The 254,929-nt window shown below is 54.7% G+C and overlaps 3 protein-coding genes and 1 long non-coding RNA gene across 14 annotated transcripts; 2 read left to right on the forward strand and 2 right to left on the reverse strand.

Moving 5' to 3' along the window:
• Window positions 1-1,110: 1,110 nt before the first annotated feature.
• MYL9 (myosin light chain 9) lies at window positions 1,111-10,546 on the forward strand. The gene is made up of 5 exons (XM_075768305.1): window positions 1,111-1,251; window positions 2,366-2,439; window positions 8,082-8,285; window positions 9,430-9,591; window positions 9,815-10,546. The coding sequence occupies exons 3-5, from the start codon at window positions 8,102-8,104 to the stop codon at window positions 9,985-9,987; spliced, it is 519 nt and encodes a 172-aa protein (XP_075624420.1). The 5' UTR covers window positions 1,111-1,251; window positions 2,366-2,439; window positions 8,082-8,101; the 3' UTR covers window positions 9,988-10,546.
• A 6,814-nt stretch (window positions 10,547-17,360) lies between these two features.
• Window positions 17,361-25,536, forward strand: TGIF2 (TGFB induced factor homeobox 2). Of its 4 annotated transcripts, none has more exons than XM_075768567.1 (3): window positions 17,361-17,565; window positions 18,581-18,819; window positions 22,795-25,536. In XM_075768567.1, the coding sequence occupies exons 1-3, from the start codon at window positions 17,529-17,531 to the stop codon at window positions 23,377-23,379; spliced, it is 861 nt and encodes a 286-aa protein (XP_075624682.1). In that variant the 5' UTR covers window positions 17,361-17,528; the 3' UTR covers window positions 23,380-25,536. The 4 variants fall into 4 exon arrangements, with proteins under 4 accessions (XP_075624682.1, XP_075624683.1, XP_075624685.1 ...); XM_075768568.1 differs by lacking the exon at window positions 17,361-17,565 and adding an exon at window positions 17,649-17,769; XM_075768570.1 differs by lacking the exon at window positions 17,361-17,565 and adding an exon at window positions 17,664-17,738.
• LOC142604117 (uncharacterized) lies at window positions 24,594-132,896 on the reverse strand. Its single transcript, XR_012838027.1, has 3 exons — window positions 132,883-132,896; window positions 27,358-27,921; window positions 24,594-24,724 (listed from the first exon to the last, which is right to left on the reverse strand). It is a non-coding gene; the product is annotated as an uncharacterized LOC142604117 (long non-coding RNA).
• Window positions 28,927-206,214, reverse strand: DLGAP4 (DLG associated protein 4). Of its 8 annotated transcripts, none has more exons than XM_075768558.1 (15): window positions 205,999-206,214; window positions 179,715-179,861; window positions 108,449-108,542; window positions 97,683-98,725; window positions 96,114-96,284; window positions 90,465-90,682; window positions 87,155-87,269; window positions 84,142-84,192; window positions 82,759-83,005; window positions 38,034-38,395; window positions 36,508-36,599; window positions 35,641-36,050; window positions 33,900-33,991; window positions 32,173-32,325; window positions 28,927-31,427 (listed from the first exon to the last, which is right to left on the reverse strand). In XM_075768558.1, the coding sequence occupies exons 4-15, from the start codon at window positions 98,631-98,633 to the stop codon at window positions 31,212-31,214; spliced, it is 3,078 nt and encodes a 1,025-aa protein (XP_075624673.1). In that variant the 5' UTR covers window positions 98,634-98,725; window positions 108,449-108,542; window positions 179,715-179,861; window positions 205,999-206,214; the 3' UTR covers window positions 28,927-31,211. The 8 variants fall into 8 exon arrangements, with proteins under 8 accessions (XP_075624673.1, XP_075624675.1, XP_075624674.1 ...); XM_075768560.1 differs by lacking the exon at window positions 96,114-96,284 and adding an exon at window positions 97,005-97,058 and having other exon boundaries at window positions 205,999-206,212; XM_075768559.1 differs by lacking the exon at window positions 84,142-84,192 and having other exon boundaries at window positions 205,999-206,213.
• Between the last annotated feature and the right edge of the window lie 48,715 nt (window positions 206,215-254,929).

A 254,929-nucleotide genomic window follows, 5' to 3' on the forward strand; every position in this document is an offset into this window, starting at 1 on the left:
GTGCTGTCCTCTCGGCACAGCTCTGCCACGCTGGGAAGTCCCAGGGGTGACGGCAGGGTGTGCTCCTTGTCCTCGAGCTCCAACCTCTCTGTGGGCAGCGACAGAGCCGGTGGCAGTGCCCGGGCAGAGCAGTCCCGCTCGGCTGCCTGCTCCAGGGTTGGGTGAATCTCTCTCGGAAATGCTCCTCGTGTGTCCGTCTCGCACTTGCCTTGCTCCTCTGTAGGCTGAATTCTGGCCCCAGCATCATGAGGGCCTGCAAACCAAAGATAAATCCCCCCTGAGATGATGTCTAGGGGGAGGCATCCCCTTCCCGAGGGCGAATCCATGGGACTGGGAGCTCCTCTTGGTGACTGCAGGGCTGGGATGTGGCACAGGGTTGCTGATGGGAAGGAAGCGTGAGCAAATCCTGCTGCCCTGGAGAGACGTCCCAGGACCGGTGCCTGTCCTGCCCTGGGTGGAGGGTAGGAGTTCCCCATCCCTGCTCGGGAATGGGGCAGGTCCCCGGCTGGCCTCCGCTCCATGCCCTTTTAGAGGACCTTCGGGGGGCTGGTTAAGCGGGTCCTTCGGGGGCTCGCAGCCCGGGGCAGAGGCAGGGCTCAGCGCTGACTGGCGGGTCCCTCTGGCCACCGTTCCCTTTGCAGCGTGTCCCACGGGGCCGTTAACAGGGGCTTTCAGCCAGCCTCGGTGCGGCCTTCCGATGCCCTCAAGGCCTCTCATGGGCCACTGGTCCACAGGCAGCCCCATGCCCGCTGGCAGGGACCTGCCCCGGCCGCGCTGCTGCAGCCAGAGCTGCTCCAGGAAGCCCGGGGTGAACCACCACCCGTGGGCCCCTGGCTGGTGTCATCCGTGGGTGCCCACAGCTCCGCAGAGCACGGCGTCTCCCTGTGTCGCCAGGCTGGGAGGCGCAGGGATGCCCACGGGGACGCCGGGACGCGCCGGTTCCCAGCCCCCGGGCGCCGCCCCGAGTTGCGCATCTCCCCGCGGGAAAGCGAACACGCGTGGGCCGCTCCCGACGCCCTTTCGTCTATATAAGGCCGGGAGCGCCGTCCCGCCGCCCCGGCCCCGCGGCCCCGGCCCGCCGCATTCTTCTGCCTTGTATGGGCCGGGCCGGGCTGGGGCGGGGCCGGGCCGGGCCGGGGCGGGCGGCACCGCCCCGGGCCCCCGCTGCCCGCCCGCCCCTAGGGCCGCGCCGCGGGCCGGGCCCCGGCAGAGCAACGCCGGCCGCCCCGCAGCTCCCCCGCTCCGGTCCAGGTGAGACGGCTCCGCCGGGGTCCCGGCCCCGCCGCTCCCCGGTCCGCCGGACGGCACGGGAACCGAGCGGCCACGGGGAGCGACCGGCACGGGAGGGATGGGGCAGCCCCGGCGGGATGGGAGGGACCGGGCGGGATGGACCGGGGCAGCCCCGGTGGGGTGCGATGGATGGAGCCGGGGCAGCCCCCAGGGACCGGGCGGGATGGACCGGGGCAGCCCCGGTGGGGTGCGATGGATGGAGCCGGGGCAGCCCCCACAGGGACCGGGCGGGATGGACCGGGGCAGCCCCGACGGGGCGGGCTGGAGCCGGGGGCAGCTCGGGGGGGGGGAAGCGGCAGGACGGGAGGGGACGGGAGGGAGCAGCCCCCGGCCGCCCCGCCGTGCTGCGGTGCCGGAGCTGGTGCTGGGGTCAGCCCTGGGGAGGGGGCGGCACAGCGGTAGCAGAGGCCCCGGTGGGTCCCTGCCAGACACCGCTCTGCCCGGGGAGGCCTCTCCGGGGCCCGGCAGGGATGTCCCGGCTAGGGGAGGCAAGGATCGGTCTTGAGCAAAGCGTTTGGTATCTGTCTGCAATGACTTGGAGCTGGGACATCCCGGCTTCCCTGGGATGGCAGTGGCGCAAGAGCAGATCGTGCAGCCCATGGCTTCACCCGCCTCCTGGTTTATGAGAGCTGTTCCTGTCTGGAACATCTGCTTTTCCCCCCAAGTCTTTTTGCTGACGGCCAGAGCCAAGATCCAGCTGCATGCTTGATGCTCCAGAGATCTCCCCAGTGACCTGTGAGCAACTTCAGGCAATAAACTGTTGTAAGGCAGAAAAGCTTTATTTAGCTCGTTTCCCTCAGTCTTAAACACAGAGGAATGCTGTGTTTTGTTTAGCCTTGCCCATGAAAACTTGAGATCCTCTTGGCTTTCCTCCCCGCGTGCCCTTTTGGTACAAAATGTTACGACTGTGATAAAAGACAGGGAGGCTCTAAAACATGGATGTGTAGGAGAAGGCAAGAGCCGAAGCAGCATTCTTTGGAGCGGAACATCCCCAAGTGTCAACAACCACTGCCGCTGACCAAAGATGGTTGGGTTTCTTCAGTCACTTGAATTTTTTTCCTTTCGTCCCTGGCAGGCTCTGTGCGGCTGTAGGAGGAGTTTGTGGTCACCTCCCCCTCTGAGGCGCTGCGGCCAGATTCCCTCTCGGAGGTGAGCTCCTTAATTCTCCTGGGAAAATATCAAACCCAGTGCAGGGCGTGTTACGCTGGTGGTCCAAGGCCATGAAGACCTTCTGCCCCATGGTTCTGTTTTCCAGCCTCGCCGGGCATCAGAAGGGCGCTGGGTGCTGGGTCTTTTGGGGTGATGGTGTCTGCGCACGGTCTTCTTGTGGTGGCCACAGGAGTTGCGCTTTGGAAGGGTTTGTGTGTGACACATGGGCACGGTGAGGTCCTTGTCCCCTGAACTTGGTGGGAAGGAGCTAGCCCAGAAACTGTCTGCCGAGCTGCACATGAGCCTGGCCGGGTCCCCGGTGTGCGGTGGGAGCTGAAGGAGGGCTGGGATGAACTCCGTGTCGGGGGCTGTGGCACACTTGGCTCTGGCTCCCTGATGCTGCCCTGCTCTTTCCTGTCCGCACATGAAACGTGCTCGCCGGCTTCAGTGCTGGTGGCTGCGGTTGGTCTGGGGACACAGCCCAGGGCTCGGGTTCTGCTTTCCCCTCACCTCCAAACTCCCTTTCCCACATCCACCTCTAATAAGGCCAAAAAAGGAGCAGAACGGCAGCCTGCCTCCGTTCCTGCAGCACCGAGTGGGACGAGGCTCCTCCCGCAGCTGCCGGTGCCTCTGGCCGGCAGAGCGGCTTCCCTGGCACCCCTTGGCAGCGGGGACGGAGCTGAGCAATGCCACATCCCGAGGGCATCCTGTGCAGGGCTGTGCTGGAGGAAAGGCAGGGAAGATGAGCTGCTCCCTGCTCACTCCTCCAGCGCACGACAACCTGGTCCGGGTGTCCCGCTGGCTCCGGAGGCGGGATGCTCGCTCCTGGGCAGTCCTGGTGCTGGGAGAAGTGCCTGGCAGACAGCAAAGCTTTACGGGTGGAAGGATGCCCCGGCTGCAGCCGCTGCCCTGCAGCCTCCTGTGCCGGTGTGGGATGCCGCAAGGCGTCACCCACGCTGGCCCCTGTGCCGCCCTGGGAGGAGGGACGGGAACTGCTGCCTGCGCTGGCCTGGACCCCTGTGGCGCTGTAATGTGTCGAGCTGTGGCTGGCTGTGCGTTGTGGAGGGCCAGCGCTTGCCTGCCAGTAAACACAGCTGTGTGGTGGCTTGCCGGTGCTAGCAGCTAATTTTAGGGAGAGCCGTTGGGCAGAAATTTAACCACAGTCCCTCCAAGGGGCCTTCGTTCACCCTGCGGGGCTGTCCTCTGGGGCAGCCCGGGCTGATTGAATCGCATTTTCCCTACCCTGACCAAAAGCATCCAGCAGATGCACATCGTGCATCTTGCTGCTGGGTTCTCGTGGTGGAGAGGAGCTTGCCGTGAGCAGGAGCTGATGTCCCTCCCGGCTGTGCTGGAGATCGCGGGGCAGCCCCACGCCATGCCGGAGCCTCACGGCACTTTTAGAGGTGGCTCCTGCAGTTGCATGGACGGCTCTGGAGGAGCCACCCTTGGGGAACCCATAGCAGCACATCCTGGGTGATCGGAGCTTCTGAGTACGCGGGAACCCCCCAGGGCCTGGGGACAGGCTGCTGCCACCGCAAGGGGAGCTGGCCCGTCCCTTCCCTGCCCGGGCACCCCTCCTTGGTGCCAGCCAGACCTGCCACAAGCCCGCTCATCCTGCTGGCCCAGCAGCAGCTCCCGCTGCTTTATTTTTCAGCTGGGACAGTGAGCTGGAGCAGCACGGGAGAAGTTGCGGGGTAGGGAAGGGTGGAAGCGGGCAGGAGGGAGGGGGACGGTGACGGGATGGGGGCCGCCTGCCCTGGCAGCGCTGCGGTGTCCCTTTGCCTTATCCCACCCTCCCCAGCACCGTCAGGAAGCAGCACCAGGATGGAGTTGCTCGTTCGGTTTTTACCAAGGAGGAAACACATGGCGGTTTATTTTTCTGATAACTGGGTCTTTGATCCTTCTCTTTAAAACTAAACTGTTTTCTGTACTAACTTAGGAATTTTTTAAGCCAGCCTCGTGGCCCCTTGGGTCTGACTCTCAGGCGGGGAAGGCACAAGCCCAGTGGCGCAGGAGGCAGGGAGATCGTCTCGGCAGGAGCGGTGACAGAAAGATGAGCAAATAAGGGCAGCTGGTGATGGGGCGAGTGTGGTGACCAGATCGGCACATGGCTTTGGTGCCGGGCCGGCTGGGGTCTCACCCCCACACCGGCCTCCTCAGCGCTGCTGCCTGCGACCGGCAGCTCCTGGGCTGGGGCAGCGCTGGGCTGGGGCTTTCAGCGGGGGGTGGCAGGGCAGGACCAGGCTCCGTGGGTTTCCTTCTTGCCGAGGAGGAAGCCGGGGGTTTGGTGGCTGCACCAGTTGGCTCAGCTGAGTCTACCCCAGCGTGCAGGGCATCATGGCCAGACACTCCCTGAAACAGCCTGGGCATTGGGATTTTGGGAATCCTGGAAAGCACGGGCTCGAAGACCAGGGGAGCGTGGCTGTCGAGCCCCCGTGCAGAGCACGGATCACCCCCGTTGAGTCACGCCTCGCTGCAAATCACTTCTGTCTCATGCAAGAGGCACCTTTCCCCACACTCACCCAAAAAAGTCTCTTCCCAAGTCCCAGCCAGCCCCAGAGGTCTGCTAACAGCAGAAACAGCATGATTAGGAGATGACCAGGCCGAGCTGGACCTTGGGACCAAGCATCTTTCCAGGGCATAGTTTGGATCAAACAGCAAAACCACGTGCTGCCAAAATCGCACTTAATCCCCCTAACGAGAACCATCTCTCTGGAGAGGGTGCCAAGCCGCGCTTCTGCTGCTGGTCACAGCTGGGGCAGGGTAAATATTTGGATAATATTAATTCATGTGGTGAGAGCAAAACTCCTGCTTATTTCTCTAATCTTCTGCTAATAATTCTGCTAATAATTCGGTGTGTTTTGAAAGCCGAGCCCAGTGCCGTGGGCCAGCGGCAGAGCTTTTATTGCTGGCTCTGGCCCGGCACAGCGAAGTTGTGGTCCCCACGCCGCTGCCGGGGGGATGGTGACGGGTGGGCAGCGCGTGCCGGCCTCGAGCAGTGCACGCAGGAGGAGGCTGTCCCGTTGCAAAGAGCTTTACGGTGCAGCAGTGCCGCAGGAAGAGATGGGCTGGGGGGGGTGAGACCTCCAGCCGTGGGCATGGCTGGGCTCTCCAGTCCTGCCGCTCTCCTCTGCTGGCTGGTGACAAACGTCTCTTTCCTGGTGGGCACTGGGAAAGGACCAGGCGTCTGGGGGCTGGCGGGGTGATTTGATGGCTGCTGTCAGGCGCTGGGCAGCTCAGGGCAGCACGAGGGAGGGGGCTGGGGGCTGAGGGTTTCCATCCCAGTGCCTGCAGCCACCAAGGCTCGTGGGGGACGAGGGGGGGACTGGCTCCTGGGGGACATGGAGCGTGTCCCCTGCAGATGAAGGGCCCAGCTTGGACTCGGCGGGTGCTGCCAGGCTCCCTGGTGTGGTGCACCGGTCCTGCACTGGGAGGGGAGTGGGTGTCGGGGTCAGGGGAGAAGCCCCCTGCCCTCGCTGAGCTTGGCTGAGCACCACGGTACCGGGCAGCCCTGCCAGCACTGACACCGCGGCTGGGATTTGGCACTTACCGGGACGTTCTGCCGGTGCAGCCCAGCTAGGGGAGCCTGGGGACCGCAGCAGGGTGGGGACCCGGCTGGTGGCTGCTCCAGCCCCCACCTCTGCCACCCCTTGAAAGAGGGGTAGCAGGAGGAGAGGGAAAGAGCCAGAAAGCAGGTATGGTCTGGGGAGGGCTGGCAGGAGCCGTGCGGGCGCAGAGGGCTGTTTGCTCTGCCCTAGGCCTTGCCAGCGCCGGGGTCCCGCAGGGAGGGATGCTCCCCAAGGCCCTGCGGCCCCCCCGGCTGCCTCAGCTGGGAAGCAGATCCTGGAGCATCACGTCCAGGGCGGCCGGGCCAGGCAGGCATGGTTGCTGGCATGCAGCTCTCTGGTGGTGCTGCTCTGTGCTGCTTCATGCGACGTGATGCGGCTCCTTAACCGCTCCGTGGCCCCTGCCAGAGCAGGCAGGAACCCAGGCAGCCACGCTGCCCACCGTGGCACGGAGCACACCGCAGAGCAGAGCAGTAATACTCTGCTCTTCCCCCACAGTTTTAATTCATAATCCATTAATTTAACATTGCCCCCCACCCCAGCTGCTCCCCATGCCAGACACTGACCCAGATAGGGAAACTGAGGCACGGGCCTGCATGTGAGGGAGAAATATCTGTGGCAGAGCCACAAGGGCTCTGAGCAGCATCTCTCCCTTGGACTGACCTGGCCCCAGACTCTCCTGCAGGGCCGTGCTGACCTGGTAGCTGGCACTGTCCCTCTGCCAGGCTGGTCTTTGCTGGCATCTTGCTGAGTTGTGCTTGGCAGGGTTTGACTGGGAGAGGTCTGAGCATCCTCCTCTTGGGCAACATGGGTGGTCGCTGGGGGTGCTGAGCAGCCCGTACGGATCCCGTTTGGGTCCCCAGCACCCACAGTACAGGGTCTTTTAAATACTGACTGCATCCTTCAGCCTGGCAGTGTGGGGGGATATCACCAAACCCCTGCTTGGAGGCTCCGCAGGGGCTCGGGTACCATCCTGGAGTGGGAATGGGTGCTCTGCTCCAGCCTGGCTCTGCTGGGTGCTCTGTACGGGTGGGGGGCAGGGCGCCCCTTTGAAAGACCAGGTTTTCCTGCCCTGGTCCTGCCTCGGTCGTGTTTGGGGTCCGTGTGGTCCCTTTGCCATTCCCTGTGGGACACGCATTGCCCCAGCCGTGTCCCCAGAGGAGTGTCCATCCCACTGCTGTCCCCCTCTTTGCCCCTCCGGGCTGTTCCCTTCTCCTGGCATTCATTACCTCCAACAACAGCACCAGTCCTCAGCGCCCCGCAGTCCTGGCATTGCCGGACTGCTCTCCCCCGGCCCCGCAGGGGCTCTGCAGCCCCCAGCAGCCCCCCAGCCCTCCCTTCCGTCCACGGCCGGGCCCTTCCCGTGGGCTCCCCAAGCAGAGCGGGGAGGGAGGCGGCGAGCGGCCTTTGGCCGGGCCGGACCCTGCGGTGGCGGGAGATGGGATGGACGGAGGGGGAAGGGAGGCAGCGGTATGTGAGGAATGTGCCCGGAGCAGATAACCCCTTCCCGCTGGGTGCTGGGTGCTGTGCCGAGCCCACCTCCTGCGGACCTGGCTGGGGGCTGCTTTTGGGCAGTGAAATGGAGGATGTCGGGGAGAGCCATCGCCCCGGGAGCTGGGCTGAGGAGGGCCCTGCCAGAGGAGGAGGGCAGGCCTGGGGGGGCACCCGTCCCCATGGGCCCCCGGGACTGATGGCAGCGGGGGGATGCTGGGTGCTGGGCTCGGCACCTCTCCCTGTGCCCGGGGCGCAAAGGAAACAAGGCAGCAAGCGTGTTGGGGGGTTTGGGGGCCGAGGGAGCTGGCAGGAGCCCTGCCTGCAGCCCGGGGGGCCAGCCCTGGGGAAGGGGTGCCGGTGAGCACTGCCTGCGCTTGTGACTTCCCAGAGGACTCCCTGGAGCCTGTGTCTCGCCTGTCCCCGTGTCTGACCCTGCAACCGCCTTATCTCACTGTTGCCAAACTGTGTGGCAGTCAGGGAAACTGAGGCATGGGACCGGAGGTGCCAGGAGTTGTGTGTCCCTGCCTCTGCTCTGCCTGCCCCCCGCCCTCCTGACGCTCCTGCCTGCTGCCCTGCTCCTAGGTACCACCCCAGCTGCCAAGATGTCCAGCAAACGTGCCAAAGCCAAGACCACCAAGAAGCGCCCGCAGCGCGCCACCTCCAACGTCTTCGCCATGTTCGACCAGTCGCAGATCCAGGAGTTCAAGGAAGCCTTCAACATGATCGACCAGAACCGCGACGGCTTCATTGACAAGGAGGATCTGCACGACATGCTGGCTTCCCTCGGTGAGCAGATCCCGCCCTTGTCCCTCCACGTGTCCCTCAGCCCCTCTGCCCTCAACACCTCCTCGGCAAGCGGGGATTGCCGCTGGGGGCCTCACGCCCGTGGTTAAAGATCAGCTTTGGTGGGATGCCATTGAGGCACAGCCCTCCCGCTTTGGGCCAGCCCGATGCTGGCTGCAAAATCGGGGGGGGGGAGGAATTTCTCTACTGGCACCAGTTGCCTGTAGAAGGTGGGTTTGTGGAGGCACCCAAGGGCAGCAGCTTGGTGTGTTGCTCTTACAGCCGTGCTCACTAGAAGGGAAGAGACCCTTGGGGTAGGAGCAACCACCAGCCGCAGCCATTGTGTATTTGAGTGGTCTCACCTCAGAATATCACCTGGGGTCATCCCCTGTGGGACAAAGCCCTGCCATTGCTCTCAGCCTGGGTGACAGAAGAGGCCGGTCCCTGTGCCGACATGATACCTCAGCTAGTCGAGACTTGCAGGTCTGGCCGCGCTTCCCACCCAGCGCCCTTTCTCCTTCGCTCCAAGCCACGGCTCCCACCTCCCGCTCCCTGCGGGACCTCCACGGCGCCTCAGGAGGTCTGTCAATGATTGACCTGGCAGCCAAACCTGTTCTGGAGGTCCTGCCCGGCTGGGGGGGGAGGGACCTGCCTCCTCCCCGTGACCGTAGGTCTGGGAGCAGAGAGGGGCCGGGTGCTGGGGACACACGGACCTCAGCAGAGGAGGTTAGACCATCCCTGGTGCACCCGTGCAGGATTGGTGCCAGGGAGCACGAGGGTCCCGTGGGGACATCGCTGCCCCTCTCCTCGGGTGGTGCTGGGCGTCAGCTGCCAGGGGAACGGGGCAAAGCCGTGGGTTCAGTTCCCAGGAACCGCCAGGTGAATTCCTGCACCTCCCTCGAGGCTGAGCCTGCCAGAGCTTGGTTACAGGTGGCCTCCGGCATGGATTAAAGCATGGGGAGAGATGCCGAGGGGGGGAGCACTGGGCACCGTGGAAACGCCCTTCCACGGTGGGGTGGGTGAACGTGGGCCAGCAAATTCATTTGCAGGGACAAACCCTGGCCAGCTGGGTGCATGGGCTGCCCTCGGGGATGGGTGCTGGAGGGACGCAGGGCCCTGTACTCACACCCTTGCCTGTGTCCGGCAGGGAAGAACCCCACCGACGAGTACCTGGAGGGCATGATGAGCGAGGCGCCAGGGCCCATCAACTTCACCATGTTCCTCACCATGTTTGGGGAGAAGCTGAATGGCACCGACCCGGAGGATGTCATCCGCAACGCCTTCGCCTGCTTCGACGAGGAGGCGTCAGGTACAGGCACTGCCTGCACAGCCCCGTGCTGCCAGCCTGGGCGCTTTGCCCCTCGGACACGCAGCCAGGATGAGGGCTGCGGCCAAGTCCTTGGGGACAGTCCCCAAGCAGCTCCGGAGTGGGAGAGCTGGGCAGGGGTGTCTTCAGGAGCGGTGGGGAAGGTCCTGCCGCTCAGCCCTCCCACAGTGTCCCCCACTAACGCCACCCCCTGCCATCCCTGCAGGCTTCATTCACGAGGACCATCTGCGTGAGCTGCTGACCACCATGGGAGACAGGTTCACCGATGAGGAGGTGGATGAGATGTACCGGGAGGCGCCCATCGACAAGAAGGGCAACTTCAACTATGTGGAGTTCACCCGCATCCTGAAGCATGGGGCCAAGGACAAGGACGATTAGAGCCCGGGGTCACTGGCCCCCTCTGCCTCCTCCTGCACACGCCCCCCGCCCCTCGGCCCCCTTGCTGCCCCACAGCAGGCTCCCCCCATGGAAAACACCTCCCAGGACCAGCACCCTGCATCGAGTCACACTCGGAGGGGAAGAGCTCCCGTCACTGCATCGCTGTGTGCCCATCCATCAGCCCCAGACCTCCCCTCCCACCCATTGCCTCTCCCACCCACAGGCTCGCCCCGCTGGGCCCCCAGCCTGGCTGTGACCCCCCCCCAAGCAGCCGTTGACCCCCTTGAAGCCACCATGCTGCTGGTCCCTCCGGCTGGGGCAGGCATCCCGGGCGAGCGCTGGCCTGCGGGGATTTTGGCTGGCTTGAGTCTGAGCGATCCCCGTCTTGGGGCCATAGCACGGAGAGAAATCATCTCTCCCCTCTCCTCCTGCACTCCCCTCCTTCATGAAAGAAAACCCGCTTTGTTTCCGCCCTGGCTGTTTTATGGCTTTAGAGCCTGTGATGTGAGGGATTCGGGAAGCCGAAGCGGCGTATAAAACCTGATGGGTGTGATACGGAGACGTGCTGTGTGTGGCTCCCTGTGGACCGGCACCAAGCCATGCCGTGCCGTGCCACGCTGCCTGCCTGGTGGATTTGGGCACTGCATCTCCCCACCTTGCTGCCGTTGCCGGCTGCGGCCCCTTCCAGTGGGGTGGCCTGTTTTCGAAGCCAGATCGCTCCCAACCTGCGTAAAATCAGCTTGAGCATATTGTCCAGCTGTGCTGATGGGGTGAGGGCTGCACTGCTCTGCCCCCATGGTGGGGGGCTGACATAACCCTGGCAAGCTGCTGGGCACACGCCCCCCATCAGCTGGTTCAGGGTCCCAGGGGCTCGGTCACCCTTTTGCGTCACCCTGAGCGGGCAGGGGTGGGGGGAAGAGACAGGGAGAGCAAGAAATGGGGAGAGGGGGTTGTCCCCTCGGTTTGGTTATTTATCACCACCCTGGCAAGGGTGTGGGAGAGTGGGAGGCTCCCACCTTGCAAAGCTGCTGTCTTAAGTGCTGCTTGAAGTCAGCCCTTCTCCCTGCCCTGGAAGGAAGAGTTTCCCGCATTTCTTTATTTAAAATGGGGGAAAATGTGACAATGAACCCACAGAACCTGGCAAGGGCACAGCGCGTGCCGGAGATGCTCCCAGCACCCTGGGAAAACTTGGACGGGGTCTGTGGGAGCTCCATGCGCACGTGCTGGTGGGATCCGAGAGGTCAGCAACCCCATCCATGCTCAGAGACCTGCCAGGCCCCAGGAGATGCTCTCACCTGGGAGATGACCCATGGTTTAACAGCTCCTCCTTGGTCTCAGTGATTCTATTTCCCAGGCTCCGCCAACACAAGGAGAGATGAACTAAATTATCAGGGGGACAGATGTGAAAGGCTGAAAACGTGCTCTCCCAGGGAGCTCCCCAGGGTCATGACTTGCTCTGCAGCAACAGCCCCGAGCCAGCCCATCTCCAGGCTTGCAGATGCCAAGCTCCTTCCCTAATTCCCTGCTCTACCAGGGAAAAAAACTAAAGTTCTCCCACTTCCAGAGCAAAGTCCCAGGCCTGAAGGCTGCCGGATGGCAGGATGCTTTTTAAAACCCCCTTCGCTGGGACGCACACCAAAGTGAATGTCCCACAGATGTCACTTTGGGGCAGACAGGTTGATGCTGGAGATAAACCAAGTGGTGAGGGAAAGGACCTCTGGCTTCTGCAAGGTCTCTGCAAACTGTCTTGTGGAGGCAGCTGCATCCAGGAGCGATGTTCAGCCCCACTGACCCCCAAAGGATCCGCTTCTGTGACCAGCACGGGTTCTTGCAGTGTTGGGAGAGGGATGGACTTGGTGGATGGCCACCACCAGCTGCAGGCACTGCTGGCCCCGGGCAGAGAGCTGCCAGATGCTCCAGCGTGGGGCTTTCAGAAGCACTGTCTCAAGCAGCTACTAAAGCTGCTGGGCCTGAGCTGGCCCCTGCACTGGCATGGCCGTGGTTACACCGCAGGACTCTGGGGAGAGGGCATCCTGCAACCCTGATGCCAGCAAAGCAGAGGAGCCCTGTTAGTGGACACTGGGGTACTTACGGGAAGAGTAAATATGGCCCTTGCGGAAGGGAGTCCTGCCTCCCCCACCTCCTGGGGCTTGTCGCAGGTGGATCAAGAACTTATTTGGGTGGCAGAGATGGAGCTGTCTTGCAGGACTTCAGAGGCTGAGTGGAAAGCACCGAAATGCAGGTGCAGTCGTAGGTGGGTTGATGGAAAGTGAAGCACGTGGGGAAGATCAATCCTCAGTTCACAGGTGAGACAGCAGGCTCCAAGTGCCCCAAGACAGCCCCAAGGAAGGTCAGAGCTCAGCGGCTGTCGAAATCCAGAAAAAAAGGAAAAAGAAAATCACATGCTAGGAATTACTAGGAAAAGAAAGGAGATTAAAAGGGAGATCACTGTTCGGCCAGTGCCTAGGTCCTTTTATTGCCCACACCTCGAATATAGAAAAAAGAGGTAGAGCCAAAGTGGAAGCGTCCTGAGCAGGGCAGCCGGGAGGTTTGGCAGCACGGACCAGTCCCACCCCAGCCAGGAGCCCAGGAGACATGCCAGTTCCTCCAGCAATGCTCAGAGCACTTTCTACACTTCATTATTTTTTCTCAGTCCTGGTACTAACTGAGCCCCTTCCCCTGGTTTTGCTGGGCTGTTGGCTTCCCGGCTTTCCCAGCAGTGCAGAGGCCGGAGGGCAGCCTGTCCGATCACATTGGCTCACATCGTCCATCAGCTGATGCTCTTGGGAGGCCCCTGGTGCCACCAACAAAAGCAGATGGGGCAGCTCTGTGCTGTGCGTTCCCCAAAACCACTTCATCCACTTTGGTCAACCCCTTCATCCAAAGAGGGAGGAAGAAACATCAGCAAACCCCCAAAGTGTTTGCGCCCATGTGAACCTCCTGAAGTTCAGCAAGGCCAAGTGTAAGGTCCTGCACCTGGGTTGGGGCAACCCCCAGTACCAGCACAGACCGGGGGACGGGGGGGTTGAGAGCAGCCCTGCGGAGCAGGACTTGGGGGCACTGGTGGGTGACAAACTGGACATGAGCCAGCAATGTGCGCTGGCAGCCCAGAAAGTCAACCGTGTCCTGGGCGGCACAAGAACCGTGGCCAGCAGGTCGACCTGACCTGACTCCGTCATTTCAAAGGTATTAAATTGCACCAAAATAAAACTAGACATTTAATTTCAGAAGTATTTGCTTGGGGCAGGGGGCACCGAGTTAAGATAATAACCATCCTTTTGGGTCAATCTAAAAGAGCTGCTCACAGTGGAAATATGTTTCCTGATGTTCAGAAGGACCCTCCTGTGTTCCAGTTTGTGCCCACAGCTGCTGGCCCTGGCCCTGGGCACCACTAAGAAGAACCTGGCTCCGTCCTCTCCGCGCCCTCGCTCCAGGTATTTATTCGCACTGGTGAGATCCCCTGAGCCCGCTCTGCTCCAGGCTGAACAGTCCCAGCTCCCTCAGCCTCTCCTCGTGGCAGAGATGCTCCAGTCCCTTCATCACCTCCATGGCCCTTCGCTGGACTCTCTCCAGTACGTCCCTGTCTCTGGTACTGGGGAGCCCAGTGCTGGCCCCAGCACTCCAGGGGTGGCCCCACCGGTGCTGAGGGGAAGGACTCTCTCCTGCTGGCCGTACTTGGCCTAAGGCAGCCCAGGACCACCGGCACTCTTTGCTGCAAGAGCAGATGGTTGGCTCATGGTCAACTCGTGTGCCCACCAGGACGCCCAGGACCTTTCTCACTGAGCTTTAGCTTCCCAGCTGGGTGGCCCCAGCACATCGTGGTGAATGAGGCTGATCCTCCCCAGGGGCAGAACTTTGCACTTCTCCTCGTTGAACTTCATGAGGTTCCCGTTGGCCCATTTCTTCAGCTCTTGCTCCTGCTCTTACACGCAGCCTGGCTGGTGGCCCAGGAGCAGCCCTGGGTGCTCTGGGTAGCAGCTCCTGGTGTGTCGGCTACTCCCATGGGAATTATTCCTTCCTTTAGCCTCAACAAGAGCTGTCCATGCAGCCCAGGGAGCCTTCCTCCAAACCATGACCCAAAAGTGTCATTCTCCAGCACTCTGAGCTCCATTCTGATGCCTCCAGAGCACCACAGCTCCTCTTTCCATGTCCAGTGACGCAGCTGGGGGAATATCAGAGAGACAAGGGATACGGCAGTACCCACTGAGAGAGAGGGTCTGCCCGGCCCTGCGGTCTCCAGGAAGGGCAACAGGAATGGCAGAGCTGCCCCGGGAAGGGGCAGGAGGAGATGGAGGGGCCGTGGAGCCCAAGCATGGGGCTCCGGCGCTGGAGCCGGGCAGTGCCCCGCGGTGCTGGGGGTGGTGAAGCAGATCGTGCTGCAGCTGACTTGGGCTGAGCCCTGCACCGTGGCACGAACAGTCGGGCACTGGGTGTTTTCGCGACATTGCTTGTTCCTGTCAGTGCCCGGCCGGCACACACCAGCCCTTACTGGCACTCTAACGCGACGTCGGTCCCTTGCCGCGCAGGCGGTGATCGCTTTGAAACCCGCCTTTAAGGCTCTGCAGGAGATAGTGCAGGAGGACACCAGCCCGGGGTCCCACTCCATCCCTCAGCAGGGGAAGGATGAACCCAACTAATTAACACCACCGCGACTCCAGCCCGAGGCCATCGCGCCTTGGCTCGTGCCGAGCAAAGGCTGGCTGTTAACCAGTAAACCAGCCCTGTCAACACGGCTCCAGGACCAGTCCTACTGGGGGAGGCGGGTGGCCCTGAGCAGGGAGTGGGACCCCAGAGCTGGAGAGCCAGGGCCGGGCCCCCAGCACAGGGCTGCAGCCAACAGCCCACACCGCCGGCCACAAATCCAACTTTCCTCCCCAAAAAATCCAGATTCACTATCAGAGGGTGGGCAAAGGATGGAATCCTGCCGGGGACTTGTCAACGCCCTCCGAGGCTGCCCCGGGTTTGCAGCATCCCCCTTCGGGCTCTTGCTGGCTGATTGTTTTTCAAATGGCTGAAGTTTAATAGTATTATCATGTCAATGGGCCTGGCCAGACTCTGCAGGGCTGGACAAGCCCCAGTGCGAGCAGCCGGGGAGATGCCCCAGAGCCCCAGCCCAGAGCCCCAGCCCTGGCCCCTCGCCCCACAAGGCTCCGAATTCCCCGTCAGCTGGGAGGGAGCCCCCCGGCTCCTGCTCCGGGCTGGGTTTGCCCAGGGATTTTGGCTCCCCAGATGCTGCACTCGGGCACCCAGCGGGATTTTTCCAAAGCTGCTTCCACATTGCCGGTACCTGCAGCCCAGGGAGCGCGGGAGGGCTCGTGGCCCAGGGACCGTTTCCTGATTGCGCCAATTAGGCAGGAGATTAATAAAGCTTCTTTCAAAGGAGGGGAGCAAAAGCAGAGTGCTGGAAAGGACAGTCCTGCCTGGGCACGGCGGCTGACACGGAACCGGGGGGTGGCCGGGGGGGCTGTGCAGTGTCACCCACCGGGAACGGGCTGGACGCCTGGGCAGGGAGCGGAGCGGGCAGGAGGGAGCCTTGTGAGCGAGGGCTGGGGCAGGGGATGCACCGTGCACTGGTACGAACGTGCAGCGGACGGGATTTGCAGCCAGGGCTGGCCCCACACCTCGCCTGTGGTTCACCAGCTCACACTGCATTTGCATTAATGGAGCAATAGCAATTTGGGGGTACGGTTTCACTCAGGACGTTGAAGATTTAGCAGCAATTAAACAAATGCTTTAAGGAATTCTTTTTTGCAATTTAATCCTGTATTGCACCACGCAATCTGCTTTGCACAGACCAAAAACCTACCATAAAATAAGGTTTTTTGCAGCCTTTCTCAATACCTGAACAAATACCCATCTTTTTTTCCCTGCAACCAGAAAAGAGGGGAGGGAGAGGAGCTGCAGCACAGCCTGCAAAGGTGGTGGAGCCTGGGAGGGGAGAGCTGCTGCACCCGGGTGCCATCAAACACCCGCTGCAAACAAGCTCTGCGTGGAGAAAGGCAGAGGACCTGGTGACCCTCGGGGCTGCTGTGCCCCACGAACGCACAGGTCCCTGGGGGATGCACACACGCATGCTGTGCCTGCCTTGGCAAGGATGAGCGTGGACATCCCCAAGAGGGGAGGTCTCTCTGCTGGCACCCCTCTGGGCTGGCTGCTGGATGGGGGGATCATCTTGGCTTCCCGCAGCAGCACCTTCTCCATCACATGAGCTGGAAGGGATCAGGCTGCGTTTCTCATCGTGTCACTGTACAGCCCCGAGGGTGCCCAGAGCAGCTCTGCTCTCTGTGGTTCCCACCAAGGCAGGGTGGATGCGTCCCCTTCCGGGCTCGGCGCTGCTCACCTGCCTGTCCTGAGCATCTGGCAGAGGGTGAAGGTGTGACCCAATGCCGCATCACAGAAAGGCGTGGAGCACGGAGTGGGGAAATCCTGCGGGAGCCACATCCCGGACCAGCAGCGTGCTTGCGCGTAAACGAAGCGATTTGGTCTCCAAAGCCCAAAAGGTCACCTTGGGCTCTGCTGTTGCTGTGGAGAGCAGCGGCAGGCAGAAAGGCCTCCGAAGCCCTCGCCCCGGCCACTGGCAACGGGCACGGCGAGGTCCCGCCTGGTGTCTCCTCCATCACCAACCACCCTTGCTTTGAAACCTTCCTCTTTCACGGGAGCAGCGGCGTGCTGAGCTTCTGATTTCCCATTCAGGAAGTCCCAAAGCCACCAAGCGAAGCACCGGTGGTGCCTCAGGGCGGTCTGGGGTCCCTGAGGCTGTCACCCACCCCAGCAGCTCCTGTCCCCAGGCCTGGCCCTACAACCGGTGCCTGCCTGTTCCCTGCCCGCAGACGCCGGGAACCCCTCGGTGCTCAGTTACAGGATTCAGCCTTAACACAGCTGGGGGAAGGACCTTGTGTGGTGCCTTGTGGGGGTGCTCCTGGGTGGGTGGGAGTCCCTGGGTGGGAGCCCCTGTGCCCCTGAACGGGTGTCCCTCTGCAAATGTCCCTGTGTGGATGTCCATAGGTAGGTGCCCCTGAGTGGGTGCCCATGGATGGGTGTCCCCAGGCGGGTGCCCCTGAGTGGGTGTCCCTCTGCGAGCGTCCCCGGGCGGGTGCCCCTCTTGGGGTGCCGGGGTGCAGCTCCACGCGGGAGCGGGGGGTGTTACCGTGGCATTTCTGCAGCCCGGCGCGGCCCGTGGGGCTCCCTCCCGCCGGGCACCGTGTCCGGGAGCGGGGGCAGAGCCCCATCCCCGCCGCGGGGCCGCTCGGGCCGGGGGTGCCGCCGCCGCCAGGTACCGGCCCGGGGCTCGGCGGGGCGGGGGCTCGGGTGCCCGCTGCCCGGTGCCGCGGCGGTGACAGCCGGGGGCGGGCGGGCCGGGGCCGGGGGCGGGGGGCCCGGCCGAGTTCCTGCCTCCTCGGGAACAAAGGGAACTCTGTCTCGGCATCTGTCACCGCCGCCCACCCAAAACTTTTCGCTACGCCTCGGCCGCCCGCCCCGCCGCCGCGGGAGGGTCCCGCCGCACCCCCGGCACCAGCGGCGGCGCGACCCCGGCGCGGCCCATGCAAGGGCCGAGGCGGCGGCGGCGGCGGCCCGGGGGTAAGAGCGGAGCCGGGGCGGGCGGCAAACATGGAGTCCCGGCCGGGCTGCGGGCGCGGCGGGCCGGGCCGGGCCGAGCCGGGGAGCGCGGGGCGGAGCGGAGCGGAGCGCGGCCCCGCCGCCTTTGTGCGGGCCGGGCCGGGCCGGGCCGGCAGCCGCCCCCGGCGTGAAAAGTTTGTGGGAGTCGCGGGTGGGCACGCTCGGGTGGGTTTTGTTCCCTTTCCGCGGCATTTCTAACTTGGCCGATGTTGGTTGGTCGGTCGGGGCTATTTTGGGGCCGGTTTCTGCCGTTTGCGGCGGAGCGGGCCGTGGGGCCGCGGACGAGTTTCCAGCTTCTCTTTCTTTCTCCTTCGCCTCTCCGGGTGGCGGGGGGGGCAGGGCTCGCCGCTTCCCCCGGCTTTGTGTCCGCGGCGGGCAGCGGCCCCGGCGCCGCGCTACCTGTTGCGGCCGGAGGGGGGGCGGCGGGGCCCGGACCGGAGCGGACCGGAGCGGCCCGGCCTCACCGCTCGGCCGAGCCCCGGCCCGTGACAGCGGCGCGGAGAAGCCGCCCCCGCCGCCCCCCGCCGCACAATGACCCCGCGTGGTTCCTTCTCCTCGAAGCGACTCCGACTTTCCAGCCCCGGCCTTTTGCTCCTGCTGAGATTTGGGTTTTTTATTTTCTTTTTTTTTTTTTTTCCTCAAAAAAGCTCGATTGTTTTTCTCGCCCGCTGCGAGTGGCTCCCCCCGAATCCCGCCTGGGCTCCCGCCTGTGCGGTCCCCGCAGCCCTCCACGGGCTCCGTTGAGGCAAACCGAAGTGCCGTGGGGTGGGTGGGCTGTGGTCCCCGCCGGTGCCTGTAGCTTCTCCTCCCCCTGGGGGGGGGTCTCTGCCTCCGGATTATCCCCCCCCCGGCCGGGCGAGGAGGGGGCGAGCTGCCCTCCACCTCTGAGGCGGTGGGGGGGTCCGTGGCCGCGTCCCCCCACACTCCCCTGGCCTGCTGCCGCCTGATGCCCGCTCTTTGGTTTCCACCTTGGCAGGCTTTAACCAGGAGAGATCTGCGGGCAGCTCCACCATGTCGGATAGCGACCTCGGGGAGGACGACAGCGCCACATCCCTGGACCCCTCGCAGTCCAACAAGAGGAAGAGAAGGGGCAATCTCCCCAAGGAGTCCGTGAAGATCCTCCGGGACTGGCTGTACGAGCACCGCTTCAATGCCTACCCCTCCGAGCAGGAGAAGCTGAGCCTCTCGGGGCAGACCAGCCTCTCCGTGCTGCAGGTAGGAGCCAGTCCCCCATCGCTGGGGACGCTGCTGGGTCCTCTGCCACCGTGCTTGGGGTGGGCCGGACCGGGAGAACCCCACCAAAGATCCCAGAGGACTCGGCACGCTGGAACCACTTGCCTCTGCAGGGGAGGGAATGACGGGGAAGCAAAGCCACCTGTGTGTGGACAGCCCCTTTCTGGCAGAGATCCGAGCCCCAGGGACCAGTTTTATGGCAGTACTGGAGCAGAGCTTTTTGGCTGGCCAGAAGATGGAGGGAGTCAGATGGGGACAAACTAAGCTATACCCTGTTTGTAAAAGCTGCCACAGGTGGGGGGATTTTGGGGGGGGGGGGTGCTGCTTTATCCCGTTCCCCTGGGCACCCCCTAGCAGAGGGGCCAGGGCTACCACCCCCCTGCATGCAGAGCTGGGCAGGGCACAACTGTCCTAAGAGAGAGCAGAGGGGCTGGGCTGGCTTTGGCCCCAGGTGGGCCAGCAGCAGCAGGAGGTACTGGCTGGCCCACCTGGCCCCAGTTACACCGGTTGCATTAAGGGAGCTCAGTGCAGCTGAGGGCTCCTGGGCTGGAGCCCCCCCCCACCCCGCTCCTGGCTGATGTTCTCCTTGTAGTGCTGTGATGGGTGCCTGGCCAGGAGCCCTGGCCAGCGGTGGGGGTGAGCAGTGTTTTTCCTTCCACCTGTGGCTTTCACCCTGCCTGCTGTTAGGGGGAGCCTGCCTGCAGCTGCCTGCCCCTCTGACCCACGTGAAGGCCAGCAGCCTCCAGGCGGGGGGACTCCTGTGTGCCCAGGGCCCGTCCCCCCTCTCCCAGCCTGGCAGGGTGGGAGATGAGTGGGGGCTTCACTCTGTTCTCTGGTTCTGGGGGCACAGCAGGGTGGGAAACAGCTCTTGTGTGTGGGGGAGCAGGTGAGGACCAGGGGGTTTTCAGCTGAGCTCCCCTCCCTGGGGCTTCTTCTGCGCCTCTGGCTCCTTTCCCTGCAGCTCAGCGTGGTCCTGGCCAGCTGTCCCAGGCGCTGGTGGGTGGGCAGTGGCTGTCTGGTTTCCCTCTGGTCATCAAGGCAAACTTTCTTTTTCATTTTAATGTATTTCTTTAAGTGTTGGCTGTGTAACAGATTTGTGTCTGGGCAGCTGCTCCGAGGGGAGGCTGGTGGTCCTGGGAGGGCTTGAGTCGGAGTGGTGGGGGAGCAGCGATGGGTTTGGGGCCGTGGCAGTCTGGGCTAGTCCTGGACTGGGGTTGGTACGGCGGTGCCTGGCGCGGAGGGCTTTACCCCAGGGCTCCCAGCTCTCCCTGCCCTGAGCTCTTTGGGTGTTGGCAGGCACGTGGGCTTGTGTCGAGGTGTGACCTTGCTGTGCATCGGCTGTTGTCTGTCCCATGGGACCCCCTGCAGCTAGAGTGTGCCTGTACCCCACGGGCAGGGGGTCCCAGCCTTGTGGCGTTTCCCAGGGCCAGCTGAGGGCTGTCACTGGGATTTCTGTCAGTCTGAGGGGATGCACAGGACGCCATGGGGGCTGCTCCATCTGATGAGCAGAAGCATATTGGGGTGGAGGTGTGGGACACCCTGTGGCAAGGCTGGAGTGGCTGCAGGGCTCAATGCGTGAGGGCTGGTCCGACCCCTGCAGCGCAGGGCTGTGCTGCAGCCACCGGCCGGCTCCCCCCGGGGTTGGATGGTTGTGCACCCCCCTGCCCGGTCCAGTGGCTGGGGGAGCTGGAGCCCGGCGCCAGGGAGCAGGAGTGCAGCAACCCCGGGTCTCCAGGGAGACTGGGAAGCCACGCGTCTCCCTCGCAGAAAGTTGGGAGGTAAGGAAGCGGTGCCTGCTCCTGGTGAGAATTCCTGGACAATGGCACGTTTCCAAGCCCGTGCCCTCCTGCGGGGATGGGCTTTTCCTCCCTGCAGAGGGGAAGCTGCTCTCACAGCGGTGGTGGGGACAGACCAAGCCCAAAGTGACAGTCCAGCGTGTGCTGGTGGTGGGGCCAAGTGATGGCCATGTTTTGGAAAAAATAAGCGGCTCGTTCAAAGTCAAGACACATCCCAGCTCCCTGGGCGGGCAATGCTGTACGGTGTCCTGCGGTGTCACCGGTGGTTGTGTGTGCCCGTCTTCACTGTGTTCTCCAGAGGGAGCTGAATGCTGGAAGGAGCACGGTGGGGGAGACGGGCAGGATTTTGGGGGCTTCTCAGTGCTGCAGAGTTGGTTGAGCTTGTTGTTGGGAGCCTAACTCTCTGGTTGGGGATTTACAGCAGTTGATGGCCACGGGATTGCAAGATCATGACAAAGGGACCTGGCTAAGGCTTGCAAGGGAGGGTGTTTGGACAGGAAAAGGGGGTGAGACTGGTATATTTGAGCGTGTTAAATGCCAAATATTGTCTTAAAGACAAAAAAAGGACAACTGAGATCTTGCTGTGATCGAAGTTGTGCTAAGTTCTCTCTCCCTTGGGGAAATATTTTACGTAGCTGTTGATTTGGGAAAGATCAGTCATTTTTTTCCTCCTGATTTATTCTCTTCTAATTTTTTTCTAGGAAGAAGGCAGTTATTTTACTGTAGCATTTTATATAAAGATGCTGAAACAATACATGGCCAAGACTGAATACATGGCTGCTGTGTTTCTGAAGGGCTTCCTGAGGTGTAGCTGCAGAGCTCTGCCTCTTTGGTGTGCAGATATTTGGAAGAGCCTTTAAAGTTGGCTGTAGCCTCACTCGTTGGCAGGAGGCACGGGAAGGTGTCGTACTGCCACAATGCCAGCTCCCCGTTAAGGGGTAGGGGGCTGCAGCTCTGCGAGCTAGTGGGTTTTAGGGTTTTCCATCCATGCTGCTGTCTGTCTGCTCTAGCAGTGCTCCCACCCAGGGTGGCAGCGTGTTGGCATGTTGGTGTGTGAAGCGTGGCACGCCGACCGCTGGGGTGGGTTGTCTGGAGAAGGGAAAACTCCCTCCCCCAGACCTGGCACCTGCTGGAGGCCATTAGCCTGGAGAAGAGAAGCCTGGGAGGGGATCTGATCAACACTTATCAATATCTAAAGAGTCGATGGCTAGAGGAAGGGGCCAGACTCTTCTCAGTGGTGCCCAGTGACAGGACAAGGGGCAACGGGCACAAACTGGAACACGGGAAGTTCCATCTGAACACGAGGAAAAACTTCTTCCCTCTGCGGGTGACCGAGCCCTGGGACAGGCTGCCCAGAGAGGTTGTGGAGTCTCCTTCTCTGGAGAGATTCCAAACCCGCCTGGACACCATCCTGTGCAACCTGCTCTGGGTGATCCTGCTCTGGCAGGGGGCTGGACTAGATGATCTCCAGAGGTCCCTTCCAACCCTGACCAGTCTCTGAATCTGTTGGGCTCTGAGCTGGCTCTGTGCAGTGCTACAGCCTCTGGCTGGGGATGGCCGGAGCCCCCGGGATGGTGCTGGGAGCTGCATCCCGCTTCACCTCCACGTGGCTGGGCACAGGCAGTCACAGGACTTGGGGCTGCTGTGGGGGGCCAGTGCTGAGGCCATTCCTCTCTGGGGAGCAGGCAGCTCTGCTCGAGAGCTGCTGCAGCTCCAGTGGCTCTGTGCAGCCTTGCTTTGGCTCGTGGGGCGGCTCGGCCCCAAAGTCTGGTTTGTTTGCTGGTGCGGTGAGCAGGTGCCGGAGGTGCTGTGGGGGGCTGGCACCCATGTACGGTTCCCGCCAGGGTGGGCTGGCAGGGCTCAGTGGGAGCACTGCACTGCAGGCACCCGGACAGGGGTGCAGGGCAGGAAGCAGCCGGTGTTGGGGTTTCCGTGGGTGGCTGGGTAGCCCCTGCCAAGAGCAGCTCTGCCTCTCCCGAGCCCCGCAGGAAGGAGGTGTGGGGTTGCGGGGAGCCCTGGTGTAGCTGGGGTGTGCGGGAGCTGCTTGCTGGGTCCAGTTGGACTTCTGCTGGTTTGGCTTTGGGCCGCTGCGCCCCCCAGCCAGTGCTGTGCGTGCATGGCGGCCCCAGGCTGACGGCGCTGCACCCCTCTCTCCTCCCAGATTTGCAACTGGTTCATCAATGCCCGGAGGCGGCTGCTCCCCGACATGCTGCGCAAGGACGGGAAGGACCCCAACCAGTTCACCATCTCCCGCCGAGGGGGCAAAGCTGGTGACGTGGCCCTGCCGCGGGGGGCTGCTGCTGGCTCCGGGGTGCTGCTGGTACCTCCTGTGACGGCCGCGGGGGCCTCCAAGGTGCTGTCGATGTCCGTGTGCCCGCAGGTACTGTGCCACCCCGCCCAGGCGCTGGGCAGCAACCTGACGGTGGTGAGCGCCCGCAGCCCCGAGCGGGAGAAGCCCCCTGGCCCGCAGCGAGCGGAGCCGGACCCTGCCCCCAAAGTGCCTCTGGGTGCCGCCGGCAGCACCGTGACCTTGCTGGCCCGGGCCGAGGCGGCCAGCCCCACCAGTGGACTCTTCAACACGCCACCCCCCACGCCCCCCGAGCTGTTCGGCGATGACTTCAGCAGCTTCCAGCTGCTGGTGGAGGTGGCGCTGCAGAAGGCGGCCGAGCTGGAGTCGCAGCGGCAGGGCGGGCAGCTGCCCCTCTCGCCCCAGACTGAGCCCCCGCGAGCCTCCGTCTCCAAATAACCCCCTGGGCCAGGTCCTGCGGGGTGCCCTTCCTTGGGGGGTGCCTGATCCGCCTGGCCTCATGCCGCCTGCCTGCCTGCACCCCCCGACCAGCTCATCTCAGAAGCGGCTTCCTGCCCCCCAGGGGCTCTGGTCTCTGTCAGCCAAGGGGGGAGAGGAAGGACTGTCCCATCCCGCCACCCTCTCGCTGGGGAGATGCCCCCCACCTGCCGCCCTTGCTGCCGCCGAGGATGATACGCGGGAGGATGCGGCCGCCGCAACCTGGCTGTTGTGAAAAGACCTTTGCAGCTTTACTGACCTCTCCCTGCCGTGAGCGACGGTTACTGTGGAGCTTCCCTTGGAAAACCTGCTGACTTCTTTTTCTCTCTCCTGTAAACAAGGGTCCAGCCAACACCATTTCTTCAGGGAGAGAAAGAGAGAAATATTTTTTTTTTAAAGTTAGTGTCTGTTTTAAGGACTATGGATGAAAAGCTTTTTCTCCCAAATTTCTTAAACCCTCCCCCCCCCTTTTTTTTTCTCTTTTATTTGTGGAGGGCCTTTCTGGTACTGTGTGCTGGCCAGGAGCCATGCCTTGCCCAGGGAAGGGCAAAGGACAGATGAACTGGAAATCTGAACTCTGTGGCATTTTTTTCCGCACAGAAAACATGGGACCCTCCTCTTCTGCCGTAGGGTGTTACGGATGCTGCCAGTAGAAATCTCTATGGTGCTGTTTAGCAATTTTTTGCTGAAACATTTTCCCTTTAATTGTGATTTATTATATGATTTTTGTTTTCTTCTATAAGCATTTCCACAACTTCCCCGTGATCCTCTCGAGTTCCTGCTGAATATGTGCACGTTGTGTCCTGGAACAGAGAGCGCATCGCAGACCCTACGAGATGCTGACAGCAGGCTGCTGCTGGGAGTGGATGCGAAGCTGAGACTGTGAAATTTTGTATCCAACTTCTTTATTTTCTTTTTTTTTTTTTTTTTAAACATTTGGAAAGAGGTGTGTTGTGGGTATGTGTGTTCTTCTGCGAGCGCAGCGCTCACAGCCTGCAGACCATGGTTCCTGGAAAGCAGAGTTGTCTCAGCAGCCAAGTGCTGATGAACTGCCCTGGGAACGCAGAGGGAAGGAGTCCTTCGCTCCCCGTCCTCTCCCTCCCGCTCTTGCTGAGCGTGGCTGTGCCCGGCTGTGCGGTGCTGGTGACCTCTAGTGACAAGCTGGTGTCTGCTGGGAGCTGGCTGTGCCCCCCAGCCCGTCCTGGTCGTGGTTTTGGGGTGCTGGGGCAGTTCCTGGCTGGGCATTGCCGGCTGTCACTGAGTGGGAGCCTGGGCGCTGCGCTGGTCCCGAGATATTGCTGTTTCTCTGTAAAATGTAAGTTAAATAGCTATACGTACGCACCTATGTTATCTATCCTGAGAAACACTAATCCTAGGTAATTAGCCTGATTATTAAGTTGCATGACTAGAGATAATAATGTCCACAGGATCTGGTGCTCTGCAGTGGTTGGAGCCAGCGGTGCTGGGGGAGCGGCACGCTGCGGGATGATGGGGCCTGGAAGGGAAAAGCACAGATTGGGGGGACTGGTGTCTTCCCCCTGACTTTTCTTCAGAGAAAAGGTGACAGGACAGCGGCGCTGCAGTGGGGGCTGCGGGAAGGCTTCCTGGTAGCGTGTTGTGTTGGCTGGCTGCCCCTGTGCAGCAGGGATGGCTCCAGCTCTGGCGTTACCGGCTGGGCAGAGGGCACCGCTGCAGGTGGGTGCTCACGTGTGGCTGTGAACATCCCCTCCTCATCTCCCCCAGCTCCGTTTTGTGTCTAGCCTTTGCCCTCTGCCTCCTTTCTGGGGAAAGCCCTCAGTTGTAGGACTCCCTCCCTTACTTCTAGCTAGCCCTTTTCCCCTGTCACCCCCCTGTTGCCTTTGTAGGCTTTTTAGTCTTCCCCTCCCTTTATTTTGCCCCAGTCAAACCAAAGTGGTTTCCTCCCGCAGCGGCAGGACTGCTAGAGCTGTGCCTGTGCCTTGGACCAGTGCTGCTGCCCTGGGGATGGACCAGAGAGAGGGGGGAGGGCAGGGATTATTGGAATTAAATTTACAGAGCAAAAAAAAAACTACTGTAAATATCTTTTGTTTGTTCTTCTGTTGTCAAATAAAAGTTTTTTAGGTTGTTTTTTTTTTTAAATAAGTTGTTTGTTAGTCTAGACTATGTCATTTGTGGGAGGTTCACTTGTTCTTCCCTCACCACCAGCCCCCACCTCCTGATGCTCAGCCAAAGCAGCTTAAGAGGGCTAAGGAGCACTGCTGGGTGTGGAGGAAAAAAAAAAAGGGGCTGGTGCCTGGCACAGCCCTACACCTACGCCACCAGTGTTTGCTCTGACAGCCATTACGTGCTTGCTTCCCATAGCATTTGATCCCGGTGTCTGGGAGCCAGAAAGCATTTGGCAGCAGGAGAGGGCTGATGCATTTGTGTCTTCCCTCCTCCTGACCAGCAGCAGCAAAGTGAGACAGTGTCCTTGGCAAAGCACGAAAGCAGCAATTGTGGTGGGGCTCCGCTGCACACAGAGTCCTGGGTGAAGACCCTTGTGAGGGGGGGGCAGGGGTGCTGCAGAGCTGCTCCCGGAGCAGCAGCCCTGGCCAGCCTTGCTCTGCCAGGCAGGGACATGGACCCAAAGGCTGCTGCACCCCTGGCAGGGGTGTTGGTGGGACTGGCACTGCAGCAAGGCAGGGTGCTGGGCTCTGGGCTGCTGCGTGTGCTCCTGCACTGCCCCGGGGGCTCAGCCACTCGTGCACACTGATACTTCATCTGCGTGTGTCTTCCACACAGATCAGCTTCAGCAGCAGCCTGTGCCAGCTTGATGCCCTGCCTCCCTTGAGGTGGATACCTGCTCTCGCACAGCAGGGGCTGGAGTGGGGGCTAGCACCCTTTGTAGCCTCCTCACCCCTGGCTTCCTGTGGCATAGGGTGACCCCAGGGGCTCTGTGCCCCCCCCCCCCCCCCCCCCCCAGCATGGGGCAGGGGCTGTGGAAGCTAGGCCAAACTCACGCAGCTCCAGGGAAACCCCATGGCAACTCTGGGGACAGAAATAGCAACGGGCTGTCCCCCACCCTGAGTGTGCTGCTGGTGCTTTGTGCTCAGGGTGAGGAATGTGGGCAGGGGCACCCAGGCTGGGGTTGGGGTGCCTGGACTCGGGCAGGGGACTGCCGGCCTGACGGTCTGTGCAGCAGCAGGAAATCATGGCTGGATAAAACAGCCAGTGCCCCCAGCTCTGCCTGCACCTCCTGCAGGCTCAAGTAGCAGCTCAGTGTTCCTGGGCTGCACTGAGGTGCCTCAGCCCTGGCCAGGCCCTGCAGATCCTCAGGCAGGCTGGGCAGAGCCTCAGGAACCTGCATTCACCTCCATGGGGAAAGGCCACTGGCACCCTCTTCCACAGGGCAATGGGCAGAAGTTTCTGCAGGCAGGAGGAGAGTGCTGGGAGGGGGGCGGCCAGATCCTCACCCTGCAGCACAGCGCTGTCATTAACCGGGGGGGGGGGGGGGGGGGGGGGGGGGGGGGGGGAAACGGCTTGGTTCTGTCCATTCCCCCCCCCCCCCCCCCCCCCCCCCCCCCGCCCAACCTCTGCCTCCCAGGGCAGCAGCTGGGACTTGTGCTCCCAGAAGGGCTCCTGGCCACCACCAGCCCTGTCCCAGCCCTGCAGCCCGCTCTCTGGCTTGGACATGCTCAGATATTGCATTAAGCGCAGAAAAGTCTCATTAACGTGATGCTTCCATACTTCCCATGCCACAGCCAACACTGCCCCAAAAATACCCAGGTGGGCATAAGGCTTCAGGAGACCCTCGCTGGCAGCTGCATCCCCCATCACTGTGGCAAGGAGGCGGGGAGGGTGTGTCACGCTGTGCCCCAAAACAGTGCAACCAGAAGGCAGAGTTATGCATCGCAAGGGTCTCTGAGCCCCCAGGGATGTTTGGTCAGCACAAACCATCCCCCTCCGCTGAGCTCCTTTTACCTTGCGGAGGCAGGGAGATGCTCCCCTGGCCCTGCCTCTCAGGGCATGCACCAGCCAGGTACCACAGTCCCCTGGTTTCAGTGCTGCCTGGGATGCTGGGCTTGAGCAAAGGGTGCTGAGCTGGTGTCATGGGAGTCCCGCAGACAGTCAGCCGGCACAAATGGTAGTCACAGGAAAATCATTGTCACAGAGCGGGAAGCTGTTCCCGGAGAATCCCAGAACGGTAGGGGTTGGAAAGGACCTCTGGAGATCATCTAGTCCCTCTAGGCCGAGGGGGAAGCCCGGGGGGAGCACAGCTGGCATGGCAATGGCTTCATTCAGCTGGGGAGACCCCACCTGCTGCAGGCCAGGACACAAACCTCACACAAAGACCAGGGTCCCAGGGGTTTCTGCCCAGCCGGGGCCTGTCCTGATGATGCCCAGGCCATGGGGCAGGCTCAGCCCATCATGTCCGCCACTACTGCCCGAGGAGAAGTGCTGGGGCCAGAGGTGCGAGGCATGGGTGGGTGGCCCCATCCATCCCAGCACAGGCTGGTGCTGAGGAGAAGCTCAGTCTGGGCACCGCTCCCCCCTACCCAGGCCCAGGGCGGGCAGGGGCAGCTCCCTGGGCCCGGCTGTGCCCACGGCCCCGGCAGCCTGGCCACCCGGTTCCCTGCAGCGGGCAGGGCCCAGCCCCGCCACCGCACCCTCACACCGCCAGTGACTGACAGGTGCCCCACCTACTGCTGCCACCAGAAGGCCCACCCCCCTCCCAGCAACCTCATTGGCCATTTGTCCCAGAAAGTCACATGGTCTGTTGTGACTGGCTGGCAGGACCAGCCACCCTGCCTACTGGTTTACCCGGAAGTACATTTGACATAGAAGGCCCACCCCCCTATATACACAGGGGGCAGCCATTTTGTTTCACCCACCATTTTATGGCAGGGGCAGCCATTTTGTTAAATGTCATAGAGCTCTGTGATTGGCTGACAGCCATTTCTTGACACTGTCATACCCATGTGTTCTCAGGCAGCCCCATGATTGGCTGTCCGTTCCCTCTGGGCCCAGAAGTGCTCAGATATAAAAATACATACAGTTATATGCAATGTATGTATATATAAAATTACTTAAATGTGTATAGAAATATGCAGAAATACATATTTTTCAGATATATACTTCTATATTTACATACAAGTGTATATATATTTTTATATATAAGCACATTTATAAAGCTGTAGAGAATAGCTCCATATAGCCACATAACCACAGGTATAAACCAGGTAAGAAGTAGGAGAAGGGCCCTCTGGTAAACCACTGGGGGTGGGGATCCTGCCAGCCAATCACCACAGACCACACAACTGGAAGAAGGCATGACTTCCTGGGCAAGTGGCCTATGAGACTGCAGGAGGGGGTGGGACTTCCACCAGACACACCTATCCCTGCACTGCATCACCCACCCCACAGCCCTCCCACCCATCAGCCATCTTGCTGGAGGTGCCAGCAGTGCTAGCAGTTAAAGCTCAACACCGTTACAACCAGTCATGGATAGCACTGCTGAGAATAAAGAGGGAGAGAGACTACAGGCAGCTATAAATTCAGACTGCATTTGTTTATTTATTATTTTTTTTATGGTAAGTCAGCCAGCTGTCCTTGCTGCTGTAAGTTCTTCTCCTCCAAGGTGGCAGAGAACAAAATGAGAGTCAGGCAGGCACACACCGCTCGCCTCCGCTACCCAGCCTCGCCCCGGAGACCCACGCACACAGAACAGCCAGCATGGACACCTTGCTCCTGTCCCGGCCACGGCCCACAGCACACAAGGGCCTGGTCCGACCGACAGGACCAAGAGTCATCTTGGCCCAGAGGGTGAAGAAGATCATTTGACAACTCTGCAAAACAGGCTGCTGCCCCCACACTGCCAGCCCAGGAAAAGCAGCTTTCCAGGCCAGCTCCCCAGCAGCAGCCTCAGTGACATTTGGAAGAGTAAAAAAACCAAAACAGAATAAAACAAAAAAAATCATCACCTTTCCCTGGTGTTCCCAATTTCAATGCTAGAGATTTCTAAAGCTGCATCTTTGCAATCCTCCCCAAAAACCTGATGGCACAACACAACAAGTCAGTGCCTCTACTCACAATGCTGAATTTGAGTTACATTATGGCCAAGCTTTGATGGCAATCTAATTCCATATTTGAGAGTGGATGGACAACAGTGGACAGTATACAACGGTCACTCAGACATCAGTCAGGATTTTACTTTTATTTATTTTTTTGCCTTCTGGATCACCAACACCCTTGCTGAGACTTCTTTGGGATTCTACCCCCACCCTCATGAAAGTAGCACACAACCTCCCAAATCATTCAAACAAGTGAAGGAAAAAAACCCAAACCAACCATCCCCAGTAAGATCACTCAGGATGGGGCCAAATGCTTATTTTGAAGGGGTGGCAAAGAACTCAGTGGTAGCAGTTCTGGCTTCAAGAAGCCAGACTGAAAAAAAAAAAAAAAAAAAAAAGACCTACAAAGGGGAAAATGGGCTAAAAAATATTTAGCAATCCTTTCTCTACCCAGAGAGCAGGGAGATAAGGAAAAAATAGTAATCTGATTACACACAGGGTATATATTTTTACACACACTTTTACACACATCTAGATATAGTACATGTAAAAATATATGCTATACATACGCCCATTCTCACCAAGGTGCTTTTAGTACACCATCTGCCTTGTGCGTATGGGCATGTATATGTGTGTATGAATTAAATGTACAGGTACTACTAAGTGTATATGTGCATATGTACACATACATACAGGCAGGCAGCCTACCACCAGCTACCTGTGCCTTCCTCTTTGTACAAAACCCAGTCTTCCCATCCTGAAACACCGTCACACTCTCCCCAGCCCTCCCCTTCCCCAGCCCACTTTCAAACAGGTCCCCCAGTGTAGCAGCTTCCTTCTCAACAAGCAATTCAAGGAAAATAATTTTGTGAAGGGAAGAGGAGGAAAAAAAAAGAAAAAGAGTAAAGCATGTGTGGATCGTGCCCTGTAGTTGCTCTGTGGTCCTTCAGCTCCCCGCCTGTACTGCTCTCGCTCAGGATCAGCCAGCCAAGCGCTGTCCTTTCCCCCTTTGCCAGCTTATTGCACATTTGCTTCTGGGCTGCATTTCAACAACTGCATTACATTCCACAGACCCTGTCATCCTCTCACTTCAATAAAACAGAGGAATATAGACCCACTGCCCTGTCCCTGCCCACCCATCCTCCCCCCCACCCCAATATCCCCATCAAAAGGAAAACAAAAACAAAACAAAAAACCCCAAGAAAGGCTGCTTGCTAGCAGAGTGCAACAGTAGTACACACTGAACGGGTGTTCTCTTCAGGAGCTCAGTGGAAGAGAGGTTATTTCTAACACGGTAAACGAAGCCATGCAAAAAGTGAGATAAAGGGAGCAGAAGGAGGAAAAAATAAAGGATGTGAAGGAAGAACAGAACTGAGGAGGAGGAAGAACACAGCATGGCAGGTGCTCAAGGCTTCATGTTTTCTTGTCCTCTTCTTGTAAACAAGCTAATAATTCTCATTAGATAGAACAAGTAAAAAGACTGAAGTTCCAAGTCGAGGGGCTGGAGTTTCCAGGAGTCTGTTCAGTCCATTCAGCAACACCACAGCCAGTGAGAAAAACGAGGGGTATTTTTTTCTTTTTTTGTTTGTTTTTTTTAAAATCTTCATTACTTAAAGCTGAGAGAAAAAAGCCAACTCAGGAGCCCTTTTCAAGGATGGCTCATTGTCTCTAGACTGAATAAACCACACTAGTTTAGAGAGAACCTTTTTTTTTCCTTTTTAATGACTTATAAAAACCACACGGTTCCTTCCTCTGCCCCTTTGCTCAAAGGCGGGTCTGTGCCTCAGGTACGTAGATCTCGATGCTATCTGCGCTCTCTGTGGCCGAATTCTGCCGGACAGAGGCAGCCCGCTTGGCTGCCATAAGACGCTTGCGAGCTTCCTGGCGCTGCTTGTCTGAATCAGAGGCTTTGTCCCGGTTGAGTTGGGATTTGGACTTGGCTGGCTTCTTTGGCACTGGAGGGGGTGGTTTCTTTTCTTCCTTTAGGGAGACAGTAAGGAAAAACCCAAATATAAAATAAAAATGCACATACAGAAGCTTGCTCTCTGATATGGTGGGGACTCTTACGGCATGAGAGACTAAGCAATGAGATTGAGCATCAGGTGAAAGAAGCAGGAGTTCTCAAGCAAGATGCTCAAAATCAGCTTCCCCAATTTCTAGGAAAGTACCATTTTGCATTTCTCAGTAGAGAGGCCTTCTATGAAGTGGACTAGAGTTTGCACACTACATCTGGCCTAGCTGTAGGCCAGAGCGCAGCACAGGCTGTAACAAGACTCAACTTGACTTGGAACTGCAAAATTTTACTATGCCACCCTGCCCAGAGCCATAGTCCTTCCTACCCTCATGTCTAGTCAGGAAGCCTGGCCCTGGGACACAGCCTGCAATTTCGAAAGGTTCCAGTAGGTGCTTTTTATACTACTCAGAACAGTTAAAACCTATTCATACAGTGCTTGTAACACTAGAGGCCTCTGTATCACTGCTTTAAGCATATACTACTCATTGCTCTGGACTCTCTCCATCCTAACACTTTTTCCCCTTGTAGAAAATTGTTTCCACTATTGCTCAAGAGGAATGGTCTCAGCGCATTGCAAGGCTGTGAGATTACACTGCACAAGGACAACATGGTAAAAGCCCTAGAGATCTTCCATTTGCAGACAGGAATAGACCTCAGATACCCAAAATGTCTGTGAGGTGCACTGGCCACTCTCAACTGCCTCACACTCACCTTTCTCTCCGGTGTCTCTGCCAATTGCCAGCTATTAGCTTTCAGGTGGTACAGCTCATCAAACTTCATGCTGATGTCTTCAATGGACAACTGCAGGAGATCCCAAAACCCAGCTAGGTCCTGGGCTGTGGGTCTGGGATTGGCATTAGGGTTCTAGAATGGAAAGCATAAAAAAAGAAAAAAGCCTTTCAGAAAGAATATGCCCTCCTGACAAGCACAGCAGTCTGCACAGCTTACACATTCACCCCTTGGAAGTCTACCTGTCTGATGACTGAAACATCAAGAACCCCCAGCAGACACCTAACCTAAACATGCAGACACTCAATGCCATCATTTACAGTCAAACCTATTTCTGCAAAGATCAGGAAGCAGAGATCCTAACTGGATTTCTCCTCTAGGAGCCTGAAGAAGACACTCTGTAGCAGAAAGCAATAGCTCCGTTCTCCCCAAAGCTTCCCCAGCTAGTGCTAATCCCACAGCACTAACCTCCAACTGAAGGTCTCCAGCATGTGATTCAGAGCTAGAACACTGGTTGCTTACACAGAGATCCTGATTTCAGGGTGGGTAATAATGGAAATGGACACAACGTGATGCAAAGCACAGCTGACACCTTGAGAACTCGCATGCCAGTGTACAGCAATCCAAAGCAGCCAATGCAGCCTTCATGAGCAAAATTACTTTGCTACTTCCCCCTGTCCCCCCCAAACAATCTGAAAGTATCGGTATTTCTCAGGCTAAGTTGAAAAGTTTTAAGTAGCTTAAGTTTCTCCCAGGAACAGAATTTTCTCAGTTCTGAGACATCTGAACTGTCATCTTAGGCCTGGATTGTCTGAGGAAAGCATGGGATCAGATCTGAGCAGCTCAGCACAAAGCATCAAAGGGAGACCTCATCACCAAGCTCTGTTGAAAGCCTGGCAGTTAGTGGTGGTGCTGCTAATCTCTCAGCCATGATCAGCCAGGATCAGCAAGCAGATGCTCAGCACTCCACCCCCTCCTCTTCCTCTCTGAGTTTCTCTAAGGGTTTTTTTGCAAGTAAAGGGGAATTCACCTCTGAGGAAGTTTGCAAAATACATACCATGATAAAACTTGAGGGGAGAACCAAAACAGACTCCCACCCATCCCTGTTCAGCTCTCAGCATACACAAACCCTTGCATTACATTCAGATTCAAACAGTGCTTAGTGACCAGTGAGGGACAGTCCTGTCGGGACAGTTTTACCATCCACATAACCTACATGCAAAGCAAGCATATCTGGAGAAGAACAGTAGACTTTTCAAACCTTCCCCCCCATTTGGTAAAACCTTTGTGGTTCACCTCAAAAAGCCCTTCAGAAGTAACAGGAAAGAGGTAGTTTCCAGGACATGCAGCAGTACAGCTGGTTGACAATTCAGACCCAGAGACTCAGTGTATTCAGCATGCCCTGATCAGAAGTTCAAGAAAATTCCCCTGTGCTCACATAAGCACCAAAAGGAATTGCAAACACTCATCCCTGAGCACAGCCCAGCCCAAGAACTGCCTATTTGGAAGAGAGGTTGAGGCGATCAGCCTCCCACTGCTCAGCTCCTATTTTAAATCAGCATTAATCCATCATTGCATGGTGGTCAGGTTGTAGGCTACAGCTGCACTGTCTTTGCTTTTACAGTGACAGTAGCCTGTCATGTTCCTGTAGCACTGTTGAAACAGATACATACCCTCCCAAAACCCAGGAGAAATAGATCCAGACTCACCAAGTTTTGTTCACAGAGGCCGTGGAATTGCTGGAACTTCTGTGACATTAATAACTGTGCACTGCCCACTGCACTCAGGACTTTTCCTAAGACTATGGGGGAGAAAAAAAAGGAAGAGACCTCAGTTGAACAGACTCTTAAATGCAGCAATGAATTCAAGTATTTCTGGTGCAAAGAAACACTCTTGAGTTTGAGACCCCCAAGTAAGTAACTGCTCTCAGGGAAAGAAGATGTATTGAAACTATAATCTCCATCTGTCTTTGCCATCTATTATTGCTCCTTCCAGAGCAGGTCAAAAGCAGGCTGGACTGAAAACATTAGATCAGAGTTTGCAGAAAGTGCCTTAAAAGTGCCTTCAGCCCATGGGACGAGCCACCAGCACAGCCTCAGTGAGCAGATCTGCTGGCACCTGCTTGCAGATCACAGCCTGCTCTTCGACTCATGCAGGAGGTGAAGGTGGCAAGGGGCAGGAGAACTGTCTCCAACCACCATTTACCAGAAGGGATTAAAATACTGGCAGGCTAGGGCTTTTAATACCCAGGACTTTACGCTGCTCTTACTGGGTTTTCCAAGAAGCTTCTGGGTACAGCAACATTCCTCTGCTCACTAATGGAAACACACTGTATGGGCTTTGCCCTTCCAAAGGCATGCAACTGCACCAGGACCAGGGATGAACTGATTCCCCATGTCCTCCCTGGTCTGCTGCTGCACCTACTTGCATCAGTTCTGAACATTTATAGATCTTAGTGGGACAAGTGTAAGCTGGGCTCTCTCCATACCCACCAAGTTCTTGGTTACAGAATCTACTGGGAAATTGCTCTTAGAGGTCACAGATGCAATGTCACACTGGTCTCAGTGTCTTTTCTTGCCAGAGCACTCTTGCTACAGGCAAAACAAGGGCAACCCCTGAGGCGGGGAGAGCCCTGGCATTGCCTGTCCAGCTTGGCAGCCAGTGCAGGTTCTTAGTGCAACAGGATTAGAGATTAGCTCCCCCAAGCCCTAGCAGTGACACTGAGCTATAACCAAGTCTCATTGTTATTTCACCTCTCTCAGGTATCAAAAAAAAAAAAGTCAGACTCAAAGATCCTGCCCTCTGCAGCCTACTCACCTGCTTCTGTCATGCACCATAGACATGACTTTCACTGCAAAAAGCACAGGTTTTGCCAACTAATTTGAAAATAATGAACCAAGCCCAGTTGGGACTGAACCTGATAAAACCATGTGGCCTTGTGTTCCCTGTGCATGTGCTTTTGGTGTATTTAGCACAAATTCAGTGAAGCTTTCCCATATGAAGAAACCTCCTCTTTGAAGACAAGTCCACTGATTCAACAGATCAAATAAGCTCAGAAGTCACATTCATTCTGTCCTACTGCCAACTAAACTTTCACCTGTCTGCTTGAATACAATGGGTTGGGCAGGGAGAAAGATCCCAGTGCCTCCCTGAAAACAAGCCATTTAATCTTTTTACAGTTTTGGTCAGAAGTTTCACCATCCCCCTGAAAGTCTTCCATGCTGCATCACAGTATTATTTCTTACCCCACCTGCTAGAGGAAGTTACCTTATCCTTTCCAAAGAGAAAGTGTTCCTTGTCCCATACTCATCTCCATGTTATACTCTCACCCTGTGGGTTATCAGCAATTTAACTGCAGAAAGCTGATCCACTACTCAGTTACAACTCTTTCTCAAGGGAGGAGCTGCTAGGCTGCTCCAGTTTGGTGTCCAGAGGCTGACAATGCCTTACCTTCTTCAGAGAGATTGTTCTCTTTGGTCTCCTGGTCCATCTGGCGACACCAGCCTTCTAACCGTTCTGTTTCTGCCTGCAGCAGCTTCAGAAACCAGTACCCATCCCGCCGGCAGGCTCCTGGCTGCGTGGGTTCTGATGGCGAGGTGGAGGATGTCTCAAGCCAGGGATCAGGAGGAGGGAGAGAGGAAGGCTCCAGGGCTGGGTCATTGTTTTCTCCATAGGAGAGGTTTCTCTTAATCTGTGAGGGCTTGGCTGGTTGCCTGGTAGCGGCATCAACACCAACGGAGTTGTTGTGTTGGGGGCACTCAGCAAGGCTTCTCTCAGATGATTTACAGCTAGAGTTATTAGGTTCCTGCGTGTCAGAGTCTGTGTCCTGTTTGGAGGACATGCTGCGAGAGTGGCTGTTTCTAGAGAGATCAAAAGCAAACATTAAATAGCAGAACTCAACCTGGCTGGCCTCACACACTGACAGTGAAATGCATTTGTTTATTATGCCTGCAGCTGAGCCTCACCCTGCCCACCCTGCCCCTCCTCACACACAAACACACACCACATTCAGACAAACAAAATTATAAGGTTGCCTGCTTACTGCAATAGGCTGTTCAGACGAGAGGACTGACGCACATCTATAATTACATCTTGTACTTTTTTTTTTTTTTTTTAAATTTCAAACTCCCATTGATTTGGCTGTTTACAGAACAAGTGCTTTTTGTAGCAGGTGTGTGCTGTGGAGGAAGAGCTCTCCATGGGCCCCCGTTCAACACCACTCATATTGGAACAAAGAAGGGGAGAAGGTCTAAGCAAAAGTGGGGGAAGCGCAATTTAAAAGAAAGGAAACTACAAAAGTTTGCGTCTTTCACTTACCGCCACTCGTCCTCTACCTGTACCCCGATGGACTGGAATTTGGTGGCTGGTGGAGGAGGCTCCTCTTTTGCCACTGGCTGAAGGCAGTCAACCTTATTAAACAAAAAAAATACAGACAAAAACAGACGCAAGAACTTGCTGCTGGAATTCACATTAGTAGACCAGGAGCGCTGCACACACACACACACACAGCATACTGACACCATATGCCAACTGGAGGGCTGTCTGAGGAGAGGCACAAGGCTACTGCTCAGGTGTGCCTCCGCTGAGCATCAGGACCGCATCCTGCTGGGCTGCTGTCAGGTACCTGCTCTAAGAGCACTCAGCTCTGCCATCCGCCACTGCTTGCGTGGCTGTGGCACACTGCAGAAGGGCTGCGTCCCCCTGAGGGAGCAGCTGCACGTGTGGCATCTGACACAGGCAAAGGCCAAGAGATGGCAGCGATCTGATTAAGACTGACAGCAAAGCCCAGCTTCCTCTCTCCCAGGGACTGACACCCTCCATAGCTCTGGATAAGAGGGTTAGAAGGTTTTAGGAAGGAAATCCAGGCCGTGGGGCAGGTGGCTTGGGAACCAGCTCAGAAAGGAAGAGGAGAGGAAGGCAGTCAGCCTCTCCAGTGCGAGTTTCTCTTGCCTTGCTGCCCTTTCAGCATGTGTTTTGCCCCACTAGCCCTGCAGAAAAGTCTTCACTATCACACACACCTAACTGGCCAGCTAGCCTTACTGTAAAGCCAAAGGAGAACTTCAGCACATACACATGTCACGGCTCAAAGTGCAGATTCTGCATTTGGACTTGTCCAAGTGCTCAAGTTCCTATCTGCAGCACTAAACTGGCACTTTGGGACAGAACAAGTGCTTGCAGCAGCTAGCCATCCGTAACTGGGAAATCTGTCCACAAGAAGAGCATACAATTGCAGATGACTTATGTTTTGCTGAATAAAGCATGGATTTACACTGCTCAGTGGGTTCTCATTTGACCATATAATCAACAGCTCATTTCCATCAATTTCCACAGAGTTAAATGCTTCCAGCAAGAGAAGCAGCAACCTGCTGGGAACAGTGGACAGCCAGGAGTTGCTCCCTCCTGCCTACAGCCCTGGGACCATTTTGCACTGCAGCAGCCCATACTATGTGGATGTCAAGAAGAGCCCACCTCTCAGAAGAAAGTTGTCCCTAGAACCGTGACGGACAAGGAGCAGACTGATGTTAAGTAGTACATAGTCCAGAGCACAAGCTCAGCATAGGCATACCAGCAGCAAAAGGCCTCTTTAGAGGGACTCACCCAGTTAACATGGTCCTACTGCTTTATGAAACGTTTTATACTAAAAGAACTTAGTCCTTTCTGGTCTGTTATGGAAAGCTGCTGCTGTATTTCACCCCTGGGAACACAGGAAGTTAGTCTGACAAGGCAGTTTCTCTCGCTATTCTAAGTGAGTTCAGATGCACACCTGGTCACACAAAATGCACATGCTAAATGGATGGGTTAAGGACATTCCTTAGGACAAAGGAGAACAAACTATTCCATACTTGTATTCCTATAGACGACAGCTTTCTTTTGGGGATATTCTCCACTTTAGGCTCTTCACTAGTCAGAGTCCCTTTGTCACTTTTCAAAGTTGCATTTTTCTGGGGTAACTCTGGAGTCTCTCTTGCTGGAGTCACGACACTTCCCCTAGTCACGCTGGGTGTCCTGGTGCTGTCCAAGCTGTCCGAAGAATTGCTGAGTCCCGACTGGCTGGTCACCTCGCTCTTGTGGTCCTGACTGTCCAGGTAGGTGTCCTGCGCCGATTCAGTGCTGCTCTGCACAGTGACAGAGATGAACGGCTTTGATGTGGTCCGAGGTGGGACAGGAGGTGGAGTCTTTTTATATGCCACTAGGCATGATGAACCTGCAGTAATGGAGGTGGGAAGAATGGAGAATGCAAAAGACAGATCGGGGGGAGAGAGAGAGATACAGTAAAAGAGAAAGAAAAAGCAGGTCAGTCACAACATCTGGGAGGAGCCTCCAAGCAGAAGCCGGAGGCAGAAATGCAGGAACAGCCTACAGCCAGCAGCTCACACTGGGTAACCCAAACCAAAGCATAAGGGGAAGCGGAAGGCAGAGCCAGAGCTAGCTTGCAAAAGAAGTCAAAAGGAATACCATGATGTGTGAAAGGCTGGAAATGGAGAAGAGGTATAGAAAAGCCTCCCAAGAATGCTACAGGGTTTGGCAGGTGTAAGCCTCCACGGTGGGGAAATTTTCTTTGGCTAAACCCTATGTTTTAGTGTCCTAGTACAGCCAAGTGTCTCAGCTCTTTGTCCCATCAGTTGACAAGTTTCAGTGTCTGGACCAGGGTGGTGTTTTTTCCTATAAAAACGGAAAGAAGCCATAAAGTTTGTTAGATGCTGATAGTAGGAACAAACGTTTGTGAAGTACCTTAAAAACCTAGCTGCTACGCGTTAGAGGAATACATCATCTGGACGCAACAGCCCAAGAGTGGCAAGGCGGCTGTTGCTCCATGTCCCCAGATCCAACCAGTAGCGAGGCCGAAGATGCATTCCCAGCAGGCACACACAGAGCACACGTATCCACTACGTGTACATATATATACGTGACCAGCCACACAGATCACAGAAGAGCACCCACGTGAAGACAGACAGCAGCAATGGCCTTATCCTGTCTCTGGTGTGACAGGATGGAAGTCCATTAGTGAAAATATCTGTACAAGGTGGATCCTGCAGCAGCTGTGTTACACACTCAGTCTGCCCAGTTCCTGGCCCCTGAGGCCAAAGTTCTATTTCAGTTGCTGTCCAGACAGGACAGACTGTGTGAGGCAAGGCATGGCTAGACATGCGCACTGACCAGCCACCTACCTACACACAACTGACCCCTTTATCCCCTTACCCCTGTATTCCCCATATCACCAAAACCCCTTTCTTGTCGCATCTTTGGTTCCTCCCCTAAACATCCCATTAAGTCCAGTCTATCCCAAACTGCTTTTCCCCTGCACCCCATAACGTGTCCCAGCCCTTGGCAGCAACCTCCTTAGTCTGAAAGGTGACCTGGAGAGCTGCACCCCATGGCTCACAGTGACGGATGTCATGCCTGGACACCAGGGCTGGGGCTCCGCTGGGACAACCTGAGGAGGGAGGCACCTGGACAGGGTGTTCAGTGCTCCTTGGCTTGGGGTCCCACCTGCTGTTGTGTGTCCCTGCTCTGAGCTTGTGCAGATGGGCCTGTGATGGACCTGGGAGTAGCCCAGCAGGGTATGATTTGGGCTTCCCCTCCTGCTATCATCTCTGAGCCCCTTCAAGAGTGTGCAGAGGAACTTTATCACATATAACACTGCCCTGCTCCAAGGCATAAACAGAGAGGCTCACACCATCCTCTCTCCTTGCACAGCACTGCCCAGACACCCTCTTCTCCTCCTGGGAGGGCCACATTCCTGGAGTTGGAAACTTAGTGCTGCTGCCAGGTTCCTCCCAAGGGAAGGAGGTTGACCACACTCGCAGGGCACCCAGGAGGGTGTCCCAACTGCCTCAGTCTCCAGTGGGGTCAGAGCTGGCCCCGAGCATCCCTGGGAGCCCAGCCATACTCCCTGCGAGGAAATCGCACAGCTACACCATATGCCTCATTGATAGTATTTACACATGCCTATATTTACACATCCCAGTATTTACCACATTAACAGCCCAAGTTCCACTCCAAAGAAGGAACTAAAAAGGAGGGGGTACAGAGAAGATCTATGTTTCCAAAAGCATTTATATGCCCAAAGATACCAAGAAGCACTGTAACAGTGCTACTGCTACAGGAGAACAGAGCAGCCTACAACAGGGTTGCCAACCAAGCTGCCTTTCAGTGTCAGTCTGGGCAGGAACTCAGGAAGGCACAAAACCCATACCAGCTCTCCCAGTACATCAAGTCCAGCACGAATTGAGCGGAGAGTCCTGATGGCTGCGAGACTGGGAACTATCCTGACTGCTCAGCCCAGCCCTTACACCACCCTTGTGACACATGGCCTGCACAGCTGCAAGAGGGACTTGCGGTAGGGAACCACAGAGCTGAAAAATAACCGGGACAGGCTACTGTGTCTGGGAACTGGGTTATTTTTCAGCTTGATCAGTCCCCAGCGCTGGCACATGCCACATAAACCACTTTGGGCAGCCTGAGCCCGCAGCTGCCATGTCTCCAGCCAGGACAGGAACTTATTATGCACTTTAAAACCCACCTACAATAATCCAAAAGGTCAGATCCCAGTGCTTCAACTTCTCAAATTTACATGCCAAAACACAGCTACACACATCCTTTAGCCAATATTTATTCAGTATTGGGTCACGTAAATAGCATGCAACTGCGCTGCAAGTTCATTGCTAACGGATGACCAGCATTCACGTCCTACCCAGCAGTCCCACTTCATCACCTTTCCCATGCACAGTGGGAGCCTCTCCACTGAGGAGAGTAGCAGGACCTGCTGCAGATGCTTGAGCAGCACCAGCTCAGAAGCATTTAGCATCTCCAAACAATTCAAGCCTGCCTCTGGGATGCCTCTTTCAGAGGTACCAGATTAGACCGCACCACTCGCGCAAGCACAGGCTGAACTGTACCCCAGAGCTGACTTTTGCCCACGGGTGCTGCTTTACATGATTTGGTTCATTGTGCAAATCTACAAACTGCCAGCACAGCACAAGGCATGGAGGTGCTAAAGCAACAGTCACTGCATGATCGCTCCTTCTCTTCAGCCATGTTCTCTGCTGGACATCCCCAAAAGCCTCCTTAGGCATACTGTAGATCTGATCAAGTTAAAACTTGCCTTGTTACAGATGTGCACCTGCTCTGCCCTTAGAGCAGCAATCTTGACTACACCTACCTGACACAGAGCACAGCATGCTGCACAGGTAAAGCCCTCCTCATGTGAGCACAGCTACGAGAGCTTTGCCCCATCACAGAAAACTCCCCTGGCTGTACAGCCGAACGGCCTCTTGGGTGCATGCCGAAATAGTTCATCTGCCACCGACACCTGCTCATGCGGGACCTCACCGCTGAAAACTGAAAAGTTCAACTGTAGACGCATGCTAGAGAGCAGCCCAGGCTTTCGGCTGCTCAACAAAGATGCTGAGCACACGCTGGCAGAGGTGCAGGCAGCCAGAGCCCTGCCAGCTGCGGAGGACAGGCACTGAGCACCCCGCAGGTGAGGGGCCCCCCGGCTCTGCCAGGGCTGTCTGACCAGAGAGCACCATCTTAAACAGCTACGGCATTTTCTAGGCCAAGTCTTATGCCCAGTCTTGTATAGCACATCCCAACAGAGCGGTGTAGGAGCAGCCTGAACGGAGCACTGGCAGAAACACCCCTCGATAAGCTGTGGCTACACCACCAACACACAGGACGCTCGCGCTGCCTTGCGTTACTGCACCAGTGGGCTGCAGCAGCTATCTATTATCTAGGGCAAGGAAGAGCCACCCAAACTGGCAGTGGAGAAAGCCTGTCCGTATGGCCCTCCAATTAAATACCTCGTCTCTGGCCTCTGTTTGTCCCCAGGGAGAGTCCCCAGCCCTGGCACGCCAGCTGCCTGGGGTCCTCTGTCACCTAACAGTGAGTCTCTGTGACACTGTCCGGCTGGGAGCAGAACCGATGGGAGGGGTGCGGTGGTTCTGCTGGCATGTTTACCAGAGCACACAGCTCGAGTTTCCCAGCTGCTGTTTACACTCACAGGGCTGTAATCTAATTGGGGAAAGTAAATCAATTGCTATCTGATATCGAACATGGCAGCCAGACACAACAAGGGGAGGGCAGCACATCAGCACAGGAAGGCAGTAGAGTTTCCTGGGGAAGATCAGTGGTTTTCAGGTTCAATAAATTAGATCCAAATTCATCCTTCTGCCTACCAACAGACAGCATGAATACTGTTTGTGCTGCCCTATATACAGGGGAAAACTGCAGCACCCCCTTGTCTTGTTCCTGGGGACCTCTATGTCATCCATCTCAGCTGAAGAGCACCACAGATTTTGGTAGAAGGGAATTACACAGTACCAACAAAAAATGCCACTGTTAATGTTCATGTGGTCAAAGGGTTGATTATGTGAGCTATAAAAACAAGTTCATGGCTCTAAGAAACACTGCAAATTAAAGAAACACAAAAAGATCAGGCTTTGATGAGTGCAAATGCAAATTAACACCACTGAAGTCCTCTGCAACTGTAAAACCGGGACTTTTGACTCTGCAGCAAACCCAGAAACCACACCTTACCTAAAATAGGTTTCAAAAGCAAAAGTCAGAATAAGCCCATCTAGAACAGTCTGCCCTTCTCCCTCAATACAACTCTGAACTAAGTTTCAGCGTTTCTTGCATCTGTGGGAAGACACAAGCTATTGAGGAAGCCAAAAACATGCCGATATTTCTGTAGGAAAGAGATGTTGCTGGACCAACTGAGCAGGCAGCATGCCCTCACAGCTCAGATGTCGTCCCACCAGTTAGGAGCGTTCCAGTTGCTGACTTACCCCCTACAAAGAGCACGGCTCAACAGGTTATGAAGCTGCTCTTGAGTTGCTGCAGGTCATAAGCCTATTACATTTTAAAATCAGCTTCTGCTATAATGTGGAACTACAATCCACATGGGCACTCGAGCAGGTATGCATTCTGCAGCATCATCAACTAAACTAAGTTTGCTTGTGAACACCAGCCACACTCCAGAAAGGTGCAGAAGAACAAGAAAATGTGAAAGTTTTGCTTAAGCTTCTAGCTTTGCAGCACTAGACTCTTCCTGCTCATAGGATCTTCTCGGGCTTATTCAGCAAGCTGTTTAGAATTCACAACTGTGCTGTGGATGATTGATTTTTGTGGGGAGGGCTGTCTGTTTATAGTCTTCCTTGCGTAATTATTTTTAGAAAGCAGCATGTTTCCAAATTAGCATCTTCCACATGACATTACCTGCTGCTCTCAGGGGCTTGGGCAATACCCACTGATGTAGCTGCAGGCAGAAGAGCTGTGTTCTCAGAGCCTGAGGCTGGAGAGTCCTCCTGACCCCCAGACCACTCAGGCAGGCTGTGATTCTCTCCCTCTCCTTCCAGAGAACCAGGCGTTTACTTCTTAAAAGACTAAACACAAGAGTCAAAAGAATATTAAATCCAGCACTGCCTTGAGGCCCCTGTTCAACCACCACCAGGCTGCACTTACCTGCTCAGTACCTGGCAGCACCGCCAAGGTATTTGGATTTAAATATCATAATTGCCCTCAAATGTGCGTCTAGCATGAAGTGCCCAGTTACTTCATTGCTATTGCTGATTCAATACAGCCTGGTGATACTTCTAATCATTCCAGTGACTTCAAGGACCTGAAGATCTGAAGAAGTGACCTCATTTCCTCGTGCATAATACAACATGCTCTGAAATGATTTCTCCTACTTCAAGATAAACTCATTTGTCTTCTAAATGAAACAACCCAATAATCTTGTAGCAAATGAGAAATCAGTTGCATTATCCCCTCAGAGATTTTGGTTGCCTGTCTTTGGGCTCATGTTTGCCACAGGGTCTCACAGATGGAGCTGCACCTAGAGGCAGTTTTCAATAGCAAAGGGAACTGGAACAGCTGCATTCCAAGCAGCATGACCTCTGATTTTCATCAGCTCGCAGCAGAACACTTCAAGGTTGAAACTATAATGAACTACAGGATGTTTTATTTGTAGAGACTCCAAGTAAAAACAATCCCCAGTTACAATTGCTACTGAAGACAATACAGATCTTTATTGACTTCATGGTTCACAGCAATCACTTCAGACTTTTTCTCTGCTAAAACAAAATGTTTCTAGCCTTTACAGCCATGGCCACAGCCCACAGACCTACTTGAATCTGTATTTGGCCTATATAGAAGCTGTTTGAGTATTCTGCAGATTGCAGGTCAAGGTACCTGCATTGGTTAGAGGCACAGATGAGGAAGGTAGTCAAATCTTATTAGTCAACAGGAAAATATTTCCATGTAGGCAAGACAGGGGGGAATCTGTGTGAAGATGTCACCTCTTGCCCTGAATGAATGTCTTTAGAGCACTGGAGAAGTTTTAAAAGAAGTCTTACACCAGTTAAACAAAACCACACTCCTGGAAAGCAAAGTTAAATGACTGCATTCGTTTACAGACTGTTTATGGAAATGCTATAAATTCCTACTCCCTCAGTGTTTTCCCTTCATAAATCTTAGTAGTGCTGGTCTTTGAAAAAAGAAAGAAAATCTCACCTCGGTACTACATAGAGGAAAACAGGTGCCCAGCAGGGAAATGTGTTGCTGACCATGACTAGGCTGGGGGTCAGGGATGGGCTGCGGACTCTGCTGCCACAGCCCTCACTCCACCAAGCTGCAGTCTAACCCCAGCCGCAGCATCCCGCAGCTCGCCCACTGTACAGTCCAAGCTGTGCACCGCCTCCATGGAGGCTGAACATGCCCATAGAGACCTGCAGAGTGGCCATCCCAGCAAACCCTTCCAAAGCTCTCAGATAATCAAGAGGAACATCGTTAGCACCTCACCAGCTCCCCACAGCCCTCAGCTTTGCTTACTGTACCTGCCCCATTTCCTTACAATCACGGAGCTGATAGACAAGCCAAGCTGTGCTTGGACAGCGTGTACTCCAGGTACTCCTCTGGAGCAGCTGCACCAGGGGAAGAGCCCCACCACCTCTGCATCACAGCCCTGCTTAAACCCAGCCACACCACAGTCTGGCTCCTGCCCCAGACAGCCAGATCACCTCGAGTAGTTCTGAAGGAGGTTGGTGCAGACATTCAAGCTTACGTTCCCCTTGTTATTGCTCCGCTCGTGCTCAGCTTTTGGCCCTGGCACAGCTCCATAGGTAGAGCAGCTCAGGCATGGCTGGAGTGACAGCTGGGACAAGAGGACCACTGCCACACTGCTGCCTGTGGTGACAAATGCCTGAAGACAGACATTTGTTTCCAGGACAGACAACAGGACCTTGGGGTCTCTGCCCCCAGCCCTGCCCACAGGCAGTGGAGTACCCTTGCACACCAGCCCCTCTGGACTCCCAGCCAGAAGCAAGAGCCTGACTTAGAACTAGCTGATGTTTGAGGTCACTTCCAATCCAAACCATTCTATCATTCTGTGACAGCAACATCAGGGAGCATGCCAAAGAGGCCACACAGAGAGGGTGGCTCTGCAGCAGAGACCACAGAGACATGAGGGGCAGTAGGCTCATCTCTCCCACCAAAGCAGCTTGAAGTCATACCCTGAAACCCCACCAAGCTGCAGCTGTTCCTACCAGCAGCTATGGAAGATGACCAGACCTCACTTGGAGTTGTATCCAAGTCACTTTTCCTGACCCAAACAGCTATGGGAAGTGGCTATTTCCACTTGAAGTGAATGGCATCAACTCACCTGTGAGATAAGCACACAGAGGGGAGATGCCCTTACTAAGGAGTACCATTCTTCCCACACAGGCATACTGGCTTCCTCTGGGAGCACCCACCATCTAACCTACAGACATGCTTCACCCGTACTCCAGCTCCCTGTTGGTACAGCCTGTGCCAGGTTTGTAGACCTCATTTTGGCTACCTGGCATTTTGTTGCCAAAAGAAGAAAAGAAATAACTTCTTAGCATTAAAAGAAACAACTACTTCCCTAAAGCCCCACCACAATCCAGCCAGAGAAGTTAATACAGCTGCCGCCTCCTCACCACTGAGGAAGCACTTCCATGTTTGCAAGGGCTATGGTATTAAACGAAGACCTGTGCAAATAGGTCTTTGCTTCCCAGCTAGGAAACCACTTGCAAGTGCTGGTCAAGTTAAAGACTTGTCACCTCTTGCTCCTGTTCAAGTTCAGCACCCACTTTGATCACAGCGCTCTTGCAGGGGTCTAAGGCTACGCCGGCACGACAGTACTTAGCACCTATGTATTCATCTGCTACCTGTTATAAAGAAACAAGGGACTGCCCTGCACCTGCTTGACCACTGCCAAGTACAGTAAGTTCCCACGTATTATTGAAACAAAAGAACTGGACATACCTGCAGGAAAAGGACCTCCAACTCAAGGGAGCATCTCTCAAATGTTATAAAGAGCCACCCCAAAGCAAATACAGAAGCAAAGGGCTCTCTCTCTGAGTATTGGCTGTGTTTTTTTAGACTAACAGTACAGCTTTCATCCAGAAATAGACCACAAAATAGTCTGTACAACCGTTTGTGTTCTCTGGTCACCCGTGACTGAGATGCCTTTAGGGTGAACTGTGCCATTAGTTAACAGCATTGAGTAACTACGCTGGGTGGACTGGGGACTGCACAGGGCTGGCAAGAGTGGCAGTACGGCTGCTCCGGACTGCATGAGATACAGCAGCTGCTTCTGATGAGAGACCTGGTCTCTGTGCTTTGGGGGGCAGAGAGCAGAAGTGTTTAACCAGTGAAGGAAAGGCTAAGAGGGTTGTGATCTCTTTACACAAGGGACTTTGGATTTTTCAATGTACCAGAAGTTTGAGCTGCTTGGAGATGCTCTGATTTGCAATTCGTAGCAGTGTTTGAGCAGAGAAATTTTAATAAGCACTTATTCACTGAAAACTATTACACTGGGAAGGCAAGGCAGCTTGCCTTTTTTTTTTTTTTAAAGCCAGTTGTAGAAGGTCACAAATTTAAGAGGCATGAAGCATCAGATGACACCACTGAAGACTGCTGGGGTTTAAAAATACAGTATCTTGCACTGCTGGCCTTCTGACCGATTTGATCATCCCCCCCCTTCAGCACAGACTGCTACAGCAGAGTCAGCCTTACAGGAAGGACACAACAGATGCTACAGAGAACGCCAGCCACAGACACTCCCAAACCCATCTGCAGCAACTATTACTGGGGCTTCTATTTGTATTAGAAAAGACATTGTAATTTCTCCTCACCCTCCCCAAAGTAATTTTCAGCACAGGTTTTAAAGCAAGCTGGAGCAGCGACAGGCAACTCCACCCTGCTTCACAGATGCACATCCAGCAAACTGTCTGTCTGTCCTGGGGGACTCGGGCAGGTCTCCAATCCAGCTAGCACAGGGCAGCAGCTTCAGGGAGCATTCCCTTCCCCTCCCTGCCCAATGTTAATTCATTAACAAGAACCAAGATCCCAAAACCCAACCATCCTGCCTCAAAAAGTCACTGAGAAAAGCAAAGCCATGAGCACAGTCCCAGGAGAAGGAGAACTGCAACTCTGATGGGGTGGGGGTGCCTGATCCCCAGGGACAGGGCCCCTTGCCTCACACTCGCTGCCCACTTTGTGGTGGCACACACATTTTTCCACAAAGGGGATGAAGTGAAGGGAATAGTTCAGTGTGCCTTTGCGCTGTACTAGGAGTTGTGTTGTGCTTATCCCCAACACCCTCACTAATGAGGGCTAATAATCTTAAAACACCAAGACATGTGCAGCAGCACAGCTAAAGGGAACCCAAGCCCACAGGTCCCTGGGATCTCTGCTCATCATCCATGTTCCCACAGTCTCCACCAAGACCAGACTCTGTGGCCAGGGCCCTGCTCCAGGAATGGAACCATCGCAGCAGCAGAGTCCGCAGCACACCCTGGGCAGCAGGACATGGACTACCAGCACCTGTCCTGCCAGCTTGTCTTACTCTAGTTAGATAGCAACAGGCACCAACCAATTCCTTCTGCCACTGGATCTTGCCTTGGCCCCAACCCCATTGACATGGCTACACCAGCACACGCAGGGCTGCAGAGCTGCCAAACCAGCCAAGTCCGCTTCCATGAGCCTACGCAGGCCGGCTTGAAGACAGAGCTGCCTTCTCCCCATGACCACGTGCAACCATTCCCCAGCCAAACTCCTGGCCGTGCAGTGCCCCTGCAGCACAGAACAGCAAGCAGAGGCTAGCAGAAAAGTGCCAGCATAATCCTAACCCCATGGCAGGTTTTTACAAACGTAAAACGACTCAGTGCCAGGAGTCCAGCTTGCCTTTAAAGCCACACTCAGACACGCCATTTCTTCCTGTTTGCCTCTATCCAGGGGATGCAGAACTAGCAGGCGAGCAAACCCAAGTGGGGGTATCAACGGTGCCAAGGAGCCCCCGTACCAGGCCAACAGCAGCCTGTTTACTACATGGCTGCACAGACAGCTCCCCCCGAGCCCCCTCCTCGCCTCAGGATTCTTTCATTCACACAGCACCACGCTGGCTCCAACCCAGGCGTGAGTCATGGTCAGCATGGGGGGGCAGGGGGAGGAAGCAAGTCCCTGGCTGCAGCAGAGCAAGAATCCCCAGGAGGAGCCCGAAGGCTTTCTGTGTATACAGCAAGTGGCAGGGAACCTACGCTGCTGCTCTTCCTGCCCTTGCCAACACCCTGCCAACACATCTGGGCCACATGTCCTCTCCAGAGGGTCATCAGGAAGCGGCTGAGCTCTGAACCATCCGTGCTGCAGAGGATTTCTAGACAGCAGACTTTTCCAACAGACCCTGCATCAGGACAGGCCACGCAGACTTCCCTGCAACCAGTGCCAGATCTCACATCTGATAAGAGAAAGTGAGGTGCTGCAGACTGGAACACATGCCACCTCACAGAGCCCGCCCAGGGCACAGCCTCTCCCTCCGGCACAGCGGAGCTGGTCCACAGCGTGCACACCACCGCTCGCAGGGCTCCAGGAGACACAACCACCACTTCAGTAGTATGGGGACCACAGCTCAGTGACCAGGTATCAGCCAAAAGCCCCTCAAGGTAGTGAGATAAGCTGCACTGAAAGATGCGGTCACAACAGGAGAGCAACGAAGCCTCTCTGCTGATTCACCGAAGCATCATCCACTTCATCCTCTGGATCCGGAGAGCCGTGCCTGCAGCAGTCTCACTGAGGTGTGGCAAGTAAAGCTCACCTGGCGGCAGCAGCCATCCCAGCACAAGGGATTTACTGGACTTTGACCATGCAGTGGTTGTTAGTGCAGCAGCACAAACACAGCGCTCAGGGTAGCTCCATCAGCATCAGCCAGGAGATTAGAGACAAGACTGATCTGCTAGCAGAACAGGAGAGACAAAAAGCTACTGAAGCTATCTAGAGATTTGCATTCCAGAGAGTATTTTTCAGGAATAGCACTTACTGCAGGCCACATTCCTCCTTGCTTTTAAATACATACTGGGGCAGTCTCGAAATAACAATTCCTTCACTAAGAGGCTGGGGAGTCCATTACTGCCGACTGCACACTGAAGCTTTTTGTCCAGGCCGGTTTTGGCTCTGCAGCCCCAAGTGTCTGTATTAGAAAGGCCTTGTGAAGAGCAAGAACTGCTCTTCCAAGACCACGGATAACACGCAGAGAGGCAGCAAAGGGAGCACTGGTCTAAACTGGCTGCTGCAGTATTACTGTCACACGATAGTGACCGGTCTCTGTACTCCTCTCACTGTTTAATGCCATTCTTTCTGCAAGTTTTGCTTAGGATTATGGCAGCACGCACACGTATTTAGGGCATAGATGTGAACTAGACATGAATTAGCCAGTGCCACTACGTTGCACGCTGCTTCCCCTCTCCCTTGCCCACCCGGGGCTGTTAACCTTCTGCTGCTCTGCAAAGCGGCAAGCTACACAGACTTAGGTGTTTAGAGAAGACACTAATACAAGGAATGACTGAGAATCCTCCGTTTACCCACTACTATAGCCACTCCTAAGTGCACTGAGGGTATTAGCGTTAATCTTCAAAGTGTTTAGGAAAGCTAGTTTAATTAGGCAGGTCTTATTAGTTTTTCTCCAAGCAGCAGTTTCTAGAATATCCTGCAGAAGTAAGTTCCACCAGCTAATTATGCACTGCATGAAATATCCTTTCCATTTGCCATCACTTCACTTTATGCAATGCCACATCACTCAGAAGATGGCAGATGCGGATGCTTTTAACTCACTTCTCTGCCACTGCAGAAGTCCAGGGAATCTTAACACACCTCCTCAAAGTCGCACCCAGTTGAAAAATCCATATGGCTAGAAATCATGTAGCACCGCTTGGTAAACCAAATCTGTTCTTGTCTATGCCAAAGCTCAACAGCTCAAACTTACTATTTTAGAGTGTGCTGACCGCTAAAGTACAAAATCAAGTCATTCCCAAGCATTTGCTCACATGTCAAAGCAGACACGTTGCAAGCTTTTGATGTACTGGCAGCAAGCTGCATCTTGAGCACAAAAATAAGTGCAACCACTCAAATTCTTGCCCTTTCAGAAAGGGGAATTTGTCTGTCCGGCACGGTACAAACAGCACAGTTATTCTGCAGTACTTCCCCACAAACCTCCCTTTCAGCTCAGTGACCATCCTCTAAGCCCACCAGTAACCCACCTCACTTTTTGTCCAGGATCTTTTTACAGTTGCAGAAACACAAAGAGCTCCAGTATAGCAGAATCACACCTAAAGCTTTTGGGCAACCAAGCCCACTGATGCTACTTTGGTCCACAGTGCTCGGGGAACAGCAGGTTTTGCAAAAACAGCATGGTTGCCGAGGCAATATTGGCATATTCCCACCACCAGACAGTCATGGAAGCAGTGTGTATGGGTTACCATCATTTTAAGTGCACCATTTAAACATTGTTCACAGAAGAGCTCGGCCAAGAGGGTGCTGAAAACACTGACGGCAGCCAGCAGCTTGTCAACACAGACTGTGATAACAGGAACAGGGCTGCACTGGTGGCAGCAATAGCCGAGTTCCCTCTGGTATAAATGGGGCTCCTAGGGGATTGCTTCATCCCCAAGAACAGAAGCAGCCAGCAATTCTCTAGCCTACCTGGAAGATCTAGAAATTGCCATCATTGCTGCCAAAAAAACTCAGGGCAAGAGAAGAATTTCTCCATCACTTTACTCAGCATTAAGATTTTCACCACAGTTTTCGGTTACTGTATCCCAAATTTTACCTGATCCAGACAGGGAATTGCTGGCATCTGCTATTCTTGCTCACAGGACAAGATTCCAGCTGTTTTAGGCAAGGGCAAGCATTCAGCAACTCCACCAGGAGCAGCAGAGGTGGGTTTTGCCAGAACATTATGAAAAACCCTCCCCACACCCAGATGACTAGAAATTCTTTGTGCGCTAAAAACAAACCACACCCTGTACCCACAGGGCCAGAGAAAGCACATGTGTCAGCAGATGAGGAGACAACAATGCAACGCAGCCTCTGTGCACGGGGGACGGGGACAGCATCAGGCTGAACATGTATCTCCCTGCGCTTACCCAGCCTATAAAAAAATCTAACCCTTAGTCAAGGCTGTCTTTCCACTTGGACATTTGCTGTCAAGCAGCCAGCACCCAAGATTTACATCTTTAAAGCTACAATCATCAAGAGGTTTTAATAGTTAGATTCAATTGGAGCTATTTCCTCCCTTAAGTATGTACAAATCAAGATGTGGCAACATTATGCTAATACTGAAGAATCAAAGTCAAAATTGCTGGGAAACTTCTGTTCACTGAGGCACAGGACAAGCTTTGCATATTAGAGAAAGCTATGCCATATTCTAATTCACAGTTTAACATGGCATTGATTATAAGATTAAAAAATATCACATGAACAAACACAGAAGAGGCTGTAGCAAGTTGCTCCCCTTCATTAGCTTTAATTTGACAGCAGGTAGCTGTTGCACCAACTAGAACAGGCAACGCTGCAAACCTCTCATCTGAAGAGGCAAGGTAAGTCCTTAGAGCAGGCAATTAAGCAAATATTCCGACCTTTTAATCCTTTCGGGTAGGGTACTAGAAAGCTTTCAAAAGCATAGCTGTTATCATTGCTTGGATTTCTGAATGCTCCCATATGAACTAACCTATGTATACTGCAAAGCCAAGCTGACTTTCTTCTAAGCTAAGCACAGAGGTATGTAGAGAAACATCAGCATATGTCCCCAGCGATGCTGCTTGTGCTGTTCTCCCAGAGGCCAAGTCCCCAGCTTTGATTTCTGAAGAATTCCAAATATCACAAGCACTTCCAGAACAATGGTGCCTTCTCCCCTCCTCCCCAGGGAGGGGGTGTCCAGAGTAAACCCAGCACTTTCTGGAGTGCCTCATTTCGGGAATGGAGCAGGCCATTTGACAAAGGGGCCACTGTGCAGGCTCCAGCTCTGAAATGAAAGAGCACAACAAATCCCGAGTGTGAACTGAGAGTCTTCTCCAAGCACATCTGAGGCTCTCATACCTGTGACCTAAATAGCTTCATGCCACCAACAAGTCTTCATCTTTACAGTCCAGTCTGCTTTTACTGGAAGCACCAAAACACCAAGTTCCTGGGTCAGAGTCCTGAAGAGTTTCTGTCATCTTTCAAGAGCCCAGACCACCACTTTTCAGCCACAAACATGGGTAGCAGAAGGTCTGGATTCACATGTGCAGGATCTGTTCACCCACACCCATGTTCATCTGGTCCTCCAGCTTGCAGAACCTGCCATAAAGGTACTTTGAAGATCTAAGACTATTAACTAGAACAGGGACACAAGGGAGAGGCTGGTGAAGAGCCTACCACATCCATTTAACAGATTCAGTTTCTAGGCAACAAAACTGAAGGCACTGTCTTAGTTATACTGTTCTCATGCCATTTTGTCTGCCACGGTGCTCTCAGGGCATACTCCCTTCTGTCCTGCTGTCTTTAATTCAATATTCAACACTGACTCCCTGGCCTTCCAAGGAGGGTTAACAGTAAAACCCATTCTCCAGCTAAAATATTAAGTGTCACCAGAGCATCCCCTGCTGCTTTCAGGAACCTGCTCAACTGCAGAACAGACTATTTTCCTGCCTTGAAAGCCATGTGCCAGAAGACTTCTTGGCTTAATTTCCCACCTTGCTTATATTTATTCCTGTTTCCAAATTGAGCGATTTCCTCTCCCTCTGCTCCTTTCAACTTACCATTTGTATAGCTCCAGCTACCATCCAAATCAAACGCAGAAATCCTAGGGTTGTTCTGCAAGATATTCCAAAAAGCTTCCTCCCAGGACTCCACCTGCAAGCACTAAATACCAACAAGCAGATGAAGCAAAGCTTTCAGCACTGGCACTTTTGCTCTTCCCCATCTGTTGCACGACACTAAATGGAAGAGGTTAGTCTGACAGGGTGGGAAGGAGCTAACGACCAACGACCACCGATGTAGAGTGACTTGAGGAAGGTGATGAGAATGATCTTGAGTCAGACTGTTTGGAAGTTGTTCCAGCAATAGCCAGTTTACCAGAGGTGTTTCTGGAAGCAGCCACTCCTTGCTGAAGCACAGCTGTCTGACCTTCCTGAAAAACAGGTGATGAGCCTCCCAGACAGACCGCTGAAAGACACACCACCCCAGCTACTCTTCAGTCCAAAGAGTTGTAAATGTGTTATCAGCCAGTTTTCCATGGTGGCTTGTTTAGCAGTGGAGAACAGCCTCGAAAGAAGCCCATCCACAATACTGCATTTTCCTGTTCATCTTCAGCTTTCCCTCCTAGCATGTACAACAGTTTCACAGGGCTGTCTCAGGCATCTGCACTCGTAGCAGGCAGCACAAAGATCAGCAGGGTTTGTTTTTTTTTTTTTTTTTTTGATTGCAAAGCCCCTGCTCCAAACAAGCACAGAAGCCTTTTGTCAGTTATAGAGTAACCTAAACTGTAACTAAAGCAGTGCCATGAAAAAATGCTGGATTCTTAGTTTGACAGAAAACATCAGTCAAGTAGCAAAACTAATGTTACAGCCACAGTGGGAATGGCCCTGCTTCTCCTATCAGGAGCTTACCAAGTCTGAAGTTCTGGAAAGGAAGTTATGGGGCTTTTTGCTAGAGCTCTTCAGTGTCACAATCCTACCAGACAGTTGTGTTACCGGTCCTTTGAGAACACGATCAGAGGCTTTGGCAAGCAGGATTCGGGACTGTTGCTAACCATGTCCATACCCATCCCTTCCCTCTTCCCCCCATCCCTGCCCAAAGCCCGAGCATTCAGGCAGCTGTTACAGCACGGAGGTAAAGACAAGTCTAAACCATACGGGCCAAGAAGTTCTTCCTGCAAGGGTAGGATGGAGCAAACAAGCTAAACAAACCGTTCCTTGCAGACACTTCCTCACACAACCAAGTACAAAATTGTTTTGGAAAGAACCAGCTCAGACTTTCCAAAGAGCTGACCTCGCAGCAGTGTGTGGAGGTGGCCTGACCTCGCTCCCACACATACACCGAGGCGAGTACGCTGTCATCAGCTCTTAGTGAAAAATTCCACCTCTACATTTCTCTGAAAATCCCAGCCAAACCAGACACTTTGAAGACTGCCCAAGACTGGAGTTACTTCTCCACTTGGCCATCTCCCCACCCTTAGCCAGGGAACAATTTTAGGTTTGGAATGAATTACTGCATTCAAGCAGCCACTCCTTGTCATGCCAGTTGTCCAACACCAAGACCGGCTGCAGGATGAAATTCATAGTAACAGCAGCCTAGCCTTCAAAATGAAATGCCAATCTTTCCATGCAGCGCTTTCCAGGGCAGTCACCAACTCTGCCTTTGCTGTGTTTAGCTCAAAGGGATTGCTGAGAGCATAGCTACCATGGCTACCCAGTACAGACTGACATCGTGTCAGCTACCCAGGTGTTAGTTCAGCAAGTGCTTTCACCTTAAGTGGCCTTGCAAAACAAGAACCACCAGACGAAAATAACCAAACATGTAGACACAAACCTAGAGGAGCATTTAATTTGTGGGGTGCAGTAAGTTTGGGGTCATGGAGAGCTTACGCAACAGCAGGTCTCCAGCTATCTGTTCCAGGGGTTCATTACCCAGAAGAACACGTTAGAGGAAGAGTACGGCAAGATACACCAGGAAACAGTGCTTCCAAGAGAGGGACACAGCCGGGAGAGAGACTGCTCTGCCCTTGTCACTTCAGTCTGAACTGCAAAACCCAAACGCAGACTCTCAGCTCACATGGCCGCAGTGGTCCCAGCATCACCTGGAAGGGGACAGTGCACTTGAGCAGCTCGGGGTCACTCCTGATGTCTACAATATCAGACTGGGAAGCAGATCAAGCCAATCCCTTCTACATTTTCCTAGAAAACACTTTCAAGAAAACATTCAGGTTGTTTATGTAGAGTCACACTTTTAGAGGAAGAGATACCCAGTCAAGTTTCTTGGATCTAGGCCATGCCAGAAGAGCTAAGACAAGCATACTAGATACTGACTGGAGATACTTCATAATCGTAGTAAGCAACTAAACACCACAAAGGTCCATCCCTCAGGAGAAGAAAGCTGCTCTGAAGTCTCAGCCAGGGTTTAGATGAAGGTCAGTGGAATGGGATGACTCTAGCAGAGGTCACCTCTGTACAGCTTCTGGCAGCCAGGCAGGAGAAACACTGTGAATCTGCTGTCAGCAAGAGAATGATACAGCAGGGAGAAGTGCTGTCAAAAAGGTGAAAAAAGGAAGTACTGACACTGCTCCCATTACAGCACAGGTTAATGGAGACCTAGAGTGCACGCTGCAGAAATTAATTTTCCTCCTCAATACACCTAAAGAAATGACTATGTTCTCAGCTCTGTCACTATACAGCAGCAAGAGAAAAATCTCCTTTATCCCCTAACAGCCTTTCAAAGGCCCAAACCAACCAGAAGTGCTTTTGAAGATAAATTTATGGTCCTGTGGCAAGTGAAGAGATGGGACAACTCCAAATAAGTGCCTTTAATTTTCAAGTGTCTGATTTCTATTGTCTTTCAATCACACAAACCTGATGAAGAGCTGGAAGCTCTCCTTGCCCAGCTCTGACTGTGCATGAACCCCCAGGCAGAGGTGGCTGGTACATTCCCAGAAACAAGTGGGGCCCAAAGGGCTGCTGCCTTGGCTACGAAGATGATGAAGGGGCTGGAGCATCTCTCATGAGGAAAGGCTGAGAGAGCTGGGGCTGGTTTGCCTGGAGAAGAGAAGCCTGGGAGGGGATCTGATCAACACTTATCAATATCTAAAGAGTCGATGGCTAGAGGAAGGGGCCAGACTCTTCTCAGTGGTGCCCAGTGACAGGACAAGGGGCAACGGGCACAAACTGGAACACGGGAAGTTCCACCTGAACACGAGGAAAAACTTCTTCCCTCTGAGGGTGACCGAGCCCTGGGACAGGCTGCCCAGAGAGGTTGTGGAGTCTCCTTCTCTGGAGAGATTCCAAACCCGCCTGGACGCCATCCTGTGCAACCTGCTCTGGGTGATCCTGCTCTGGCAGGGGGCTGGACTAGATGATCTCCAGAGGTCCCTTCCAACCCCAACCAGTCTCCGAATCTGTGAATCTCTGAACCCACCTGCAGGGCTGCCTCAGGGCCCGCTCCCACCACACCGCCGGCGGGGCAGGCCAGCTGCACAAGTATTATCCTCTTGCTGACTTCCAGGGAGGCAAGCAAAGAGGGACAGCTAGGACAGCGCTTCCTACATGAGCAACCATTCCCCACATGCCAGGGCTAGCATCTTCAGCACAATCATCAGACCAAGAATGAATCCAATCTTCAGACAACGATGCAAAGCTGCTCTGTTTCTATTACTGTTCCAGACATCCAGAAGACACAGGCTGCCTATGAGATGACAGCAGACAAGCTTCATACCAACAAGCCAAAGAGATGGTGAAAACAACTTTGCATTAAAGCAGTGATAGGAAAAAAGTCCAACCCTCTTGCAGCTACAAATTCAGTTCTTCTATTTTTCTAGCTGTAACCAAGATGCACAGCTGAGGAAACAAAACAGTAACAAGTTATTTTGGATACTGTTTTGTAAACAGATGCATGGCCAGTTATCTAACCGTGGGAACATGAATAGGAGCAGGCTCTGAGAGGGAGCAGCAGAGCATTCACGGGGTGATTTAACTGCAAGCTTTGAGCAGCTTGCATCATCTCCATCAGTAAATTTCCATGAGTCTGCAATGTCAGCAGCTTGTGCTGCAAGACACCTGGAAGAATTTGCAAAGTGCCATCTCCCTTGGGTACCACAGGAGCGTCCCCTCCTATCTAGCCACTAACAGACACAACCGTGAGGACAGTTAGAGGAGGTGTTTCTACAGCTAACTTGAACTACATTAATTGACAAGAGACTGACTCAACTGCTGTAGAGCCTGGTGCAAGCTGGGCCTCCTACTGTCCATAGCAGGGATGTCTTGTCCCTGGGGAAAGGGTGCAACAACAGAAGCGAGTAACCTTCCACACACAGCAGGCCACTGCTTTGACACAGTTTATGCCAGGACAGTCTACTCATTTTAGTACCATCTACCCTGGCAGGCTTCTCATACTTTTCTCATACTCATAACTTTGAGTGCTTTAAAAAGCTGCATACAGCTCAACTGGGCACCAAAAAGCAAGACATGAAAACAAGGAATTTGAGCAACATTAAAAGGTAGGGTCTTCTGCACAAGTTAACACAGCAAGCGCGTATGAGATCCATGGACAGAAGACCATGATTGACACCTGTGAGATCAAGGGAAACACTGAATATAGAAGCACAGCACAATAGAGAGTATTAACTCAGGGAAACTGTGGTCACGCTCACCACAGCAACAGAGCCAAGGGACAGCAGCAGAGCTCAGAGCTGGGAACAGAAAAAGCAGAGCTACAGCAGCAGGCCAGGGAGCCAAAGCCCTTTTCCTCCCACCTTCACCTTGCAGCAGTTCCCAGTTCCCCGTCGTGCCCAGTGCCGAACAGCCTGCAGCTCCTGTTATCGCCCGTGACCACGGGCCAGCCGGTCATGCACGGCCACGCCGCAGCAGCACAGGGTGCAGGGAGCTGGCAGGCTGAGGTTTACAGCTGCGGGATCTGAGGTTTATTAGCATCCAACTAATGAAGTAGAGGGCAGAAGATCCACGTAATTTGTGGTTTCTCTAGGTCAGGAAACCAAGCACGTGGCAATTTGCAGTACAAATATTAGTATTCTGTTAAATTAAGTACCACCTTTCCCAAGAGCCAGGATCACATCTAACTGGAATACAGCACACCCTCCAAAACTGCTGTCCGAGAGGACACATGTCTGGGACAGCACAGTCTCTCCCCCAGGAAATTCAGTTGGAGTGACAGTTTTAGAAGTGCTCCCTGTTCAAAATTAAGGGAGAGAGCTCATATGCTATGGCAGTGCAGAAGGAAACAGATACAGCCATTTCAGATGCTTTGACTTGGTAAATTTTGCCCAAAAGCATCACTACACCCAAGGTCCGCAGACTTTTAGATGTGCTCGCACACACACAATTTCAGGAAGTAGTCAAGAATGCACTGGAAGTTGCATACCATCATCCAAACTCCACCAACACTTCAATTTATTGGCTTAAGGACTCCGGCCTGATCTTTCTTTTTGCTTGCTTCTGCAGTGATCTTGAAGTATGAGCACGATAGAAGGGAAATTTTAACGCAGTATGAATTCACACAACCACTGCACGCCTCGTTACAAGATTGCTACTTGTTTCATCAGGAAGTTACATTCTAAGATGTTCTGTCCTTTGTCCAGCCAGACTGCAGTAGTAGCCCTACTGATTACTACATGGAGCAATCTGAACAGAGAGAAAAGCATTTAAAGCTGGAGATGGGTTCTGGTAAGCAAATGATCTCAGTTCCCAAGCCCAGGATGTTATCAGAGAATACTCTCAGGAATCTAAGGAGAGAACTGCTTTATGGTTTAATGCAGCAGCCCCTGCCAGAAGGGACAAATTTGCCTTAGGCTTTGGTTCTTGCACATCAGATGCAAGAAGCTTCAAAACATTAAAGTTATTTGACACTTCCTTTAGATTTGACATATGCAATGTATATCCTCTGTGCATTTGTATCAGAAGAGTCATTAGTTTCCATTAGGGGGGTGTGTGTGTGAGAGCAATACAGCGCAGAGAGCAATGGCATGGAATAATTGCTTCTGCAGTTTTAAAGCTATCAGTCTGGTTGCGGTAGGTGGCGAGTCAGACTCCATCCTGTGATGTCCCACTGTCGTTCTGAGCCCCCTGACAGAGGGAGGCTGAGCTCTTGGCTCTCTGAAGGTGCCAGGGAACAGGACAACAAACCGAAGCCAAGAGCAAAACAGAAGGCACAATCTGAAACTCTGGTGGGAGATCATACTTTCAAAAAAACCAAAGCCACAACTACACATAGTTTCCCCACACCTGGGATGACCCAGATATCCCATCCCCATTCCACTTAGTTCTAGCGAGTGCTGCGGACAACTTTGTGCAGCCTAACAAGGTGAGCAACAAGCACTTGCTGCCTCTCAAGGCAAGAAATACACAAACAGTTCAGCAACTGCGCTCTAAGGAGCACGTGCAGAGCTGGAATCACAGCACTTGAGCATAGTAATTTCCAGTACCTTTGAGAACAGTGGCCCAGATTTTCACGCCCTGGTACCTAACAAGCTACCAAGTACCAATTCAGATGTGTTAAGCATGCTGCCTTCTGTAAGTATATATGAATACTAGAAAAATCTCCTAATCAGAGATTCCTTACTAAGGAAACTCACTTGCTTGTTTTATAAATGAGACTTCACCATAAAGCCAGCTAAAAAATTTATTCATAAATCTCACTCATAAGAGGAAAAAGGATCTCTTGATCTAGTTTTTGGATACTGGAACATGCAGAAACTGTGCAGAGAGACCAGAGTTCCTACATGCACAAGTTCCCCCTCAGCAGATACTGCCGTACCATTTCCTTCCGACACTTATGATTGTAGCTACGTGAAAACCCAGGCTCTGATCTTCACCACTTAGAGATGCAGGAAAAGAGCAACCAAAGGATCAGTGCACAGAGCTGGGAACAGCAGTCAGTGCTTCCCAGCAAGAGAGACTCCACTGGCATCCTTCCGACCCTGTTCACTGGACCTCGATGCATTACACAAGACAAACTCCAAGTCAATGCAGCCATAAGGAGCCTCACTTAATCAAGAGCAGTGCTGAGTTTGGCATGAATCAGCTGCGGTATGGATGAATGGGCTCAGAGAACCTCGGTACGAGAGGCCAACTGAAGAGGATTCACTGCCCCTTCAAACAGCAAAGCCTGTTAGTAACTTGGAAGGCAACTGCGTGGAGATAGCAGACCGAATACACGACCGTAGGTCTGCCCATGTCAAGGCACAGCACACACAGGTATTTCCCAAACCAGCGCAGGCCAGCTTCCTCCTGCGTACACTCACTCTCCATGAAAACATCAAAGGACTCGGAAAACCTGGGCAAGGGCTTAAGCACAAATTATGGCTTCTGGGGACATTTAGTGCAGGAGGTTACGTAGCCTCTGTGGCCAGCTGTGCGGGTTTGCAAACTTCCTGGCTATTCACAGGCTTCTTGCAATCCTGCAAAAAGGATTAAGCACCAGCCAGTCTTAATACTGCTGAAGTTAAACTGACAGTTCAGCTTTCAGCACCAGGAGTTCAGATCAAGAAATGTATCTGACAGCATTATCCAGCTATGCTTCCCTTCTATCCTTAAAGTTTCTCAGCGTTGCACAAACCACAGTGCAGCAAGTCTGCCTAAAATATGCAAATACCACTGACACAGAAGTGATTCACATCCTCAAAGTGTGTCACTACTGGCTAGACAAGGAGATCTTTAAGTCTGAAAGCAGCCAAGTGCCACCCTTGTCCACTTTGTGTTTGCCCTGTGTATGACACCACATTAGTAAGCACTGCTCAACATGAGCAGAAAGAGCCCAGGCAAGCACTGACCTCAGTTCACTATAGTATTTTCCTTCTGCTGAGAGGTTAGAGAAGAATGGACAGGACTTAAAGAACAAATGCATTTTTCTTTAAAACAAAGGGAAGGACTCTTATCTTTTGCCACTCACTGACCAGCAGTTACTAAGAGGTAAGTTACCAAGGAAAAAGTCCCACTCTGTCACCCTGATGCACGGCAGCTTAGATAGATGGGTACCTGAGGCTTCCAGATGTTCTTAAGTAACTTCACTTTTAGTCATCTACTTCAGAGCACCTGCCATCATCTGCTTTTTTCTGAAACAGTTTGCTCTGAGCACAAATCCGTATCTTGTTAACCTCCATCTCTGGGTGATGTTTGCAGGAGCTCTGTTTGTCTTCGAACAAGTATACATGGCCATTGCTGCTACAGGATCAGGCAGCTCTAGTTTCAAAGTCTTTATCAGAGATCACGCAAGACAACTTGATTTTCATCTCCAGGTCGTGGCTTGCAGCATGCAATCTGTTGACTTACGCTCTGAACAAGCTCTTGCTGTCACAACCCTTAACCAACTGCTGCTGAAAGAGTGCCCGAAACTTCAGTGCTGGAAAGATGCCCAGACGGACTTGTAGCATTTTTTGCTACCTTATCTTTCAAGCAGGAATGCTATTTCCCTTAATATCTCAGATATATTTTGCAGAGTTATTCTGCAAAAATTGTCAGTGCCCACTCTTATCTTTTAAGTTTGGATACTGCTCACCATCCTGTAGGCAACCATCTTCTGCAAGGATATCTTTTAAAACTTATTTGAATTATAGGTATGCACCCTTATGTCTAAATTTCAGAGACTCCAGTAGAAGAACACATTAATTCGCAGGATATTAGGTTTTATGTTTCTGTTCCCATCTTCAGGGACTCAGCCTACCTTGGCTAGCACCTCAGTTTTCCCTTCTGCAAGTGCATCATTACCGATGCCAGGCAAGTGAGTCTGAGGGGTTCAAGAAACCTGTGAGTACCAAGGGGAAGGGTTTGGCACGGGGGAAGAGGATACCACACAATGCAATTCAAGGATAAAGCATCTGCACTGAGGTCCAGGGTGGTCAATGCAGCCCTGCTGGTGGAAGCAGGCAGGAGGCTGCAGACCAGGAGCAAGGAAACCTGGTGCACTGACACTTGCATAGCTGCGACAGAGGAAGCTGCCTCTCCTGCCGACCTCCTGTTCCCCAAAGCAGCACAATCCTGGCCTAGTTCTCCTTTGGCTTTGTAGCAGCAGCCATGGAAGAACAAAGCAGAAAACAAGGAACACCCAGAGATTTGTCACTCATGAGCTGCTCCTGTTCAGCTCATTCCAGAGCTGGATGACCCCATTCCTCACCAGCAAGAGTTACCTACTAGAAGCAACAGGGAAAGGAGAAGAGCTTCCAGGCTCTCCCACAGAGGACCATTAATTCAGTCAGGTTCTTCATATTACAAACTCACTGTATATAATGGATTATTCAGAACCTAGCAGCGGAGATTATGTGGCAGTCAGATTATCTGATGTATACCTGGCATTCGAGTCTGCCAAAACTCATCACTGGCATAAGAACAGAGCAACTGAGAATATCAGACCATGAACTCATCCACAGAATTATCCCCAGTTAACCTCCTAGGGCACAAACAAGTTTGGGGGATACGGAACTCCATGCAGAGTCTTATTCTGAAAGAAAAAACAATTTCACAGCAACTTGCTCATATAGTAAAGGAATTTGTTGGGGTGAACTGTGTTTAGACAAGCCCATGAGTAAGGACAGAAGGACTAGCTTCCTTCTAGGAAGCAATCTATTCATAGCCTTTAATGGAAATCTCCAAATACTTTGGAATTAACTGTTTTGCTGTATCAAGGGAAACTTCATCTTACCCTTCCCATAGATGAGATAGTTTTCTACACACACTGAAAATTGAAAGCATGCTAAAAATACAGCTAAACTTACAAACCACCCATAATTTGTAGATGAGCTTTTAACTCTTTTCCCAAGTGACATCTGTCTGCAAACTGTAGTCCTGAACAATTTCAATCTTAGACCTTTATGCGTTCATTTGCTCCTCTATAGCTAACTATAGCGCTAGAAATCTTAAGAGTCAAGTAGCCTCAGTGTGGGTTGCTCCACTGTCCTTGTAGCAATCGGGACAGATGTGACTGGTGTCAGGAGAGAAATAAAACATTTCCTACCCTCTGCAGTTTTTAACCGATATTGGTTAAAAAACCCCCCAGGTTTTAGCATCTTTGGCCAGACAGCTAGCTATTCTAAGATCAACAGCACTACAAATTAACATGATTCAAACGCAATTGGCCTTTCAGTCACATTTTCCCCCCAAACAGGACACTTATCAGGGGTTCCAAGGGAAAAGACAAGGTGAAAGACACTTCTGTCTTCATGCTATGAGCTGCTCTAGCCTTTCATCTTAAAACCCCAGCAATTCAGAAGACAAATTAGAAAAAGAAGAGGCGGCTGTCAGCAGAACTGCTGGAAAACAGTTTTGATCCTTTCAGGAAAAAGGCCAGAAATTTCTCACACCAAAAAAGTCAACTTGTTTCAGCTTCTATATTACATGAAATTTTATCCCTTTTGTCTGAATATAAGGCTGCTTAAAACAAGCAAAGCACAAGGAAGAAGATGTACTATTGCGCTTCCAAGCAAGTGCCAGCCCCAACAGATAACAACTCGGAGCAGCCCAAGCCAAACTGTGCAGGTGCAGCGCACAGGGTCCCTGCTGAGCAGAGGGGCCAGCACCCAGCAGTATGAGAGCACCCCAATCTCACCCCAGAGCTCCAGATACACCCCACATTCAGGGAAAATCTGCATGCCCCCTCCCTAATATCAGACTAATACAAACAGAAAAGTTACAGATAACACGCTTCTTTCTGTGATAGCTATGACTAAGTCCCTTTATCAAAAAACGACCAATAATTGGAAAGCATTAGCTACCTGCTTGCCAGGTCAGGCACTGAAGACTGTCTCCTTCATCAGGAGGAGATTAGTTAATATTTGAGTAGGCTGTTACAGCTCAAGACACAGTATCAAGTACACCGTGCCATGCTCTCAACCAGCCCCCTCTCAAGAAAATGGATAAAGCTGAGGACAAATGCATGGAAGAGATCGCACAGAGTGGAACGCATCCTCACACACAATCTTTGTGGTGACAAGTCATGGCATTTCAGGAAATAAAAGTGCCCAGCATTTTGGCAAAGAGCAGACGTAAGCCATGAAAGAAGCCCAGTTCTCTGCTACGTTACTGTCTCCACTGAGCTCATACGTGAGGGCATACAAGTCAAATCCTGTTGGCTTTCATGATCTCATCACATAGCTCTCAGCAGCTCAGCTACCCCATTATGTGCTTAAGTATTCCCACAGTGGAAATAGCTGTCTCAGAAGCATTGGAAAGGCAAGAGACCCCAAAAAGTTCCTCAAACTGCCACCCTGGTGATACATCAGCTTTTCTGAATGATGTCAGAGCTAGCTAGGCAAGCTCAGTCTCCCCGTTACCCAGCCACAAGCAGCACCAAGCCCGTCACGCTGTGACCGGAATGCAGTCTAGTGGATACTTGGGGTTTTTAGCATCACAAATGCATGTTAATAGGGCTCAAGTGAAGCAGCACAGCAATAGCTGGAGATTTTGGGCTTCCTGCCATTTATTTATTTATTTAAAGTGAGCTCCACAACAGACACAGCAATGAAAACAGTTTCGAGAAAGTGGTTACATTATCCCTCATCTGACATCACTACTGAAGCAATAGCCTTAAAATCGCAGCTGTAATTCAGGCTCATTTAAAAACTCTGTATCTTCCCTGAAATCTATTGAGCTGTTCTGCTTTCTCCTCCCAGCTATTGATTACTGGGGTGGATGGGGTGAGGGGGAATATTAAAACTGCCTCCCAGCCACTTTTCAGTGATGCCACAGCTTGTGACATCACGATTGTCTCCATGGTGATACAGCAACACAACTGAATCTGAACAGGAGGAGGCCAATTAGAACAAGAAAGCTCTTTTGTGGTCGGAATCATAGTAATTGACAGAAACAAGAGAAGCTGTTATAGAAAGTACATCGTTCCAACAATAAAATCCTTGCTTTTAGTTTGTCAGGTGAACCTGAAACCCCCAAACCATGGCTAAGTATAAAAAAACCCTTCTAGACTGGAAAACCCATGATATCATCAGCTTCTTTCCCAGCTCTAAAGAACACTGAGAGCAGCCTGGATCAGAGAGATCATTTTTCCCCTCCCCTCACATCAAGTTCTCCTTTCCACTGTAGCCTGCCCACATGCTCACGAGTCTTCGCAGCCCATCATGCTCAAGCAAAGCCTTTCAATTTGCTACAATTAGCACACACGCGTGCGGGGGAACACACAAAAGAAACCAACCCAAGGCCACCAATCCATAGTGACTCATGCCAGCTAAGACTCCACCTTCAAGGACGAAGCACACTCAGGATTTGAAATAGATGATATGAACAAGATCTGGACTCTCTAGGTATCTACACCGTTTTGTCTTCAACCTCCAAATCAGTAAGAGACATACAGGAGCAATCTGTGCTAGCGCAAGTTAAATTGTTATGGTGCTGTTGGGACATGTTAAGCCAAACCTGACTCCCTGACTGATCCCCACTCTCCGTCCTACAGCGCATGTTAATCAGGAGGCACTTGCCGCAGTCCCAGAGACAAGGTGCTGCTGTATTGCTCCAGAGCGTCAGGAGCAACACAATGCTAGCAGGAAGTTCCCAGAGCAGAGCAGCTGTACCACCACCCTTGGGACAATACCTTTAAGCCTTGGGCACCTATACTCTCTCTACAGATTCAGCCCATTAAATACTAGCTACATTCAGGAGTACATTTACAGCATTTTTCTTTTCTCAAGCAAGCCTAAACGCTGCAGCAGTCCATGAATAAGCTTAGGGTATACTTTCCAAGAAAGCAAGCTTGAAGGTATAACCTGCAGCATGAAGCCAGGCCACCCGGAGCGAGGAGAGCAGCACCCAGCACAGCAGCTGGAGTGCAGCATATCGAACATGCTTGTGGCTGGCAGTTAAATCTTCGATGGTAACACTGCTTCCCAGTGCTGCAGCCAGACCTATTCCGCTCCTCTCCTGCAATTCGATGGGAAGAAGAGGCATGTCACCCTTGGCAGGGGACATGGAGCACACAGGTCCCTAGTACAGTCAAGCTCATGGCATATGGAGGCTGGGCAGCGATCAGGTTAGCAGCAGTTTTGTGATAAGGGGCACAGCTGGCTAAAACTCTAATTGAGCCAGGTTAAAAAAAGCGATGCTGAAAAGCATCACATCATAAGAATTGGCATAAAATAGATTTAACAGGTACCCTCAACAACAACTGCAGCAGAAGCAGTACTCAAGTCGTAATTCATCCAAGAGAGAGTCTTTGTACACAACTTTTACTGGCTCCTATCTCAGTCTGGAAAAGTTATTTCGCCTGCAACAGAAGGGCTTGAGTTAAGGTGTTTACGGTGACGAGGGTTCCTGCTAGGATTCACCCAGCCTTTAAAAACAAGCCATCCTGTGGCACGCTTCTGAGAAATGGGACAACAGGGCTTCCTTGAGCCACTGTCACCTGTGAACACGGATCAAAGAGCAGATGCAGACATTCCTGCACATTTTCTTCTGCAGGACAACACCTGAGCAGCTCCGGTTTTCACAATGTATAGCTCTACCCTTCAAGAAGGTTTTAGTTCGTTCAGTGTTCCTGGTACATGAACTCATTCACCCAGGATGTGATCACATCCCCCCCGCTCTCTGAACACATACCACCCCCATGCCCAAAGCACGTTTGCTAACACAGCAAGAACTAGAAGAGAGTAGGAAACATGATTAAGCACGAACCAGGCCTTGCAGCACTGGAAAAAGACCTTAGCTACAGAAGGAAGAGAAGCAGAAATAATGACTTTAGAAATAACCAGCTTCTAATGTTATTTTTAGAGCTGCCTCCCCCAGCACCCAAAATAATCAGAGATCTTGAAAAAAAATAAAATCAAAGGTAAGCGCACAAATAGCAGTGCCAGAAGAAAGCAGACAGTGCTTCAAAGTTTACTGCTGTCACAACACCGGCAGCCTGAACGGCTGGCCCAGTTCTGTCCTTTCATTCGAGGAGGCCTCATTAGCCTGAGCTCTGCTTTGCTGCCACAGCAAGCTCACGGATCGTCCCCAGCCCCACCGGAGCCGCGCCACGCGTGCGCTGGGGGAAATAACGAGTGACGAGGGCTGTCGCTCGGCTGTCGGACAGGCCTGAGCACAGCACTTTAAAGAGGGAAAGAGACAGACGGGCACTTTCATCCCTCCTTTGACAGCTTGCTGTTAGTGAGCACCCAAGGGGCCAGCCTGGGGAGTTTCCTCCGCAGGCTCCACGGCCCGCTGCCGTCCCAGCGGCTCAACGCGCAGCGCGGGGCTGGCGCTTGTGGGGGCGGCACAGGCCGGGGTGCCTCTGGATCAGCGATCCCCGCCGCCCCCGAGCGCGGCCCCGCGGCGGCAGCGCCCACCCTGGAGCAGGCCCCGGCCCCGCCGCCCCGGCCCTGCTGACGGGGGAGCGCGGCGCCGCCCGGCCCGGCCGCTTACCTCGCCCTACGGCCTGCTGCAAAGAGCGGCGGCCGGAAAGCGCGGGCGGCGCGAGGGGAGCGGCGCGGGCCGGGGCCTCGGGGGCTGCGGGCGGACGGACGGACGGATGGATGCCCGCCCTCCTTCCCTCCCTCCCGCCCTCCCGGCCCGGCCAGCCCCGCGGCGGAGGAGGAGAGGCCCGGCCCCGCCCGCCCCCCCCGCACTGCCCGGGCCAGGGCAGCCCCCCAACCCGGGCAGAGCCAGGGGCGCTGGAGCCACGCAGCGTCCCAGCACCAGCGCCCAGTGGTGTCCCCGCAGAGACCGCAGGACCGGGATGACCCTGAGAAACCCACTCCCAGCACCTCACGCAAGCTCTGGGCTGCTCCCAGCTTCAGCCCACGGCTGCTCGGGAGCACGCAGGGCTCCTGTTCGCCACTGCCCTTGACCCCCCAGCTCTGAGCAAGTTCCTACTCAAATGCGCTGCCTCCCTTTTTATTTCTTAAGCTTGCAGATTTCTTCAGTCCTGATGCCACATTGACATTGCCCCCCGCCAAAGCACCATGAAAAGGAATTAAAGCATCACACAGATGAACAGCCGAAAATCGGCGATACCTCCCTGCCACTGCCCGCAGAGTGACCGAGCAGGTCGGGTGAAATGCGGGCCTGTCGCAGGTATGGCCGCTGAAAGCACACGCACAACCGCGTGCACAATCTGCGCAGCCAACAGGGACCAGCGTTTGCACCAACAGTTACCCAGGCAAGAGGACTGCAGACAGGTAGCCGTACAAGCTTTTTCTTTCCTTTCCCCCAAAGAGCCAGTTTCCCCCCAATCAGCCCAATTCAGTCTTTGACTTGAGCAAGAACGACTCCTGTGAGAGAGCAGGGCTGTAAGAGCCTGCTTTGGCAGCCTCCCCTTAGCAACCCGGAGCATTCTGCAGCACTCATCTCCAGTAAGCACGTTAACAGAGCAGCGATAAAAGCTAATGTGCGGCATAATACCACTATTAGCAGCGGCAACCTCCAGAACGCCCTAGAAGATTGCAGGGTGACAGTGAGATGCAGACGCTGGTGCCTGGTGCCAAGTACAAAGGCTAACAGCTGCAGCACCGTGGCCAAGGAAACAGGCTGCTGGTGAGCAGCCCTCTGCTTCCCGGCATCCAGGATTTCCCTGCTCGAGGCCTTGCTCTTGGCACACTGCAAACTTGAGGGTCACTGAAACTCAATGCTTTCAAATCAAAGTAGCTACTTTGTCCAGGACCAGAGCTCAGGAGGTGCAAGCACTGGCCAACACCCTTTTTCTTCCAAGGGATAAGAATAAGCAGCTGTTCAGGCACTGGGAAAAGTTCTCCAGCTCTATCCTACTAGTACTCATCTCCCCAAATCCACCTTCTCTCCTGGAAAGTTCCACTCCACACCGTACAAGGCTGGGCGTTACACCAGCCCCGCACTGCCAGGGAGCTTGCTTTGCTCAGAGTAGCAGCACTAAGTGGCCAAAATTCCCAGCATGGGACTGCTGCTGGAGTGGCAGGTCAGGCAAGAAAGCACTGGCAGCATTCCATAGAGAGCACCAAAACCTGGAAGAGTTCCTGGACAGAAGTGTCATGACTCGGGATCCCGTGTTTGGGCCAAGCTGAGAGACTGAGAAAAGTCTCAGGGTTCAAAGAAGGAGAAGACTTCCCAACAACACAGTTACTCGGGTGACCTTACAAGAGGCAAGGGAGACCCGCTCTACAATAGCATGCTGGCTCACGAGCTGCCCTGACGAGCAGCACCGACTAATCTGAGCAGGCAGCGGCACAGCTCCCAACAAGGGCCTGCAGAAGAGGGTCCAGGAACCCCCCTGGGGACAACTCCGCAGTAGCCTTTGGGACACTTCCTCTAGCTCCAGACACTGATAGTTGTCTTATGTATAAGGCCTAAGAGGGATGTAATATCCACTCTTTAACTTCCAATTCTAGCTTTCAGTTCAGCGCAGCTGCAGATATGCCCACCCTGGTGGGAAGTTTTAGGCTTGGAGATCCCTCAAGCACAGCAAATGCCCTGCTGGGGCTCTGTTCCAATTAGATCCTCGACCACTCCCAGAATGTAAAAACAAGACAAATAATTCTCTTAGAAGTTTGACTAACCTTATGACAACAACTTGCACTAAAAATTCCCTTTTATCAACTCTTAAATACCTTTCAGCTTTCATCACTTATCACCTTGCACTATGACAGCACATCAGTAGAAAGGCAGAGGCAACTTCTAATCTTTGCTTTAATTCCAGCTCTGACAGACTTGCACCACAAGTAAGAATTTACCTTTGAAACATTCACCACTCAAGTTTCTTGGTCAGCTTCAAACTGGAGAGACAACACAGTAGTTTAAGCTTTGATCTCTTCGAACTGGGTTCAGAAGAAAAGATAATTGCAGTGAAACCTGGATGTCTTAATGAAGAGTACTAAATAAGATACACAAGACTGATAGTCAACGTGTCCTTGATGTAAATACTAGTGTCAATGTTTAAAATGTATGCATCCTTACACCGTTCCCCTTTTGAGCACTGCTGTTTGATGCAGCAAGCTACGGCCTGTCTCAGGTGAGTCCCTTTCAAGGGACTGCTTTCATTTCCTCAGTGTTGCCAGAAGAGTGGACAAACTCAATCCCCAGAGCCCCATGCAGCAGTAACCAAGCTCCTGCATACGCTGTCTCCTAAGCAAAGCAGCTGCAGGCAGGCTGCGGTACTCATGTAGGTAGCAGACATCTTTCTTGTATCCCACTATGTGCATGTGCCCCTCGGTGCCTTTACTGGCAATTTCACAGCGTAAGACCAAGCCCACAACCAAAAACCCCAGGGGGGAGTAGAACAAAATCAGAACTTGGCTGTCGCCCTTCGCAGTATTTAAATGCCATGAGGAAATTTGGGAAGAGGCCTGGCAGCACATAACCCACAGCCCTGTCCTCTATAGAAATCAGAGCCTCTGGTCCTGGGGGACCGTTACTTCCCCCAGAACAGTTTGTCACCTACCCAGACTAGCAGCCCTCACTGTGGTATGTGGACACCGGTACTGCCCTATCTTATGCTGCCCATAAGACTAAAGACCGGACTCACATGGGCAGATGTATCTGAGCAGTTACCTCACTGGTTTCAGTGGAAATTGAAAATGTTTTTGAAACAGTGCCTCACAAGCCAGGCCCTGGCAGAGCAGGGAAGTGAAGCATGGGGCTAAGACCCAGCTCAGGACTTTAACCATAGGCTGTTATTCCCCTTGCCCGCTGCTTCTCCAGGGGACAGAAGGCTGACTTAGTGCACCCATCTGCACCAGAGGGCCAGCAATTCATTAATTTTGCAAAACAAATTGAAGCAGACAGAATTTCCACTCTCCTCATTAACTAGCCCATCTGCAAATAGTTTAACTTCCACTTGTTTAAAGGCAGCTTTATGTCAAACACCCTGGCGTCAGTCTGTCCTGCCCTTCACCCTCTCTCCAGCAGCAGGCTGGCATGGAGACCAGGAGAGCAGGGAAGGATAAACTCATTCTTCCATGAGCTCTTCCGGAGGGACACGAGCTCATTGTTCTCATCCCCAAGCCCCAACTACCGCCTTCACAGGACTTTATCCCACAGCCTGAGCTGTAATCGCCTTTCAAAGTGAACAGCAATCATACTTAGTATTTCTCCTCTCCCTTCTAAAATCTGCTCTGATAGAAAACACACTGACAACTTTTCACTGCAGAAATTAAAGTGGATTTTTCTTGAACAAGGCCACCCGCCTGAACAGCCTTAATCCTTCCAGCTCACATATGTTACTGTAACTTGCACTGCACTGAATCCAATTATGCCTCCTCAATCCATTAAAGAATATTTGAGGTTGTTGCGCAGGTTGCACAGAGCAAAAGTATCAGCTGAGGAGACAAAAACAAGCCCTGCTGCAGCATGGCTTTGCAGCCTTACTTCTGCAGGCAGGCATGTAGTGCATTATTAGGAAAATTCACTGTCACAGAGTGACTTTTACAGGGTCCAGTGAATAGTTCACTCCAAACTATTTGAGGCCGGACTCAAACAACAGGAAAATCTATATGGGAGACAAAACCTGACATAGTTATTTGTGAGTGCCTGGCAGTTATTAGTTATCCATTTAAAGCTTTTTAAATTATACTGCTCTGACAGCACGCACAGCTAAGAATGAACTCACGGAAAAGCAGGTCTTCCATGCGTTACAGACGAGGCTGGAGCAGCAGATGAATAACCTTGAGCTAAGTACTCAGAAGCGTCCACAAATCTAAACTGCATGCACAGATTAAGCAACCGAGTATCCAACTACTGACTCAGACACAGCTGCGAAGCGAAATGCAAGCTCTCCCCAGCAGCTGACAATGTTTGCCCCTTCAGCTGGAGGGCTGGGAAACCAGCTACGGCCGATCAAGTTCCACGAGGATACCTGTTGGCCTCGTAGTGCTCCGTGGTTTACCAAACCCTGTTGTATTCTCACAGAATTCTCCAGATAGTCAATACACACATAACAGAAATCAAGTTCTTCCATTATCACCTTCACTGACAAGGATCTGGCAGGGGCTGCACTGGGTCTTCTCCTCCTTTCAAAACTGGCACACTGCATAGTAGTTACAGCCCAGCACTTCAAGGGCCAAGTTACAGATTCTGCAGCCTTCAGCTACACCAAAACCTCTTACATTGCCACTACAGAAGTGGAATAGAAGTAGCAAGCTATAGACACAAGAATATCTTATAGCAGTTTAGCACTTGCACCTTAAAGATGAGCTTTTAGGTTTTCCATGACTAACATATCAGCCAAATTCCGCAAGATCTTCTGAATACCTGGGTACCCCTGCAGAGTGCGCACACCTCAGTTATCTCACTCTGAAAGACAAGCAGGCTAGATTCGATCACTAGTTCGGCTTACTTTTCTCCACACGTTCAAGAACGTGTAACTTCATAGCACCAAATTCCTGTTGGAAGAGCAATTACCAGTAAGTAATTTGGACCCTCTGGAGTCAAGTCTGCCAACTTACACGAGTTGGCAATCTGGCTTGTTATCATCCCACATGATTGGAATTTATTTTAGGATCCAATACCACATACTGTGGGTTTAGGGTTGGGTTTTTTTTTCCTTTTCTTCTTTTCCTCCCCCAAGTGACAAGTTACAGCCTGGGAGTTAGAGATCCTAATTCCATTCCTGTCTCAAACCCACACTTTCTGCACAACCTGGGGTCAAGGTCCGTACCTTTGCAGAATAAGTACTGTTAGTCCTATCAAACAGCATCCTTTCTGGAAATAGCCCTCCTTTTTGAACCTCTTAACGAAGACAGGGGTAGAAATTAAGAGCTACGTTTACTTGCTGCTCAGAACCAACCATAACATCCCCACCCTCCAACACGGCACCTGCCGTTAAACTCAGGGGCATTCAGCCTAAACCCGACGGCTCAACATCAGGGTGCAGGACCAGGTGGCCTCAGCTACGACCTGTTCTCCCAGGCTAAAAAAAAGAGACTTTTCAAAGCCTGCTCTGCCCAGGAGGTACCAGTTTGCTGCGCCGCTAAATGTCAGCCTTCAGCAGCAACTGAAGCTCCGTGCCTCACCCAGACAATACCCTTTTCTTCTCGAGGGGATGAAGAATCCAACCACCACCTTTAATAATAAAAAAAAAGGGTCGGTGTGTTCCCTGGGGGACGATACATTCAGCGAAGCACCACTTCATCTCCTCCGGCACCTAGGGACTCCTTAAAGGCCTTTAAGCACCGGCCTGGGCACCCAGCCTGACCCGCCACGACCCCGGTTTCGAGGGGACAGGGACAGCGGGGCCCAGCCGTGCCGCACAGCCGCCTGCCCCGAGGCAAAGCTCACCTCCGCCCTCCCCCCGGCCGCCCCGCCAGCGCACGGCCCGGCTTTCCCGCGGGGACCCCCACGCAGCGAAGGCGACATGCGTGGGCGGATGGGGCAGCCCCCCCCCCCCTACCCGCCCGCCCCGGAGACGAGCGCGAAGGCAGCGGGAGCCCTCGGCCGCGGCCACGCAGTTCCCTCCACGGAGGGTCGAGACGCGCGTGGGAAGCGGAAGCGCCACCTGCGATCCCGGCGGGGCGGCGGACCCGGCAAGCGGCGGCAGCAGCAGGCAGGCAGGCAGGCAGGGCGCGGCACCCCCGCCGCGGAGCCATGCAGGGCCCGGCCCGGCCCCCCGCCCGCCCGCCCGCCGCGCCCCGGGCAGTCACTCACATTGCTTGAGGAGCTCCAGACACAAAGCCATGGGAGACACAAAGGAGGGGCGGAGGGGACCGGAGAGACGGGAAGGGGGGGGCCCGCGGGGCGGGGGCGTTCGGCCCGGCCTGGGTTCCGCGGAAGGGAGGACGGGCCGTGCCCGGCGGGAGAAGGACGGGCCGCGGGCTGGGGCCGCGCCGGCTGCTCCTGCGGCCGCGAGGAGGGAGGAGACGCGCGGAGCCGCCACCGCACTCACCGCGCCCGCCCGCCGCTCCGGCTGCGCCCTGCGGGCGGGGCCGCGCCTTAAACCCCCGCCCCGCCCCGCGCGTCACCGCCCCGCCCCGCGCAGGCGCGGCCCCGCCCCGCCCACCCCCGCCCCGGGGCGCTCCCACGGCCGGGCGCGGTCCCGCGTGTCCCTCCCGGCCGGTCCCGCGGTGCCCCCGCTCGCTCGCCGGTGAACGCGGTAAAGGGCACCCCGCGTCCCGCCCGCTGCAGGTGCGGGGAGGGACGGGGACAGAGGCGGCGGCTGCCGTTCGCGCACCGGAACCGCCGCGGGTGGCAGCCCCGTGCGTGGCAGGAGCGGGGGAGCCAAACGCTGCTGAACAAAGCGGGCGCCTCTCCCGCCTCCGCGCGGGAGCTTTGTCTCCTTGTCATGGCCGCGGGAGCCACCGTGACATTTTCCCCAGCACGCCCCGTTTCTCACCCACAGACAAAAGTGGGGCTGGCTGAAAGACCTCCCCTCCCTCCCACGCTCCTGCCCCCGGCACCGTGTGCCGGTGGGACCCCGAGCTGCGCGGTGGGGTGCGAGTGCTGCAGGCGACGCTCCCGTGGGCCCCGCCGCTGCTGCAGGATTGCTCCAGCCGGAGCAGAGTTAGCAGGAGGAAAGTCTCCAGTGCGGAGACAAATAACACGGAAAAGAAAACAGCGGGGAAGTGGATGTTCCCCTGGGCGGGTGCTTCCCGCTGGTTACAGATTTGCCAGCCGAGCTCCATCCTGATGAGTACGGGGAGAGGGAACCGAGCCTCGCTTCGCTGGGTGCTGCTGCTGCGCGTGGTGCTGTGTTTTGTGTCTCCCCGTTAGGCTGCCCGAGCAGGAATGATGGGGGATGGATGCGCGGAGGGGAGCAAGGCTGGTAGAGCTTGCGGGCTGCCGAGAGAGCCCGCCCGGGCAGAGCCACGCTGGGTTTGGCACCCCGGGCACAGACGCGTCGGGTACTGGAGCACCGTCCGGCTCCATCCCTCCGATCGGGCGCTGAGACACCTGGAGCTGAGCGTGAGGCTCGCCCAGAGCGTGGGGCAGGGACCTCTGTGAGGCCAGAGCCACGTCGCACCGCGCTCTGACGTGAGACGGGGCAGCGGGTGCCTGCAAGCGCTGCGTGGTGTGGACGTTGCCTGACCGTGCTGCCTGCGGAGTGCTCGGCCTCAGGCTGGGCTCGTGGCTTTGCGGGTAGCGGTGTTGCTGCGTTGCTCCTGCCAGGAGCACGTGTGCCGCCCCAACTCCTCGCTGTCACCATCAGTCCTTGGATGCTCTGATTTATTTATGATTCGCTGGGTTCACAGTGCTCAGTGGAGAAGGGCTGGTCTGCAGCAAGGAGAGATCAAAGCGCCCTGGGGAAACACCCCGCTGAGCTTGCCGGCTCCAGCAGGCAGGGCTGAGCCACTGCCACCCTCGGCGTTCAGCAACGGAATCGCTGCGGATGTGCTGCTTCTGCGCTCGGAAACAGAGCAGCAGAGCGGGGCCCAAGGAGGATCTTGCCAGAGAGTCCTGAGACTTGGGACCTGCAGCCCAGGGCCTCTCCCCTCCGCTGCCTACCAAGGAAAACAAGGAAACTGGTTTCCAGTTCAACTGCTTCGAGGCTCTGAGTGGTGAGCAGCTCTGGACTGAGCCCCTCATCCACACGGGCTGCGAGTGGCTCTGTGAAGCTCTGAGCCGATTTCTTCCTGAATCCTCAGGAATACCTGTGTCGTGGCTCAGCAGATGGGAAAAGTTACGGAAAAGCAAGAAGGAGAGGAAAAGCAACCCAGAACAAGAGAAATGTGCACGAAGAAATCCTTATTTGCCTGCGCTGGCTGAAATCCTGCAAATGCTGAGGCCTGGGTGCACAGCCTTACTAAACCTCATCCAGTCCCGCTGTCCTGGCACGTGCGTGTGTCTTAGCTAAGACCTTCGCCGGTCACTGCTGGGCGGCTCCAGTGATGGCACAAGCATCATGGCCATGAAGGGAGACGCAGAGAGGTGCTGAGCATCGCGCACAGCAGGGACGCAGAGCAGCATCTGTGATTGCTTGGTGCCAGTGCAGCTCTGTGCTCAGCTGGTTCACATGGATGGCAGCAGGACCAGCGCGCCGGGATGCTACCAGGCCCCTCTGCCTAAGAAGAGAACTTGGGTGGCTGCTGTGCCTGGCACGTTGCTCTCCAACCAGTGTGGCCTCACGGGCACAGCACTGCACCACGCGTGGGCTCCCTGCTGCTGCTCTCCCAGAGACTCTGAGCAAGCTGAGGCACCCCTCGGTGCTTCGGTTTCTCCTTCTCTCCCACAAGGCCAGCGCTATTGACTCCCTTTCCTGCCATCAAGGCTGATAAAAGCAAGCAACAAGAAGGGCTTGGCTTTCTGACCATATTACCGAAAGAAAATGCTGGCAGCTGCCTGCCTTTCTGCTCCTTTGCAGATGGCCCCTGCTGGGAGAAGGCAAGCTTGGCCAGGACCTTGGAGCCGCGCTCAGTTCCCAGTATTAGGTCTACGGGCGGCCGCTTCCACCTCCCGTGCGTCTGTGTTGGCACAGTATCACGTGTGGGCTGCAGCTCCCCCTTTTCCTGGGGATCTCGGCAAGCGACATTTCCGTGGGGCTCAAACCCGTTGCAGCCGTTCCTGGGTGCCCAGCAGGCAGCAAAAGGAGGGCTTGCTGCGCCGGGAGCTGCCTGGTGTAGAGGTGAGACCTGGTGGCAAAGAGCATCGAGTGCAGCTTTGCTGAGGCAGGACAGAGATATTTTGGGTTCGGTGGTGGGGTTGGTAGGGCAGGGTTGTAGCCACGGTAGAGGCTTCCTGGGGTAAAGGGTGTGCTGTCTGGGCGCAGGGCTTGGTAGTGGAGTTTCCATAATAACAAGGAAAAGATTAGAGGTGAAAAATGAACAGGTAAGTGTGGAGAGAAGCAGTTGTCATAGATTTCTTTGTGTCCTACAGACATATGAATAGATCATGGAACATGTATGTGTACCCTTTTTCCCCTTACGAACACCGATGGAGCATGCAACAGAAATCTTTGGCGTGCGCACGCACACACACGTGCGCGCTCTCTCTCTAATCCCTTTCCTGCTGGTATGTCAGAGAAAGCTATTTCTGGAACGTGAAATCTAGGTCAAAAAGAAGGAGAAAATCCGAAGGGAACGATAACAGTCTCTCTCCTCAAAGGCCATACGGGGTCAGCTCTGGCTGATATGATTAGCAAAGGGGCCGCAGTGGTGCTTTACTCAGCTGTGGCCGCTCATGCACAGGCTGAACAATGTGTCCTGGCCTGGTTTGTTTTTTCCTTTGCCTTCACACCACTACTTTTTCCCTACAAAGAAGAGAAGGCCATGACAGTCAAGAGAGGAGCAGAACTTGCCTTCCTACCTGGAGACCGGATAATCACCGTGCATGGAGGAGGAGGAGGAGCAGGAAGGGTGTCTGTGCCTATCCCTCACAAGCCAGCGCTACGTGACTTTCCCAGAAGCTGTGGAAACTCGTCCCACAGTGAACCAGCCCTTGGGGATTTGGTCAGCATGATGCTCCTTTGTGCTGTGACACCGCACAGAGGTGCGCAGGCGCTTTGTCTTTCCTCCACTAAGCACAACCATGCTCCCCCTGCAAGAGCAGCAGTGCCAGGGGAGTGGGCTGGGATCTGCCGTCTCCCAGGGCATGGCAGGGTTCCCAGCACAGCAGCGATCCTGGGAGCCATCGCCCTAATATAGTGATGAAAAGAAAAAAAAAAAAAAAGGCAATACAAAGACGACAGAAAGCAGGTTGGAGGCAGGATGGCTACTCTGTCATGACTCTAGGGAGTATCTCTCCCGGGAAGTGGGCTCATGCCCAGCCCGGGTTGGGCAAAGGTCTGACACATGGATGGGCACAAGGTGTGTGCAGCCCTGGCAGCTGTTTATGGGAGTGCTGGCGGCTCTCAAGGACGACCCTTGTGCTCAGCTCTGGTTGGGGTCAAGGTTGGGCTGGCCTGAGGGACTAGACTTTCTTGAGCTCCTTCTGCTCCAGGTGCTGTGGCCTGCGGCCAGAGCTGCCATCACGGGCTCAGCAGAGAGGGAGAACTGGGAGGTCACTGTCCTCCAGAGCTCCCACGCTCAGGGACGTCTTACCCATCGGTAAGGCAGGTCAACAGAGACAGCCCAGTCCTGGAGGAGGAGGCAGAGCTGGATTCCCTGGCCTCCCTGGAAGAGATCTGGGTGCAGGATAAGGAGCTGGGCACCTGGGCTTTCTGGGAACAGGCTGCTGATTCCCAGGGCAGGATGCTCTGAGCAAGGGTGATGTTACCAGATAGCACGGGGAGGACTGGGAAGAGCTCGAGCAGGAACTGGTTTGGTGTGAGCTTTCCCTGCTGTCACTGGTGCTTTGGGTGGAGGCTGGGCTGGGGTCTCTGCACTGGGGATTCTCACCTCCTTTTGCTGTGCTTTCCTCATGTCCGCTTTCCTGTTTCCCCTGGACATCAAATATTCAGCTCTGTATTGCAAGCAGTCTATTAAGCAAGCAATTCCCAGTGCTGCCTCTAATAAGAAGGAGCTGGGGCTGGGGAGCCCTTTGTAATGCTCAGGAGCCGGCGTGGCTGGCGGCTGAACGCCTGGCAATTAGATGAATAGGTTTCACTGGGGCTTTTGAGTCTCCGGCTTCCCAAGGCACAAAGCTTTGTTTAAGGTTGATCAAGGGCAGCTCATCATCTGTCTTGCTGGCTGTCAAATGGGAGCTAATTGCCTCGTAAAACGGGAGTGACACAGGGGTTTGTGGGAGGAACTGGCTTGGCAGAGGTGTGACAGCTGTCAAGGCTCTCCCACCCGGACGTGCTCCCCACATGCACCCCGGGACTGGCAGTCCTCCGTGACATGGAGCTCGCTGCACCTCCTCATGCCCTCAGCTGGTGGCTGAATCCCTCTGCTTTACGATTCAACCCCCATGCTGTGCTCAAAGAATGACAAGCCTGTGTCAGCCGCAGCATTGCTGCTGCTGGTGCCTCTTTAGGACATGTCCCTACAGAGAAGAAACCCAGTTCCTCTCTCAGGGACCAGGCACGTGATGGGAACGGTTCCTCTGGGCTGGCGCATGGATGCTGGTGCAGGAGGGTGTCCGTGCGAAGGGAACGGGTGAGGGCTCTCAGTTGTTCCACCCCAGAGCCCTGCGTGGAGCAGAGGCCATGAGCGACCATCAGACCTGCAGACGATGGTGCACCCACTTCTCTCTACTGGTCTAGACTGGTGCCGTCAAGCTGAAAGGTACCGATCTGCTGCTCGGGAGGCCCCTCTTGTACAACACCAACCAATTAAAGCCTCAGTGATGCACATGTGCAAGGGGGACTGAGCCTGGGTGGTTGATTAAAGGTGTGACTGCCATCCAGATACGCCTCCTGCCTTCCCCATCACGCGCACACACACACACAGATGCTCCTCTCTGCTCCCCACCCTCTCCATCAAAAACATTTCCCTCCCCAAGCCCCAGCAGCCAATGCACAGGGCTGGAGGATGTTCTGGAAATCAGCAGATCTCTGCTGGGTCATGTCAGAGAGAGGTGGCAACCAGTCATTTTGAAAGCTCCTTCTGTGCTATGCCTGCTGTTGCTTCCTGGTGCTAGCCTGGATTTGCAGCAGCGCTGAGCTCAGCATCAGCCGTACTGCCAGCGAGGAGCGGGGATGGGTTTGCAGGGAGCGGGGTGAGCCAGGGTGGGAAGAGTGTGGGACAGAAGCAGAGCAGAGAGGGTGGGAAGGAGGGACAGGGCTGAGCAAGCAGCCCGTCCCCCCCAGGGATCTCTTCCAGTCCTTGCCTCGTCCTGTGGACTTTCACTGTGATGACCCTGGAGCGCAGACCGCTGAAGGGCAGATGGGAGGGCACAGGTATGTCTCTGGGTGGGAAGGTCTGGAGCTGGCCATGAAGGCTGCCGGTGCTCCCCCTCCTGTTCCCCCCTCTGCCCACTGCTGCCTCCCACCAACAGCGCGCTCCTGCGCTCTGGCAGCTTCACCCATGGCTGAGGCTGCTCTGAAACTCCGCCATAGCTCTGTGATTCGGTGCCAGAACTCATGCCAAGAGCAGCCTGCCCCGCTGGACCTGACCCCGGCACCCCCAGGGGTGACAGGGCTTGCTGTCTGCCTCCATGCTGCCAGCAGCACTGTACGACGCTGGGGAGATACCAAACTCCTCCTGCCCACTCTGGTGTCTGCCTGGCATGATGTCCAGGAGCACCAAGGCGTCACCTTGTCTAAGCAGTTCCCAAAACTGTTCCTGGGATGGGACCCTTACGGCCAAGCCTCTCCCGGAGCACTGGGGCTGTCGGAGCCAAGAGGGGCACAGGCTGCCTTGAAGAAAATGATGCAAAAGTGATGCAGATCAAGTGACTTGAAACATCACGGAAAGGTAACAGGTTTCTCTTCTGGCAAGAGCCTGCCAACTCTCCAGAGCCTGCTCCCAAGTCCCAGTGCTCCTCACCCTGCAGCTTCACACAGCCGAACCTGTTGGCTCTGCTCAGGCCTTCAGGAGCCATTTGCAGAAGCGGCACCTCCAGAGCGATGCTCCTCCCTGCCGCCCACAGCCCTCCATGCATTTTCCAGGCACAGAGCAGTGGGGAGCAAAGCCGCTGCTGCAGATGGTGCTTTGGGAAAGGCAGCCACAGGTGGAGCCTGGCTGCACCAAACACGTCCCTGGGCCAGGGCGGTGCTGGTCTCTGCATCAGCTCATTTTTGGATAAGACCAGCTCTTGCACCTCTTTCCTCCTGGGCTTTCCCAGTGTTCTGAGTTCTGAGCAGCCCTTGCCATTCCTTGCTGCCTTGCACCAGTGACCCTGTCATCCTGGCATAATTACATCCTGGGGCAAAGCGCTTGCCTTCCTCGCTTCCCACCGGGGTGCTGAAGGCGTGGGACATTCACAGGAGCCTCCTCGGGTGGGCACGGCAGTCCTGCCGGGGAGCGTGGGCAGCCCTGACTCATCCCAGGGGTGCTGGGTGCTCTGGCCATTGGAGAAGGGAGGGCTTGGCACGTGGGAGAGCCAGCTCCGGCCAGGCGTTTGGTGAAGAAACCCACTGTGCCGCGATGCTGGGAGCTGCCTCCAGGGAGAGACGGCCTGGCTGGTGAGAAACACCAGCTGAACGGGGCTGCCTGCGGCCTCACCCCTACTCCGGGGGATGGAGTCAGTCCTGACTCACATAGGAGGGAGAGGCCAGGCTCTTGTCCAGTACAGTAACTACTAATCAAAAGAGAAGGGCCTGGAACGAATAATGCCCACATCCAGCACCAGACGGGGCGTCTGGAGCTGCGTATAAAGCTGCGGATCGCTCAGTGCACAGAGGCTGCAGGGTGCTGGGCTCTGGGGCTTGAGAAGGCTCGTTAGTGCCTTGGAACTCGGAGCAAGACCTGCTTTTACCCCACCCCAGGGATGCTGGGGTCTCTAGTCTACGTACACCTGATGGAGAGGGCCAAATAGGACTCGATGCGTTAGACACCTACGTGGCTGCTGCAGCTCTGCCTCTGGGAGAGAAGGCAGTTGGAGCCAGTCCAGCCAAAGGATGAACTCCCAGCACCTCATTGCCAGAAGATTTTGAAGACTGGTCTCTAGGCAGCAGCCTGAGGGCTGGGTGCACCAGGGCGACGCTGTCTGCCCGTTACCTCTTCTGCCCTGCCTGCAGGGGAAGGTACCGGGGTTCAAGCACTGTGATCCCCACACGCAGCACTGCTCTGCCTCTGCACCCAGCTGAGCTGTCACCTAGATGGCACGGGAGCCACACCGGCGAGCCCCACGTCCAGTGTGCCGCTGCCTGGGCTGCGCTGCTCAGGTCTGGGCTGGCCGGGGTCCTGCCCTCGCTGGCTGCGGCTCAGGCCCCTGGCTGGGCAGGGTCAGACCTGCCTGTGACTCTGCTGGGCAAAATCACAAACCCTGTGGATCTGGAGGGGGCAAATTCACGCCATTTGCCTTTTCCCCCAGATCTGATCCCCCAGACCTGTTTCCAGGAGTTCTGCCCTGTGCGGGAACCTGCGAAGAAGTTCATGGTGAGCCCCAAAGCCTTGTCACACCTCCATCGCTGAGGGACGGAGGCAGATGCCTTCTGCTCTCCCTCATCCCACCAGCCCCAATTTCTGTCTCTGGCTGAAGGGGCCGCAGAGATCAGGATATGCTCAGACCCCGGGGAAACTGGTGCAGAGTCCCTGATAGACGTTTTTGTTCCTGAGAGTTTCACAGAGAGATCAAACCTGTCAACTGTAGCCTGCATTGGGGTAATAAGAGATGCATAGTGGAGAGGACGAGGAAGATGGAAGCTATTGATAGTGTAGGGCAGCAGGGCTGCTTGCCTGTGCTGCAGGCTCCCGCCGCAACCGCAGCCCCGCAGGACTTCAGGCAGAGAGGGCAGCCAGTGCTCCTGGGCAAGGTGGGCATCCTGCAGGGTGCTCCCCCCTGCTGCACTCGGGCCTGGGTTTGGCTTGACCAGGTGAAGACTCTGAGCTCTCCTGGACCTCTGCAGGCCACATCAGCCGTGCCGGCCAGATCCCAGCAACCAGCGCCTGTCTGCCGTGTCAGCACCCGCATCTGGAGATCCAGCCCCAGCCATCCCAGCGGCACACCTGGCTGCTGCCCTCCCTCTCTGGCACACAGCAAGTCCCCATAAGCCAACAAAAGTCTTGGACAACCGTGGCTGGAGATACAGGTATCTACTCCCAGTGCCTCTGATGCTCGACACCTCCTAGGTGGTCGGCAGCAGTATCCCCCATCCCTGTTGGCCTCACGCCCCTTCCCCTCCACCTCCCCGCCGCACACCGCTGGCACTCACTGCTGTTGGTGGGCAGAGTCCTGCTGCCGCTGAGGCTGCCCGCTGGCGGGGGAGAGATGGAGCGGACGGAGCCCGTGTCCTCTTCCTGGGAGCAGCCCGCCTGGATGGCTCGGAGGTAGCTGTGGCTCCGGGAGCGGAAGTAGCTGGGCAGAGGCAGGTCCAGCACCTCCGCGGCGGCTGACTCGGCCTCGCTGTAGGTAGAATCGCAGACTGCCTCGTACTGCTCCCCCAGCTCCGGCTCCGGCGCCTGCACGGGAAGAGGAACAGAGCCAGTCACCCCCGGCCTGCGGGCAGCCCTTTCCCTTCCCTCCTGCTCCTCTCCCTGCAGCCGCCCTGCTGTGGCTCCTGCATGGTCCCGCTTACGGCTGACGAGACGGGGAGGTGCAGTCCTCAGTGCTGGTGGGGTGCAGGATGGCCAGGCTCTCTGCTGAGAGAGAGGGAAGACAGGACCCTCCTTGGAGGCCAGAGGGTCCCTGCTTGTGGAGTAGGAGAGACTTACCACCACAGTGCCTGCGAAACACCCCCCAGTCTCTGATGGCTGAGAGTGCGTGAGGCTAAAATCCCTGTCCAGCCTCTGACAGGTCCCCCTGCCCCCCAGCACAGCTGGGAGACCCCAGCCCCAGCTGCGAGACCCCGCCAGGCAGGCATGCTCCTCGGTGGGGGGAGATGGCCCACCCTACAGTGGGGTGCAGCTGAGAAGGTGGGACGGCGTGGGCTGGGGGCACAGGCTTCCTGGACTGGTTCTGGCCGGCACCACCAGGAACCCATGCTAGCCCCATCCGCGGTGGGGCACCAGGGGAGGGCTCGGCAGCAGGCTGCAGTGAGGTGTAAGCCGAGCAGGGGCAGCTTCGCTCCCTGCTTCTCCTGCTGCTGCCATCTCCCTCCACCCATGCCCCCAGCCCTGCCCTACTCTCCGGTAGCAGCCGCTGCTTAAAGTGGACTCAGGAGAGGCTCACCCGGGTTAAACCAGAGCCAGGCTAAAGCAAAGTGTTCTGAAATACAGATCAGAGATGCTGAGATTGGCCTTGTTGCCCGCTTCCATCTCTCCTGGCCCTTTCTTTGGCCTCAAGGATGGTATTTCTGCCCAGCATTGGCATCTGAGCTCCACAAGGTTTGGCGCAAAAAGTTCATCTACTTTCCCCCTAAAACTGATGGTCCCTAACCCCCTGCCAGGGCCAGGGGAAGCAAGCTCTCCAGCTGCCCTGCCGTGCCCAGCTTGGGAGCACTGTCTCCTTCTTCTCCACCTCCTCCTGCTCCTGCTCCTGCCGCTGGCCCCGGGTGCGGGGTGATCCCACAGCCTGCCTCACACCCTGCCGCGGGCATCCAGGCTGACCTGAGAAAGCTCCGTGAGGAAGGAAGAGGGAAACGCCAGTGGGACGATACCTGCTCTCCATGGGTAAATATCTGAGGGATAAGTGAGGGGGGTCCAAAGATCTGGAAGAAAGAGTTGGAGAAGGTTAAAGGCCAAGAATGGGGGAGTCCCTCACACAGACAGCCATTGCACAGGGACCGAGGACGAGGGGAGCGGATGGCCCGTCCCCTGGGGCCACTGCTGCTGACACTTCAGTACAAACTTCAGAACTCATAAGATGCCAAGCAAGATGCCGCACAGGCCCCTCAGACAGCGGCACAAACATGGCACGGCAAAGCTCCACGGGACACCTCCCAGACGGAGAGAAGCTGCTGATGCATTCAACCTGTTGTATGCACTGTATATCAATATATATATATATACACACACAGGGCACACTCGGGACACACAATGCTGGGACACCCCTTGGCACACATGGGTTGCCCGTGGCTGCTAGACAAGGGCTGGTGTGGCTCCCAGCCAGCACCTCTGCGAAGCCCCCAGCATTGGCCAGCACCTCGCAACATGGCCAGGAGCAGCAACGGGCCCCCGCAGCCCGCAGAGCCAGGGTGGATGGGCAGTCTGAGTGCTCCATGTTGGGGAAACTGTGCTTCACCCTGTTGGGGCTGGGCTGGCCACCTCGCTGCCATCTCCTCTGTTGCTGTGCCAGGAAGAAGCCACACGGAAGCAATACTGCCTTCTCTCCCTAGCAAAGCCATGGCACACATTCGGCATAAGGACAGACACCTGACAGACACCACACTGCCTGTGGGGACAAATGCCTTCTCTTCTGCAACCCTGGTCTGCAGAGCACATCCACCCTACGAGCTCTGCCCTGTGCGAGCTGCCCAAGATGACCCATCTTGGGAAGAATCTAGGTTCAAAATGTGCCTGAGGGAAGAGGCTTGGCTCTGGGGGCTGGGGCTGGCCCTTCTACACAGGGCACAGCTCAAAGTGTGGATAAGCAGTGCTGGGGGTCACCAGCTCGCTCTCTCTGGCCACTGGTCCCCTTGGTGTGACAGGTGACATGCACAGCCGGTGAACCCTGGACTTTCAGAGGTTTGCAGGGTGGACATCAGCTGGGACAAAACCAAGGGGAGCGGACTTGTCTTTCAGAGCTGGGGATGCCTCTGTGTGGGAGGACACTAGGGTCTTGCTGGACACAAAAGGAAGGTGCTGGAGGTCACACAAAGGTGAGGGCAGGGGAAGAACTGCCTCTAGCACTGGATGAAGGGGCAGGTCAGACCCACCAGAGGATCAGACTGGTGGCTGTACCAGCTCCATCCTGGATCAACAGAGATGCAAGTCGTGGGAGGCCTCTAAATCCCAATGCAGCTGGAAATGGACACTTGGATTTGGAGGAAAGCAGGCAGAGTGCACGTGATGATGGCAGCCCCACGCTTGAGTGAGTGCTGTGGCAGTCGTCATCCCCTGGCGTCACAGTGCTACCCGTCTGGGGCGTTTGCCTGGGCAGCTCCTGGCACATCATGGGCTCCTCAGACCCTCTGGCTCCAAGACCCTTCTGATGTCTTCATGGGGGTGCTGCACTCAGCTGCTAATTGGCAGCTTTAGACAGGGAGAGACCACTGACTCAACCCACTGGTTGTCTCCATGCAGAGACCTGGCTTCAGACATGGATTTACATGCAAAGGACAGGAATGCGATGGTCCTGACCCCTTCTCTGTGCAGTGAGACACCCAGCACATTGCTGCTGATGTACAAGGAACGAGACTGACCACAAGGAACACGTACTCCCGCGAGCAATGCCCCGTGCCATTCCCCAAAGCTCTCCACCAAGGGCTCCAACCGCTCTGTGACAGCAGGAGAAACCAGCTGTGGGGCCGGAGAGGCTGGCTGGGACAGAAGAGGGCTCAGAGCCCCACACACCTTGGGGAGAACACCAGCACACACACCACTCACCCTCCTCCATGCTCTGGTTCGTGATGCCCATCCTGCTGCTTTAACCCCTGCCTTGCGCTGCCGCCCTGGATCGTTGCACACAGACAGAGCGGAGCAGCACAGAAGGGACACGTGTGTGTGCACGTGTTCCCACGCAGACACGTGTGAATGTGTCCCAGAGATGGGACATGACAGAGGCCCAGGGCAACAGCGAAACGGCTGGGCGAAGTTTGTGGAGCCTTTGCTGTCCTGGGGACCTCCACCTGCATACCAAAAGGATGAGCCCCCCAGGGCTGAGACAAGCACATGGGACCTCTGCAAAGGCTTCATCCTGGCATGGGGTATGTCCTGGCCTGTGAGGCAGCTGGATTATAGCCACTCATGCCCCGAGCTGCTCCAGAGTAATCCCAAGGGGAGGCATAGTGTGGGACAGGGAGTTAAACCTAGTTTGCATCCCAGAGGTCATGGTCAGGACATGAGCCCACCCCGTGGCAAGGGATTTGCCACCCACCATCAGCGCCTAATTGGCATCCTTGGCTTTGCCCTTCCCATGGGGACCAGGAATATCCAAGGGAGACATGCCCAGCTAGCTGGCAGGGCAATCTCCCAAATTACGGGCACCTTGTTCCTGGGTCCAGTCTCCTGCATGAGGGACAAGGTCCTCAGAGCTAAGCAGGGTTACTGTCCCCGGTGACCTGCTGCAGGGTCCCAGGCTGGATGCCACCATTTGCAAGGGTGAGTTGGCCTGGGCTCTGTACCCACCCAGAGGAGCTTACAGCAGGAGTGAGCAGCCTTGCAGGTGGCTTCTGGGTGAGGACATGTTGGGACCCTGCGCTCAGAGCAGTCCTGAGCTTCACCCATCACTGTGAAGCATCGGGCTACCATACCCGTGGCCATGGCAGAGTGACTTCAGCTGCACCAGCAGTACTGAGAGGAGGCAAAGCTAGAGGAAGGGGGGGTCTAATATGAATCATAATTAAGGAGCTGGCCTTGCTACTTTGGTCAAGCTGCCAGCACGTGCAATTCCTGGAGCGCAGCCAGTGCCTTATTTTGAAGAGGGAAGAAAAAGTTCCTCTCTCCCCTCAGCTGGCCTCCTTTCTCACTGGGGTGTGCTGGTGCAGCAGGCTCAGCACTCCAGCGTCTCACCTGGTTGATGCAACTGGACTCGTTGACGCTGTCGGAGATCTGGTTGTATTCTTCCTCCCAGGTTGGGAACTTTGGAGGTAGGAGGATCTCAACAGAGTCCAGGCGGTCCAGGCTCCTGCCAGCAGAGACAAAGAGGGTGTGAGGGGTGTCCCCATGGTGGGGGCTGCCGCCCTGCCAGGAGACCCAGACCACTCCTGCCTGTGGCACCCCCTGCCAGGCACAGGCACAGGCATGCGTGGCAGCACGGAGACGGTGCTGAGCGCTGAGTCCACTGCTCGGCCCCTGTTGCAGCTCCTGGAGTAGGAGGAGGCACTTTCTCACCTTGCTGGCCCCTGGCTTGAGCTATCGAGTCTGGCACAGGGGTGAAGGTTTGTGGGGTGGGGACAAGACCTCAGGTCTCGCTGCCCCCAGAAACACACTGCACATGACAGGTTAGTCCAGCTGAAGCCCAGGGAGCACACGGGATCTGTGCCAGCTGCCAGTCACAGCCCTGGGACAGACCGGTGGTGCTGGGGGCTGGGGTCAGGGAAGCCAGCTCTTCACTGCCTGAACTGGTGGCAAGGGGGTGAGAGGGGGGATGAGAAATGACTTTTAAATGGTATTTTGTGCAATTGGAAACTTCTGCGGGATTTTATTTTTTAAATTTGTGTAGAAGAACCCAAAAGATTATCTGGAAGAAGTTCAAGGGGAGCCAAGCCTGAATGACAGTGCTGCAGGAGCAGGGCGGGTTGGTATTTCCAGAGGAGCTTTTGCTGCAGGCTCTGGGAGAAGCTCTGTCCCCATGTCCTGGGGCTCGGCAGCAGCCTCTGCAGCAGGAGGAGAGCAGGGCTGTCACTGAACCAAGACCACAGCCAAGACCACAGCTACAGTCTCTGCTGAGACCCAGGCACACAGGGGCTGGGAGGGATGCGGAAGGATGGGAGGAATGTGGAAGGAAGAGGAGGGATGTAGGAAGAGTGGGGCTCCCTTGTTCTTCTGTTCCATCATGAGACCTTGCGTGAAGGAGTCCTTGTCACAGACCAGGTGGGGCATGGCGGAGGACACGGTTAGCCACGGCAGCCTGGAAGAACTGTGGGGACTCTCCCTCTTGAATCACATGTGGTTCCTACAGAGGACCATCGGGGTGCTGCTTCCCCTGTGTCCGGCAGGGCCGTGGGTGCAGAGTTCTGACCGTCACCAGCCTGGGGGACAGTGAAGCTGAGGGCAAGGCACGGCCCAGCTGGGCAGGAGCCCTGTGCAGCGTGTGGACCTCCCAGAAGGACCGTGGCACCTCCTGAGTCTCCATCCCAGGGCGTGATGAGAGCAGGGAGTAGTGTCTTCTGCCAGGGGTGATGGAGGAGACACCCAGACTCCAGGGTCCCACTGCTGAGCAGCCAAGGGCAATGTGGTGCCCCAAGCCCTGGGCTCGCCATTTATTGCCTTGTTTCCCTTGGCCTGAGATGGTTTTGTCCATGATCCTCTCACAGAGACAGATCCTGTCTCACTGCTCTGTGTCTCGTCCTGGCTAAGGCTGCAGCTCTCCTCCCTGCAGCCCCTACTGTCCCAAACCACAGGTCCAGTGTCCCCGGGCTGGTGGAGCCCAGAGATGGCCCAGCAGCTCTGGCCAAGGAGACTGAGGATCTTGGTGAGGGCTGGCATGGGGCTGTGCCAGGACATGGCACCCCGCTGCTGTCCCAAGGGTGTGCCAGGCTGGCGGGGGAACCCCAGGGAGGTCCCGCAGCAACCAAAGTGGCCACAGCATCCAAAAAGCTTCTTGGTGAGGGGGTGGTCGGCAGATGGCAGCCGTGCTCATGCTCCGGCACCGGCTCAGCTGGTGCTCCAGCCTGTCCTCTGCCAAGCCTAGGCACAGTCTAGGGCAGACCAGGATGCGATGTCCCTCACTGCAGCGCAGCCCCAAGGCCTGCGGACCCTCCTCTTTCCCAGGCAGGATCCTTCCCTCCAGCAAATCTCCTGCTGGGGACCAAGCACTTGCAGCAATGGCCGTGTCCAGCCCAGCCCTGCTTGGACCCCTGCTCTCCCACGTAGCTGCATCCACGGCTCGGTCAGCTCTGCCGCTCCTGCTCAAACACCCTGCCCTGACTTAGCCCCCTTCCTCAAAGCTGCCCATCTGTGGGCTCCAGCTGGACCCCAGCAACCCAGGTGAGGTCATACCCTGATGGACATGTCCTGAATGGACAATGAGCCCGAGATAGAAAGAACTTCACTCTCTCTGCATGGGTATTTTGCATCAGAGACCCCTGGACCCAGCCCTGCTGCCCCTGAAGTGGCTGTGAAGGCAGGGAACAGGGATGCATGCAGAGCAGGCATTTCCAGGGCTCCCTGCAGTTCATTTTGTCACCATCTCTCAGCAGAAAGCAGCATCTGGTCTGCAATCTGAAGCCACCATGAGGGGTCTCCACACTGCCTGCTGCACCCTCACTTCCTTCTGGCTTTGTCTGCCGACATCAGCAGCTCATCCGTGGTGGCTCCTGCCTCCTCCTGCCTCTCTGTGCTGCTTCACATCCTCCTAAGCCGCAGCATCTGAAACACTGACAGTCTGTTACAGCCCCCCGGGGTCCCTTGTTCCGGGAAGCAGAGCAGCTGATGGGGACACTCCACAGCATCACCTCTGGTCGGGTGGTCCACGCAGACCCTGTCCTGCAAGGAGCAGCCTCTTGCCCAGCAAGCTGTTGCTGTGTTCTCCTTGCTCTGCTGTCTGCCTGGCTCAAGCCACTGTGGATCTTCCTCCCTCAATACCTGGTCCCAGACCTCTTAGCTCATCTCTCCTGGCCTCAGGGTATTACCCGGCCTCGTGTGCCACAGTGCACTTTCTGGTTGGTCCCAGAGCCCCTGGGACACCTGTGGAGCAAAGCAGATGGCACAGTCCCAGCAGCCTGTGGGCTGCGTGCCAAGTGTCCTCAGCCAAGCTGGCTGAGCATCTTCCATGTCTAAATAGCATCATGAGGTTGGGATCTCTGTGCTCCCTTGGAGGAACAGATGCTTAGAGAGGAAATTCACACAGCTCCATCAAAGGAGTGCCCCCCCCCCCCCTTATTGAGGGGACAGGGACCTGGAGCAGGCTTCTAACACCAGGGCTATTTGGAGCCACCAGGATGGAAAGCTCTCTCCATTCCTTTGCCACATCTTCTGTCCTGCTTGTCTCCTCAACTGCCTGCCCCATGGGCAGTCTGAGCTGGTGTGCAGGAGCCCTGCTGGGCTCTGATCCCCACATGGGCTCTCCGTGTGGGTGCTGCTGGCTAGATCCCAAGGACTGCTCCTGGGGTGGCCCCTGGAGACCTGTGCAGAGCTCCTGGAGGAGCTCCAGCATTACCTTTGGGTGGTGCTCTGCTCACTCAGGGACTGTTGGGTGGCCTTGAGGTAACTCTGCCTCCGAGCTGCAGTTTTCGGGGATGGTTTGGGGCTGGTTTCTGAGTCTTCGCTATCATCATCCCCCATGGCTTTGATGTAACTCCCGCTCCGCATGCGCCGGCACGGGATCTCGCTGTCTTTGTCCCGAGACAGCGTGTTGTTCCACTCCCCCTGAGGCACCTGCAAGAATAAGGGGAGCATGAGCAGATGTGAAGGATGGCACCTCTGGGAACAGCACGATCATGGCGACTTGGGGGGATCGGTGGCAAGGACAACTGTTGGACCTTCAGCTGGAGTGTAGTGGGAATGGGCAATGCAATTCCTTTCCGACCCTCCCTTACCAGTTCATGCCAGGCAGCCTTACGTTCAATTGCCTCTGTTTTAGCACATCTATGCACAGCCATCCACCCCACCACCACTGCAAACCACCTTCACGCTGGACCATGCTTACACAGTTGATACAAGCTGCACAAGGCCAGACATAATGAGGAAGGAAGAGTCTCACCAGATTTGCGCTGGGCAATGGGACAGGAGTGGCACACGCTGGTTCAATGCAAAGCCCACGCTCATTTAATGTAAAGTGCACATACCAGTTCAGGTCAAGGCAATCAAGAGCTGTTGTAGACCTGTGGATCAGAGCCTAGATGTTCACTAGGTCCAACACCCTTTAAGGTTTCTGAGTTGAATGTGACTCTTAGTGGCTGAAATTCATTTCTGAAGCCAAGCCAGGCCCTCACAAATCCCTCTAGAGCAGCTCGGGCACATAGACCTTGTGCTGGCCTCTCTGCAAGTACCTTGTGCAAGAAAAGCACTTCTAACTTCACTGAGATGACAATTCTGCAGTTAATTTAAGGCAGACACGGTCTCTTACTCCCTCATGAGAGATGGGCGAGCTGATGTTTCCACTAGAGGCCTGAAGCACTGAGCAACTGAAGTAACCAACACCACTGCCAGCCTGTCCCGGGAAGGGTTTGTGTAGGTGACCGGCAGCACAGCCAAGGTGCTTGGCCAGCAGCAGAGCCAGGTGTCAGCCCAGGACTGATCAGGATAAGAGCCACAGGCAGTGTGGGACAGGCCAGGAGAAAGATGGGGCAACCTGAGTTGTCAGGAACAGCCTTGGTTTCATGGCTAACTTTGTTTGTAGCCTTTGACCTGCCCTTGAGATGAAGAGATGTGGTCAAGGAGAAGCAAAGAAAGATGTGAGGAATGCAGCAATGTGCAAACCATGCAGACAGCAGGACAGCCCGAGGTGCCCAACCTGCTGTGGGAAGCAGGCTGGCTGGGGAGTGCCATGGGGAGCAGCAAAGGGTCTTGTGCTGAGCACAGCTCGTGCTGCTGAGAGTGTTCATGTTGACTCTGCGGGAGAGAGCTGTTGGATTTGCCCAGCTCCCCAGGGAGCTCCGGGATTAATCAGCCAGTGTTTATGTAGTGCTTTGGGGATGCACAGAGCTGTGCTGCAGCTAACTGTGATGAGCCAGAGTCATTAAGCTCTGCACGATTCCTGTTCCCCTCCTTGTTCACAGCAGGCATGTGCTGTGGGAGCCAGAGCCGGCTTGAGGGTGCCGTCTGCTGCTGCTAGGGTGCAACATTTTCAGATGAGCTTCAGATCTGACGTAGTGCCTTCTCATTCTCCTGAGAGGGCCCGGGGTGTGCCAGATGCAGGCTCAATCCACACACAACAGCTTAGCTCACTCCAAGGGCTTTCTTTTGCCCAAAGGAGCCAGAGGTTCAGCCCCCGTCCTGCCAGCCTGCTGCTTGTTGTGTGTGTTTGGGAGAAGGCAAGGGTGACCCCAGCACTATGCAGAGCAGAACCCAAACAGCCTGTGGGACTGCTTTGGTGATGGGGCTCCCACCATGATGTGTGCCTGTGAGCCAGGACTTGTATTATTGGGGGCATGGAACAGAGACCCAGAGACATTGTGTTGCCTGGGTGCGAGATCCAGGTGGGTGACCGACATGGAGCGAGTTTCACACGTGAGACATAAACCTGGCCAGGCCTCCCTGGCCCTGCTGCTGCTGCAGATTTTCCCAGCTCTTTCCACTCTGCCTCCTGCAAGCTTCGTGCTTGGCAATGGCTTCTGGGCTGGCTACTTGCAAGACCACCCAGCTCAGGAGCTACTGGGTGTTATCCGGCAGGTTCCTACAAAAGAGCAGAGACACTTTTCTCTCCTGGGTGTGAGCGCTCCGGCTGCCCCAGCCCAGCTGCCTGCACTGGGTGGCCCTGAGGCCAGCTAGCAGGGACCCTGAGTCCTGCCATGGGAGAGATCCCACACCGCACTGAGGTGGCTGCCTCTGAACTTCCCTAACGGAGACAGGAGCCCTGAGAAGCACTTCTGTACCCATTGCCTTGGCACCAGGTGTGACTTGAGACTGCATTTTGCTGCCTGCCTTCTCCTCAGGATGAGCCGCAGCCTCCTGCCTGCAAGGGTCCTGGGCCAGCAAGGGGCTGGGGCGAGGGGGCAGGCACGGCTGGTGTCTGCAGCCCCTGGCTACGGAGGTGAGATCTTCCCAGCAGCCAGGCATGCCAAGCAGGGGCCAGACATCCCTGATGCAGAGGCAAATGCTGTGTTTTGTGGGGCAGTGAGAGGTGCTGGGCTCAGCCCAGTGAGCCCAAGAACAGCGGGAGCATTAAGACTCTTGTGGCACTCGGATGCTGCTGCTTGAGGGCAGGGTCTGTGGGTTGCTCAGCTCCACTCAGGGTTGTGCATCTGCCTCCTGGCCTTGGGCACTCCTGGCTTTAGGCAAAGCGACACAAAGACAGTGTTTTCAGTATGTCTCTGCTGGTGCAGCTTGTCAGCAGCGTGAGCCAAGCATCTCACAGCACAGCCTGCCCTGCACGGACCCTGTCCCTCTCCTAGGGACAGCCTCCACCAGCTTCCCCGTTGCATTGTGACAGCCCGCTGCTCCTAACTGAGCTGCCTTATTTCTCCTTTCCCTGGCCTCACCTCTATGTTGAACCTTGGCAAGGCAGCAAGAAACAAAGCTGCTCTCAAGGTGCTCCACATTCCAGTTTAGCAGTGACAAGGGGAAGGAAGATGCTCAGCAGGACACCTTTTGATTTTGGTGCCCCAGTTTGGAGCACGTCCTGCCTCTGTCTGCACACAGCTCTTGCTCCATGAGACAGAGCGCAGGACAAGTGTTTCAGAAGTGCCACAACTAAGAAGACAAGTAGGTGCCCTTGGGAATCTTTGAAAGCAGTGCAGGTACTTGAGGTGCTGTTCAGGATCTTCCGGGGTGCTTCTCTGCACCTTTAGGCACCTGAGGATGCGAGGACCCTGTCCCACAGCCTCTGAAGCTCTGTGATGGGGGTGAAGAGCCCAGAGCACCTCCTGTTGTCAAGGGAAAGGCCTTGATGGCGGCCAGTGCAGCACTTCGATGGCAGCAACTTTCCTGGCAGCTGAGACCTGGGCTCTGATCACAGCCTGTATATTCCAGAAAGTGGAAATGAGGGTTGTACCTAGGCCTGGTACAGAGAAGCTCAGGAGGCTCCTCACAGGCTGAGGGAGCCTTGCTGCTCTTCATGCTGCTCTCCCAGGTGTAGGCTTGGCTCTGCCCATGGTGGTTTGGTTGGTGTGAAAGGGGTGGGAGCAAGAGGATGCCCAGGTCGAGAGCCCTTGTAGGTGGCTGCTGGCACAGAAGGCTTGGGGATCCAACCTGCCCAGTGGTGGCACAGGAGGGGAGGAGTGGGCAGCAGAGATGCTCTGCCGAGCTTCAGGATGCAGATCCTCCTTTCTGCCTGGGCTTGGTCCACGCGGTGCCCTGTGGTGCAGGCATGTGGGATCCTGGCACATGTCCATCCCTGGGAGCTGGGCTCCACTGACACCATCCTGCCACAGTCCTGCACGTTGCAAAGAAGCAGTGCCTTCTGGCTCTTCTGATCTCCATGTCATGAGCTGAGCATGGAGGGAAAAGGAAAGAAGGGGCCACACAGGGGTTCCCCCCACCTTAATTCTGCATGGGGCATTCCCCAGTCACCTGGAGCATTAACAGAGGGGACAGAGGAGGGAAGGGGAAAACTCCAGTCCTGGGTGCTGGGCAGGGGCGAAAGATCTGCACTGCTCCCATCACTTTGGTGAGGTCTGGGGAAAGAGAGACTCGCAGAGCAAACAGGGTTTCCATTTGCACTTGTGCCAGCTCTGACATGCAGCCCAGCCCCCGCAGACACAGACATGCACCACACATGAACGTCCCCGCCGAGGCACCCGCGGCGCCGGACGCAGGGATGCACGTGCCATGCAGCCAGTCTCCAATGCAAAGACTGCGCCCGATGCAGGTACACCGCCGCTCCCTCCAGGGCTGGATCCCTCATGGTGTCCTGAGGGCTACGTGTGGTCTCAGGCATGTCCTCAAGAAAGCAAGCTGGAGCCCAGGCTCCCTACGGGCCCCATCTGTCCTTTTGGCAGGGCATCTTCTGGGAGGGCCTGGGCCAGGCCTCCTGCCGTGTGGGAGCTCTGTGGGGCTCCCACTCTGGGATTCCACCCACTCTGGATTCCAAATTTATTTTTGGGGCTGCTGGGGGCTAAGGAAGCTTCAGTGTGGCCTGACTGCAAGTGGGGCTGCGGAGGCTAATCTGGCTAATGTTACCTGTGGTATGACTCTGCTCCCTGGGAGCCCCAACACTGCCTGTCCCTTCGATGTGGTCTCGGTATCCACAGACAATGTGGTGCCCATGGGGAGTGGAGAACAGGGGACGGGGAGCACAGCCTCCCTCCCCAGGGACTGTGCTGTGTTGCCTCTGGGACTGCTCCTGAGAAACCCCCCCACCCTGATAGGGCAGGGCTGGACTTTCAGCTCCAACGTCTGGGTCTGGGGATGGGCCTGGAAACATCACCTGGACCCCCAGTAGTCCCCAATGAGCCCCAAGCCTGCCCAGAGCCTGCAAATGGGGCAGGGGAGGTGAATAGTCCCCATCCCGCTCCTCCTGCCCTCCCTCACATCAGAGGGGCACTTCACCTCTGGGGCCCACTGGGCATTTCTGCTGTGCAGCAGCCCTGTCCGCAGCAGGGCAGGCCCCGTGCTCCCCAAGCACAGGCTCTGCAGGCAGGCAGACGCACGTGGTCCCTCACCATGGCACAAGCAGGGAATGGCCTCGTCCTGCTGCAGGGAAGAGTGGGTGGCAGGAGACACGTGGCCTTGCAAAGGACGTTTCCCACACACTGGGCTCCAGAGGTGACTTCTCCATCACCAGCTTAGTCCCCTTCCCCTGCTGAGGAGGGTCTAGATACAATCACCCCATCCTAGCCCAAGGGCCCTGAGCCTGTGCCCTGCCCGCCGGGGCTCACACCACATGTCTGGGGGCAAGGTCGGCCCCAGCATCTGTGACCTGTCGGCTTGAGGGGGCAACGACCTTCACGTTGTCTGGACTGGGAGCCTGGGGTCTTGGCTCTGCTGGTGAGATGCTGCCGACTGCGGGGGCTGCCCCAGGTGCTCAGGACGTTCTTCACACCCCAGTGTCCCCCAGCGCCCCTCCAGCCACGCCAACAGCGGCAGCCAGCTGCTCCCTACGCTCCATGTCTGGTGGTGCAGGCTGCTGACCCTGTCCGATGGTCCCAGGAGGGTCAGGGCGGGGAGGGAGCTGGGCAAAAGCTTCCCCTCAAAACAAGATCCCTACCTGGCCGCTGCCTGCGTCGGTCGGCCCGGGGCTGAGGGGCTGGTCCCACCTCCGCGGGGGCTCGCTCGGCTGCAGCGGGGCGGCACCCGTGTCCTCCCAGCCGAGCGGTGGGGCTGCCCAGCTGCTGGCCGGGCTCACGCCACCCAGCTGTGCCCACAGCCCTCCGTCAGGCTGTCGAGAAACGGAGGCTCATTACATGGGTGGGGAATAACGAGCAGGGCAGTCTCGTACCCCCGGCCATGGCCAAACCCCGGGAGGTGAGGGGCTGTGGGGGTCGCATTCAGCGCCTGAGGCTGCCTGCGCTGGGCTCTGCTGCAGCACCCAGAGAGGGAACAGTGCCGGTGGATATTTTGTCTGCAGCTCTTTAACCTCCTAATGCTTAACTGAAAGGAGGGGGGCAAAGAAAAAGAAACCAGGCCGAGAACATTTTTCTGATGACGTTCCTGATGCAGTAAGTCCCTCTGAAATTTGATTTGCAGCTGTGGCCAGCAAGGTATTGGAAGCAGATCATGCTTCAATAATTCATTGCTCTTTAAAGCCTCTAAGCCCGCTGGCCGCAGCCAGGGGAGCCCATGACACCTTTGCATTAAAAAGGATGCTGGAGATTTGCATACATAGACTAGTCCCCTCCTCCCCCCATCCAGGCCTGGCTTATTTATCTTCATTCCTCTCTCTAGGGCATAACCAGGTTTATGTTCTTTAAGTGCCAGTTTTTGAAACTGCCACAGTGACCTGGTGCTCTTGGTGACAGGGGGGTTCAAACCAGCATTAGCCATGCAGGCTTCTGCCATGCAAGCGGGGCAGCCAGCACTGCCCTCCTGCCCCACAGCCCTGCCCTGCGGGCGGGTGAGCAGCAAAGGCAGCCATGCCCTGCAGAGCTGCAGGTCCTACCAGCGCTCCGGGGAAGCTCTGTAGAGCAGGGCTTACTGGGCACGCCGGCACGTCCTTGTGATGCGTGGATATAAGGGGTTAAGCATTAGTTATTACTGGTGACCTTCAGACCGTGGGATGGTGGCGGTGCTTGGCCGGAGGTCAGATAGCTGTGTCCAGGTGGGATATGAGTCGCAGCGTGTCGGCATGCCCAGCTGCCTGGGCACCGAGTGGACACAGCTACATGTGGGCAGCTACGTGTCCTGGCTGCCCAAGAGTCCACCCCACCACAGCACCTGCAGGGTCTGGGTGGGCACTGGGGGCATGTGGGGGTCCTACAGCAAATGGGGATCACAGCAGAGGGTGCTGAGGCTGCGGTGCGGGCACATCACCTCCCGCCCATGCTGCCATGGTCCAGCACAGGGGCTGGGGGATCCTGGGGCAGCGCTGTGGCTGGGGGAGCTGGACTCCATCAGCACCAGGGTCCCCACAGGAGGTGTGGCGGTCTGTCCCCAGGGCCTTGGTGAATTTACCCCCCCCCAAGCCCTCTTCTGGCAATGTGACTTGAGGTGGCAGCTGAACATCTGGAGCTGTTTGATAAGGTCTACTGGGCAATACGGCGCCTACCAAGAGGGTGTCCCCTGTCTTCCTGCACTCTCCCTTCATGGAGCAAGCCATAACCCCCCCTGCTGCACCCACCTGCAGGTAGTGGTAGGCCAAGTCTTGATGGCAGGACTTGGATTTCAGCAAGGCTTTATCGATTGTGGCGGAAGCCTTCTGGCACACTTCCCGGGCATGGCTGAGTGTCAGTGTGGACCAGGAGCCCCTCTTAATGTAGTTGGAGTCATTGTTGATGGGGATATTGGTGCAAGGGGTGACCTTGAGGTCGTTATTGCTCTTGGAGGATTTCAGCATGTGCTCACTGATGGTATTGTAAGCGTGCATGAAATACTTCGGCTGGCTGTGGTCTGGCTGCCGGCCCAGTGTCATGAGGCCCATTGGGTTGCGGTAGCTGCAGGTATCGCTGTCTAAGTTGTCATCTGAGCTCCACCAGCCTGATATGTTGGATCTGGTCCTGCGCTTGGGCTCAGAGGTCTTCGCTCGGTCTTTGCTCTTGCTCCTCCGATTTTGCTTGGGGTCATCCGCCCCCTTCTTGCCGTTCACGTTGCCTTTGGTGGGGCCCTCCAGAGACTGGGACTTGGCGAATAGCTTCTGGACAGAGTGGACAAGGTGCCGGATGCGTCCAGGGCTCTCACTCCGGTGCTTTGCATCACTCCTCTGAAACTGGAGGGTGCTGAAGCCATCTCTGTGGATGGGCAGCTGCTTCTCAAACTGGTCAAGGAGGTTTGCAGGCAGGCGGTTGATTTTAGTGGCTTGGGCATGGCTCGGAAAAGGGTTGTCATCTGGGACCTCGAAGTGGGAGTTGTAATGGATGCGGGGGAAAGTGCTGCTGTTGGAGATCTGGTTGTTGAGTGGAAGGAGACAGTCGCCATGGAGGGTATTCTGGGCTGGGAATCGGGGGTCCATGGTGAAGGAGTCGGTGGGGCTGAGGAGATAAGGGTTCCTGTCCTGTGGGGCATAAAGAGAGTCTTGAGGGGAGTCCAGGTTATCGGAGAGGTGGCGACTTCTGTTATCTCCTAAGCCCTTCATGGTCTCAATGTTTCCTAGAGCATCGCTCAGGGATGGTGTGGCAGAGCCCTTGCAGGAGCGCTGACCCTGCTCCCCCGCTGACTTCCCTGCACCTGGAGGAAGAGGAGAGATGCTCAGAGCCTGCCTAGAACATCTTTGGCAGCCCACTCCTCACCGGGGCATCCTCGTGAGGGCTGTCCCAGCCCTAAAAGCAAATGCCACCAAGGTTAAGGGACGAAGGAGAGAAGCAGGATGGGAGAGAGATGACATGGCAGGAGGGGAAGAGAAGGGGCATGAGACCAGGGGATAGAACAGGGTACAGGAGAGGAGGAGAGGAAGGATTCATTCTTTCTAGCTGCAGTTTAAATGCTTGTGTGTCTCAGTGCTCAACCACAGGCTGCTTAAATAAAGCTGCTGCAATTTTTCTGGTCTCTGCACATGTTTATTTAATAGAGTCCCTTCCCCAGCCAGCGTAACAAAGGCTAACAGGGGTGCTGTCAGCAAATCACTGCCTCTGTCCCATTTGTTCAGGGGGCTGGAGAAAAACCTGCTGTCAAAGAATGCGCCCGGGCCTTGCCTGAGCCAAGGGAAGTCTGGAGCTGAGCATCGTGTCTTCTGCATCACGCTTTGTGTTTCTGTGGTTACTGGATCTCGGAAGGGGGCTGGCAGCCCTGCTCTGTGTGTTGCGTGCCGATGCGCTAATGCGATATGATGTCAAACGTCTCCTCTCCAACAAGCGTCCTGGTTTATGGCATGTTTTACCCCGGAGGAAATTGTTTCAGTAGCTACGATGAGGGCAGAGGTGTTCCTGAACACTCAGAGCCTGACCTGAGAAGCTGTTTGCTGCTCAGTTGATCTTTCCTGCCTTGCTGCATCACTCCTGGGTGAGCTGTGTCACCCTCCGAGCCTGGCCGTCTGTCTCTCACCATGGTCCTCCTCTGCCACAGTGAGGGGCTGAGGCTGCTCATCTGTGGCCTGTTTGGCAGGTACAAGCATCCCTGCGAGGTGGGGGGTGGGTGGGGGCAGCCACACATGGAGGGTCCCCTTAGGGCAGGGGAGCTCCTCACTGAAGGTTTCTCTGGTGCACTTTTACCCTGTCCTGCTCAGCTCGGAAGGATCCTCATCTGCACTGGGTTATACAGAAAAAAAAAAAAAGACGGACTTTCTGGGGCTGCTTGAAGAAAATCAGTGAACATATAGATGAGTTGAGTTGTCAGTCGATGAGTTCATTTTCCATACTTAAAGCCTGTTTGAAATCATGTAATGTATAAACTAATTCTTATTTCCTAGTCTAGTTTAGTTTCTTACTTCATTTTTGTTTTAGTTTGAATGTGGCTTAAAGGCAATTAGCAAACACTGAAGCATCCTACAGGTGTAAAAATCCAGAGACTGAGATCCTAGACTACCTTTTCAAAATCCAGGACCCCAAAACATGCACACATCATTGAACATCTGCTCCTTGGTAAGATGAAGGGGCTGCTCTGGGAGCTGGGATGACAAGGATCTGTGCAGAAGAGCCATTTTCCAGCACTGAGATGATCCAATGTTCCCCAACAGGCACCTGGAAGGGCAAATAGTGCCTGGACCCTCAGAGCCTCCGGTGAGTTTGTGAGAAAGAAAACCATCATTTGCTTGTTCCTAGAGAACAAGTAGGATAATGGTGTGTCCCTGTGAGAAGCAGAGCTGGTAGTCTGGGGTCCTGGGTTCTCCTTGTTCAGCCACAAATCTGACTGTGGTCTCCCCGAGGAGCCTGTCCTGCATGCAGTCTGGTCAGCAACAGCAGCTAGGACCGAACTGGTGCAGGGAGCGGAGTCAGCAATCGCTGAAGGGTGACAGGGATTGACAGACTCACTTTCCTTCCTCACACAGGGAAAAATGTATTAATAATGAAAAGCAGCTGGGGTTTTAAATAATTGTTTGGAAGCACAGGAAAAAGAAGTCCAATGTATTCCATAGCTTGATGGGTTTTAAAAAGTCTCCATCTAACTCTGTTGCGCCCAGTGGGTTGGCAAAGCAAAGACTGCCTTTTTAAAGCAGTGGTTTGCGGACGGCAGGTCCCTACCCAGCTCTGACACGGAGACTCCCACTCCCCGTCCTGTGATCCCGCTCCAGGGGGGGTCCTGCCAGCCGCCCTGCCGTGAACTCAACCACGTGCACTTCCAGACATTGCCAGCTTCCCCCCCCAGCACTCATGTGAACCTGCACGGCTCTTGTCCCCAGGGGATCCTGTGGCCCCACACAGGGACAGCTCTGTCCTGGCCACCTCTCCTGAAACCCACCTGAAGCTGTATGGCCCCATGGGGTGGGTCCTCTTGAAGTGCTGCTGACCCGGGCCCTGCGGCTGGTCCAGCTGCCTTCACCTATAACTTGGTGCCCTGCCACGTGGCCTGGGCTTTGGTGGTGTGGGAGACATGACTCGGCCCTCAGGCTTCTCCACCACACAGACAGTGCCCATGTGTTTTGGGGATGAGGACACGGCTGTTATCTCGGCCTGAGCTGGGGGAACTTTGATACCAAACCTGCCCTTCTTCCCAAAACACCCAACACGATGTTAGCCTTGGCTGCTGTTCAGCTACTTGTGGTCCCTGCGGGTGCCATCCTTTTCCAGTTGTGCTCTTCAGCAGCTAGGTGCACCAGCCTCTCTGCAGTCCCTCGCCCATGGGACAGCACCCACGTGAGCTGGTGGAGCAGCAGTGGGTACTGGCTGGAGAAGTGCCACAGCAGAGAGTCTTGTGGATGTGCCAGGGAGCGCTGCTCCTGCTTTGTGCAAGCTGGCATCAGTGCAGTGGTTAAAGACCGATGACAAAAAGCCCCAGGAGATGTTCTCAAAGGAGATCCTCTGGACAGAAGAGAAGGATGAGGCTCCAGACTGAGCCATCCGTCTGGTCCTTTAAATTCCAGATGGCCATGAATGGGCAAGCTCAACCCTGCCCGACTTGGAGGGGAAGCCCTGAAGGTAGTGGGGAACCCAAATCCTCCCTGAATGCCACCCTGATCTGCCCAGGCTCAGCTCTGCCTGCCGTGGCCTCTTTCTCCCTTCCTTCCGTGCCCCAGCTCAGGGCTCCCAGCAAGGTCCTTTGCTCAGGCTCAGTGGCCCGAGGCGATCATGGCTCTGATGGACGCTGTGCTTCTCCTGTCACATTACGCTACAGGAGTCAGACAGTCCCTAAGGAGACAACACAGCCCTGATTTGGTTATAATGCGATGTCTCTGGATATTGATAGTAAATACATCTTTTCCTACAAAGGGCAATCAATATTTGAAGCAGAAAACTCCCAGGCGCTCCTGAGATTTCAGCCCTGTGACTGCTTCGCCATGAAGCACATCAGCATCTCTGCTTTTGTGTTCACTGGGCTCCAGAATAAAGTAAAACTGCCTTAGGACTCAAAATAAATAGGGAAATGAAGTTAAATAAATGAAATGGAAAAAAAATTATGAAATGCTATGAAAACCTGGCTTGCAAGGGGAGAGTGGGGCCGGGGGCTGGACGGCCTCAGGACAGCTCAAGCAGCAGAAGGGCCGGGAGCAGCGACTGAGGAGACAAGCGAGAAGGGAGGAAAAGTGAAGTTGGGGGGGCTGGAGGGGTGTGAACAGAAGGGATGGGAAGACAGGGAGCAGGGGAGGGCAGGGAGCTCCCTCTCTCCCAGGCTGGTATGCTCTTGCAAGGGCGGCCGCTCACTTCGATATGGCAGATAGTTTATTGCTCCTTTTTCCTCCTGTGTGTGGGGAGCCAGCCTTGCTGCTGGGCATGTGTGGGGCCAGGGCTGGTGGGGCAGTCAGGACTCCCCCAGCCCCTGGTGCCCACCATGCTGTGTTTGCTGCATCCTCTGGGAGCTGGTTTCCCTTTAAGACGGATTAAAGTGTTTTCATTGCATTTCAATTACTCTCTGCAATCCTTGGCACTTTCTTGATACATGGAGTCAGGGAAGGGAAAAACCCAACAAGCCTCTTCCCTGCCATCTTTTTAATTTGGAACAATGAAAAAGCTTGAACTTAAATCCCAAATCCATGATCCTGCAGCTCACAAACTGGGCAAGGGCTGTCTCCCAGGACAGCTGCCTGCTGCCCCTGCTGTGCCCCTCCACCTCGAGTCAGCAAGGAGGTGGATGGCCCCCGACCACAGGGAGGGCACCCAGAGGGGTCGGCAGGAGAAGACTCTGGTTAGCAGACGGTCATAGCAGTGGCTGCCAGGTCGTGGAAAGGATGCATCCCTGAGCCCAGGGGAAGGGGCTGATTTTGCTGCATGGCCCCATTACCTTCCTTCCCCTCAGCTTGTGCTTTTTCGGGGTTGCCCTTCCTCTTCCCAATGGCTTTGCTGATGCTCGGAGGTCTCTGAGGTGCAGCGCATGACCTGACCTGATTTATGGCAGTTTTGTGTGTCCCAAACCACTCCGAGCCCCAGCTGGAGCCAGCTTCCTCTCAGGCACGGTTTACAACAGCGGCACTGGAGCTGCCCGTTTGCGGGCTCAGACCAGCTGCACAGAACTCAGGTACGGCAGCACTTTCTGCGAAATATGTCTGCAGCTCCAGACACCGAGCAGGGTATGAAATCTTAAATCATGCAGGAGATGATGGCCTTGCCTGAAGAAGCTTCCTGCTCAGCAGGGACTCCTCTCCTCCCCTGGCTGAGCGTTGCCAATGTTTCCCTCCTGTAGGACCCACAGCTGCTGCGCTTGTCTACTGTGAGTGGGAGATGGGGCCGGTCCAGGGGCTGCCGAAGCTGGTGGGAGATGGTTCACTCCAGGAAGACTGAATCACATCTTCATTGTGAGCTGAAAAGCCTCCCTTATAAGAGATACTTCAATGAGTGCAAGTATTTGCCTGCCTTTCCCTTTTTAACAGCAAAGAGATTAGGCTGGCCTAAACTCTGGGCAGAGCAAGAGGTAATGGAAAGGAACTGGACGGAGGAGACAGCTGCAATGCAGTGTAGATACTAGCAAAGCAGTGATTTTTCTAGCATTCTGTCCTGTCCTCACTCTCACGTGCCGGCCCAGCTCATGGCTGTCCAGCCAGCCAGCCACCCAGCCAGGCAGTGTTTGGTGAGTCTTTGAAATTATGGTTTGTAACTCCTGGTAGAAAGTGTGAGTGAGAAGTCTGTCAAAATGTCACCCAGGGCAGCACCAGGGTGCTGAGCTCTCCTGGAGATGTCTGTCTGTCTTTGCTATCCTATAAAGCTCTGAAGTTTCTACTATCCATCTAGGATCTCTCTGCTGGCAGCTCCAGGCTGTGATGTCTTGTCCCGTCCACCCTGCACGTGGAGAACAGATCTCCTTCCTCCTTTCCACCCTTGGAGACTAGCTCCATGTCCCCTTGGAGGTGCTTCACCAGGCTATGCACTGTGTCCTCGAGAGCATGGCTGCCCAGGAGACACTGGCCACGGGTCCGTCCCCACCTCTCCACAGGGACATGGCGAGGGCAGCAGCCCGAGTACCACTGCTCCACAGGGGCTGCTCCTTGCCTGTTCTGAACAGGCTCGAGCCCCAAGACACAAATTGATGAAGCCTGGGAGGCCCCTGTGCTTGTGAGAGGGCAGAGCACCTCCTGCAAGCCAGCCACGTGAGGGACCACCGCCTTTGATCAGCTTCTGTGCTGGGGCTCTGCACCACAAGGAACTTGGGCAAACCAGCTGCCACTGCCCACCATGCCTCCATTTTAACTTTTGGGAGGAGGTGAGTTTCCCTGAGAAACGACCCTTTTTCTCATCTCTTTGGGTTCCTACGGGCCAAATTCCCAATTTAAATTCTGCAAACCCACCTTAAAACAGCTTATACTGAGGGCGTGGAGAAGCCAGGGCAGAGGACAATGCAAACCCCTCTCTCAGCGAGGAGGAAATGCAGTACCTTCCTCTGCCAGCCTCACGACGCTGCTCTGTTTCCAGGATTTCACTTGGCAATTAGCTGCTGTTTTCCAGCCTGACGCACGGCAGAGGCAGCTGGTGCTGGGGGTCACCAGGCAGGGCTTGCTCCTTCTCCCCAAGCCTGGGAGGGCACAGGGAGCTCTGAGAACACCCTGATGTTTACCTGGACTTCTGTTCCTTGTGCGTGCGTGTTGGGACTGTAGCACGAGGGCAAACACGTCTCTGTGGCTGTGGATTGTGTGTGCGTTTGTGTGCTGTTGCCAGTGCTGGGCATGGTGGAGACCCTGGTGCAGGGGATCAGGCTTGCCCTGCCAGGCACTGGAGGTGGCCAAGAGGGAGGTCAGCCCTACCTCTGCAGCTTTTCTGGTGCGAGGGACTGCAGTCTGCATGTGGGTGCTTCTGCAGAAACCGGGGAGCTGCAAGCACTGGCCTGGTGGCTGCGTTCCACCTCCCACGGCCGGCAGCGGGTGCAGGCTCTGTGCTGCCTCCCTCCCTGTTCCATGCCCCTGGCACACATCTTCCATGCAAGAAGTCCATGAGCTCTCTCTCCCTGGCTGCCCTCCTCTGCAAACACAGACCCTGACTGAGCGGAGCCTGGATACAGAAACGGGCACTTGAAGAGCTCTTCTCCCCAAAATTGCAGCTGAAAGCATCGTTTCTCCCTTCCCTTGTGACCTTCTCCTCTTTGGCTCCCCCTCACAGCTTAGCCATAGATTTCCTGCTATTCCCATCAGCAGAGCTTTCCAGCAGCTTCTAAGTTTGTTCCTTGTGGAAACACCAAAGCTGCTGCGCCACATTACGTGTCAGGCCAGGGGCCTTCGTCCTTGCTAAGTGGAGGGAGGAACCTCTCACCTCCCAGGAGAGCTCCTAACCTCTGTCATGTCCCACCTAAAGAACATAATGCACCACAAAACCACTGCACCAGTGCAAAGCACCAGGCACCAGAGATGCAGCCAGACCTTGGTCCAGGTGGTGCCAGGAAGAAGCCAGAGACCCTCTCGCCAGGCTTCTTGGCTGGCATTTATACAACAGTCATGGGCTTGTTTGGGTTGGAAAGCATCTCTTGAGATCATAACCTTCAAAGTGGGGTTAGCCTGAACAGAACTAGTTGGGGAAGGACATGTACTACAGAGGCAGGGCTGGCCATAAAGGGCCATGGGGCCATTCTGGTGCAGCTCAGAAGAGGCAGGTAGAAGCAGCAGGAGAAGCAGCAGCCTGTCAAATGGGACTGCTGAGGGCACAAGTTCCCCAGAAGGAAGAACCCCCTGTCCTGATGGGGCTGCAGGCACCCTTTGGAGTCAACTAGTCCTGCCCTGTGCTGATCAGCTCTGCCAGGGTTCCACGTACCATAATCTCCCACGTAAACCTCAGCCCAGCCATCCAAGCTGGCTGCAAACACATGGGTGGCTTTTATATATAGAAACCTGGCAGCATGCTAATAACTAGCTAGATAAGGAATAAATGATTCGCAACCTGCAGAAGAAAAATGACTCCCTTCACCCTGCCGCAAGAAGCTTAAAAAATTGTATGCTGTGGTGTAGGTGACGTCGGTCTGCCTACACGCATGAATTCAAATGTTCCCCGAATTAGCAGGAACACTTCATGTGGCATTCAGCGAGGGGGGCCGCCGGCTTCCAGGGCGTTGCATTAATGATGATTCAAAGAGTTCAGAATCTAATCGGAGGGGATAAAAATAGCCAGCTTCTACTTAGAACAATTCATTATACAACAGACTTTCCTCCAGCCTCCTTCTGCTGCTCGCTTCTCCCTGGGAAGTTTCCCACTGCTGCTGGGCAGCTTTGTCCCCGGGGCAGAGCGGGGACTGAGGTCTGAGCAGCAGGCAACGCTGCCTGTCCTGGGCTGCTGACAAGAGCTTAAGCCAGGGTCTCCTGAGGAGCACCCATGGCGTTAATGTCTGGACTTTCCCACTGAGATGTGTGGTGGCATCACCAGGAGAACCGAGGTGCACCTGTCCTTTGCCCCTCGCTCTACACACAGCGATGGATGGGAGACAGGGGCTTCCAGGAGTGTGCCTCATCTACCTCCAAACTGCTTTACGGGGGCCAGCCTGCCCGTTGCCTGAAGGTGTCCCAACGGACTTGCCCAGCCCATCTATAAATCCAACTTCCAGGCAGCTAATGCTAGATGAAGCAAATCCCAGCACAGGCTGCGTTGGCGTATGAGCTCAAGGAAGTGCGCAGCACTGATTTCTTGATGCTGAATCCCATGACACCAGTGGAAGGATCTCCTCACATTTCACTTCACGTCTGAATAAGTGGTTTGTGCCTTTTTAATGAGGAATCTGCATACAGCTCCTGAGGCCTCATGGTAGCTGAATAGTGCCCAGCAGCCCTGGGAGCCTTGGTGCATGCCTGTGGTCTCCTGCTTGTTCTCCAGGCAAAGGGACATCTCTGCTGGGACTGCCTGCTGATGCCCACTGGAGTGATGGGGAGGGTCAGACTGCAGCCATCCAAAAAAAGACAATAATTTTTCTTCCTTATATGCTCTAGTTACTACTATTTTTTTTTTTTTTTTTTTTGGTAGCAGCACAACCCAATGCTGTGAAAATCAATGGCTGCAATATGACAAATATTTTTGACTTCAGGTATCAACTAAGCTGGAGGAGCAGATGAACTCTTGAGAGAGACAGAGAACTTATTTTCATGTAAATGTCACTGGTAATATAATCAACTCTCAAGGGAACAAAACCCTAGAAACTTTACAACCTATTTGTCTGTCCCTAAATAGAAGTTTCTCCAAGCTCTTCAGAAGATGGGATCTGGTCTGAAGAAGGAAATGCAAAGCATTAAGTAGGTGAAATGAGACAAATAAAGGCAAGATAAGAAAGGGAGAGTTTTCGGGAAGAAAGCAGGAGAGCTGATGAGATGGAGTGGAAGGACCAGGACAGTGAGCAAGGGTCACTGTCTTTTGAAACCTACCTGCAGTCTCTGCTCTCTTACAGGGCACTCGGGGCACATGCTGGTAACAACATGGTGCATGTTCCAGCTTGTCTGGAAGAGCAGCTAATGAGACCATTGGGGACCAAAATGGATTTGTTCTGGTCAGTGCTGTTCAAGAGAGCTGCAGGGTTGTGTGTGCATTTGCAAAGCCCTCCATGGAGCAAGCAGAGGATGAAAAGCACTTAACCCAGCTGTCCTCGACCTTACTTATGCTGCGACATCCCAGCGATGGAGGTTGTCCACATTTGCGCTGAAAACTTGTGACACAGAAGAAGGCAGGCCACTCTGCTTGGCCTTCTGTGCCACTACCCTGCCCCAAACTGCCAGCTGGACCCTCCTGTCTCACTGTGCTACCGGAGCAAGCAGCAGCCCCCGGACGGGGGACCAAGAACAAGCAGCTGGGGATAGCTGAGGGTAGGGACACGCTCTTCGCCCTGTGTGTTTGAGGTAGGGTGCTCCGAATGGTGATGGCTGTTGCTGCTGCACCACCAGGTCTCTGCAGCTTTGCAAGGATGTTGCTTTGCTCCAGGGCAGACGTTCCTGTTGCCTTAAATGTCCAGATGAAGGTAGGTGGGGCCCTGCCTGCATTTGGGATGCGGGATGGAGATGCTCTCTGGCAGTGGGGTTCCTGGGGCAAGGGGAAGCAGGTGGGGAAGAACCAGCAGCTCCCTCTGCCATTCTTCCCAGAGAAGAGACTGAGACTCGTCTGCAGCCTCCTGTGTGCTCAAAGCTGCAGGAGCACTTCCTTTGTCTCAAACTAGGTCAGCGCGGAGGCGTGACGTTACTATAGCAATCGGTTTTAGATTTCATAACTTTATTTTAGTGATGGGCGTGTTGCAGGATTCACTACTAGCTGGAGGGAGGGTTGTCATTGAAACACTCTCCCCAGGTCCCCTTCCCCAGCCTCCCTCTCCCTCCTGCTCTGCTGCCCCTCGTACCACGAGCACACAGCTATGTCTATCCATCCAGCCCCCCCACCTTCTGAAGAGCCCCAGAGTCATCCCTGGGCCATACTGTACCTCTCACAGCTTGCTGGGCTTGGGGACTAGGGCAGATTCAGCATCCTGTGCACCTTGCGTCCCTCTGGGCTCCAGAGCTGTCCCTCATGAAGACCTGCCAGGCAGAGAGAAAAGGGAAAATGTCCTCAGGTCACAAAGAGTAGAGTGGCGTCTTCCTGCCAAACGTCCCAGGCCATAACCCTGACGCAGTAACAACACAACAACTCTGACTGACACCCAGGTTGTCTCATTAAGTCCTAGCAAAAGCGTAAGGCAAATGTGACAAAGCATCCCATGTAGAGGCAGAGGTGATATCCATAGGAGGGGAGAAGATGGGGAGGTGGGTCCCATGTCCCTCTGCATTGCACGCAGACTGAAAGGACAGACTGGAAATCAGCTGGGCGGGAGAACAGGCAACATGCCCAGGCTCCTTGCCTGGGGACACAGGGCTGGGGTGAGCCCCGTTATGGGAAAGTGCTCTTTGGCTTTCCTTCCCCTGTTTCTTTGTCATGAAATAATCCCTCAAGGAACCCCCTTGCTGCCCATGGCTGTATCTGTGTTTCTTGGCCATGCCGGGAGCACACCGTACTGAGCAGGGGTGGTTCTGCGACCCTCCGTGCCTCATCTTCTGGGCTGCTGGCTTTGCTCTGAGCCCTGGGAGAACAGGGTCTGGTAAGGCAGGAGGACAATCCTGGGGATAAACCCCCTGACTGGGGTAGCAGATGGCAGCCAGTTACCCTCGGTGTGTCCTAGCTATACACCTGCCAAAATCTGCGTCTTGCTCTCACCTACCAATGCCGCTCCTTAAACTTTTGCTTGAGCAGCTCACACTGTAAATCTCTTCTGCCTGGTCAGTAGGTGCTACTGTACTGCAGCTAACATGTTGTGCTCCTTTCTTCAGGGTCATTCACCGTCACCTATACTGCAAACAACTGAGAAAAATGCTTCCTGTATGAAAAGTAAAGTAAATAAATACAGGGAAAAAAACCCCAGTGTTTCTTAATGTCCTCAAAAACCTACACATCACAACAGAGAACACAGCCTGAATGATTTTATCAGTGAGATTAAGTATTATTTGGGGTTTACGTCAATTAATTTCTTAGACTTGTGTGCATGTGTGTGTGTTTTCTCTTCCGCACTGAGGAGATGCAGGCACGGTGCTGGGACAATCTGGGGAGTTCAGCCTTTGCTCCTGAGAAGTAAGGGATAGCAATGGCATGGTAGCTCAAAGCGAAGAGTCAGCCTTCCTATGACAGTATTTTTTTTTCATTCCCTTCTGGGTCTTGAGAAGACCTGCCTAGAGCTCAAGGGGGCTTTAAAAAAGGCAAACAACAGTTTCTTGACTGGGAGGATGTATGGAAGACTCGGACAAGGATATAAAAATTTTTTCTAGGAAAGCTGGATCTGAGTGGGGGGGTTTGATTCCCTCTCTGGTGAAGCAGAGGAAGACCAAACCTGTGCCCTAGTGCCAGTGCTAAGACAGCAGCTCTTTGTCCCCAGAAAGGAGAGATGGGCACTGCAGGGCTGTGTTGGTTTTGCGTGGCAAGGTTTTGGTAGCGGGGGGGGCTACAGGGGTGGCTTCTGTGAGAAGCTGCTAGAAGCTTCCCCTGTGTCTGACAGAGCCAATGCCAGCCGGCTCCAAGATGGACCCGCTGCTGGCCAAGGCCAAGCCAATCAGCGCCTCTGGGATAACATAGTTAAGAAAGAGAAGAACAGTTAGAGAGAGCTTTTGCAGCCAGAGAGAGGAGTGAGAAGATGTAAGAAACTCTGCAGACACCCAGGTCAGTGCAGAAGGAGGGGCAGGAGGTGCTCCAGACACCGGAGCAGAGATCCCCCTGCAGCCCCTGGTGAAGACCATGGTGAGGCAGGCTGTCCCCCTGCAGCCCATGGAGGGAGGATGAGGGGGTGTAGAGATTCCACCTGCAGCCTGTGGAGGACCCCACGCCGGAGCAGGTGGAGGCACCCGAAGGAGGCTGTGACCCTGTGGGAAGCCCACGCTGGAGCAAGCTCCTGGCAGGACCTGTGGATCCGTGGAGAGAGGAGCCCAGGACGGAGCAGGTTTGCTGACAGGACTTGTGACCCCATGGGGGACCCACGCTGGAGCAGTCTGCTCCTGAAGGTCTGCACCCTGTGGGAGAGACCCGCGCTGGAGCAGTTTGTGAAGGACTGTAGCCCGTGGGAAGGACTCACGTTGGAGAAGTTCGTGAAGGACTGTCTCCCGTGAGAGGGAGACTCCATGCTGGAGCAGGGGAACGATGAGAGGAGTCCTCTCCCTGAGGATGAAGAAGCAGCAGAAACACCGTGTGATGAACTGACCGTAACCCCCACTCCCCGTCCCCCTGTGCTGCTGAGGGGGGCGGAGGTTGAAGCCGGGAGTGAAGTTGAGCCCGGGAGGATGGGAGGGGTGGGGGGAGGTGTTTTAAGATTTGGTTTTATTTCTCATTCCTCTACTCTGTTTTGCTTGGTAATAAATTAGATAAATTCCCTCTCTAAGTTCAGTCTGTTTTGCTCGTGATGAGAATTAGCGAATGATCTCTCCCTGTCCTTATCTCGACCCATAAGTTTCTTTCGTTGTACCTTTTCTCCCCTGTCTAATGAAGGAGAAGAGTGCTCTGGTGGGCACCTGGCCCCCAGCCAGGGTCAACCCATCACAAGGGCCCATGAGATCCTGCTCTCTCACCCTGCCACCACCCAGCAAGAGGGGTTTTCTCCCCAGGTTAACTCATGCCTGAGAGAGGGTCTTTACAGACCTCCCAGGTACAACATATGCCTGGGTTATGACAGAGGCACCATGTTTCCTTCCAAACATGCTCAACAGTCCTCTTTATCATCTGTCCCAAGGAAGCAAAGACTAGATAGATGGACAGATACAGTGCAGGTAGAGAATAAGAGGACTTGGTGTTCAAGAAGCATTCAGAGACTCTCATGATGGATATCCCAACAGACAAAAGAATAGAAAACCTGGAAAGATCAGAAGCCTGCCCTCCTAAATCCGGTACAAACCCTCTTCACATTCCCACTAGGTCTGTACCACTCGAACCCCGACCGTGTGGAGGAAATGGTTAAAGGAAAGGCACACGCCCTGGGCAAGCCAAGCAGGAGGCGATTGTTGTTTAGACAGGGCAGTCACGTATGCCTGAGAGCTCACCTGTCTTCTACACCAAAACACTTGTTTTTTGATTTTCTTGCTGCTGATGAGTACTCAGCTGTGAAAACCAGAGACAGATGCTCTATCCAGCAGGTACATGCTTCCACCTAACCAAGGAGGCCTCTGTTTTGGAGGCATCAGCTCTTGAAGACAAGGGACAATTCCACATCCTCAGAGATGTCAATGAGGTTGCAGGTTGCTGCCAATATGCCACTGCTCCCAGCACTAAATATAACACCGTGTGAATGTGACGAGACTAGGTATGGTGAGTCTGGGTGCTGCAGATGGCCATGCAGCAGTAATTGCATTGACACCATCCAACCCCTTCACAGCTCTCTCCATGTGAAAAGTGAATTACAGCTACTAGTGAGTTGAGTTAGGTTTGAGCCAGTAATCCAGACATGTAGAGTCTGCAGTAGCCACTAGCACAGCCAGTATCTATGGCCAGTGCTACCTACAGCCATCCACAGCACCAGCATCCATCTGCCCAGTATCCAGCAGCAAAGCTATTGCTCTCCTGCTCTAATGCAACCAGTGCTGTCATGTGGGATAATACTATCTGTCACTACAACCACTAAGGTCCATTGTGAAAGCCATCAGCATCTGCTAGCAATGCTCTCAGAATCCCTCCTGGGTGCACAAGTGTCCACCACTCATGCCCAGCACCTCTATCACCACCAGCAGCTACCTGTGCTGGAAGTACCTATTCTGTACTGCCATCACCCACCACGTCTGGGTCTGTCACCAGCGCTCTCGTGGTATCCCAGAGAGGATATCTAGGAAGGGTGCCCACCCTGGGACCCCTGGGCACAGAGTGACTCCGATGGGTGGGAGGAGCAGTGCCTGGGCTCCAGGCCTCCACTCGCCCAGCAGATTTCTCAAAATAAAAAATGCCATTGAAGCTCTGGAGGAAGAAACATTTTTGTCTGTAATACTGCTTTTGTCTTTGCATGTTACTGTTGCACTGAGAAAGCAGTGCTATAATTACCTTTAATTAATATCAGCATCAACGCCCCAAGGAAATGCAAATGAACAATTGTGCCACCAGCACAATTACATTACGTTAACTACCAGCAATCCACCTCCATCATCCCCCTCTTTCTCCCATTCTCAGGAGCAGCTCTCTCACGTCATGGCTGCTGCTGCGTGGAAGAGGTGGGATTGGAGATGATGTGTGGAAGGACACACACTGCCATGAGAGGTGGTGTAACCTCCAGCTAGTGGATTGCAGTCCAAGGGGAATGGTGGGGCGCCGGGGGCAAGCTGGGGTCCCTGAGCTTCCAGGCAATGAAGGCACAGGATGCTGGAGGAAGCTTCCAATGGTCCTTCCAGGGTGGTCTGCATGCTCCCATGCTGTTGTTTGCTCAGGGCTGCCCTGCTGATGAACTGATGTCCATTCCCTGTGTGATTCAAGACACTTTTGGTGACCTAGGGCCTCAGATGTTCTGCAGCCAAACCCCCCTGGAGAATCAGCTCATGATTATTGTTCCTCTGAGCTTTTGTCTGGGAGAAGAGGGTCACAACCAGCCCTTCTGTAACCCATGTGGTTCTGTTGGACTTGAAGCGTGGCTGGAGAACACCTTGAAGAGACTGATCTGGCGTTCATGATCCCTGGTATCGCCACCTCAGAGATGACTGCAGCTAAATGACAGGAAGAGGCAACTCTGAGTAAAGGGTCCTATTGCCTGCTGGGCAACTCCGGACGAAGTTGATGAGGGTTTCAGTAAGACTGACAGCGGGCTCGCACAGCAGCACGACATGAAGGGCAGGATGATCTTTCCCTTCCAACCAGCCGCTCCTGGGGCCACACTGGTGTGGCCATAACCTGAGCAGTGCAAGACAAGCAAAGCGCTTGTGGTAGGCATTCCTGGGAAGGTGCAGATGGTGCTGGGATTTAATTTTAGGGAAAATACCATGAAATGTTACAGGCTTAAAAAGCAGCATTTTGGGCTGGGTCTGTGTGAGAAAGGAAGGTCCCTTCCTGGTCTGTGCCTCACCTCCCGCTGCAGGGACTTTCTGCTTCTCTTCCAAACTTGAAAGAGCCTCAGCAAACTGCCTGTGTCTGCTTCTTGTTAAACCTGAGAAGAAATGAAGACCTCATGTCAGGGAACCAGCAAGGTGACCTGCCTGTGCTTCTCTATTTCACAGCTGGCCCCATGCCAGATCCGGAATATGGGAGAAAGGCTACGAGCCCGAGTGAAGATCCTGCGAGCATAGCAGGGATGTCTGCAGGGATGGAGGGGATGAGCAGGTCCAGCACAGGGGCAGTTAGAAATGGGTGAGGAGCACAGCCAAGCACACAGGCTCCCGGGGATGGCAAGCGCTATTGAAAATGCAGTGCTCCTCTCCTCCTCCTCTCATCCCTAACTTGAGTTCCTTCTAATACTTAGATTTAGAGACTATAAGTTCAGGTACAGTCATTACAAACCTCTGGCCTGCTCTCCTTTATGAAATAGGCCATAGCATCATTCTGTGCAAATCCAGCAACAGAAATAATGAAAATAAATATATGTGTGGTCTTGTACCTCTAATCCCATAACCATGTCTCTGGATAAAACAAATTCATTGAGCTCCTTTGGGTCTCCCAGAAAGAATTAAATTTCGTATGAAGCATGCTTGGGGCCTGATTCGAGTGCTATCATCGCCTCACATTCAAGAAAGGGAAAAAGGATGCTGTGGAGAGAGTGGAGAGCACAGATGAGATATGGCTGTTCCTAAGTGAAGAGATTTGTATTAAGATTCTTCTGAAGGAGGTATGAGTGGAAAAATATGTGTGTGAAAGCACCAGAGGAAACAATCGAGCAAAGTGGGAAGAATGGCAAAATCCATCTGAACCGTGAGGAACATGTTCCTCTCTCGGAGCTCAGAAGGCTGGTGCTCTGCAAAGGTCCCCGCAGAGATGACTTGTCAGCAGAAGAGTTCAGGTCATGGGAGGAGGGAAACAAGGTTACAGCACATTGCATGTGCTGTTCCTCTTCCTGCTCTCCCAACAGGAAGGCACCCCGAACACAAAGACAATGACACTAATCTTGCCTAAGATTTATGGAAGCTGAAATAAGCAAGAGGCTGAGGCAAACGATCCACCCATCGTGACCATTCACTCCTAGATGGTGTAAAAGACCAATCCCAAACCCACATCATTGTCACTTAAGAGGAACCTCAGACACAGAGTGGGGATCTTACAGCAGTGCTCCTCTTCTTTAATTTTGTACACAGGTGAACCTGACAAGACCTCCTGGACATAAGGCTTGGAGCTTGTGAGTACACGAAGGAGAAGTGTTGTTTCATTAATTTACTAAATAAACACACAGACAACTAGGGTCTGCTCTACCTGACTAGAGATCGAAGCTTGACCAGGCCAGCAGCACTGGAGAGAAGAGGAGAGGACATAATTCCCTGTGGGTGGAGGTTACCAATTCTTAGCACGGGAACAGCATCTCTGAGGTTCCAGTGGAGGAACGGGAGACAGACCTGGGTGGAGCAGAACTGAGCCTCTCTAGTCCAGGCAGTGAGATAATCACGCCCACAGTGACACCCAGCAGGGAAGATGGATGGTCCTACTCAGGGATCCCGCTGACCAGTGGGGTGGCACATTCCCTCTCCAGGGCCCTGATACACTGGGCGTCCACGAGGCTGGTTAGCCTGTAATCGTTGAGGAGGGATTCATTAATCCACACTAATGATGCCGCTCACAGGCAAGAGATGCTGAGCGTGCAGAGTGCAGTGGTGGGGCAGGGCATGCTGGAGCATCTGCGTGCCTCTGCAGGGAGGGTCCTTCAGCAGTGCCCAGCTGGCAGTGTGAGGGTGTGAGCTGGCAGGGTCTGGTGTGGTACAGTGGTCCAGGAGATGCTATTCATGATGGAAGACCTTCCTCTGAGGGCACGGGGAGCAAGGAGGGTGTGGGACAGACCCAGTAGAATAGGAAACACTGAAGGAAAATCCCAGACTGGTCGGGGTTGGAAGGGACCTCTGGAGATCATCTAGTCCAGCCCCCTGCCAGAGCAGGATCACCCAGAGCAGGTTGCACAGGATGGTGTCCAGGCGGGTTTGGAATCTCTCCAGAGAAGGAGACTCCACAACCTCTCTGGGCAGCCTGTCCCAGGGCTCGGTCACCCTCAGAGGGAAGAAGTTTTTCCTCATGTTCAGATGGAACTTCCCGTGTTCCAGTTTGTGCCCGTTGCACCACTGAGAAGAGTCTGGCCCCTTCCTCTAGACACCCACCCTTTAGATATTGATAAGTGTTGATCAGATCCCCTCCCAGGCTTCTCTTCTCCAGACTAACCAGCCCCAGCTCTCTCAGCCTTTCCTCATACCAGAGATGCTCCAGGCCCCTCATCATCCTCGCAGCCCTCCGATGGACTCTCCCCAGTAGTTCCCTGTCTGTCTTGAACTGGGGAGCCCAGCACTGGACACAGAACTCCAGATGTGGCCTCACCAGGGCAGAGCAGAGGGGGAGGAGAACCTCCCCCGACCTGTTGGCCACACTCTTCTCAATGCACCCCAGGACACCATTGGCCTCCTTGGCCACGAGGGCACACTGCTGGTCATGGAGAGCTTGTTGTCCACCAGGACTGCCAGGTCCTTCTCCGCAGTGCTGCTTCCCAGCAGGTCAATCCCTGACCTGTACTGGTGCCTGGGGTTATTCCTCCCTGGGTGCAGGACCCTACACTTGCCCTTGGTGAATTTCATTTGGTTCCTCTCCACCCAATTCTCTAGTCTGTCCTGATCAAGTAGAGAAGGGCAAGTAGGAGGGACTGAGGAGCCTTCATTAGCGTGACATCTTGATGTTGGAAATAAAATTGGTCCAGACAGCAAGGGACTTGAAGAGAAGAAATTCTTTAATTGCCTTCACAACAATGCCAGAGAGCCTGGATAATACACTCCGCTCATGTATGGACACGAATTTGACCTAGTTGTGCTCCCGAAATTTGGCTATCAGCGTCACGTAATTGGAGTGTTAAAATCAGCAAATGTTAAAATCAACACCTTTAGGGAGGAATGAGGTCACAAAAAGGAACATTGAATGTCACAGTGGGCAAGGTCAGCTTTTTGAGTAATATCTACCTGTAAAGCTTAAAGATCTGTGTCCTAGCAGAGGAAGCAAGATGGAGAACGTATGGGGCCTTCCACAACCCCCCAGCTCATCCTGGTGAGCCTGACAGCCTGCTCTGCAAGCATCTTTGTGATATGCATGGAAAAGGGATGGCCTTGTTATGAGAAACTTAACTGGAGAGACTTGTGCTGAGAACTGTATCCTAGTACGACCCCAAGATGGACTTGAGGGATACATGGATAAACAGCTGGACACAAGACATCTGTACAAAATGATGATCAAAATGAGACTCTGCCTCTCAGTGAAGGGCACTGCAGTAGAAGCAGGGTCTGTGTGCGGCACGGACAATATCTTACTAGAAAAGAGGGTCCTTTTCTGGCAGCTCGATGTCTGGGAGGGTGTTGATAAACTGGAGATGGTTTGGAGAAGAGCCACAAGGACTGCATGATGTGGCTCACACCAAGAGACACTGGGAACACAAGGAACTTAACTGCAGACCACCAGTCCTTAACAGGCTGACAGCAGAGGGCTCTTCAGCGCTGCAGCCAGGACCTCGTGTGCATCCAGGGGCAGGCAGTTGAAGTTAGTTCAGTCTAGACCACAAGCGAAGAAGGGTTTTATCTTTAACAAACAAGAGCAATCGGCCATTAAAAGGACTATGCTCCGCTGAGCGTAGCAGTGCATTCTCCATCATGGCCAAAAGTTGAAGTTACCTGTGAGGTTTTTACCAAGATATTTAGTTCTAACGCAGTTCTGAGACCTGAAGGATAAACAAATTCAGGGATTTCTTCCTTGGTTGCTATTACCTTTCCAAAAGTGACTGTACTTCTGGTTTGGAGCACTGTGATAAATGGGACACTTGCACATGTTCAGGGCCTCCTGATTTCATGCTTACATCTTCCACGGGACAGACCAGATCTATGGCATTTTTCTCCTTAAAAATAGCACTGGGAGTACCACAGACATAGAACAGCATCAGATGGACGAGTCATCCCGGTACTGCTCATCCCATGGACAGGAGGGGGCAAATGCCAGACTCTATTGGGCCAGGTAAGGCAGTGGGAAACTCCCCTGCTCTGCCATCATTACTGGTGATGCTCTGGCACCTGGGCATCACCTCTTCCAAGAAAACTCCACCTTCCTTCCAAGGTACCACCTGACTGACCTAGAAGGAAGGTGTGGACACTGCCAGCACTAACACCAGGCGTGCAGGGGAAACTAATAGCTGCCTCCAGCCTCCTGCTGATGGAGCAGGTGTCTGCAGCAGCTGCTCACCAGTGCAGCAGGACCAGGCTTGTGCCAGAGCAGAGGGGATGAGGTGAAACCCGTCTGGGGGCTTAGGGCACCACAGGCTTGTTGGCTACAGCCCAAGCCTAGGCAGGACATGGGCTGCAGTGGTGTCTGTGCAGCTGGAAGAGGTTTTCCAAGAAGGTTATGCATGAAAAAGGACGGAGGCACATTGACCCAAAGCCAAAGAAGAGCAGATTCCCCTGTGCCTACAGCTGCACTTAGACACGGATTGGCGCATGCTCACAGTCTCTGCTGGCTCTTATTTTAACCTTCGGCTGATCATGTAGAGCCGGAGGACACAGGGTTTGATTGCACAGGTGGGATAGCCAGCCAGAGCTGAAATGTGGCTACAGACTAAAGAGGAGGCCAGAGCAGCTGGCTTGTAGCCACCTCCTCTGCTGCCCAGCCAGTTCCCAGCCGTGGCTCCGCAGGGTCTGTTCTCACCGCTCTCCTTGCCCAGTGAACCCAGGGGCCTCTTCCTGGGCGGGGGCTGAAGGAGTTTCCTGCTGCAAAGTGCCCACGTGCTGACCACGCTCACTGACACCCGTGGCAAGAAGACCTACTCTCCCATGGCAGAGAAGACCTGAATGATCTCTCCTTGCCACTGCTCCTTGCTCCCTCCCTGACACTGTGTGTCTGCACAGGCTAACGAGATAAAGAGCAGCATCTCTGTCCGGGGCTGAACACCACCTGATACAGCCACTCAAAATCTCAGCAAAAAATTCCTAAACCAGGTCTGCTACACAACCACTCGTGTCAGAAAGCCCCACGCTTGCATAGCTCCCACTGAGAAGCCCTTAGCCGTGTGCCTTCACCAGCTCTGGTGACCCACTGTGCGATTGAGTACTCCAGCAAAGCTCTGGCATGACATCTGGGATGATCTGCATCACCTAACTGGGTGCCACATAGGCAGAAACACCTGGACCTTCCTGGGGCAGGTCTCTGCTCTGAGCTTCTCACCTGAGCCCTGCTCTGACGCGGCCACGGGCTGCATCTTTGCGAGGGATGGAAAAGATGAAGCACATTGAGAAGCCGTCTGTGGCAAACCCAAGTAAGGGCAGATCACGCTGGTGGTAGATGAGAGGGGACAAGCGCGTGTGCGTACACCCCTCTGCCTATGGTGCTGCTCGGGTTGTGTGGCTGGGAGGGGGTCATGCTGTGTTTGGCCAGCCTGGCCCGCGGCACCGGCTGTTTTGCGGTGTGCTGTGCTGCGCTGCGCTGCCTGCTGTCATACCGGCAGCCTCCGACCGGCACTGCCTCGCAGCGGATCAATTTGCTGCAGCTCGTTGGGATGCGCTGGGCTGGTTGCTGCGGGTCTGTGCTGGAGGACAGGACACGCTACGCCGATCAGGGCTGCTTCATGCGCCCGCCACTGCTGAGCAGTGGTGTCCTCTCTGTGGTATGGAGGATGCTGTCGCTCTGATAGCAAGAAGAGCTCTGCAGGTGCCTCCCTTTAACAAGATGAGTAATTCCCTTTCAGTCCTTTAATCAGTCACTTTTAATTAGTGTGCCAATTGTTTTTTCCTTAGCAAAGAGCTCTTTCAGGAAGGGTTTTTGCTGCATCTGCTAGGTTGGGAAAACACTGTTCCCAGAAGGGGCTGTGTCTTAGTGCTTCGCCAGGAGGTTCCTCCCATGGAGGCTGTAGGACTGGGCTCATGCGTGGAGCGTGGCATAGGTCCTGCTCATCCCTGGCCCACACCAGTGATGAGCACCCAGCAGAGAAGCCACTTGCTGCTCTCAGACTTTTGGGTGGCTGTAAAATAGGTGGTCACCCCAAGCCAGGATGACTATTCTCCTGACTCCAGTAGTGTTCAGCCACAACTGGCTGTTGCCTTGCTGAAGCTGTGCATGTTCTTGAACGTTGAAATTGGAGATTTCCTCTTCATCGGTGGCTCCTGCCTGGCTTTGTAGGTCACTTCCCAGGCTGCCTGAGCTGGACAGTATGACTTTCACACTGCTCTGAGCAGCATGCAGAGGAAATGGAGAAGATCACAAGCCCAAGGAGGGATTATGTGCCTGCTGCTGGGATGGAGGCATTCCTGGAGGTGACACATGCTGGTGGTAGCCTGGACATTGCATTTTCCAGAGGACCCAAAGACTGGCTTTCCCCTCTTGTAGGCAGAGACAGACTCCTTATCCACATCCCTTTCAGCCTTTTTTTTTTTTTTTTCCTCCCCTCTTTTGAAACTTCCTTAGCTTTGTGCTTCTGGTATCTCATGGCAGCGAGTTCCACGGATGAATTTTGCTTGTGGAAAAAGGATCCCACCTTGATCACTTCCTGTGATGCATTGTCCTTGTGTTAGGGAGAAGAGTAACCAAAGCAGCAGTTCCCTGATCTCAGCCCCATGAGTCCCTCTTTATTTCTTCCCATGTGAATTTTTTGGGCCAGGACAAAGTGCTGCTGCTCAGCCATGGGCCTGTGCAGCTGCCCTGGGCGAGATGGGCTGAGCACCATCCCACACTGTGGGGCAGGACCAGCTGCACTCCTGCCTCGAGCACCGATACCCCCTCTGCCACCTACACGCTCCCTGAATGCTGCTGCATGGTGGGAAGTGATCGTCCATCAGTGCCTTGCAATAAAACCAGTGCTGCTCTCCTGGAAGTCACTATATTCTCCAGCTACAGTTCCCTGCACACATCTCTTAAGGTGGCCATGTCACCTCTGCTCTGGCCTAATATCCTGCAACCTCCGCCCCTGGGGGAGCTGTGGAACCGGGAAACACAATGCTCAGATACGAGGTCTGGTTCCAAGCACTGTCAATGTGTTGGGTGAAGGGAATGACTCGTGCACTGCCAAATGCTGTGGGAGAGCCATTCACTTGCCACCTCCATCTCAGGCTAAGCCAAAACCCTGTGTCCCAACACATCCTGGTGGGTAGGCATTTTGGGGCACACAGAGGTGTAGGATCCAGCCTACAGCAAGAGAGAGTATAATGCAACCTAGTTAAAGCTACAGAAAAATAAAATTGGAGTGGCAGTGAGATATATGTTCCCTGGACGGGGAGAACACATGAGTTTGTGGTCAGTGTGGTACCACTGCTTGGTGTGAGAATTAGACATAAGAGGTTAAAACCAGCAGTGTCCGCCTATCTCTTGTGCAAATGTTGACTCTGATACGTGGCTATATATAATCCTTTAGACATAAACCATTGGCCAAGTCTGGGACTAAGACTGGACCCAGCCGCACCTAGGCTCCTCTCTGAGAAGGAGTTTAGAAAGCGAGGGGGTCCTTTCTGACCCTCGGGACTCTACGGGAGGGTCCCTCGGCCACGCATCAGGCTCTCACCCTTTTACGCGACACTTGGTGTAGGGTTTATGGTAGGGTAGGGCCAAGTCTCAAATAGAAGGTGTTGAGTTGGGGACATAGTGATGAAGGACATCATGTCCCAGGCCATGCTCCTTTGCTGTGCCCTGGGTACCTGGGGTGGGGGCATGGATCAGGCAGCTTAGGGACCAGGCAGCGGCCAGCGGAAGAGAAAACTGCTCTGGATGAGGCTGTTTTCTCTGTTTCCTGGCAGCTCTGCTGTGATCCTGTGCAAGTGGTGCGATGTGGCACAACCAGGCACTTCTTGGTGCAAACCTCTGTGCCGTGGACTCCACATGCCTGTGCTGGGTGTGGGATGAGGCTCCGGCCCTGGTCTTCATAGCTTGGGCACAGCTGAGTTGGGTTCGAGGTCCACCTCACATACAGCCTCTTTGGAGGAGCATGTGGGACAGGTCCTTCCTTTCTCTGCCGAGTGCCACCTCGTCCACAGGAGCTTTGAGAAGGGAAGGTCACACCGCAGACGGTACAGCTCCCAGAGACCAGCGCGGGGGAGCTGCGCACACACAAATTTTTCAGTTTCTGGCTAAACTTAGGAAAGGATTGGTTTCAGGCCTTCCTGCAATTAGATTTTTTGTTTGGATTTTCCCAAAGACTCGGTGGAAATGTTCTGGGATCAGCATGACCACTTTTTTGGGGTCTATAATAAAATACTTTTTTTGGTTGGTTTGGGTTTTTTAAACTTTTTGTTGTAAAATATCATTCTTTCTTTAAAACTTATCAAAACAGCATTTTCAGATTAAAAATTGAAATGCTTTTGCTTAGCAGGGACCAAAATAGAAATGGAGGCTCCAAAAATTCCCCTCTTGTTCACCTGAGGTTTTGAGCCCCCCCAACCACATATCTACCCAAAAGATTGTGTGGTCCCTCTCACAGAGACACAGTGGTGTCCTCAGCTGTAGAGAGTTGTCCACTCCATGGTTCAAGAGCCGGTATTTCCGCGGTGCTTTGGACACACAGAATCCCAGACTGGTTTGGGTGGGCAGGGACCTTACAGCCCATCCAGTCCCACTCCTGCCATGGGCAGGGACACCCTCCACTAGCCCAGGTTGCCCAAAGCCCCATCCAACCTGGCCTTGAACACTGCCAGGGAGCCAGGGGCAGCCACAGCTTCTCTGGGCACCCTGTGCCAGGGCCTCACCACCCTCACGGGGAAGGATTTCTGCCTCACATCCCATCTCCATCTCCCCTCCTGCAGCTTCAGGCCATTCCCCTTGGCCTGTCACTCCCTGCCCTTGTCACCAGCCCCTCTCCAGCTTTCCTGGAGCCCCTTCAGGGACTGGAAGGGGCTCTAAGGTCTCCCCGCAGCCTTCTCTTCTCCAGGCTGAACAACCCCAACTCTCTCAGCCTGTCTCCATGGCAGAGGTGCTCCAGCCCTCGGATCATCTCCGTGGCCTCCTCTGGACTCGCTCCAACAGCTCCATGTCCTTCTTGTCCTGGAGACCCCTGAGCTGGACGCAGTAACACACAAGCTGTGTGTTTGGGCACTTGGAGGCTGCATGTCATTCAGCCCCAGATTCAATGCAAATATCCAGGTGCTCCTTCCCCACGACAGCTCCATGTCTCCTCCTGAGATCATCCAACATTCATATTCAACAACCAGCTATTGGGGCAGACGCTGCCAGCCCTGAACCAGAAGTTTTGCTTTCATTTTCATTTGAGTAATGAAGATGTGCAAACCTCAGCCTACACGTCCTTCGGGTGGGCTTTTCCCTCTCCCTCGGAGGACTGTGTCCCTTGCTCCCCTCCCCTCCCCAGCAAGGGGAAGCTCTGTCTCTCCGAGGGGGCCCCAGCCACTTTCCTTTTCCTGGCCCGGGGTGGGATGTCCAGGCTGGCCCAGCTTCCCGTGAGTCACCAGCAAATCTCAGCTTCCTTCTGCAGGGCCCTGGAACCAGAGCCCTAATTACAGGGCAAGACTAGCGGAAACAAGCTTATTATTTACAAGGCTAATGAAAATTAATCATGCCTCCCCCTCCCTTTCTTGTGGGAACAGTCATGTTAAAGAAAGCAGATTATAAAAGCATTATGGGCGACTGCTGTGCTGGTTTTTGGCACTAACCAGGAGACTGTGCGTGGGCTGTGGGCTTTGTTTGCAGGTCACCTGAAACTCAGGGGTTAAGAGAAACCTAAAAGAGGAGTGCGGCTTGTTCTCCCCCTGCCCATGCAGACCTCCCCTCTGCTGCTGGCCAAGGCTGCTGGCTCAGACGGGGAGCAGATGGAGCCTGTAGCCCCAGTGCTGAGCCAGACAGGCTGTAAAGCCCTTGGGTGCTTTTCCAGGCAGCTGCTGCTTCTCCCCAAGCCTGGATCCCTTTGGCATCATCTGTCTTCTTGCAAACAGGGAGCGGTGTGGGGTGCAGGGCTGGTCCCACAGGACTCACAGTCCACCCAGCCCAGGAGACAGGGAACTCCCCAGGGTGGCCGAGCAGAGCCCAGTTAGCCCCATGCAGGTGAGGAGGACTCAAGAGTCCAGTGGCTCCACGCTCCAGCCTGCTGCACAATGCACGGATGGACACTAAGATGCTGTGCAAAGCCAGATGGAGGAAAACACGTCAAGGAGTAGTTCATGTTGCACAGGTGTGGAAAACCAGAGTATCCTGTGCCAACTGGAGCCGCTGGTTCTGGAATGAGTGCTGCTGCCTCTTCTGCAGAACCCTATTAAGTGCAAAAACCATCATCCTCACTCCAACCATGACCATCACTCAGGGGAAACTGAGGCATAGGTAGGGAAGGTCAGTCATGGAGACAGGGAGAGACCTCCAGTCTTTTGAACTCTGCCCAGTGCCAGGTCCTGTGATCTCCATTGTGAAAGAGCTCCCAGGGATGTAGTGTTGCCCCCTGTGCTGACCACATGCCCCCTCTTCCAGGCTTAAAGATTTCCACACCCATGAGCAGCCTCCCTCTCCCTTGGGCTGCACAGGCTGGGAGTTGGAGGAAAGCAAGGAAGGGGCACCGGGAGACCACCCCAGGCCACCCCCAGCCCACTTCAGGGCTGATTGCCTGGATCAGGATCTGGGATGGAGGGAGAAGAGGACCAGGCTCCAGAGCCAGGCTAAAGGGATGCGTCCTGCCAGGCCTGTCTGGGCCGCCCCGAGGGAGCACTGCGTGGAGGAGCCTTCCCCATAGCTTCTGCAGGCTACCGCAATAATTAACTGTTGCTTTGGAGAAGCAACAGGAAATAAGCAGGAGGTCAATTTTCAATTTCCCAGATGTGTATAACCAGTTTCTAGAAGGCAGCCTGAAAATAAATCTCCATCAGTCTAGTTACCGCTTAATTAACATCACTAGCTACAACATGTATTCCCCAGCCCGGACAAAGCCGGAGCTCATCCACTATTGATGTACAGTGAGACAGAGCAAGGGCTGGGGCACGGCTGGTGGGAATTCTCTAGCCTGAAATTTCAGTCCTGCTGCCCAACATGCTGGACCTGTCCTGCTCAGGCAGAGAAGTGCTGCCTCAGCTTCCTTTGTATTGCTCCGGGATGGGGGTAGCTGCTGTGATCTTTCCCAGAGCTGGCTGCTTTTGGGGATGGTTGGCATGGATGACTGAAAGAAATTTGGTGAAACAACTGGAGTTTGTTTCCCTTTTGCATAATTTGGAATAAAGAAGAAAAGAGGGCCCTGTGGGTGAAACACTTTCCTATGCTACCACTCCGCACAAGAAAATATCATTCTTTCCGTGAGGAAATCATGCTCAGTTTTCCATAAGAAAGTGTGGTTTTGGTAAGTGAAGAGTGTTGGCTATTCCAGAGAGAGATTTTTGGTAAAAATGACAGTAAGACTCCTGGAACTGTCATGGAAAATGGCCACTGTGTCCCAAAGCAGTTTTACCAAGACCCAGCCACCAAATCACAACTACCAAAGCCCCACTGCCCGATGAGTATCAGCCAGCAAAGCAGGGCTGCAGCACGTGGGCACTGGGGTCCGAGTGCCACAGTCTGCTGGTGCCGATGCGGTGGAGGTCCCGTTCCAGTCGTCCAGACTTGGGGCAGCTCCCGGCTGCCCAGTGCAGACCTGGGCTGCCCAGCACCAGCGCTGGGCTCGCAGGGACAGCAGCCTGGGCAGCCCAAGCCACTCTGAGCACAGTCAGGAGACTCCCTCTCCTCAGCACGAGCGCCTACGTGGTGTGCAGAAAATCAAGTGCTGTTGTTGCACGTGTCCTGTCCCCAGGCTGGTTTAGGGTCTGGGTGCAGCTGAGGTGGGGGAAGGAGGAGGGACGGTGGGAGCCCCAGCAACCCATGCGCAGTGGGGCTCAGCCGCAGCGCTGCCTGGCAGTCTCTGGAGCAGGTCACACCGTGAAGGGAGTATAAGCTTCACGCTGTCCTCCTGTGCTCAGGAAATGTCTGTCCCAGCAGTGCCCTCCACTCTTATTCCAGCCCTCCTTGCCACCCATCAGACCCAAACCACCCCAAACCACCCCTTAGGAGTGGGAGCCCAGAGAACAGCGTTGGCCTACATTTTGGGCATGTCTTATCTCTAGCTCCTGGGAAGGGGCTCGCTTGGAGCAATACCTTGGACCAGCTCTCCCAACATTCCAGTCAAAAAGTATGGGGTCACGTCTCCCACTCAGCGCCTTGTTCTTGTCTCTGCTTGGTGGGTTTTATGAGAAAGGTAGGCTGAAAGCAAACCCAAACCTCTTGAGCTGGACAGCCAAGGAAAGGAGTCAGGAGACCAGACTGACCAGTAGAGTGGGGAGGCTGGGATGTGGAAACCCATCCCAGCTGGTGGGAAGACTCACAATGGCAGAGACACATCTTGGATTCATGGTGGGACGAGTGGCCTGTTCCCTGATGGAAAGGACAGCGGAAGGTTCCCTTGGTTTGGGGAGAATTAGAGCCACTTGGGGCCTTGCACCAGCCTGTCTACAGTAAGGCATGGACCCCTTGGCTGCCTGAGGAATGTCAAATGCCCTTCTGACCCAAGTCACCTGGGGAGGGTTCACCTCCCCTCCTGTATCCAAAGGGTAGATGTCTCCACTGAGCTGGTTGGTAGCAAATTTGCTGGCAGGCAGTGAACGAGGCTCTGTATCGGTGGACAGTGCTGCAATCCCCCTTCTCACCCCAGCTGGAGAGGTCTTGGGCACAGCTCACACCCAATGAACTAGCCTAAGCCGGTGGCAATCCTGCAGGGCTATGACATGCAGTTGTGTGCCCGGTCCCCACCGGAGCTGAACCCTGCTGCTTTCTTCAGCTGGCCACCTTCTCTCTGCTTTTTTATTTACTCCCCCTTGCTGGTTTCTGCTCACACGCTATCTCCTCACCCTGGTTTGCAAAGAGAGGTAACGCTATCCCCACCAGGTGACCTAGCGAAGGAAGAGCACAACGGCTGTTAGCATTAGCCCAAGTGAAAAAAGGAAGGAGACGAGATGAAAGAATCCATTTCTACTCCTATCATCATCCCGCTTGGCACTTATCTTCAAAGCACTGTATAAACATTAACTAATTAATCCTCCCAACACTCCTGGGAGGAAGAGACATATTAACATGACTCTTATTTTAGATGCCTGATAAACACAAAGGATAGATGGGCCAGGAGATACCAGACAGGCAAAACGGGCAGGTCATGCCAGTTACTCTGCTCTTCCTGTTGAATATTGCAGGGTCTGTGAGTCAGGGGATGTGTCCCAGGCAATTAGCCAGTGTACTGACGAGTTGGAGGGTGGACAGAAGTGGAGGAGGTGGAGCAGAGGGCAGAACAGGGAGTGTTGCAGAAATACATGAGAGAGTGTAAAACTGGAGCAGAAAGGGAGGAAGAAGATGAGCCCTGTTGTCTGCACAGCCAGCCAGCCTGCCGTGAAGGCAAACGCTGCGGGATGGAGCTCAGCGGCTCCCCTGGAAGAAGAGGCAGGCGAGCAGGGGACCTGCAGCAGCACATGCAAGGGACATCCCCGAGAGCTGCCCTGCAGAGGAGCGAGGTGGAAGTCAAGGTTGATGCTCTGTCACCAAAGACCCTCCCTCCCATCTGCACTGCCTGACCTTCAGAGCTGTCTGTCTCCAGTGACTTCCCTTCTCCCCTGGAAAAATGCACCCCCATTGCAGACAGATGCTGGTGTTCGCTGAAGCAGACCGGGACGGCACTGCACAGCAGCGCACGCAGGGTCTCTTTTGGCTGTTCACCCGGGGAGCTCACCCCAGGGACATCTGGCACCCCCAGCAGCTCTTCCTGCAGTGGGAGAGGTCAAGGGGGCAGGTGCACAGCCAGGAACCAGGAAAAATAATTGTGAGCTGAGCAGCACTAAAATTAATATTTTCTTAAAGCAACCGGAAAAGTCAAAACAATTTTATTTGGGCCCAAGCAAGAGCTTTCAATTCCAGCTTTGATGAAATTTTATAAATATCGTAAAATTAGACTAAAATGGAAGGAAACTCTGACACCGCTGCTGAGGCATCCTGGAGGGAAGTATTGAGATTTTTTTTTTAACTTAAAAAAAAAAAGTAAAGATTTTGACCTGCTCAGTTTGGCAGGTGAGATCCCCAGAAGAGCTAAAAAATAACCTAAAGCTGATGCTTTTTTTTTTCCATTTAAAAAAAAAAGATTTTGGCTGAAAAATTCCACTTCTCACAGCTCTCCTGCCTGCTGCAACACAGGGGCATCCTTTAGCCCCTGCCTGAACGGTATGGTGACAGCAAGTGCTGCCTGAAGCCCAAGCACCCTCCACCACCCCCCGCACGGGTAAAACCCCCACCAAAGAGCGAAGAGATGGGTGACAGGGTTAGAGGAGCTGCCCGGGGCTGGGACCCAGGTGAGGGGAGCCCATTCCCACGCTCCACTGCCCACGGGTGCTGCAGGCAGGGGACAGGCAGGCAGCTGTTGCCCAGGCGGCGTGGCAGGGCTGGTGAGCAAACGCTGCAGGATCTGCTGATGGCTGGTCCAGGTCACCCAGGTGTCCACAGCCCTTGTGGGCAGACAGGTTGGAGTTAGGTCTTTGGGCTCAGAGAGATGCAGCATCGCTCCCTGAGGGCAGCAGCAAGGGTTGGGAGAGGAGAGAGTCACCAGCAGGTGATAGGACAGAGAAGCATGGGCCAGGCTTCTCCAACATCTAAGGCAGACCGGTGTTCGGAGAACCTGCCAAGTCCTCAAGGCCTCTCCATGGCGGATGAATGCTGAGGAGAACGTCCTGGTCCTTCTAGTCCCTTCTGTCACGCGTGGCTTCAAGAGTGAACCCAGCCGTGCTGTCAGCACGCCTCTTCTGCCATTTTGTATCAAATCACCTAATTACAGCACAGTAGTTCTAATTGCAATTATCTCTCCTTATTACTGCAATTTATTATTGCTGGAGCACGATCATCCTGGCACTACAAATCCACGAAGCAATAACACAATGTGGCCTCTGTGCCCAAGGTCTGAAGACCTAGTGGGAGCAGAGGGACCATTTCTGCTTCCACACCTGGTCCTGTGGGACCTGGGCTGGAGGATGCCACCCATCTGCACCTGCAACAAGCCCACAGCCTGGGTTGGGCCGGGATGTTATATGTAGAAACCATCATACCCCTAGCTGTGGCCACGTTTAGCCTCACCTCTTAAGCCATGTAGACCAAACACCTTGGCTGTGTGCTGGTTCTTGTAATTTCTGACCATGACACCCTTGATCCTGCCTGGAACATAATAAATAGATCGAGCATCTTAATTCTCGCTCTGGAAGGCAATTTCTGTCTGCAGTTTCCTAGTGTCCCATCTGAAACACGGAGCCCAGAAAGAAATGCAGCTGCTTTAGCAATGATTTTGAGAGGGCTGCTATGGGCAGGGAGCCATCTCTCCATTCCTGTTACACATTGCAGGAGAGAGATGTAAGGACCGCCCGGGCACAGCAGCCCTGCTCTCCCTACAGCACCTCCCCACAGTGCTGATTCCTACTTTTGTCTGAATTTCCAGCTTGAACATCTCCAAACATTGCACCGTTTCTTGTGTCCTTTAGTTGAACTCTGTCTTTCTTGTCTTCTCCAGTGTTTACCCAGTAATGCATCAATAGACAGCTGTTGTATCCCCTTCCTTTCAAGAGCCCAAACAAGCCTGGCATCCTTGGGATTTACAGGTTGACTCTACTGCTTTAGGGTTGGCCTTGCTGGGATCTTGAATTTAATGTTTCCTTTACCTTCATCCTTAAATCCTTTTTGAGCTCACTGCATGCCAGGATCCCACTCCCTGGTCCTGTAAAGCGTGACCTGCACTCAGTGGTCCTTGCAGACGGCTGTTAGAAAGGACATCGGCTGCAATGAAACTTCCATGCCAAGCAACGCAGATCCATCTGTGGAACTGCGCCGTGTTGCCACTGGGGCTGGCAGGGGACTGAGCCACCTGCCCGCAGCCGGTATTGCTCCCTGTTCTCTGCGTCTCACCTCCTGGGCTTCTCTAACCTATTTCAGGGGATCACCAGGGGTCTGGGATCTCCAAAGTCAAGCCAAGGTCCTGCTGTTTTCTCAGGAGTTGAGTTCAATTGGGCCAGTCCAATTGCATCATGGAGAGACTCGCCTGCTGTGTCTGAAATTATAGCTGCTAAATTTTTAAACACAGCAGCATATGAAGGCCAAAAACAGAGATCAGAGGCTCTTCCCACTCGTCTGCCCACAGGTCTGGAAAGACACAGTCCATCTGCATAAGAATCTTACAGCCTCTTCAAGGAGTTTAGCTGGGGATGGCTACGTCTAGTTCTGGGGGGCTCAGTTCGATAAGGCTGGAGAAAACCTGCCATGGAGCAGGCTGTGTTTTTGGGGTAGACCTGGCCCCACCTCGCACAGACACAGGTGCACTTGGTAGAAGAATATGTTTTTCTCTGGTCCCTCTGCATACAGAGACAGATTCCAGTATAATTAGTTCCTGTTCCTCCAAGGGGCCCTGCACCAATCAAGCGCTAATTGAAGGTTTCAGGTCAGCAGCCACTAGCTCAGAGATACCTCGCTATTTCTTCTGCTGCCTTTCCTACAACAGCCTGGGATCTGATTGCCTCCAGCTCTCCCTGCCTGGAGAGCTTTGCTGCACCAGGGAATCGTGCAGACATTCAGCTATGGAGAGAAGACCCGTGGACATGGGACCTCAACGCCTCGTCTTGCCTTTGCCTCTGCTGAGCCAGTGACAGAGATCAGCTCCTTGACACTCCAACTCAGAGAGGCCAGAGGATGAGAAAGGGAGGGAAGTCACTGAATTTATGGGTGAGGACTGCATTCTGCAAGCTGAGCTGAGTGCTCTCCCTGCTCCACGCAGAACTGACCCAAAGTTCAAAACCAAAGTGATGGGCCACAAGGACTCTGTTCACCTGGGTTGGGCTGGGAGCTTGAAGAAATCTGAGGGGTCCTGGAAGTCACTTTTGGGGTTGGAAATCTCCAGATGGGGATGTCCAGATTGGACAGCTGGACCAAACACGTCATTTGTGGATGACACCAGAACCCCTGACAAGAAACTTCCCATTTTCAGAGCACCTGGGCTCAGGTATTGGGTCTCTGGGGGCTTGCTGTGTCTGGCGAATGTCCCACATACGAGCATCTGCAGAGCCCAGGGAAAGGCAAGTCCCAGAGAGCATCAACAGTCAGTGCAGGGGCACTCCTGGTAGAAATGCTGGCCAGATATACAACGGCCCCAGAGTAGCACCGAGTGACGGCTAGACATTGCTTATCGCCTGTTTACACCCTTCATCCCTCCATCAGTCCACCTCGGCTTCCAGGGGCTTTTCTTGTGAGGAGGTAGAGGCACGGGTGTGGGAGAAGGGGGGGTGAGCTGACTCCACCTGCTCTCCCACCAGAGCCCAGAGCTGCCTCGTGCCTGGGGGAACCTGCTGCATCCCAACTGCTTCCCCACTGCCCGCCCGCCCGCAGGTGGGTCGCCCCCAGCCATGCTTTCTCCCCATGTCCTCTGACACCTGAACCCTCTGGCTGTGATTCTCCACGTGCCCGATTTGCACACTGCATTCATGTGAGTGCCATTTGTTGTTACAAAAGACAAAGCAGCGTTTTGGGCCATGACAACTACCGCAGAGGCCTGCACGCTGTCAGCCTCAGAGGCACGCCGGCAGCTCTCCCTCCAGCTCTCCGTGCATGTTCAGCTGGCTGTGGTGTGAGATGGGGCAGCCCGAGCCTGCAGCCCCACGGGGAACACGCCTGCGCCCCGCAGGCACAGCAGTGCTGTCCGGGATGGAGAAAGGAGAGCGGCAGTGGCAGAAGGGGCGGGAACCACGGACCTAATGCAGAGGCACCTTCTATAGCAAATCATTTAGGGGGATGCTATAGGGCAATAGTATGCCCCAGTGCAAGCAGGAGCACGGCTCTCTGTCCCATGGGCAAGCCTCATGCTCTGCAGAGGGGCACAAAGTTCCCCGCGGTTTACCTGGCCACGTCCCCACCATCCCTACGCTACAACCCAGCCCTCAACCTGAGTCAGACGTCGGCGCCCAGCCTCCTGCTCCCAGGGAGGGGAACGGCCTCAGCTCAAGAGATGCGCCCACCCGTGGGCATGGTGCAGAGGGGATGCGCATGGGGAGGCTTTTAGAGAGGGAACACCAAAAGGCTGAGCTTAAACTACAGCAGTGGAGTTCACCGGTCTGCATTCAACAGGTGCAGGCACTGCTAAGACAAAGGGAAGGTGGCCAGGAGTGCAAAGCAGAGCGGCTTAAAATAGGCCGGCAGTAAAAAAAAAGGAATAACAAGGGCAGAGGCAAGTCAGAGAGACATTCACTCTGTGACTCACACTCAACTGAAAAAACAAGACAGCCCAAGGGCCGAGGGGGACCAGCCCTGGAGGACATGCCTTGGTGAGCACCAGGTGGGGAGCTCCCGTGCACTGGGGCTCGTGCTTGACTGGCTGCTGGGAGAGCTGCTCCGCGGGCGCTGGCTCCCCTTGCCCAGGGGCACCTGGAGAAGACCCCGTGGGGGCTGGGCACTGACGCCACCATCAGTACAGCAGGCGATTTGGCCTTAACAAAGCTGAGGGCAGGACGAGGGAAGGATGTCCTCCCAGGAAGCTCCACCAGCCCAGTGCCTGCTCCACGGGGCAGGCTGGCCAGGCCACGGCCATGCCTGGGGGATGCCAGCTGGAGTCCCCACCGCCCCCGCCACCCACCCTCTGCTGCCTGAGCGATGGCTGGCAGACAGCAGCCCTCACGCACGCCGCTCCCCACTCCTGGCTGCCCCACGCGCCCATGGGGCAAGCTGCCACCCAGCCCAGTGGCTGCATTGGCCCCGTGCTGCCCCAGCACCCCTGCGGCCGGACAGAGGATGCCGGCAGGACCTGTCCCAGCATCCGGCAACAGACACCACCCAGCCAGAGCCACACGTACCTGGGGGGTCCACCAAGGCCTCCCGCTCTTCCTCCTCACCGGCCGCAGCCCTCCCGCTCCCCTCGGCAGCTCGGCGGTTGCTACGGAAGGACCGTTGCCAGGAGATGAGGCGCTGGATCCGCTGGATCCCTGCGGTGGGCATCCCGCCCAGCCCCACTGGCCGGCGGCAGCAGGGACAGGGCTGGAGGCCACCCCCGTGCTGCCCCGGCGGCAGCCGGCTCACAGGCATCAGGCGAGCACGGCAGCACCGGCTGGTCTGGCAGGAGCCGGCAGCGGTGAGTGCCGCCCCGCGCAGAGCGTGCGAACACACGCCGGCAACACCCAGAGGGAGATGGAGATGGGAGCAACCTGCCGCAGGGCCGGCACGATGCCCAGGGCTCACTACCCCCCCCTCCCCAACCCCGTAGCATTGGAGGTCAGGAAAACACTCTGCCCAACTTGGTGATGGTCACACATGCAGCCGCGTGACACCTTCCTTGCCTAAGCCAGCCCAGGTCTCAGAGCAGCAGCCTTGCAAGGCTGCGTTTTGCAAAGGCTTTGGCATCCCGCCAGACCTCTGTCTTAAGTGATGCCGGAGCTGCCGTGCAGCCCCTCTCTGGGAAAGCACTCTCCTTGCTCTGACCAGAGCCCCTTCTGGGCTGCACCGCTGCGCCCCTGGAAACAGGGCTGTCCTCTTGCTTTGCCCTTGTTGGATGGCCCTGGGAAAAGCCCCAGTACAAGTAACGGGGGGGAGCCCAAGCAGAGAGAAGATAACCTGATCCTGCTGGATCCCCCAGGGAGCTGATTTGGGACCCAGATTACCAGAAATTGCTTTTTTTTCCCCATGAGGTGAGATCTTACCTCTCTGGTCTGGTGCAGCACGAGAATGCCCCAGCGGGTACTAAGAGGGGAAAGAGAAGGCTGAAAATGAGCAGGGGTGGCCAGACAGCCCTTTCCACTGGCAGCTAGCTACCAGGTGATGAACGCTGTGCCCTAATCTTCTGGCAGCCCAAGAAGTTCCTTACCAAAACAGAGTGTGATGAAACCTGAAATCCCAACTAAAGAAAAATCCAAGCAGAAAGGACATCTAACACTGACTGCAAGCAAATGGCCTCCAGGCGCCCAAGGCCCTTTCGAGGGACCTTTCCCTCTAACAGGTCACTTTTTAGCAGCTTGATCCCATCCTTGTCATTTCCTGATACGAAGCACACGCATCTCCAATGGTGAGCGGAACGTGCTGCAGCCACGGTCCCCACCCGCCAGCCAGACCCACAGGCCCATTGCGACCCCCCTGTGTCCCCTGGTGCAAGGCACAGCCACGGGAAGGGGCTCTGCAGCAGCTCCCCTCTGCTCTCACACCAGCTGTGTTCCATCTGGAAGGGGAGACAGGAAAATGGGAGCCTTTCCCAGAGTGGCCTGTGGTTCAGGAGTCTCCATCAAGGACTTTGGGTGGTTCAAGTCACCCGTTTACTCTGTGCAGCTCAGCACCCTGCTCTGGGTGCCTGTCTGGCAGCAACACCTCACACAAACAGCTCAGAACAACCATCTCCTCTTCACAGAGGGGGAACTGAGGCCCAGCAGCACACCCAGACATGCTTTGCAGGGCTGCAACTAGGTGTCCGACTTCGCAGCTCTCCCACCCCCCCTGTCTGGTTGAGTAATTCAACTGTCACCCCAGAAAGCCAGAAAACTACTTCAGTCTGTTGTACGGCAAGAAACAGAAAAAAGCAAGTCTACCAGCATGCCGATCCTAACACGCTGTTGTGGGGTCCACCACCACAGGGTCTGTGAGCCCCTTGCTGGCTCCCCAGCAGGCCCTGCAGAGCCACGCAGGTCCGCACTTCACGATGGAGCAGAGACGAGAGCAGATCCGGGAGGCTGAGGAAAGCCCAGGTTCTGCAACAGAAAAGGATCTGAGTGCTACCCACACCAGAAGAGCAACCTGGAGAGGGACTACCGGCAGACCTCTGCAGACTGTGCACCCCTTTGTGCTTTGGGAACACCACACCCTGGGACAAGCACTGGTCCCCAGCCCCGGCATGGCAGCCCCACGCTCACCAGCTGTGGGACGCCCAGGTGGCCCCAGCCCCGCACGCTGCTCTGGTTTGGAGATCGGGGTACAGCCACCCACCAGGTACAGCTGGAGCAGCTCCAGCAGGAAAGCCGTCACTCCGGGCTGCAGATGTCCCGAATGCCTCGAAAAGGACCACATCTGACACGGTCGCCCTTCAGCTTTAAAATTCTCATTCTGGGTCATTTATTTCCTTGTTTCTGAGACATAAAACTGGACAGGACAGGCAGGCAGCTGCGCTGGGCTTGTGTGCCCCGCAGACATCTGTGAACAGGGCCAGTGCAGCCACCACTAGCTGACTCCCCGCATGAACATCACGTCTCCCCGTACCAGCTCCCCAGGGGTTAACGCCCTGCAAGAGCCGACAAGTCAGCAGCCCATGGGGAGGCAGGGCAGGCTGACACCACACCACAGCCGCCGCAAGGACCCAGCACCCCGAAAGCAGTTCACAAGGACTTTTCTTCCCTGCTGGGTGAAGGAAACCTGGCTGTGCCACAGCTTGGAGAGCAGGGGTGTGGGATGCAGGAGGGACTGCGGCTGTCCTGCCGCGCACACAGCGCCGTACGGGGCAGTCCGTCCCCAAGCCCAGCAGCGCTGATGACCGCAGCCCCAGGAACAACTCCCCACCGCAGCCCAGAGCGAGGACACCGTCGCTGTGTAAATCACGGGAGATGTATGTGAGCCCTCCCACCCAGCCTGTCTCAGGAGTTCAGTGAGACGATCCCTCTTTGGGTGCCTGGGCACAGTCTCAGCAGAGCGGCTCTCGTGAACGCTGGACCGTGGCTCCGGTTCATGCTCTCGGGATCGTGGCAGAAGGGCTTGCTGGCAGCGCTGCTACCCAGGGCTCTGCCACCTCTGGCTTTCAGCATCCCGTGCCCATCCCAAGCTCCCAGGGCATCGAGTCCTCAGGAGCTCATTGTGGAGCTATCTCTTCCACGCAGGCAAATCTGCCCCCAGTGTCTGGGGGCTCAGACTTTCCCCCACTGCAGAGTGCTTCTGAAATCCCATTCCTTGGATGCAGGACATCTGTTCCTGAGCACAACGCTAGCATGAACTGCACGCCTACAAACCTGACATTGATCTTTCTGAGCCAGGAGATCAGCCAGGTATTAAGCGAGGCCCTCAGCCAAACCACAGAATGGCTTCAAAAGCTCACAGAATGTAATATTAATGGAGAGCCACAGAGACAAGCACTCGCTCGGTTCCAAAGAAACACAGAGACCAAGACAGAAAGGGATTATTGGAAGCAGCCCGGGGCTTCCTGCGAACAGGGCAGGGACAACACACACTCGCTGAGACAAACCTGAGACACGAACTCCTCGCAGGAGAAGGAGCTATAAACCACCAAAGCCCTTTTACCCAAAATTTATAGCAGATGCATCTCAAATCCCCCCCAACACTTGCCTGCAGAACCGGCATTCACAGCTACAATTTCCACTGCCGCACACCTGCTCTCAGAAGCAAATCCTCAAGTCCTCCTTCCACCACTATCGCTAAAGCACCTCACCTCTTTCCTTCAGCAAAATGAAAAGAAAAAAAAAAACAACAAAAAGCCAGCAGCAAATACCCTTTTTGCTTGCAAATATTGGTTTGCAAAGCCAAACCTGCTACTGCCGCTGGGTGATGGGGTGACTGGCCTGCAGCCTTGAGGCCGGTTCAGCCTGGGCAGGCTCCACCCCACCTGGGGAGGGTGTGAAGCAGATGTGGGGCCATTTTGCCGCACAGCAATTCACACCTGAGCCTGCAGGAGCCCCTCGGGGTCCCCACGGGCTGCACAGCTTCCCCCCGCTCTGAAGGAAGCCAGGAGCCTCTCGACCAGCCACGGCTGCGCGTGCTGCAGTGCCACTTTGCACTTCGGCAGGAAATTGCCAAAGCTTTTCCCCCGGCTCAGAGTTCAGCAGCCAATTTATTCCTTCACAAACACACACAGCACCTGGCCAACTCATGTGAACTTCTCAGCTCGCAGTATCTGGTGTGGGCTTCACACGCTGCAGCTCCAGGAGCCACGGGCTTACGTGAAAACCCAGCTTGCTTTCCTGGATTTTAACTAGCAAAGCTCCAGCCTCCCGATTGCAGTGGTACGATGGCATGCCAAATAGCTTGAAAAATCAAGTAAATAAATCTCAGCATGTGGTGTTTTCAAAATCTTCAATCTCCGGCTTTCTAGAAAGCCAAATGTGACATCTGAACATCCAACATTGATTGTCCTGGTCTCCCATGTGTGGAAACACGAGGTGTTTCTAAAACCACTTCAGTACCTCTCTGCAGACCTCCTCCTGAAGCCTTACGGAGCGCAGGAAACCTGGGGCCACGGGCTGATCTGTGTCAGTGAGGATGGAGGAAGCCAGGGCTCACAAGGGTGCCTGTGTGACTGATCCCTGGGGGGACACAGGCTCCTAGGTGTGCTGGGGGGGCTCAGGCCCCCACACCCTTTCAGGTGTGCCTCTTGCTACTGAGAAAATGGAGGGAGCTACAGGCAAGTTAGGTGGGTCAGCCCTGACCTGAGTGTTCTCAGGGATGGATCCTACTGGATGACATTCACCCTGGCCAGCTGCGAGCATGGGCAGCAGTTGCCATTGGCACCCCTCCTTCAGCTCCCCGCCTCGTATGCACCCCAGACACTCCTGTCATAGGATCATTAAGGTTGGAAAAGACCTCTAAGATTATCGAGTCGAACCATCAACCCAACACCACCATGCCTACTAAACCCTGTCCCACAGTGCCACGGTTACGTGTTTTTTGAACAGGTGTAAATACCCAGTAATGAAGATTAAGCAGCCGAGCCTGGAGGCTCTCACCAAAGCCCTGTGTTGTCTTAGAATCACTGAACCATTCAGGTTGGAAAAGACCTTTAAGATCATCAAGTCCAACCGTAAACCCACCACTGCCAAGCCCACCACTAAACCATGTCCCCAAGCACCACATCTACACGTCTTCTAAATACCTCCAGGCATGGGGACTCCACCACCTCTCTGGGCAGCCTCTTCTAATGCTTGACAACCCTTTTGGTGAAGAAATTTTTCCTAATATCCAATCTAAACCTCCCCAAGCACAACTTGAGGCCATTTCCTCTTGTCCTATTGCTTGTTACTTGGGAGAAGAGTACCTCCACCTGGGTACAACCTCCTTTCAGGGGAGTTGTAGAGAGCCATCAGGTCTCCCCTCAGCCTCCTCCAGGCTCAACAACCCCAGTTCCCTCAGCCGCCCCTCACCAGACTTGTGCTCCAGACCCTTCACCACTTCGTTGCCCTTCTCTGGACACGCTCCAGCACCTCAATGTCCTTCTTGGAGTGAGGGGCCCAAAACTGAACACAGCACTCGAGGTGCGGCCTCACCAGTGCCCAGTACAGGGGGACGGTCACTGCGCTGGTCCTGCTGGCCACACTAGTCCTGATACAAGCCAGGATGCTGCTGGCCTTCTTGGCCACCTGGGCACACTGCTGGCTCATGTTCAGCCGGCTGTCGACCAACAGCCCCAGGTCCTTTTCCTCTGGGCAGCTTTCCAGACGCTCTCCCCATGCTCCCCATGGCCTCTCCCAAAGCCCAGTCACTCTTGAGTAGCGCTGGTAAGACATTATGCTAGGTTATCTGGGTTATGGGGTTGCCTCTCCCCTTCCAAGCATGCACGTGTATACACACATGTGCAGATGCTGACGTGATTCCCCAGGCTGTGGCACAACAAGCCAGAGGTGCTGAAAAGACCCAAGAGAAGGAGGAGCAAAGAAGAGAGGCTTGGACAGGCTGGAGAGCTGGGCAGAGAGGAACCAAATGAAATTCACCAAGGGCAAGTGTAGGGTCCTGCACCCAGGGAGGAATAACCCCAGGCACCAGTACAGGTCAGGGATTGACCTGCTGGGAAGCAGCACTGTGGAGAAGGACCTGGCAGTCCTGGTGGACAACAAGCTCTCCATGACCAGCAGTGCGCCCTCGTGGCCAAGAAGGCCAATGGTGTCCTGGGGTGCATTGAGAAGAGTGTGGCCAGCAGGTCGAGGGAGGTTCTCCTCCCCCTCTGCTCTGCCCTGGTGAGGCCACATCTGGAGTTCTGTGTCCAGTGCTGGGCTCCCCAGTTCAAGACAGACAGGGAACTACTGGGGAGAGTCCATCGGAGGGCTGCGAGGATGATGAGGGGTCTGGAGCATCTCTGGTATGAGGAAAGGCTGAGAGAGCTGGGGCTGGTTAGTCTGGAGAAGAGAAGCCTGGGAGGGGATCTGATCAACGCTTATCAATATCTAAAGAGTCGATGTCTAGAGGAAGGGGCCAGACTCTTCTCAGGGGTGCCCAGTGACAGGACAAGGGGCAACGGGCACAAACTGGAACACGGGAAGTTCCATCTGAACACGAGGAAAAACTTCTTCCCTCTGAGGGTGACCGAGCCCTGGGACAGGCTGCCCAGAGAGGTTGTGGAGTCTCCTTCTCTGGAGAGATTCCAAACCCGCCTGGACACCATCCTGTGCAACCTGCTCTGGGTGATCCTGCTCTGGCAGGGGGCTGGACTAGATGATCTCCAGAGGTCCCTTCCAACCCTGACCAGTCTGGGATTCTGTGATTCTGTAAGAGGGAAACAAACCCATTGAGAAGACCCCAGGAGTGCTCAGGTGACAGCAGCACACTGGGGACAAACAGGATTGCAAAGCCCCTGAAGGAAGAGCTCCCTGGGATCTTCTAAGTCCCTCTCCATCTCCAGCACTCTCCTCACACCCGCCAACGGCCTCTGGAGGCTGGTGTGCGGTGATGTGGGCTGCTTTCGTGAACCTCACCCAGGTCAGTAGGTTAGCTGCTTTTCTGACCTTGGCACCAGCCTTGCACCAGCATCGCCAGTGTCCTGCGTGCCGGCCCCTGTGGCCTCTGTGCACCCTGTCCAGGGGAGGGGACAGTCCGTCCCCACCAGAGTGGGGCAGGAGGGGCACAGGGTTCTGCCCGGGCACCGTCCCCAGGGGCTGCCGGCACCCCACCAGCCTGATGCAGCCAGGAGGAGCTGGGCGGGAGGCACGGATGGTCATCCGTAGGTCCTGATACCTCTCGGTTTGTGCCTCCTGGTATTTTTGATGATGTGGATACTGAAAGGTCAGGCCTTCTTCCAGAGATGTTTCCACGCTTGGGCAGCAGAGATCCTCCCCTCCGAATCCCTGTTAAGTCACTTAAGCCTTTTGGTGCCTCAGTTCCCCATCTGTAAAGCCAGGCTTATGATATTTCCTCTGTCTGTCTTACCAGGATAGCTTGTAAGCCATTTGGGACTGGAAAAGTCTCTGAATGTGAATTTGTGTCTGGCTCGCACAGTGGGGCCCTGGGCTCGTTAAGCACTAATGTGATCATTTGTGCTGTGTCTAGCAAGGAGAAACACGATGCCACGGGTACTTGTTCCTGGGCTCCGAGACGGGACTGTAGTGGGGATGACACAACATGTGCTCCCAAGGCTGCCGTGTCATTCCCAATTGCACTCCCATGTAATGAGCATGGTGGTCTCAGCTCGGGCATTCACGGACACCAATTTATCTCATCCTGTTATTTGACAACAGACTCTTTGCTAAGGCGTCAGGACAGGTCACAAATAACCTTCAAGGACAGGACTGCTATGGTGCTTGTGTGCTCACATGTATTTATGCTGTACAGAAGCACAACACCTCAAATGAGAGTTATGCTCACCTAAAGCTGTGATGAACATCCTTCTTTTGCACCTTCCCTGCTGCATCCCTGTGCCTGTCCCTCAAGGATGGCTGTGTAAGGACGATGCAAATAAACAGAGAGTGACCAGAGGAAATGAGGCAGTGCCGACCTCAGCTAACCCTCAGACACCCCTAAACCATCATGGCTGAGCAATCATGCCTTTGCCGCTGTGGCAATGCCCCCGTGGGGATTCAGCAGCAGAAACTCTCTGGAAAGGTGTGCACGCTAAGGGAGCTGCCGCACAAAGTGCCCAGGGCTTCCTGGGGGAAGTTTTGGGATTGAACCAGGGAGTTTTGGGATTGCACAATAGGATGGTTTGGAGAAGGGTCAAAGGTGGGGAAAGGGAAGGATGCAGGTAGAAGAGGGAGGAACAAGCATGCGGTCTGTTCTGCCTTCTTATTTTCCAGTGTGGTGCATCCTTGTGTGTGTGTGTGATCCAGATCTGCCAGTGAACGTCAACCCAGACAAGCCAGTGAGTACAACAGGCAGTGCTGGAGTCAGATCCCAGAGAGATGGAGGCTCTGGGAGGAGGATACCGAGGAGACTGATGAAGGGTTTTTTCCCTGAGTGGTGAGTCTCCGGAGTAGGATGGGGCTGTTCGTGCTACCTGTATATCCCCCACACGGGCAGTGCCCTCCTGCCCGCACTGCTTTGCCCACGCTCGGCTGTGCCCGCAGCGTGCGTGCCCAGCGGGGTCTGGCTCAGCCTTGCTGCTGGCGGGACCTGGCAGCAGTGCTAGGAAAGCGGTTCTTTATCTCAACCAGATCCCTGGGACCTTCAGTTCACAGGACTGAACTACCCTCAACAGTCCTGGCCAAGGACATGCTTAGAAATAACATCTGGGACAGGACAGTCTGAGAATCCTATTAATTGCTTGGTTGCTCTGTGGTTTGTTTGCTTGCTGCACCTGAATAAGTACAGCTCAAGAGCGTCATTGTCAAAGTTGCAGCTGGGATGCAGGTCTGGCATAACAGCCCTGAAGGCATGCCAGGAAAGCTGCTTTTTGGCATCTGAAGCTATGTGTTAATTGCAAGATGATCATATATTGAGTCCTACCTAGATCTGTCTTTGAAACTATTTATCATCAGGGCATCTTGTGCTGCTGGCTGTAAGTGTAATGTACTGCCAGGCAGGATGAGCTGACTTATCGTCAGAAACACCTCCAGAGACAAGACAACATCAGGATGCCATGGAGCACCAGCCTAAAATGGCTTCCGAGCATCTCCACTTGCACTTCTGCACACAGCACTGTCCCTGTAGGAGCTGACATGGCCATCCCACTGCATTTGAATAGCTCATAACCCTTGAAGGATTTTTCTTTCTCAGCTCTTCCCTGGGGCAGGGATGCTCCACCCTTGCTTTACCCAGGTTTAGCAGTAAGTGGCTCATTCAAGATGCTGTGAGAAGCATGCGATGGACTTGGGACAGCAAAGTCATGCCCAAACCCAAGTCTGGCCCCCTCATCCAGCCTGTGGGGCTGCTCTGTCCCAGGGTCAGTGTCCTGCTGGTGGCTGGAGGGGCTGGGAGGATGGAAGCTGGCAGCATTGCTCCACACTGATCTGTATGCTTGCATCTGCCAGCTGCTCAGAGAGCATGATTTACAGCTGACCTCCGAACAGCTGTTAGTGTGTACGGCACGAGAACCCAGAGCACTTCTGCACAGGCTATGACGAGACAAGGAGGTCATGCTGCCAGCGCTGTGCCCTGGCGCAGGGCTCTCACGGATGGACAGTGCCTGCCCGAGCTCCCTGCAGAGCCCGCTGCCCTGGGCTGGAGCTGGCACAGCCAGCCAGCACTTGTGCTGAGAGGGTCAGGAGAGGGGCTTTTCCCAGGTATGACGGAACAGAGGGAAGGTGAAAGGACATTGCACATTGCAGGTGATTGCTTCAGCCCTCACCCGCTCTGCGGCAGCAGTCTGGACTGGTCTTTCCTCAAGAGCCCTTTTGATCCACAGATCTCAAAGTGGTTCTGAGCTCATCAGAAGGGACACCAAGACATGATGATTTGCTCTTTGCAGACCTGCTGCAGCCTGGGCTCCTGCGGAAAACTCTCACACTGCACTTGGGGACTAAGGCTGGTGGGAGATGCAGTTGTGGCTGTGACACTTCCTTAATGTAGCTCCTCTGGGGAAACGTCAGCAGAGATTGATCAGCAAAACCACACTGCACAATGAGCGAGCACCAGAGCCACCCTACTCATACCACTTGGGGACATGCGTGCTCTATCTCCAGGACATGGCTGTGCCACGCCCCCTCATTCACCCCATGACTGCATCCCACTCTAAAAACATTGCTTGACCCATTAGAAAGCATGTTCGGAAGCATTTTTTTGCTGCCAAGAGGATAAAATAATTTCTTGGCAGGGAAGTCACGTGCCCATCACAGCTCCCTGGTCTCCTCCACCTCAGAGAGGGATGAAGAGCAGAATCAGGCAGGGGAAGGACAAGTGCTGGGCAGACGCGTGATGTTTGTCCTGTCAGTCACCTCGGCTTCCCTTTCCATCTGTGATTACCTAAGAACAGCTGTTAATGTCATGCATGGCCAAAAAGGGAGTTGGAAGCACAAGAGGGAGTGTGGAAGAGTCCAAGGGGCAAAGATGCACTGTCGCTCGCTGCCCATTCGCCTCCTCCCACCTTGCAGCCACGGCAAGTCCTCCCAGCTTTGAGGGTCTCCGCTGGAGGCCACTGAGATCCCCCATCAGCTGAAGGGTTTTGTGAGCATGCTGATGTTGGAAGCGGAGACAATGAAGTGACAGGGCCAGGGATGCTGAACCCAATGGAAGCCCATGAGCATCCTTCCTGGACAGGGAACACGGCATCCCTCTGTGAGCCCAGCTCCACAAGCTGGCGTGGTCCTGCCATGGGGCTCAGCACTGGCTGGGAGCCTCTACGGCCCCTGCTCAGGCTCCTCTCTACTCCAGAGACATGCTGGTGCCAGCTTTAACTTAGCAAGCAGGTGGCACCCAGGTGAACTTAGCTCACTCTAGGCTTGGTGTCACCATGACCCAGGAGCTACTGGAACCCCAATTAGTACATTAAACCTTCCTTTGCTTTGAGGTGTCTCTGCAGGGCGCAGCAGCGAGGCAGCAGACCAGTCACTCTACGTAAGCACCCAGACTCTGAGCTCTGGTGCCTGCAAAGCCTCTGCCTTCATGGGGAGCTGAAGGTGCTCAGCATCCCTCAGGATGTGCTTTGAGGACTCTCCTGCGGTTTGACCAATTGCCCAGACTGGGAGCAGGGTTTGAATCTGCAAATCTGGCCCTTGAAGATAGAGGCATGACTGCCCCTGCAGTGGCATCTCTCTGCAGGACACGGTATTGAGGGTGAAGCTGCCTCCTGTGCCTGTGCCGCAACAGAAGAGGCAGGAGGCTGAATGCTCCAGGGACAGGAGAAATTTGGGTCCATGAGAGTAAACCCCCCCCCCGCCAAATAACAAAAAAGCCCTGAGCGCCAAGACCTTTGCTGAGTTCCTACCTGAGGAAAATAACCCCAGAGGAAAGACAGCACCCAGCCTAAACAGGGTTTAATTTGCTGTTGACAATCCAGAAGGTAATTATATTACTAGGTACCTGGCTTTTCATTAAGGCCCCATGCAGATGTTACTTTTCTGGAGCTGACATAAATGTGCTCATTTGTCTTCATCAAAGCAGCACACACACTCCCCGCCATCTCCCCAGCGACCTGGCACAGCACCGGCACTGTGCCCCTTCATGAAGCCGCGCTCACAGGGTCCCTCATAGCCCCGGAAGGGCACGTGGACCTGGGGAAGAGGTTGTCTGTGGTCACTGCCGTCAGCCTTGTCCCCGTCACCGGTCTGGCCCGGCTGTCAGCCCCAGCCCTGCCGTCAGCCCCAGCCCTGCCATCATCCCCAGCCCTGCCGTCAGCCCCAGCCCTGCTGTCAGCCCCAGTTCCTCCGTCAGGCCCCAGCTTTGCTGCCAGCCTCTCCAGCGCAGGCAGCGTGGACCAGGCAGGGCATGTCGCTTCCCTGCAAAGTCTGGCACCTCCGGGCCAGTTTGGTGGGTGAGCCAGGGAGCTTGGCTGAAGGGGGGCCACAATGCCCTCCTCAGCACCAGCGATGGCCCTCATCCAGGCGCCCAGCCAGCCTCACGCTGCCCGCCCACCCCTTCGCCCTGCTGGGGCTGGGGACATGGCCCAGCTCACGGTGTCCCCGGCCGCTCACTGCAGACTGAGTGAGCCCAGTCTGAACAGAGCAGCTGGCACAGGACATGTGGAGAAAGGCCAGGGCTTGTTCTGCTCCTGGGGTCCCACCGCTGGTGTGCCATGGTGTGGGGTCCAGCCTGCCACCAGCAGAACCTACCCTGCCAGCTGGTAGGTGAGCGATGCAGGTGATGCCTCGGCCTCATCTGAGAAACGAGGGACCAGCACCCTAAAGAGTGCAGGCAGCACGAGGGGATGGCAGCAGAGTCTGATTCTACCTTCACAACGTGGGATCCCTCAGTCTGCTGGGGAATGGGGAGGAGGAGTGGGATGGGAGCAGGCCAGCTGGCATGGCAAGGCTGGGGAAGATGGAAAGCCACAGATCGAGCACCACGCAGCCTCCTGGTGTCTGTGCAATTTTCGTACAGAAACGCACAGAGCAAGTTTGTGGCATTTCCAGTGCTAAATAACCTCTCACTCTTAATTTGCTTAAAAAACCCTCTTCCTGTAGAAAATACTCTTCTGGCAGCAAATGTCACTGGATGCTGGTTCAAGTGCCCGACCGCTGGAAGAGAGCAGTGCAGACAGGAGTGTGGTGCCCAGGCTGAGCTGATGCGGCTGGGGGAAAGCTCCCAGCAGCTCTCCAGCTCTGGCCGGCTTGCAAGTCAGGAGGAAAGTTAGGCCCTAGATGACAGATCTCTGGCTGAGATGCACTGCCTGGATGAGGTGGTGTTTCTTCCCTCCGCCATCATTTAATCTACTGCAGGGGAGGTGGGACTTAGCCGCTGAGAGGCCTGTGATGTGTGCGGCACAGAGCCTCTTCTGCCTGCTTGGCATGGAAGAGGAGAGGGGCAGAGCTCCACGGACCACGCAGTCTTCATTCAGTCCCTCTCAGCAATCATTCATGAATGCAGAGATGTGATGAGAGAGCACGTGCAGCCGGCTGGCACCCTGCTGTGTCACAGCCCTGCAGCTGTGAGCCCTGGTCCCTCCGCTCCCTCCACCCTGCAAGGGCTGGGACCCCTGTCCCTGTGCTGCCAGTCCATCCTCTGGGCTTTGCAGGATCTGCCATCGAGATGGTGCCAGGGATGCTCTCCCCCCGTGCTCGCAGTATTGCCAGAGCATTGCACTGATCCTGCACCCCTGCTACTTACACGCTCCTCCTCTCCCTTGGAGCAGCGCTCAGCCTGGCCCCTCACACGGGGATCACCAGCCGCACGCCGTACCGTCAGCTCAGCATTAGTGTTAGTGTGATGAACATCACTACTGCTGTTGTGCCACCACAGATTGCAGGAACCCTGATCCTGACCCCATCACCGCTGTATGCCCTGCTCCTGGGTGCTGATACTGAACCACCTTAGCATGGCATGGATGGAGCAAGCAAATGGGAAACGTCCCTCCAGCCACCTCAGGCCTATCATCCTCCTGAGGCTGGGGGATTGATCCACTGGGGGTTTGGCCACCAGCACAAATTTTCCCAGAGTTGATGATTCCTTTCAAAGCCCCACTTAGCTGGTCCTGAGACCAGCCCCTCCACATAACCTCTGGTTTGCTTCGTCACTGGGCGCAACGGGTCCAAGTAAATGGTGCTGAGCTCCACGTGGGGTTCTGTTGGGCCTGCCTTTTGTGGACCAGAAACAAGGGCTCACTTCAAGATGTTTAATACCTAGTTCTCATTTACCTTCCTCACATGTTCTCCTGACTATTCCTGCTCACCTCTGGCTACTTTATCATGATGTCTCCAACCTCCTGGAAGCTGGAGCTGTGCTTTGACCTTCAGCCTTAGAAAATCAAGCTGGCAGGCTCACAGAGGTCCATAGACATCTTCTTTCCTAGACATCTTCTACTTGGGACCTGGGTTGGGAGGTGCTAGGCTAAGTAGGTAAATAATGGCAAGACCCTCCAGATGCCAAGACAGATGTCCTTCAGGACAGTCTGACTCCTTGATGCAACTGGGTTGACAGTGGAGGAGATGAACTGCGAGGCCTGCTCCTGACTCCTGGAGCCCTGCTTCCAAAGAGGCATCTTTTCTGTTTCACCTCTGCCTCCTACGCCCTGCATCCTCCTTCCTGCGACAGAGCGACTCCTTTGCCTGCTGGAGCACAAGGCTGGCCCTGCAGCAGTGCCGGCATGCTCTGCAAACACCACTGCTCCCACCAGCCACCTCGTTTTTCCCCTCTCAGTGAGCTTGCCTGCATGCTCAAAGACTTTTACCTTGGATTTGGCAGAATTTGGCCAAAAAGTCTGGAGTGGGTTCAGATCCTCTGGGAGCAGTGTGGGAACACAGGGCAATAGCACACTGAAGTGGAGATTCCAGCATCCTGGAATGGGACGGTCTGTACGCCTGAAGATGGCATGCATGACGTGCTCCCTGAATCAAGGTCACTGTGAGTCACATCACACCTTGTACGGAGTTTTATCTGGGACTGTAGCACTCCACTAACAGCAGTAGCAACATAAGGGCCTACGTAGGGAAGAGGAATTAAACCCACATTGTGTGAGTTGCAGCAAGGACTGCTGGAAGGTCAGGTCCTCAGGTACTGTGAGACCTGCAGAAGACAATGACACACTTGCTTGCTTTCTACAAGGCTGCTACAAATGCTTTTAGCTGCCCCATCAATCCTGTGAGAGGAGCAGGCACGGCGTGGAGGCTGGCAGGGCTTCTGGCTCTGCTGGATCGGGGACCAGCCTTTCTCTCCAAGCATGTGTGCTGGGAGGCTGGCAGGACATGCCTGCCTTGGGCAACGGTGTGTGTGCTGCTGCGGACCAAGAGTGCCGGTTGTGGATACATCTGATCAAAGCAGGGACCCTTGAAGGACGTTCTGAGCCTAAAAGCCGTTGGCACACCACCATGACCCTCCAGGGCCAGCCCGCCTGCTGGGGCTCCAGCCAGGGAACTGCACGTGCATTAGTGACACCGCTCTGTTACGAACAGCTTGATTGTACTGATAATAAGACTTCATTAATAAAAGGTCTTCTAATAAATATTGGTTGTGATCTGTGCCTCCCCCAGGTCAGTCCCCTGACCAGGCAAAGGGAGCCCACTCTGTTGGCAGGATGGGGCAGGGCCAGCTCCCCGCTGGGCTTCTCTGTGCCACCTCCGGCCGGTGGCAGTGGGAAGGGCTTTGCACTGTGCCTGCAGGGACTGCTGGCCTTGGTCTCCAGCACCCTCCAGCTGATTTATGTTTTTATCCCTCAGTCTCAGCACTCAGGGCAAAGCCAGCTGAAGTCAGGACTCCCCCGGGGCAGAACGCAGCATGCCACGTCCCACGTAGCAGCCAGAAGGGAGGCCAAGGCACCACTGGTGAATCATTCCCACAGTGTGAGAAAGCTGCTCTGGGAGTCTCCTGAAGCAACAGGGATGACGACAGTTCCCCTGGATGGCCAAGGGGCTCCTGCACTGAGGCTCCCCAGCCCCTGCAGACAGCTGTCAGCTCCAGCTCACTGCTTGGCTGCGTTGGGACTGCATCCAACTTCACGCTTGAGGGTCCTGTCTGCTGAGCCATCCCCAGGATGCCACATTGTTCGTGCCAGCTCTGTGGGTCAAAGTGTGTTCAGAGTCACCTTCTTGAGATGTGCTTGGAGCAGATTGAGCTGAGAAGGCATGCACTCTGCAGCTTCAGGGGCGAGAGGTGCCAAAGGCTTGCAAACCTCTGATCCTGTACCAGGAGCAGCTCCAGGGACATCTGCTGACATTCAGAACCAGGGGCTCAGATGCACGAGGTCTAAATTTGCATAGGTTGCAGCAGGGAGCTCAGAGACTTCTATTTATTTTTACAAATGGGAAGAAAAAACCCCCGATCTAACTGCAGTCTTTCCACATTCACAGTGGTGACCAACCAGCCGACTTGCTCCTTGGCTATGAATGTGTCTTTTTCCAATGACCTACCGGGCTGGCCCAAAATATACCCCTGGTTGTTCTATTAAGAGTCAACCTCCCTGCCAGTTTCAGCGTGAGGAGAAGCAAGCATGGCAGCGGGTGCCAGCTGTGCCACATGATACAGGCGTGAGTGGAGCAACTCCGTGGTGCTGGGGTCGCTGTCTCAGCCCTCTGCCCCGGGTGCAGAGCTTTATGCTGCCCGGACAGGAGAGCGCTGCCTTGGGTAGCGGTGCAGCACAGGGGTGCTACAGCAGCAGCTCTACAGACCTAAAAATAACTCCTGCTCCCATCCCACAGTTCACTCACAACACCTTTTCCTAGCGCCAGACCCGCTAATTGCTCACACAATCAAAGCGACTGTGAAGAGGAGATGGCAAACAGGTGTAAATACCCAGTAATGAAGATTAAGCAGCCGAGCCTGGAGGCTCTCACCAAAGCCCTGTGTTGTCTTAGAATCACTGAACCATTCAGGTTGGAAAAGACCTTTAAGATCATCAAGTCCAACCGTAAACCCACCACTGCCAAGTCCACCACTGAACCATGTCCCCAAGCACCACATCTACACGTCTTCTAAATACCTCCAGGCATGGGGACTCCACCACCTCTCTGGGCAGCCTCTTCTAATGCTTGACAACCCTTTTGGTGAAGAAATTTTTCCTAATCTCCAATCTAAACCTCCCCAAGCACAACTTGAGGCCATTTCCTCTTGTCCTATTGCTTGTTACTTGGGAGAAGAGTACCTCCACCTGGGTACAACCTCCTTTCAGGGGAGTTGTAGAGAGCCATCAGGTCTCCCCTCAGCCTCCTCCAGGCTCAACAACCCCAGTTCCCTCAGCCACCCCTCACCAGACTTGTGCTCCAGACCCTTCACCACTTCGTTGCCCTTCTCTGGACACGCTCCAGCACCTCAATGTCCTTCTTGGAGTGAGGGGCCCAAAACTGAACACAGCACTCGAGGTGCGGCCTCACCAGTGCCCAGTACAGGGGGACGGTCACTGCGCTGGTCCTGGTGGCCACACTATGTCTGATACAAGCCAGGATGCTGTTGGCCTTCTTGGCGACCTGGGCACACTGCTGGCTCATGTTCAGCCGGCTGTCGACCAACAGCCCCAGGTCCTTTTCCTCTGGGCAGCTTTCCAGCCGCTCTTCCCCAAGCCTGTAGTGTTGCCTGGGGTTGTCTTGTTTGTGAAGAAATGCCATGGAGCCCCTACAAGGCTCAATCTCCACAAGCTGCTGCTGTTAAAGATTTCATAACGCTCATACCAACAGCTAGCAAGACACCCAGGTATCCCCAGACCCGCTTGTGAATGCCATTAGCCTCCTCTGTTCAACCATGGCCATCCTTCCTGCCCACCCTCAGGGGTAAGAGAAGCTGGAGCATTGACCTTCCTCTGAAGAGCCCCAGCTAATGGAACTTGTCCTTGTGCTCTTTGCAATGCCCCCCAGATGAGCCCCAGAAAGCCATCCGCCATTTGTCAAGCCTAGCCTTATGCCAGCAGTAGGGCATGGCCAGCCGTGTTGGGGGCCAGCTCGTCCCCCGGCACCGGGTCCCAGACACGCTCAGTCCCCAGCCCTCGAGGTGGCTGAAGCCAGGCACGGAGATTTGTGGGGTGTCACAGCATGGCGTCTCTGCAGCCTGCGCACCTCACTGACAGTGGTGCAGGCAGCGTGTGCTGCGTTTGTTGTTTCTGCTGTTAGGACAATACCCTGCCATGTTAGAATAAATGGGGTGTGCCCCTGAGGTAGATTACTGAATAGCATTATATTACACACCTGCCTCAACAACTCAGACAATGCACCACTTTTGTCTTGCTGTATATGGGTAGGAATTTCATTCCAGGTGATTTTTCACAGTGACTTTGTCTCCACAGGTCTCCTTACACAAATCAACCTAGCAATCACGTCAGCAAGAGCCAGAGATCTTTCTGGCCTTCAGCAAAGGGCCCACTAAACCTTTGCCCTGGGCTGTGCATACATCAGCTGCAGCAAGGGAAATGATTAATAAGGAGAAAGGAGACACTGTAGCTTGTGCTTTCTCGCAGTGTTTCACCCCAAAGACAATGAAGGACCAGAACATCATCTGGAACCTCCTGGGGAGATACACCACTAGTGAACAGCGAAGGGAACGATCACCTATGGCCTTCACCAGACCTCTTTCCTCACCAGTTTCCTGTCAGACTTGAGCTCACGCTTGCTTTTTGGGCACTGTAAAATGCAAGTGCTAACTGAGAAGTGAGAGAAAGAGGCCTGGCCACACAGGCACATTGTTGTTCTCTAGCAAACACGTCCATCGGGTTTGTCTAAGCACACTGAGCATTGCCTGGCAGTAGCTTGTGAGTAATTGAGCTTGGCCACTTCACTGATTTACTCTTGAATGGGGCAAAGTAGCCTTCTGCTCCTCACCGGGTGCTCCCAGAGGCACCAGCACCCCAGGGCTGCCCACACGCTGCCTTTTGCCCTGCCAGGTGGCTCTGAGCCTCATGGCCGCTGCAGCTGGGTCTCCATTAGGAGTGGAAATAACTCTCCTCATGGCAAGAAATGTTCTGCTGATGATATCTACAGAGCTTTTGCAGCTGCTGGCAGACACAAGGAGACATGGGGATGCATGCAGAAAGGCACCGTCCGCTTGTGTCTTGCAAAGCTCCCTGCCTGCCCCATGGGATGTTGCAGCATTTGAGCCCACCAGTGCACTCAGATGTGGACCAAAATCGGCAGACAAAGGGGCAACAACCTGAGCTTGGGTTTGAGGCTGCCTCCTCCCTCACAGCTGTACACCTGGCTGACCACAGGCACAAATTGGCCTGTTTGGCATTGCCAGTTTTGCAGTTTGCAATTGGCTTTGCTTCTGTATACAAGATGGATCTCTACAACATGATCTGTTTGCTTGTCCTAGTCCCTGGGAATTAAAATTCAGCCACCTGCGGGCATTTTCTCCTTAAGAGGTCCTACTTCAGCAGAGCACAGATTGGTGTGCCTTCCTCCCACCCACTTGCTTTAACATCTCTGCAATTTGTCTCTGCAAGAGTTCAGCCACTCCTGGGCTGGGCAGGTCAGTTGGGCTTTCAAGCCACCGGAGGAATATCAACTGATGTGCCTATGATAAAGGTTACCACATCCATTGCGGTTTTGCCAAAAGTCTACCACGCAGAGGGGCAGACATGAGATGAAAGAGGGCCGCGACCCGTGTGCGAGCTGTCTGTGAGGTGGACGTTTCACTCTACAGAGAAAAGATGGAGGGAACAGATGCTTGGTCATTTCAGAAATGTTATTTCTGGTATCTGCAGTTTAAAACCAATGTGGTGCTTTGCAATGAAAGGCAACAGGGCGGTCTTCAGTGCCTGGCATGGACGGGGCATCTGTGGGCTTTTTCAGGCTGCAGTTTGATGAGTGCAGTGAGCAGGCTGACTCCTGGGAGCTGCCGAGTTCCCCAAACTCCCTGCGATCCATTAGGGCAGCAGTGCCTCAGCTCTGGCAAGCAGCTGGCACAGGGGGAGATCTTCAAATTAGCTAGTGGTCAGACACTCTTTTCACAGTCTTCCTGTGCTCCCAGAGCACTGTCGTGACTCATGATGCTATATATATTTATATATATAAATTTGGAATCAAAGACCCATCAAGTCATTAAAAATCTGCTTTTCCTGCATGGCCCCAAGTTTGCTGGTGCTCCTGCTGCTCTCACGTGTGTGGTGGGGAGCTGAAGCATTCTCCCAGCCCTGCTTTGCCAGCACTGGAGGAGAAAGAGCATGATTTCCAGGAAGAACGATAGATTTGTGAAAACCTCTGACAGCCTGGGGGACAGCGTGGTACCCAGGGCCCTTCCAGGGGTGGGTGCTGGCAGTGACTTGGATGAGATGAAAGGGAGGATGCGGATGCCCAAATGCAGGCAGGACCCCTCTCGCCCCACTGCCTCGCCCTCTGCCTTCTCCGGCTCTGGGAGCGAATGGGCCTCGTCACCCCTTCCCAGCCTCGCAGATGGGTCTCTGGCTGATGTGGCCACCTGGAATGTCACCTCTGTGCTGCCCTGCCCTGCCATTCACCCGTGTGGGGAGCTCGCTGCAGCACATGAGAACAAATTCTGTAGCTCAGCGCTGCTCCGGGAGGCGAGTGCTCTCAGACATTCTCTTCCCATCTCTTTGCTCTGGATTGTGTCTAGGGTACGTTCACATGCCATCTGCAGTGCAGGGGAGCGAGCGGCTTCCAAAGCAGCTGCTTCATTTGCAGGTTTAATAGAGAGCTGAACTTGAGAGCAGCCTGCTGGACCCCAGCATTGGTCCCCTTAGGGCAGACCAGCGTTTTGTGAACCTTTATTCTACTCTGGTCACCGCTCAGTCTGCTAAGCACATCCCAGGAGGTCCTGAGGCCCCACCACCTTCATGGAGCACAGGGACCCAGCAGCTTGCAGTATCGTTCTTTCCGAACTGAAATTTTACTCCTCTGCCTGAGACAAAAATAATGTAGAAAAACCCCAACTCTTTTCCTACTATTTGGGTCTCCCATTACAGCACTAGAAATAACAACAGCCTTTTTGTTCCTGTACGATCTTACAGGAACCTTTCAAGGTTACCGAGAAACTGTACCTAAAATGACCTCAGTACCTTTGCTTCAGGTGCCAAGGCTGGGGGGCCCTCAGAACATCCTCCTGACATAAAAGAAGTGCTGAGCATTCATTTATCTTTTCATTGGGTTAATATCCTGCAGATATTATCTGCCTGCTGAAGGGAGCAACTTATATTCAATTTTATCACCCTGTTTTCGAGTGGAAATACTTCAGCCAAGTTTTCCCCATTCCAGTCGTTAATTGTATTCATTTTCATAGACCCTTGGTTAAATTTTCAATGAATAGCCTTGCAAATGTCTTGGCCATCATTGTGGGAAATGAGGTTTTCTGAACTGATAAACATGCAAAAAAGAGGAAAAGAAAGAGAAAGAAATAAAGAGAAAGACGAAATCTATCAGCGATAGGAAGCCCCTGTTTGAGTTACATATAATATATTATTCTGCTACATGCAATTTATCTTCTGACATATGCTACTGTAGCATATGGCATATGTATAAAATAGGGAAATGCAGAACTGGGGAAAGGCTGAGTTCCTGCAGGTTACCACTTCTGACGGGGCTGTTGTCATTTCTTTACCGTATCTGCTGCAGTCCCGCCTACAGCAGGACCCTGCACGGACTCTGTCCTTCATCACGTCGTGCACACAGGGACAGAAGCCGCTTCCTGCCTGGGATGCAGCAGTCCAGCACCCCTACTTGGGGAACGAGTAGGAAGGAAGGTACTAAATGTGAAATAGTGGGTAGAGGAGGCACAGGAGAGGTCTGGGGCTGTGCTGGGATCACCATGTAAGCGACAGAGCTGCAAACAGTCCATCCAAACAGAAATCCCATCTAAACTCAAAGAGCAAACCTCAGCGACCCAACTGCTAACACTCTGCAACTTCACAGCCAAATAAACTGAGGTGCTTCTGGCTTGTGACACCTGCGCTTGGCAGGCTGTGTCCTTGTGGACACCTCCAGTGGCTGAAAGAGGGCTCAGTCTCTCTGGGATGACACTGCATAAACACCCCCAACTACCCGCATCACTCTCCTTAGACAATGCAACTTAAATCATCGGTGTTGTCGTTTCAGGCTTTTTCCTTTCACTTAATCGTTTTGCAGAGGCTGCCTTAGCGAGCCCTCCGTAGTGCAATTGCATGCAGCCTTTGATGAGATGATCACGGAGGGACTCCAGCCCTTCTCAAGGAAGCTTTTACACGAGGATCTCGGGAGCACTGTTCTCACCACCGCGCTCCGCGGATTCACGGCTCAGCTCCTGACGCTGCTGGAGACCGGCATCACGAGGCTTGTTTGTTTCCCGGCATGTTATTCACTGACTTTATTTTCCAGCCAAGAGAGCTTTGCAAATAATAATAAGAAAGGATGAATGGGATGGCATGGGATGATTAACCAGGATTTTCAAAGACGGGCCAGCAGTCTGGATTGCCAGCAGCACAAGCACTTCGCAAACAACTGACTGTATCGCACATCCTATCCTCTGCTGGAGGGGGAGACATTCCCGCAGCCATTTGCCCTAAGTAAATCACTCAGCAATGATCATCTACGCTATCGAACAGCACGATGAAGCTGTGTTTTCACAAATGATCTGTCCTTTTTTTGTTGTTGTCCTCATCAAGTTTTTGATCTCCTTACAGCAGAAACTCCTAGATTTATTCCTGTTCTCTGAATGCATTGCCACAACAGTTGGGATTTGATGCTGTTATAATCTTTCTGGACTATAAAAAACAAGTCATGTCTTTCGATAGCATATGGTTCTCCCTTTACAACAACAGACACCAGAACTTTCAATTAAGTTTCTGGAAGCAGCGCTGAAACACACATGACTCATTTCAGAAGTGCACTAACAAGTGAAATGATCCCATTTTTTGCCAGATCTCCGCTCATCAGGAAACAAACAGTATCTGATGTCTTTCTTTCTTTATACATTGACGAAAACAACACCCTTCTCCATCGACACTGAGCTTGGGTAGAAATCGTCCAGCTAAATATTATAATATTTGATAATAGTCCTGCCAGCACGGAGATGACTCATTTAATGTAATGTGCTGCTCCCTGAAGATTGCTTTTCAGCGCAGCAAACAATTAGCTAGTTCATTCATCCCAGCTTGAGAATGGTAGATAGTTACAGGACCATGGGTACTCTCCTAACAGGAGCTGATTTATCAACAATCGTAGTTGTTGCTCCTGTAATTAATCTTATGCTATTTCCCTCCGCTGACACTCCGCTGCCAGTTCCAAACCATTTTTTTTTAATGCTCAGAATGGCACAGAAATATTTTTGATTTCCGGTCTGTGACATGGAAATGATCAGGCAAGATCAAGCTGCGATTCACAGGCTCTGCTCTCCAGCACTCCTTGAGCATCGCCCTTTGCTCCCGCGGGGCAGAGCAGAGGTGCCCACCCACCAGCCCCAGCCCCAGCTCGCGGCGGCCACGGGCCAGCAGCGCACTGCTGCTGCGATGCTCCATGTGCCCGAGCTGGTATCCACATGCAGGACCTCATGCCAGCCCATGGACGCGCTCCTCTTCCTCCCACGGCCATCCCAAGGGAGCAGCCGGCTCAGCCCCAGCGTGCACATTGAGGGGAGCAAACCCCTGCGTGCCTCCATCGCTGGGTCTCGATGAGGATTAAAACCAGGGGGAGCATCCTTGTCCCAGATGCAGGTGGGGTAGCAGGCACCAGAGGAAGGATTATTTGTCCAAGGTCAGGTAGTGAGCAAAAAAGTTGTTTGATCTAGTGGGAGCCGGGATTCCCAGCAAGAGGCTTTAGGAGCTGGAGGCGGGAAGCAATTGCATATCTGCCTGCTGCTCCGCTCTGACTCCTCAGCGCTATTATTTTTCTGACTCAGCAATCCCGCAGTACTCGGGCACAGCCAAGGCTTTCGGCGCCGGCCGGGCTGCTGTCCTCCGACCCCCACCCCTGGGGCAGGCACAGCACCCCTCCTCTGGGCCCACCTTCCCCGCTGGTTCTGGCAGTGTGAACCCCTGGCTAATTCAAACCCGGAGCTGCCAGTCCGTCTGCGGGGTTTTGCAGGGCCTGCCGTCAGACATTGTTCAGGAGCACATTAGACACTTGTATTTTCCAGATCACAGGGAGAAAATGGCAGATCCCTGGCAGCGAGCGTTTCTTTATCTCACATCCTTGCAAAAGAACAGCTCCTGGGATTTTTTTCCCTCCAGACTTGGGCTTCAACTGGAGATTTATTTTATTGTGTGTTCATTGCTATAATTATTGCCAGTGTGAAGACGGTGACCTGAGCACCCAGACAAATGAATATTGCAATGAGTTCATCAGCAGCATCCTTACAATTACCGCCCAAATACGCGCCATGGAAACCAGGAGAAAGGGGGGATGCCCAGGTTGGGGTGGGAGGGACCACCTCCAGTGCCCTCAGAGGGCAGGACCGCATGGGTCTGGTTGGCTGTAAGGAGCCATCCCGCTGCCACAGACTGCTGGCTGAGCCACCCCGCTGTCTCTCCTGGGAGAGGGCAAGCGTGCCCACACAGTTACCATCACCACTTTTGGGGTAGCCCCCATCTCCACAGACGTGCTGCCGCAAGGGATGAAGCAGGGACGCCTCATTGTGACATCCCCATGGACACCACGAGGCGGGCGGCACAGAGATAACGCACCTGCGTATCCATTGCTACAGCCCAGGGGCTGCACGAGACGCCTGGGGAAACAGCCTGAGCCTCGCCGGGGATGCCAGAGGTCTGCTGTGGCTCCAGGCCACTTCGCGGGTGGCAGTGGCTCATTGCCCAGTCCTGCTCTGGTCTTTCTGGAACAAGTCCACGAGCCCCTCTGTGCAAGGGCAGGTATCCACCCTTCTCCTTGGCCAGCCCGTGCTGGCAGGTAAGAGCAGTGTCCCAGCCACCCCCAGCCGTGTGGCCCAGCCATCCCGCTTCCCAGCACAGGCAGAGGGGTTTTAGCATGCCCCAGTCTCGACTTTGCTCCCATTTACCAACGCTGATGATCTTCAGGGAACAGGGGCCTGGGCGGATACCAACCATTTGGAAGTGCTTCCACACCTCCTGCTGTGCCACAGCCCTCAGGGCTGGGACCAACGTGCTGCGGCCTTGGTGCCCAGCGCCATCAGTCCCGGGCTCTGCTGGCTTGGCGTGGACACGGGGCAGGTGGCACCTCACTTCGGCATGTCCGGGGCAGTTCTCCAGTTGTTGCCATCACCCTCGCCTGTACCAGTGACCCAATCCTGAACAACTCAGACAAGACAGTTCATTATCGCTTTGTAAGAGATGGGGAGATTTCCTTGTAAGAGATGCCCAGTCATGTCCCTGCCACGTTCAGCCTTCAGGTCCCTCATCCCAGAGCCAACACAACCCTCCTGAAGCTCAGTAATTGGGACAAGGACCTTCTGCCCGACCCACGGGCTGCCCTCCTCTGTCTAAGCCCCCTAATATTTCTGCATGTGCCTCCAGGAAGGTGCCGCCACTGTGATAAAGGCAAGGCGATGTCTTTCTACAGCGTGCCCTGACCAAGGGAGAGCATCTGGTGTTGACAGACTAAATCTAGTTGCTTCTATTAAATACCAGGTGAAGAGCTGTGACCAAAAATGGGGAGGGGAGGTTCAATTTGAAAAGCATTTTATTGTTTTTAAGTGACTACTTTTGTGGCAGGTGTGCCGCAATAGCTGCTCTTTTTCTTTTCAACGTTAAACGCACTGTTTTGAAACTGCAAGGTTTTGGGTTTTAACATTGAAATCTCACAAATTAAAAGAAGGAGGATCTGATAGTGCCCAGGGGCAGGAGGGTCTTCAGTTTGCACGAGATTAAACACTTCAGAGTGGCATTTTTGGTTTTCACTTGGTTGAGAAGTGTAACTTTTTCTGTTTAGGTCCAAACCAAACCGATTCCCTCTCCGCCTCTCAGGAGTGCCCCAGGAAATCCTGGCACTCAACCTCAACCTTCTGAGGGCAACATCTGAATGGACTGTTCGTCCAAACCCCGATGGGTTAGGATCCTTCTGAATGTGCTTACTTTAAGCATTTGAACAAATTCAGTACTACTCCTGTATCTCTTTGTGAGCACAGCACCTACTGCCTGTTTCTGGATTCATCCCCTGAAGCACCAGATAACTCAATCTCAGCCAGAACCACCTTACAGAAGATGCTGAATTTGCTGGAAGGTGCGTTTCCCCAGACTTTAACCGCGCCATTCACATACGTAAGGAAAGGTGGTGGTGAAGAGCCCAGCTGGGCCAGGGTGAGCGCGCGGCCCTTGGCAGGATCCAAGGCTCAGCGCTTGGCTGGAGCGGAGAAGAGCCAAGAGAAGCCCCACCATACGGCTGCTCCAACCCAGCACAGGCTGACTGGCAAACGTGCCGGCAAAACCCTGCTCACCTAATCCTGTGCGTTAGAAATATTGACCATTAGCACTGGATAAATGGGAAGGAACTGATATCAGCTCAGAGACAATCCTCAGAGCAGAGGAGAGACAGAATTAACCAGCTTATTATTATTATTTAATGCCTATATTGTGAGAACAGATGAATAATTCGTTTGCGAGGCTCTGCATGCAAGGCTGTTATGAAGCTTAATTCATTAGTGCTTGTAAAGTGACTTGAACTCGTGAGATGAAAGGTGCCCTCTGAGTGCCAAGTACTATTATGGTTCCGGTACTGCGGATCTTTAATAAGGATATTGAACGACTCCTCTGAGCCAGCACATTGCTTTTTAACTTCTTTATGGCTGTTTTTACAAGCGCTATCCTAGAGAGCCAAAAAAAATAAAAACTTGCAAGAACCCCCCCCGCACCGTAACAGTGCACACAGCTTAACATACCCACCAGTTTTCCCTCCCGCAGGGCAAGGCAGAGGGGAGCAAGGCACAACCACCTGCCTCGGCGATGGATGGAGGCGGCGGACGCCGGCGCTGCAGTAACCTGACTCTGCACGGCCGACGGGCTGGGGTGACGACTCCGCTACGCTCAGCCTCGCTACCTGTCCAGCTTGCCGTCTGCCAGTGGACACCAGTCTTCGGGGTCTGTCACCAGCCCTGCCGTGGCAACTGAGAGCTGTGACAGCTGTGGGGGCATCACCACATGGCCGCTGAGAGGGGGCAAGTGGGGAGAGAGGACCGTCGCAGCGGATGCTGGGGGCTGCTGGCAGGGTTTCTGGTTTGCCTGCAGGCTCCCAACCAAGCTGCCTTGCTTGCTCTCCACGCCGTTGAGTGTGACCGATGCGTGGGGAGGTGACAGTGGGGGGGCCATCCACCTGCCGTCCACAACAGCCTGCTCTGACAAGCAGCCTGATGATGGCGTGAGTGGCAGAAGCCCAATTTTCCTCTGATGTGGTCCACCGGCCGTGGCAGGAGCCGTGTGTCCCTGTGCCTTCCCAGCTCGGCTCTGCCTGGCCACAGAGGGTGTTGCTGGAGATGGTTTCCCCCATGGAGCGGGTGATGGGGCTGGCTCTCACAAGGCTCCCAGGGCCTCGGAAACACAGGCCAGCTGAATGACTTCGCAGCAGAAGGGCTCACGTCCCAGTTTGTTTCCTCCAGACCCCTCCTGGCTCGCTCTCTGCCGACACAAACGCTGTCAGCCCTCCTGCTCTGCTTGCTGGCGAGCAGATTTATGCTAGCTGACATGCTTTCCTTCCCGGTGCGCTGAGTGGACTTTCATGGACTCCCTCTATGGAGATTTCATGACAGTATCATTTCTCTGCTCAGTGCAGCCGCTCGCTCCGTGACAAAGCCATTATAACTCGGCCAGGCTCCGCCAAGCTGAGGCACCATGGACTGCACGTGCCTATTCCTTCACATCCACCTCCCTGAAGCTACTGTTGCTCATTTATCAGGTAAGAAACTGCGGCCATGAGTCCACAGAAAACTCTTCCCTGACTTAGCAAGGTGGGAAGATCTTTCCCTATGTGAAGTCCCACCTATGGCATCTCTAATTGCTGCTGCATTTCCCATAAACTGTAATGGGTTTTGAAAAAAAAAAGCTTTCTGAAATTTCTCACTCAAAGGAGAGCAGAAAGTGTTGATGAAGCATGCTGAACACTGCATGGCATCATACTGCAAACGCAATCTCCAAAAGACCAGAAAAGCAGCAACTTCGTTCATCAAGGGGAAAAATGAACCCTTCAAAGAGAAAGCAGTGACCTTCTCATCTGCCTTCCTCTCTTCCTTCTTCAAATGTTGCTGCAACCAGCAAAACTCTCTCATTATCTACAGAGGCAGCTGTCACAAATTGCTCAACAAGGCGCGCAGAGTGCAGCAAGTGTCTGGCTGGCCGGCGCTGGCTGCCGCGTGGCTTGGCACGCCGGGTGTGCGAGAGCTGGGGAACGAGCGTGGCCTTGCCTCTGCTGGGGCTCCAGTGGAGTAAAGGATTCATCATTTGCTTTAATTATTCCAAAACCTCTTTACTTGGAGGAAAATAAAATATTTATCAGAGACTCGTGGCTTTTGCAAAGGAGATTAAACTCAGATTAAACTTTTAGATGCCTGTAAAATTTAATTGGCATGAGTGTAGGGCAGTTTCTGTCTCTGAAAATTAAAAGGGCTTTTCTGACCAGTGCTAGCCTGGCCTTTGGAGACCTGTCCCTTTCCAGTGTCCTCAGGGTTGCCCAGGGACCAGCCTGGGCTAGTGCCCCTGTACCACCAGGAACCCACCCTGGTCTGACAGCACCAACCACCTTACATCCGGCAATGCTGCCGGCAGACACAGCCCTTTCACTGTGCCCTAGGAGAATTTGGCAACTGTGATACGCTTGGACACCAGAGAGGTCGGATCTGCTTGGGAGAAGACGGAGCTGGTCAGCACTGACTGGTCGTGCCTGTCTTCAGCAGGTCTGGGATTTGGGCCCAGCTGCCGAGCCCATCTCCAGCTCTGGTCCCGTCACCTGATCGAGATGGCAGATCCTCACAGCTGCTCAGAATGTGCCTTTGAAGGAGCCTGATCCTGGTAGATGTCTCTAACTTCCCTGAGTTTTTTTTACATGGAGCTTTCCAGTCTTCATTTTGTGATGGCCACTAAACTGCCCTCTCCTAGCCCCCACTATCTACTGAAATTCATTCCGACCCTGAATATGGAGATGCCTTGGCAGCGTCCTTCCTGAACGAGGTGCCCGGGCCGATGTACACCCCAGGACAGATGAACTTCCTCCAGACAAGTACAAACCAGAGCGCACCAGGACGGTGTGCGTGCCTACGTGGCAAGGGGACGAGCAAGGCACACTCAAGGCAACTGTACACACCAGGGGAGAAGCTGTGGGGCACACACACACACACGACATATCAGATTATAATGGCTAAATTGCTAATCATCCTTTGCCAGTCTTGCAGAAAATCTGTTCTCTCTCTCTCATGCATGCATAGCAATATGCACTCTTGCTCTCTCGCTTTTTAAAGTGATGCTTTATGTCCGAATAAAAGCAAAGGATGGTTAAATTGTGCCATTCAAAGGGATGGAGACCAATTGTCCTTCTCAGGGATTGTCCCTTCAGGCAGCGGTTTTGTCAATGTTGCATTTGCCAGGCTGTACACTGCAGACACCCTGGGCTTGGTTTGCCCTGCCCGTATGTTTTAGCACTCGGCATAGGCAGGAATCGAGCTAGCCAGGCTTCTGCTCCTTGCTCTTACGCTGTACTTTTCCTGTCAATGCCGACAGCTTTGCAAGAGCTCGGGAAACAAGATTTCACTTTGCTCTTATCCCCGGAGCAGAAACTCACAAGTGCCAGGGACAGAAATCTAGAGAGGTTGAACCACAACCCTGAAATCCAGAGAGCTGGACTCAGGTCTGGCACGGCAGGAATAACCCAGCAGCCTTACTTCCAAGAGATCAGAATAAACCTGATGAGTTTTAAAACACATCGCATCTCCTCCTTGCTGTCCTCTGCTCCTGCACCAGCTCTTAGGTTTCCAAACCTACGTGTGCTCCCCCAATTCTCTGCCTTCCCCAGAGTGGCTGCCTTTCCAACAATTTAATGGTTTGCTTTTTTCAGCCAACCTTGTCAATGCAGAGAGCGGGTTTTTCGTTTCAGGATTAATCTCCCCAACTCCTCTCTTCCCAAAGGCTTACACAGACATTAAAGAGGTAACTCTTTGCTTTCCGGCAGGCAGAAAGCCTCTCTGGCATCACCTGACTGAATTAAACAGAGACATCAAAAGAACCCGTCAAATTTGATGTGACCAGACGGCGAGTGGAAGTCAGAGAAGCACTGAGGCAGAGCAAAGACTCAGGCTGCTGCTGCGGCAGATTCAAAAGAGGAAAATCCCGCGGAGATTTTCCCCTTCAAGGGAAAAGAGGATGAAAGCACAAAGGTTCAAGCAGTCCCGGATCTGCAGGATGCCACCGTGCAAGAGCGAGGCAGGACTGCGCGGCCGACGGGCGCTCGCTGCCCAGACCATGACGGTGGCGCGTTCCCCACCAGCGGCACTCAGAGCCGCTTCACCATCAAACGTGGCAGGTCCCTGCCGGGCCCGGGGTCAGCGCTGGCTTATGCAAGAGGCACCGATGGGAGACGTGACGTGCTTGTGTCTTGCAGGAGAGCTGAGGCAGGCAGGGGCAGGTCCTGCAGGGCTCCCTGGGGCCCTACGAGTCCTTTACTGGCCATGGTGAACATGTGGCCGCTCCCATGCACGTGCTTCATCTCCACGCAGCTCAACACAACTCTCCGATTACAAACACATGTGATTGCCTTCCTGAATCGTGGCCGCACTCCTGACCGATCCATCAGCCTGCAGGCAGGTTAGATATGCAACGCGAAACTGCAGTGAATCCATAAAGCAGACTGCCTTGATGTAAAATGTGAACTTACATGAATATAAATCAGGCAGGCTGTGATACACAAGGTTGCTATGACAGGGATACTTCAGAGTGTTTCAGTTAATTAGTACTTAATTAACTTTAATGCCTTGAAAAACTCTACAAGCCATACAAGTTGGTCTGTATGTTGTCACTCATGGTTCCCCACCTGTTTAGGCAGCTCACCCCAGCCAGTTTTTGCTTAAAGGGAAGCTGCAAAGTAAAATGCATTATTAACTCGACCTCTATAATCCTCTCATCACGTCTCATGAGATGCTTTTTAATATCAAGCCCTCCAAGATGAAACACATGGAGATGCCAGGGATGAAAGAAAGACTGTAACTGTGGCCTTTCAATGGCTCTGAGATCACCGGCGGCTGGGGAAGGCTGGAAGGGGCCCGGTGCGATGGGGAGGGACGGCTGTGAGAGCCCAGGGCGTCGCAGGGTGCTCAGCGCTTGGGCAGGGGAAACCAGTCCCTTCCACCGGGCTGGGGCAATGCTCCACAGATGCCCCTGCCAGGCTGCAGCAGGGGAGGTGCAGGCAGGACCATGGGTGCTTGGAGATGGGCACTCTGAGCCTTTTCAGAGCTCTGGCACTGAACCAGGGCGTGTGATGGGGGCTGAGTGCTGGGTGAGGCCCCCCTGCCTCGTGGGAGCTGTGGGATCCTCACAAGAGCAGGGTGGGCTCCCAACCAGAGCTTGGCACTGTGACGCTGAGACTCCTACTTTCAGACTCCCACTACCCTTGCTGAAGCCACAAGACCTGATTCTATGATCATATCATTCTATGATCCTCTGATCCCAGGATCCCATGAGGTCCTCTTGCCTTGCTGCCCCGGGGATTGACTGTAGCTTGCAGCATCCATGCAGAGCCAGGGTGAGCCTTGCACAGCCAGAGGCGTTTGATGCTGCATCAACAACCCACCAGCCCTCGGAGAGGAGGTTACAATCACTGGTAAGCAACATGGGTGAAGGGAGGCATGAGGGATATTAAAGGATGGAGCGATCCTCCGCAACCCTCATGCAGATCTCAGACACCACCACCCCAGAAGACATCCTGCTGTCAACGACCAAGAGAGAAGCCCAAGTTGGCATACAGAGGGAGAGGTCAGGAGAAGAACAAGGAAAAGATCAAGGGAGAAGAACAAAATCCTTCAGGAGGAAGGACTGCAACACGAATTGCAGCTGCGAATCCACCAGGTAGAGGCATGGCACAGCTCCTCCACCTTCTCTCTGTAACAGCGCGCTGAGCCCCGAGGCAGCTCGCTGCACCCTAGCAAGCCAGCTGTCCCCCAGAAGTAGATCTGAGTGAATATACAGCCTGACAAAATATAAGGACAAACTCCAAACATGGTGGCAGGAATTACAGAAACCCTTTTGGCTGATGGGAACTCCCAAGTTTACAACAGTTTCTCCCAGGAGGTCACTCTGTGACCTCATGCGGTCACCATGGCAGACTGGGAGAGATGGGGAGAGCCAGGTTCTCTGCTAGGCAGGCACAAAAACCTTGCCAGCGTTGCTTCGGGGCACCCCATTAGCACGCATTACTCAGTTAACTTTATATCGAACGTAAAAAAAGCAGCAACAGCTGGAGATGAAATCTAATTTTCTGGGGGAAAATATGAATAAAATAGAATGTATCTGCTGTGGAAATGAGTTTATCCTCTGTCATGCACTTGTTACCGCTGTGGCGTGGCCTCTGTCACACCGTGGAGGGTAGGTGATGTTAACATGCTTTCCTCCCTGTCCGTTCTTCTGCCACAGCCAAGTGTCCGCAGAAGGAAACAGCCCCAAGCGCTGCCACTGTAGCTGTGGGCTTGCAGGTGTCCGAGGTAGAGAGCGCAAGTATTTAATTGGTCATTTCCAGTGGCGGATTCATTGACAGGCTAAGGACAACCCAACGCTCTGCTGGCCTCTTGCAGTCACGTCCCCTGCAAGCCGCCTTCCCCACGTGCTCGCAAGCAAACTGGTGAGCAGAAATTGCAGCCACAGGGCCGACCGTCCCACCTGCGCTCCCCAAACTGCACCCCTGGCCACCAAGCCAGCTGTGTCCGGCAGAACGGAGAAGCCCGCACCGTGCCCAAGGTGGGATGCTCAGAGGGTGCCGGGTGCTGCCCAGTTGCCGGCAGTGGGGCCCCCAGGCGCACAACCGGGGTGGGTGCTCGGATGAGGGGCTGCCAGGAGCCAGGGGCGCAGAGGAGCATCTGGCAGCCACCCTGAGGCAAGAGGGCACCCAGGGAGACCCAGGCAGGATTTCCTGGTGGGTGCACACCAAGACCCAGGGTTCACAGCGAGACCCTTCCCAGCCGGGCAGGAGGACAGGCAGTGTGGGGAGAAGGGAGCACATGGCTAGCTACAGCGCGATCATGGACCGGAGAGTTGGAAGCGTCCGGGTGGGGATGCAGCGCCGAGCTGCCAGCCTGCCGAAAGGCAGGTGTGAGCCCAGAACGATCCTTCACTGGACAAAACTGGTCCTGATCCTATTTTTACGCTGTGGTAGTAAATGTGCCCTACAATTCCCAGTGTGGCTTTTATGGGGAGAGAGACATCGCACACAGAAAAGGAAAAAAACATCCTGAGTACAGCAGCCAAATTGATACAAGGACTGGAGAGGATGACTTATGGGCAGAGACTAAGGGAATTTAATTTGTATAGCCTAGAAAGATGATGCCTGAGGGGGAACATGATAACACTATATAAATATCTAAAGGGCAGTTGTATGAAGAAAGGGAAAAAAAGTGACGCATGCACCAGTCGTGGGAGTGATGTGATGGACCGAGGAAGGGAACAGTTTCTCAAGGGAGCACGGCGGGCTGTTACAGCCTGGTGGGCAGAGAGCAGAACAGCGTGCCGGGAGCCTGCACGTGGTTTCCAGCCATGGCCGGGGTGGGAGCAGGGAGGATTGGGAAGGAGCAGCCTGGTGCAAGCGGCACGCGAGGCGTTCGTGGCCCGCACGTGGGACGGGCATGGCTGCACCGCAGCGGGGTCGGGGTGGTACCTTCCCTGGTAGACAGCCGGCTGGTGAGCTGTGTTAGGACGGGGAAGACTAGCGCCAGTGCTTTCCCTGCTCCCGCACGGCTCTCGGTGGCCGGGCAGAGCCAGACGTCTCCCGTTCCTTTCGCTGTTTCAGCTTTCCAAAAGGTGCCCAAGGACCAAGGCGTCCAAACTCCTACTCCTTTCTAGCATAGCATGCCCAGAGCCTCCCCACAAAACTTCAGCCTCAGGCTGACCTGTTTCTGCCTTGGTCATCAGGAAACCCGCCCAGGCAGCCCCAGGCTGGGTCCCTTTTGGGAGTCTTTGGAGCAGACGATGCAGATGACATCCCTGGGCCTGGCTGTTTGAGAAGAGCAGAACAACCACAGCGGTCCCCAAATGGAGAAGGGAGTGAGGTACGCTGATGTCTGTGGTCCCGCTCCTTTCTCTGCTCTTCCTTGCGAATTTGAGTTGCTTTTTACAATCACATTTGCTTCTTCTTCTTAAAAAAAAAAAAAAAAAAAAAGAAAAAGATTTTCTCTCTGCCGTTGCCATGTGAAAAACCCACACAAACAACAGGAAAAACTGGCTACCTCTATGCAGAACCCAGCACAGTGACTGCAGAGCGACTGTCACACAGGCAGCAGCCTAAAAAAACAGGGAGAAAAATAGATTTTTCCCTTCAGCCCTTTCAGACACATGACTTGGAGACTTATTATAGTAATAACAGGCAAAAGATTTTTTCAGAGGAGAGGCCAGTCTCCATTTGTTTCTTCCTTACATTGATGAAGTCCCTTCACCAATTTAAATGGGGCAGATTCTGCTTTCAGTTGCCCTTGTTTAGAACTGAGCAGTAATGAACCTCCCTGACGTAAGGAATCCCTCAGCCTTGGGTCCTTACCGCAAGGGAAGCCCACGCCGTGGGGCAGAGCCTTTGCGAGATGGTGTTCAGTTAAACCTGCCATTAATTGCTCTCTACCTATTACAGCTAATTTGCTTGGCTGGGAGCCTGGAGCATTCTTCGCAAACCACCAGTTTACCAAACAACGCGGCACAAAACACAAAAGTCGTGTGTGCTGGCACCGGCGGCTCTCCTCCTCCAGCGAGCTGCCTGGAGAACAAACAGACGAGGTTCCACCATTCACATCCACCACCCTCAACGCCCGGGGAACGACCGTGGAGGCACGCCGCTGGGAGGCGGAAGCTCTAGCAGAAGAAAAGCCTTTTGGATGATTGTCCTTATATTCGCTTATCTCCGAAGAGCTTAAAACAAGAACATGTTTGGGTCTGCACATTTTCAAGACCATCTGTAATTTCCCAAGTTATTAGGAGTAGATGAATCTGAGATGCTGACACTCCGTTGAAGCACGGTGCCCTTTAATTCCTGCCCAGCCAGCTGTGGGTTGTCATGGAGACTACATCTGTCACCCATTTGTTCACAGGCCTTTTAAATAACCCAGGCTACCCAGACCTTTCCTGTTTTGGTCTGTGCCCATCCCAGATTTTGGTTTCCCCTCTTTTCTTTTATGCCAGGAAGGTGGGGGATTCCCACTGGAGGTGCTGGAGCTGCTGCTGGGCAGCCAGCAGGATCTGGCCGTGCCAGCCCTCCTCCCTGCTGTCCTCGGGCTGGGGAGGACCTGGAAGGTACTTCAGCCCTGGTGGGCTTGAAGCAGGAATGGCTACTGGCCCAGGAGCAGAGATGCTCCGTGCTGAAGTTATCCTGGCTCACAGCAGCAGCTATTCTGGATTTCCAGCACTAATCAGGAACAGACCCATGCCCAGCGCTGCTACAGCTGAAACCAAAGTTATTCTGGGCTAGACTGGTCCCTTCCCCATCCGAGACTTTACGCGATGGTCTCCGTACGGATTCTCCCCGCATCTTCTGCCTAGAGCTCAATGACTATGAACCACCAGCTCCTTCCCTGCTGTGTCGCATCTGCGGTGCAGACATCTGGCAGGATCCTCACCGAGGTGAGGGATTTGAGGGATCTAAAGGGATGCTCAGCTCAGGTGGCCCCAACAAGTCAGGAAACGCTCTGTTCACTACTGTGGACCTGCCTCACTGGATTCACCTTCCGTATTTTCTGCCACAGAATTACAAGACTTGCTTGGGCACTCGGCTGTCCTGGCCTCACCATTGGAACAGGAGTCAGGACGGGCGGGCGTTCGGCTTCTGCGGCTCTGTGCTCCGGGCACTCGCAGAGCACTCCTCTGCCCCGGGTGCCAGCGGGGCCGTCACAGCCCCAGGAGACAGCAGGTCTGGGAGCCAGCAGCATTGCCCACACACCTCTCGCAGGCGGACGACAGAAGTTAAATTCATGACATCTGTTAGGCGCAGCAGCCCAGCATGGCAGAGGAAGCCTGGTGTCCAGCACGCAGGGCTGGCAGAGAGAAGGCCAGTGTCCTTCCCGCGGGTGGATGCCACTTGCTGCGTGACCCTGTCAGTCTCAGCTACCTGCACTTTTCTCGGCGTGCCTCAGTTTCCCTTTTGCCCTGCTGAACTGGCTTGCAGGAGGATTGTCAAGCTCACATGACCCATCCGTGATGGCCTTTGAAACCCTGGGACGGGAGGTGCTGCTGAGGTAGCGTGTCCTGCGTACCTCTAAACAACAGCCCGAGGCTGGCTCTATTTCCAGCAGCAGGGAAGGGGCAGAGCATCTCAACGCCTGGGCAAGGCAGACAATTTATAGCCCGATGCTAAAAAGAACAACAGTGACAACAAAGAGATACCAGCGCAAGCGTCACTCTTCATTTAATCCTGATGGATCTGTTCTAGCAAAGCAGTGGATGAAGCGGGCAGCGAACACGTGCACGTTTCCCTGGGCCATCTGCAGACGCCTTCGGTTTCAGGATTCGGAGCTGTTTCCTCACACTGCCCTGCAGCCCGAGCAGAGCTCCTCCGGGCACGGGGAGCCACGGGCAGAAGCACCAGCCGGTGCACAAGCTCACAAAGCTGCCAAAATGAAACCGGACCCATTCAGCACATTTCTCCGAGGGCTGTTTAAAGGCTCACAGACTCAACCGAATGAGTGGAGGATTTTCAAAGGTTGCTCCAGAGGGTGTAAGCTAGCATGGGAAAACGAGGTACCTTTCGCTCTGGAGCCCGATCCACACCCAGGGATCGTCAGAGGCCGAACCAAAAGCTGGACCTACAACATTTCCCTTGGCAGCCCACAAAGGCTTTGCCACCTCATTCTCCAGAGCCACATTACTTTATTTCTTCTCCCACACCTTGATTTTAGCTCTTTCAGTTAAACTGAAAAAAGGGCTAAGCCCAGACAATATCCTTTCTCCAGGGCAGTCTTCCCAGGATTGCCCAGCAGACCATCAGCGTGGAGGAGCAGGATGGGGCTCTGCCCAGATTTCTGCTGGATGAAGAATGTTTTAACCTGATCTCAAGCCCTCAAGCCTGTCCTGAGGCAGAAGCCCTTTGTGTGCCTGGCAGGAGGCAGAATGATACTCACCTCAGCCAGGGAAACTCAAAACTGGCCAAGATGAGAAACGTCCCCCCATTCCAGCCCACCCTGGCACTTGGCTCAGCGGCACCGGATACGTGCCGCAGCCCCAGTCCTGGGAAGACCTTTTCAGCCCATCTCTGGGGCAAATCTGCACTGAGCACACCCAGGGTGCTGGCAAGAGGGTGCTGGCCACCGGTGAGCCCCCGCCAAGGCTCAGCACAGGGTGCTCACGGGTCCCAGGGCCATGGCACTTCGGTCAGGGCACTGGTGGGAGCTGGGCTGCTTCTGGGCTTTTCCCGCCATTATCACTGCAGAGCGACAGAGAAGCAAACAGGCTCAAGGAGAGAGCCAGGGAAAAAACCCCATGTCTGTCTGCCCTGGTCAGCGGGAAGCAAGCACTGCAGAGGTGTGGACGGCAGACAGCATGTCTGAATGGGACCGGGATGGCCCAGAAGGACTGCGCCAGTCGGTGGGTCTAGATCAGGACCATGGAAGAAGCTCCACCTCTCCCCTGTCATGAGGGATCCTGCCTTTTTCACCCATGGGTCCTCCTCCGCCCCAGCTCACAGCGAGAGCAGGGCATGCTGCTCCCAGCCTGGCAGGAGCAGTGCAGAGCTGCGTGCCTGCAGCAGCGCTTTGCCCCAGCCCGGCCGGCTGCGTGGCACCGCACAGAGGGGAGCAGAGGTGCAGCCTGCACCCAGGCACATCCCTGCAACCCCCACATTGCTCAGCCTGGGCGGAGGGAGACATCAGTCCCACCTCCTACCTGGTGCCAAGGTGGGAGGTGCCTGGTGTCTGTTCATTCCCTACCTTTATTTCCTTCCCTCACTGCCTCCACGGCCTCGGGACCCTTGGCCAGCTGGGCACTAACCACAGCATCTCCTGCCCCTGTCTGTCCCCAAGCCTCACCCAGACCTTGCTGTTTACAGACTGAGCAAAGCCAAGCACAGAGAGGGGAGTGGTAAATGCGGGCAGGCATTTGCAGAGCCGTGGCCAGGACGGTCTGTCTGAACATCTAATTAGATCACAGCAAACCTCCTAAATGGCAAAGCTACAGTCCTGTCACCCCCTCGAGACGTCGGGCCATGCCCGGATTGCTGTCTGATTCTGATCTACATAATTCACCATAATCCTTAAAACTGACTCAAGCAATGAGGTTCATTGCACAGCTCACTGGATTTAATCCACCACTCCAGCGGTGCTAACGAAGCTAATGGCACAGGCAGGGAAGGAACACATGTATAGCTAGGAGGCAGAGATAAAGCATTAATCCGACCATATGCCTTCAACCCGCTTTACTCTTCCACCCTCACCCCAATGCCCTTTCGCAGCACTGGGGGAGACCAAAACCAGCGGGAAGGGAGGAAGTCTGTCCCCTTGGATGGGTGGCCGTGTGCGCTCACACCTCTGTGCACCCGCAGCCTGCAGCGGTTTGGGTCAGAGCCGTGGGCAGGGCAGGGCTTGGTGGGGCCGGGGGGACCAGGCAGGGGTTGGATGGAGATTCTGGGTGAGGGGAGGGAACAGGTCCTGGCCAGAGATGTGGCACCTGGTGTCATTTCTAGATACAGTCCAGCCTAGCACGCTGAGACAGGCGTACATGGCACAGAACCTTGTGTGTGTGCAGCATCACCTAGCTCGGGGAGAGCAGAGACGCACCCGCAGGATGCAGACAGGCCCAACAGCCTGCCCGGGTACCCCATGCTTCTTCCCACAGGGGAGGTACAAATGGCACCCGCTTTCCTGCCAGGTTTCACCTATGGACAGCTGGAGATGGGCTTCATTACGCCTGCACGCAGCACCCAGCACAGTGCAGGGCAGTGCTGGCGCACGTGATGCTGCTCCCAGCCTGCTGGGGCATCACCTCAGCCCTTCAGCAGCTGGTGTGCAACGGGGGAGGGAAGGTGAGGAAGACCCTCCATGTCCCTCCACAGCCTGCCAGCCCCGCACCGGGCAGGGCGCTGGATGGGAGGAGGCAGGACTGTTTCAGGGAGGTTTCTGGAGAGCAGAGAGCTTGGAGGAGGATGGGTGTTCTGTTAGTGAGCATGGGGAAGGAGACTGCCCCGTCTCTCCTGGGAGGCTGGCAGGATGAGCCCAAGCATCCGCAGCTCCTTCTGCCTCTGTGCTGGGAAGAGAGCAGCTTGGGAGAGCCTGGCACGCAGCTACCACCCATCAGGGAATGGCCTCCGCAGCTTTAGCAGTTGTTGAAAAGGGGCTTGACCCACCAGCCAGTGACCAAGGGCTCATGTCCTTCAGCCCTCGAAGCCTGGCCGGTGCCTGTGCCATCCCGGCTGTGGGAAGCAAACCCTGCTGTTGCTGCTTTTAGGATCCCTGAGCAGGGAAAGGTGCTCTGCAGAGGCAAAGGCATTCAGAGCCCAAATTAGCCACACTGGGCTCAATCTGAGATTTTGACAGTGGATGCCAAATTTATTTCCAAATGCACTCTGGAAATGTCACCGAGCTGGTCGGAAGGAATCGGGTACATGCTCCCTTTTAAATAGAACCAAGCATATGGGAGGAGGATGATTAGGTTGCTTCCAAGCTGCCAAATTTCTTTGCTGCAGTTAAAAATCTTCCCCAAAATGTCCCAGCCCACAGTGTTTCTGAGCACTGAAGTCTGTGCTGAGACTTTTCCATTGACAGTTGTGCTCTAAGCAAGAAAACACATCCCTCCGGTGAGGTCCCAGGTGGTCCCGGCTCTGAGGAGGCTGGGGGGTCTCCTGCCTCCACGTGCAAGCCAGACCAACTCCTCCCGCCATGAGACCCTGCCCTGTGGAGGGGGCAGAGTTTCCTTCTCCCTTTTACTCTAGCCAAAAGTAATGATCTCAGACCGTCCCCTCATCTCCAGCGCAGCAGCCGCCTGTTCAGGGCAGAGCCTGACTCAAGGAGGAACCATCTCCCTGGCAGAGCCTGGACAGCACGCCCCTAACCGCAGCCATGCAGACCCCGCTGCACCGAGCCACCGCACCCCGAGCTGCCCTCTTCCCAGCTCACCCAGAAACCCAGCACACCCCAGTACCGAGGGGCAAAGCCACCCAGCAGCCGTTTGCAAACCAAGAGGGGAGCAGTGAAAGCCCCTTTAGCTCCTGGAAGATAAACCCCCTGGGCTTCCGTGGTATGGCTGGCTTCCTTCAGGGTCTCCAGCACTCCCAGCTGCTGGCGGTGGGTCCCTGGCGGGCAACACTCTGCCCCTCCAAGGGGACAGTGCGGTGTCACAGCTGTGGAGAGAGAAGTGCTGCCTCTGCTCCCGCTGCTCAGTGATGGGATTCAGGCCCCGCGTTTAGCTGGGTATCGGGGGAATGAGGGTGGGAGGAGAGATGGGGATGTGCTCTGGGGCTCGCTAGTCAGCGCTGCAGAAGTGATGCCTGTCCCACACGGGCTCAGGGGCACCAGGAGCCAAGCCACTACAGCGCTTTCCCTGCAGATCACCCCCAGGTGCACCCTCAGTTTGGGGGACACCCAAGTTGTGGGCCACCATGGCCCACTTTTTCCATGCTGGATGCAGGGTCAGCAGCCCAAAGTGCAAAGCAGCAGCACTGTGATGTCCCTCATGACAGCCCCAATGGGCTTGGGATCACTCAAACTTTTCCTGCCGCACTGAGAGACTGAGAAGGGCACAAATACCTACTCGGTGCCTGACAGGGGCTTGCTTTCTCTCTGTAGGTAACACTAAAGCTTCCCCATGCAGAGAGCATGGTGGCCTTCCCAGGAGAGCAGATGTGGTCTGCACTGGTTTCCAGATCTGGGGATGGTGCCCCTCTTACCTGGCCTGCTTGATTTTCTGCCAGCCCAGTGCGGGGGACACCCAAGACCAAGCACACATTGCCCCTTCAAAACCAGCCTCCGCCAGCCATCCTCATTTTCCCAGCAAGAAAGAAAACTATGCCCAGACCTGAGGGGACCAGGAGCAGTGTCCTCCCTTCTGGTGGGGACTAACCTGCGGCACCTCTGAGTCCTCCAGGCCCTCTCTGGTGCCCCGTTCCCAAAGCATCCACCCACTTTCTATAGTAACACATCGATCTGCTGGATCACAGACACAGAAATCTCAGCACCTTATATCTGCTTCTACCCTCTCTGTAGCGCTTTTCATGCCCAGGACTCGAAGGAAAGCACCAAGTGAAGCCAGCAGCCCCATCCCTGCTCAGTGGACTGGGAAAATAAAGCATGCAGCAAGCCCCAAACCAGCTGAGAGCAGAGCATCACCACCCTTGGTGATGGTCCTCGGGCAGCGCTCCACCCCCCAGGACCTCAGAGGGTCCCAGAGGGGTGTCATAAGCCCACCTGGCAGGTCCAGAGCCCAGGTCCCAGAGCCAGGAACGGACCCAGAACAGGCTGTGAGGCAGCCGAGCCCAGAGGGCACGAGCAGGAGTGTTGAGCCCAAGCAGTTAAAGCAAAGTGGCACAGCTGCTCCCAGCTCTGCTCTCAGCCCACACGCTGCTGAGTGGCGGGTGGGAGGTTTTTCTCTGCATTGCAAATCCTTTCTTATTCGAGTGCTGCAGTGCTGCTTGGAAGGAAAACAACCACTCTGGAGAGAGAGCAGAGGGGTCCAGAAAAGCACCAGCACCTTCTCCTGCCCAAGGCAGGTCCTGGAACTGGCCCCAGGAGAGCCTGGCTCTGTAGATAAAGCTAAAGCTTCCCTAGCAGGCAGCCTGGCTGGGAGCAGGAACCATCCATTCCCATTTTCCTGTGCTTGTTTCTGGCACAGACAGCCCCGGCTGAGCTCTCTCTTCAAACCTGGGAAGCGGGAGGAGAGGAGGAGAAGGCAGAGGGAAGAGAGCTTCCAGGTCTGCGGAGGCTGGCTGGCAGCAAAACAAGAGCTGTGAGAAATGGTGGGAGCGAAGTGCTCCCGGCGCGTGGCTGCAGCCCCTTGCAGCATGTGCCAGGGCGCTGCTGGGAGGGTGGTCGTGCCGTGCGGACGCACAGGCAGTGCGCAGCAGTGTTCCCTCTGCTCTCTGTGCAGCCCCTCTGCCAGACCGGTTGGAGGACCCAGGCTGGGAGAAAACTGGACTGGGGGGATTTGTTCCCTTTTTGGCACACGGTGTTGGGCATGCTGCTCGTTTCTGCCTGGTCTGTACTGGGGGCCGTGCTCTGAGCCCCCAGGAATGGGGCTGCCCCTTTCCCAGAGGACTGATTTTATGGTGCAAGCTGTTCAGGCTCCTATTGATCCCTATAGATGAATCTCCACACGTGCATATCTCCAACACCCAGGACCTGCTTCACACAACCAACAACAAGTTCTCTTGCCAGACATGCAGCACTATGGGCTAGGAAGATCTTTTGGGAATCCACAGCAAAACAATCCCCACGTTTGCTGGTGTACAAGTTCCCCCATCACCAAGCTTTTGGGAGCCACCTTACTCAACGTTTGCCACCACTGTCCAGGGAGAGAGAAGTTGGTTCTGTGCTCCTTAGCAGAGATGTTCAGGGACTGATGGAGCGTGGAAGCCCAGGGACGGTGTCCACAGGGTCCTTTACAAGTGACAAGCCTTCGGGGGAGTTCAGCCCCTGGGTGACGAAGGGGACAGGAGCACTGTGGGTTTTTGGGTTCTAAAAAGTTAAGCTGAATAAATTCAGAGGTGAACAGATAGAACCAACCATCCATCCATCCATGTGTCCGTCCACCCGCTCATCTGTCCTTCCATACTTTTCTCTTTTATCCACACACAACCCAAATCCATCGGCTGTCTGGATTGCTGTTTATCAAGGAAGGTAGCCAGGCAACTATTAGGATCTCCATTTTTTACCTCCAGTATGTGCCTGTGGGTTTCTCTACAGGGAAGAAGGTGTACTCTACTTTTGTGCCAGACAGAAGATGGATCTGCAGAGGTATGGCACTGACACTACTTTGAAAACCTGTGGCCTCGGGCAACAGACACCAAGCCTTAAAGTCTGTCCTTTGCTTTTATTCAGTCTCTAAGCAAGCAAGCTTCCAGAAGGAGTACAGATATTTCCACCAGTGGCCTTCAGCGTGTAAAAACAAATCCCACAAGCTCATCACGTACAAATGTGGAAGCTGACCCTGCAAGCAGGCCAGACCTCTTCCCTTCAAAAGAAGAGCTGGAGCCTGCAAGTCAGGTGCTAGGTTTCATGGCTCCATGTTATTCATGTTGTCCTGTGCCAGCAGTTCTCCAGGCTGAACATCAGCTCAGAGCACCCTCCAGCCAACCCTCACCCCTCCAGAAACACCAAACGCTTTGGGAAAGACATGCTTCATTACAGATGTGCTCAGGGAATACACTCCTCTCTCAGGAGGAAACCTAGAGAGTATGGGCCGGGTGTTGGGCTGAGCAGTGTAAATACTCGCCATCCCACCCTCTTCCACCATCTCCTTCTGTACTCAAGGAAGCCAGACTTTGTAGGGGAGCAGGCCCCTAGTCCCTCTCAAACAGGCTGGACCCTGACTTTGAACCAAGCCCTGGGGTAATCCCGCTCCCGTTTACTGGCTCTGCATGCGGCACATGTCACTAAGCAACGCTGGAGCCTTAGAGTAACCTTCTCTTCAACATACAAAAGGAGGCCATTAGGAGTAAGAAGTCTTCAGCTGCCTCTTCTCAGAGCTCTGGAATCTTCAATCAGTCTCACTCCTTAGTTTTTAATTTCAGATTCTCCCCCACGATGTACGAAGGCTCTGCCAACCCTCTCCTGCAGCTCCCTCCAGCCACACGGGCAGATCCTTGCAGGAGCACAGCAAATACATCCCTGCTCCCCCACCTCACCCAGCCCGGGCTCCTTTTCACCTCCAGACCCAAAGTCAGAGAACGGGGAGGTTTATGCAATTACCCAGCACAGCAGCTGTCCCTGAGGCCTCTCTGCACAGACGCAAGGTGGCAAAGGGACGGGGACTTCTACTACAAGGCTGCTTTCTCCTTTCAATTAATTTGGGTTATTGGTTTCTCACAATCAATAGGCAGCAGGAGGTTTACCACGATACATTCCCTGGGCAGAAAGACAAAGGCAGAGTGAGACCAGAGCCCTGATGAGACATACGGCAAGAGACACACAGTCGCACCGGCACTTTCGGGTACTTTCAAGAAGGGTTATGAAAGCAGAAGTCCTGACTAGTGATGAGGACCCAAGTCTCCTTTCTGAAGATGCGTTTCACTGAGTGCTCTGTGCAGAAACTGCAAGAAGGTCCCTGCTTAAGACAGCCATGAGCAAAATCCTGCTTCTTGAAGGTGCTGAAGCATCCAGCTGCTCTCAGATGGGCGCCAGGAGGGGTTTGGCTTCCTTGGCACAGAGCGAGCAGATGGGGGAGAGCAGCTCTGGGTCCTGCCCAATGGCTCCATCTCCACCTGCACGGGGGTGTCATGCCAAGGGTTGCTCACGGAGCTTGGCTGGGAGCGGGCACACGTCAGGCCTGGCCATGCACAAATGTCCTCTCCAGGTCCGGGGAAAACGACCAACCGCCAAGCCGAGGCAAGGCTGCCAGCCTGGCCCGGTGGTGAGGGGGCACCTTTGTGCTGGGAAGAGGTGCAGGGGGAGGCTGGTCCCTCGTTTCCAGCCTGCCCCACAACACAGGAGGGCAGGGGCACCCAGAGGTGGCTTGTACCAATGAAGCACCATGCCTCCCACCACTCTGTTCTGCTCCTGTGACATGTCCTTCAGAGTGGGAAGGGCAGCTCTAGCAACAGGGAGCTGCCCACTGCTCCTCCCTCCTGAGCATCACTGCATCAGCACCGTGGATGCCACCCGCTGCCCGGCCATGCTACAAAGGGCGCAGGAAGCCAATCCAGCAGTGCGTCCCCCAGCCAGGCTGTCCTGAGCTCTGCCACCTGCCTCCTGGGACATCACCTGCTACATGCTGGCATCCCCATCCGCAGACCAACACACTGTGCAGCCACAGCATCCCCAAATGCCAGCGTGGAGTCTGACACCATACGAGCGCAGTGGGTATCTCCCAGTCACACAGGTAGGGCAAGAGCATGTCCTGCACACACATCCTTGGCCCCGAGCCTCGGGTCTCACAGGAACATGAGCAAAGACATCTCCAGGGCAAAGACAATTCAGGTCAGAGAGGAAGAACCAGGCCTGTCTCTGCCCCCATGACACAGCTTCCCCCGCATGCCAGGCAGGGGCCAAGGGCACCATGCAGCCTGAGGCATGGAGGAGGTCAGGCTGCAAGCCCTCCATCGCAAGCACTCCTGCCCCGAGCCAGAGCACCTGGCACACGGCTCTCGCCTTCCAGCAGCTCCCACGGCAGCAGTGTGGGAGCTGGGCTTGGCATCAGCACCGCGATCCACCTTCCAATTTCCAAGGAGCCACGACGTGCCAACAGACTGCCGGGGAGGACCGTTCCTCCCCATCGCCGCTCCTCTGCTCAGGAGGCACCGAGGGGAGAGGCTGGGCACACACGTGCTGGAGGTATATGGGGATTTTTTTTTCCCCTCACTGTTTTCTTACAAAATACAGAATGGAAAAAAGAAGGAAAAAAAAAAAGCAAAATAAAGCAAACCCGACAACTCCAATTTCTATCTTAATGAATAAATGAAACGCATCCCAAGAGGTAATTAAGTGCTTCGAACCAAACATGTGTCACCTACATAAAAAAAAGAACCTAGAGAGAAATCAAGCAACTGCAATTAAGGGAAAGAGACAGATGGGTGATTGCCAGGGAGTGGGGAAGCAGGGAAGGTCAGCCAGCAAGGACCCTGCTCCTGCTGCCCACTGCTCTCGCAGCAGAGGACCGGGGCTGGTGCTCTCACTGTGCCACGCAGGTCCCATAGGAGAGGGGCAGTCCCACCGGTGTGGGGGCCTCCCAACGCCCAGGGGAGTTCCCAGTGGTTTCTCCTACCCTGAGGACATCACTTTCCCTTGTGCAACCATCCACCTTTGCGCCCTGTGGGGCCTGGTCTCAAGTGTCCCTTCCCAAATCAGACACCAAGCTTTGTCTCACCCATCCTCCTGGATGGAACATTCAGGAAATACCCAAATAAGTCCATCTGATTTAATTTCCTTCTGATCCTTGCCCTGTCCTTGGCACTACAGTGTGCGGGAGCTGCCTGGAGCATCGCTGTGTCTCAGTCACCACCAGACCACGTGCTTGGTTGGTGTTGGTAGGGTTTGCTGTTTGTGCATGTGCTCTCCAGGAGGAAACCTGGAGGAGGTCTTCTGTGCAGTGCAGAAGGGGATGAGAATGCGGTTGTGTCTCAATCCTCAATCCAACACAGCAGCCATCTCAGGTGCACAGCCCATCCCTCCATGCATGTATGTCCGACCTCCATCCTCATCCCCAAATCTTGAGGCCTCCGCACCACTTGCCAGAGCCTCGATGTTAAGGAGAAACCTCCGTGTGTGTCAGCCTTCAGAAAACCACATGCCTCTTCTTTCTCAATGACCCCAGAAGGCTACAAAGACACTCTTACTGGGTGGGCAAAAAGATCAACTTGGTTAAAAAACATCATGGATTTTCCTGTGACAACAATTCAAAGAAGGGTAGCTGCTGTACTGAGAAAACCACATGCTGTGAGGGTCATGAGCTCCCCAGAAGCCTGTGCTCTTTGGAGAAGCCGTCATTACTTCTAAGTATCATCAGGGCCAGGATAGGGCACCCACACCAGCCCCTGCACTGTCTCCCACCCCTTGGGGTCCCACAGCCGCTTGCTATTGACCAAGGCTCCAGGGCTGGGAAGGAAAATCCCCTGACATGCTCTTGATGCTTATTGGATTTTATGACCATCTCCTCCCTTTGGGAGGCCAAATCACGATCTTTTGAATGTTTGGGTTTGGCTGAGCTGCTGATGGAGCTGGTGTCACATCCTGGGACAGGGCAGGAGATTGTTGCTGACATGGGGAAGGCATGTGATTTATTCCTCCATAGGTTTGCTCTGCCTATGCACCACTTCTCAAGTGTCTGCTGCTTTCAGAACAAGTTCCTTTCCAATGGACCTTAGCAGCTGTGACAACACTGCTGGAATCCAGAGCCCTGCCCTTTGTACACACTCATCTCTCTCCTTGAAGGAGACATACAGGCTTCCAATGTGCTTGAGAGGGCTGCAGCCATTCCCTGCAGAAGCCTCCTTCTCCAGCTCACCAGAGGGGGTTAAGCATCTGCATCCTCCTCCTGCCCACCTAGCCTGCAGCGAGTCAGGGGCCTTGGGGACCACCACACATGTAGCTGAACTCACGGACACGTACTAACAGCGGAGAGCAGGAAGCAAACCATAGTGAGGGGCAGCCCCACAGATCCCACTGCCCTACACCTGGTGGGTGTAGGTGCCTCCTGGGTCTGCTTGCCACTTGGCTCATGGCTGGCCTGGTCTCCACAGCCTCTGCCCCACAGTCACAGCAGGAGACTGGATGTTCCCATGCTCTGACATTGCTCCAGCCACTGCCCAGCACCACAGGCATCACACAGCGCAGACACCATCACAGCTCTCCCTGCCCCCAGACCCACTCGTATCAGAGTCCTCCAGTCACCCTCTGCCCCAGGCCACTGGGGCCACGCCAGCACCTCATATCAGCTCACCGGTGCACCCCGGACAGCCCCCCGTCTCCCCTTGCTCTGCCAGCAGTACCTCTCCTCCTTCGCTGCCACCCGGCGCTCAGGCTCTCTTCTCGCCTCGCAGGGCAACAGCATCCCGAGAGAGGAAAAGCCCACAGTTTTCCAACACCCACAGGCTCCTCTTGCCTTTTGCCCCAAGGAAACCCCATGGAGCAGGACCATGACCCCATGGGGGTCCTGCCTCATGCCCTGCCCTGCCCGTGGTGCCCGGAGCACTCACAGTCCGGACGCTGCTCTCCAAGGTGACTCTTCTGCCAGGATGCTGCAGTCATTCGCGAGCTGGAGGACGTTGGTGGTCCATGCGCTGGCTGTGGGATGGGCAGAGCAAGGCAGCAGCTCTGTGACTGTGCTCACCAGGCTCCTTGGGCTGAGGAGGGCAAAGACAAGTGTAAGTCCAGGGAGGCATGGATTAACCCCAGTCCCTTCCTCATCATGGAGTCATACTCCTCCAGTCTTCCCCCAACCCAGGTCCCTTCAGGCCCAACCAGTGAGGGAGGGATCCAGCAGAGATGTTCCTGCTCCAAAGTACTCAGACCCCAGATGTATCACCACCTGTCAGGTTCAAAGCACACCCGTACCCAGCATCTCCCACTAGCTCTCCTCTCCACCAGCCCTCCCCAGCTGCCCATATGCCCCTGCCTTCCCAAGGAACACACTGAGCAGGGCTGACCCACAGGGCACCCATCAGAAGGACTAGGAGAGCCCTAGCAGGGACCCAGCCATACGGAGAGGAGTGGTCTCAGCTCCTCAGTCCCTCAACAGAGCAAGAGATAGACACAAAGAAGGAGCTCTCAGTGGATTGAGAGCAGCCCTAATGAATTGAGAGAAGCCCTGAGGAGAAGGACTTGGGAGTGTCAGGGGACAAGAAGCTCAACATGGCCCAGCAATGCGTGCTAGCAGCCCAGAAAGCCAACCATGTCCTCGGCTGCATCCCCAGCAGCGTGACCAGCAGGTCGAGTGAGGGGATTCTGCCCCTCTGCTCTGCTCTGGTGAGACCCCCCTGCAGTGCTGCGTCCAGCTCGGGGGTCCCCAGGACAAGAAGGACATGGAGCTGTTGGAGAGAGTCCAGAGGAGGCCACGGAGATGATCCAAGGGCTGGAGCACCTCTGCTATGGAGACAGGCTGAGAGAGTTGGGGTTGTTCAGCCTGGAGAAGAGAAGGCTGCGGGGAGACCTTAGAGCCCCTTCCAGTCCCTACAGGGGCTCCAGGAAAGCTGGAGAGGGGCTGGTGACAAGGGCAGGGAGTGACAGGCCAAGGGGAATGGCCTGAAGCTGCAGGAGGGCAGATGGAGATGAGATGTGAGGCAGAAATTCTTCCCTGTGAGGGTGGTGAGGCCCTGGCACAGGTTGCCCAGAGAAGCTGTGGCTGCCCCTGGCTCCCTGGCAGTGTTCAAGGCCAGGCTGGATGGGGCTTTGGGCAACCTGGGCTAGTGGAGGGTGTCCCCCCTATGGCAGGAGGTGGGATTAGATGATCTTTGAGGTCCCTTCCCATCCAAACCATTCTATGATTCTATGAAGCAGGGATGAAAGTCCATCCCTGGCTTCTCCAGCCCTGCTCCAAGCATGGCCATGGACTCATGAGCCCATCAGGAACAACCAGTCCACCATGAATGGATGGCAGTCACACTGCTGACATCAAAAGCTCATATGTCACCTGAACCCCTGCTGTGGTCCTGTGAAATGGACAGTACCATTCCCCTGACTCCAGGTTCTCCGTGCCTGTCAGAGACCAACGACTGGGCTCCAGCCTGATGACAGTATGCAGGAAGGTCAACGGACTCCAGCAACGGTGAGCAACTCACCCTGTTCCAAAGCAAACCTTTCACCTTATGACTGTTGGTGTACTTGGGACATCACACAGCTGCTCTCAGAGGCTCAGGGGAGAAATGGGGTTCAAGCCATGAAAACAGTCAGCAGTGCCACCAAGCTAAATCACAGGGCACCTTCCCACCACTTTCAGTCAGTGACATGCACATCGGTCCTCCCCGTGCACTTTGAAAAGAGCAGCTTACACTCTGATCGGATTAGAGGAAGAAAACTGCATTGCAATAAATCCAGGGAGGGGACTGACTGCCTGGGCTTTAATCTGAGGGGAGCCTTCAAGATAAGAGCATTAAGAAGTGGGGATAAAGCAGCCTTCGTGCAGGGATGGTCTCAGCTGGTCCCTAGTCTGGGAAGCAGCACAGCAGAGCTGGCTGTGGCGAGCCCTGGCACCTGAGAGCAGCTCAGCACATCCCTTCAAACATGACCTGTCTTTCCATACCCGCAGCCTCCTCATTTCAGGAGATGGGGCAGCTCTAAGAAGGACAGGGCACAGGACACAGAGAATCACTCCAAACACTCATAGTTCACATCGGGAGCCTGAAATCCCAAGTGGGAACAAGGACAGCACAGTCCTCATCAGAAGAGGTTAGAGTAGAGTGGGATCTCTCCCAACAGTCCCTCTTCCCAGTAAGGGGATCTGGCACCTCCCAGCTCTGACTGCACATTGGCTCCAAGCTGACACCAATTCCCTCCTCTGGGAAGTCCTTCTGCCTCCTGAATGTGGGGCCAGAGGCAACATGCACTCTGCAGAGCTCTGCTCCTCCTTCAGAGGCATTCACCAAGAGCCATCACCACCTGGGTGATCTCCAACCCCAACCCATGCCCCATGGATGGGACAGGAGCTCAACAGCTGCTGCAGCAAAGCAGACACAAACTGCTTGCTCTCCAACTTGCTCCTCCAAGAAAGCCAGGCATCTTTTCTTCCTCATGTCACTTGAGAGATAATCCCCACACCAGCACCAGAGGAGAGGGAGGGAATAAGAAGTGTCACTGTGCATCCTCTGATGAAGGCTGAGGAGGGAAATTTGCTCCCGCACCATTTGCACCTGGAAGACCCATGAGTCAGATGGGCTGAAGCCACCTGGGATGTGGTCAGTGGTGAAAGCACTGGTGGAGCCACCCCTCACCCCAGTGCAATGGCATAAGTGGGGACTGACAACGCAGGGGGCAGCTCCTGGTGCAAGTTCTTGTGAACTCAGCTGGCGAAGCCCTGGCTGAGTGCACAGCTTCATTGTGCTCCTGAGATGAATGGAGACAATCTTGCAGCTTGGTGTAAGTAATTGAGGAAAGAACATTTGTAAGGCAGAAGACAGCTGGATTAAAAAGGTGAAGCCCAAAAAGCAAATGAAAAGAGAATCATTGATGATGGATGGGAAAGCAGTACCCGAGTCCAGCGCTTTCCTGGAAATGCTGTTGAACAGCAGCAAGACAAGAATAGCTGAGATCAAACCATCGGAAGAGCTTGGGCAGCCACAAGGGCTTGCAGGACCTATTGCAGTCGAAGAGGCACAATCAGCTGCTGAGCTCCAAGTTTCCCAGCCTTGGCGGGAGGCCCTGGTGCTGGTCCCGCAGCCCACGCCTGGTCTGCTGACCAGCGTTAGGACCACTGCTTGCAGAGGCTATGCACATGGAGGTCAGCTCCAGGTGAAGTTCAGCAGAGTAACTGTTACTGCCTGTCCAGCACAGCCCCTCCTGTGTATCTCCCACCACACTTTGCCATGTCCTGGCCCTATCTCTGCAGAGCAGAAATCCCCAAACATCTGGCAGGTTCTTCTTGAGGACATTCAGAGAAACCACACAGAATACACTATAAAGGTCGTTACTGCAGTTTGCTTTGTTAATTGCTGCTGATCAGACAGCTTTCTTGGCAACAGGGGAAAAAGACATTTGGGTAGGAAAAAAAAATCAAGTTCATAAGACAGAAGAGTTCAAAACTCCTCTCTTTGCACCAGGTGCCAAGCAAAGACAGGGGTTGTGACTGCCAGGCAGGCTGGTTGAGAGCCTTGGGCTAAGTCCCATCCATGGTGCAGGGAGAGTGGAGGACCCAAGGTGAGCTGCTGCCCAAGGACTGAACACTGAGAAGTGGTCAGGCTTGTGAACCACAGAGCAGCTTCCTCTCCCCACTGTGGTAAGGACAGTTGGGGGAGGTCACAGCCCCATCACCCCCAACATCCCTCCCCTGTGACTTTCTGCATCCTTTCATCCTCACTGCAGTTATCTGACCCCGGGCCCATCAGAAAGCGCAAACTGCTGTACCACCTTCCCCATCTGGCATCAGGCCACCTCCACACCACCTCCACACCCTCCTGGCACAGCCCGGGGACCAGCATCCGCACATTCCACTTCCTTGTTCTTCACTACCAAGGCGATCTCCAACTGGTATCAATTGTTGTTCCCTCACTCCCAAACGCTAACCAGACTCTTCCCATCCCAGCTGCCTCCCAAATCATTCATTGCCGGCTCTAAAACCCTTCTGGGACTGAGAGAACAGACATGACTGCCTGATCCCAAGCAGATCACCTGCTACAAAGCAAAGTATAGGACTGCCCTTCTTGGTTTTCTTTAAAAAACAGTTTGCTTCAGTGTCTCGGACAACCCCATGTATTCACAAGACCCTGAAGCCAACCCAGAAGCATTCGCCAGTAGGAGGAGGTTTCCCAGACTGAGAACCGCAAGCAGAAAGATTCATCCCAGCCCCATCGTTTCCCAGTGGGCTGAGGACAGTGGCTTGATGCTGGCCCAAGGTTGTCCCCACACACTACAGAGAGGGGTTGTATTGGCCCTGCTGTAATTGCTCCACCACTGCAGATCCTATGGCTGCATGACACCAGTAGAAAGACCTTCCCCAGTACATCTGATGAGCCCTAAATCTGTCTTGCAACTAGGTATCATGAGGCACAGAGGGGTAGTGACTTGCCAAAGAGATCACAGGGAGCCAAGAGAAGACCCAGGGACAGAGCTTGTATCTCCCAAAGCCCAGACTCTTGGCCTCTTCACCCAACACACAAGCAGACTAGGAGCCAGAGCAGCCCCAACAGCATCCATCTCAGAGGGATGGGGACTCTGAGTAAGACAGTACTTGGTCTGTGCGACATCATTCCCTGAAGAAACACCGGTTCATCAGCAGCACACTCAGGGCAGCAAGATGCGCACAACAGAGAACCACCAAGCCACAATTCAGCCACTGAGGAGAGCTGCTGGGATCACTACGGCCAGGATCACTCAAATCACCCACAAAGAACTTAAAATCCATGCTGGAATATTAGTGCTGGAGTCCAGTCCCCTAGTGCACAAATACAGCAGGACCTGTGCTTGGGGACACTGGTTCTGGGGTCTGAGCAACCAGCTCCTTCCCTCCTGGGCAGATCTGCCATTGAGCTCAGCAGGAGATATAACCATCACCCCCAGCCCCAGGGCAGTGGGAGACCCCCAGACCCGGGACCCATCAGAAACTCATTAGAAATCCCATTAGAAATTTAACTAAGGAGAAGGTTCAAGGCACAACCTGCCTTTGCTGGGCTGGGAGGAGACCTGGGGGTCAGGCAGCTCCAAACCTAAGGGGCAAAATGACTATGAAATTGGAGGAGCAGACAATAACGTACAGAATCCCGTGGCAGAGACAGATCGGAGAAGTCTCCAGCAGGAGAAGCAGCTCCCCTTCTGCTGACTGACACCTCAGTGCTGGCAGGGATGGATGGTGGTTAGAAAACTTCGGGGACGGGTCTCAGAGCCACCAACCTGGAGGACTCAGGCCCCCTCCAGGGAAGGACGAGGGCAGGGCTTGAGGGAAGGCTCTCCTGAGAAAGCCAGGGGGGGCTTTCTCTGCTAGAGCAGAGGGCGTAGGATCCCCAGAGAGACTCTGCTGCTCCCCGTGCCGGCCAGGCTGCATTCGGGTGTTAATGAGCTGGAAAGGACAGGGGAGATGTATTTCAGCAGTGCTTGAACTCCAGAGGTACTTCAGCATCACAGCAAAGTAAATACCCCATAAAATGTTCATCTGGCAACTGTACCATCGTGCACGGGTTCATTCACCTCTGTTCTCAGCGCTCTCCTTCGAGATGAGGAATGACTGTTGATGCTGCTGAGTTTTATGACAGAAGCACCCAGCAAATCCTCAGCCCCGGTGAACGCTAGTGAGAGTGGGACCCCCCTCGTAGGCTGCCTGGAGGCAGCAGGAGCAGATCCCAGGCTCACCGCCACAGTCGGCATCCCCACCGGCATCCCCACCACACTGCACCGTGGGGCAGGAGCACCATGCACCGCGGCACGGGGAAGGTGTGTCCGAGGGCTGCTGCGAAGCAGCTGCTGCGAGCGCTTGCTGTGGGGCGCTGCCATCGCTCGCCCGACTTGCCAGGCTGTTCCTTCCATCTGCTGAACCCAGCACGTTTATTTTTGTGTTTCCAAGTTTGATCAGATCGACTCTTCCACTTTAATCTAATGAGCGCGCTGAGCTGAAACAAACACAATCTGTCCGTGGAGGGCCAGGGAAGAATGGCTGGGGGCACTGCCGAGGCACCGTGGGCAGCCTGCAGTACCCTGATGCAGAACTGAGACAGGTTTGATAGCCAGCACAGCCAGAGCTCGCACCCCTCGCCCCACACATGCCCGCACAAGTCTCCCCACCACTCCAGGGGCTGAAGCCTTGAGCATGGAGAGGCACCTCTGGAGAGAAGAGCATCCTCCTCAGGCCCCAACCTGGGCATGGCTCTGCTGTTTCCTTCCTTTCCCTGCCCATTTCCCGTACCGCTTGGCCATCTTTCCAGCTAATTACCCCACGGTGCTGCGGGCATGAGCCACGTGGCAGCCAGCATCTGCACTGGCTCCCAGAAATGACCTTGGCCGCTCAGAGGACAGCAGGAGCCTTTTTGCCTTCCAGGCTTCCCCCGAGACAGACAAGAAACCTTCAGCAGGAGGGACGACGTGCACATCCAGCCCCTGTGGTTTGCTGCTCTCCGGTTGTGAACTCATCTGCACCAGCTCCGCCAGCTCCGGAGTGTGGCTGGAAGCACGGAGCCTGCAGCTCCCTGCACTGGGACGAGTCACCTCCACAAGGACCCTCCAGCACCGACTCCCCGCAGGAGCTCCCCAGCAGGATTTACCACCAGTCTCGGGCTTGGAAGTTTTTCTCCCTCCTGTTTTTCATACCCAGTTCCATTGCAGAAAAGCCCTGAGATGGGTTTGCTTGCATTCCTGTGGTGTGTGTGCGGTGGAGAGGGGAGCTCGGCCGTGCTGCTTTGGTGTGAGGAGCTTCAGGGGAGAGCAAGGGCTGGATGTGGGGTCTTTAGGAAGCAGTCTGGCTGGGGGACATCGCTGCCACTGTCCCTCTGGGCTTCTTCCCTGGTGCAAGGAGAGAGATGGAGCAGAAAGGAGGTAGCTCAGCAGAAGACACTGTCTGCAGCTCTCCATAGCGGGGATGACAGCCCTTGGGAGCATCTGACCTTGCACCGATGGAAAGCCCCAGGAACCCCGTTGCTGGGAGACCTCTTGGGGTGGAAGGCGAGCTGTCATCTGGCAAATTGTGGGGGCTGCCCGGGCAGCAGCTGGGAGGCTGGAGGCAGGGCATGCTCCTCCTGGCTGCCCAGCTGCCTGGCAGCAGCTCAGCTGGCTCAGCCGGGCTGCCCAGCTGGCCCCACTGAGGACAATTCCACGCAAGCAGAGGGCTCAACTGCCAGTCACGGGCACTGCCGGGACGTGCACGGGGACAAGCTGGTCATCCGCTCCCGCAGGCAGAGGAGGGGGACGTGGGGAAGGCCCCCGGCAGCTTGCCACCCTGCCCTGCCTGCAGGGAGGGCAGCAAGAGGGCAGGAGGCAGGGCTGCGGGACCGCAGCTGGATGCACTGAAGGACTCGGGGGGACAGGGGCTCCCGTGGGCCTGCCCGTCCCCAGGAGCCGGGGCAGAACCAGGCCAGCACCCGGCCAGGTCCGTTTCCACACACCGCGTCTCACACCTTGGCCCAAGCTTGGTTTGACCTGGGTGCTCAGCAGCTTCCCGAGCTCATGTGGCACGGTGGGAAATGCCCCTCCAAGTGCTCGGGCGTTTGGGGTCTACGGGGGCGAGGTGTTGAACTCCTCAGGGAGCTGAGACGGTGGCACAAGCATCCCCACCCCGAGGAGCTCAGCACCCACCCGGCTGTGGTAAGGCAGCTGTGTTGGCTTAACCTTGAGCCTTGCTGCGGTAAAGCTTTGTATGCGGATAGGTTTCCTTTAGTCTCCTCCCCAAACAAAATCCCCCAACTCCCTCCAGCCATCACATTTGCAGACTCTTTTTCCTTAAAATAATAACTAAGTCCATGCCGTGAGAGGCTCGCTTTCACCCTGCTTTAATAAAGAGGGAAGATGAAAAGACCAGGAGAAGATTTGCTTTTGCAGCGCCTCACTGTCGCTCCCAGTTCTGTGCTCTCCATCCTTATTTCTCATTCTCCTTTCCAGGAGCTGTCTGTAACCCTTTGATAATAACCTCTTCTCTCCCAAAAGCAGGCAGTGTCCTTTCTTGCCTGCACAGCCAGAGAAACGTCACACTTTCCCTTTGATGTCAAGATAATGCATAGATGTAACATTGTGTGTATGTGTGACAAATGCAAACAGCCAGCTCTCTGTCCCAGATTTGGTAATTTAGGGAGAAAAAGGAAAAGCTAGGGAAAAAAAAAAAATCTTAAAATGATTTCTTCAATCCCCTTCCTTCTCCTGTAAATATTTCTGTTGCTGTCTTCCCGGTGCAAATGTTTGGGATGATCTCCCCATCCATCCCACGCACACAGAGCTGCCTCTGGGCAGCCTGCCCTCCCTGGGGACCTGGGACCCCCAAATGTCCAGGGGGCCCACACGTCCCCCTGCCCCGCCGAGCACTGGGGCCAGCCCTGGCAGGTCTCTGTGCCCAGAAGAGACGACACCTGGCAGCCCGGCAAGATTATGGGGCAGCCGCGAACTACCCCGTAACAGCAAAACAAGTAGCTCAAACCCTATGGTTTTGTCAAAAGCAGTTTGGAAGATGGATTTGCCGGAACGCCTCATCCGCCGGCAGTGCAGGCGCCAGGGCCTGAGCGCCCTGGGCACCCCACATCCGCATCGGGCTGGGCCTGCTGGCAGCAGCCCCTCTTGAGCTGCTGCCCAGGTGCCGCTCAGGCCCCTGCTCCAGGTGTACAGAAGCTGGTGAAGCCCCCAGAAACCTCTCACTCTTCCTCTTCCCAGTCCCTCTGACCGAGGAGGGGTTTCTTTGGTCCACGTGAACCAGGACATGCCTGGTTAGGATGGAGCATGAGCCCCTTCCCTGCTCTGCAATGAGGGAGGCATCACCCCCTCCGGCTACCTCTGCAGTGGGCAGCCCCGGGTCCAGCCTCCAGGAAACCTCCCCAGCCCAGGCACTAAGCCCAGACCCCTCCAGTCTCGGCACAGCCCTTGGCTGGGCTCAGGGCGTGGTTTGGGACCAGTGCAGGCAGGAACCATCCCAGGAGGCAGTTCGGACGCAGCCAGCATCCAAACATGATAGACAGGCACAAGAAAGCCTATTCTCAGACACATAGGTCTTTCCTTGGCTCTTGGCCTTGCTGCCAGCAGGGACACGTTGATCTGAACATGCCGGGCTGAACAAAGCCTGCCTGCCTGCTGGAAAAGGCCCCAGGGGTCCATCCCACCTCGGTCAAGGAAGCCCAGCAGCCTCCAGCCCCCCCTGCGCACAGCCACGGGCTGCAGCAGAGTGGTGCAGGCAGCATGGACAGTAAAGCCGGCAGAGCTCAACTTCCTTTCCTGTGGGTCTCCTCCCCACCCCACACACTCGAGCATCATTTTCATTTTTGTCTTCACATCCTGCTTCTGCAATAGCTTCACCACCGACCCGGCATGTGCCTAGCTAAGGAGAGGAGCCTTCACAGCCATCACAGGATCCCCACACACAAGCCAGACCTGTGCGTGCTCCCGGCACACAAAAGGAAGGAATTTTGATCTCACCAGTCCCGCAGTTTATTTAAACCAGTGCCAATGCTGGTGTCAAGGCTCCTACTTCATGTGGAGTGGCTTGATCCAGAGCCGCTCCAGGAGGGGAGGACCTGTGGAGGGTTGGCCTCTGGTTTGCCCAAACCAGCCGGCGAGTGCCTGGGGCCACCAAAACCTCCCCAGAGAGCATGACAAGCACGGCAGGTTGGAGGGCAAAGCCCATGGCAGTGATGACAGGCTGGTGATGACCTGCAAGCACCCGCTCACCCTGGCTGTATGATTCACTGCTTGGGTAGCACAGCGTGGCCCACCGGGGCGAGAGCCAGGGGAAGCTCATCCTCAGCAAGAAGACCAGGACGCAGCAGATGGGCTCCCGCGCACTCCGCTGACCTGGTGTCAACAGCTCCAGCCATGGCCAGGCTGGGACTTCCCATGGTCAGCATGCACCAAACGGCATGTTTCACTTGGAGCATGACCAGGGCAGCAAGCTTGGGCATGTTGGTGGGACGCGCTCTCTTCCAGAAAGCTAGAGCCTGTCCCTCTCCAGATGTAGGCTCTGACAGTGCACAAAGGCCCTGCACTGCACGGTGGCCCCATTCCTGTGCTTTATTCCTTGCAAGCCACTCGTAGCCAGGCCTGGCTTGAAGCTTGTCTTCCAGGAACCTCTTGTTCTCCCCCAAAGCAGCCTCTCCCCTGCAGACTCATAACTTTACGTAAGACCAGGGACCACAGCAAGTGCAGCTCCTGAGGCTCCCCAGCTCCCTGCTCGATCCATGGTGCCCTTTCCATCCCACTGACACCTCCTCCTGCTCCTCCAGGAGCTCGGTGGCTCTCACCACCCTTTCCGTGGACGTGTGGGCAGCTGTCTCAGGGTGCAGCTCTGTGGGGGTTTGCTCCAAAAATGGAGCGTGTGGCTTCTGAAGCCTCTACTCTCCAGCCTTCCTGTGAAATCGCTTACTTTCGCCTTTCTCTCTGGCTCTGATGCAGACTCTCAGCATCCGGGGAGCTGGGGGGGCTGGGGCTGGGGTAAAAAGATGCCGTGCTTGACTGTGCTGCTCACCTGCCCCAGACCACTCTCCCCTATTAATGGGAATCTGGGCAAAAGGTTGAGTTTATCTAAGCCAGAATCGCTAAGAGCCCTGGAACTCTGCTCAGTCATTAACTGGTGAGTAAAGCGTGCTCAGTGAGTCACCGATGCTATTATAAACACTTTCTTCTAAAGACTGTAGAAATGCAGTAGGAAAGTGGTGTTCCTTGAAGTCACTGGTTGTAGCTGTTTCCTTCCATCAAGATCTCTGCTCTGCGACCTGGGTCGGCTCCGTCCCCCTGCCTGCCCCATGGGCACCTGCCCCCCCAAGGTTGCATGCCCCAGGGCCAGGCTCTTCATGCCCGGGGTGACAACATGACCTGCGTCTGCACCACTCCCACAACCCTTCCTATGCTTTGCGGCTGCACCTCGTATTAAGCCATTTATAAAGGTTAATGCATGCAGGACAGATATGCTTTTCCCAGATTAATTGATGCTAAAGACACCAGCAGCAAGGAGTTGCTCAGTGCCATATGTAACGCGGTGAGGGCTGCATGACCCTGTCCCAGCATGCTACTGCTCCTTGGTCCCCTCAGTCTGCCCAAAATGCCGCTCCTGCCTGTCACCAGTGTTAAAAAACCCAGAACTTCCTATGAGCCTCAACACCCGTTGGCATCCTATGCCTGCAGATCTGCCTGCTGCCCTTCTCCTGGCTCAGCCCACCTCACAACCACTCTCCCCTCCACTGCTCCTGCGCGTGCAGGGAAGCTGCTGTGACCCCTCTGTGAGCCTCTGCCTCCATCCCCAACCTCTGCCTTGCTCCCTAGAGCACGGCTTGGTCTGTCCGAGGGCCACACAGAAACAGTGACACTTGGGATAGGCTGTGGCCATCACACCAAACTTCTGGTTCACATGTTGCTCTTGATGGCCACTAGTCCAGCCCATCGCCCTCCTCCCCGTCCATCTAACCTGGGTCCGCTCCTGCTTGCTCTGCTCACCGCCTTGCCCTCTGTGCACTTCTCGCCCTCATTCCTGCCTCCCTTGCATGTTATTTTTCAGCTTGTTGGCTTTTTTTTCCCCTTTTGCTCCCAGGTCTCATTTTATCCTTAGCCTTGAAAATGTAAATGCTTACCAGCCCACCTAAGACCAGACTCACACGGGGATGGGTTTGCTCTGGGGGGGATTCCCCAACCCCAGCCCATCCCAACTCCAGCGTGCCCGTGCCCAGCCAGCTCACCAGTGGTGCAAAGGGCTCGGGCTCCTGCCAGCTCTGCCACCCTGCCACCTCCACCCCTTTGGAGACAGGCAGGAGCTGACTTGTGAGCCAGCCTGCTGCTGGGGCTGCCATGCTGATTATTTTACACTTGGTATATCAAAGAGAAAAGAAAATGCCAAAACTCTGGAGAAGGAAGAGGAAGGTGCATTGGACCAAAGAGACAGGGGAGAGCAATTCTTGCAGAGATTGAGAGGACCCTGCAGAAAGATCTTCTGCCTTTTCCCTGCCTGAACACCTTGTCGGCCAGGCAAGCTCTGCTCCGTGTTGCCATTCCCTGTGTCCTGCCCAGGCTCCAGGGCTAGACACTAAGATCTTCCTATTCAAAAGGATTACAAATTACTGTCTGATCCACTAATTAGGAAGGGAAGATGAGTGTGCTTCTGACAGTAATGTTTAGCAGCCATTTAGAGATTGCTCTGAAGGCAGCAAGGCGCTGTGAGCACACCGCAGCGTGGAGCCGCATCTGCTCCACGCCAGCAAGCCCAGGACCACCCCGCCGGCCCCGCTGCCGGCAGCTCCCTCTTGCTCTGGGAGGCTCTGCCCGACGCCATCCCCAGCTCGCACGGCTCCTGCAGTGAGTCTTGCCCTTCTGCAGAGCTCGCACGGCTCTCAAGGATGTCCCCAGGCCATTTGGCTCCTAGCCCCACTGCCATTACTTCATATTTATTTAACAAAATTAAAACCTGCTTAGTGGGGCCAATTGAAGGCAGGGGAGACAAATCGGATCTTCATGCTGCTGCCAGGGAAGGGCAGCCTGGCGCCGGGCTGGAGGCCACCTGCGCTGTCTCCAGGGGGACACGGACCCTCCCTCCCGCCCGCCCACTGGCAAGTCACGCTGGAGGACTGGGCATTGGCAGGCAGCGGCACAGCAAGCACCCCTACTGCTCACAGGGCCCCCCCTTGTCTCCTTCCCCTCGTGGCAGAGCTGCTTTGGCTGGGGAAGGACTCCAAGAGGAAAGCCCCGTGCTGTGATGGGACTCATTGAGTGCCACGGGCGCCACAGTCCCTACGTGTGCAGACAGGCATGGCCATACCTCTGAGGGGACCATCCCAGCCCCGCAGCCACCCACAGGGCAGGATGGAAGCAGCCCCATGCCTGTGCGTTTTGGATGACACCCATATCCACAAGTCTCCACAAGTGTGTGGAGACTGCTCTGAACACCTCCTCCAGACAGTGCCCAGAGACAAGACACTGCTCCCAGCCCAGGAGGGCAGCAGAGCTGGCCTCGGCCCCTTCTGAACCCGTGCTGTCTCTAGCAGGGCCCCTGTTTCCCATGTAGCTCCTTACAGGACTGGGCTCCTCTCTCCTGGGTGAGAAACTTGCTACAGATCAAACAGGAGATCAGGCGGGTCTAGGACCACCTCAGGAACTGCTCTACAGCTTTGGCCCTTCCCAAAAGGTAGATTTCAATTAGATGTGAGGCAGAAATTCTTCCCTGTGAGGGTGGTGAGGCCCTGGCACAGGTTGCCCAGAGAAGCTGTGGCTGCCCCTGGCTCCCTGGCAGTGTTCAAGGCCAGGTTGGATGGGGCTTTGGGCAACCTGGGCTAGTGGAGGGTGTCCCTGCCCATGGCAGGGGGTGGCACTGGATGGGCTGTGAGGTTCCTTCCAGCCCAAACCAGTCTGTGATTCTATGATTCTATGAAAAGTCATCCTAGTGCTGACCCCCATTCCCCAACCCACCAACAGACACAAGCCCAAGCAGCTCAGCTACCTCCAGAAGTGCTCCATGCTGCATGCAAAGGCTTTCCATAGGAGAGAGAGAGCAAAGAGCCAGAGATCGAAAGCATGAGCCACATCTTCAGAGCACAAAGGCAGACATACCCTTCACCCCCGGTATGACCCTGCTGGGACTCGACACCTGCAAGACCCACCCTGGATGGTCTCCCACCCCGCCTGGCCCCGGGTGCTCCCTGCCAACCCTTGGTGCTGAGTGAGCACAACATCATCCAACACAGAAATGCAAACAAGATGTGAAGGCAGAGGGAGGAGACAGGAAACCTCAGGGACACAGGCCCCACAGAGGAGCAGCTTCATCACAGAGATGAACCTGGCCCGCTTAAGGTATTATTAGATTGAGTTGCAGTGGTATTAATGAGTGCTTTCAATTTTAATTAAGTTAATCTACCTATAAAAGCTCTTTATGCCCATAAACATATGATCTGAGAGAGAACAGCGCTTTCAGCCACGTTTTTACACCATTTGAGCATATTTTTTGTAGACACCTATTTAACAGTGATGACAACACAACAGCTGGGAGAAAAGCACCCACTGCCCAAACCGCAGCTCCCTGCACCGTGCTGGTTAAATGTGGAGCAACCTCTTGCTTGAGTTGCCTGAATTTCTAGGGGAGGCAAGATTTCATGCTCTCATTATGATAAAAGTTAGAAAAAACTGTGAATTTCAATGGAAAAACATGCATTATCTTTTCTCCACTGGGGAGAAGATGGTGCACGCAGAACAAAGAGCTCATGGACATGATGACAAGCATTAGAGCACCCAGGGCTGCCGGGGTGTCCCTGTCCTCCCCCTGTTCCCATCTTGAGTGGAAAGGCTAGCCTGCTGGCCAGGCTCTTGCAGAAGGAGCCACACTGGAGCCCGTCCCCAGCCTCCAGCAGACCCTTGTCTGCTTTGCCCAGCAGAGGTTCATTTTCCTGATGCCTCCAGTTACTTGTGGAGTAGGGTGTGGGTGGCCTGGGTTTGATTCACTGGCTTCTTCCTGGGCTTGGCCTTTCCCATGGCTGGGCAAAGCAGGAGAGTCAGAGCCTGCTTCAGACCTGGGATGACCTCCTCAAATCCACACGTTTGGGCTTTCTCCTCCCTCCTCCTTGTGAATCCTGTGAAATTCCCCTTTCTGAGCAACACGAGCTGAGGTCCAGGTGCCAGAGGACACAGGGGCTCCCAGGGGAGCAGTGCCTTACACAGGCTGGTCTTCCTTGCCTGGAGGAAAGGACAAACAGAGCCACCCTGCACAAAAACGTCAAGCTGACCAGAAAGACATCCTGTCACATCTGCAGAGAGAGGAAAGAGCAGGAACGGCACTGGAAATTAAAACGTGTCAAGGAAAGTGACAGTCTTTTCCCTCCGGGCGAGGCAGGCTGGGTCTCGGAGGGCTTTTGTGCTGGGCCAGCAGCTGCTCTGAGCGTTGGGGAGAGGTAGGGGAGGGATGGACCTGGGGCTCTCCCTGGCTGGCCTTCACACAGCAACGGCCTGTGCTGTGGAGCAGGGGGACCCCCCTTTAAGGGGTGCCCAGGCTGGGTTCAGAGCAGAGGTGAGTCCTCGCCAGCTACAGCGATGGCTTGGTCTCCCACCATTTTGGCTTTCCAACTAAAAATGCCTTTCCCTCCAACCCACCCTATCCTCCAGCAGCATTGCCAAGGGCAGGAGATGCCATCTACCATGAGAGCCACCAGCAGCATCCAGCCCCACTCCCACCCTGGCTCTGGTCACCCTGTTGCCAGCCTGACTTGGAGGGACCTCTCCACCCCCAGTTTGCCTGTGGGGCTTTGGCTCACGGAGGCCAGCCTCGTGTCCTGCAGCTTGTCCTACTGTGGCACACAGTGAATTTCGTCACTTCGTCCCACAGGTGTGCAGAGTCTGTGCTCAGCTCCTGCCAGCATCTCCTCACTGACCCCTCTCTTATAGGTCAGCAGGGTCCACCAAAGCCACCAAACCCCACAGCAGAGGAGAGGAGACATGGTCATCTAGCAAGGAGATCTGGCAGTGCTTCTTGGAGTAGCAAATGGAAGGAGGGAGAAAACCAGTCAGGGGTCATAGCCTGCAAGTGGCTCACCTTCACTGGGACGAGCGGTGCCACCAAAGTAGGGCTGCTGGGCTCCCCGGGGCCATGGCAGCACAGAGGCTTCCCTGGCACGCCGCACAGAACAGGGTGTATCGTCTAATTATATCAGCTCTGTCCCACAAAGCGGAGCTGGGAGATGGGGTGCCCTATTTACATGCCCTCCTCTGGTCCCCGCAGCCACAGCACTGGTGCCAGCGTGCCCCTTGCCTGAGTGCTGCGATGGCCCCACGTCCTTCAGCCTAATCAGCTGGAGGAGGAGAGCAGCAGCTCCCCACTGCCTGCACCTCCACACCTGGTGAGGCTTGCTGGGCGCAACTGCTGCCTGGCTGGATGTTTGCTTCTTGGGAGGAAAAAGACGGTTGCATGGGTCTGGGTCAGTGTCTGATGGACCAGTGGCCTCTGTCCATCCCACCCTCCAGCCCCTGGACTGGTGAATACTGGGCTGCCCTGAGGGCTGAGCATCAGATCAGGCACTCCTGGGGAAGAAGCCTGCCCTGGGCAGCCCAGCAGTGCAGTCCCACAAGGGTGCTGGAGCTTGTGGCCTGGGAATATGTGTCCTCACCACACCATCTCGCACACATCCCCATGCCAGCAGTCATGAAGGGGTCTGCAGCAAAGGGACTCCAGCTAGCGCTGAGTGACTGGCATGAACACCCCAAGACTGACAGCATCCTCACACCTCCATGTCCTGCCGGCCAGCCCGGGGCAGCCCTCTCCCAGCCCAGCACTCGCTTTCCTTCTCAGCTCAGACCCTGCTCCAGGAGGTCTCATCACCTGTGGGGTGGGTTGTAGTGAACCCGTCCTGCAGGGCTGTAGTAGCCCCGTGCCGAGAGCCTTTGGGGTGGCTGGAGCCATCGGGAGGTAATTGCCATCTCAGGCAACACAGGATTGAAAGCATCAGGGCTATGCTATGAGCATGGGCAGGGCAGGCAAACACCTTCCCTGCCCGTGATGGGAGAACTGGAACCAACACACCAGTGCCAGGGTTATTGTCCTGCTGTGAGGGTGCCAGGCAAGGGGACTGGGTAGGAGCCAAGGGCACTCAAAGGTGGTGTCGTAGCAGTGCACACGGGGAGGGGGTGCCAAGGAGTTGGTGGATCCCACCCAAAGTCCTCTGGGTTCACCTCCCAGAAACTTCACTGTGCTCTGGTGGTCCTGGGCACAGCCTCCCTCTCCTCCTGTGGGACCTCTGGATGCTCCAGCTAGCCAGCAACCTGCCCAAGTGGTGCTAGGGACTCAGCCCCTCTGTGCATGTTTGGAGATGCCCCTTTGACTTTCCCTGGCCTCGGGGGACCCCCTCACTCCTGTGCGCTTCACTTCAGCCACGGCTCTGGGAGCCCCTTCTGTTGGGCTGCCGGTGGCAGGTGTGATGGACAGCACAGCCCTGCATCCTGCTCTGGTGGGGCTGGCAGGAGAGGGCTCAGCCCAAGGGCTGGGGAATGGCTGAGGGTTGCCTGGCCCCTGCCACCAGACTGTTGGAGGGGCTGTGGGCCGAGAGCAGCTCGGGAAGCGCTCCTCACCTGACGTTATTTTGGTTGCTAGGTGATTAAATCATCCATCTGCTTATGACAGCACGGGAGAGCAGTGAGTCAGTCCCCTTCGTACAAGACAACAAAGGGTTTTTCAACTCCAGCCCACCTCCAACCTGTCCCCGGATCCGTCCGTGCCTGGAGGACACTCAGACAGCAGAGCCTGCCGCTGCGCAGGGGGAGCGGGGATCCTGCCTGGCACCAGAGCCCAGCACCCCAGGGCAGGGCAGCTGCCAGAGGCAGGTGCCACGGGGGTGTGGGCATCTTCCACCGTGTTTCTGCGGAACAGGACCTCCGTGGCATCCTGGAGAGTACAGCTGGGCAGCTGTGTCCTCACTGCACCACCTCGCTGGAGGGTTTTGCTTTATTGCATCTAGAGCAACTTTGAGGGACCAGATGAGCCCCACGAGAAGCAAAGGGAAGTTTGTCCCCCCAGGACAGCCCAGCACCCTCAGCACAGCCACCTGAGCACCCTCCCCCTTCTGCAGGCTCGGCTGCACCCACCACAGGGACGTCGCTAACATTGCACACGCGGAGCGGCTGCGACCGCGCGCTTCGGGAGCAGAGCCCAGGGAAAGCTAGCAGGCTGCTCATGGAGAGCAAGGCAGAAAGGCAACAGTTTGGGAGGAAAATAACATTTTCATAAAGCGTTTGAAGTCTTTTGGAGAAGGAAAGTGGGAAGGGAGAGAGAGAAGAGCCTCTGTATGTGTGTGTGCATACATGCATATGTGAGAGAGCGGCAACAGGAGCTTCCCTCCCCGCCGAGAAGAAACCATCTCAGTTTCTCAGGTTTTGGAGAGTGTTGAGACACTGGGAAATTAAAGCACTGCCCACAAAATGTGCTCAGAAAGTTCAGTTTTCATTAGTAAGGCTCTGAACCACACGTAGCTGCTGGACAAATGCCTCTGCTGCCAGCCGGCACGCACTGAGCCAGGGGGCCAGCTGCTGGGTGAGGGGCTGGAGGCTGCCCGGGACCTGCATGCCCTCCCACACACAGCCCACCAGATCTGAAGCCCACCAGTGCCAGTGGAAATCTCCTGTGAGATGCGCAGGCCCTTGTGGGAGCTTCAGTGGCCACACGGAGCTTTGCTGTGGGGATGGAGCTGGGAGGCCACCCCGGGGGCTGCCCACCCCCTGCCCACAACTGCCCGGAAGGAGAAGCCCTGCAGCAGGGTAAGGAGCACCACACGTGGCAAAAATGGGGCAAAGCTGGGAAGTGCCCAAAACTGACTTCTCTACCTCCTGCCACTGCAGGAGAGCAAGTGCAAAACACCCACTGCCTGTCACGTCCCTCCCACTCCACACACCCCATGCCGGGGCTCAGCCGGCACCGAGACAACCATAGCAGCATCCCAAACCCAGCTCCCAGCATCCCAAACCCCAGGAGCTGGGCTAGTGGCCTCCCCACTGCTCTGCACAGTCCTCCCAGGTCCCCTGGCAGCTATCACGACTTCTTAGTGCAAAGAGACTCATTAATGAAGTGGAAAAGGAGGAGGAGGAGCAAGCTGAATGGTCTGTCCTAAGGGACAGTACAGCAAGGAGGAGGAGGAGAGCACTCAGCATTGATCTCGGGATATGCAGCTACCAGAGGGAGAGGAATGAGTGTCCGGAAAATAACTGCGGGTGGAAAGGACAAGGGGTCCAGCTGGCTGGGCAGCCTGCCCAAGGGGGCTGCCAGCAATGATGGAAGACAAAGAGGTGTGGGCAGGAGGAGAACAGGGCAGGGATGCTGCCTCCAGAGCCACACAGACACCACCAGCACCCCATCCACAGCGACCTCCACCAAAAGGGAGCACTGAGCTGGCAGGAGGCAAAGGGAGGCCTGCAGAGCCATGGGCAGGATGGCTGGGTCCTGAGAGATACCCATGGCGTGACAGGAGAAGCCTTCCCAAGGCTGTCTGCTCCATCTGCACTCCCTGCCCTGGACCTCAGGTCTCTCCATCCTGTGGGGTACTACCATTTTGCTGGCTCCCAGTGCCCTGGTGCAGCGTTAAGCCTGCAGCTCGCCAGCAGCAGCACTGGCGGAGGGAGGAGGACAGGCTGGACTGTGTGGGAAGGATATTTTTCTTTAGCACGTCGGTTCCCAGTTTCCAAGCTGTCTCTGGAAGGGCCTGGATGCTGCGCTTGTGGGCAGCACTGCAGGGAAACTGGGGGGAGCAGGCGCTGTGCTCCTCCTGGCCACTGGTCCCTGGCCACCAGCCCCTGCTGGCTCACCCTGGGGCAGAGAATGTGGAGGCCCCAGGAGCGGGTCTGTCTGCTTTGGATGTGGGGAGCGCTGGAGGCTGCCAGGGAGCAATGGCAGGGGAAAGGCTTCCCTCCCCACCTCGCAGCTCCAAGCCGAGAAGTGGCGACATCAGGGTGGCAGGGGCAGGGGCTGCACACTCAGCAGCTCCACGACAGCTGATCCTCCAGCTCCGAAGCCTCGCATCATTCCTGGGGTCCCCAGCAGCAACCGTTTCCAAACCTAGGGAGCCCTGGTCTGCAACAGCCTCCCATCCCCATGTCACACAGGAGATGGATCCCTGTGGCTCAGAGCCCACGACCTTGGCCTCCACTGCTCTTGTGCCAGGCAGCGGGAGGGCTGCTCTCCTCTGCTTATGTCCTTCAGGCCTCAAATCCCACAGGCAGACCCATCCGACCTGCTGGGGCCAGGACTCCCGCACCCAGGAAATGACTGGGAGCTCATCAGGAGCTTCGGTGTCACAATTCGTGCCCAGCCCTGCTGCCCCACATCCCATCGTGGAGGGCACACACACCTTCACCAAGCACCACCCTCTCATGCTGAGCTGGAGGAGAGGACACCAGCCATCAGGCTGTGGTGGGTCTGTCCATCCGTGCACCTCCAGGACACCCAGCATGCTGCCTGGAAAGCACAACCCAAACCTACGCCTGGCATGGAAATGGTTTTCCCACCTCAGAGACTTTCACCCCCAGCAAGCAGGGACCAGACAGGGAACGACACCAGTGTTCATGAACTGACAGGCTGAGAGATCCTTTGCATTTCAGTCAGCTGAAACGCCTCCCTGAGACATTGCTAAGGGGATTCACTGGACTTCAACCTCTTCCCAAACCAGCAGCAGCGTCCAGCTGAGACAAAAGGAGGGTGGGTTATTTAGAAAATGCCAAACCGACCCTTTCTGATCATTCGGAAAATTACCTTACTATTCGGAGCACGAAAATTGCTGGAAAAGGGACCTTGTCCCTTAAACTGTGTCTGCTCGGTCCCAATGCCAGCCCCAAGTCCTGGATGCCTCCACAGGTCTGCCCCAGGAGGAGGGTCCTTGGGGTCCCCGCTGCTCTCGCCGGGCTCAGTGCTGCCCAGGGTCTCGTCAGGAGCCTAACCCTGCAGGTTAGGTCCAGCTGAGCACGGGTGCAAGGTGGCAAGTCCCAGCGGGCACGGGCCATGAACGTCTGGCTGAGGTACCCATCTCAAGGACTTGTCCAAGTCCATGAACCCCCAGCTGAGCTGCCAGAGCAGCCATCTTCTCCTGCCTCTCCACCATGGGAAGGATTAATCGGACGAGGGAACCGGTGAGGGAGTGTCAACTTCATTCCCGCAGCGAAGAAACTGTGCCATTAAAATCCTCTCTCCTATGACACACACTGAGCCTATTTCAGTAATAGTTTGGCAGGGGAATTGCATTACGGAGCCTATAAATACCTCGTGGGGTGCTGCTCTGCTGATGGAGCAGTAGGACATGGCCCTTGCCCATGCCGGTGCTGGCCCTGGCAGCCTCCTGGAGAAGGCACTGCCATCACCATCACTGGAGCCGGCAGCTGCCGGGCCCTGCCCTGAGGTGAAGGACGTATGGACACCTGCCAGGCCCTGCCCTGAGGTGAAGGACATACAGACATCTGCCAGGCCCTGCCCTGAGGTGAAGGACGTATGGACACCTGCCGGGCCCTGCCCTGAAGTGAAGGACATACAGACACCTGCCAGGCCCTGCCCTGAGGTGAAGGACATATGGACACGTTAGGGCAGGGCTGTCCCAGGGCAGCCCCAGAGGAGAGCTGGGGGCTGGGAGACAATCACGGTCGATGGGAATGGGGCAAGAGCTGTGTGAGCCCTGGAGACACCAGAGGGGACAGAGCTGGGCCAGGGGAAGGACAGACGTAAGAGGATGGCGGAAAGCATTAGCACCCCGAGGACGTTTCCAAAGCAAACTGTGAGTCTCCCTGTGGCTGCAGCTGAGGACTTTGGACTCAAACCAGCCTGACGCACGGTCGGCCTGTCTCTGTCCTCATGGGGCAGAGGGGGGTCTCACACAAGAGGAGGTAGCAGCTGAGGCTCCTCAGGGCACAAGCCGATGCCCTGAAACATCCCGGGGACATTAGCCGCACGTTCTTCCCAGCCCACACGGCACAGGGGGAAGCTGCTCCCTGCGAAGCCCTGGCCATCAGCTGGGCCATCCTGGGCACCAAACGTGAGAAATCAATGACCCACCTCCAGTGCACGCTCCTCTACCAAGGCCCTGAGATAACGCAGATGAAGAAAATACTCTGCCACACCTGAGAGGGACAGCAAATGGAGGCGAAGAGGTAGGGAGAGGGTTCCAGCCCCCTAGTCGCACCGGCCAGCCACCATTGCAGCACTGCACAGCGAGGGGAATGGCTGGAGCCGCAGTGCTGTCATGCATTCGTCATCTTGCAAGGGAAATTGTGTGGGTGGCCCCTGTCCTGCGAAGATACATTGAGACAAATGGCTGAGGGATTTGGATATTAAATACTTGATGTAAGGGGACTTTCATGACACTTGTCATGGGTCTCATACAGCTCCTCCTGAGCACAGAGTTAAGCCAGTGCTGAGTAGTTTTAACGCTCCTGCCTTGTACGTATTCTATGCACACACCGAGCTGACACCCACCTTCCCTGCTCAAGGGCCAGACCTCTGCCCACCTGCAAGTGTCAACACCATTCTTCAAAGCTCCAGGGTCCCTCCTGCAGAGAGAGCTCCTCCAAATCCTCCCCAACAGGTCTATGGGCAGCACAGGAGATAGATGGGGCCACCAAACCCAAAGGCAGCTGCTGGAGGCCTGAGGGAACAGGGTCCCTCAGTGTGAGAGTCACCAAAGGGATGTGCAGAAGGGTCCCACGCTCCCTGGGGAACGCAGGAGCCCCAGGGGACATCTAAACCATCCTGCAGCCAGCAGAGTGTAGGTTTGTGGCTGTTTGTCACAACCCTGCTGCCCATCCCCAGGGGGCATAAAACCACCATGATGGCTGTAAAAGCTCCTAGACGTTGTACAGCGCTTCCCTCAGGCAGCTGGAAAGCTTTGCAAAGAGCTGCAGCAAGCCAGGCCTCATTCAGGGAAAGTTCTCAGGAAAGGTAATTTTCCTGACAGCCCATGGTCCAAACCCACCATCCAACTGGGAAAGGCTGACATCCGTGAGAGCCTGCCTGAGCAGAACCAGAGCTGGCATGTTGGGGTGCAGCCTCAGGGGAACTTTCCCTCTGCAATGTCTCTGCAAGCAAGAAGGGGCTCAGGACTCCCTTTCTCTTGCACACTCAAAACAGTAACACAAGGTCACACAAGGAGCCCACTGGAAACTCTGCTAATAGCTGCATGGTTCTTGTAGCCAAAGACACTACCCACAGAGGAACCCAGCTAGGCTCCCAAACAAGATGTGTAAGCAGATAGGAAGTGTGAAATACAGATATCTTGTGGAAAGCTTCATCATTTTTATGCCACAGACAGCAGGACACACTGAGTCCAAGCTGCGAGTGGTTGGTGCAAATTTCCAAGTGTCATTTCAACAAAGCTTTGCCATCACGTAGCCAGCTTTCGGCAAGACACAGCACCTCAAACAACGGCTGGTGCCGAGGGCTTCCCGCACATCCCCAAGCAGAGGAGCTGAATCTTCGCTTCCATTTATTCTGCATACACCTAAAAACACCCCCCCAAATGAAGAATAATCAAGCAGACTCCTTGTTCAAGACAACCCCCTCTGGTCATCCCAGCTATGGCCTTCGATCTGCCTGAAGCCCTGTTGCTTTCTGTAAGCCGGACCAGAGTCCTCTCTTCAACCACAGCCTGCTCCTGCGGAGGGTGGGTGGTGTCTCAGCCCGACCCAGGGTGACTCAGCACACCTCACCACGGTCCAGGAGGACAAAGAAGCTGCCCAGGGCTGCAGAGCTGCAGCAAGGGGCTGCCCGTTGCCTCCAGCCCCAGGCATGGCTGGCCAGAGCGCTCGGCCAGCTGCGGCTTCAGCCCCAGGTGCCACGGATCCAGGCTGGAAGACAGTGAGAAGAAAAAGCATGCTGAGCTCCAAGCTCAAAATCAGCACCTTGAACCCCGTCCAAAAGCAAATCGGAAGTCAGCACAGCTTCTGGCAACCAGGTGCTGCCTCGCCTGTGGCTGACGCCGCTAAGCACAAGCTGACGACTTCGGCTGGAGCCACGGGCAGCAAAACCGGGGATGCAAGTGGCTGCCGTGGCACAGGTGTCCTCCCAGGGACACTTTTTCGCAGGTCGCTCCCCTCCTCTGTGGATGGCGAAGGGATGATGTGGGCACCGAGGAAAGCAAGCTGCCATCTGGATCCAGGACTATTCATCTCTGACGACGGCAGCAGCGGCTCAGTGCTTGGGAGAAGCCTGATTGTGGACAGATTAGAGGGGACGCAGCGTGTTCATCTCTCCCCATGCTGCGCTGCTATTACCCAGACTGAAAATAAAGCCTCATTTTTTATGCAAAGATGCACAATGGTTAACATGAGAAAAGCTTGCCTGAGAGGCATGCAGGTATCAAACCAATTTCAAAACGGGTCTCCAATTACTACTGATGTTTATTTGATTTACATTTTTTTCTGGCTTGTCAGATATTTATGTTCCCAGGGTAAAATTCAGCCCGGCACCATTGGACTGCCGTGGAGGTGTAAGAAGGTGCAAAGTCTCCTGCTGCGGAGTGGCACATTTCCCTCGAGCTGCTCTATTCCTTCACCACTTGCAGCCGTGCTTCAAACTGTACCGGTACATCATGTACACCAAGAGGAGCGAGGGAGCTGAGCTGCTGCGGAGATCAGAACTGGCCTTGCACACACCAGCTACCGAGCCCAGATTTGGAAAAGCCCTATTTTCCCACTGGCGTGAGAAGCAGCCCCATGTCTCAGGAGCAGGAGCGGCAGCTCCGACCAGGCGTTAGCTTCCTGCAGGAAGCCTCTGGGCTGGCTCTGCTTCGTGCTTCCTCAGAGGAGAAGCAGTTGGAGGCGGATTCGCAAGGCTCCGAGAGTCCATTTTGCAGGAAGCGCTCCAAGATGCCCAGGTCCTGCGGGCTGCCAGCCCCCGCGCATCTGCACGGACACGTCTGCTCATGCTGCAGCAGGTGCCAGCCCTACGCCAGGGTGGTGGCACAGTGTCAAGAAGGTCACCAATGCTCGGATCCTCAAAGGCAAGTTGGTGCCACGCTCCAATCGAAATGATGGTGAGGAGGCTCTAAATCCTGCTCCTGCCTGGGCCTCATCCTGGACCGGGGCTTCCTAACTGCGTCACGGCAAAGGCCTGTACGAGAGTTTGTTCTATGGCATCTCTCTCCTGGGGGCGGACTAGCATGTGGGGGGACACTTGTCAGCCCCTCCAAAAGTCTAAGACGAGTGTAATGACCCGACCACCACCTCGGGGCTGATCCATGCCACTGCTACAGCTGGAGGGACACACAAGGAGCCTGCCCACCAGCCGCATCGACGGGAACGGAGGGCACAGCCAGGCGCTGCCGCATGCTGCCAGGCGGCTCCATTGCCCTCTGGCTTTGTGTGAGCCGGTGCAAAGCAGGAGCACCTTTACACCGCCAAAACCCGGCAGGCAGCGGGGGGTGAGGTTCAGGCTGCCAGCTCTGCTGGCGGGCACGGCACGCGCGGCACGGCACATGTCCCCGGGAAAGGAGAGGGGGACAGTCAGGGCCCGAGGGAAGGGGGGGCTGAGCTCTGCCTTCCCCCTCCACGGGACGCACATGGCCAGGGCTGCCCGCTGAGACCGGGGGTGACACTCGGTGGCGGGCCGGGGCAGCCGGCAGCCCCTCGCCCTCGGAGATGCCAGGAGCCAGGCTGGGGCCAGGCGCTCCCACGGGTCACCATCCCCCTGCCCTGGCACACGGGTGCTTACAGTCTCCACGCACCTCCGCACTTCCCCCACACGTGCCTGCTCCCTCCATCACTCTTGTGTGTTCCCTGGCACACACCCACAGCCCCCAACACACACACACAAACACCTCCCCCCGCAGATGGCACACACGTAGGCACACATCACCTACCGATACACACGCGTGCACGCGCCACGCACACCCGGAGCAGCGCACACGCATGCACCAGAACGCACACACACGCACGCTCAGGCTGGGGTTGCTCCCACACACAGGCTCAATGCGGTTGGCACGCACGCAGAAACGGGGACACGCTCAGCTCCGCATCCCTAACACGGACAGGCGTGTTGTGGATCTCACACCCAGGCGGCAACGCACACACAGGCTCCGCAGTGGATCCCCCCCCCCCCCCCCCGCACACTCAGCCGAGGGTTCTTGCACACGCACATCAGCGCCGTGTGGCTCCCAGAGAGACGGCGGTGGGGACGGGCTGTGCTGTGGCTCTCGCACCCAGCCTGCGCAGCCATGGAGCCCCGGCACGCTGCACCCAGCACCTGCACACCTCGGCCTCCCACGGCCCTGTGCTCGCCCTGCGCACAAACACCCGTGGGGTGTGACGGGCCACGCCCCCCCCCGTGGGTGCTGGATCTCACACACACACACCCCCCCCACGCGATTGCTCCGCAGCCACTTAACTCCTCGGTGCCCGGCCCCAGCACCATCCAGCCCAGCCCCGCACCATCCAGCCCAGCTCCGCGCCGTCCAGTCCGGCCCCAGCGTCCCCGAGCCCGGCCCCAGCACTATCGAGCCGTTCTCCCGCACCGTCCATCCCAGCCCCGCACCGTCCGGCCCGGCCCGGCTCCACACCGCCCCCCCCACTTCGCCCCCGGGGCTGCGCCCCCCGCCCCGTTCCCGTTTCTCCCCTCTGCGTCGGCCCGGCCGCCGCGGCGCCCCCCCCCCCCCCCCGCAGCCCCGCAGCCCCGCAGCCCGCCCCGTCGGGCCGGCCCCGCCGCAGCCCCCCCCGCGCCCCCGCGGCCCGCCCGCTCACCTCGATCCGCGGCGGTCCCGCGGCGGGGCAGCGCCCGCTCCTCGCAGCGCCCCGGCGGCGGCGGGCTCGGCGGGGGGCCCGGCTCGGCTCGCCCCGGCCCGGCCCAGCCCCGGCCCCGGCCCCGGCCGCTGGCCGGCCGCCGCTGCCCCCCTGCCCGCGGCGCGGTCCGGCCGCCTCGCCCCTATGCGGAGGCTCCAGCAGCACCGAGGCGATGCCCATTCATTCAGCTTGTCCCCCGCAGCCCTCCCCTTCCGCCCCGCGCTCCCAGCCTCCTGGATGGAGGTGGCTAGTGATGCTGCAGCGGTACCCAGAGCCCCCGGAGAGTACAGTGCGGAGAGGAGGGAGGGAGAGGAGGAGGAAGGAGAGCAGAAGGAGGGAAGAGGAAAGAGAGAGAGGGAGAGGGAGATGGCTGCCCCCAAAACCAGAGCTGGATCTGGAGAAGACTCTGGGATTGCCACAAGTAAATCAGGGCAGGGAGCGGAGCGGGGCCGGCACGGCACCCTCCATCCAGCCCGGCACAGCACCCAGCAGGGCACCCGGGGATGCTGCGAGGGCGGTGAGGGCAAGCAAAAGCTTGGGGGGGGGGGTGCGGGCGGTGGGCACAGCCCCGTGCAGGGCCAGAGTGGTGTCAGGGCCCCCCTGCAAAACCTAAATGTCCTCCTCCGCTGAGTCAGGGCTGACACCAGCCGGGGGGGTCACCAGCCACCCCAGCCAGGAGCTTGGCTTTAAAGGCACGTAAAGCTCGGGGGACACCTTTTGCCCATGATGCCGATCGAGTGCGCAAAGCCTGTGCGCTTGGCCCCACACCTGCCCTTGCAGCCCACCCGCTTTGCCATCCTCAGACGGGTTTCCTCCACCCCCCCCAGCACAGCCAGGACCCCCTCAAAAGGCACTGGGGTCCACGTGACCGGAGCCCCAGGATAATGTCCTGCACACCACATCAAAATTTCTCAGCTTTTCCTAATCTGGGTCTTGCTTAACCCTTTGGAAAATAATCCACTGACCATCTGCCACAGTGATTTTCATTTACAACCTTGCGCAAATTAGGCTCAACTGTTCACTTCTCCTCTTTTGCCTGTGGATTTTAGCCACTCTGTTGCATGGGTCTCTTCCTAGGCACCAGCTTGCCATGGGTTGGAGTGTGCTTGCTCTTCACCCTTCTCTGATCTTCTTAGGAAGCTTTGCTCCTAATTGGGTGGAAGGTATTCCCCCTGCCCAGCCTGCCTGACCCCTGTTGTCCTCTCCTGGGGAGGGCTGAAGAACCTGCCTAGGAGAACAGCCCCTGTCTTCACATGCCCCTTCGAGGTGTGCACAGGACAAGGAAGAGCTTTTAAGGATATTGAGCAGATGGGTCCATGCAGGATGTTGAGCAAGAGCTCTTGGACTTCCACCTGCCACGGATTCACGGCCCAGCCTCAGGCAATTCAGGTCTCTGAGGTTTCAGAGGTGGTTCATTGCTAATTCACGGACCTTGCTGCTTTGGGAGGCCTGACCAAGGTTGCCCCATGAGAAAGTGAGGTGGTCAGAGAGCCAAGCAGTGGTCATTTCTAAAAACTAATGCCGCAGCCACTGTGCACCGCCGTTTCCCTACCTCAAGGCTTCAGAGCCTGAGGGATGAGTACAAGATGCTATGAGCAGCTATCATGGTTATTTTCTCATCACTTTGCCCTATGCTTTTGCAAATGGATGGCTTGGCTTTCTGGGGAAGAGGCTTCATTCTCTAAGGAAAATGGAAATATACAGATTTTTTTTTTCCTTCCTGTAGCAGATTCAGCAAAAGTGCAGCTGCCTTCACAGCCTTGAATACAGAATTGACCATTCAGTTCATCCCTAAGGGGAAATGACCAAGTAGAGAGGAACAACGAGCCCCACAGTGCTCTCTGCACCCTCTACACTCTTTCTCAACCCAGGCATTTTCCTCTCCCAAGTTTCAAGGGTGCCTTGGCTCCCTCTGCAAGGCAATGAGGGCTACCCGCATGCTGCCAAAATCGCTCTCTATATGCTTATCAGCTTCAAAATGGGTTTCCTTCTCAAATTGAAACCAGGCAGTTTATTTGTCAATGATGGAGACTAGGGCCCGGAGGTGTGGGGACAAAAGAGAGCAGAAGTTGAGTGAATGGCTTACTTGGAAAGGCACCATGCTGCTGCATTTCATCTGTCAAAGGCAAGAAAGCTTCCAGATCCCAGTGGCAGGACCAGTCAGTCTTGAATCCTTTGGCTTTGTGGGGCAATGCCTTTTCCATCATCCTGCCTATTCTGCAGCCCTCCCGAGCCTTATGCCAGCCCCAACTGTCTGAGAGGAAGTGAAGATGAAGGCATAAAAAATTATATTTATTGCTAATTTTACCAAGGTGTATGTGTGCTCCTTAGAAAAGCAACTCGGTGTCCTAGGAAGTCTACAGCCAGGTGCAGTGCCCAGGGGGATGGAGAGCAGCCCCGGCAGGCTGGCATGCTCCCCTGTTGTGTTTTTAGTTAGCAACCCAGCAAAACTCATGTGGAGGAATAAGATGGTGGGATAAGGAGGGATATTGGGAATGAAGGGCAACTGGGGAGGTTTATCTGCAAACCAGCCCAAACCCTCATTTCTCAGGTGTACAAGAGTCAAGAGGGGACTTGGACACTAGCAGAAAAGCCACAGGCAGCTGTAGAGGCTTTTCCAAGTGAAGACAAATGGCTCCCATTCCTGGTGATAAAGGAGGGAACATCAAGGGGGCATAGGAAGAGGTGAGATAGTCAAGGCAAAGAGGAAATAATCCTTCCAGGGACCAGTGTGATGAGTTAACATGGCTGCTGTTAGGCCAGAGAAAAGAGAGTAGCAGTAATCAAATGGCAACATACTTGAGCCCAAACAAGTACATTAGCTGGAGGAATTAATATGAAAGGCTTCATCTGGAAGCAGCGTATGGAGAGAATATGTGGGACACAGGTGTAGCTGGGACGAGGGTGCAAAGCAGTGGAGCACAGAGGCCTTGTCTGCTTGGGAGAGATGGGGAAAGGCTTTGGTGAGAGATGATGAACTCTCCTCTCACTGTGTTGAGATTGGGCTGATGGGCTAGACCCCCACCAGGAAATGTCAGCCAGGCTGGCTGATTTTTTTGGAAAGAAAGAGACAAGTCTGGCACAGCACGGTAGATCTGAGAGTCACCATAGAGATAGCGGTTGGAGTTAGTGGGTGGTGGAGATTACCCAGAGATAATGTGTGAAAGGAGAACAGAAAGGGCTGAAGGACAGGATGCTGTGGGCATCCAGCAGAAGAGGGACGTGGGCATACGGAAGAGGCAGAGAAGCAGAGATGAGAAAGGCAGGCAGAAAACCAGGGAAGGACATCAGAGAAGCTCAAAAGGACCAGCTTTCTAAACCAGTGTGGCTGACTGCGTGGAGACCAGGAGAAAGATCAAAGATGAAGATTGAGCATAGCTTTGAAACCATCATGAGAAACCTGGACACAGGCTCTGTGCTGAGCAAGTGGGACAGAAGGCAGAGTCAGTGTGAGTGTGGAGGTGGAGGAGGGGAAGGGCTGGGGGAGATGGGGCAGCAATCTGAGGGGATTCATCCAGGGTTAGAGATACTTGTGCTGCAAACCTGAGGGGCCATAGCACAAGTTCGGGAGAGAGCAGAGCAGAGCAGAGGGAGGATGTCAGGGGTCTGTCCCCATGGGATGGAGGGGTGGGGTTTCCAGGAGAAACAGAGGGATCCAGAAGAGTCCCACTGAGGTGGCAGGGGAGATTTGTCTCTACAGAGCAGCAGAAGAGGATGAGGGTTGACAAGTCAGGATCTCTTACATCCCTCATGAAGACAGTGGCAGAACACTGTGTGGGAGGTCAATTCCCTGAGAGGAACAGAGTCATTTAGGGAGAAAAAAGCAGAACCAAATCCAAAAGGAACTGTTTTGAGTCGAGGAGTTGTCTTGAATTTGGGACTTGCACTGTGGCACTGTATGAGCAATGGCCACTTGGAGTGTGTGAAAACAACAGTCACCCTAGTCACACAAAGGCCCTTCTATTTCAAATTTTATCTGCCTGGAAGTTTAGCTAGTGAATGGCTTTGCAGCCCACAGGACAATCTCTGAACGTAGTTTGCAACTCTCCGCTGTTAAGCAGAAACAATTCCTCTGGCACTGGATTGCTTCGGTCTCCACCGGTGACATGATTTGTCAAAGACGCCACTGAACATTTCAGTCATACTGGACCAAACATTTACTGCCAACAGGAGAAATGACCCAATTTGGCTCTGCATGGGGAGCAAGCAAAGCTGGGGAGGGACTGGAGGACAAGCTATGGAGAGGGAGGTCAGAGGAGAAGCAGTAAGTGAGGTGGCAGTGTAGAGTGATGGATGCAGTGCTAAGCATGCACAAAGCAATGTTGGGGCTGTTGAGTCTATAGGACCCTGAGACAAACAACCATGACTGACTTAGGAGATGGAGGAATAAGGAGGAGACGCGGTGAACCAAGGTGAAGGCACTGCAGGGAAGCAGCCGTTCATGTGCAGAGTCCAGACCCCAGTGCCGTCAGACACATGGTGGGACTGAGCACAGGATGGATTGGCATCCCCCAAGCTCACAAAGCTCTGAGCTGATGTGGCTCTTCCAGTGAGATCCTACAACCCCCTGCACATTCAGGGTGCTGCAGATACCTCTGGAGACCACCGAGGGGTGAAAGGCCAGAAAATCTGCAGTGGGCTGTAAAAGATGAGAGGTGTGTGCACAGCGCTGTACAGACCTCAGCACCTCCCAGCAGGCAGAGGGCAGGCCTGGTTTGCTGTGATCTTCTATCAATGAATCACTCAGAAGTCAACTCTTCTCCTCTTTGCTCCTTGCTGATATCAAACACTGGTGAGTAACAGCCTGTTAACTTAGCCACATGCTCAAAAACCTCGGCCCCAATCTTCCCGTGCTCCCTGTGCCCTGCTCACTGAAAAAGTCTCCCTCTGCCCCTGCCTCAATCTTGGGTGGCAGCTCTTACAAAGCCTGTTTCACCAAGGAGGAATGGTCCTGCTATCCTTTGTCATAAAATTCCTCCTTACCCTGCCAGAACAAGCTGGAGACCATCAGCACATCTGGGGAGAGACATGTTCCACATAGACAAGAAGTATGACCTATAGTTGATGATATCTTGAAATAAAAAGTATCCCGTGCCTGACATCAGAGAGCATGCAAAAGAGGGCACACCAAGAACTGAATACCCAAAGGGTGAAATAAGTGGACTAACCTCAGCCAGACTCTCACTCTCATATTTGCAATGCACCAAATTCAATTCAATACATGATGAGCCCGGTAATGAGCACAGTAGGGCTGAGAGTATAAGGCCATATCTAGTTATCTGAAGGGATGCCAGGGAGGAAGGCTGAGGAGTAATGGGATAAAACTGAAGGGAAAAGCTTAGTAAGATTCAGAAAGAAGCTTAGGCACTTATGGAGAAGAGACCAGACAGGGAAGCAAGCAAGGGACAGCAGACCTCCTGCTACAGACCAAGAGCTGCTGGCCAGGGCTGCACAGTTAGCTGCATTAAGTGCGTAATGACTTCCTTGGGAGCGTTTGCCATGAGCCACTGTTGGACGTACAGTGTTAGACCAGCCAGGCCATCAGTCTGCTCCAGTGTGACCGTCTGCATGTTTTTACTGCAGGAGACCATGGCTCGGGCACTAGGAAACAGCTTACGATGCTGTCCAGCTGCTCCTCGAGAGATACTGGTATGTTTAGTACCTGCAAAGCTCTGGGTAATATTCTATGAAAAATGAGTCTATACCAGGAAAGGAAGAGGGAAATGAATAAAGGCAGCTTCAACCTTCCTCCCATTACTCAGGAGCTGATCTTGCTGCCACACTCTGACCACAGCCGACGGGCGGTTCTGCATCTGCTGAGCAGGGGAGCAGCTTCACCCGGCGGCTGCTGAGCAACTGCAGCTACAGCCCCTTCTCCTGCCAGACCAAAGGCTTGTACCTGCGCAGGGGGGAGCGTGCTGTATCCATCAGCACCTCCGACCTGCAGGATGGCCCAGAGGTGCCAAAGCTTTGCAGGGTTTTGCACCTAGAGACTGTCTCTTGCTGCTCTCCTCTGCTGCCAGCCTGGCTGAAGAGCTCTAGGGGAGGTGCTGCAAGCAAGAAAGGACAAAACACTGTTTTGCGAAGACTGTAGTGAGTCAGTCGGCTAATTCGAGGCAAGAATCTCTTCCAGAAAGGAAAGATAAGGAGGAAGCTGCTTGTTCTGTAAGATGAGGCCAGGGAGGGTGTATGGCAGTGCCTGCAGAGCTGCGCAAGCGTCTCTCTGCTCCCTGCCTCCTGCTGCATTTTGTTCGCACGGGCTCTGGGCTGTGACTGCACGCTCCCCTTTGCCCACTGAACAAGGGGCCAAGTCCTCAGGCTGTGGGAAGTCCTGGGTCTGACCCACAGAGAGTAGCCAGGGCTGCATTCAGCCAGGGATCAGACTGCAGTTTCAGAGCATTCTACTGACTCTGACACCAAATTTCATTCCTACATCATTTTACATTCAGTCTCTTCTCCTCCAGCAGTGCTGGGGGATGACAGGGTCCTGGGTCAGCCACTCTGCCTTGGTTTCCATCTAGCTTAATTGCTGACTTAACCACCGATGAGCGCCTGTGCCATGAATGGCGTGGTGGCCCTTTCTGAGGCTTTAAATACAGCAGTGAGCATGGACACTGGGTACCTACATATCACAACTGAGATAATTTTCTAGATGCTTGTTGCTTGGCAGCCAAAGGCTTAGAAATGTCAATTTCTAATTAAAACCATGCACCCAAAATCTACACACCCTCCCCAAAACCCAGTATTTTTATACACTGCTCTCAGCTGCAGTGGGCATGGTGATAGCTCTCAGCATGCGAATATCCAGGAACAAGCCATGTTTCTGCCAGGGAGGAGGATGCAGGTGAGAGATACGCACCAGCTAAGCAGAAGTGCATGCAATTAAAGAAATAGATGCAACCTGATAAGAAGGATGTAACCCAGAAATAGAAATGAGGAAGGCTTCACTGGAGCACCCAACAGGCACAGCAAAGCCAGCGTGCTAACCACAAAAATGATGGCAGCATAACCATTCCCATGTGAGATAAAAGGCCGGGGCCCGGACCTGGGGACAGGCTGCACGGAGGAGCGGACATCCTCGCTCTGCCAGGGCAGTGTCTGCACCCAGTGCCAGCCAGGCAGCACCCATCTCCCCTGGGTAACCGTGTCTTCTCCCGAGGCCAGGATCCTGCACCGGTGACTGGTCAGTGCTTGCTGAAAATGGGGTTTCCTTATCGGAACTGGTGTTTGCAACACCAGTCTAATCATCTAAGGGTAAGCTGATATGTCTGAGGTAGTGTGGCTCTCACCCACTGACTCTGCTTGAGCAGGAGACACGATAAACCCAGACCCCCAGATCCCCTGGCTGAAGCAGGAGGTAACTCCACGGTGAATAAGCATTAAAAAAAAAAAAAAATCAGCCTTGTTGAAAAGTAGAACAAGATAAATTACTATTTTTTTAAATCCATGTCATTGGATTACAGATTTGGAGAGGTTAAAAATAATAATTGTTGGCAGTTGTATTTGCTTTCTGGTATATAAACCTTTAGAGTTTGTATTTCTAAGCTCCCGCTACATGAGAATAATGCCAAGGGCATGGAGAGAGGAAAGGAGGGGAAAGGTGCGGAGACTCCCCGGGGAGTGCAGCTCCTGGCAGGTTACAAATATAACCTGGAGGTTATAAATATTTGCAGATACCATGAAATGCCCAGTGAAGTCCTGAGCTGACGTGCTGCTGGGTGGGCAGCAGCACCAGACCCCGCCATGGGCAGAGCCAGCCCCGCTGCCAGGCTGCGGAGAGTAGCAGTGCTTGCAGGAGCAAACCGCCTCACTGGAAAATTTATTTTATTTTTGGACAAAAGTTTGAAGAACCTCTTTTTAGCATTTTCTCACAGAATAATTCTGGGTTTCTGCTTCTAACTGACATTCAATTTCAACATCTGAGCTAGGGATAAAATGAATATTTTTACAACCTGACTGAATTCAACCCAAAACGCTTAGAAATGATGCAACTGTCATCTGCGGAGAAAAGCAGAGGTGGGCAAGCATCTACAGACCTGGTTTATGGCTGTGGGGTTTTATTTGCCCAGTTCAGACTGCAGAAACCCTCGCAGAGGTGGCAGCTGGCCGGCAGGCAGCCCAGCCGCAGCCCACCCCGCTCAGCCTGCCCAGCCAGGGGCTGCCCAGCCAAGACACCGGCCTCGGCACACACCCTGGGGCATGTTTCATCATGGGGCGATGGTTTACCAGGGCAAAGAGGCCTCGGTACTAGGCTAATCTTTTCCATCATGTTGCCTGTCTCCCTTCATGCTATATTCAGCTGATCTCAGAAGACGTTTGATTGGCGGGTCATACCTAACACATTTTCTTGTAACTTTTCCAGCTACCTTGTAAAAGACAGTCTTATAAAAAGGACTTTGATACCTTCCCCAGATGGAGCATGCAACCCCGAGATGGGATGTGAGATGTTTCTTCTCATAGATACACCGAGAATCACATTTCTTTTGTTTTCCTGAGAGGATGAAGGGTCTTACATCATGGATGACATAAAATCATCCTTTAATTAATGAGGCAAAAATGCTCAATGGTTAACAGTGGGACCCTTTTTTCTCTCATGTCCATAATGGTCAAACCTAATTAGTTACTATGGAATAATTAAAATCCCCTTTTCCTGGTTCAAATACATGACTGCTTTATAAATATATATCGGATGCGTATCAGCAGAAATCTCTTTCATTGGCTCCATCTCGTTAGCAAGCGGTGGCCCAATAGGTGGAGGTATGGCAAGTGGTGGTCACCAGGAGATGTGTGCTCCTCCAAGCTAAGCTGCTAACGCAAATCCCTGCTGCCGGCAGCAGTGGCACGGCGCAGCCCCAAGCCAGCAAGACGTGCTGTGGCTGCCGGCACCGTGCTGCACTGGCCAGGCGATGCCGTGGCTGCTGGGCAGCACTCCGAGCCGGCGACGTGCTGCTGCTCCATGCCTGTAGCAAGCTCGTGTGGCATGTCCTGGGCGTGCTCCGCTCTCATCGTTCAGCATCTTTTGGCCTTTCTAAAATCCCCAGATCCCATCAGATCCCATCTCCAGATACCATTCCTGGGCAAAGCAAAGACAAAAAAATAAATAAATCAGGTTTTCTTTCCCCTTTTGCAGGGTACTTCTTTGGGAAACCGCAGCTAGGGAAAGAACCGGTTTTGAGCTGGAAACAAGAGAAACGCAGCTTCCAGGTAAGTGTCAGGCTTGAGTTCCCTCAAGAAAAGTAGGGTTTTCAGGGACTGAGAAGGATAAAACACAACATGTGGGATCACTGAGCGTCACAGAGCATTTAACACCACCACTCTGGAGGAAAATCTAGAAATGTTACAAGGTATTTTGTTAAATGGCTGGAGAGGTGTCCCCTGACCAGAGGAGCTTGGTGCAGGGTGGGAGAGTGTGGTTGGTTTGAAGGCGCAACATCAGCATCCTGTAGGCTAGGGCCTACAGTTAATTATTTAAAAAAGCCAACTATAAGCTTCATAAAAGCCTATAAAAGCTTTATAAAAGCCTAATAGAAATAGAAATAGCTGTGCTTTGTTTTTAAAATCACTTACAACACAGATCATTATTAGTCTTAATTATCTCCCTGCAGTGTGGAGATACCACGTATTTATTTTTTTATTATTTTTCAGGCACAGAAAGCACACAAGGCACATTTTAGAGATGAAATAGGCCATTGTAAAAGGCAGGGAAGGCTGTGATGTCTTGGGAGCTGGAGGCCTCCCAGCCCCTCCAGATGACACGTGGCCCGGGTGCGCAGCTCACTGCTGCCCTTCTGACTTCAGCATCCTGGGCAGCACAGCAGCTGTGGGTGTTCACGCCATGGAGCTCCTGCAGGTCAAGGGCCTGGAGCTGGGTTTAGCTTTAAGTGCTCCCAACGGCCGTGATGCAGCTTGGTCTCACCCCCGGTGCAGAGTGAAGCCCGAGGTGGCCATGCAGCCGGGAAGCTGTGTCCTTCCCAGCAACGCAGCCGGGACCCTGCAACACAAGCAGAAGAAAGGAGATGGCAGAGCCACTGTGCAAATTGAACACCGACTGCTGTTCTGTTCCTCTCTGTGTACACAGGAATTAGACCTGGAAAGAGCTCGTGACATCTTACTCCAGATGAAGCTGAGAGCAACGAGGTTCAAACCAACCCAAAGTGCTGCGATGAAGTGGAGGCAGAGCCGTGGTGCTCGTTATCACAGAAAACTGCTTGAAAGAGAAATTCATGAGGGTTCAACAATTACAAGTGTGAGAAATAAATAAATGGAAATAAATTAAATATCCAGAAACCAGATCTGGCTTGTGAAGTTCCTGAGCTGAAAACAGTGAACCATGAACCACAGGTCTGACAGCTGACTCCCTGGCACAGTTTGGGGAGGAGAAGTTAGCGAGTCTCCAGCACACTTGGCAGGTGGGAACCTGCATGGTCAGCAGGGAGCAGTTGCGTAGGAGCAATTCGGGCAGCTCCGAGTCCTGCCTGGGCCACCACCGGGGTAGTCCAGGGACATCGCCTTGTCCTGAAATGCAGAGGGACAGCCCTGCCTGTGGCCAGGGACGTGTGGGACAGACTCATGGCAGGGACAGACCAGTCCAGGCATGCACTGTGAGAGTTGTGCTCCTCTTTATACCAATTCCATCATTTTGGATCTTCAAAACACACAGAAACCCTTAATTCCACATTCTGCGTTCAAGGCATTGACACCGACGAGAGAGTAAAGCCAAGGGAAAAAAAGCAGATTTTGCTAAATTATCTTGCCATTTTTACTGATATATACATTTTTTTCACTGACAGCCATTTTTTTTTTGATTGAGAGCAGCCCTGAGGAGAAGGACTTGGGGATGTTGGTGGACCAGAAGCTCAACATGACCCAGCAGTGTGCGCTGGCAGCCCAGAAAGCCAACTGTGTCCTGAGCTGCATCAAAAGAATTTACCCCTTGTCTTGTCACTCCCTGCCCTTGTCACCAGTCCCTCTCCAGCTTTCCTGTAGCCCCTTTAGGGACTGGAAGGGGCTCTAAGGTCTCCCCGCAGCCTTCTCTTCTCCAGGCTGAACAACCTAGAGATAGGATGAGGGGTAATAGCCTTAAGGTGAAGGAGGGGAGATTTAGATGAGATATTAGGAAGACATTCTTCCCTGTGAGGGTGCTGAGGCCCTGGCAGAGGTTGCCCAGAGAAGCTGTGGCTGCCCCTGGCTCCCTGGCAGTGGTCAAGGCCAGGTTGGATGGGGCTTTGGGCAACCTGGGCTAGTGGAGGGTGTCCCCGCCCATGGCAGGGGGTGGGACTGGATGGGCTGGGAGGTCCCTTCCAACCCAAACCAGTCTGGGATTTGATGATGCTCATTTACTGACAATCTATACATTTCCTGATGGCTGATGCTACCTGTGCAGGATTGGGTGCATTAGAGGTAGCAGCTCCAGCAGAGCCCAGGATCCCTCCTGAGCCTCTTGTGGAGAAGCAGCACCTGGTCAAAAGCCCATGCCAACTTGCAGAGGTGCCACTGGGTGGCCCCTAGGTGAGCAGCAAGGCAGGAGTGACTTGGGGACTGGCTGAGCCAAACAGCACTTGGCACTGAGGCACCCAAGGAGGCACCATCCTTGGTGCTCCAGGCACAGCCTGCAGTCTTCTCAGTCCTCCGAGGGCACCAAGGTGACTACACGGGAATTCTCTGTGCCACCACCGAGCTGGGATGTAGTCGCTCTAACTGGACTGTGTAGCTGGAGCTTGCCTCCTGCAGCCCTCCTGCGCTGCTGCAGATGGAGTCAGAAACGATCCTGCAGGCATCGTTTCATGGGCACAGAAATTGCTCCTGCCCTTCATGGGGGCAAGTCTCTGCACACCATGACAGCAGATCCTGCAGAAACTCTCACCAGGATGGAAAACATTATTTTAGCACTATTTTAAATGCAGCGATCAGAAGTGGCTGTGCAGAGCATGCACTTCGTACCACTGCACTCATCTGCCTCTTCGGGAGCTCCCTGTCTTGTGCCGGGTGGAGAAGGGTTGCGGAGGCTGGGTGCTCTGGTCTGACATCTCTGCAGGGTCGGTCTGCTGGGTGCAACTGCCTGGTGGGTGTCTTTGGGAGAGAGGAGGGGGCAGAGGTGGTGCAGTCAACTGGTCCGTCCACCCTACCGAGGCCAGAGTGCCTGAGAGGTGAAAAAGGGGCTGGCCGGGCGTGTGTCCAAGAAATGCAGCACTGCCTACCTGTGTGCATAGTCAGGACCATTGGTGCTGTCCCCCTGACAGATTTGTAGCATCTCGGCACTTTCCCAGCTCCAGGTACTGCCAGCAAGTTCTGGCACAACCCTGCAAAACAGGAGAGAGAAATGGATGGATCCCCAGCCACGTTAAGATGAATGGGTTGTGTCTACCAGCCAGGATTACCTGCTTAGCATATATATGAAAAACCCAGTGGAACAGAAAATGCCAGGCTTGCCTCCTGGCCAGAGATGCTGGGCAGCAGGATAGCCTGTCCGCCATGGGGAGCTCACTGGGGACACCTTGGTGCAAAGCCCACCAGCGAGACTTCTGTCCTGATGGTGCTGCAGATGTTTGGATGAGAGTCAGTGGCCACAGCATTGCTCAGGATGGGAAGAGTAACGGAGCTGCTGCACGACGTGACGGACCGCACAGTTCGGCTCTGCTCCCAGGGAGCTCAGGGGGCACTCGGGATAACACCACAGCCTCCCGATGGAGCTGGGCTTGGCACCTGTGAATGCAGAGCAGAACTGGGGCCGAAAGGGAAAGCCAGAGGCTGATTGTGGCTCCCTGAGATGCTGTTTCTTCTAACAATGCCATCAGTCCGGGGAGGATCCCAGCACTGCGGGAACCTGCTCCCACACCGGGACAGGAGCCTGGGGAGGGATGCCGGCAGCATCTGCTCCAACTCCGTGGGTCTGCCACCCTTGCAAAGAGCATCAGCTTCAAGGGAGAGGAGGACGCACCGATTTCTGGCCCCTCTGCAACATCTGAGGGCGAGGTGGTGGCAGCCCGGGCACAGCCGCCGGGCTTTGTGAGCCCAAAGGGGAAGCGCCGTGCCGGCATCACAGATCATGGTGTGACACCAGTGCAGGCAGGAAGGTCTGTCCCTGCCTCATCCAGCCACGGGCAGGCGAGGGACAGCAAGATGGGCAGCAACAAGCCATACCCACCAGTGGCTGAAACTTGGAAACTGCATTGAGTAAGAAACCGTCACATCTTGAAACCTGCATTAATTCTAGCTCAGAGAAAAAAACTGTCCTATAAAATGAGCAATGCTGGAACAAATATAGTTTGGAAAACAAAAGTGCAAATACTGTTTTAAAATAAAAGACACAAAATTTAAAATAAAAATATTCATTTCATCATTTTCCCAGGGATACAAATTGTATTTCTTTACATTTCTGTCACTCAAGATGTGGCAGCAGCAGTACTGTGTAACATGCATCAGGCACACACTGGGGCAGAGGATTCCAGCTCTTCCATTATTTTATTCACATTACTGTATTTGTTTTACATCATTCTGAATAGCTTTTACTTAGCATTGATTGAAACATCTTATTTTCTAGATCAAAGTGTTTCTTTGTGTTTTAATGAAACACTTTGACACAATAGCTTTGTGTTAACTTAAAATCATTATTTAATATATTGAAAACTGCTGGTCCTCTAATTAGTACGCTGTGTGCTTTTCTTTCTATCTTGTTCAAAGTGTCAAAACATTTCACTACTAAACAATTCTATTAGGATATGTCAGCGGTGGTTGTACACACCGCGATGTGTCTTTTGATATGATGTGTGCACTGGACGACTATATCAAAATAATAATAACAGCGATGCAAACCTGAAAATTAGAGTCTTGAAATTAAAATTAACTTTGTGTGGAATTGTTGTTTCCCAAGTGAAATTTTGAAAAATGAAAAAGATGTCAGGACTCAGCCTGTCTCCTATCCATCTCTGAACTCTGATTAAGAGCATTTCAGGTGAAGTGTTCGTGCAGCCCCAGCGCACTGGGACAAGTGGCTGGCCTCTCCTTGCACCCTGCAAGACCCTTCAGACGAATGACGTGGTGGCCTTCAGGTCCTTCAGCCCTGCACCATGCCCAAGACTGTTGTATCAACTCTAGAGCAGCTGCTGCCGTGTCTGGTGATCTTGGTCAGCTCTGCCGGGGCAGCCGATGCCCCGCGCAGGACAGCACGTACTCCTCGCTCTCTGTGGAGTAAATCCTGCAATCTATAACCCGCTGCTCCTCGCAGAGATGCCCGGCGTTGGGGCAGTCGGGCGCTGCAGGCAGACCATGATCTGCCCTGGAAGGGACTAGATGAAGTGCTCAGGTGCAAGGAAGATGTTCAATGGATAGCGCTGGTCCTGTGCTCAGTTTGTCACCCTTCCGTGCATTTTTCCATCTGGGTTCACCACTGTTTTTACACACACTTTGCCCAAATTCCACCCTATTTCTCCCCTTTTCTGTCCCCCAACTGTCCATTCACAAAGTGCTCTTTTCCTATAGAATTATTTCTCTGCTTGCCTTTACATCTGTATATGTCTCTCTTTCCCACTCAGAGAGTGACTAATACACGCAATGAAACAGGGAAACGGTCTCTGTTAGTCTCCTCACTCTTCACTATGAATGCAAGAATCATCCTGTTTTCACAACAAATTTACAACATGTTGCAAATATTTTCATGAAAAATGGCCTGTTTCTCTAATCACTGGGGAAAGTATAAAAAGAAAAATTAAAAAATGTTTTATTTGGATTGTTCTTAGCATGAAAATATCTATTTTGTGACTCTCAGAGAAAAGGCTCGATTTTAAGAACAAAAATCTCAGAAGTGGAAAAACAGTGTAGCAGTATACCAGAAATTTTGGCTCTGCAGAGCTGAGATCCTTCCTTTTTCCGCACATCTCAGCTCACAGTTCAGTATGACCTGCTTTGGAAGCATAGGAGACAGAAGTCTTTGGCTTTATTAATCAGGGACCGTATCGTCCCTCCACATAGATCATGCCAAAGGTACATCACTCACACTCCTGCAGACTGCGGAGAGATGTGCTCTCTGCTCTTGGTGAGAGTCTTTATTTATTGCACTACAGATGAACCGTGAAAGGATCTTTAATGCTTTTCCACCTACTGATCAGCTCCTGTACCTGTTTATCCAGCCATGTGCTCGCCTGGCAGTTCTCTGCCTGAATCCGTCTAGCTAGTGATTCACCTTCCTGTCAACGTACCCGGAGATCTGCTGGTGCTGCAGCCTCTTGACTACCAAGTACCGTGAGATTGTTGTACTCGGTGTATGAGCATGTGCCTGAGAGACAGAGTTAATGGATTAAAACAATTTTATTATTATTTGTCATTTTTTTGGCTACTATCATATTGCAGGACAAGAAGACTGCAGTGGGAAGACATCTGTAAATGGCTCTGACGATCTAGAAATTAGCTGCTGGGGAGGGACGGAGCCATTTCGTGCTCAGTCCAGGCTCCTCATCTCACACACAGCCTGCTCTTCAAAACAGCTGCTCATCCCAGCCAGTTCAGAATGGTTTTGTGTAGCGAGCCACCATACAATGCCGGGCTGGACTTCCTGGAGCCAACGTGGGGGCAGAGCAGGGGAGAAGGGGTCGGCCAGCACAGCGCGGTGGGCAGGGAAGGGCAGGAAACCTCCCAGCATCAGCTCTGCCACGGCCCCTGGCGCCTTCCGTGGAAAGCCGGCATGCAGCTTGCCTGGTGTGCACATTAACCAGACTGCAGACCGTCCTGCGCTCTTGTTTAGCTTCACAGTTCAGGACTGGGGAGGAAAAAAAGTTTGATAGGAACTGTGTCATCAGAAAAGTCAAATGCTTTCTTTCCGGTGGCTGGGACCTGCTCCTGCAGGGTCCTTGGGCACAGATGGGGAGACAAGGAGGACGGGAACACAAGTCAGCAATAGTTATTCACTCTGCCTCACAACGCAGGAGCTAAGCCAGCAAAGACACTGTCACACAGAAGGTTTAAAACATGCAAAAGGAAGGATCTGTTCATACAAATGTGCAAGGAAATTGTAGACCTCCTTGCCACTGGGCATCGTGTTGGCAAAGAGAATAAAGGGATTCAAGATGGGATAAGCCCAATATCTGAGATGATGGTCCGCGCACAATGTCAGAAGTCTCTGAACAAGCGGCGACACCTCAATGAGGCAGCTGGAGAAGGTGGTTGGGGCTCGTCATGTTTCTTACACTTCTCCCAGAGAATCCTCCACGGGCCTCAGACTCTTCTGGCAGCAAAGCTTTGAGCTTTTAAGTTCCTTTCCTCAATACCTCTAACGCAGGTATTCTTACCTCCACCCCTCGGAGTGGTAACTGATCTTTTCATAGCAATGTGTTATGTTAGTGCAGTTAGCAGGGCTCATTGAAAGAGCTTTAAACTGGATTTGAAGGGGGAAAGGGATAAAACCAGGCTCAGTAGAGAGAAGCCCAGAGATGGCACGCCAATGTTTGAGGGATGGTGTGCTAGCGAGGTCCTTCAGCCTGCCTTCTCAGTGGAGGCAGGGGATGGAGATCCATGCGGCATTCTATGATTCTAAATGTACAGCGCCTAGCGCCTAGCCTACGGTCTAGGAAGGTGCTGGGTATTGTGCAATGCATGCAAGAGGTCACTGTGTGACTCCCTATCCCCAATCTTTGATAGTGAGCTGCAAGAGAAAGCCACGCTTGCCTAAGCATGCCTCCACCCCTCAGCTGCAAAAGCAGCCAGAAGCAGAGCAGGAATTCCTAGTCAGATGCACAAAGCTGTATTTTATTCACCTGGTATATTCTGTAAAGCAAGTTTTTGGCTTATTTCTACATTCATTTTGCATCACAGGTCAAAGAAAAATCCTTTCTGTGTTGCACCATACGGCAGCGCCTGCCAGGGCGCAGCAAGGGCAGGGTAACGTGGCTGGCGGGGCAGGGGCTTCGTAGCGGGGGTCTACGCCATGGCTCCCGAGCAGGGCAGGCGTGGGTCAGCCAAGAGTCATGATCACCAGGCAAGTCGCTGGTATGGAGACAGGTCCAAGGCCAAGCCGGGAAGGCGAGTCAGCAAGGGTGAGGATCAGGTGTGGCGATGGTAACTGGGGTCAGACACAGCCCAGCTACCACCCAGCAAACCCACGGCAGTGAAGCAGGTCAGGGCTTGAGCCACAGAGTCAGTCCTCGGGTCGGGGCGCAGGGGAGCGGGGCCCTGCCGGGTGTAGGCATGGCTGCAAAGGGGCCGGGGTCAGCCCTCGCCGAGTCTCTCTGAGCACTCTCGGGGACTGTGCCGTCAAAGGGCCCCAAAAGATGGGGGCCACCCTTGGGTCTTGCCAGCCAAGCCTCCCCGCGGGGGCATGCTCTCAGGGCTCGCCAGAGCGGATGCTGGGATGGCAAAACACAGCCCACGAGCCTGGCAGAGGAGATGGCACTGGCACTGTCAGTTGCATGTGACAAGCACCCAGAAAGCAATGTCCCTCTGCTTAGGGGTCAGACAAATGCTTTGGGCAGCCTTGGTAGGATGGGGCGAAGCTGCCCACCCCCATGTGTCAACGCAGGTACACAAATCAAGAACTACTCCTCCAAGGAGCCTGGCTGTCCTTGTGTGGGAGACCAAGGAATGTGACTCTGGTCCACACAGGTAACCCCCAGTGTCTGACATGTAACAAGGGTCCATCAGGAGAGCCTGCTAAGGCAGAGGAGACATCCCCCTTCTCACCCCCATCCTGCCAGTTCAAGGCTCTTTTGGACTCTTACCAGGCAGGGATGGGACTCTGCAGCCCACCCAGGCTTAGCAGCCAGCAGCAACCTAAGGATGAGGCGCACGGACTTGTTTAACTCCTACAGAAGACAAATATTGCCCCAATGTTTGTTTGCTAATAGTCATTTTGCTTCCAAATAACTGTTGCCCGGGTGTGTTGGTGATAAAAGCAATACCAGAGGAACACGTGGAAGGAGCACTCGCAGCAGAGTGGGAGGCAGCTGGGCCAGGTTGGCCGCAGCGCGAGTTGCGGCTCGTCTCCCAAATGCCAGAGCTGGGCTGATGTTGGGATCCTCTGAGTCCTCAAAGTCCATCCAACACTGTCCCTTGGGGTAGGATGTCTGTGCTGTTACTCCCATGCCCCCCTCTCCCCAACTGATTCTCACCTCTCTGTGTTACAAGAATGCCATGCATGAGTCTGAGGAGACTGTGACTCTTTCAGGATGGGACACTGGTCTTCCTCAGAGCATGAGAAGAAGCAAAATTGGTGGGTTTGCTGGTTTTGAGGCAGTTACATTTCCCATTCTCCCCTTTCTGATAGCAGCAGCTTCTGGCAGAGCACATGGCCACCCTGCTGCCAGGCTGCCTTGGAAGCTGACAGACACTTTGTCTGAAACCGCCTCAGCAAACTGACAGCCCCTTGGTAACCGCAGGGGTTCATCTCAGCTCTGGAACCCCAAAAGGGTGTTTGGAAGGATGCCTCGTGATACAGACCAGCACCTCAGGCGGTGGGCGTCACATGTTGGCAATGCACAGGGCCCAGGATTGGTGGCTCTGGCTCCATCCTGACCTCTCTGACTCCTTTGCTGCCACTGAATTCAGCCCTTAGTCGAGCACCAGTCAGGAGAGGTCCAGGAAACACAGCTTCCTCAGCCAGGTCCCCCAGCCTTGCAGCCTTGGGGTAAGGCTGCCCTGCTCCCCAGAGCCACAGGAGACCCTTCAGCAGCAGCAACAGAGAGCACAGCCCCACTGCTCAGCACTATTTGGGGTTCCGGGTGGTCTGGATGACATTAGGCAATTTCCCACAGCTGCTAATTGAGCCAGATCTTCCTCCCGCTGGTATAATTGGTGTTTTCCAGTGATCGCTCAGAGCCAAGTCTGGCACCTCTGTCCATCGCTGTCCCAGACATGTTATTTACCGAGAATATCCTTTTCATTACTGTAGCTCATCGGTTCTGACTCTTCCCAAAACTTCTTACAGGGCAGTTGCGGTTTTTGACGGTTTCTTTTAGATCAAAAGGTCATCAGTGGAGAACCTGGGCCCTGCCATACTCTTCTGAATGGACCATTTTCTGTGAACCACCTCAGAGCTGAAGACAATGTCAGTGGACACTGAAGAAATCAGCTCTTGTTGGAGGCTCTGAATCCTCAAAAATATTGTCTTGCTTTCCCTAAGGGCATCTCCCAGGCACTGCAGATACAACTGGGGCAGGGATTTATCTGCAGGGAGGGAGCTGGCAGAGGCAGCAGAACATGTGTTCTTGCAGACAAAGTGACAGTATTCCTTCAGCTCTCCTTGACCTCAGCAGTGACCAGGGAAGGGAGACTGGCTTTATCTCATCCCTCTGTTTGCAAAAATGCTTCTCACACTTCCCTGCTGCTGCTGCAGTGCACATCGCCCCTCGAGAGCACTCTTCCTGCAAGTGAACCTCCTGCAAGCGAAGGCTGAACCAGCTCCTTCCTCCCCACCCTGGGCAACTCCGTGCAGGAGGTCACCTGGGACCCTTCACAGCCATTTCTCACCCATCACTTGGACTCGAGCGCCTGCAGACCTGTGCGGAGCTGTTTGCAAACTCTGAGCTAGTGTCCTCTCCCGTAATGAGCAGATCCTCTATCAGGTCAAGAGTGTCAAGGCAACTCATGCTCCACAAGCCAGCTTGCACGTCTTCCTTCGGTGAGTGAATCCTAATTGGTTTGGGGTTAATTCTGTGTCCTTCTGGTGGCTTTCTGAGCTTTTTTCCCCATCTCTGAATTACTAAAAGATCTCATCTCATATCAGGGATCCATTAGCCCTGGCAATATTGCCTCTTTAGATTTACAAGAGCCACAAACTCTTCTGTGCTCGCCGTTGATTTCTGCACTTCATTCAAAGGCACCGCTCAGCTGCTCAGGTTTTGTGCAGAGTGCGGAACTCCTCAATTTTCCGTAATACCCTGTGATAGTTAGCTTCCTCTGCCTGACTTAATTGAAAGTATTAAAAACATCATGTGCTTCAGAGCAGGCTATTGTAAGAAATGAAGCTGCCTTCTCACAGTCTTCCCTCTCCAGTTCACCCGCTATTTGCAGAGAAATTGGAAAGCACCATCTAAGCTATCCCTCCCACCCTGCCACCTTCCCAAGAAGCTGTGCCTTGCACAGGGCTTTTAGCGCTTGCCTTCAGGGTGTCTCCAGCCTGTGGTTGCCTGAGATCACCTCCTAACACCATGCTTGGTCACCAAAGAGCAGTCTGTCTCCTGTGAGGACCCCTGAAGTCTTCATCTTGGCCAGCAGAGGGGAAGAGATGCTTCATCCTTTGCCTAGAGATGGTGTCACCCTCCCTCTGTTTTGGTCATATAGGGCAGCCCCATGGTCAGGGGCCCCGTGCCCTGGAGGTCTGCCCATGGCAGGAGTGGTGGTGCCATGCAGGTACCACGTGCAGCAGGGTTTAGGGTGGGCTGAGGGAAGGCAACCTGGGGCATGGTGCACCAGAAGGATGCCTTTCCAGAGCCTCTGAAGACTCACCCCATATACCTGAATCCCTTCTTGCCAGCCAGGCAACGGCCCCACAGGATGGAGGGCACAGACCAGCAAAGCCTTTACGCCAGGCATAAATGGCAGCATGGCTGGGACCATCACCTGCAGCCTTAGTCAGGGGCTGCTCTGAGCCTCCTCCATCATCCATCTCCCTCAAAACAGCCAATAACCTCAGCTTGTGTGGTCATGGGGTGCTCTGAGGACCAGGACCATTATTCTGTGGACAGAATAATGACACGAATGTCCCATACCACAGGACTCAAATTACTGAGGTGCTGAGGTGATCACCTTGCTCTTGGCATTGATGAAGTCTGTCCCAAAGCCTTCATATCCTCCACCAGCCCAGAGCAGGGAGACTTAGAGATGATAGTCCCCTCAGAGCCAGCTGAGGCAGAGAGTGGTGCGGACAGATTGCACGACGTGTGACTGGAGGTGATCTGAGACCTGCGGTGAGGAGATGTGTCACCATCTCACATCCTCACCTGGTGCCCTGGTGAGAGGGGGCCGCAGCAAGCTGGACAGGATGCACAGCAATTGTTGTGCTGTGACTAATGACAGACAGGTGAAGGAGCACTCAGAGCCACCATTGCTGCAGCCACTGCAGACCTACAGCCTTGCCTGGCACTGGCTTCCCCAGTCCTACCCGTAGCGAGGGCATCACAGCACGAGAGCTGACGCCAACTCCAGGCTAACACAGGTAAGGCTGAACCTGGCAACCCTCCTCTGCCCACGGCTTGTACAGAAAGAATCCCGAATCCTCCCAAGGTATGCCAGAGCTATGCCCCACCTTTTGCTTATGCAAGGTCATAAAAATCACTAAAAATCTCTAAATATTGTGAATTGTTCAGATTGGTTGTCCCACGATGCATCAAATGCCCAGGTGTTACTACCAGCATCCCACAAGCTTCCTTCCACTCCTCCTTGCCCCCAGAAGAGCAAGGGATGATGCACAGCCTGGAGCATACCTCCTCCTCCTCCTCCTCCTCCTCCACTTCCTTCTCCTCCTCCTCCGCCTCCTCCTCCTCCTCTCAGCCCTGCTGAGGAAGGAAGGTGAGGTCCTGCCAAGGCACAGCACTTGCCTCATTCTGCCATTAAAAATCAAGTCAGCCCAGCGATTAGCTGTTATTAGTGCTGAATCCTGGTGCGGCGGGACGACGCGTGAGAGCAGAGTTTGCTGCACAGGGCACTGCATGTGCGTCCGCAAAAAAGAAAGCAAGAGACGAGGGAAAGCACGGCGCCCTGTAAGAGGTGTAAAGGTCCCAGGTGGCCTGGGGTTTTGGAGCTCTGCTGCTTTTCCATACCTTGTTTGCTAAAGAAGAGAATTGCGGGTCCCAGTTCTGTCAGTCCCATTTTCAGGCTTCACTGGAGAGAGACTGGAGCACCATGGGCAGAAGGATCATCACCATTTTGCAGGTGGAGTAGAGGGGAGTGGTGGTCTCAGAGGGGGAGCAGGGTTAGACTTGAATGCCCAGCTCAAAGCATAAACCCTCAGAGCAGCCACTCTCTCAATGTGTTTTAGCGTCACAAAGCCTGGAAATAAAAGCAAGTCTAACACTCACCTCTGCTGCATCCCTTTTTGCAAGTGATGCTGAGGATCAGCTGAGCACGAGGTGCTACGCTTGCAGCTGAGTCTGGATTATTACTCCCCTTCTGTCCCTTACCTTCACAATAGGAAAAAGCTGATCTTGATCTAAATTGGAGCTTTGAGGAGTTCAGCAACCTTTAACCTGTCTCTGAAAGCTTTGGGGATTTTCTTTTTCTTTTAAAAAACTCCAAGAAAGTGTCTGTCCCGGTAGAACACATATCCAATCTCACTTGATTCCAGCAGGCAATTTGGTCTTGCCTAGCAAGCAGCTTGGGAAATTAAAAAGCCAGCACCAGCCGCGGACAAGAATTGATAGGAACAAGCCCAGTAATCAGAAAGGCCGGGGAGCCACAGAGCTGGTTGCAGGAGGCCAAGTGCGTCTCTGGTGTAACGTGGCTCCAGCCGGGACTGCGCGTCTTGCAGTGCTGCTGGTCGCAGACACAGCCTGTCCTTGGCAAGCAGCAGGCAGAAAATTAATCTGCTCATTTCTACCAAGGCACCCTCTGGCTTCCTGACCAAACGATGATGGGGTAAGATGGCACTTCAGGGGCTAGACTGCCCTCCCCATTTTCCTTTGGAAGGAGATGTTTTGAGTGGCACGTACCTTTTTACATACATAGGGGGGTTTTGTCCAGGGTATTTTGTCTCAGTCTTGGCTTTGGGACAGCGTACCTGGAGCTGTGCTGGCAGGGTTGCTCTGTGGTCACACCGTCACTCTTCCCCAGGGCGCTGCAGATGTGAGCTGATGGCTTGTGATTGCATCATGCTATGATCTGCTGATGCCTCTGGAGGGGGCTCAGCCTGACATCCCTGGCCCAAATGGAGCCCTTGCTCACCTGCCCTTCATCCCAGCGCTCTTGACCTGGGAGAGGCAGGCAAGCAGTGTGGTGTCCCGGCAGGGCTGGATGTTCGTGCTCCAGGGCTGGGAGCTGCTATCTGTGGTGCAAGCGGGCAGAACGTTGCACATGGGCCGTGAGTGGTTGTGCTACACACAACCCTGTGTGCTGCATGGCCAGCCCAGTGGCCTGACGGGTTTGAGAGGCTCACTGAAGTCAAAGGAAGGACAGATATATATGAGACCAGTGTCTCCAGCCACCTTCCAATGGCCATGCCCCTGCTCATCCCTTCCTCTTCCCCTGTCCCACTGAGTGTGCCAGAGCACAGTAATAGTTGTCCCTGCAGCACTTCCCACCTTCGAAGTCTTGTCAGTCTGGACAAGGCTGCAGAGAAGGGAATGAATCAGTCCAGGGGCTGCTCCCCTTGTCCAGCAGCCGAAGGGAGATGGGAGGTGATGTGGCTCTGCAAAGGACACACGGGAGGTGGGATAAGATGCGTTTTGCCGTGCCCAGCAGCCCAGGGCTGTGGGGCCGTGGCACACCATGGCATGCTCCCAACAGCTTGGCAGGGGACGTCATCAGGTGGCTGGAGCCAGCCAGCCCGGGGATGGCGCTGAGCCTCCGAGGCAGCCCGTCTGTACAGATTTCCTGAATGATTCAGGGACAGACTTGTACACCGTGCAAAACCCAGCCAGATCTAATTCGCAGATTGGGTTAGTGGAGGAGAGATAAGACAATCCACTTAGTGGTTTTGTTGAGCTGTATGCTGCTAAACCAGATTAGGGGCAGATGCTCAGCCAGTGTAAGGTGGCACAGTGCTGTGGGAGCCCATGACAAAGCACCAGCATGTGTCCTTCCCAGTAATCTCTCTAGTCTCTAGGGGCAGCGCAACGCTAGTGCAAGAGCGGTAAAGTGACATTAATACGGAGGGATGGATTAAACGGCAGGTTTGGAGGTAGTATTCTGCATTAATTTCTGCTTTGTCTCACTCCAGGCATCTCACACTGCCCTTCTGCAGGGAAAGGTGATACACAAAGTGCTCAATCCCTTTTACAAACGCTGCCTCTGACTTTGCGGAGTCCCTTGGGCCATGATGTTTGCTTGGGGCTGTTCACATCCCCGGTGCCCACACCCGGATGCAGCTCTGCAGCTGAGGGGTTCTTGCTCTGCACAACAAGGGGATAAGGGAAATTGGGGAGAGCCCTGAGGGAGATTCCCGAGACCTCGCAAACATATCATCTCTCCCCCTTCCCAAGCCTATAACGCAAACTCAGCCCAAACTTTCTGTCACGCTGAAAAGCAAGCTCAATTGCTCTGTCCCTCACCCAGCTGGCTCTTCAGCCACAGGACTCCCACAGCTTCCGATCTGACTTATGAAGCACTTCTCAAACCTCATTTATCTATGAATTAACTAATTTCATTTCTCCCAGGAGGAGAACAGGACCTAGGAAGCACTGTGCTGTCTGACTGAAGGCACTGAGCACTGCCTTAGAGAAGCCCACCATCCAGCCCTCAGACTGGCCCCTGACCTACCCTCACCGGCACCTCAGGTACCCCCATTTTCCAGCTGAATATACCAAGAGGACCAGTTTGATCCATTATCCAAATCTTGTCAGACTTTGCCTCTTATGGATGAAGAAACGGAAGCTGAAGGTATATTTTATCCGGGACACGCCACAGTCCGGTGGAACAGCACCATGTAACAGCATCATACCCTGAATCTAACACTGCTTTGCTGTAGGGCTGAGGGTGCATCACTTCCCCACACGTGTTCACCCCTTGATCTGCAAACCAGCAACAGGGTCACTGCAGTGGGGATGGTGGGAACGTGGCTTTGTAAGGCGCAGACTTACAAAGGCGCTGCCTTGCTGGCTGCTCCTCAGCCCTTGGGACCTGTGAGGCTGACCTGGGGGAGAAGGAAGAGGCACTCACTCATCAAAAAAATCCACCTCTCAACTTTATTTAATTTTTTTTCCACAAATATTTAGTGAACAGTGCTGTTTCATCGCAGTTTTCAAGCAAACTTTTTCACCTCTTTAAGACACTTCTGAATCATAGAGACAAAGGTAAAGCAAGGAATGGGGCAATCCCACATCTTTTCAATTCATTCTGTGCCAAAACTCCTTTGAAAACCTCAACATCAGCACCAAAGTCAAATCACTTTCTTCCCACTTTGTCACATTTACTTGTCTGAAAATAAAGGCAAAACCAAAATCCTTCCCACAGAACAGCGGCTTGGATCATGGAGCCCGTGGGATTCCTGTCCCCCCTCCTGCACACTGCATCCGCATGGAGCAGCACCCGGCTTGAGCCCCCGAGCCGCAGAGGGGGGTCACTCACCCCAGCGCTGCCTCTCGTGGCCACGCTTACTTGCTGAAATGGGTGCAACGTCTCCCTAAAGAGAACAAGTCACCACATTTTTGGGAAAGAGGATGTGTAACTTCTCACACCACCACCAATCACCTTTGCTACTGTAATACCTGGCTGAGACCGGGGACCCTCGTTCTGTGCTTTGTGCAGACATCGAGTCACAGGCAAGAGAGGCTGAGAATAGGGGGAATGGTGGCAGCACTTTCCCAGCTCGTGCTCTGGTTCCAGCTGGGGACTACTGGGAAACAACTATACCCCATGCTGGCAGTGTTTCCCCAAAGGTCTCGTGAATTTTCCTCTGGGCTCTGGGTTGTGGGTGTTTCTCCTCCTGTTCCCCTCATTGCATTCATCCACTTCCAGGAGGACGTAGGCTGAAATGAGCTGGTTCTGGATAAAGAAGGGGCCAACTGGGTCACAAGGAGAGATCAGAAAGGTCCTGTGTGTGCATGAGTCCCAAACAGGTATGGAGGGCAGGGAGGTGGAGATGTCCTCAACCATCTCCAGGTCCCCCAGGTGATCCTGGCAAAGACATCCACCCCTTAATCGCCCGTGATTCCCCGCAGACACGGCAGCCTCCTTTCCTCTCTCTTCAGATGGGTCCAAAGACAACGGTGCCGGCGAGCCCGTTCCCACCGGCTGCAGGGCCGGCTGTTGCTGGTGAGTCAGGCAGCACGGTGCGAGGCTGCCAGCACTGCCAGCCGGCCGAGCACGCGGCGCTGCCTCGCAGCAGGCATGGGCAGCAGGCATGGGCAGCGGGCGCAGGCAGCGGGCGCAGGCAGCACCTCTGCAGCAGGTAAGGGCATGCAGAGAGGCAGCACCCCGAGCAAACGCCCCAGTCAGCAGCACCCGGCGGAGGCTGCTGCGGTCGCAGCCGCCCGCTCTGAGCAGGGCTTGCTTCAGTGAATGAATGAGGCAGCTGATGAATATTCAGAATTGGCAAAGCAGATCGCTTTCAGCTAAATTTGATCACAATACGGGATAAATTAAGCCACGGGATGAATGCATTTGAAATGAAGATTAAAAGAACGCACTGTACAAAGTCAGGAAAGTAGGTTTAGCCAAAATCTGACAATGTACACAAACAGACGAAAATAAAGTTCCTTTCACTGAGCAAATAATGAGGTCGGGATCAGCCTCTCACCAAGTTCCTATGGAAACATCTCTTTTTTTCTTTTTAATTTAAAAATAAAAGGGGGGGGGGAAGAATGCCTGGGAAATGAAAGATGCTCAAAAGGTCCAAGAATAGAGGGAGGTGCTCAACATAAGTAATATGTAGTGAGAAAAATAACCTCACATTAGGGGAGGCCCAGGGAGGGCAGGCAGTCACGGGAGGCTGCCAAGTCCTCAGCCCCACCACCCACTTGAGGAGTTGCAGGGCCAGCACAGCACCAGCCCCAGCACCACGATGTGCTGATGCCCAGCACATCTCCAGCCTGCTGCAGGTCCTGAATCAGGGCATTGGGCTCTTTTGGCAGCTGGGAGAAGGGTGAGGAGGGGGAAGCGTTTGAGTTTGCCACGGGATCAAGGAACTGGAGAGCTTGCAGGAGGCTGAGGTGAGGAATGGAGGCTCGTGCCACATCTGCTCCTGGTTTTGGAAAGATCCAGGTTGTTGCAGGCCCCTAAAGCAAAGCCCAAAGCCAGGGACAGCACAACTGCCTTGGCTCAGAGATCAGTGGGAACAAAGGCACTGAGGCAAAACGGGCTGTGGCCCTGCCCTGGGGAAACTGAGGTAGGGAGCTGGCAAAGGCTGCCAGAGAGCAGACACCGGCTGCCCAGCCGGGCACCCAGCTCTCAGGCACGGGTAGGGTTTCCACCTCCCTTCACCAGTGATGAGCCAGGCTCTGCTGTCACCTCCGAGGGTCCCTGCAGCATCCCTGACCTGAGGGACCCATTCCCTCTGTCCTTGTGTCTCGCCGTGTGTGTGCTGGGCAAGCAGGACAGGCAGGCAGCACTCTGCTCCTTTGGGGAGCTCCTCTGCCAGGCTGGGAGCAGGACGGGAAAAGGTCCTGCAGGGACCAGTGTGCTGGGGAGGTGAAGGACCTTGCCGAGCTTGCTGCGGTCTCCACCTGGCCTTCCCTGCCACCAGCTGGCGAGAGGTCCCAGGGTCTCACTAGGGCCAGACTGGGCACAGCAGCTTGGGGCAGAAGCCCAGAGCTTGGATCCAGATACCCACCTCCCAGGGACCTCAGCAGTTCGGAAACCCGCCGGACCACGATGCTTCCCCTGGCAGGTGGCCTCCTTCTCCTGTAGCCACACAGTTTGCGGGAGGAGAAAATTAAAGGGCTGTCTATCAGGCTGACACGAACGAGTCTATTAGCAGCCCCTGGCAGGTGAGAGGAAAGCATTAGCATATGGAAAACGGGGGAGGAAAGGCAGCGTGTCTGGGACTGTTATGACTGAGCAGACAGGTGAAACCGGGGAGGTTATAAATAAATCCCCCGCACACACCCCCAACCGTACTTGTGCAAAGTCTCTAAAGGGCTCAGAAACCCGGCGCTCGTCCCTGGGGCTGGGGAGGGCGGTGGGCTCCCATGCAGGGGGGCAGGTGGACAGGGAGCAGAGCGCCAGCTCAGCAAGGAGCAACCTGCATCCACCACCGCAGCACCAGCAGCAGAGGAGGAGGTGATGCAGGGGGGAACAGGAGCCCCATCCATGGCACCAGGGCTCAGACTGGGACCAGCCACGGCAGAAGGACTAGGGGAATGGCTTCCCTCTCCCACCCTTTCTGTCCTCAGCTGAGGAGCCTGATGACTAGGGGCTATGCAATTCCCTCACTGTCCTCTTTCCGCATCCACCTGAGAGGGTGTTTATTGCAACATCTCTGCCCTACGATATGAAAAAGCTACACCAGGAGGGAGCGGGGGGAGGCAGGCAGAAGTGGGTGCTGGCAAAGGCCCCCGCATTCAAGCCAGGATTTTGAGAAAGGGGCTTGCAAAAGGAGATGGCCACTTGCATGGAAACTGGAGTAAGGTCTGTGGGGTGCAGCCCCTCAGAAGGCATGTGGACAGGCAGGTGCGGCTCCGACACGGGCAGGAAGGAATGTGCAGCCTCTGCTGTCAACCTGACCCGCACAGTAAGGGGTGCTACCGCAGAGAGGTGGGGGAGCGCAGCCCTCACCCCCTCCTCGCCTCGCTTGGAGTATCCCTGCTCTCCCTCTCCCCCAACGAACCAAACTGCCAGCCTGCAATTCAGTCAGAGCTGCTGTGCCCACCACCAGGTTACACCAGGGGCTCTCCACCAGCCTCCTTGAGACAGCGCTGCCCATCACATCAGTGCCAGTGAGAGAGGAACAAGCTTGCTGAAGGATCGCTGCTGGATGGGTCACACAAAGCAGACCAAGGTCTGGGTTAGGCAAATGACAGTTTATAGCCATGTCCAGTTATAGCCCTACAAGAAAGAGTGATTTGAACTCCCAGGACTGCAGCCAGCTCAGGCAAGCAAGCCGGCCTTGTTCTGCCATAAGAGGCTGGGTTCAGTCCGAGAGCAAGAGACAGCAGCAGGGTTTGGTAGGAGTGCAGACCTGTATCACACTCGCTGCTGTAGCATCCCATCCAAGCCCATGAGCCTCAGCAAGTTGGACCTGGTTGGATTTACACAAAGCAAAAGCCAAGATCATTAACGAATGCAAGCCCTGTTCCCTCCCCAGCAACAACAGAGCTAGCCAGGTTTCCCAGCACACGGGGACCCACAGCTCGGCACGCACAAGCCCTCGGCATGCCTGATGCCCTAAGCACGCCTGGGTTTGCAAGCCTAGTTCGGGTGGCAAGGCTGGCAGCCTCGGCTGGTTAGACATGAATCCTGCATGCAAGGATCCTGGGAAGGCTCCAGGATGGCTTCTTGCCCTCCATGCATCCCCATCCCACCCCATGGCAAGACCTAGAGAGTCATCTTGCTGCCTTTGCTGAAAACCACTGCTGCATCAGGAATTAAATAGTTAGCTAAATAGTTAGCTATTTTTTACTTAAAGCTCAGGCTGGGAAAACAAAATAATGGTGATTTTTGCCTTCTGGGGAGCTTCCCACAGACAAGGAGAGATGGAGGTCAGAGGGAGTGAAAGGAAGGACCAGCTGCAAGAGATCTCCTCGCCACTTCCCAGGCTCTTCCATGTTTCTCCAGCTTCAAGGCTCCTACCTCAGGCCTTGGTGATCGCGCTGTGCTCAGCAGGTCTCACCCCTTGCTTCGCGTGCTCTAAAGGAGAGCTTGTCTCTGCACGGGAAATGCTAAATCTCTCTCTGAGTCGTCATCCCGTGTGTCCCCCCCCGTGAGAACATTTGTTTCACAGCCCGTGATTTTGGCCCAGTGCTCCAAGCGGGGGGCAGCCTGGTGGGGTGGGAGACTTGAAATGGTGTCAGGGCCGGGGACTGGCTGTGGGTAAGGGATGGTGCAAGCTCAGAGGGTCCAGAGGTCAGACTGGAGACATTGCCACCTGGCTGCCTTCCACAAGCGCAACTGCCCACAACGTGGAATGACCTTCCCGTGGCATCTGAAGAGCTGGACTACAGAGAAGTCCCGCGCCCCCTCCATTGCAGGGGGAGTAATCTGCAGGGAGTCCTTTGTATAAAACCTCGCTATTACAAGGGAGCATGACCCTGTGTCACCTTGGGAGCAGGAGAAAACAGCCGCCCTCGCTTCTTGAAATGAGGAGTCATGGATCACCTGCAGGGTTGCAGTGACACACAGGTGCTGAGTTGTCTGCTTTTGCAATTAGTGGCAGTCATTAAAATAAGTGCTACATTAATTATTGCTGGGTTGCAGTTCAACCTCCAGGTCTGTCACTTGGCAAAACTCACACTTGAGTTGGCTCCTGCTTCTGGGAACTTCCCAAAGCCTTCACGTTCTGTTGGGAACGTACGGCAGCGTGGACACGGGCCATTTGCCGCAGGCCACTGGGGCCAGACAGCTTCTCTTCTCCAGGTGCCTCCGTCCCGGCCCCACCAAGTCCTGGGAGGGACCCCAGTACAACACAGCTCTGGTAGGACACAAGGCCAAAAAGCATGGTGCCAATGGTGTGGGGGAATTAACCCCACAGACCTGGGCCTCAGGATCAGCATGACCGTGGCAAATACCAGCCCAGCATGCCCTCCCAAAATTAGGGACGCCATGGAGAGCAGGAGGTGGTGGTGAGATGGGGCAGCTGCAGAACCGCCTTCATCCAGGCTGCCAGGACCAAGGTGGTCCTAGACACAGCCTGTGCCAGGTTTCCCTACCTGTGTCCACACCGTGCAGGTCCACCCTCCTCTCAGGCTGTAGTTAAGCCCATCCGGCTCCGCCATGACTATTGGGTTTAGTTCACTGTGTTCCCACTTGTACCAAAACGGTCCTGTTGCCATATGACATGGCATCATTGACTGTGGGCCAGACCTTCTGGATGTAAACCCTTCCTACCCAAGGAGCACTGAGAACATCCCTGTATTCAGGCATTTTGCACGAAGCTAATGGTTTTGAGGGATGGCAGCTTTTGGCTGTTTCTCCAAGACAGAGTGTAGGGTTGGCAGTGCTATGGAACCAGAAGTAGAGTTTGGGAAATCCTGCACCCTCTCAGCTCTTGACCTCTCACAGAAGCAAGTCTTACAGACCATGGTTGGCCTGTGTAACAAAAACTGTTCTGCTGCAAATTTTGGTCTTTCCAGTTTCACTGAACTGACAGTTATTGACAGACCGATGCAGGGGGACCAGTTTCTTTGATGCTGCCCACAGTAACCAAACATCTGCCATGGGCTTGTTCCTATTTCCAACTGTTGTTGTGAGCAGCAGTGGGACCAGGACATCAAGTCTCCTTTAAACTCTTTCCATTCATTCCCTACCCTCACAGGTACAGGAGCAAAAGGGTGATCTTGGGTCACAGTTTCTAAGATCTTCTGCAACAAGCAGCTACCTCCTATAATCCCTGCCCCAAAATCAAGTAGATGCTTAAAAAATAAGGGTGGTTTTGACAGAGTCATCAGAGGTCCACTACAGGTCACCTCCCATCCTGAAATCATACTGGGGTAGTTCCAATGTACTTCTTCCTGAGTGCCTTAGCCTGGCACAGATTTCTTCCTACATCCTCCTCAAGATGTAGATGTTTAAAAAGCTCCGCCCAGCCTTACTAAAAGCCACATGAAATTTTCATGTTGCCAGTCTGCTGGGACGAGTTTAGTTCTGTTTAATAAAGGCTGATGGTGCCTGAACTTCATAGCGGAGTTCTTTCGCAGACTCCCTGGTGGAGAGAGTATGGAAGAGTTCGTCCCCACTGTGTCTTCTTCACTTGACTCGTCAGCATGAAGAACAAGCTATTGTGAGCCATGTGCTTATGAGACAGCAGAGAAAACATTATGCAGTTGTAGATATTTTGTGTACATGAGTCAGCATAGTCAATATACACTTTCTAGGTATTAAAACCAAATACCATTGGGTTTTATGCTGAACCAAGATAGTCTGGGTTAGAGAGTTCAGCCAGCAAAATGCTCTTATAATAAGAGAAGACACCTGAAGGCGGCTGGTCCAGGCAGATGTGGGTAAGGCCAATATTACCGGAGAGGGGACAGACCCAGTGTGATCTTGCAACAGCCTCTGTCAGTGCACACCTGAGAGACCAAACAATTGCACCTCCATTACAGATTTGTTCAGCACCCTTGGGACTGCCTGAGTAGACCTTCCAGCACAGTGATGGCAGGACCCCTGTCTGCACCTTGCCTGCAGTTTTGTGCTCCAGCCTGGAGCTGAACACATCAACAAGGTGCTTAAGTCTTTAAGAGGGGCTTAAGCCTTTGAGAGAGCCAGTTCACATCAACTCTGTGTCAGAGTATCCATATGTAACCCTGTATAAGCACCCAAAGGTTGTTCCTAGCATATCCATAATGCTTTTGGAAACTACCCCAAACCCAGTCCAAAGGGCTTTTGACTAATGCATGGAAGACTCACAGTTTGATAGGATCTAAGGAGACAAGCCTTTCTGGGCACCACAAGTTTGAGATCTGAGAGCCACCAGTCTGAGATCTGAGTGAAATGGGACTTCAGACCTTGCACGTTCAGAAGATTGGAAGCCACTGGGACAACAAATACCACCCAGGGCTCTGGTATGACACCAAGCTTGTTATTTTCAAGTTCAGATGGATCAAGCCAGATAGCAGGAGGGTGGGGAAGGGTCAAAGCAATCATTTCCTTTCCACAGCTAGAATCACAGCCCAAACTGGGGGACAAACCCAGGACCACTGCCTTGCTTGTCAGTACCCATCAGGATGCAAAGGAGCAGGAGTCAGCTTAGGCACTATCAAGGAAGTGAACAGACTAGCAGTAAATCATGGGCTTATCTGCTCAGAGGAAAGGTGGAAGGATGCCTGTCACATCTCAGTGTCATATAGTAAATGAATAAACAAAATATCCTAATGGAGTTATAAATCTTGAATCCAGAGTTCTTGGCTTTGAAAGATATAAATAGCGAGTTCCTCTGGGCCGCAGGACCAAAAGGCATCCTTGAGAAATGCACAAGGCAAAGAACCATCTAGACACCTCTTGGTCAAGGGCCGTCACCCCTAGGACATTTCCATTATCTCCCAGACAGACTCTTCTCAAAGGGTGTATCTCCCAGTCTCAGCCAGAGACAGACAGAGGAGGTTCCTGCTGAAGAACTTCGCCTGGTACCACTCGGAGGCCCAGGTGCATGATAGGGACATCCACGCTGGGTGTGCAGAGCCAGTGCTTTTGTTACAGCATGGGCAGAAGGACCCTGTCCACAGGTGTGCACTGCCATCAGCACACACATGCTGCTTGCCCAGCAGCAGCACTGCTGGATCCCACCTCCCCCTCCTCGCTGAGCTCTGGGATGTGCAGGCATGGCACTAGGATCTGCTGCACCGGTAACTCCGTCCCTCAGAAATCAGGTCGGAAATAATCTCAGCCCAGAGAGCAAAACCATTGTCTGCTGTGCTGCTGTGACAGGAATAGCTCCTTGACTGCAGGGGCCCAAGTTCAGCCTTGCGGCAGCACCAGCGTACCCCCAGCATGGCACCCGCAGGCCTGACTGCAGACGCGCGTGGCTCCTGCGGTCCTTTGGATCCTCTCCTGGGGCAAGAGCTGGCAGCATCCGTCCAAGCTTTGCACTTCTATTCAGAGATCTGAATGGAGACCTTCAGACACTATTCAAGACCACGGGGAGCTACAGGTCCACCCTGTCCTACATTCAGAGGCACAGCACCATCTGGTTATTTTGGGTTGACCACCTGCCTCCTCTCTTCAGTAACAGCATCTCTTTGCCAAGACATTGCAAGGGGAGGGCTGCAGACAGACGGCACCCAGCTAACACCTCGGTGGAGGAGTACACCCGGTGCCCAGGCCAGCGCTGCCCTTGGCCTCCTGCCCCTCCACATCTGGCTCAGCCCCACCTGCACGCTGCAGCACCCCTGAGGACAGGATGGTCCCCAGGCCTGGGGCAGCAGCTTGTCCTCTCCTGGGGGCACCAGGAACTCCAGCCAGTGAGCTAGATTCTGGCAGCACACAGCAGCGCAAAGAAACAGAACAGTCATCAGCAGCTTGGACAGCCTTGGGCACTGCACAGACACAGTGCTGGCCAGGACATCAGGATTATCTTTCTCCATTAACTAAAAGCACTATGGGAGTGCTGGCATCCACCTGGAAAGCCATCAGGGACAGGCATGAGGCAACTTCTCATCAAGAAGGGCTGCTGCTGCTCAGCATTTGCTTCTGGGAGGCTTTGCCTTAGACCCCTGATTCCCCTTGAAATAACAAGCCTGTTTATATTCAGTATCTTTACGCTTGGAAGGAGGGCAGAGGACTCCCAAGGAAGTTCATTTGCACACTTCGCCTTGGCTCGGTCAGGCTGGAGCAGTGACAGTCCGGACCGCAGAGGGCTTAGGCGCTCAGAGGACAATGTCTAGCGGCAATGAAAGGAGCAGAATGGTACAACAAAATGGACACAGGCCATCCTGACGTGGATGACCCCTTCCAGACCTCCTCCTGCATCCCACACTGGTACCTTGCAAGAACACTTGAGCATGCCCACCTGACACCGGTCTGCAAGGCATCAACTCTACAAACACCCACTGGGCTGCTGGCATGTTGGTTCCCCCACCAGTTCACCCCACAGTGGAATAAAGCTCTCAGTAGCCCTGGCAGTGCCAGGAGGCAGGAGCAAGCAAGAGGAAAATTTCCTGCTCATGTGGAAACAAACTTCCACCCGCAGTGGCTCATGCTGGGCCAGGAGTGACTGCAAACCCAACCATCCCATTGTTCTGGAGACACCCAGGCAGGGCTGGGCACCTCTCCTGCAAGGTGAGCAGCAGGACTTCAGCAGGGCATGAAGGGACAGCTGCGGTATGGCCGAAGGAAAGGGTGTAGGAGACACGCGACACAAAAGCCTGCTCCAGAGCTGCAGTGGCATGGCTGGATGCCGGCTCCAGACCTCTGGCCATGAACCCAGTGCTGCCCCGCCTGGGCACGGAGGTGGCACTAGAGCAGGGCACCAACTTGCCCCCTTGCCGCCGCTTAGCCCATCCAGGGGCACAGACATCATCGCAGGCGCTGCGTCCCCGTGGGACAGCCCTCAGCACCTGCAGGCATTGCCTCTGCAAAGCTGCTGTCACCAAGCGCCACGGCACAGCCGCACGGGGCTGCGCTCGCTGCGTGGGGAGGGAAGGGTGACCTTGTCCTATATTTTAAAGGCCACTTTTCATCTACAAAAAGCAGCCAAATGAGGGCAGCAGCAGGGAGGAGAGATGAGCAATGCAATGCGGCCGCGAGGCAGAGGCGATGCCTCCGCGCTCAGCAATGCTCTCCCCCCTCCCCGGCAGAGCCGTGACTAGAAAGGGGGTGCCCTGCTGACCCCATCTCTGCTCCCCCTCCTGCCCTGCCCTGTGACAGCAAAGGATGTGTGGGGAACGGGAGCCGTGGGGTGCAGGGAGAAGGGCAGCAGGGCTGTGCCCAAAGGGGCAGAGCAGGGGGGGTTTGTGCGGAGACGCACGGCTCTGGGTTGCAAATGGTCCCCGAGGTGCTCGAGCCAGGGCTCAGTGCAGCCCCCCGGCACTCCGGCACATCGCGCCAGGCTGCCGGCAGCCACAGCTCCCCCAGGTCCTGTGCCAGTCTGCCAGCCCTGCGCCCTGTCTCAGACACCTAGGGAGTTTCAAACACCAGCAGAAGCATGAAGCAGGACCCCACCACATCCCATGCACGGCCTGCATGCTGCAGTCCTTATTTTCTCAATGAAAGGTAAGAATTTCTCTGCAAGATCACCGAGTTAGACAAGCACAGTCCAAATGCATCCCCCACCCTAGTTCAGAACGTCAGGAGATAAATGGAGAAACCCAAGCGCGTGGTCAGCTCTGCCAGGGAAACACAAACCTGACTGCAACAGTCACCTCCCCACTCACTTCCCAAGGGTCCTCCAGGGACATCTCCTGTCCCTGCGAGCCCCAGGGAAGGGGCTGGACTTTGGCTGCGGCTGTCCGGGGCTGGGAGAGGAGGAGTCCTGGCTGTCCCATCTGCTGGCGGGGAAGGGGAGCTCCTCCAAGCATCTGGTGGGACTCAGCCTTGGGCTGCAGCTGTGAGACTTCACTCCAGGCTCTGGAAAGCACTTGAAAGATATTCTTAAGCATTTTGCTGCTTCAGAGCTTTAATGATATTGCATCACTTGGTTGGCAGGAGCTGAGAGCTTCCCTCCTCACTGGCAACCGAGCATTAGGAGACGAAAGGATACTGCATTATGGGTTGATGCTCTCCATTCAGTCTCCCATTTTCTGGGAGGAAAGATTGCTCAAGTGCAGCCATTAAAGAAGGCAGCAGTTCCTGCATTCCAACCCCAAAACTGGAAGGCTTATTCAGGTTTAAAAAATTCCAGAGTTTCTAGAAAGAAAGGCCAAGGTGTCTGCAGAGAGGAAAGGACAGGGAAGGTCAGAGCAGGAGTGCCAATGGAACAGGATTGCTTCACCTTTAATCCCTCTGATGGAGGGAAAATGTTGCTCTGCACACAGGGACCTGCTAACACCCAACCTCATGCACTGCAGAGTCCTCTCTGTGCCCTCCTACCAGCTGCTGTGTAGATATGTAAATACATTGGAAGAGGCATCTCAACATCAGTGTGTACTGGCCTCCTGCCTTCTTAGCGTGAAGCTGGGAAGAAGCTGGAGCATTATCCTTCCCTCAATCCCTCCCTCCACGCTGCCAATCTCTCCTAAACTTTGATGGTACCACAACTCGAGACATCTTCTCCCAGGCTGCTGGGAGCCCACGTCACCAGGGATGAGGGAGCCAGAGCTGGGGGAATGTTTCCAAAACAACAGGCACAGGCAGGGAGGTCGGCTCGCAAGGCTGTGGCTATTCAGTGGACCGGGCTCCCTAGAGATGCTCTCGGAGAAGTTCTTAGATGCTTTTGCCTCCAGAAGTGGCCACAATTCAAAGCAACAAAGGGTACTGTCTCCTTGGTGGCACAGCCACTGGCTCTCGGCTCAGACCTGGGCTCCACTTCCTCGGAACCAGCTCCTTTGGGATGGACTCAGGGCAGCAACCCGTGAAGGTCTGAATGGAGCTGAACATGGGAATGGAGGTTCATTGCAGAAGACATCAACCTGCTCTTAGTGCCACAGCATCGACTCGTACACTGTATTGTGCCAGCAGAGACAATGTGAACGGTGACTATAAAGGTCACACAGCAGCAGGGTGGAAAAGAGGATGGGCCCAAGATGGAGAGAGAGGGGGAAGAAACCAACTTAGTCACAAAGCCACTTCTGTGAAAATCTACCCTGTGTCTGGAAGAAGAGGCAGGGCAAGGAGTCCTGAGGCTGCACAGAGCTTCAGAGGTGCAGGACAAGCTGCTGTGTGGCCCTGGAGAGCAGTGAGGGGCTGTTCCAAGCTGCCTGTATCACCTCACCCAGCGCTGAGGGAGGAGCTGGGAACCGAGCGGGCGGCAGACGGAAGCTGGAAGAAAACCCCATTGCTGCCGGTGGAAAAACGAGACCTCCACACAGCTGCAGGAGCAGTTTTGTTGCTGATTGTTTTTACAAGGGGTTAGGCTAGGTTGATCATTAATATTAATGTCTCGGTAAATTATGCATATTATGCATTAGCATGAAGCATCCCCCAGTGATGCTTCCTGCATCGTTAGCCAGCTTCCCCCTGAGCACCCGCAGCCTCCTCACAGAATTGGTGGCTGCATGTCGAAATGGTGTTTTCTATTATGAAAACAAAACTCAAAGCAAAAATGCAAACTGTCTGGCATGGGGAGCTGACCCCTTCCTGCCTGCAGAGAGCCAACTTCAGACAAGAGGGGCAAACCAACATCAACACCTGCCTGCACATGAGACAGAGTAGCCAAAGGTAGGATCCTTCTACCAGGTGGAGAGTAAAGGAAAGGGCCATCTTCTGCTCACCCATACTCTCCCCAGGATGGACAGATCCATAGCTCTAAGCTAGAGGCAACAATCCTATCACAGCCTAGATCTCGTCTTCCCTATCTCCTTCCCACATCTCTCTCTCTCTAGTTCTTTTCTCACGCCATACTTGGCTCCTTGAATTCTGCTCCTGTCTCTCATTACTGCTTGTACAAGCCCAAATTGTATCTCCATATCATTATCAAGCCGTGCACCTGATTTTCTGGTACACTGTGTCCTCATCAAGAGGTAGCTCCTTGCAGCTCAGCGCTTCATTCGGTACAAGCCAGACAAATTGTATTGCAACGAGCAAAGCAACACTAAATCTTGTCTGTCATCTGCCACGTACGTCCCTTCCAACACCCTGCACAGCACCACGCATGTGGCGGACGGGGGGGGCTGGACTGGCCACTTTGGGCCTTCGCTCTCCAGCCACAAACACAGATTTGCTGCAGTTCGGAGCTGTGGGAGAGCTGCTGGGGCTGCTCCTCACACCCCACTGCAGAGCTTCAGCCCAACTACCAGGGCTGTGCCGCTCAGCTTGCCGAGCAACTGGGAGCAGCAAAGGGAACTCCGCTCCTTCTCCTTCCCCTTCCCATCACGGCTGTGGTTGTGTCTCGGAGGGGCACCTGCAAAGGACCAGAACTAAGACACGCTATATGGAGAGCAACACACCGCGGGGGTGTCCCACCGACCCCCTGACCACATGAGGCCACCCTGCCGTTACACACCCTCTGAGACACCGCTTACACAAGCAAATCGGGTGCTGGGTGGAAGGACGCTTTCAAGGCACTTCCCAGCATCTCTATGGAAGCTGCCCCAGGTCCCGCCACTCCTCCACACTTCTCTGGTTTCTCAGAGAGGGTGTTCAGGTAGCGGCTGTTGTACCTGAGACACAGGCACCCCCCCACCATCCCCAAACACCATCCCATCACCACCTGCAGCCCCGTCACTGCAGAGCGGGTACACGGACACTGACACCCATCGGGTCCCGTGGGATCACAAGGACGTGCTGGCTGAGGAGCAGACAGGCAGACTGACAGCACGGAGTGAGGGGGAAGCGTTGGCAGGGCCGTGTGAGATGCATGGCCCGGTGTGGTCACAAGAGCTCCTGGAGGACCACAGTCACGCAGAGCTGAAATCCTCCGAGCACCGAGGTCCCTTGGAGGCCCCATGGAGGATAGCTGGCCCAGCTGCTCAGCCCTGGCAGCCCGGCACAGGGCTAAGAGAGGCAGAGAGCCCTGGCCCCGTGGGGCACATGGGGAAAGGCCAGTGGAGCACCCTGGCAGCAGGCTCAGGCAGCCCTGCCCACGGCCACTGGGAAAAGGGATGAGTCAGTGCAGGAAGGCCACTCATGCACGGTGTGGGTGGAGCAGAGCAGCAATTTCTTCCCCAGGAGATTATATTATTTGCAGAAGTCCTTTTTATTTATTTCTTCTTATGGAGCACAGCAATTAGCTGCTCCTCAACTCCTCCGCACCTGGGGCTGCTACGTGTGGGAAGGGGACACTCGCCATTCCTCCCGCCGTGCTAGACAGGCACGGACGGCAGCACAACACGCAGCCAGGGCCAGGAGCTCCTCCTGGGACCGACGGGACACTGAGGGGCCAGGGCTCAACCACCCAGCCTCACCCCTCGGCCACAAGCCGCTCCCATCCGCACCCAAAATGCCACCACAGTCCAGAGCGTACGCGGGTGCTCTCACCTGCCTGTGCTGCACATCTCAGCTCTATCAACCACCATGCCGGCTGCGGCAGACAGCCGGGTACCGGTGTTGTCCCAGCTGCGTGCTGCCTTGCCTGGTACCGGCGTTCAGGCACAGATAAATGAACACGCCGTGAAGGCACTTGCTGAAAGGGCTGTTGGAAGCAGCGCTGCTCACAAGCTGTGCTGCTCTTTGGGAAGGGGACCAGGCTGAGGACAGCACCCAATTCACGCTGTGCCTTAACACTGGACTAAAATATTAGAGCTGGCTTCAATCAGCATCACAACAAGGGAGTGCAGCTCTCCTCCAGCGAGCAGCTCTGCTCTGAGAGAACAGAAAATCTGACAGATGTTGCCCAGGCAGGATCAGAAGGAAAGCAGAACTGTTCCAGGAAAGGTGACCTCAAGGAAAAGCTCCTCCTGTTGTCCTCTACACTCTCTCTCCTTGCTTGCAAGGACACAGGGAGAAGGATTATTTCCTGAAGCCTTCATAGCACACGTCAGCTGTGTGGGGAGCTGACGGGCTGGGTGCTGCTCAGGGGGACTTTGCTACCCAGCAAAGGGTGATTCAAGTGACAGAAGGGCATAGGGAAGCATGGGTGTGCCCCCCATATGCTACCAGGAGGTGCTCACCCTATGGAAGACTGCACGTCTCAGACCCAGCACAGCCACCAGCCTGCAGGACAGATGGGGGGTTCTTGCTTTTGCATCCATCTCCTCCACGGTATATAGCGGAGTTCAGGACAATGCCGAGGAGCTGGGTGCTGCCCCTCGGGCAGGTCGCTCCTTACACACGTGTTAGTCTCCAGCCAGGCAGCTCAGGAGCACATCAAGCTGCAGGGGCTGGAAGAGGGATGTCCCTGCAGTTCTGCCCCAGTTCTAGGCAGGGCTGCACACACAGCAGCACAGGTTCCCAGCCACCCCTCACCCTGCTGTCCTTCAGGGGAAATCCTGCTCCTCCAAGTAGCCTTCCCAACCCATGTCAAGTAGTGACTGCCAGATGATGGTTGGGTCACTTGCTGTAGAACTGGGACCTCCCATGGGCACCGTCCCTGCCGTGAGCTACAGAGACCATCCACTCCCTGGGGCTGGACACCACTGAGGTCCCCCGGGGAAGTCCTGCAGCCCCCAGCTCCCAGGGATGCTGCCCGCCGGAGGGGTGTGCTGCCATCTGCCTGCACTGCTCGGCAGCCTGCCTGCACCGCCATGCGCGGGGCGTGCAGCCCTGGGGCTGAGCTCTTCTCTGCCTGGACCCCTGGCCCAGCACATCACAGGGAGGAAGAGCTGTGTGGGGGGAGGCAGTTCTTCCTCTGTCCCATGTCCCCAACCGTCAGATTTTGCTGTCCTTATCATACCAGACACAACCTGTTTCACTTCCCCCAAATCACGTGGTCAGCTAGCCATCCTACCTGCAGCACCCCTCATCCCATTCAAACGTCTCCCAAAACTGTTCCTAATGTGTCTTCCTGCTAAATCCAACCAAGCATTCACATTTCCATCTCCTAAAACCCACCACTGGGTTTTAGTGGGTGGTGAGGCCCTGGCACAGGTTGCCCAGAGAAGCTGTGGCTGCCCCTGGCTCCCTGGCAGTGTTCAAGGCCAGGCTGGATGGGGCTTTGGGCAACCTGGGCTAGTGGAGGGTGTCCCTGCCCATGACAGGGGTGGGACTGGATGGGCTGGGAGGTCCCTTCCCACCCAAACCAGTCTGGGATTCTATGATACTGACTCCTCTGATGACACAGGCTACCATCCACACAAGGGAAGGTCTTCAGGGAAAACCACTGCTCCCCTCCCTAAAGCTGCAGGGATTCAACCAACACAGAGCTCTCATGGAGATCCCACCGTGTTTTTCTTGGACCCAACAGGGCTGCTGGTGCCACACAGGGACTCCAAAGCTGGGGGGGAGCGTGATACTTCCAGCACCGTCTCAGCCCAGCCCGTGGTCCCTCCAGCCCTCAGCCCCACGCACCCTGCCTGACCAGCGGCCTGCTCAGCACCTGCACACCTTTTCACACCTCCAATGACCCATGTCTTGACAGATCTAATTGGTTCCCTCATCACTAGCAAAACAGCTCCGGCACAGCTTCCATTCCTGCCTTTCACCCTGCTGGTTCTTCAGGCAAAGAGCTCTTCCACCATACGCTGTGTCATTGTAGGACCAGCCCCACCATCCTGGGCACTTCGCTTACACACCTGATGTCCAGTCATATAGGACTGGTTCCTGTCAAATCGCACGTTACAGGTCTGGACAGCCACCACATCAAGCAGGAGCCAGCTCACAGCCAGAGGAAGGGCTGCCCTGCTGCTGGTGCAGGCAGCCGTGGTCGAGGGCGAGTGCCTTGGGCACTCATCCACCCACTCATCCCCATTCCCTCCGGAAAGCAACCAGGTCAGGGAGGCAGGGAAGGCATGCAGAGCTCTCCTCCACTGCATTTTCCCATCAATTCACAGTAGAATCAGGAGAGGCCAGGATAAATAGCAAAGGGGAAAAAATCAGTGGGGTTGTGAGGAGGAGAAACAGCTTTGAAACCCAGGGCACACACGCACGTCTGTTGGTGAACAGCAGTTGGCAGGCAGCAGCTGAGCAGGAGATCTTGTTCCCCAGCTCCTCCTTCACCTCCACTAACTGCAGAACAACCACAGATGCTGCTGGCTTAATTTCACGGACACAAGCCTTTGACATGGGCACCACGGGTCCTGTCCCAGCAGCCAGGTTGGATGTAGTGACCGTCTGCTCCCATGCCAAGCAAACCGAATAGGTTGCCTTGCAACAGCGCTTTGATTACCAAGACATCCGCAGGACACCCCATGCCTCAGTCTCACTTGCTCCTTACTCCATGGAGCACTGTACACCTGCTTTGCACCAGCGCACGCTCGGCACGTTTGGTGTGCATTCAGAGGACCCTTCCTAGGCTTGTCTCTCTGCAGCACCTCCCATGCTGCACTGCACGAGCAGAAACACAGGCTCGAGCCCCCCATCGCCCACCATGCGCCAAGTGGGAGAGAGGAGGTTCTGAGAGGCACTGGCAGTAACCAGGGCTGTTACTCGAGGGCCCAAACCCACCCAGCTGCTCGGTAACTTCAGCCGCGTGATGCACGTGCTGGTAGCTCAGCTTCCACCCACAACTTTCTGTACTGGTCAGCCAGCTCTGAGGGACCCTACCTGGTGGCACTGGTAAAACCAGCCGAAAGATGCTTTTACTGAGTGGTGACCTGAAAGGAACATGGAAAAAAAAAAAAAAATTGGTTTACTGCTGCCACAAAACAAAACCTGCTGTTTCCTTTCAGTACTGAAGCATGGGAAGGCTGGTGGAGTTAAGTCACTTAGAATTGGACTAGGACCCCTGACACGACAAGAGTTGTCTGGCCTTTTGAAGCAACAATAAATGTTTTGTAACTGAAGAAGCAAAGGAAGAGGTAGAAAAAAAATTAAAATCAAAGGTAACATTTTCTTTGGGAGTTTAAAAGAATCTTTGCAGGGAACGGTGGATAACAAGGAAGGTGGAACATCTTCTTGCTAATGCAGAAGAGCTCTTGACCTGCCTGCTTCTGCTGAGGAATAAAGTGAATGGGAGCCCCAGAAGGAACATTAGATCACACTGGTTATCGGTCTTGTTAAGAAAGTCAGTCCATTAAATGAACACACTTGGGCAGTGTGAACTTCCAGCAACGATGAACGTGCACAGGCCTCCCCAGTGAACTCTTGCTAATGAAATAAAGCCATTAGAGGCCCCGAGTGACCACACACCACAGCTGGGTGATGTGTTTAACAGGTCCCTGCTGGATTGCACATGGAAGGTCTCTCAGAAGCCTGTAAAGCTCACACCAGCGATCAGCAGACTCTCAAGCGATGCTTCTTTTGCATCCTGAAGTGGCTCTTTGAAAAACAAAACAAAAATACCACCAGGCAAGAGGCCGTGCTTACCACTGATGGAAGAATTGAGCCCACAGGCCACCCAGCACTTCTACTGCCTGAATTGTCTCCTCTCCCCAGTTGCTGCGAGGTCTTTCCAGCTCATCCCCGCTCCATCACCTCCTGCCCAGATGCCAGAATTCACTTCAGCAAGACTTGTGAATCTCTCAGATGCGGTCAGGCGTGCATGGTGTGAAGAGGCAGTGGGAGCCAGGCTGTACCCCGCGATCCTGCCCTGCTCTGGACCCACCGACCGCAGGGCTCCATGGAGAGAGCAACCCCCCTAGCAGAGGGGCCAACTCAGGGTCCCCTTGCTGCACACGTGGGTTCAGCTAACCTGCCGTTTAACCTGGTTCACCAGCTCACAGCAGTTTGAAGGGCTCAAGAACTTACATGAGAAGGAACAAGCACTATTGAGCGAATACTTACTAATGTAGCTACATAAAGTCCTCTAGCAAACCTTATTAAAAGAAAAATTTGCCTTCCTGTTACTGGGAACAGTTGACTTCTGCTTGGAGGGAACAGCCGTCCCTCAAATGCAGGTTATTGCAGAACTGCATGGTGCGAAGCCTGTTCTGCTGCTCTGTGTAGCAGGCAATACTGGGTGCTGGAGCAGCCACAGAATCCCAGACTGGTCAGGGTTGGAAGGGACCTCTGGAGATCATCTAGTCCAGCCCCCTGCCAGAGCAGGATCACCCAGAGCAGGTTGCACAGGATGGTGTCCAGGCGGGTTTGGAATCTCTCCAGAGAAGGAGACTCCACAACCTCTCTGGGCAGCCTGTCCCAGGGCTCGGTCACCCTCAGAGGGAAGAAGTTTTTCCTCGTGTTCAGATGGAACTTCCCATGTTCCAGTTTGTGCCCGTTGCCCCTTGTCCTGTCACTGGGCACCACTGAGAAGAGTCTGGCCCCTTCCTCTAGACACCCACCCTTTAGATATTGATAAGTGTTGATCAGATCCCCTCCCAGGCTTCTCTTCTCCAGACTAACCAGCCCCAGCTCTCTCAGCCTTTCCTCATACCAGAGATGCTCCAGGCCCCTCCTCATCCTTGCAGCCCTCCGCCAGCCCCTTTCCAGACCAACATGTGGCTGCAGGGCCTCAGCACGCGTGTGAAGCATCGCCTTCCCAGCCGGGATGGCCAGTATGGACTCGGGATACGTTGCCAGTGTCCAGTGATGAGGCAGCGCTCCCAGGGATGGATAACTGCCTGCTATAAACGATTCCTTGGCCTGACTGAAGCACAACTGTCTCCAGCTAGCTGCATTGGCCAGGCATGAACATTCTCTGCTGCCAACTACTTAAAATATAAGGCTGGATCAGGAAAATCAAGTTGTAATTTCTGCATACGTACTACATGAACAATATGCAATGCCAAACCTGTGAAGATGGAGCCACCCAGAGGTCCTTCTCCTTCACTGACAACCCCTTCTCTGCAAAGGAGCAGCTTTCTCGATCCAGACAAATTTTAATGGTAAAGTTTGTTTTAAAACACAGGAGGAAGGCTGTGCTCCTGCCAGTGATGCTCTCCTCACAGAAACCTTCACAGAAAAGGCAGAGCAAGTGGCCCCTGCCTCCCAGAGCACAAGTAAAGATATTTTTTGGGGGAAGCTGTTAATGATGTGAGTTTTTAAAGGACTGCTCCTGCAACATTAACTCACAAACTTCTTACCAGTTCAGTAAAGTTACGAGCAACTTTCACAGTAAGGGAAGAGTCCCACAGGTAACTTGTGCCACCGCTAACCTTCCAGCTACAGAATTAGCTTGGAGTATCCAACATAGGCTACTGAAAAACAATTAGCAGGATCTCCCACTATTTAAACAAAGATAGCTTCATTTAAAAACAAACAAACCCACAGGATGAAACAGGTCAGATTCTCAAGAAAATTCATGGAGATCCCATCCCAACAGACACGGCCACCTCTTTTCTTGCTCAAGGGCAAAAAGAATTCCCAATTCTGTCCAGACAAAAGAAGCAGCTCTTGTTTCATGCAACATCTGATACCTCCAAAGCGACAACAAAACTGTGCCCACTTCAACACTGAGAGGGAAGGTCTTTTCCACACCAGGCTTTTTCAGTAATATCATCCCTGATATCCCTCATTTCTAAACCTCAGCAGCCTCCTGCGAGCTCTCAGCTACACCTGGGTTAAGCCTTCCCGGATGCTACCTGCTCCTTCTCACGCTTCTTCCAGCTGCGGGAGAAATCAGGGATTTTTGAATACAAAACAATGACCATTTCCTTTTTTTTTTTTAAAGAAATATCTTTAAACTTGAAACTTGCCATCTGTATTACAGTTTACTATGATTTTTATACATTAAAGTAAATTTAATTACCTTTGTGCTGCCCTCTCATCCTAATGAATTCAGGCAGAGCTGGGGAGGAGAAGCAACTTTTGCTTTTAAAAAATCAACTTCTTCCAAAATAAATGTGTCTAAACCTGCCTTTGGGGAAAAAAAAAAAAAAAAGTGCTGAAATCTGCAGCACAGGACAGAACTAACTCCCCTTTTGGTGAGTCCTGCACATGCCCCAAGCAAACACTGGCCCCTGGCCACCAGCCCAACCCTGGGGCTTTGAGCAGCTCCGGGGGCCAGCGTGGCCAGGAGCCGCTCGCCCTTCCGCTCACACCTGCATTTTCCACCGCTCTTCCTTTCCAAATACCAGCTGATTTCCTGAATGATTTAACGACTACAGTGGGAAGAGACACAGTATTAACAGGCAAAGAGACGGTCAGGAGATTGCCAAGGGGCACTGCAGGAGCACTTTCTCTCCCCAGGCCAGCCTTGCACACGGCGTCGGCGAGATAGCGATTGAGCTGCGAATTCCCTCGCAGAGGGGGAAAACATCCAAGTGTCACGGCTTCAGGGATGTGAAGTCTGGGGAACTCCTTCTCACTTCAGCTAGGCATCCCGTTCGGTCCCACGCAGGACACGGGAGTTACCACCTGCCAGCCAGGCCACTGATGCAGCCAGCGAGATGAGGAGTTAACCCCCTCGAGATGAGGAGTTAATTAACCCCCTCGTTTCCTTCTCCCCCTCGTTTCCTGCCTGCCCAAATGTGAGACCTGGCAGGGGCTGCCTCGGCTTGCAACCACGCCATGCCGAGCGTTAGCGCAGCCTTTTTGTCTCAAAGCCGTGTCCTCCTCAGCTTGGGGGGGGTCCGAGTGCTGCTGGAGCACCAGCTCAGCTCCGCTGGAAGCGGGCAAGGCGCAGACCTGGCACCTCACCGGTCAGGCTGCAGCTGCGTGACCCACTTCTGCTGCGCCCTGACAGCGGCTCCTTCCTCATGAAAACACGAAGCCCTCCGAGCAAGCTGGAACAGACCCACGGAGGCAGGACCAACACATCCAAAGCAGCAGTTTGTGTATATGGATTTTTCCTCCTATTGATTAACCCATTTGGAGTTTGTTTATTTGTAGTAAGGCTGCCTTGCAGCTCATTTACGCTCTCTTAATGAAGCCCCTGCAGATAATGCCTCCTGTGCATTAATTACAGGCTCCAGAGCACCCTCCCACCCACGATCCAGCTCCACTCTGCGGATTGTACACCACTTGTCTCCGTGGAACAGGCTCCTGGTCTGCCCTGCAGACTGCAGCCCCATCGCCCACCGTGGGACAGGAGGGGCACGTTCTCGGGGAGGGGGGAGCAGAAATAGCTGTGAAATAGCTGACCGCATCGGGAAGGAATGACCATTCACAGCACATCCCTTTTATAGTAACGGGGCTGCAGAAGAAGCCACTGTCATAGCTTGGTTGGACAATGAACAGCAGTATCAGGGGAAGGTTATTTCCTTTTTCAGAGAAAGGCATCAAGATGTTCCATTTCATCTTTTTCCATATTCCAGGAGCTCAGTGCCAGCCGCTCCATCTGCAGCAGCTGGCATAGTCCATGTCCAGCTGTCAACGCAGCAGCAGAAATAAACGCTGCTCCAAACAAAGGTGGTGTATGTCTAAGAGACCCTGAAAAATCTCCCACTCTTATTAGTTGTTAGAGGCGCAAATGAATATCTATCATTTGTGACTTCTGGATTAGAAAAATAAGGGTACAATACTAACAAAGACTAGACAAGCCTAATAAAAACAGACTTGAACTGAAACAAGATGCCCACAAAGAGGCTAGGGTTACCGTAAGAAACCATTGAGCAAATAACCAAAAATTCAACCTACTATTACACAGTAAAAGTGAAAGCACTGAGGAAGAGTTGCTGGTTCAAATAATAGTTAGTCCTGAGCTCACTTCAGATTTAAAGCCGCAGCACTAACAAGCTACACAGAGTCACTGCTCGCTTCCTACAGCTTCCCCACCTGCTCCCTTTCATCTTTAGTGTGCATTTAGAGGACAAGGGCTGCGGGACAAGAACACCTCGTGTGTCTGGGTAACATCTAACACTATATGAAGTTGGTGCTGCTCAAGGTCTGCAAGCATTACTGTCACAGGAGTTAAAGCATTGCTGAGACGGCTGCCACACAAAACCAATTTGAACTGCAAAACTACACTGTGGATGTTCAGCAGCGACATGCCGAAGTCATTGGCAGCAATCCACCTAAAAGAGACAGAAGTGGTCTGTCTGCTTTTTTGGCAGCTGGGGAGGAGGTGGTGGAAATTGCAAAGGAAGCTGCATGAACTCGAAGAGCAAAACGTGACATTTCTCTTCCCAACTAAAAAATAAAAAAGGGTGTCCTACAGCAGTGGGACAGGAAGGCAGCTTTCTACAGCCTCAGGAGGCACATTCTACATCTTCGAATTTGCAGGGTCAACGAAACAAGAAGCAACTCTCTTCAATGCAGTGCAGGACAGCACGGAGACCCCGTACAGGATAAATATCACTGTGTCTCAAGACTCAGGTTTGGCTGTTACTGAGCCCATGGGGAAAGTGGAAAAAAAAATAATAAAAAAATAGCAGCTCTCAGGGTTGGATACACTCACACTGGGCTTTGTGTTGTAAACGCAGCGTGCAGTGCATCTTCGGGGGTATCCAGTGGTGGATACCATGCCACCGCTGATCCACAAGCAATTAGCCTCACCCAGAGCTAGGCAGGGCCCGTGCTCCAACGGAATTTGCAGTGAAAGCGTGTCACAGGACAGGAACGATGCCAGTTTGCCTCCCTTGCACAACTCTGGCAGCTGGACAACTCTCCACATAAGCAGGAGGCTGATGTACCTCATGCTTCAGTGCCACTTCACAACGCATCGAAAGCTGCTTGTCCTGACCCAATTCATTGCTGAATCAGCGTTGCAGACACATCCCACATCGCCCTTCATTAGCCTGCAGTAATGTATATTTACATACACACAAAACAATCTCTCTTCTGCTTTCAGATCATTGTATTCATCTTAGCTGGAAGAAGTAGTGTTATCGTAGCCACAGCCGGGCTAAGGCTAGGTAAGGCCAAGAAAATATTCCACTACATGTTACCACTTTCCTTTTATACCCTCCTCCCTGCTGACTTCAACAGGAATAACAGCACGCTCTTCCCTCCCAAAATTTATAACCCTCCCCTTGCAAACATCCAGCTTGCTTCCTATGTGCCAGCTTCCCTTTTCCCTCAAAGTGTACAACTGATTCCTATCATGGAGTTGAATTCTGAACACCTCAACCTGTATTTAGCTGAAAGTTTGCTGCTTCTGTTTCACATCTAACGCAGGGACTGTGTCCCTAAAGGCCTGTTTCTTGCTCACCTATTTTGC

The sequence above is a fragment of the Balearica regulorum genome, chromosome 16, assembly GCF_011004875.1.
Source record: "Balearica regulorum gibbericeps isolate bBalReg1 chromosome 16, bBalReg1.pri, whole genome shotgun sequence".
Lineage (NCBI taxonomy): Eukaryota > Metazoa > Chordata > Aves > Gruiformes > Gruidae > Balearica > Balearica regulorum.

What these genes read in the sequence shown, in the direction of transcription:
- DLGAP4 (XM_075768558.1), bottom strand. Translation starts at nt 98,633, where the DNA reads ATGAAGGGCTTAGGAGATAACAGAAGTCGCCACCTCTCCGATAACCTG. An exon ending in CCGACGCAGGCAGCGGCCAG is followed by an intron (nt 90,683 to 96,113) that starts GTAGGGATCTTG and finishes TTATTCTTGCAG; the next exon opens with GTGCCTCAGGGGGAGTGGAA. An exon ending in GAGCAGAGCACCACCCAAAG is followed by an intron (nt 87,270 to 90,464) that starts GTAATGCTGGAG and finishes CTCTGCTGGCAG; the next exon opens with GAGCCTGGACCGCCTGGACT.
- TGIF2 (XM_075768567.1), top strand. Translation starts at nt 17,529, where the DNA reads ATGCAAGGGCCGAGGCGGCGGCGGCGGCGGCCCGGGG. An exon ending in GCGGCGGCGGCGGCCCGGGG is followed by an intron (nt 17,566 to 18,580) that starts GTAAGAGCGGAG and finishes CCACCTTGGCAG; the next exon opens with GCTTTAACCAGGAGAGATCT. An exon ending in CCAGCCTCTCCGTGCTGCAG is followed by an intron (nt 18,820 to 22,794) that starts GTAGGAGCCAGT and finishes CTCTCCTCCCAG; the next exon opens with ATTTGCAACTGGTTCATCAA.
- MYL9 (XM_075768305.1), top strand. Translation starts at nt 8,102, where the DNA reads ATGTCCAGCAAACGTGCCAAAGCCAAGACCACCAAGAAGCGCCCGCAG. An exon ending in CGACATGCTGGCTTCCCTCG is followed by an intron (nt 8,286 to 9,429) that starts GTGAGCAGATCC and finishes TGTGTCCGGCAG; the next exon opens with GGAAGAACCCCACCGACGAG. An exon ending in CTTCGACGAGGAGGCGTCAG is followed by an intron (nt 9,592 to 9,814) that starts GTACAGGCACTG and finishes CCATCCCTGCAG; the next exon opens with GCTTCATTCACGAGGACCAT.